The sequence below is a fragment of the Marmota flaviventris genome, chromosome 5 (genome assembly GCF_047511675.1).
Source record: "Marmota flaviventris isolate mMarFla1 chromosome 5, mMarFla1.hap1, whole genome shotgun sequence".
NCBI lineage: Eukaryota > Metazoa > Chordata > Mammalia > Rodentia > Sciuridae > Marmota > Marmota flaviventris.
Window position 1 is genome coordinate 102,642,807 of NC_092502.1, and position 272,785 is coordinate 102,915,591.

General features: G+C 36.0%; 2 protein-coding genes and 2 pseudogenes across 3 annotated transcripts; 2 read left to right on the plus strand and 2 right to left on the minus strand.

The window, feature by feature from the left end:
• Positions 1-3,718: 3,718 nt before the first annotated feature.
• Positions 3,719-134,200, plus strand: Homer1 (homer scaffold protein 1). Of its 2 annotated transcripts, none has more exons than XM_027927710.3 (9): positions 3,719-4,484; positions 55,037-55,193; positions 59,967-60,098; positions 64,562-64,654; positions 71,055-71,194; positions 110,522-110,678; positions 115,200-115,310; positions 115,967-116,047; positions 130,791-134,200. In XM_027927710.3, the coding sequence occupies exons 1-9, from the start codon at positions 4,480-4,482 to the stop codon at positions 130,977-130,979; spliced, it is 1,065 nt and encodes a 354-aa protein (XP_027783511.1). In that variant the 5' UTR covers positions 3,719-4,479; the 3' UTR covers positions 130,980-134,200. The 2 variants fall into 2 exon arrangements, with proteins under 2 accessions (XP_027783511.1, XP_071468567.1); XM_071612466.1 differs by lacking the exon at positions 130,791-134,200 and adding an exon at positions 123,857-123,923.
• Positions 45,727-46,308, minus strand: LOC114086456 (large ribosomal subunit protein mL42-like; annotated as a pseudogene).
• A 19,484-nt stretch (positions 134,201-153,684) lies between the features above and the next one.
• On the minus strand, positions 153,685-238,239 carry Jmy (junction mediating and regulatory protein, p53 cofactor). The gene is made up of 11 exons (XM_027927984.2): positions 236,683-238,239; positions 207,900-208,073; positions 192,676-192,826; positions 189,815-189,984; positions 177,326-177,491; positions 176,637-176,824; positions 171,988-172,074; positions 163,418-163,513; positions 161,693-162,299; positions 160,534-160,844; positions 153,685-159,063 (listed from the first exon to the last, which is right to left on the minus strand). Exons 1-10 carry the CDS (start codon positions 237,709-237,711, stop codon positions 160,537-160,539), a joined length of 2,976 nt encoding a protein of 991 aa, XP_027783785.1. The 5' UTR covers positions 237,712-238,239; the 3' UTR covers positions 153,685-159,063; positions 160,534-160,536.
• On the plus strand, positions 208,795-209,283 carry LOC114086635 (large ribosomal subunit protein uL23 pseudogene; annotated as a pseudogene).
• Positions 238,240-272,785: the final 34,546 nt, after the last annotated feature.

The window sequence follows — 272,785 nt, forward strand, 5'->3', positions numbered from 1 at the left end:
CTGTTAAAAATCTGAAATGCTACCAAAGTATTTTCTTCCTCTTCCGGTAAAAGAAAATACATTACTTTCTAGGAAGCTATTTAAAAAACAAAACAAAACAAACAACTAAAAGAAATCAGCGTTGGAAATTCACGACTAGAATTTGGGTTACATTAGCTGATTCTGGAAGAAAAGGTACTTAGTTATAGATAGAAAACCATAGAAAGTTTCTCTGAATCCCCTCAAAACTGTATCAGAATTGTTTCAAGGAGGAATAAAAGGTATATTTATATTCTGAGAAGATATCCTTATATTATATAAAATGTTTCTATGTTAGGGTATACGGACATCTATGTACTTCCTGACATAATATTCCCACACAAACTAATAACAAAAATTGACCAATTACAGGTAGAATTTTCTAGATTAAGAGGCTGAAGTAATCACACAAATTTTGGGTAATATTTTAGTATACCTTAAGATTTATGTAGGAAAAGGTTGCTCTCAACTTTGTTGACAAAAGACAGCTGAGAAGTATTAACATAGCTGTGAAAGGTAGAAACTAATGAAGGGTCAGTATTCTAAAGGCTTGAAGGCAGCTGACAAACTGTTTTGACAGTTGGGTAAAAATCAGGGAAAAAATTGTGAGAGGTAGTTGTGATGAAAGGGTATAATGAAGTGTTTGAAAATTGTAAAGTGAGAGCTTTAATTAATATGGAGGGAAGGAGCTGGAAAGAAAATTATTCAGTTCAGATAAGAAATAGTTCATAATTTTTTTTTTTTTTTTGGTACCAGTAATTGAACGCAGAGGCACTCCACCACTGAGCCATATCCCCAGCCCTATTTTGTATTTTATTTAGAGACAGGGTCTCACTGAATTGCTTAGTGGCTCATTTTTTGCTAAGGCTGGCTTTGAACTTGCGATCCTCCTGTCCCAGCCTCCCAAACTGCTGGGATTACAGTAGTTTATAATTTTTGTAAAGTAATAACACAATTTGCATTTTAATTTGCAGTGGTTCAGGAATGACACTATTTGAAGAATGGCAGTTTTGTTATCTTATACATAAGAAACTCCATTTGTCTGAAATATACTAGTATAAGTTTCCATTAGTATGATAACAACATATATTAGACAAACTGACAAGCAGGGATTGCTTTTCATTAACCTTTCATTATAACCCTTAAAAAAAAAAAAACTCACTACCTTTACTATTTTAAACTTTAAGGAAGATCATGATTTTATGTAAAGATAACCAGGAAGTTTGAATCAGTAGCAGATTGGCCCTAACTTTTTGTTGGTGTCTTTTAATCTTGGGCTTCTAACTTGAGCAAGAAAATGTAAATGCAGAAAGCTGAAAACCAAGGTTCCTTAATTAGGAATCATGTGAGTTACTTAACATTAAAAAAACACATTTTTAAAGAAATCACACAGTATATATATTCTATTGTTTTGGCTTTTGTATTGCATTGATATTAATTTTTAACTCTCCTAACTATCATAGTTTGGTAATCTTACGTCCTGAATATTCCAGGTCACTTCAGATTTTGAATATTTTATTTAATGTCAAATGGTGTGTCCAGATTTGGGTTTACAAAACATGGCCAATGAATTTACAGACTAACCCTGAAACAGTAATGGAATTTGGTAGTATGTAGTAATTCTATTTCTGAGTCATGATTATCAAGTTTAATCAAATAAAATCAGTGGTCATTATTTGAATCTAACAATAAGCTGCCTTAAAACAATGAAGCTGTTTAAAAATTTACGGCAATTTACAATGTAAAAGGCACTCATAATGTGATTTTTATACACACACCTGTAGCCGTAAATCTAAATGGCTATTCATTCTTACCATATAGGAAATGAAAAACAACATACTTGAGATATTATATTAATGTATTTTACTAAGAAACTAAGAAAGACAAAAACAATGTAAGTGTGTGTGTTAATAAAAAGGATTTGGTATTGAATGCTTATTCTTAATAAAGAGCAACTAAGAGGGTTCACTGGCATTTGCAGTGAATATGAGGGTAATTATCTGAGTGAACTAAGTTTTATTTGAATAAATTTGATTAATTATTCCATGCCAAACCACTGCTTTCTGCAAATGAAAATATTTAAATAACGTGATGTCCTTCCTCTCCTCTAATTATTATCCTTTATAACATTATAATGTTTGTTCATGGTTCCACTCTGTCCATAATTTAGGTAACCACTAAGGGGAGGGGGTGCGATTAAAAGTTGACTATGTCCAGAATGATACTCAAAACCTCTGGAAAATTTAGGTGATTTTTCCCCAACACTCGTTGGCAGAGTATCAATTACTAGCGATCAGGCTCTTCCTCCCACATTCCCCTGCTGGTTGGGACAAGAGAAGCCCGGGAATGCTGCAGCAACAGAGGTGGGAGTGGGAGATAGCATATTACCCGCTTGACACTTCTGCACTGTTGTTATGAATGATTCACTCGCGTTTGGCACATTTACTGCAAGGAAATCTCCTCCCGCCGCTTCCTTCTTCGAGCTCTTCTTGGGCTGTCTCCTGTGCTTTGGCCTTTAAGGAGAAGCGAGAGCAGGTGGGCACAGAGGAGCTCGCCGAATCCTCCTCCTCCTGCTCCTTCCCTAATTTAGCAGTACTTCCGGCCGCGTGACATCATCCCCCGCACCCCGGTGACGTGAGCGGCGGGTGACGTGTGTGCGGAGAAGAGCGCGCTGACGTTGCTATTTAAAGGTCCTCCTGCAGGGAGGATGGAGACACAGCGCGAGCACCTGGTGTGGGGTGCGGAGGAGGCTGTGGCGGCAGGGAGCCGGGCCAGGAAACAGCGGAGGAGCAGAGCCCAAGGCCCGCCCGCCGCGGGCCACTAGGGGAGGGGGGAAGGAAGGAAGGACGAACTGACGGACCTGACAGCTGGCCAAGCTCCCCACGAGGGCCAGCTCGGTCCCTGACCACCAGCCTTCCCCGCCGCCTCGTGATTCTGCTGTCTCCCGCTTCCCTGAGGGCCCGGCGGCCCTCGGGACTGGTCCGCGCTCACCCCTCCGCCGCGGCGGCCTCTCCCGCCCCTCCCGCGAGCTGGAGGAGGGACCGAGCTCGCCCCTCGTTCTCCCCGCCCCCTCTCCGTCCTCCGCCCCCCGCAGCCCGCTGTGCTGCCGCGCTCGCCTCACGCCGGCGGCGCTGATCGGGGAAGCGGCACCCTCCGTTCTGCACGCGGGCCGGTGGAGGCGGAGGCAGCGGTGGCTTCAGGCCGCCGAGGCTGCCACCGCTCTGCCCAGCGGGAGCCGGAGCCCGGTGGAGGCGGGCGGTGATGGAAGTGTGAAGAGGCAGCGGCGGGGCCCGGGGAATGTGAGGCGGCGCGTGGCGGCGGCGCGGAGCGTGAGAGACGAGCAGAGGTGGGGGCGCTGGAGTGGCGGCTCTCCCACAGCTTCGAGCCCCGTTCCTCAGCCCTCAACGCGGCGTTAGCTTCCCGCCTCAGGTGGGGCGGGTGCCCGTCGACTCTTCAGCCCCTCCACCGCCGCCTCTCGGCCGCCCCGGAGCTGGGTGCCGGGGGAAGGCGTGGAGCTTGGCTCTCTGATTCATTCATTCCCCACCGACGAGAGCTCCAGACCCGCTGTGCCCAGAAGAAAAGAGCGAAGAGGGGGCAGCCTCGAATGAAGAGCTGGGCGCGAGCCGGGCTCCATTGTGCTCGGCGGCGGGGGGCGGGAAGGGGCTGAGGGAGGTGGGATCGGGCCCCCTCCCCCTGCTCCCCGGCGTGCGCTGCGCCCCCAGCCTGCTGCCTGCCTGGAAATGGCTCCGTTTATTCTCCTCGGGAGAATGAATCGATCCTGCCCAGCCTTTTCTTCCTCCTCACCACCTTCTTTCTGCTCCGAATCTTAGGAGGGGAAAATTTAAAAGACAGATTCCGATGTGGAGTGCCGTGCACGTCGCGAGCTGCTGGGTTTGCACTTCCAGGAGATTTTTCTATATAGTTTTTTCTAATGTGAGCGCAGGGAAGCAGTGGCATTACTGCTTTTAGGATTTTTTATTAAAGTGCACGTCGCGTTGGGTTGCACAGTACACCCCCAGGGACCTGGTGTGGTGGAGAAATTTGAACCCACAGCCTTAGCACCGAAAAGGCCGAGTTACCAGGCTCTCCCTGAGTGTCGTGGAGGACATGAGCGAAATGACCAGCGAACTCATTTTTTATAGGACTCGGTGAAGCTGGTTTCTGCGTTTTCCTACATGTACACTCATTTTTGTGGAATAGAGTTGACCGCGATCTCCTCCACGCAGCATTTTAACTCTTAATAAGCAAATGCCACCTCTGTTTGAACGTTTTGGTATTGACGAGAGAAATCATTTTACCTAAGAGAACTAATTGAATTATCGACATCATTGAAATACCTCCGGAAAAGAATCTCGGGGGGGAGGTGGAAAGCAACTGCGAAATAGCAGACGGAGAAATTCCTTTGGAAGTTATTCCGTAGCATAAGAGCAGAAACTTCAGAACAAGTTTTCATTGGGCAAAATGGGGTAAGGATTTTTGTGCTTATCACAGTTTGGAATCTATTTATGTATGTGTGTTATTGAGTGGTGGTGGTGACTGTTTTGTTTGTTGTTTTCAAGCAAATCTGCTCTTTTGCTAAGCTGGTCCTACTTTAAAATAGAGGTGTGGTAACCTTTTAATAAGTTATTTTTGTATTTTTATAGTGTGGCACCAGAGGTCAGAATTAAGGAACATGCACATTTGTAACTTAAATATTCCTAATAAGATTATAATTACAAACAATATATTCTGTCAAATAACCGCTTCATTGATCAAACTGCTGCATCAGTTCCTTACCAAAATCATGTCATCTTAGGTTTTGTTGACGAGTATCTTTCAAGGAGATGTACTGCCATTCTTTTCAGTACTTTGGCAATAATCGGTTACACAAAGGAATGATTGTAACGAGTGGTTGGACTACAGTCCTTGAAAGTGATCCAGTGTAAATTGTTGCCCTCACAGTGCCCTCTGTTTTGTCCTTGAATCTCCAAAGCTAAAATGTATAGTTGATTTATTGGGCATTGAAACGAAAATCTGAAAGTCTCATTGATGCGGTCTCCACAGTGGGAGTCCACTGGGTAGATCTGAGCTGGAACAGGAAAAGCTTTTAATGAAAGGCACTTTTTCACTTTTAAGTTGAGACCTTCAGCTGCACTGTCTTTCGTACCTAAAGCCAGAGAAGAGTACACTTCTCAAACTTTTAGCTCCTCACACTGTAGCTTGATAAAATGCTAGTGACTACCCAATTTAGGCTGGAGCCCATAGTATATTATTGCAGTAATGACCCACTCATGTCTTTGAGATTGTCAGTGCTTTCTGTTAAAGAAGAAGTTCCAGAATTTTCATTTTCGTGGTTGAACAAACATATCTAAAGTGTAGCTGAGAGACAAGGTTTGAAATGGACTCAGATTCGTTTTGATGATGTAGAGGTGTGCACACACACTAATTTGGAGTAATTCAGTAGTACCTTTTTATGGGAGTTAGAATCTGAAGTTTATTAAACCCAAACAACTTTAAAAAATTTAGAACATATTGTAAGAGTTCTTCCTCAGGAATTAATGAGAAGGTGATAATTATTTTTAAGACTTAAATTATAAATTATGAGAATATATCTTGCATAACTTAGGGGTACTACTAAGAGTAATTTAAATACCTTATTCTATTTTTAGTGCTGCTCTTAGTCCTTTATTGACCTAAGGCGAATTACCTCACCAGTATGGACTGTTCTCTTATCTGTAAAGCGAAGGAGATAGGTGACTTTTAAAGATTTTTCCACCCTGTAAAAATGAATTATTTTATTCCTCCTCCCATTTTAATGATCACTAGTGGTTTCTTGAAGTGTACCACTGAGATGGAGAAATTTTCTCCCCTCTAATCTGCCTAAGCACTTAAATTGGGAAATAATGGCATTTGAAAAGTGTTTGGCTGAATTGCACCCATTTTAAATGAGAGAAAATACTGAAAAATGCTAATATTCAAAGCCTTTGAAATATGGCTTCCCTTGAGCTTCTGCAGATCCTCTGTTTAAAACGTGGTGGAGTGTGAGCATGCTTGTGCACACACACATAAAATCAAGCAGCAGTTTTTCATGTGGAAGGCTGCACTCTCCAGACTGTAGAGTGGTCGTATCATGGAAGAAAAGCAGTTTTCCACAACCTTTAAAGGACAAGACTGCCCATTGTTTTACTAAAGAAAGCAAGGAATGAACTATACTAAGGGGACTAGGTTTTAAAATATGACAGTAAACCTGTATTCGACACTAGCATAATTAAATTTGTTTATAAACAAGCTTGCCCTGTTTAAAGTAAAATTTTAAAGGTGCTGTTAAAAAGGAGTGGGCATTTGTGGCATTATTTTTCCAAACTATATTTGGAAATATGACCCTTTCTCATTTAAGAGTGACTTGTTTTATTTGAGTTGTTGAAAGAGGTGGAAATAGAAGAGGACAGCATACAGCAAAGGCATTTGCAGAAGTTTCTACACTTTTTAGGTTCATATACCTAACAAATGTTTGTGGAATAAAAAAGACACCTGGACCTACTTAAAGGCCATTTAAACCTGTTTCCTTTTAAGTTTTACCTGGGCAATCTAAATTACCATACTCAGACAGTTTAATATTGTGAATGAAGAATTTGACATATTACAAATATATTTGTGATTAATGTTAGGTTAAAATATGATTTCTTTGCCTATACAGTTACAAGTAGGAGCAAAATCTAAGCAAAGGAATTATTTTTAATGAGTGATTAATTTAGGCAGAAAAACATTAAGACTCCTGTAATCGTTTGTGAACTAAGTGGAAAAGGCAAAGAACAGCTGAAACGGACAGTTGGCAGAGTCTGTCAAAGTATCTTGGATGTTAGTAAACTTTTTAATTGCAGTGAAGACAGTTGAAGTAAAATATGTGCATCAGACTTTCCCCAATAAAGATGTTTATGTATGAAAGATAAGGTCCATGAAAAGCTTAAAAGTCTCTGAGAGAGAGCCCTTATTAGGTTTGACACCCCCTCTCCACCGCCCCAAGTCATATCTCATAGTGAGAGTGGTGAGTCAGTAGCTATTTCAGAACTATTAGAGTAGACAATAGAAATCAAATAACTTCAACCAGTTATTTCATGCTACCTTTTGTTTTTTACTTAGCTCATATTGGCAACCTAGTATTATTCCCCCTGTTAGCCTTGTTAGTCCCCCACCATAAGAGCTAGTTGTATTAAATAGGGTTCTCCCTTACTAATGGAGTTTAATTTTTTTTTTTAAAAGTTTCACCTGCCTATCCCAACCTTGAGTCTCTCCTTTCCCCCATCTCCACATAACTTTCTGCAGTATGGAAGTGGTGCTGCTACTTTGCGACATGAACTGAGTCTTGTCTTTGTAAAAAGACAGGAAACTGACACCATTTGCATAACTTGCCTGCCTGATCAGAGGTTCTGATCTTGGGGGTTGTAGCAAAAATGCCGAAATCTTGATCCACCTTTGCAGGATGAGTAAGCTTTGTTGCAAAGGCAACCATCCTGTCAATCTTAAAAACAAAACAGTTTAAATACCAGTCCTTAATTCTTTATTTGTTCATTTTACCATCTTTCAGCAAGTATTATATGAGGCAAGTGCTGAGCTCAGTCGCTCAACTGAGACTAGTAAAATGTGCTCCTTCCCTCAAGGAGTTTATACTTTCAAAACTGGGAAGAAAGCAAGTTTAAAATAAAGTACAGTGGAATGTTGAGGAAGCTATAATCTTAGGCATTATAGAGGCACAAAATGTGTATGAGGGTTATTAAACGCTGCAGAAGGATAAAAGGTTTTGTGGAATAGGTGATATTACATAATGAAAGGTGAATAACAGGTGGGCCGTGTAGACAAATGAAAGGGCATTCAAGGCAGAACAGTGAAGTCACCAAGAAGAGCAATTGCAAAAAACTTGGCATGGGCCTTCCTTCATTTGCTTGGCTTACCTTGGTAAGAGAGATTTAGAGCCTTATTCAGGGACCAAGTTAGCCTTGTAGACTGAATGAAAGACTGGGTTGTGCTGGCTGGTATATTTCAAGCTTCCTTAAGGAATAAACCATTGGTAACATGCATTTTTTTTTTTAAACATTGTGACCTAGTATGTTCACACATAATTAATAAAGTGGCAGAAAATAATACCCCTACTTTGTGTGATTGGCTCTGGTAGTTTCTATTCTATTCCATTCAATTTCATTTTTAAGAAGAAATGGCAGGATCCATGAAATTGATTTAACAACTGGCAGATTGAAAAACATTGCTCTTAGTGGTGGAACCAATATCGGGTTTTAAGCAAAGTGGTATAAGTAAGGGAAAGTAGTATAAGTAAAGTTTTAAAAATCATTTAAAATTTGATATTGTATGTTGTCCTGTAAAACACCAAGCTAGAACAATGAACTCTGACTAGGTAGAGAAAATGATTGGAAAGCTCTGGAAAGTTCCAAAGTGGAGAGGAAAGAAATGGTGATTAAGAGATGTGTACCTGGCTGAGTGGGTCTACTTTAGAATTAGGGCTTTTCAGCTACAATGGTAAAAATGTTGGAAACAGCATGGTATCTTCCTTTCAGAGGTACTTTCAGGTGGTCATGAAATAGTGAATTTGAGAATTAAGGGGTTGATGAAAGAAATTGTCTTTATACATAGTTTATGGTTTGAAGTGATTGAATGGCTCAAATAAAAAAGATGGTAACATCTCAAAATGTTCATTCTCCCTACAGGCCCGTGATTTTTTTTTTCCTCCCCCAGTTCATTGGTATTTAGTCGAAGGGCTTAAAAGTATTTACTTTTAGTTACTAAATTGATTTGTTATTTAAGATTAATCTAACTAACAGGTCAGAAGAGTAGGGAAATGAGTCCAAATATTTAATATTTTCTGATACAATTTTTTACAATATAAATTTTATTCAAATGTAATTTTTAAATGACCATTTTAAATAGCTTTAGTATATCTTTACTAGTTAGGAACTGTCTAGTTGAATGAAATATGCAATATTTTGTTTCTGTTGCTTTTTTGTAATACTTGTGAGACCTGTGGCTAATACAGTAGAAATTCTTGCAGTTTCTGAGATTCTTTGTGAAATGAGCAAGGTTTTCCTAGAGATCACAAAGACTTATAATTTTGAGGCATTATAAGTTTTAAAGTTCATTAAATATCTTCATCAAAAGAATGAATGTACAATAAAGAATATTTAAATAGATTTTTTTTTTCATATTCAGAGTTGAACTTGGGAGTTTTTATCACTGAGCTGCATCCTCAGCCCTTTTTATTTATTTATTTTTTTAATTTTGAGAGAGGGTCTCATTAAGTTGCTGAGGCTGGCTTGAGATTGCAACCCTCCTGCCTCAGCCTCCTGAGTCTCTGGGATTAATGGTGTTCACCATCACACCTGGCCATTTATATAGATATCTCACCACGAATTGAGCTACAATTTTCACATCTTACTGAATGGTATTGCAGGAGTAGGTAAAACTTCAAAAGCTTTTCAAAAATGATTGTTCAGTGGTCTTCAATGTGTGAATTAAATCAAATGTTTAGAATCTTAATTTTAGGCAAAAAAAAATCTGAAATTTTATAGCATACCTTTCTAGATAGTATAAAATTAGGCACTCTATGATCACTCTTTTTTTTTTTTAAGAGAGAGTGAGAGAAAGAATTTTAATATTTATTTTTTAGTTATTGGCGGATACAACATCTTTGTTTGTATGTGGTGCTGAGGATCGAACCCGGGCCGCACTCATGCCAGGCGAGCGCGCTACCACTTGAGCCACATCCCCAGCCTCCCTATGATCACTCTTGTTAAAAGACAGATTTATCCATGAACTTGTTCTTTATTTTATTTTATTATTTTTTTTTACCAGAGATTGAATGCAGGGGTGCTTAACCAGTGAGCCACATCCCCAGCCCCCCCCCTTTTTTTTTTTGAGACAGGGTCTTACAAAATTGCTGAGGCTGGCCTTGAGTTTTCCATCCTCCTGCCTCAGCCTCCCAAGCAACTGAGATTTACACCATGTACCACGGTTCCCAGCTGTGTTTTTAATTTTAGTATTTAATACTTCCTTAATATTCCCTTTCCTGTCTGATGTAAGTCTGACACATTTGTCATTGCTTTGTTCCTTAATAAAACGTATGAGAAAGAAAAAAAGTTGAAACTGCTAAGAATCAAAGCTGCTTGGTTTTAAAGCAATTTTTTTTTTTTTTTTTTTTGGTCGGGGGGAGGATAAAGTAAATGACATATCTTTTTTATGACTTGCCTTTTCCTCTACTTGGATTTTACTTTCCATTTTGTTTTTTAAAGTTTCCAAAAATCTCTTCACTTTTTTGGTAAGTTTAATTTAGAATTAATTTTATAGGGAATCTTTTTAGTGACTCTTTAGTTTCCTTGTAATGGAAAAATAAAAGTAATTCCTTATGGGTTTTTTCCCTCAATAATGGATGGTGAAGCTAATATGACTTTTAGTTAAAATAATTTAAAACATGTAGAACTAAATTTTTTTAAATATTTATTTTTCTGTTGTATTATTATTTCCTAACAGACTAGTACATAATACATAATGTATTAGTCTATTAGGAACACAATACCTTTATTTTATTTATTTATTTTTATGTGGTACTGAGGATCGAACCCAGAGCCTCGAAAGTGCTAGGTGAGTGATCTACCGCTGAGCCACAAACCCAGCCCAAATTTTATTTACACTTACCTGCCTTTTAAGGTAGACTACTAAAGGAAGGCAAAACGTCATTGTTTCTTTGTATCAAAAAATTTAAAAGTTGTTAGTAAAATCCAGAAAATTAGTAATCAATATTTTATCTTTATAGTACATTTTACCTTTGCAGTTTCTCCAGCTTTTGAAAAGTCACCTTAATCCCTTAATACCTAATATTAGCTTAAAAAATCTGTTTTATAAATATTTTAATATTCTGTAAAACATGAAGAGCTTCCACATTATTTTTGAAAAGAGTTGGCACCAAGTCCTGAAGGAAGAACAGTTAAGGACTGAGAGCTCTTTGTGATATTACCTAACAAGGGCTAGAAGGAAATTAAACACAAAAAACTGCCGAAGACCACAGATAACAAGTTTTAGTTCGTAAGGTCATTTAAAGTCATGTTTATCACGTCATGTCTATTGGAATATTCGGATCCACGTGTTCACATGCCTTATAGGCCAGAGGGCTGTAGAAGAGTGTCTTTCATGTTCCCTGTCCCCAGTAGAAGGGGTTTTCCAGAATCATTTGTCTTTACTTGTAGAGTCTTAATGGAAGGGTGCTGGGAGGTTCTGAGTTCCAGCCCCAGGAGTGGGGGGTTAGGAGCCACAGCTCTGATAAGCATTTTTATGGGCATTAGACGTTGTTTCCTAACAGACTAGTACACAGTACTTAATGTATTAGTCTGTTAGGAAATAACAATTAACTGAAAAAATTTAGGGCCCAATTTTAGTATATAGAAAATCCTGATTTCTAGTAATTAGTCATAAAATTGAATGTACCTGTTATTTTTCTAGGTAAATTGTTGAATCATTTCACCTTTACCTTTCAGTGTACCTCAGCCTTACTTAAGTAGGTATTACCATCCTTTTGTTTCATTTAACTATCTTCAAGAAGTCAGGTTATTCTCTAAGGAACTTTTGTGATTCAGAATTTTCTGCCCTAGTTACTTTCAGTTTCTCCCATTCAGCTCTTAATAAGGATCTCTAAGATATTATCTTAATTATCTTAAATGGAATTGATTGTCAAAGATCTCAGAATACTCAGAAATTTCTATCAGTGTTCCTTCATGGAAGATAGATCTATATATTCTCAAACTTACATGGGATAGTTATTTTAAAACTTTTTATATTATTTAAATATGCTTAGCCTATCTCTTTACCTTTTCCTTGCTTCCTTTTTGTGTTGTTTTCTATCATACTCTGTTGTTAATGAATATGTCTCTTAGCTTTTAGCATTAAAATTCATATGCTTCACCTAATGACTGCCATTTCTTAGGATATTTACAGAAGGAGGATTCTACCTACTCTTGTTTACTCTGTGTGGCCAGGGATCTGTATAACTTAAGCTGAATGGAAGAGCCTCAAGTCACCCTTAAATTCATCTTTCTTGAGATTCTGCTCATTTAAAAAAAAGAAAAAAAAATTCTATGTCTTGTTGGCTGCTCTTTTCCCTACTCAACTGATAATCTTCAAAATTTTAGTTCTCTATTTTCATTGCTGCTTTCTCTTAGTATTTTATTAGTGATATATATGCTATTTTGATATCAGTGGGGGGGATATAGTAAGACTTTAATGATAATATTGCTGTTTAATTTTATTTTGCAATATATCAGTGTATTCTAAGATCATTATTATCTACAGGTATATTATAGCTATTCATATGGTAGGAAGCTAGTCTAAAGAATGTTTTTAAAGATGGTACAATGGTCATTTAGAAACTAGGAGATAAAATATTTATGAATTTTTTTTTTTTAGTTGTACATTGACACATTACCTTTATTTTCATTCATTTTTATGTGGTGCTGAGAATCGAACCCAGTGCCTCACACATGGTAGGCAAGCGCTGTACCACTGAGCTACAACTCCAGCCCAAATTATATATTCTTTATGACCTCAGCTAGATAAAATATGCCTGTATATGTATAAAAAGATTCAAATGAGATTCATTTAAGTGCTTCCATGTTTATTCCTGGGAGGAAAGATTGAAACTGTATTGAGTGAGTCCTTCTGCTTTAGATTCTCTAAAATGAGTACATTTAAGTTTTGGAGCTTATCTTGAGATTTAAGATTAAAGTATTTTAAAAATTTTGATATTTACAGTAAAAATTTATCAGGATCAGTCACTGTTCCTACATATGGATACATAGGTATTTGTATCAGCTTTAGCTTCTTCATCTCAAATTTTATTTCATTGTTTCATTCAGGATTGGCTAAACAGTTCCTACACAGCAAAAATTGTTTCTTATTTTAAATATGAGGAGTTTTCACTTATCAGAATATTAATGATAATCTGCACATTTTAATGGAGAAAGAGACCTACCTCGAAGGGAGAATGTGTCTTATGGGAGATTATGTAGTTGTGAAATGGCAGAGCATATACTAAAATCTTATAGCTCCTCAGGGCTTTTAGTTCAGGGGATCTTAATGGATACTCGCACAGAGAGACATTCATTTGGAGAGGGGTTTCTAATTCTTCACAGTTCTTTAAAGAAACATTCACATTTAATATAAGTTTGCATCTTGATGAGTTCTTTAAATGTATGTCTATTGTTTTTATTATAGATAGTGAAAAAAACCTCCATTTTAATTTTAGTGAAGTTAAATCTCTGCTCAGTGTATTTGGAGTACATTGAAATACTTAAAAATGATTTTACATTATTGTGTTACAAAGTTTCCAGATTTGATCTGAAATTGTAAATTTTATCAAACTCTTATTATCTGCCCTAGTAGTTACTGGGCACATGAATCTTTGTAATATTTGAGTAGTTAGGATTTAGTTCTCTGAAAGTCTCAAATCAGAAAAAGAAAGCTTGATGTTATCTTGAAACATTTTTCTTAAGGCATTGAAAGTAGAGACCCATAAGTGGAAGGGACAGATGTAGTATATTGTACAATTTCTGAATCATAATGAGGTCACTAGAAGTTAACTTGATTTTCTCATTTGTAAGAGAAGATTGGATCATATTGTTCCCTGATTTAAAATTATTGTTAGTTTGAAATTATTTTCCCCTGAGGTCCCAAACTCTAATGTTGTCATTGGCTGGGGGAGAAAAGAATGTGTGATATTGTAAGGCAGAAGATGGTAGGGGTTAGTAGGGACTGTAGCAAAGTGAGGAGAACACGTGTGGCCTGAAGTCATTGTTTTTAAAAACCCTCTGGTCAAAGAAACACATCTAAACCTTATCCTTATTCCAGAAAACATTTTTTAAGCTACTATGAACTAACAGTTGATCAGGTCAGATACAATAAGTTTGGAAATATTTTAACTTTGTGGAAATGGGAAGACCAGAGCATAGTATGATGGTGGCAGAAATTAACAGTATATCAATAGTTCTCAGTTTTGGACCCCCATTAGAATCACCTAGAGGGATTGTTAAAAATAAAACAGATTGCTGGACTTCCTTACCCCTAGAGTTTTTGATTCTATGGTGGTTCTAGGATTGGGGCCCAAATATTTGCTGATCTGACAAATCCCAAGTGATGCTGATACTGCTGGTCTAGAGACCCTATGTTGAAGAGAGATGGCATTTGATAAATACAGCTTACAAATGTGAGAAACTTATCCTTTCAAAAGCTCTATTGATTCCTAAAGGTTCTATGTCTGTCTCCTTTCAAGTTACACAAAGGTGTAATTTTGAAACTAGGAAGCAAACCACCTGATTTAGCTGCTGCATATCTGTTTTTATAAGCTAAAAGATCCGGGATAACTTGAAATTGATCTCTCTCCTTAGACCTGATTGTATGTAGCAGCAATTACCAGTTATGCTCATATCTTTTCTTAACTTTTTTTTTTCTTAAAGTACTGGGAATTGAATCAGGGCTTGGCGCATGTAGATAAGCTCTACACCACTGAACTGTATTTCCAGCCCCTTTCCTCATCTCCCTATTTTTGAGACAGAGTCTTGCCAAGTTGCTCAGGCTGGCCTTAAACTTGTGATCCTCCTGCCTCAGCCTCCTGAGTAGCTTGGATTGCAGGCCTGCACCACTGTGCTCTATGTACATTTCTAATTCAGAGTTTCTTTTACTTTATGGTATTTCTAAATGTATCTTTATTATTATTCAACTATCTGGCACTGCATTGACTCTGAAATTTTTTGCTTTGAAAGAAAATATGATTTCCTTCTAAGTTGTTTTACTTTGATTTTCTTATTTGTCCACATGCCATAAATATTCGCTTTTGTTGTGTGGCAAATTGCCAACACTTTGGCTTAAAACAACACCCATTTACTTTCTCATAGTTTCTGTGGGTCAGGAGTTCTGGCACTGGTTAGCTGGATCTTCCTCTTGGAGTCTCATAAAGCAACAATCAAGGTGTCAGCTGGGAATAAAGTCTTTTTTATCCATGGATGGGCATACGCTTTCACTCTGCATTGGTTGTCAGTAGAATTCATTTTTTTTTTTTTTTTAATTGCAGCTTTCAGAGACCATGTCTTCAAGGCCAGCAATAGAAGCCTCTGATTCATCATCTTTTCACCTGAATAGATCCAGGCTACTTAGAATAAGCTTTCTTTTGGCTAACTCAAAATCGGCTGATTCATGATCTAAACATTTGTGTATCATTCCATTGTGGATACCCTCCTCCTTTCCAGTTTCAAAAAATATAACTTTGAACTAAGGGGAAGAAAAACCTGATTTTACCCACACTCAAGAGGAAAGGATTATACAGAAAATGCCTACTAGGTGATAGTAATCTTGGAGCTCATTTTAGAATTCTCCCTGGCATACCACATCATGTACTTGTAGATGTTTTCCAAATACTCAAATATCAATATATCCACTCTTTTTGATATTGTTTTTTGCAGTACAGGAGATTGAATCCAGGCCTCACACATGCTGGGCAAGTACTCTACCACTGAGCCACAACCCCAGCCCTTTTTATTTTATTTTGAGACAGGGTCTCCCCAAGTTGCTTAGGTCCTCACTAAATTACTGAGGTTGGCTTTGAATTTGTAATCCTTCTGCCTTACCTCCTGAGTCACTAGGATTACAGGTATGTGTCACCATGCCTGGCAAGACATATTTTCTTACCCAATTTCCCTCTGTCCTTTTTGAACTGCATATTGGTTGGATGCTAGACCTCTGTTATGTCTTGTCTGCCTTTTTGCTTTCTTTTTATTTTGCTTTCTTAAAGAATTTCCCTGACTAATATTGGATTTTTAATTTCTACATAATGTTTAATTTCTAAGTCTTCTTTTTCAATCTTATTTGAGGACATAGAAAACAAATCTTCAAAAACACTCTATTTCTTAAATTCTTTCATGTTCTTTTTTGTTGATTTAGTTTCTTATTTCATTTAGAAACTTGCCTGGTCTATCTGGTGATCCTCAGCTGTATATAAGAATGAGATACTAAAAAGCTGATTAAATGTTCTTTGTGAATTAGTGGGGTCTGCCACTGGTAGCCTTCATATTAGGGATTTAGGCAGTGAACTGGGCTTTTCATGGATGGTCTCCAAGTGTATGGTGAGGCCTATTCTCTGAGATTGTAGGTTTTCTCCCTGAGACTGTTCAGTTTCTTTAGAAAAGAATCTTTATCTTCACAGGTAGACACCTGTTCGCATTCTAAGAGAAAAGTAAGTATATTTTTCCGTGTATATATGTGTATATATAGGAGGCTTATCTGCTTCTGAAATTGGGGAGTAAATTCAAAATGAATTTTGAAGTGGGGAGTTTAGAACATGGTTCTGTTTACAACCTCTTTCTCTTTTTTAATGCTAGAATCAGAAAAGTTCTGAAGGTATGTAGTTTTTTATTTGTTCTTTTTAGTTATACATGACAGAATCTATTTTTAAATGTTTATACAAGCATGGACTATATCTTTTTCTAATTAGGATCCCAGTCTTGTGGATGGTGAGTGAGATTCACTGTGGTATATTCATATATGTAAATAGAAAAGTTACATCAGATTCATTCCACTGTCTTTCTCTTAATGCTTTTATTTTGGACCTCATTCCTGTTTTGTTTTGTTTTTTTTGTTTGTTTGTTTGTTTTTGCTATTGAGAAAGGTAGTTGAATGACTATTGGAGCTGCTGTGGGTTCTCATTTCTGTGTTATTTTAAATTTTGAATTTACTCCCCAATTTCAGAAGCATACCTCACATCTCCTCTGTAGTTTCTTTGCCTCTAAATTCCAGCCAGCAAGTTCTTGTTCACTTAGTTCTCCTTTGTACACACTTTGTGGTTTTCTTGGTTTTGCCCAGTCAGATACTATTCCTCCTATTTTCCATCTTTGAAAACTTCTGTTAAAATTGCTTATACAATGGTGCCAATTTTTCTGTTCTTTAGTGTCATGGGTTTATACCTTCTTTTTCCCTTTACTTTCATTTTAATGGAATTTTAGAAAAGGAAGATAAATGTGTGCAATTAATTTGCCATGTTTGACCAGAATCACTGAGCCCTTAGCTCTTGAATTTATATAAGACATCTTTCAGAATGTTTTGACAATGTTGACGGTTAATTGATTGGAATTTGGTAGATGATAAAGTGTCTGCTTTCTAAAAATCTTTCCCTTGTAACAACCTGAAAACTCAATGCATAATGTAAGCACATTTTAAGTTAAAAACTTAAAATTGACCATCAACCCAAACCTCAGCAAAATAAAGCATATACTTCTTTCAGTGGTGTTAGGTAACTAAGGTGTTGCTACAGTTTGTCCTCTAACATCAAGCCTTTTGAGTATTTAAAACAAAAAAATTAGGCCAGGCATGATGATGCATGCCTGTAATCCCAGAGGCTTGGGAGGCTGAGGCAAGAGGATTGTGAGTTCAGAGCCAGCCTCAGCAATGGAGAGGTGCTAAGCAACTCAGTAAGATCCTGTCTCTAAATCAAATACAAAACAAGGCTGGGGTTGTGGCTCAGTGCTTAAGTGCCTCTAAGTTCAATCCCTGGTACCAAAAAAAAAAAAAAAATTAAGTACTTAATTTGTGTCGTGAGTCATGCTAGATACTGGCAATACAAAGATGAGTAGTTAGACGTGTAAACAAGAAATTAACTGATTTAAATGCTATAATAAGATAAGTACATTGGGAGCACAGAGAAGGCAGAGCCCACCACTATTTTAGAAGGTCAGGGGCATTTCATATAACCATTGTGCTTGTTTTGGGCCTTAAAGAGCAAACAAAAAGTTGGGCTGGGGTTGTGGCTCAGTGGTAGGACACTTGCCTAGCATATGTGAGGCACTGGGTTCGATCCTCGGCACCACATAAAAATGAATAAATAGAATAATGTCCATATACAACTAAAAAAAAATTAAAAAGAAAGAACAAAAGTTGGGGAAGAGGGAGATGTGTGGGGAAAGTTGTTGGAGCATTTCAGAGGGGTGGCATAGGTAATACTGCAAAGAGAAAATATATACTAATTGGAAAGTTAAGGTAGTTAAGGAAGACGTGACTAAGAAAGTAGTTAAGGGCCAGATCATGACTGTGTCATGTTAAGAGGATTGTACTTTCCTCTGGATTAGTTGTGTTCGTGTGGTCTTGATATGGTACTCATATTCATAAAAGATTTTGAACATCTTTCTTCATGTGTATATTATAAATTACATAATCTATGTGTATGCATATAATTTGTGTATATTTTTATAAATAATAGGTATAGTTGTATTTATATATGATAAAACATAAAAATAGAAATGAAAGAAGAGAACTAACTACTTCTTGTACCCCTCTTTAGAAGCTGTTGCTTCAATGTTGAACAATAGAACAGTTTTAGGCTGGTAGTTATTATCATCCTTGTGTTGTAGATTAGCTGCACAGACTGCAAAATGGAGAAAGTGTTGGACTTGAGGGAGGGGTAGGTGTATATGTGCAAAATATCTTAGGCTCTTAGAGACACTCAAAATTTAATTGCAGGGCTGGGGTTGTGGCTCAGTGGCAGAGTGTTTATCTAGCATGCATGAGGCACTGGGTTCCATCCTCAACACCACATAAAAAATAAAATAAAGATATTGTGTCCACCTAAAACTAAAAAGTAAATATTTAAAAAGAATTAATTGCAAAATAGGTTAATTGTAGCAATTTAGTCAAGAATAATGGCTTGAGTTAAAATAGATTAGGGTCTGGGTGCAACAGATTTAAATAGTAATGTTTATAGGGTCGACAGTGAACTATTTAGATGGGGGAGAGCTGGGGTAGGAAATAAGGAGATTGTCTTGTTAGCCATTAGCTGAGATAGGGAATCAGGAACAGAGAAGCAAGTTTAAAGCAGGATGAGACACAGATTGAAAGTTGATAATGTTTATGGTCACATGGGAATATCCTGTAGTTAGATACCCAGGTCTGATATTCAGGAAGTAAGTACTTGACTGGGGATAGCATTTTGGGGTTCATTAGAATGTGTGTTGGTTGACATTATGAATGTGGATGAGCTCATTTAGGGTATTTATGGAAAAGAACAGATCAGGTTATTTCTGGGGAATAGTCATTTAGGACCCAGGCAAAGTAGCTGAGAGAATATTGTTTCAAAAATCAAGAAAGAGAGTGAGTTTCAAGAAATGAGTATTCAGGATCAAATGTAACAGAATCATCAAATGAGGCAATTAGTAGCAATGAAATTGGGTTGTGATGGAAACCAAATTGCTACAGAGGGTGATGAATGTTGAGGAAGTAGATTAGAGATATAGACTTCCTTAAGACCAAGTAACTTTGAAATATAGTGTAGCTTCAGCAAACTCTAGGATTCAGAAAACTTTTTCTTTTTTAACACAAAATGGGGTTAAACATTCTTTGGGGACTGGGAAAGGAGTTCATAGCTAGTATATTTTAAAGTTACAGCAGAGAGGGATGATTATTGAGGAAACAGATGGGAGAGAATGGGATCTGGAGCACAGGTGGAGTAGTTAAAATTAAGTAGGAGGTAATATCTTATTGTAAGGAAGGATATGACTAGATGGAGTTTGGAGGTTAAGGGCAGGAGACAGGGAGTTCCTTAGCTGGATGGAGTCCATTTCCTCAGTTCATTCATCGTTTCCTGTAACAAGTATTTATTAATATGTTAGGCACTAAGTGTATCACAAACTTCTGTGAACAAGGAGTCCTGCCTTTGTGAAGCTTGTATTCTAGTAAATGTAAAAGATAAAGCCATCTGCTTAATGTTGAGACTATAAGACTGGTCAGATCCTTGTGAAGAATGGAGAGATCAACCCTGTACACTGAGTAGCATAGATGGCCATATAGAAGAGGAGCCCAAGTCTGTACTCTTGAAAGCAGTTTGAATCTTAAATTACTGCTGTACTTGAGTAGGTAGAAGGACTTTCATTGTCTCCATTCTTCTGAAAATGAAGCATGAAAGAGGAATGTCTAAATTTTTTATGTTCTATTCAGATTATTTGAACATACTTCCCCTCCCCCCCTTTTAGTTGCCCTTTACTTCTATAGAGAACATTCTGTTATCTTAGAAGACCAATCTAGTAAGTCTGCCAGAATACCACCAATTTTTTAACATTTGATGTTTTTTTCTGAGGAAAACATCCTAAAACCTGTGAAAAGTCTTGGAGCTTTTTGGAGGGCTGGGACTACATTTAGTATTCATCTTCTCATCTCCCACTTACGCCCAATACATACATCATGCACAGAACACCTTCACTTGCAGTGAGCCAAAGGTGTAAGTTTTCTTTAATACGCTTTTTTCTTTCATGCATAGAGAGTCAGAGAAGTTGGTTGGTATAAGAACTTAAACATTTCTCTGATTCCTACTGAGAACTCTGTTTATTATTATTTTGGAAACAGTTTTGCAACTTATCCTGTCATATATTTAGATATTGATGGACATTTATTTTATTCATTTATTTATATGTGGTGCTGAGAATTAAACCTGGTCCCTCACACATACTGGGCAAGTGGTCTTCCACTGAGCCACAACCCTAGCCCCTCTTGTCTTATTCTTGATAAACATTTTCAAACTTTCTGGATAAGGTAAGCATTTGTTTTCTTTCTAGTCACTCTAGCATCTCTACCCTTGTTTTAATTCTGATCTTATGATAGCTTAGATAGTATTTTTTTTTTTAAATAGGAACTTTCATACTGAAGGGAATCCATTTTAACTAGTCCATTGAGCAGTGTTTTTAAATAGAAGAATCATTGAAGAGACAGAGGTTTCAAAATGACATATCCTTTGTTCTATAAAATGAAATTTCATTTTCAGGCTCTAAATTGATCATATATGTTTCTTTTCAAAAAGTTATTTTTACTTTTTTTTTTTTTAACCTTGGGATAGAGATTTAGGCCTCAGAAGCTATAACCATGGTATAGCTATCTGGTGAGATTTCTAGAGCCAGACAGTGGCTACTTTTAAATTAGTGAGTCTCTTATTAGCTCTGTGATCTTGGGCAAGTTATTTGAGTTTCTCAGTTTCCTCATCTATAAAATGGCAATAGAATTGTGAAAATAAAGGAATAAAATATGTTAAAGGTTGTTAAAAGAATGTGGCACATTGTCAGCACTTAATAAACCTAGCTGTTATTACTGTGGGTTTTTTTTTTCTATCTTTTCCTTTATTTTGCACACAAGGAAGAACAGCCAGCTAAGTAGTTCCAGAAATGATAGGGTTCATTAATTAAGCAAGAAATGAGGAAAGAAGGCAAACTTCATTTTTTCACAGATGTATGCTGCAAGCATCACAGAACTCATAACTCCATATATAGCATAGACTGGTTTTCAGCATACAGAGAGCCCAAGCAAGAAGGGTGAGTATTCAGTTGCATTTCTAGGACTCAGTTGAATTATTATATATCTTAAGCTTTTAAATAAAGAACATGAAAAACTCTTCCCTCCTGGGAGTGGGGACTGAATCCCAGGGACTCATGCACCATAAGCTTGCATTCTACCACTATCTCGAGGAAAACATTTTTTAAAGCTGTGAACTACTGAAAATAAGTTTGTGGAGTTCATCTGTCCTTTCTAATGAAATATGCATGTAAAGGGCTGGGGATATAGCTTAGTTGGTAGAGTGGTTGTCTTGCGTGGGTTTAGTCCTCAGCACCACAAAAAACAATAACAACAAAAAATAAAACCATACATGTAAAAGTGTGTTTTCCTTTTCTTGCTATTCTCTAAGAACTCATTTCTTTAATGTTCTGATTTCACTGATTCTCATTCTGATTTGGGAGCCATGAGAGTATTACTTTCCAGTAAGGAAGTTTAGGTTGAAATATTATATATGGTATGGATAATCACTAATACTATTTTAATAAATCTTATAAGATACACAATACTGTTTTTATGAAAATTTTTCTGTATAGTTAAGCCATCCTATTAATCCATTTACAGAAATATATTTAAATACTTAAATTTGGTCTAATTTATTAGACCTGCCATTCAGTTATGGGAAACTTTAAGATCAAGTATTGTTAAATTACTGAGACTGGAGTTTCATATATAAGAAAATTTTAAAAACCAACAAAAAATAAAACATGTTCATATTTATCATCCAGAAATTTTCTAAATTCTTTTTTAAAAAATATTTATTTATTGTAGTTGGACACATACCTTTATTATTTTTTTAATATTTATTTTTTAGTTATAGTTGCACACATATCTTTATTTTATTTTTATGTGGTACTGAGGATTGAACCCGGTGCCTCATGCATGGTAGGCGAGTACTCTACCACTGGCCACAACCCCAGCTCCATACCTTTAATTTTATCAGTTTATTTTTATATGGTGCTGAGGATCGAACCCAGGGCCTTTCATGTGTGAGGCGAGTGCATTACCACTGAGCCACAACCCCAGCCCGTTTCTGAATTCTTATGGTAGCATTACTTTAGACTCCCAAGTGTCATGAGGGCAGGGATTTCCTTATCTATAAATTCATTCAACAAGTGTTTATTGGGTACTTGTTATATACTTGGCACTATATAAATGTTGGGAATATGGCAGTAGTAAACATATACCAAAAAAAGAAAAAAGCTACCTTTATGGGATTGTGCTTTTTTTGGGGGGGTGGTATTGAATCCAGGGGCACTTAACCACCGAGTCACATCCCCAGCCATTTTTTGTTATTTTGAGACTGGGTTGCTGAGGCTGGCTTTGAATTTGCGATTCCCTTGCCTCATCCTCCCGAGCCTCTAGGATTAGGTGCCACTGCACCTGGCAAGGGATTGTGTTTTAATATAAGTTGTGTCTTCCATGGCACATGACACATTTTAAAAAATATTTTTCTCTATAATCTTCAGTTGCATCAGAGACTTGTATAGGAATGTAACCTAGTCCTCTTGCCTGGCCAGGTACTTCTAGGGCCTATAAGTCAAATTATGCTAGTAGCCTTCTTAGGTTCCCTTTGGGTCAGTTGATTGGGGTCTTAGGCATCTCTGGAGGATTTTAAGCATTAGAATGAAATTTTAATTCACTTAAAAACATATCATCTATTAATAGATGTAATACACTGGCTTGGCATTAAAGGGACTGTTTTTCTTTTAGTAGTTTAAATATTGTAGTCAACTTGAGCAGAAGGATAAAGTTATAGTAATAAGTAATAATAAAAGTAGATGTTTCATGTTTGCCTTTTTAAAAATATTTTTTAGTTGTAGTTGGACACAATATCTTTATTTTATTTACTTATTTTTATGTAGTGCTAAGGATCCAACCCAGGGCCTCACACCTGCGAGGTGAGTGCTGTACTGCTGAGCCACAAGCCCAACCCTATTTTGCCTTTTTAAAAAGTTTTATTTTCCTTTGTTTTCAGGTATAGAATTGTCCTTTGTAAAGTGGTACCTGTGTGACATTTTTTTTAAGTAAAGGAGTTGAGGACTTTGCCTAAAGTCCCATTGTTAGTTGGTGGTAGGGCCTATCCTTCTATTGATGGTTTTTTGTTCTTTCCTCTACAAAGAGAAATGTCCAATATTTAATATAGTAATCCATTAGTATAGTGCCTAAAAAAGAGGGTTGCTTCATTAGCTTTTGTTTTTCAAATGCATTTTGAATTCTCTTTTCTGAATCCTTACAGCATTTTATATTACCTTGCCTATGTTATTTATCACTTTTTAATAATGTTATTGTATTTTGATATATTTATTTATTTTTATTGGTGCTGAGGATTGAACCCAGTGCCTCTCACATGTTAGGCAAGCTGCCACTGAGCTACAACCGCAGTCCGATATTTATCACTTTTTAAAAAATATTTTTTCTTAGTTGTAGATGGGCACAGTATCTTTCTTTCTTTCTTTCTTTCTTTTAATTAGTTATACATGACAGTAGAAAGCTCTTCAATTCATTGTACACAATGGAGCAGAATTTTTTGCTTCATACGTGAGGTAGAGTCATACCATTCATGCAGTCATACATGTACCTAGGGTGATGATGTCTGTCTCATTCCACCATCTTTCCTACCCCATTTATTTATTTATTTTTATGCAGTGCTGAGGATTGAACCCAGTGCCTCACGCGTGCTAGACAAGCACTATACCACTGAGCTACAACCCCAGCCTATCACTTTTTATTTGTATTGTAATTATCTTCTATTAAAAAAAAATTTTTTTCAAGATGGAACCCCTTTGAGAATAGGGTCTGATTTGTTTCCTGTTTGTATTTTCCCCTCAAATCCTAACAGAATGTCTGGCGCATGCTAAGTATTCAAGTTATTACACATATACTCAATAGAGATTGTATTTTGGTTTTGGTAACTGCAAACTCATATTTAGTTTACAACATTTTAAGGGGTTGTTTGTTTGGCTTAGCATAAAGTGTAGGTTTGAATACTGGCTCAGTTCTCAACATGGGTATGAGATCTTGATCATTTTCCTCTCTATAAAATGAGAGCATGTGCTCCTTCCAGCTTGAAGATTTAGGTGAAATGTATTCAGAGGGTCTAGTGCTTGATATATTAATAACCACTTGGTGAATGGTTACTATTCCTAAGGCATTTAACATTTATTTTCTACTTATTATCAATGTGTATATTTTAGTAATACCAGATAGCCCTACTACTATGTGAAGAATTTACAATTAAAGATCCATAGTGAAAAGTTGACAGCATTATGGTATGGTCATCACATTGCACAGTGTGGGCTTTTTAGCTTACCAATTGTTTATTTAAGGTATTTGATTTGGAGCTTTATGGACTGATTTACCGTGTGAAATCTTAGAGACTGATGTATAAATTGGAATGGTAATTTATTAGTAAGTCATTCTTTCCCATGGGGAAAAATGCTACTGTGGAAGCCAAATGAGGAATTTGCCTGATGAATAAGGATAGTTGATTGGATATCTTGTGTTATATTAATTTTATGCATTTATCTTTACCTGACACTTGGATATGTCAGGACCCCATTGCCCACTGAGAGTGCTAGAGGTACTGTCTAAACACCTCTCATAACTCTCCTGTTCTAATTTGCATAGTTATCTGCTTTCGGGTTACCTGAAGGAAAACGCAAAATACTGGAGGAGGCTTTACACTTAGTCATTATCCTGTCATTTCTACCTGAGTTTACAGCCTCACTTTAGTTGAATTTTGGAAGCTTCTACAGACTTCTAATTTTTTTTAAATTTAAGTTTTGTATTATGACACATTTAAGCATACAAAAACCTAAAGCAGATCATATGATTAACACCTATGCATCCATCATCTAGCTTCAACAGTTATTAACTCACATTGTTTGACTCACATTGTTTCATCTGTATTACTGCTTATCCCTCTACATATTTTATTAAAACAACTTCTAGGTATCATAAATTTTACTTGTAAATACTTGAATATGTATCATTAAGATATAAAGGCTCTTTAAAAAAAATTCACAACACCATTATGCCAAAAAAAGAAGCCCTAAGAATTCCTTAATATCTAATCATGATTGGAAGTTCTTAATTGCCTCATCAATATGTTTTTACCATTAGATTGTTCAAATTAATTTACAGATATGGACCATATACTGTATTGGTGGGTATGTTTCTGAGACTTTTTAAAACTGTAACAGCCTCCTCCTTTCCCCCGACTTTTTCTTCTTATCAAATTTGTCCTGTACAATTTTGAACATTCTGGATTTGGCAGGTGTAACCTCATGGTGTCATTTAACATGATCCTCTACTCTGTTACAAGTAAACCTGTAGCTAGATTAGGCTTGATCAAATTCAAGTTTGATTTTTTTTTTCATCCAAGAATACATCATAAGCTGTGTGGTCTGTTTCTTGCCTGTTGCATTGCACAAGGGGACGTATATGTCTTGGTGTGCGTGTGTGTGTGTGTGTGTGTGTGTGTGTGTGTGTCTGTTTCTCTCTTTCTCTTTTTTTTAAGTTGATCTAATCTGTTTTCCCCATGTACCCAGATTTTTATTTATATACACACATATATACATATATGTACACATACACTTATATATGCACACATACATATGTATATGTATATATATATATATATATATATATATATATATATAATTTTAAAATGAATCGAATTAAAAACTACCCTGCTTAAAACTCTGCAATAGTGCCCTGTTGCTCATAACACCTAAACTTCCTGCCATAGTCTGTAAGGATCTGGGCTTGATTTACCTTTCTAAGTCTCATTTTGTCATTCTGTTCTTTGATAGGCAATGTGGCATTCTTAATAGCATGGGCTTTTGAACTAGACTGAGTTTGTGATCTTGGGCAGGTCACTTAACTGCTCCATGCCTCATTCTTCCCATGTATAAAACAGTGTTCTAGTAGTATGTACCATTAGGCTTATAATTTTGAATAACTTATAAATTATTTACAACAATGCCTATGTAACAGTAAATACTAAATATTAGCTATTGTGATTGTTGCTGATATTATGTTGATGTGTTGTTTTTGATCTCTGTCTTCCAAGCACACTGTAGTTTTCAATTTCTAGAACCTACCAAGCTCTTGCCAGCCTCAAGATCTTGGCATATTGTTTTCATTATCTCTTGCTATATTCACACTTTACAAAAATTTAGATCTTAAAACAATAGCAGTCCATTTATCTAGCTTCCAAAATTGCAGTTTGGGCATGGCTTGTGAAAGAATGGTTCATCTCTGCTCTACATGTCATAGAGCAGAGATGTAGTTGTTGGGCTGTGAGTTCTTTTTAATTGGGTCACTCATGTTGTTGGCAAGCTAGTATTGACTTTTGTCTGGGCATTCAGCTGGTATTGGGGGTTTTGATTACTCTCCATAGACTCGTTGGCTTTCTTTACTGCATGGTGGCTGGGTCCTAAGAGTGAGTATCCTAAGAGAACCAGACTGAAGCTGATAGGCCTATTACAGCCTAGATTCAAATATATAGTCACTTTTACCTCCTTATTTTGGTCCATGCATTTACTAAAAGCCCATCCAGGTTTAAAGGGAAAGCGTATAGACTCTACCTCTTGATAGGGAGATGGCAAGGTTCTAGAAGAGGGACTAGAGATCTTGTTGCAGCCATCTTTGGAGAAAGTGCTTTGCCACATGTATGCTGTTGCTTGAACCAGAAACATTCTTTCAGATTCTAGTTCTTTGGCTAACTCGTCAACCTAAATTAATTATCCCTTCCATTCTAATTCTGTGCTTTCTCACAGCTCTTTATTTTCCTTGGCAACACTCACATAGTTTGTAATTATCTCTTTAAGTCTGAGGGTTAGGACCTGGTACCTAGCATTGTATCTGTTAAATATTAAAGTGCATGATGATGATGATGATGATGTACTAGGGATTGAACCCAGGGACACTTAACCACTGAGCCACATCCCCATCCCATTTTTGAATTTTGTTTGCAGATAGAGTGTCACTGAGTTGCTTAGGGCCTCACTTAGTTGCTGAGACTGGTTTTGAACTCATGATCCTCCTGCCAGCCTCTCAAGCTGCTGGGATTACAGGTGTGTGCCACTGCACCCAGAAAAATATATTATTTGTGACTTATAAACACTTTATACCACATTTGCACTAATAAAAGCATGTTCCAGACTTTGTGAGAAAAAGGGAACAGACTCAAAATACCAGGAGTCAGTCCTTCAATTCCTCATATTCCATGTCCTACTGCTCAGTTTAGGGTGAGGAAAGAGTGGACAGGAGAAACGTGTATGTATAAATTTTGTTGGAGATGAGGTAGAAAAAGACAGTTTATATAGCTGAATTCCTGCTTACTTTTCCCATACTTTAAAACCTCAAAACCAGAAATCCATTTTCTATTCCTCTAGTATCCCGTTCAAGAGTGGCAAGAGAATTCCAACTGGTCCTTAAAATATTTATGTGGAGAAGAAGGCCTGATGGCTAAGAATTACTCAGTACTCTCATGTAATAGCCCAATAGATATAGCTTTGCTCAAGGAAAGTTAACTAGATCTTCACTTAGAACCATTATTTTACTTTTGGCACAATCCTAAAATGATAGGTTATCAGGTTTCTTAAGAGGCCAGGCAGCAGGAAATAGCAAGAAGAACGGCTGTTGATAGTGTCAGATGAAAACAGTTTTTTAAAACTTTGAGCAATGATGACATTATAACCTGGGAACCATAATAATTTGCAGAAGTTCTCATAATTTTTAATGGATTCTGTTCACTTAATGAATACTGTGTGCATCCTTGCAGGTTATTGGAGATATAAAGATGAACAAAATGTGCATGACCTCTGCCCTCACAGAGCTTACAATTTGGGGATGGGCAGATCTTATGATAAATGTTTGCAAGATATCTTTTTGCATCCTCTTTCTTTTGACATACATGTGTCTATATATTTAAAATGATTTTCTTATAGTATGATATAATTGGTTATTGCTTCTTATCCAACCTGACCATCTCTGCCTTTTAATTGGGAATGTTTAAATTATATACATTTAATATGATGGTTGGTACGTTGGTGTTTAAATCTACTATCTTAGGCTTTCTCTTTGTCCCATCTGTTCTTCGTTCACCTCCCTCCTCTTATGTGTAAGTTGTGCTAAGTTGTCCAGGCTGGGCATGAACTTAGACTCTTCTTTCCTGAGTCTCCCAAGTCACTGAAATTATAGGCATGCACCATTGTGACAGGCTCTTTCGCCTTATTTTAGATTATATTGTTATGATTGCTTTTATCTCCTTTTTTTCTCTCTCTCTCAATGGTTTTTTAGGGTTTGTAATAAACATCTTCAACTCATTTCAGTCACGCAAGTGATAATAACCACTTTAAATACAATAAGAATCTTAGCATAGTACATTTGTCCTTCATCCATGGATGGTGCAGGGGGGAGAGGGCGTGACGGGGTCTTAGATTTAGGATCACCCATGGATACCAAAATCTATGGGTGCTCAAGTCTCTTATACAGAATAGCACAGTATTTGCAAATAACCCACATCCATCTTCCCACATACTTTATTTTGTGGTGTTGATGATTTAACCTAGAGCCTTGTACATGCCAGGTAAGCTCTGTACCACTGAGCTACATCCCTACCCCCACCCCCTTTAAATATCTCTAGATTACTTATAATACTACAGTGTACACGCTGTGCAGATAGTTCTTGTACTGTGTTGTTGAGGGAATAAGAACAGAAAAAATAATGGGTACAGATGCATTTTTTCCCCAAGTATTTTCAATCTGCAGTTGGTTAAGTCCATGAATATGCAAATTATGTATATGGAAAGTTAACTGTAGAGTGTCATTCCTCTACCTTTGCTATTGTTATGTTTTTTATTTTTACTTCTAGCATTATAAATCTCATACATTATTCATTTTTAATAAAGATATTTTAAAAATAAAAAATACATTTATTCACATTTACCATTTTTTGTTGCTGTTCATATCTTTGAATAGATCCTGATAGCAACCTAAAATTTATGCAACATAAAATTAACCATTAACCATTTAAAAAGTGTCTAATTCAATGGTAGTTAGTACAGTCACAATGTTATATAACCATTACCACTTGTTTAGTTTCAAGATATTATCATAACCCTAATTTTAATCTTCATTTCTGAAAGATATTTTGCTAAATAGAGAATACTAGGTTGGTGGGGTTTTGTTCCTTCTGTACGTTGGAGATTTTGTTCTGCTGTCTTCTGGCTTGCATTGTTTCCAGTGAGACATCTGTTATCATTCATATTTTTCTATATGTAATGAATGTGCTCTATCAACCCAAGGCTGTGTTTAAAACTTATCATTGATTTTAAACAATTTGATTATGATGTCCTTGGTATAATTTTCTTCATGTTTTTTTTGTGCTTAAGGTTTGTTGATCCTTATATATATATTTCTTTTTCTTTTTGACACTGGGGATTGAACCTAGGGGTGCTTTACAACATCCCCATCCCTTTTTATTTATTTTTTTGAGACAGGGTCTCACTTAATTGCTGAGACTGGCCTTGAACTTGCAGTCCTCTTGCCTCAGCCCCCCAGGTTGTTGGAATATAGGCATGTGCCACCATGTCCAGCTGTTTTTTGAGCTTTTGAGTCTGTGGCTTTTCAGTATTATCAAATTATCAGTATTACCAATTTTTTTCATTTGTTTTCTTGTATTCTCTTACCTTTAGAGATTAAGCTGCTTATTATTATTCCATAGTGATCACATTGATACTCTATTTTTTTCAGTTTTTAAATGCTTTATTTCTATATCTTTAAAATTTTAATTTACTTTCATTTCTTTCTGCAGTGTCTAATCTGCTGTTTAATAATTTTTCCATTGTATTTTTCAGTTTTAGATCTCTAAGAAATTGATCTGGGGCTGTTTTATAGGTTCAGGTCTTTTAACTGCTTATAATTTCTTTGATCTTCTTAAATAGTGGACTATAGTTATAGCTAACTAATGGCTAATGGTCTGTCTCATTTATCATACATCATTTCTGAGTATATTTCTATTGATTCTTTTTTTTGTTTTGCTTATTATGGATTGTATTTTAATTATCTATTAAATGTTAGATTATTTAGAATTATCCTTTATTCAGTGCTGTTTTTGCATGCTTTCAAATATTCTTGTACTTTGTTCTGGGACTTAAGTTACTTGGAAACTATATCATCTTTTCAAGGATTGCTCCTAAGCAGTGTTGTGCAGGACCAGAGCAGCCTTCACTCTATGGCTAATTTTAGCTTACTATAGAGGAAATACTTTTGTGAATACCTTATCTAGTGTGCCATTATCTCTTTTCTCTGGATGAGTAGAACATGAACCATTCTTTACTTTTTGTAAGGCTTGAGTTTTTTTTTTCTGTCTGCTGTTTCTTTTGGGTCTTCTTTGGCCTCAGATTGTTTTCTCATTGAATGTACTACTCAGCTGAGGACATGAGAAGGACCTTCTATAGATTTCTAGAATGCTCTTTCTATGTAGCTTTTCAGCTCCCTCCTCTCTAATACTCTAGTCCTGGGATTTCTAGCTGCTATGCCTCTCCCATTTCAAGCCTGTCATAAACTCAGGGCTCTGTTAGGGTTCCCTTCCCTGTGCTGTGGACATGGAAAGAAATCCTCTCTGGTAAGTGGGAAGGAATATTTATAAAGCAAAGTTGCTTCCCTTCTCTCAGGGATTGCTATGCTATGCTGCCTATTGTCCATTGTCTGAAAACTTATTTTGTGTATTTGGTTCATATTTTATTTAAGGTAGAAGGATAGATCTAGTCCCTGCCACTTCATCAAAGTCTGGGAATAGACCTTAAGTAATTGCACAGAAAGTTGTATTGTGACAATTGCCATAAAAGAGACAACTGGTGCTATGAGTGTTTACTTAGAAAGTCTAAAAGTGCTGTCCAATAATCATTCCATACCTAAGTGATGATAGTAAAAGCCATTAAAAAGATGGAGAATGTGAAGCTTATTTAAGATAGATATCCACCATAAATGATTAGTAATCATTTATATAGACTACCTTATTCTTTATGTGGTGCAAGTAGAACATGGTGTGATGATTAAGTATCTTTTTGTATTCCTGTTTCTTTGCATTGTTCTTTCATGACACCATAAATTAGAACTTTTGATTATTTAGTTGTGTATCCACATCCCCACTAGACTGTTAATTTGACAAGGTTATTTTACTTGCCATTTTGCCTAATGGTACCTGGCAAAGAGTGGATAGTCAAGAAATGTATGTTGAAGGAATGAATGAGATAATGATACTGTGTTTCATATTGGAGGGTTATGACTTACAAAAAGTCCATTTACATTATAAAAGTTAAACTTCTCAGTTTGTATAAAAGTCTAATGAAATAAGTATATTTTCTAGTAGTTATATGGAATTATAAAAATGCCTGTTGCAGAGAGAAAGAGAAAATAGAATATCTTTTGCTAGCATGGCAGAAGCAAAGATTTTATACTATGATATTTTTGAGTTAGTCACTGAGTTACTCAGAAGTAAAGAAAAAAAGTAAACCACGTTTAGATTTTTAATGACTAGATGTCATTCTTTTCTTTGGGAATAGTGAAACAATCCTGTTTTTGGATTTGAATCTCAGAAATACCACTACTACCTGTGAACTTCAGCCATTATTTAAATTCTCCCCATCTTCTAACAAATCTTTTGTTTTGTTTTTTGTTTTAAACCCAACTTCTTTTATATCGAGTTGTTTTAAGGACACACATACACACACATGTTTACATGTAATAGGAATTTTTAAAAAATGTTTCTTCCATTTTTTCCTTAAAACCTGTTTCATTTTTGTAATAATACTACTTGTGGATAACATGTTGGTTTGATATTCAGTGGAATGGGAAGAAAATGGACCCTTTCAACTACTCTTGTTACTATTGTAACTTGTTCCATGATAATAATTTGTTATTCTTGAGCTTTAATTTTCATCAAATTACACTTCAGTTTAAAATGCTTGGTTGGCATGGTGCCTAAAATTGCTTTAATAAATATAAAGTTGCTTTTATTAAAATTTTATACTGCTTCCAGTAATTCTGTCACTACTAAAGAAATATACTATTTGAGATTTGATTAGAAACATATTTTTAGTAGAATTTGGAATAAATTCATTTTCTAAATGTTAATGAGTTAATAGAAGGTTAACTGGGTGAAGGTTTGCCTCTACTATATTAATTTCTTATGTCTTCTGTAACAAATACCTTTTCTTACAGTTCTCAAGGTCAGAAGCTTAAAACAGTCTTTCAGTGCACTAAAGTCAAGGAGATTCAGCAGAACTGTACTTCCTCAGGAGGCTCTAGGGGAGAATGGTTTCCTTGCCTTTCCACTTTTAGAGTTGCATTCTGGCTCATGTGGTCTCTTCTTCCATCTTCAAAGCCAGCAGCATAGCATCTTCAAAATTCTGCCCCTCTGCTTCATCATATCACCTTCCTGATGTAGTTGTCTTCATCTGTCTCCCTTTTGTAAGGACAGTTATGATTTACATTTAGGGCCCAACTAGATGGTCCAGGATACTCTATTCATCTCAGAATTTCAAATCACATCTGTGAAATGCCTTTTGCCAAATAAAACAGCATTCATAGGTTCTCGATATTTAAGACCTTGATGTTTTGGGGGACCATTATTCAGCTTTCCATAAGTATTTAAAGGGAACATGAACACATCCTGTTTTTCAACTGTTTTTTTTTTTAAATGCAGTTCTATCTTAAAAAGTTGTCAGTTTACCCATTTCTTAAAGAAGCTGTATGCACCTGCTTCTGTTGATCATCCATTTTCTACCTGTTTACAATTTTATCCAGTGACGTATGTTTTTCTTCCTGTGTCCGTGTCACAAATACTTGGTTGTGATGATTCGCATAAAAAAGGTTATCTAAAAGTCACATCATTTTCAAAAACTAATGAGTATTTTTAAAATTAAACTGTACAACCCATTTTATAAATACAGCTTCTTTTTATGTAATACGGCCTTTCTGACTATGTATGATAGAACCTGTAATGGTTTCGAAAGTTTTTTTTTTTTTTAAACTGAAAATGCATATAGCTTCTTCTTCAAGTGTAAACTAGTAGAGAATTATATTTTAAAAACTGAAGCAAGATGTTTTCTAGGAAAACTTTCTTTCAGAGACCAGAGATTCTGGACTAGCTATGCCATTTTATCCTGACAATACACTTTGAGATGTTGAAATAGTGATGTTATAGTTGATTTTTGACAGATTGGAATTATTATTTTGAGTTACATTCAGAGGTCATCGTACAGAGCATAGTTTAAAATGATTGAGGTTCCTTGATAAATACTGTTTAAAGTGAAGCTATTGTGGATGTCAGTAACTGGTTTTGTCGTCAGGCACAACTTGGTGATAATTTCTTTTTCCATTATGAGAATTGTAGTCTAAAGTTCCTTTTAATATTGGACTCTACTCGATTGTAAAGATTTTTTTTTGAACATCCAGTGAAAATTTCACTGGCCCACTATGTTTTAAATTTTAACATATAAAGGCACCTTTATTCATTTATAATCTGAACATCAAACATAAAGTTAGAGTTATTAGTTGTGAAAATTTCCTGAAATGATAGTACAGTGAGTGTTTCAATGTGTGTGAGATTTGTTGGAGTTCAGTGGCAAAAGCATATTAAACTCAATGCATCACAGTAGGATTAAGAGCCAGAAGATGTGATTAAATGTAAAAATGGTATTGTTAAAATTGCCATATCTATTCTACAAGATTAATTATGAATATCAATCAAGATAGGCCATGCTAAAAACAAACAAACGAAAAGCATATCAATGCAATCATTCTTAGCATTTTGTTATCCAGTCTATGGTATACCTAAAGAGGTGTGCCTTCATTACTTTGCTACTTACTGTCTCAATGTCTCATCAAGGACAGAAAAAAACATGATAAAGGCAGAGATTGAGGAAGCAATCTTGTGAAGCATACTTAAAACTCCTGGTTAAAGTTGGATTTAGGATTTACTGTGGGCTTGTTTTCTGTCTCTTCTTTCATTATGATTAAAAGGTGGCCATTTATCTATATCATTCTCCTCCACCAAATTATATTACCTGTCAAAGAAAACATTTCAGAAATTTCCCCAAAATCTTATCCAAATACCTGAAAATTTTAAATGACAATTGATTAGCTATATTGATTACTCTTTAAACGCTGGATAGTCTGAGAACCTCCCTATTCAGTTTGAGTTGAACAGATTGCTTTATAGCAGAATGTTGTCGCCCTTGAAGTCCAAGATCTAAAAAAAAAAAAAAAAAAATCCATATCCAGTGGCCTGATATCCAGCTAATAGAAGTAGTAATAGAGGAAAATAGACCCTAAGAGATAGGAAAACTCAGGCCATATGGATCAGATTACCATGAAAAGAGAAAACTCTTTTGTCTGCTGGCAAGTAAATGGTAACTTAGAAAAATAAGTTTAAAGATACTTGACGTTTTGTATATGTCCTGCCAAAGCAAGCACAAAGATACTTAAAAGGCATAATATTAGATGTTTTACCCGGTAAAAGTAACTTGCTTAATAAATAGTCTATGGACTGTACCTGATTACTAAAGCCAGCTTGGAATGATTCTTGGAAATAGAATATGTTATAGCGGCGCTGGAATGCTTTCTTAGAATCTTTTCATTTTCATTTATTTCATTTGAAGAAGATGTAGAAATAAGTCAGTGCCATCAATATGAGGGGGTAGATTCCTCAGAATTGTTGATGATTGAACTCTTATTCATGTAATATTTGAGAACTTGATATTTGGAAGCTTTGGCTATTACCGTTGTCAGGCATAGTATTTCAGTAACAATGCCGAGAGGACTGTGAAGAGCATGATATTCGCATCCAAAGTAATGATATGCTATTGATTTATCTCCATAATTGCCTCTCTGCTGGAATTTTATTGACAGAAGTAGGATAGCACAGCAGCACAACTTCAGTGACTGTGAATGTTAAGGATTTTTAAGGGTTCTTACGTGTTTTCATGAGAGAAGGATATATGCTCTAGTACCACTTATCTTTTATCTGTATTTTAAAGACACTTTGTACTAGAATGCTTAGTTAAATTGATTGTATGGTTTGGAAGAATCCAGAAGCTTACTTTTGGTCATGTCTCTGACTTGTATTTTAACAGAATGATTCCATTTATTTAACAGAATAAAAATAAATAATTAAAAATAATACTAGTACTAGTAAAACCAATGAATACATTGGTTCTTGAGACTAGAAATTGGTTATTAATTCCAAAGTATATCATATCTGCATCAGACATCTGCTAAATTTCATCACATAGTATTTCGAAATGGAAGGACATGATAGGAAGAAGATGCATACTTTGATAATATATGAACTTTACATATGTGAAAATACTTTCTGGGCTGGGGCTGTAACTCAGTGGCAGAGCACTTGCCTAGCATGTGTGAGACACTGGGTTTGATCCTTATCACTGCATTGAAAAAAAAAAAAAGCATGCTGTCCATCTACAACTATAAAAAATTTTTTAAAAATACTTTCTGCTTTTTTCTCCACTATTTTTCTTACCTTGGTTTGGTTTTTTTCTGGCAAAAATATCTAAGAATTTAATTCTGCCAGCATTTATTAAATATCTTTCATGGAGCAGGTATAGGTTTGGTGACAGCAGTGAACTTCAGGTTTATATAATGAAAGAATTCTTTCATTCAGTGAAGTCAGTGAAAGATGAAGATATGGGCTCCAGAGCTAGACTGTGTGTATATTCTGACAGTATATTGTGTTGAGCTAATTATATGCCCTCTTTATGCCTTAGATTCCTCATCTTCAAAAGGAGTATAATAACAACTACCTCACAAAGGTTGAAAAGATTAAATAACAGATATAATGCTTTGAAATATGTCTCACCATGTAGGAAGCTCTCATAGATGTTAATTATAAGCAAAGGATTTTTGCCACATATCCATTTGATAAATTTAGGCTTTGTCTTCAGGTTTAAGAGCAACATATTTAATTTTTTTAGTTTAGATTATCTAATCTATGGCTTACTTGCTTTGGCACAAATGAATATAGTTGTTGTTTAACAATTTATTGTATTGTGTGTTAATTTATAAAAAGGATACTTTTGAGATATCACATAATTCCAACTGCAAAAGGTTAAATGCTATCAACTTTTTCAGTCATTTACTGAATTGAATATCTGATATTTTCTATTTTTTAAATATTAAGAGTGTAACCTTTTCTACACAGAATTAGTTTCTGCAGAGAATTTTCATTATTTTGTAAAATCAAGAACAAGGTAAAACAGGGTAATTAAAAATACAGTTTTTAAAAAAAACTTAGTGTTGAAAAAAGAGGATTATGAATAGATGCAGTAGACACTAGATATGAGATCATTTAGTAGAGTAGAAAACTAAACATGGTTGAGTTTCTTGGCAAATGAACGAAAAGCATATTAAGCATATTGAGTTGTAATCTTGTTTGTGTATAACAACAGACAAGTTTTCTCCCCTAGAACTGTCATGTAAGATACTCAGTAAGATAGTGATCCCATGGGAATTTCTCTTACCTGTTAAAAGATCAAGGGAAAATTACATCTTAATTTAGTGAAGGCATTTTTCTAGGAATTGAGATAATCTGATATTTATCTTCTGAACATATATTACTATTATTGGGAAAGAATTTAGTCTTAAAAAATTTAGAACAGATTACAGGCCCTTAACAAAATATTTTTCATAAATCTACCAAAATACAGTTGGCCTTCTGTATCCACAGCTTATGTACCTAAGGATTCAATCAACTGTAGATTGAAAACTTTTAGAAAAATAATGTGTACTGAACATATACAGACTTTTTTTGTCATTATTCTCTAAACAATCCAATATAACAACTACTTGTGTAGCAAGATATATAATAATCCAGAGATGATTTAAAGTATTTGGGAGGCTGTGTGTAGGTTATATGCAAATACTGTGTCATTTTAAGTAGGGGACTTGATCATTCTTGGATTTTGGTATCCATAATCATCCTGGAACCAATCACCTGAGAATACGGAGAGATGACTTTACTGAAGTAGTAGTGAGTAAGAGTGCATTCTTTTAAAGTGTTTTGGTTTAGTTTATAAATGTATATAAACTTTGCATTCTTCATACTATCTACACTTATTTGTGGTATAAAATATTGTTTTATTACCATGATGTAAAATTGTAGCATGACATGTCCTGCTCATGCTGCTGTTTTGGTACCCTTGTTATTGAATCACTTCTCTCTTTTCTTAAGAAATAGGGTTAATTTGTTTTTCTCAAGTGTCTCAAAAGAGCATTTGATTAAGATTCTAGAGCTCTTTTTTTATGTTTTTGACTAGGAAATATAGTATTACCACTTTTCCTAAGGCTCCAGAGTATGGCTCTTATAGAACTGAAGAGAACTGGTTCTTCCAGAATATGGCTTTTATAGAACTGAAGAGTACTGGTTCTTAAATTGTTGGATGAGGCAACTTTAATTGGAGTTAATAATAGTTAGTAGTGGAGATAATAGCCCCTTAAATATTATGGAATGTCTGTCCAACACAAAGGCTTTAGTACCATAGATATTTTTTCTGTTTATAAGTTGGTTAAATTAATGTGTGTCTGTACTTAAATTATCTTCTCTTCTGTGTTGTGTTAGCTGGAGAATCTCCAGCTTTAGATGATTGTTTCTGTCCTCTCCTCCCAGTACTGCAGATAGAATATAGGAACTTTTGCATTCTAGGTATGTGCTCTACCATCAAGCTATATCCTCAGCCTTTTTATTCATTTGGTGTATGGGTTTTTTTGTGATTAATACTTCACATTTTCCCTCACATTTTTTAATTGGTACATTATAGTGGTACATACTGGTGGGTTTTGTTGCTACATGTTCATATACACACACAATGTAACAGTTTGACTAATATTCTCTGGTATTTACTCTTCCGCTCAGCTCTTTCCTTCCCCTGGTCCCTTTCTTCTATTCTACTAATCTCCCTTCAATTTTCATGAGACATCCCCTCCCCCGCCTTGTATACACCCATATTTTTTTTTCCCTTTTTTTTTTCTCTAGCTTCCACATATGAGAGAAAACACAGGACCCTTGATCTTCAAAGTTACTTTGCTTAACATTATGTTGTCAAGCTCCGTCCATTTTCTTTCAAATAACATAATTTCATTTTTCTTTATGTCTAAATAAATAAAACTCAATTGTATATATATGCCACATTTTCTTTATCCATTCATCTGTGGATAGACATTTAAGCTGGTTTCATAATTTGGCTGTTGTGAATTGTACTGCTGTAAATATGGATATGCATGTATCGCTTTAGGATGACTTTAATTCTTTAGGATAAATATGGCTGGGTCATATGGTGAGTCCCTGCCTAGTGTTTTGGGGAACTTCCATACTGATTTGATAGTGATTGCTCTGCCACTGAGCTACAACCCCAGCCCCCAGCTCAGTCTATGTCTTTTGATTGATGAATTTAGGACATTAACATTCAAGATTATTATTGTGATGTGATTTGTATTCCCAGTCATTTTGGTTTATTTCTGTTTATTAATTTGAATTAGTTTCTCCTTTGATTGACTATTCCTATCGTGTATTTCCTCCCTTTGCTGATTTTCATTTTTTTTTCCATTTCATGTTCATGGAATATTTTTTTTTTAAAAGTGTTCGTTAGTGCAGAGTTTCTAGTTGTGAATTCTTTTAACTTTTGTTTATTGTGGAAGGTTTTATTTCATTCTTTCCTTGATGTATCTTTGTTTGGTTTTAATGTCAGAGGGATACCGACTTCATAGAATGAGTTTGGAAGGGTTCTTTTCTCTCCTTCTCTCTTTCATGGAATAATTTGAGAAGTATTGGTGTTAGTTCTTTGAAGGTCTTGTAGATCTCAGCTGAGAATCCATCTGGTTCTGTGCTTTTCTTAATTGGTAGGCTTTTGATAGCGTCTTCTATTTCATTGTTTGAAATTGATCTGTTTAAATTGTGTATGTCCTCCTGATTCAGTTTGGGTAGATCTTATGTTTCTAGAAACTGGTCAGTGTCTTTTGAGACTTTCAGTTTTATTGGAGTATAAATTTTCAAAATAGTTTGATTATCTTCTATATTTTAGTAGTGTCCATCATGATATTTCCTTTTTCATCATGAATTTTAGTAATTTGAGTTTTCTCTCTCATTCTCTTCATTAGTATGGTAAAGGTTTACCAGTTTTATTTAGTTTGTCAAAGAACCAACTTTTTGTTTTGTCAATTTTTTGAATTGTTTCTTTTGTTTCAGTTTCACTGATTTCAGCTCTGATTTTAATTAGTTCCTGTTGTCTACTACTTTTGGTGTTGATTTGTTCTTTTTCTAGGGCTTTGAGATGTAATGTTTGGTTATTTATTTGTGGACTTTTTATTCTTTTAATGAGTAAGCTCAATGTAATGAACTTTCCTCTTACCTCTGCCTTCACAGTGTAACAGAGATTTTGATGTGTTGTATTGGTGCTCTCATTTACTTCTAAGTATTTTCTTATTTTATCCTTGATTTCTTCTGCTATCCATTTGTCATTCAGTAACATATTAATTAGTCTCCAGGTGTTGGAATAGCTTCTGTTTTTTTTTTTTAAATCGTTGATTTCTATTTTCGTTCCATTATGATCTGATAGAATGCAGGGTATTATCTCTATTTTTTTGTATTTGCTAGGAGTTGCTTTATGGCGTAAGATATGGTCTGTTTTAGAGAAGGATCTGTCCATGTTCTACAGAGAAAAAAGTGTATTTGCTCATTGATGGATGAAATATTCTGTATATGTCTGTTAAGTCTAAACTATTAATTGTATTTTTAGTTCCATGTTTTCTTTGTTTAATTTTTGTTTGGAGGATCTATACAGTGGTGAGAGAGGTGTGTTAAAGTCACCCAGTATTATTGTGTTGTGGTCTATTTGATTCTTAAAATTGAGAAGGGTTTGTTTGATGCTCCATTTTGGGGGGCATAAATATTATGATTGTTATGTCTTGTTGATATATAGTTCCTTTAAGCAGAATGAAATGTCCTTCTTTTCCTTCTGATTAACTTTGGCTTGAAGTCCACTCTGTCTGATATGAGGATTAAAATTCCTGCTTGTTTCTGCAATCCATGTGAATGTTTTTTCCCCATCTTTTCACCTTTAGTCTGTGGATGTCTTTGCCCATGAGGTGAGTCTCTTGGACTCAAAAAACAAGTTGGGTCTTGTTCTTAAAACCCAGTCTGCCAGTCTATGCTTTTTTTTTTTTTTTTAAAGTTGGCAATGAACCTTTTGTTTTAGTTTTTTATATGCGGTGTGGAGACTTGAACCCTGAGCTTAATACCCCTCTATTCCTCCATCTTGAAGCCTCCTCTTTTGTTTTTTAAAATGTTTTTGTTGACCATTAAATGATCATAATATCTGGGTTGGGGGGACCATCTGTGCCAAACCTAGGTTATTGTATTTCTGAATAAGTGTTGAATACTTTCACAGTCCGAAAATGTATTTGTTTGAGATTTATGATGCCATGATGACTGCCTTTTTAATCCCACTGTTGTGAAATAATTCTAATGCATTTGAGTGCAAAAAACACATATTACACAGACTATATTTGCAAACCTCCAAATTGGGACATATCATCTGGCAAGAGTTTTGTCTATAATTTTTGTTACCTAAAAATCTGACAAAAATGGGAAATTTAAATCACAGTTAGTTATTTAATACAGCCCCTCAAAAATAAAATAGTATGAGAGCTGGATAGTCATGGAAAATTGAGGATGTGTGTCTCATACATAAAATACCAGATACTGTTCATTGGTAGACTTATAGCTAGACGACATAAGATCCATACAGAAAAGAGTGGCTAGCTGTAATTTTTAACTTTTGACTACAGAAAACTTGATCATATGGAAGTGAGAGTCATTTTAAAGTCTGAGGGTTATGTTGGAATGAAAATGCATAGAGAAATTAGAAATGGAATGGTGGTGTTTACCACTTGAGAAAACCTGGGTTTGGGGCTGGGGATGTGGCTCAAGCGGTAGCGGGCTCGCCTGGCATGCATACGGCCCGGGTTCGATCCTCAGCACCACATACAAAGATGTTGTGTCCGCCAAAAACTAAAAAATAAATATTAAAAAATTCTCTCTCTCTCTCAAAAAAAAAAAAGAAAAGAAAAGAAAAGAAAAAACCTGGGTTTAACCTAATTGGCAGTAGAACTGTATTTAAATCGGATTTTGAAATTAAGCAAGGAGAACATTTTAAATGAAATGATGCGAAGATAAAAATTTGAGGTATTTACCACTCCTTCACTCCCTCTACCCACTCACCCCTCCACCTGGAAAAATTTACAGGAATGTCAGATACACTTTGATATATAAAAATAAAAACTAAATTTTATACCAAAGAATCATAGTTTGCCTTTGAAAAAAGAGCAATTTACATATGCTGTATCTCTCATATATTGATTTTAAATATCATCAAATTTATAAAAATAAACAACTTCACTCTAATGAGTGTTCACCTTAATTATGTTTATACATGTGGGTTAGAATTAGATATATGAGATGTTCCTATGTATGTGGTTTGAGTGCTAAATTATAGATTCTAGATTTTCCACTATCTGGGGTTAAAATTTAAGGTTTTAAACAAGCTCAGGTATGAATGTAGAAATCCACTGGGCTCAAATGGCCCCAAAATACATTAGCCTTGCTAATAATCAGGGATATGCAAATTAAAACAACAATAGAATACCTTTTCATGCCCATCAAGTTGGCACAAATTAAAGATGTTAATTGGACATTACCAAGTGTTGGTAGAATGTAATATAGGAACTAATAAGAGTGCAAATTGGTAAAAACAACAAAAGACAAAGTGCAAATTGGCACAAGTGCCATGAATAGGAATTTGGATATATGCTATGGTGAGTACCCTATGAAAAGGAATTCTGCTTCTAGTGTATCTATTAAATATGTGCACAGGAAGACATACAGGAGCATCATTGTAAGAATGCAAAAATGGGAACAACTTATCTATCAGGAAATAGCTACATTAAATATTGCCCAACATTCTCCATTAGAAATATTATGTGAACAACATATAAAATTTTAATTTACTTTTTAAAATTTTTTTTGTAATTGTAGATGGATAGCATACCTTTATTTTGTTTATTTTTATGCAGTGCTAAGGATAGAACCCATTGCCTCACACATGCCAGGCAAGTGCTCTGCCACTGAACTATAACTCCAGCCCTTAATTTACTTTTAAACTCAAAAAGATGAAATAAATTTTAATATATTTGACATATTATCTTTTAAAGATTAATGTAAAGATCAGTGAGATATTTTTACATTATTTTTTCATATTAAGTCTTTGAAATCCATTTTTTACTTTTGCATTTAGAGCACATCTCTGTAGGGATGTTAAATTTTCATTGGAACTACTTGATCTGAATTTAAATTTCATGAAGTTTACTGACAGAAAAAGAAAATTCATAAAACCAAGTTGTTCTATACTTAGAAATTCTTCATTAATTGAGTTAAATATCAGATAAAGTTAATTTACTTTCTTAATTTCATAAGCCATATTTCAGTTGTTCAGTACTATGGTGTCTAGTGGCTATCATAGCACAGTTTTTTGTTTTGTTTTTTTCTTTTTTTGGTACCAGGGATTGAGCCCAGAGGCATTTAACCACTGAGCCACATCCCATCCCTTATTTTTTGAGACAGGTTCTCACTAAGATGCTTAGGCCTCGATAAATTGCTGAGGCTGACTTTGAATTTATAATCCTCCTGCCTCAGTCTCCCGAACCTGGGATTACAGGGTGTTTGCCACTGAGTGTGACTATAGTACATTTCTACTATCACATATACTAGCATCCTCTACTAGATGTACTGCTATGTGGCAACTAAATTACCTGAATATGTATAAAATAAAATGTGCTTTTTAAATTCAGAATTGCAGTGTCAATAATAACTGGAGAAATGTTATAAAGTTTATGTTTGTTTTGAGCAATTTTAAGTAATAAGAATGATATAGGGAATAATATGACACCCATGTACCACTGATCAAAATTTGCAAATGGTACCTTTATATCTTCCTCCTTGATCTTGGGTTTGTTTTAGATTATTTTGTTCAGATATTATATAGATTCAGTATCCACTTATTTAGCCTGTAGAATATATAAAAGTGTACCCAAGGATGATACTTATTCTTTGAAGGTGATATTAGAACTTAAATGAACTTTTAATGTTTAATTCATTTTTCGAGTCTATTGGTATGTTTATTGAGAAATCACTTATTTTAGATTTTTACTCATGTGCCACCTATATTAACAAGAATTAAAAGTCCAGTTATCAGGATGCTACTTCCTTAGATTTCCCTAGTACATACTGTCAATTATCCAGGTTCAGCTTTATTTAATAGAGGAAATCACCTGGGAAAAGAAGACTATTTAAAGTCTAATAAAATTGAAAATACAGAGAATCACAGCCTCTGGAATGGGAGGCTCCTGTGTTTCTCCTTTGCTAGCAAAGCAGTAAACCTTCTTTATCCTTTTTCTCAAAAAAAAAAAAAAAACCTAAAAATACAATACTAGTTTTAAATGTAATTATAAGAATGTAACTATATATATATATATATATATATATATATACTATATATCAGGTATACTTCCTGTTACATTTTAAAACACTCAGCATTTTAAATAGGTGAAAAGGATAGGTGAGACAGACAATGTCATTTGGCAGTTATTTATAATAGATAGCAAGCCAGGTTCTTTGAACATTGAATATGTTGCTTAAATATATACAATTAAGTCACTTACTTGATGTTTACCCTGATTTTGACCATATCCCTTATCTTTTAAATGCAGCTACTAAAGAAAGTATCCAAGAGTACATCCATACTAAACTCTGATATCAAAGGTTGTACTGTGACCTACTGAAAAGACTGAGATTAATTAAAATTACTCTTAAAGAGAGATGGTATGTGAGGGATATGAACAGTGTTGTTACTATTTAAGTATTTTTTATAATTTTAATTTCCAAAGGGATATTTTAAATTTCTTGATGTCTACTTCAAATATGCGAATTAAAAGAAATAGTTTGAGCTGGGGTTGTAGTTCAGTGGCAGAATGCTTGCCCAGTATATGTGAGGCACTGGGTTCAATCCTCAGCATCACATATAAATGAAAATTTGTAAAATATTATTTACAAATAATATTTAAAGAAAAAAAATAGTTGATATCATGAAAGTATTTCTGATACTCAGTTATTGTAATGCAAACAATGATTTAAACAAGAATTTTTCATTTGAATGTGCAATTAACCAGTTTAAAAAAAAACCAAAGAATTTAGATCATATAAATTTTGAAAATCCTTCCAGAAAACATTTTGTAGTTGTTGGTGTTCCATTTTAGGTCTGTACCTCTGTACTTTTACTTTTAGAATGCTACTTTACTGTTTTGATTTGCCATATATAGTAATTTGTAAGTTTTTAAAAGTATGTACCTGCTATGTTTTTGGTTCATCACTAGATGGAGTTCTTGCAGTATAACTATGTGTTGGGTAGGCATTAATAGAATAATCTTTATTTTCCTTAAAATATGCATGTGTGTGTTTTAAAAAGAGTATTTTTATATGGGCTGGGGCTGGGGCTTGGGCTTGATGGTAGAGCATTGGCCTAGCACATGGGAAGCGCTGGGTTCTATCTTAGCACCATATAAAAATAAATAAAATAAAGGTATTTTGTCCATCTACAACTAAATATATTGAAAAGTATTTTATTTATAAACAATCAACTATTAAATATAACATGGCAATAAGACTGCACAGTTGGTAGAATGCTATTGGATTATATAGTCAGTCTTTTGTAGCATCAAAACAGCTATTTTAGTCAATAAGATTTTTCCTAAGGGGTGTGTGTATATGAGAGAAATGAGGGGGATATGACTAGTTCGTTGGTAATGCTATAGGATTACAATGTATATTATTAATTTGCACAAGATAGTTCTTTCTAGAAAATTCTAATACTTAAGTTCCTGCTTGTCTGAAGCCATGCTGTGCCACCTTACAATGGCACTGAAACTGAATTCTTCAGTACTACCAGTGAAGTTAAATGGACATTAGGTAAATGGTTTGTCCATTCCTTGAGTTATCCTTGTTGTTGTCCTTTTAGCCTTACCAAATGTCAAACCCCAATCCAGCCACAAATAAAAGGGTTCTTTTTAACATATGAAAAAATTATTTTATTATTATTTTACTCTATAACATTAGTGAATACACCAGATTCAATGCAATGAGACACCAGATAACATTTTTCTTTGATTCTCCCAGGAATCTCAATATCATCTGTCTTTTGGCAGATTCAGATTCTTACAATATCTGTGATACTGTCCATGAGGATACCAACGATGTGTAGTAGTAAAGAACATTTTGCGAAGTTTTTCTATTATGGGTCCTTGCTCAAAGTGTTCATATTTTTCTCTTATCTGGTTTTTAGCACTTGATCATTACTGTTATTGTGCACAGGATCTGGTTGAGGGATAGGTTGTGTGTGTGTTCATATGGGGGATATCCACAGAAGGGTGATAGCATACTGTTGTCCTGCCTTCAGATGTCAAAGTGAGCTCTACTTGCAATTATAGTCATCTGGAAGAGAAGAAAATATATTTATTGCAAACACCAGATAAAGCTCTGTTTTGAACTGGAGATACATACTTCAAGAAAGTTCTCTTTGATATCCATTTTTTTTAACTTTTAAAATTTTGAATTAGTTGTAGATGGACTTAATACCTTGATTTTATTTATTTAGTTTTATGTGGTGCTGAGGATCGAACCCAGTGCCTCACACTTGCTAGGCAAGTGCACTACCCTTGAGCCTCAACCCCAGCCCCTGATATCACCCATTTTAATGCTGTTGATGCCATGGTGTTTAAGATGATCAGATGATATGATGAAAGGTGTAGTGAAGAGCAACCACCTTTAAAATCTGCTTCTAGGCATACCAAATTTTTATTCCTGGAGGAGTCCCCAGAGCCTCAAGGTCAATCAACTCCAGCTGGAGGATGTTGGTCAGCACTAGAGGGGCGCTACAGGAAGCAAGAGATCACCTGCAGGCCCTTGTATAGGACTGCTGCAGTCTGGAGATGCTGGCAGCTTTGTCCTGCAGGCAGGACAACGCCATGTTGCCTCAATCTTTTTTCTGTCTTACATCCTTTTTATTTACTCTAATCAAGAAGGATATTTTCATGGAAAATGATGTACCTTTAGCCCTTTAATCCTGTAGATGGGCATGTTTGTGTATCTGCTCGTTTTCTACTTTTCCATTTTTTTCCCTTTTTTAGTATTGGGTTTGAACCCAAGTGTGCTTTACACTGAAATATATCAGCAGTCTTTTTTAAATTTTAATTTTGAGATGGGATCTCACTAAATTGCTTAGGGCCTCCCTAAGTTGCTGGGGCTGGCCTTGAACTTGAGAACCTCCTGTGTCAGCCTTTAAAAATGGCCCCTGAAACATTTTTTTTCCTCACTGGTAATTGTAATGTAAATGTAACTTTTAAAAATATCTTTTAGTTGTCAATGGACTTTTATTTTATTTATTTATTTATATGCGGTGGTGAGAATTGAACCCAGTGTTTCACACATGCTTGGTAAGCATTCTACTGAGCCACAACCACTGAGCCACAACCCCAGCCCCACATAAATGTAATTTTTACACAGTATTTTAAATGATGTTTTAGTATCTGTGCAAGGTTTTCAAAAAGTGGTTATAGGATTATAAAGAGAAGTAGAAGTCCCCTATCCCATATTATCCATATCTAGCCTAACCCCTAGATGCAACTACTTAAAAAAAAATTCTAATCTTATTTCTCTTGGTGGTTTCCTCCATAACATTAATAAGTTCTTATACTACTGTGTTAAAACTTTGGAGATTAAATCCATGTTGCAGAAAGTCAATGGATAGTCAACTTTTACCATTTCCATATTTTTCTTTCCACTGCTTCCTGCCACTCAATGCAATTATTTTGTATAAGTTTCTCCATTGATTAGCTCTACAATTTTTTAAAATTACAGTTTGTATTTATTTATTTTTTATTGGTTGTTCAAAACATTACAAAGCTCTTGACATATCATATTTCATACATTAGATTCAAGTGGGTTATGAACTCTCATTTTTACCCCAAATACAGATTGCAAAATCACATTGGTTACACATCCACTTTTTTACATGATGCCATATTAGTGACTGTTGTATTCTGCTACTTTTCCTATCCTCTATTATCCCCCCTCCCCTCCCCTCCCCTCCCATCTTCTCTCTCTACCCCATCTACTGTAATTCATTTTTCTCCTTGTTTTTTTCCCCATTCCCCTCACAACCTCTTATATGTAATTTTGTATAACAATGAGGGTCTCCTTCCATTTCCATGCAATTTCCCTTTTCTCTCCCTTTCCCTCCCACCTCATGTCTCTGTTTAATGTTATTCTTTTCCTCCTGATCTTCCTCCCTGCTCTTCCTCCCTGCTCTTCCTCCCTGCTCTGTTCTTAGTTGCTCTCCTTATATCAAAGAAGACATTTGACATTTGTTTTTTAGGGATTAGCTAGCTTCACTTAGCATAATCTGCTCTAATGCCATCCATTTCCCTGCAAATTCCATGATTTTGTCATTTTTCAGTGCTGCGTAATACTCCATTGTGTATAAATGCCACATTTTTTTTATCCATTCATCTATTGAAGGGCATCTGGGTTGGTTCCACAGTCTAGATATTGTGAATTGTGCTGCTATGAACATCAATGTGGCAGTATCCCTGTAGTACGCTCTTTTAAGGTCTTCAGGGAATAGTCCAAGAAGGGAAATAGCTGGGTCAAATGGTGGTTCCATTCCCAGCTTTCCCAGGAATATCCATACTGCTTTCCAAATTGGCTGCACCAATTTGCAGTCCCACCAGCAATGTACAAGTACATTTTCCCCACATCCTCGCCAGAACTTGTTGTTGTTTGACTTCATAATGGCTGCCAGTCTTACTGGAGTGTAGCTCTACAATTTTAAATGAGTGCCAAAAATTCTAGTGTGTACTGTGGAAATGTGTTATGAAGTTAAGGAAAAACCAGTCTATAGCTAGCCAGGTAGGAGTTGTCACAGACCACTAATCATTTTATTTTGGGGAGCATGCTATAAAGTTTATTATATATAAACTTCTTCCTTCGATTATAATTTGTGTAATTTTTTTTTTTTAAATGACAACTGTTTCAATTAGGAAACATCATAATTCTGAAGGTAGTCTTGATTCATTAGATCAGTGTTATAGTCAAGAAACCCGGAGTCTTCGTTTTTTTCCTGTCTGCTATTATTAACTAAGAATGTTGGCCTTATTCTCTGGTATGCTTTGCTTACAGTGCTAGGATTGCTTCTTCAGGTCCAGGTGTCACATGCAAATATTATTTAGAATATTCTTTCTTAAATGTAAAATTATCTCTATGTGAATGTTTCTAGAAACTTCAGCAAACTTTTCCTAGTTATTTTATTGACCATAATTGATTCAGAGATCCATTCCTGAACCAGCTTCTGGCAAGAGTGGAATTGTCACAATTATTCCATGGTGAAGAAGAAGGTGGTGTATTTGAGATTTCTTAGGGAAGTGCAAAGAAGAATAAATAGTGGATAGTCAGCTAAGAATGTCTGCAACAGCATCAAAATCTTCGGTAGAAATATTACTAACTTTGTTTGTAATACTTCTGTCAATCTAATTTCTTTTGAAAAATTAAGTGGAAAGTCTGGAAATTATTTGAAACCATACCTTCTCTTTATCTCTTTTGCTACATTATCTATTTGTACTTATATATTTGAAAAAGGACATTTGTAAGCTAGGCATTAAAGGTACTAGGAAATGTATCATTTCTCTTCCTTCCCTTTAGTTTCATTGTTATTTATTGGACCCATATCTTTGTACTTCCTTGGAACAAGTATTTATTGAGTAATCACACAATATTTGCAAATATAGACTTCAGTAGTAATTTTAAACAGCATTATCATTGATTTTAATCAAAGCTATCCAAATGACAAATGTTAACTTTTTGCATTTTTTTTCTATATTAGAACTTTTATATCTTCTGGAAAATAATCTTTTTGTTTTGCTTCAGTTTTTCTTATTGCACAGATGCCTGACGGCTAAATGTAGTAATTCTCTGTCAATTCTAATGAGTTTTATAAGCCTTATTTTAAATTTTTTTGTACTGGGGATTGAATCCAAAGCTGTTTAACCACTGAACCCCATTCCAAGCTCTTGATATATTTTATTTAGAGACAAGGTTTTACTAAGTTGCTTAGGGCCTCGCTAAGTTGCTGATGCTGGCTTTAAACTTGCGATCTTCCTGCTTCAGCCTTCTGAGCCACTGGGAATACAGGCGTGGGCCTCCACACCTGGCTGTATTAGCCTTATTTTTAAAACAATATTCTGATTTTTCTACTTTTTTTCCTCAGAGTTACCTTATACTTAACATTCTTACAATTTTCAACATCCATATTAAGTTTTAGACCCATCGCTATATATACTACTTTCATAAAATTTCAACCCAACATGAAGAATTTCAAAATTATTCTTATACTACTAGTATTCTGGAATTATTTAATGAACCAATAACGAACAACAAAAACTACTCCGGCAAGCTTTTCTTATATCATGTAGTAGTTAGAGCTACTTATTGTCCTGGTTGTAGATGTGTAAGAAATTACCAAGTAAAAGATTCTATGGATAAATACGTATGTGTGTGTATAGTTTTCCTTTTTTAAGCTGGTTTAAAGCATTTCATGCAAAATTCATTCTTTTAAATTTTAGTTTTAGATTCTTTAGTTTCTTACCAGAGTTACTTTGAGTGTTCTTAACAAATATCTAAGAAGTTGTGGCTCAGTGGTAGAATGCTCGCCTAGCACACAGACACTGGGTTCAGTCCTCAGCACCACAAAAAATAAAGGTATTGTGTCCACCTACAACTAAAAAATATATATTAAAAAAATACTGTAGTCACTATTAAATAAGACCTCAATTTTGTATTGTCTTATATGTATTTTCTAGTAAACATTACTACATAAAGACCAACTTTCATTGAAATAATATTTACCTCAAAATTTGTCTTTAAAAAAATTATTATATTGTGGTTATAAATATAAGACCTAGGAGTGTTTATGTGTTACAGGAAAAAGAATTTTGAAGTCAAATAATTTTTCATGTGCTGGATTATTTGGGGTTACATGGGTTTCTTTACTAGAAAACTTTTTAGAATATTAATATAAGTGGGCATTTTAACTATTTTACAATAAGATGTAACAGTGTTTGCAAAACTAATTTAAATATGAAATACTTATTTCTCAAATTGTTCTATAGAACACAATGTGAGAAACACTGGTATTTGATCCAATTAGTAGTTGTGCTAATTATTATTTTAAAAAGTAGAGTGTTTCACCTTGACTTATGAGTGCCATCCAGTTTATTCGTAAAGGGGTTAACCTTAACACTTGGATACTAGAGACAATCAGCTTCAAATGCGTTTGAGATCTTTTTAATTTGGGTATACTTTCTCTACTACTTCTACAGCTTTCTCTAAATGAAATGTATTGATGTGTACTATTGAAATATATTTTTAAAAGACTGATCATAAGACCTCCTGAGTCCCCTGGTTTTTTCACTACAAGTTTGAGCTCTAAATGAGTGTTTAAATTCCTGACTCAGCACTCTACATGAAAGCTCTGTAGGCATCTAAATTCTGTCAGACCTGTGCTTTGCTCTTCCTTTCCCTTCCCCCATCTCACACTTTAATTTCTGTTTCCTATCTTGTCTTTTAGCACTGTTGTCATTCTTTTTAGTCACCCCACACCCCAGAGAATCAAATTCCTCTTGCATCTCATACATCAGGACTTCCTAGCCTTGGCATTATTTACATTTTATGCTGGATAATTCTTTTTTGTGGAGAATTGTCCTGCGCTTTGTAGATATTTAGCAACATCCTCAGCTGCTACCCACTAGATGCCAGCAGTATCTCCCTCAGTTGTGACAATTGCAGTGTCTCTATAGACACTGTGAAATGTCTCCTGAGGTTCAAATCACTTCAGTTTAAGAAGTTCTGTTCTATATCCAATCTGTCAATTTATTGTTATTGCTTCCTAAATCTACCTTTAATCCTTTCTCATGTCTTCACCCTACTCTCTAACCTCCTATCCTCTCTTTAATACTTGAGATGGTTTAGTAAGGTTCTTACTGTGACCAGTGCTGTTTTTCTCCAAACCACCTCCTTCATTCAATTTATCTTTACAAAATGTAAAACTGTCCTGTTTTTAATTTCCATTGCTTCCAGTGGAAATCCTTAGAAACTTTCTAGCCTCATTTTTCAAAGGCATTGATTGTTCTTGCTACAGGTATTGGTGTGCTATGCCCTCTTGCCACGGTTTGTCTCCTTATGTATCAGTTTATTCATCATAGCCCTTAGTCACTTATTTTCAGAGAATCTATTATAGTGAAGAACATTTTACTTTTATTTTTAATTAGCATTTTACTTTTACTTTTACCTGTTTTCCCTCACCAAATTTTAACTTTTTGAGGATAGAGACCATCTCCATCCCAGTTTTGTTTGTTTGTTTGTTTATTTATTTGGTAATACTGGGGATCAAACCTAGGTGCTGACAAGGTAAATGCCCTACCACTAAACTACATCCCCAGCCGCCATCCCAGTTCTTGGCACAGTAGATATTCAATAAGTGTGGATCATTTACTAGTTAGTATGCCCTGTCAGATGCAATATATTCTCATTACTTCTAGGAATTATATTCTCTATATTAGTAGTGATAATTATTCCTCAAGTCTTTATCTTTCAGACTTCAGTAGGTCAGCTTTTGATCACAGAAATCTTTTTTTTTTATTGGTTCAAAACATTACAAAGCTCATGACATATCATCTTCCATACATTTGATTCAAGTGGGTTATGAACTCCCATTTTTTACCCCAAATACAAGTTGCAGAATCACATCGGTTACACATCCACATTTTTACATAATACCATATTAATGACTGTTGTATTCTGCTACCTTTCCTATCCCCTACTATCCCCCCTCCCCTTCCCTCTCATCTTCCCTCTCTACCCCATCTGCTGTTGTTTAATTCTCTCCCTTGTTTTTTTTTTTCTCCTTTCCCCTCACAAACTCTTATATGTAATTTTGTATAACAATGAGGGTCTCCTTCCATTTCCATAGTTTCCCTTCTCTCTCACTTTCTCTCCCCCCACTCGTCTCTGTTTAATGTTAATCTTTTCCTCATGCTCTTCTTCCCTGTTCTGATCTTAGTTGCTCTCTTTATATCAAAGAAGATGATCACAGAAATCTTGAACTATAATTTTCTTTAAGAAACCATCTATTCATAAGATAATTGAAGAAAGTCATGTACTTAATTTTCAAATGTCATGCTTATAACTAGTTAAAAAAATTTATTCTGAAAGGAATTCTGTGGATTAACTAAATTGGGTGAATTAATGATGTGTGAAGAGTTTTTACCAGATGCAAAACATTGCATTTCCATTGGATTTGTTGATTGTTCATAGAAAGCTTGCAAAAGCAATTATTTTAACAGCTAATTTAGTTTTTTAGAAAATGTCAATCAGAACACATTTGTGTAATTACCATTCTGAACTACTTAGAAATCTAACTCCCCCATCAAATGAAAACAACAAAAAATTATCAAGTTAATAAAGAAATTGTCTGTCACCCCTGCCCCTTCCTTAAATGCTTTCATAGAGTTGTGTATGATTATATTTCCCTGAGTTGGAACTAGCAACAATCAGTCTGATCAACTACAATTTTACCTGGAACTGTGAAAAGTGAAAAAAAGAAAAATAGGGATTCTGAGGCTTTTGGAAGATAACCCAAGTTTTAGCATCAGCCTTACTGCAAGTCAGGGATTGATGGGGAAAAGGGAATGAATCTGCCTGGCTAGATAGTTAATAATTACTTATTAAATGAATCCATATATAATAGGATATAAACAAGAAGGGATGACTCTCTGCTTTTTTTTAGGGAGTGGCACAAAAATTGCTTTCAAAAGAAATTCTTTAATAGGAAGGTTTTCAGAAACAAAACTGGGAAAAAGCTAGGTTACCTATGGGAAAAATACCTCCCTTATTTAAAAATACACTGCCTTCTCAGGGCCACCGTAGAGAATGGGAGTCATATGATGCTAGCCCATCATTATTAACCTGAGGAGTTGCCAAGGACCCAGATTTGCTTTGACTATTTTTCTGATTCTCTCCTTTTTTTTTACATTAATATTTTTAATATTTTAAAGTAAAATTCATGAATTAGCTTAATATTAAACATTACTAGTTAAAATTCTCTTTAGGATTTTGAACTGCTTCAGAAAAGAAAGGTGTGTAGTAAAATGAAAGACATGTAAATCATTCAAACTGGGGAAAAAAGACAACAATAACAACCTGAAAAATGTTGTTTCCAAATAAGTTTTTACTCAGAATTTGAAAATTTTTGTATTGTAATGGCTCTGTTACATATGAACCATTTTATGTTTTCCATAATGTAACAAATTTTTTTTTAATATTCTGAATTTGTATTTTTATTAGTTTTGGTTTTTAAATTGGAATTTTTGAAATCTCTTACATATTCTTAAGGCTCTACTTGATTTAAGAAAATGATATTTGTGGTTTTGAGCAATCCCCCCGCCACATTCTTCAATAAAGTATGTAAATGTATAGCGCATAAACTATGTAAACTTTCTCAGTAATTTAATTACCTGTTGTAAGTATTAATAATGTAGTTTTAAGTGAGTAAAAACTGGTAATCTCATAAGTGTCAAATATAAGGTACTTTATTTTAACAGCGTACAGTCCATTCTTATTATTCATAGTAGTTATGATCTATAAAGGTGTCAGGAACACTGAAGGGTCCAGCCAATACTGGACTATTACTTCTGTAGAAAATACAGTGTCATGTTCCTGCAAGCCTCGTGTCATAGCATTTTTGTTAATCAGCACAGAACTTTTCATTTTGTGTATTTCTTATAAGACACCTCATTTAATGTGTATTGTTGCTGCATTAACACTGAACTAATGGCCAACAGCACTATTAATCCTTGCCTGAATCAAGTTTATCTAACACATATTTTTCTCCATAAGGTACATTGTAGCCTTCTTGCACCCAGGAACAGAAAGCATTTAGCAACTCTTCAGCAGTATGCTGAGGGGCCATTTTAAACTGAAAGCACCAACAATGAGCATAAAAATTCCAAAAAATGTGCTAAATAGATTGCAAAAGGGACACTTGTTATGTAGTATGAGTGCCGAAACAAGAAAGTAGAAATATCGTCTTGTTCCACTTTAGAGGAAACATGCATATCAGGACACTCAGGTTTTTCCACTGTTTTGGGGTCTCAGTGAAAGACTGAAAGAATGCCACAAGTCTTAATTTTGGAGTTACAAGTAGTAGAGTTTAGTGTGTAGGTGAATTCATGTATATACAATCTCTGAATAAGATGGACTATAATGAGGGGGCGCGGTATGTGGGTGTTGTGTTGACTAAACAAAGTCACCTTACAGTTTTCATGTTTTCTCATCCTGTGGAGTAAAACTGGCTGCTTTCAGTTTGTCGTTTTCTTTTCTGCTATGCAGGGAACAACCTATCTTCAGCACTCGAGCTCATGTCTTCCAGATTGACCCAAACACAAAGAAGAACTGGGTACCCACCAGCAAGCACGCAGTTACTGTGTCTTATTTTTATGACAGCACAAGAAATGTGTATAGGATAATCAGTTTAGATGGCTCAAAGGTAAGTTACTCTAAATAATCTTGCTGTTTTGCTTTATATAGCATAGCATTTCAGTTTTATTCAGATTTTATCTTCATTAAAATATTTCTTTTTGAATTTTCAGAACTTTAAAGAAACAAAACTGATCATTCTTAGAGTAGCTACTTTTTGTTGTTGTTGTTCACTGCATTGCTTGAATTAACCATCTGATGTTGAATTATATGCCACAAATATTCTACAAATTTAAGATCATTCATTTTATTTAATATTCATTGCATATCTCTTTTATGTCGGGCACTATGCCAGGCAGTGTGAGTAGAATGAACATGATTGAGAATTCTAGGATCTAGAATTTTTTTCTTATGTACTTTCATATTAGTTTTTTTTTTAATTACTACAACAAAATACCTGACACATGCTTCTTATGAAGAAAGAGGCTTATTTAGCTCATAGTTTTGAAGGCTGAAAGTCCAAATAGCATAGTTCAGGCTTGATAAGTGCTACCCCTTATTTGCAGTGCTGCTTGGCGATAGCTATGATGGGAATGCACTGGAGAGCAAGTGATTACATCTTGAACCAGGAGCAGAGAGAGATGAGTGGGGCCACACTAGCATAAGAGCACAACCCCAGTGACCTGAGGACCTTCCACTAGGCCCCATCCTTGAAGGTTGATTAGAACCTCCCTCTAGTCTATGAACTTTTGGAAGAACACAAACCATAACCCATGGTAACTTCTTTAGACTAGTAGGCAGTTAAAAAAAATCCCTGAACCATATGAAGTCTGTCAATAACAATACTAAAACGGACAGTCCTTATCTAAAGACAAATATATGAACAGAACTTTAAGGTTTTATATTTAGGAGAGGCCAACAGTAACATATAAGAACAAGGACAGCTTGGGTTCAACTTTCACTTCCACCAATTATCGAATATTTTGACTTTGAATATGCCTGGTAGATAGTGTACCCTTCAAAGGGAGGAAAATCTATTTTATCATCAGTGAATTTTATCTAACTGACTTAGATAAAGAAAATCCAATCATCAAATTGTGGATGTAAAGTGTGTGGAAAGATGAAATTCATTCTCTCCTTCAAGCTTCCTTGAAACCATGAGTTTTTGTGAGTCCCCAGAATTTTTAGCAAATCACTATAGGAGTTAAGAGCACAGACTCTAGAGCCATACTGTTTTTGCTAGTCATGTGACCTTTCACAAGGTGTTTAACTTCTGTGTGCCTCAGTTTTCTCATCAGTGATAAGGAACTAATAAAAACACCTAGATTAGCATTGTTGTGAGGAGGAAATAAATTTAAACCAAATCACAAAGTGTGTTTAGTAATCACTCTAAATACTTTTAAACTAGATTATAGGACCTCAGGGGCTATTTGCAATTTGTGTCTTGTACATAAGTAACATATTTACTTGAATAATTGGTCCTCTTTTCATTTTTACTTGGAAGATTGAAAGGACTTGAGGAAATAGTAATAGTTAATTTCTGTGAGGTGTTATTTAACGAAGAGTTATTTTGCATACTTTGTAACTGGTTTAATGAAATGCAAGAGGTAATGAATGTTATTGTCTCAGGGTTTAGAGTGTTTATTTCTTTTTTAAAAAATATTTTTAGCTGTAGATGAACATAATACCTTTATTTTATTTACTTTTTTTTTTTATGTTGTACTGAGGTTCGAAATCAGTGCCTCACATGTGCTTGGCAAGCACTCTACCACTGAGCTATAATCCCAGCCTGGAGTGTTTCTTTTATCTGACTTGTACCTTCAATTTCTGTAATATCTTGTCTCTTGACCCAAACCACAGAAATTTTATTAGATTAGGAGGGTTAAATGGTATGCAAAAATGAAGGTCAACTGATGTAGTTCATGTCCAAGAAAAGAAATTATATGGAAGTGATTAAATAGATTTCAGTTGCTCACCTTATCCAAGTTAAAATGCTTTGAGTTATTCTCAAGGAAGAAAATTGGTGATTAAAAAAATCCTCATGTGTTCTTCCCTCTGAAGCAATGTGAATTATCCTTTTTGTGTTTCCATTTCTGAATATGCTTTGCTGCTTATAATTATTAGACTCAACTTTTTGAAAGAGTTTTTGTATTCAACAAAACTAATCGTCTGTAGCAGTTATATTTTCTATTACATTTTCCATTCTCTAGCTACTTTTCTAAACTGATGCTGTTAATTACAGCCGTTCTTACAGGAGGAGTTGTTTCTTGATGAGCACTAGTAGTTTACTTGACTAATGAGTGTTTTTCCCCTTCTCTCTCTCACCTCCTTTTCTGTTCTTCCTGATTAAGGTAAAAAGCCTGTAGGTGTCCCTGAGTAGAAAATGTCATTTATTCTTGTTCCTGTACTGTGCATAAAAAGTTTGCTTTAAGGTTTTCTGATCATGCTGCAGAGACATTGCATGGCTGAGAGCCAAGATTGGGGCACTACATGATCTGTAATGACACAGCATTTCTACCTCCTTCCCTTAAAAGGACAAGAACTCCAGGGTTGAGAGACATATTTATTTTAAAGCACTAAATTTTTTTCTTTTAAAAGATTAATAGTAGCATTCTAATTAAAGAATCTAAGAATTAAGTTTTTTAATTATGGAATTATCTGTTGTTTTAAAGTTTCTCTTCAGCGATTAAAGAACATGTAGTACAGAGGCAGGGAAAGATTCAGTGGAGATTAAAGTGAAACTTTAACAAAGCAGAAAGAAATTAATATGAAATAGTTAAAATGGGATTCAGTGACCAACAGCATATTGGTCAGTTTTCTTAGATACCTGTAAAGCCTTTTGCTACTCCCACTTTTTGAGTGTTGTTAAGGTCACATGTAAAATGTAAAAATGTCCTTATTTCCTTGAAAATACTCCCAGTTCAAATGTTCTCCAGAGAACACTGAAGGCCCACCAAATACAAATCAATGCCTGCTGTCTGTGTCTGCTTGCCCGCACTCTCCATTACATCTGGTTTCACAGCACTAAGCACTCTCTGAAATTATATTATCAGCTATTTATTTACTTGTGCATTGACTGACTCCTCTTATTATAGAATGACATTCATAATTGCCTTTCATATTATTGTTTCTCAGATTTCTAGATAAATCTATCTAGAGTGTAACTCAAGAAAAAATGTTGACTAAATGATCCCTTACCGATTGTTTATAAATTTTTTCCCTTTAATTTTTCATTTTATGACAGCTCCACAAGTTAGAATAGTTGTTTGCCACATTTTTACAGTTCTAAAATATGCTGACAGAAGCCATTTTGAACTGAAAAGTAAGGTAGCTTATATTAGTGTGAATATATAAATTTTGTCTGGGGACAAGTGCTCTCATATAATAACAATAAAACATCTACTGACTGAGAAAAAGGGGCAAATTTCTGTTTTATCATGTTTAATAAGGCAGTTATCCATGTATTATACATTGTTATAATGACATGGATGCCTACATGGCATAACTCATAAATATTTTAGGTTATGCCGTTGTTCACATGTTAAACAAATTTAGCTTTGTCTGAAAATGTTTGATTTTCTTCCTACTTTTTAATGGTTAATCAGATGGTTGCTTATGAATTTGATAATGTTTTTTTTTGGGGGGGGGGTACCAGGGATTAAACTCTGGGGCACTCGACCACTGAGCCACATCTTTTATTTTTGTATTTTATTTAGAGACAGGGTCTCACTGAATTGCTTAGTGCCTCACCATTGCTGAGGCTGGCTTTGAACTTGGGATCCTCCTGTCTCAGCCTCCCGAGCTGTTGGGATAACAAGCATGCACCATCACGCCTGGCTTTGATAATTTATCTTTTTATTATTATTGGAGTCATATTTTAATCTTAATTTTGGAGGTCAGTAGACTATCCAACTAAAAATAATTGTCTTTCTGATACTGACCAAAAGCATGAATTAATATAATTGTTAAATTATGATCACCAAAATTAGTTTTAATAACATGATAAAATGTTAGTTTTTTAAGAAACAGTTAAAAGAGAATGATATTGTCATGACTCTATACTCTTCTATGAGAAAAGAAGTAAAGTTTATTTATTTGTTTATTGCCTTGAGTAAAGGAAAAACTACTCAATAATTGAAAGTTTCAGGTAAATCAGCTTTGAGAAACCCTTGATTATGGGTTTTAGAAAAATAAACATTTTTTTCTTCTGTATTTTCTTTTCCTTTTTTGGTATGTGTGTTTGAATCCAAGGGTACTTAATCATTGAGCCACATTCTCAGTCCTTTTTATTTTTTTATTTGGAAACAGTGTCTTACTAAATTGCTTAGGGCCTTGATAAGTTGCTGAAGATCATCTTGAACTTGTAATCTTTCTGCTGCAGTCTCCTGAAGTGCTGGGATTTTAAGCATGCATCACTGCCTGGGCTATTTTTTTATCGGTATATTCATTTTTGAAAGATTTTTTTAGAGAGTGGGACCTTCCTTTTAAATATTTAACTACTATTATGTCTAAAGGCCTATTTCCAATGAATATCATCCAAAATTAATAAATATTGATCCTAACTATTTAAAGGGAAGAAACTCTTTGATATTTTTTAGATTACAGGAAAATTTATTTTGAATATAAGATGTTAAAATTTTTGATCGACAGATGCCATTATATTTATATTATATTAGGTACCATGTTTCCACATTGTCATTTACAATGCTGGAAACTAGTTCTACAACTGTCTTTATATATTTAACATTGAGACTTACAAGTAATTCTAAATTTTTATGTAACTAAATGTTCCTGTGTTTAAATGCCTGTTTGCCAATTTTTGGCTGCTTGTTTTATTTTTCAGGCAATAATAAATAGCACCATCACTCCAAACATGACATTTACTAAAACATCTCAGAAGTTTGGCCAGTGGGCCGATAGCCGGGCAAACACTGTTTATGGATTGGGATTCTCTTCTGAGCATCATCTTTCAAAAGTAAGTTAAAGTATAAGATCTGAGTGAAAATCATCTTCAGTTCACATCTTCAGTGTATATTAGCAAATGGAGAGTATAAAATATAGGAGAAATTTGTTTAATAGTCTTGGAACAACTGTAGTGACTTTACAGCAAGAATAGATCATTGACCACAAGAATGGGATCTTAAGTATAATAAGTTATACTCCATGTATGTATAAAATATCAAAATACACTCTACTGTCATGTATATCTAAAAAGAACTAATTAAAAAAATCACTGGATTCTTCTTTCTTTTTTAAAAATATTTATTTAGTTATACATGGACATAATATCTTTATTTTGTTTGTTTATTTTTATGTGGTGCTGAGGATCGCACCCAGGGTCTCACACGTGCAAAGCGAGCACTCTACCGCTGAGCCACAACCCTAGCCCCTGGATTCTTCTTCCACTCGGAAACTTTATTGTATACATTAAAAATAGCTATCATTTGTTAAGAGAATTTGTGTGGTTAATTATTTGTATAATAGGAAATAAAAGATGGGGATTAATATTTCAGAGGCATTTTGCTCAAAGATTTGCATTCTCAGATGGAGATAAGGTAGGGTAGACACCAGCCTCTTCTGAATGGTGAAAACTGAAGCTGATAGTGATATAGATTTCAGCTTTTATATGACAACAGGCACATATAAATTTTTGAGTTCAGGAAAAATTGTGCTTTATCTGAGTGTAGAGTACTCTGAACTCTCTGATGCAATACAGAGTGGGATCCAGTGGTCACATGAGGACTTGGGTAATACTAACCAAATAAATTACTTTGGCCAGAACAGCCAATAAAACATGAAACATCACCAGACTAACTACTGGAAATAAAGCAGTTGGCCTTGCTATAAGCAGAAGCCATGCCGTGTTCATACCAGTAGCACCTAGAGTTCTTATGGATGTTATACAGAAAGAATATATAAGGAAAAGGAAACAATCTCAGGATATTAAGATGATCAAGAAGATGAATTTTACTCTGCTTTCCATATTTTGCACCCACCAGACCTAAAGATTTATGATAAAACTGCTGTGTTTGAAGTATTCTGTTAAAAAGATAACACCATGTTTGAAACATTTTGTGTATGATTTGGTGTACACAGATTCTGATGACTTGAGAATTAAAATTGTGCAAGTGCAGAGTGACCAGGCTCTTGTAGATGGACACTGTTAATATTTACCTTAAGGGGCTGGGGTTGTGGCTCAGTGGTAGAGCACTTGCGTAGCATGTGTGAGGCACTGGGTTCCATTCTTAGCACCGCATATAAATAAATGAATAAAATAAAGGTCCCATCAACATTTTTAAAAATTACCTTAGCAATTTATTGCAGATATCATTCATATTTTTTAAAATGAGCTTTTAGAAAAGCTTATACTTTAGTGAATATTATACATAGTTCAATAGTTGAAATAATCTACTATGTTCTCCTTTAGTTATAGACATTTCTTACTTAACACTAATGTTTTCAGGTGTATTAATTATAGTTTGAAGCTCAATTTTAAGACTATTTTAACTTTTGCCTTTGTGATTATTAGTCATTCTCTTTACAATGATTAAAACAAATAGGGGTTATGTGATTTTGTTTCTCTTACACATGCCTTATTCCAGAAATATATTTCTGGAAGTGTAGTATAGTTATGAGTTTTAGATTCAAAGTATCTCAACATAACATGGAGCATTGCCCTTCCATCAACAATTCCCTTGGAAAATTATGTTTATTCTAACACATTTGTTGTTACTCAGAACCTTTTTAGAACTTTTCTTTTGGAACTGTCTATTAAAACTGGAGCTGAAAATAACACACATACTTCACTCCCCTTCCCGCCAAAAAGAACATTCCACTTGTTGAATTTCTTGATTTTATAGTACAAGAACTAAATTGTGGATTGATTTCTCAAGTAAACTTGCACAAGATGATTTTTAGGCCTAAGTAATTTTTTTTAAATATTAATTTTTTAGTTGTATTTGGACACAGTAACTTTACTTATTTATTTAATTTTATGTGGTGCTGAAGATCCAACCGGGCCTCACATATGCTAGGCAAGCGCTCTACTGCTGAGCCACAACCCCCGCCCCAGGCCTAAGTAATTTTGATGATAAATTCTTTGTTACATCTTTCGAATTACTGAGCAGCTAGCTAATATAGTAAAGGAATAGTTTATTAAATTCTGTCCATCACTGTCTCTTATTTGGTATTTTTGTCTGAGAATGGCTTTTATTTTTCAAGATTTTTTTTCTCATTAAAGTTAGCTAATACTGGGCTGGGGACTCAAGCGGTAACGAGCTTGCCTGGTACGCGCCAGGTGCTGGGTTCGATCCTCAGCACCACATAAAAATTTAAAAAAATAAAGATGTGTCCACCGAAAATTGAAAAATAAATATTAAAAATTTCTCTTCTCTCTCTCTCTCTCTCAAAAAAAAAAAAAAGTTAGCTAATACTTTTAACCAATTATTACTAGTGTGAACCCTGTTATTTTAAGGTAGATTGAATATTGAGAAACATCCCTTAAGTTCCTGGAGGCAAGTCTGATTCATTTATGTATTGGATTTGTAGCTCAAAGAGTGTTAAGATCAGCATCTTGTGAATGTGTTGATCCACAGATCCAGACAAAAATTATGATTTATTTTCCAAGCTACCTTGAGGATTAATTTCGGTGCTTTTCAAATTGTAGGGAACTCAAAGGAATTTATAATCACTTACATAAATGAAGCAAGCGTATAAATATTCTGGTTTGTTTTATTAAAAAACCATGAGTGAGTCAAAGCATTACAAGGGTTTGGAGAATGCTCTGAAGACAATTGTAGATAACGCCTCTCAAAACAAAGGGAAGCTTCATGATTGGAAGAAATGTATGGTCGCCTAAGGTTGATAGATGTGAGCAGAATTCCAGCTATACTTGGATCATTAGCCGGCTTACTTAAGTTGTATTTGTTGTTATGGCAACTAAAGCCATCATGTTTTTCTTTTGCTGAAAACTAAAGATATAAAAATAAGCCATAGTATTTATGAAGTTGAAAGGATTTTAAACATAAAATGTTTTGCAATGTTAAATTAGCAGAAGAGAAACCATGATTATATAAAGAGAATTTAATTTAAATTGTTTTTCTTTCATTTCCACCAATGTTTAGACTTTAGCTTTGTATTAATTTTTTTTTTTTTTTTTTCATGTAAGAGGATATTCTGTTTCACTAGAGAAGTATAGTAGCACAGATTCAGTTCCTTGGTCTATCTCCCTGGATGTGGAGGTGACAAGGTTAAAATAAGAAGGGAAAGTTGTGATGATGACATATCATAAAATACAGAGATTTTTTAAAATATAGCTAATAGAACTTAGTCTGCCTCATTTTAAAGCCTATTTAAGTCCAACAGTTGGAACATCTTGTTTATGTTTAGCACTGAGTCACAAAGATTATAGATTTTACAAAAGAATCACTTTTTCCTTTAATGAATTAAATTTTGACTCTCCTCAATCTCTCAGGGCAAATCAGTCCTTTCCTCCCAAAACTTTCCTTCCCAAAACTGAAATCAGTGCTTAATTGTGTGAGCTTGTAAAGGAAGCTATAATTTCATATTTTTATTACCAACTCTAACAGGTATTTAAAGTTACACAGACAATTTAGGTTTTTAAATTTAGTTGTTTTGTTACTCTCTGCTAATAGTCATATATTAGCCTCACTTCACAAACATTTAAAATGGGTAATATTTGTAGGCATGATGTTTTATGGTTTTCTGTAGGTTTCTAAGAATTAGTATTTTATGAGCAGAAATTTTTGTTTTGAAATTACCAATCTTAAAAGACCTATGTAGAGTGTATTATCTTTTTCTGGTGGTGTACCTCAGTTGCTTAGAAATATTTGGAAATGAATTTTTATTTGTCAGTTAGTGATAATAGTAAATGTTACTATTTATAACATTGAAAATAAAATGACTTAATTAAAAGCATTTTTTAGTACTGTGATTTTTATAAGTACTTAAGAAATTCAATTTTCTCAGTGATAAACAATATAGTATGCTATTTTTTTTAGTTGTAGATGGATGCAACACTCCTATTTTATTCATTAATTTCCATGTGGTATTGAGGATCAAACCCAGTACCCCACACATGTGAGGCAGTTGCTCTACCACTGAGCCACAAACCCATCCCCTAGTATGCTATTTTTACTAGTTTTAGTACATTATTTTTGAGCAACCAAGGAGGTATATAGATAAGCTAGCTGACACCACATTCTAACTTCATTATATAGTGATGCTTTTGAATGAAAATTTGTCTAAGTATGTTATACCCAATGAATGTTTGTTGTAGGGCTTCTTTTTCATATTATAAGCTATAATTGCTTTGAAGGCTACAGTGTTTGTATGTTAATTATTCAGAAAATGAAAGACAAATACAGTAAAATTGGGCACTGTGAGTTTGGCTAATGTATACAGTCTTTATACATTCAGTTTGCAGAAAAGTTTCAGGAATTTAAAGAAGCTGCTCGCCTGGCAAAGGAGAAATCACAAGAGAAGATGGAACTTACCAGTACACCTTCACAGGTAGTATTTCATTTCTATTTTTGTTTATGAGCCTTGTTCATTTCAGATGGTGCCCTTTATGCCAGATCAAAATTTGTGGAAATAGCAAAATTAATTTCCAAAGTGGATATAGAAATGTACTTTTTTAGTTAATATCTAATGGTAGACAGATTTTTTAAATCAAAGGGAGTATCGAAGATGCTTATATTTGGGAAATTCTGTGAAATATAAAAGAATAAAGAAATATGTTAAGTTCATCAACATTTGAGAGCCAAAATATACAGACCTTAATTTATCTTTACAAAACATTGAAATTTTATCATTGATTTAATGTATTCCTAGCCAGAGGAATACTAAGAACAAAAAATTTAATTTCTCTTTTCTCCCTGTGTTCGTCAGTTTTCCTTCACCGTGGCAAAATATCTGACTTAAACAACTTAAAAGAGGATAAATTTATTTTGGTTCCAGTTTTCAGAGGTGTTAGTAGTGTATGATCATTTGACCCTGTTGCTTTGGCCCTGTGTCAACACAGTGCGTCATTGTGGAGCAAACTGTTCCCCTCGTGGCAGGCAGAAAGCAAAGACAGAGAAGTAGTAATCGGAGTCCCAGTATCCCTTGCAAGGCATGCCTCCAATGACCTAACTTCTTTCTACTCTGCCTCAACTGCTAAAGGTTCTACCACCCTTCAACGTGCTGTTAACCAAGCATTTAGCCTATGGGCCTATAAAATCCAAACCACAATGCTACCTTTACTCCTTTTGTGACAATTTGTAATATTTGTCTTGTGTGAATCTTATGGCCCCCAGCAATTCTTGCCCTACCTGATTTACTGTTTTACCCAGTCTTTTTCATTAATGTTTTGCCTGAAAAATAGACTTAGGGATTCAGCAAAAAGGAAGTTAAATAGGATAATCAATAAGTGATTAAGTGGAATAATAGATGATAATAAACAGTTGGTCATAGCTTTTGTTTGGTTTGAAGGTAACACACTGCTTAAGAGTATACATTTTTTTTTTTTGGTAGTGGGGATTGAACTCAGGGGCATACAACCATCGAGCTACATCCCTAGCCCTATTTTATATTTTATTTAGAGACAGGGTCTCACTGAGTTGCTTAGTGCCTTGCTTTTGCTGAGGCTGGCTTTAAACTTGTGATCCTCCTGTGACAGCTTCCCAAGACAACGGGATTACAGGAGTGTGCCACTTCGCCTGCTAAGAGTATGAATATTTGAGTCAGAAGAAGACATGTGTCCTTTTTCTGTCACTTTATGATCTTGGGAAAGTTGTTTAACCTAGTGTGTTTGCACATCTGTAAAATGAGTGTTACATTACTTATTTTACAGAATTGATGTGAAGAAAAATATGATAACGACAGTGTCAGGTCATAATTAATAATGTGGGCTGTAGGCCATTCATTCTGAGTATGAATCTTGGCTCCAATCTTTACTACTTTTATGAACTTAAGACAAGTTGCTGTTTTTAGGGGGCGTTTTTTGGTCTATAAAATGTAAATATGAATGACATATCCTTCTTAGAGTTATTGTGAAAATTAAATGGGGATCAGAAAATGCTTAGTATATATTAAATGAATGCTCAAGAAATATGGACAACTGTTCTTGATGATGTGGTTGTAAAGGTGAGGATAATGATATAAAGGAATAAAATAATATCTGGCACATAACAGTTATCTAGAAAAGACATTTACCTTAATCGTATAAATCCTGAATCAAAATTTCCTGGAAGACTTGTTAAAATACAAATTGCTGAGTCCCACTCACAGTGTTGTTTATTTAGTAGGTCTGATATGGGGCCCAAGTATTTGCCTTTTTGTTACCTTTTCTCAGAGGATGCATATGCTTTTGGTCTGGGGACCATCTTTGAGAAAAATAGTGCTGTGGGTAACCATTCCACCTCCCTAAAGCCTTGAGATGAAAGGAGTCTGGCATTTAGAGCAGTTAGCCAATTCCCCATTCTTAGACTCTTGAGCTAGGATTATACACTTGACTTAGTACATAGAGAGTTAAAGCTGAGATGAGCCTGGAAAGGGACCATTATAGCAGAGGTTAAAGAGACTGTAAGAAGTCTTGATGAGTTTGAAGAGCAGGTAGAAAGAGAATGGGATAGGAGGACAGAAGCATAAGCTCTCTCACCAGTTGGAACCAAAACCAGTTAATAATCTGTTAATTTAAAAAGTCAGTTAATGTGAGAAAGTTAAAAAAAATTACTTTAAAATTTGTAAGTTTAAATCTAATAATATAATTTTTATTCAGTATCTTGATGTAAATACATATGAATGTCAGTTTTTGTCATTTTTCTGCCAGTTGTTTATTATAATATATAACACATGCTATTCAGTTGCCATAAATTGGTTTGGAACAAATGAAGTTTGCTCTTTGTCAAGCATTTAGTGCAACAGGTGGGTACAAAATTCATAAACAGAGTGGAGATTAACCCTATAGCTCTGACCATCATCGTTCAGTTGGTATGCTGTACAATAGGAAAGGAAGAGCATGGGTTAATCTAGAGAGTCAGATTGATTGATTGTTTGATTTTCACAGTGATGGGAATTGAACACAGGTCTTTATGCATACTAGCCAGTGCACAACCACTGAGATACACCCCCAGCTCTGCAGTACCTCTGTGGATATTAAAATGGGATTTTAAAAAATCGTGACTCTAGATGGTGACTAAGTATAGGGAATAATTTACAACAGAAGGTTAGGAAATACGTCTTGAGGTCTTGGCCCCATCTTCCTTTATGTGTCTGTTTGCTCTTCTGGTCTCTTGCCTCTATCTCTACTGACTGGAATCTCAAAAATTGTTAGCTCCTCTTCCAGTTTTTCCTGTCAGAGCCTCTGATTAGGAAAGACTGGGGTTCTCATCTTCATTCAAGTATGAAAAACTGGAGTGGAATGGGTCTCCCATGAATGTTAAATGATAAAGGATCCTGTTTACTGTTTTTGTTTTTGTTTTAAGTGATACTGGGGATTGAGTCCCAAGTCCTCATAAATGCCAGGCAAGTGCTCTACCACTGAGCTACATCTATAGCCCTCTTTTTTGTTTCTTGAGACAAGGTCTTACCCAAAGTATGTGCCTTCATGCCCAGCCAATCCTGTCTTACTTAAGTCAAAAAGGAGAAAACTTGAACAGGAATTTTAATTTCAGGCTTTGTTTGGATTAAAGGGAAGGTGATAGTGGTACTGGGTCTGTCTAGGGCGGAAGGACAATGATGCTCCAGGTCCCCACTACTCCGTCTCCCAGAGTTGGTCGTCATAACACCCTAAAGGCTGGTCCCAGAGTGCTGGACACATTAGTTTCTTTTTCATATGATTTAGAATATTCTTAGTTTTTTATTTTTTTCTTTCTTGCCATTTCATAAATTGATAATGAAAAAGAATTCTTACCAAGCATTTCTTGACTTTTATATCTACACTTTTTAATTTTTTTTTTAATGATCTGGACATGTCAGTCAGCCTTCTTAATATTCACTCAGATTTTAATTTTCAAAAATACATTTGTATTTATTTTGACTATCATTTTTCTTTTTCTGATTGTAGATTATTTGTTTTGGTGGGAAGCATGGGGAGAGTTTCCCAGAAACTGTGAGAAGCAAAGTGAGACATGAGTGGTTTTATTTTCTCAAAATAAGACATAAAGATAATAGAGGCCTCATTAGATCTCTTTTTGTTTACATTTACTTTTTTTGCATTTTTCAATTATCAGTGTTGGTTTATATATACATATAGATATGAATACAGACACATGTGTGTGTGTGTGTATATATATATATCTCAAACATTTTAATTGATATCATGTAAATATCAGCCGTATTAGCTTAAGAATTTCTTCCTAAAGAGCAGTTATCCTTTTTTTCCACAAATTTTGTACTCTAATAATTATAAACCTCAAGTTTTTTATTTTAACTTTTGACTCAAAGATATAAAATGTTGGTTTGTGGACAGAGAAGAGTATTTTTTAAAAGAATAACGAAAGTTGATTATTCACAAAATTAACACAAACTTTAGATAGAAAAAGAAATAGATATTTAGAATATGTTAAATTAAAAAACAAATTTCACAGGGCTATTTTCAGCATATACACAATGTCTAGAAGTTTTCACAAAACACTTGGCTATTCATAGACTACTTTTGTATAGTTGGAAAGAAAGGGATTTTTATTTTCCTGTTATGCTTTTATGGAGCCTTTTCTTGTTCCCATGGGCACATATTAACTATTTTTTTAACTATACTTTGAGTAGATTTTTTGTTTTTCATTTTAGGTATAATTATCTAGGATAACTAAATATCTCTTTAGTTAACAATAGTTAATATTCTAGTTCTCTGAAGAAAAGTCTGCTGCATTGACATGTTGAAATTATTGTAATCTCTATCCCTTTCATCTTCCCCTTCCTTCTCACTTTAATTTGCCTCTGACAGTGGTCTTCCTACTTCTGCAGCATCAATATTCATAGCCTTCCTAGTTCCCCTGCTTCAATTCCATTATGTTTATTTTATCCTGTAGAAACAGGAGTATTTACCCCAGAAGGAGGTAAAAATGTTGCTCCTGTTCCTCTCTCTCAATCCTAATCTCCTTTCGTCCTCCTTGTTCTTCTCCATTGCTTCTGGAAAATTCTTAAATCCCTTAATTGCTAATCCTAGGGATGCCCTTTTAGTTTAACAAGGTAATTTGTTTGTATTATCATTTCTATTAAATAAAATCATGGCCAACTTAACTGTTTAGTAAGTTAGACAGCCAACCTTGATTGACTTAGTTTGCTTTGACCTGTCTGGCAGGGGGAGGGGGGATTGGGGGGCAGACCTGACTTATTAATACCAAAGATGATAATCTCATGTTTTTTTACTGGCTGCTTAAGCTTTCTCTGACTAATTAATATGGCCCATGACTGACCAAGAAGTGTAGTCACTTTGTGGATATTGTTCCTATTATTCACCTAAAATGATTTGACTTTGTTGTAAAGCAATTTAATGTTGTCATACTATACTGTAGACTTTATTCTCTCATGATCTGTTAGTTAATGGAAACAAAAAGAATTTAGGAGAAAGATTTAATAAAGAATAACATTGAAGGTTAAATAGATATTCCATTAATAATTGATAAATGATAATGCGAAATTAAGAAACTGTTCTTTTGCTTTGCCTGGTTGTGCTCACCTGAAGTCGAGCACTTGGGAGGCTCAGGACAGGGAGCATCACCCTAGCCACATAGTGAGACCCTGTCTCAAAAAAAGAAAAACTTCTTTTTCATCGTTGATAGCTTGTCTAATTTATAGTTTATTTAAATATGAAACAAAAAGCACATAGTAATAGTAAGCCAGAAGTCCCATAAAAGAAAAATTTATCACAATTAATATTTTTGCATGTTTTTAGCTGTTCATGTACATTTTTAAAGTATATGGGTTATCATAACCTAGATACTGCTTTATATTCTCATTTTTCCGATTATTAGCATTTTCCTATATTGATAATATCTAACTTTTTTTATTTCTTTCAAATTGGCAGATTATGATCATACCTAACCACTCTGTTAGACACTTAAGTTTTCATTTTCTACCTCACTATAGATGAGTATTTCAGTACAGCCCAGGTATCATAAGAGGTTCCCCAAGCTGCTCTTTAACAGTCTGGTGCTAGGGCCTACTCCTGGTTAACAGGTTTATCAAATTATCCTTCATTCTGGTTTCTAATAACAACTTTGAGTAATTGGATGATAGCAGACATAAGAGTGTCAAATTGAGCTTTATAATTTATTTTCCAAAGTGATAAATTTACTTTGACAGACAAATCTTGATTAAAAGTAAAAAAAAAAAAAAAAAAAAAAAGACATGACAAAAAATAATTCTGTTATGAATACCAATTTAAAAAGCTGAAATGTATTAATATCTTGCATGATTCATTATAGAGGTATTTCTGGTTGCTTTTCTAAATAGCTTTGTAGGATTTGAAAAACAGGGAAGATAAGAAAAATTTAAATTTATTGCAAATTTCATTCTCCGCTTTGCCTTCCTCCACTTCTATTCTCTTCTTTTCCTCAACCCCTCCTATTGTCTGCTTCTTCCTCCAAAATAAAATCATATCTCCTTGCATTTTTGTGCCATTTTTTTCTGAAGTAATTTTTTGCATCTTTTTTTTTTTACTTACAATAAACCAAAAGTTTTTCATTTCTTTGAAACTACATTTCTAATTGTTTACATTTCTAAATTGTATTGTGTTTCAGTGAGTTTTCTTATGAGTTGTTTTGCTTCAAAAATTCACTTTCAACTTTAAGACTTGAAATTTCAGTGGAAATTTGGTTTATAAAAAGGCTACATCACAGTCAGTTTTAACTTTAATATGATATGTGTACTTGAACAAAAGTATAACTCCTTTTTTTTCCCCCCTCCTTCCTCCATCCCTTTCCTTAAGGAATCAGCAGGCGGGGATCTTCAGTCTCCTTTAACACCCGAAAGTATCAATGGGACAGATGATGAAAGAACACCTGATGTGACACAGAACTCAGAGCCAAGGGCTGAACCAACTCAGAATGCATTGCCATTTTCACATAGGTACAGATTCAATTCACCAATCATGATTAAGTAAAATGTGTAAATATGGAAGTTTGTTTGGTTTCAGAAACTCTGAAGTTACTTCAGAACTCATATCCTCTGAGTGAAAAATTCCAGGTCAGACTTCTTTTAATGTATTGTTTATAGTTGCCTGGATGGGTCAGAGTAAACATTTCCTTTACCTATGTAGAAAAAGGAGTATTGGGCTGGGGTTGTAGCTCAGTGGAGGTGCGCTTGCCTAGCATGTGTGAGGCACTAGGTTCGATTCTTAGCACCACATACAAATAAATAAAATAAAGGTCCATCGACAACTAAAAAATATTTTTAAAAAAGAAAAAGGAGTATTAAGCTAGTTACAGAGAAAATGTTTTTCAGTGAAACAAAATACTGTTAATCCCTTCTATTTTTAAAACATAGCCCCTTAAAGGCCTCTTTTGTTAGCCTGGTTTCTTTTAAATTGTATTTTTTTTAAATAGATTTTCCATTCTGAAATTAGGCTTTACCTTAGTCTTAGAGGTAATATCATCACATGATTTCAAAGGAAGAAAGAGGAGAAACTTCTAGCATAGTAGATTTATGTTTGGACACCAATAGGAGATAATACTTCATTTGCTTTTCTGAATTTTAAAACAATTTGATACTCTAAAAAGACAGTTTGTCCTAAATGTGTTCCAAACTAGTTACATTGATTATTGGTCATACTGTGGTATTTTTAGAATATAAGGAAATCTATGACATTGTAGCATTGCAGATATAAAACAAATATCTATCAGTAATCTGTCTTAAAGTTAATTTATATCTTTCCTTGAATGCTTTTCACTCAGTTTTGGTTAAAATTAAGGAAACAGTCTTCTTTTATTGCATATGTTTTTTGGGGTTCCATTATTTAAAAAATCTCATTCTTTGGCATATAAAGAATTGTGAAGTGAGGTATTTCAAACTCATTTATAAGAATCTTAATTTTGATTGAAATTTGTTAAATATTAGGGACATAGGATTGAGTATAATAGAGTATAACATTAAGAGACCTCATGATCAGAGTGAAAAAGAAGAAAAATGAGAGAGTTTTTTTAGGAATGAGTAGAGAGGAGAACTATTTGTGAAGCTGTTCCCATTTGTTGCTCAAAATGCTAATAATTTTATATTAAACATGTATTCTGGAGTTAATGGATTTTATGCTTTATCTGCTATAGTATAAACATTTTTATAGCTATAAAGATGATTACACATGGGAAAATTTTTAGTTCCTCTAATCTGAAGACTTTATGATTTGTTAAATATATAGTCTTTTAACAAAACTAAAATGTTTTACATTTCCTTCTTTTAATAAAAATATATTTAACATATCCATATAATAGACTTAACTGCACTAAAATAATTGTACTTGATTTCTTTAAATTTAATTTCTTTAAATTTAAATTGAGATATCTGCATTGAATACTGTGACAATTAGAAATAAAAACTTTAAACATTTGTAAAAGTTATTTCTAACTTATATACCTAAAATTTTCTAAATTTTTACTTTGTTAGTTCTTGTACTTGGCATTACTTATGAGGAATTAGACTTTATCTAACTGACTGTGTTCTTGGGAGTCACTTTGATTTGAAGATACAGCTTCTTTAGTTAGGGAATTTATAGATTAGCCAGGGAGATACTTGACAGACCTCTGATTGTGTTAAAGGCATTATAATCTTAAAAGTTTTTCTTATTAAGAGTACTTGACTATAGGATTTTTAGAAGATTGATTCTCTGAACTTGTTTTAATTTTATATTAATAAATTTTCAGCCAGTTACTTGACTGAAAACAGATTGCCACCTGAGGTAGATCATATTACAGCTAACGTTAGAATCCTAGCCTGTCAGAGATAGAAGGAAGAGACCTCGAAGATGATGTAATTCAGAATTTTCCAAACTGTGGTAGTTTGAAATCAGTTTAATGCATTATTTATGGGGTCCTGAAAATGAAATCAAGTAGAAAATAGGAGAGTAATAGTAACATTAAGAGTGAAAATTAGGGGACTGGGGTTGTGGCTCAGTGGTAGAGCGCTTGCCTAGCATGTGCGAGGCTCTGGGTTCAATCCTCAGCACCACATAAATATAAATAAAATAAAGGTATTGTGTCCAAGTACAACTAAAAAATAATTTAAAAAGGTAAAAATTGGGTCAGTGGTCCATGACTCATGGCTGCAATCCTATCTACTGGGGAGACTGAGACAGTAGGATAGCAAATTTGAGACCAAGCTCTAACTTAGTGAGACCCTATTTCAAAATTTGGGGAAAAAATAAAAGTGGCCTGGGAATATAGCGCAGTAGTAGAGCACTTGCCTATCATGCATAAGGCCCTGGGTTCAATCCCCACCACAAGAAAAAGAAAAAAATAATAGAAACTATTTTACTAATCTGCATATCTACATATATACATGTGTGTGTGTGATTACAGTGTAAAATGTTCCAAGTTCAAAAGTATGTGACTTTGGCTTGTGAGAAGATTAAATCCCAGCATTTAGGAGAGTGTCCTAGATAATATAGTTCATTAGTAAAACCTGAGAGTTGACAGCTCAGCTCTTTTGACCCTAATATGTGCTGTCAGTCAGTGAATAGTATATTTAAGTCAAATACCCAGCAAAGAAATAAGTGTTTCATGAATTAGAGACAAAGAATATTAGAAAAAAATTTTATTCAAATCCGAAACTCCCAAGTATTTAAATTGGATATTCTTTTTTTATCTCCCCATGGCAAAAGAAGACAATTAAAATCTTATGTTTTTAAGGCTTACATTATTTTTCATTCCTTCCTCAGTACTTGTTTGAAAAAATAATATCAAAAACAGTTTTGCCAATATTTTTCTCCTGGTTGATATTATTTTGCTGCAGTATAAAGAGCAAAGTAACTAGGATAGCTATATATTTTTAAAAAAACCAAAACATGGAAACAGTGATGTAGCCTGTCAATTTGACTGATGACTGCAATAGTAGGTACTTGTGCTCTTCTTAAAATTCAAATTTTATTCCTAAATCTCATTAATTCATTAATTAATATACTAAAAGAAGACCTTGATTTTCATTTAGCCCTGAAATTTTGGGTGATGTGATTAATGTGGTTATTTTTGTTCTTTACTTTTTGTAGGCTTTATTTATTTTAAAAATGTTATTGCATAGCTGCAGAGAGATAAGCAGGATTTTTTACTTTTAATTTTAATTATAACCTTTTATTACAAAAAATTTAACCATATGAGACAGAATAGTGAACTCCTGTGAACATATCACCCAACTTTAATTGGCATGAAAATACGACCAGTCTCATTTCATCTCATCCACCATCTATTCATCTACCACTGTATCATTCTTAAAGTAATTTCCAGACATTTAATTTCATCCACATAGTTCTTAAAATTAGTTTTTAACTTTTAAACATTTATGTACTAAGCTATTACAACTTTTTGTGTTTATTTCATTCAGTGGCATTATAGGTCACCTCGAATCATGTATTACTTTCTGTGTGTGTGTGTGTGTGTGTGTGTGTGTGTGTTTGTGTGTGTGTTCTGGGGATTGAACCCAGGGCCTCATGCATGCTAGGCAGGCACTCTACCATTGAGATATATTTCCAGCCCCACTTTCTTTGATTTTTAATTATACTGCTGCTTAACTAAATTTTATATGTTATGAGCTGCTCAATACTTCTTAGTCAAGTGCTATTGTATTGTTTTATGTTAGTGTCATAACTATGCAAAAATACCTTCATCAAATAAGATTCAGTGAATTCTTTCTTTTTTTTTTTTGAATTATTTCTTTTTGAGTGTACGTCTATAAATGTTTTTAAAAGTTTAAAAATATGTAAAATAGATGAATCACAAGGTCAAAACATTTACTAATTTCTTTAGGGAAATGATATTTTCATCTAAATTGTTTCTTTCTTTAAAAATTACTTTTAACCTAAATGATAAAGTCCTTTTGAGATTGATAAATATATATTGACCCACTGAAGTCTTCAGACCATCCTTTGAAATAATAGTCTTAGATTAGCTATAAAGTAGGTATATCCTGATAGATAGCATATGTGTATGCAGGAAATCTTTGCTCTCTTGCCAGGGATTTTTTGGTTGCTTCATAGTGTCCACTGAGTGGAACTCTAGAATATACTTGTGTTTTTCTTACAAATAATAAATAATAGATATTTTTAAAAGATTTAAAGCTACCTAAAATTCTCTTTGATATAGTTAATTTTATAGTATTCCAGTGCTGTTGAAATCTAACACTGAAATGTAATACTGAAAACTTATTTTGCTCATTACAGTTTTATGATCCTTAGATATTCAGTACTATACTGATAAATAACTGCTATCATATTTTTGAGAGTTCACAACAGACATATAAATTGGTGAAGTTATTTTCATACTGGTAAATTTTGATAACAGTTTGATAATTGTAATGAAAAATAGGCTCTTTTATGCACTAATTATATTTAGATTCTTCTAATGTTTAGATGATGTGTTCTCATGGTGCTGTTAGACTTTATGCATTTTGGAGGTACTGCATGTGTCTTCTATTCTGTTAGAGATTTTTCTACCACTCAATGTAGTTGTGTTTCCAGCAGATACTCATTAAAGGATGTATGCAGAAATATTACTTTCTAGTATATTGACTTTAAATCAGTGTAACTATAATTTTACATAAGGTTATGACATCTGGGTGGGTTTGCTCTATTTGTGTTTATTTTTAAAGTTTCAGATAGTCACTACTTTAAAACTGATTTAGGCATGTTTCTGTCATTTCAAAAACTAAACTTCACTGGGAATTTTACATACCAGTTTAAGTAAGACATAAAACAAACTTACCAAAATAAATATAAAATATTTGTGCTTAACAAAATAAAGCCAGGTGTGGTAGCTCACGCCTGTAATCCCAGCAGCTTTGGAGACTATCAGGAGGATCACAAGTTCAAAGTCAGTTTCACCCAAAGCAAGGTGTTAGGCAACTCAGTGAGACCCTGTCTCAAAATAAAATAAAAAATGGGCTGGGGATGTGGCTTAGTGATTGAGCGCTCCTGGGTTCAATCCCTGGTACCAAAACCAAACAAAAATAAAAAACAAAATAAGATCAAATGTACAATAGTGTACATTGTCTTAATTTAAATACAGTTTGTACTTATCTGAAGATGATACAAATAAGAAAAGTAAATGACTGTGAAGAGTTCTTAGGTACTATTCTCTCCACACTATGGTATCTGTCTCCCTCTTTTATGGATAGAAAGCAAAACTTAGATTATAGTTGTAAACAAAGTAAAAAATATTTACCAATATTTTACTAAAATATTGGTAAAACTTTGTATATAATAAAGCTGGGACATGACTTCACAAGAAGTGACTTTATCATTGATATAGTTACAGGCGAAAAACTAAAGTTGTAGGATTCTCCTTAGTCTTAATGGACTTAAATATCATTATTGTTCCACCATTAAACCTAAAAAATTATATTAGGTTTTTCAAAATAAAATTAATATGAAGGCAGAGATAATTTGTGAGTGATCATAACTTAACAATATAGAGTTGTCAGTGAACGGGATGGAATTTTGTGTGACGTGCTATAGTAATTTGGTAATACATATACTGTTTTACATTCCCTTGAAATTTAGAAGCAATTTATGTATTTTAAAATAAGATGCAATAAAAATACTTTAGCAGCAAGTTTGTTAGTTTTCTGAACATATATCTATTTTAATTTCCTGTTTTGAAAGTTTTAAAAACTAACCTTTGTTTTCTTCTAAAGTCTTTTAAAAGATTTTAAGTAAAACTTTAAAATTTGCTAAAACATTTTGTCAGGCATTATCACTTGATATAAATTATTATTCATGTACAATAAAGATGTTTCTGGGCTGGGGATATAGCTCAGTTGTTAGAGTGCTTGCCTTGCATGCACAAGGGCCCTGGGTTCAATCCCCAGCAACACACACACACACACACACACACACACACACACACACACGACATTGTTAAGCTACCTCCAATGGGAATTAGTCCCTTCCCCTTCTCTATCTCTGATTTACAATTATTACTAATGGAAAACAATGTTTCATCAATCCATCCCTAGCAATTGCCAGCTTCTCATTTTAAAACAACTACCTGGAGTTAGGAGGTGCGGTCATTTGCCTTGGATCAGATTGATTCTAGGTTGGTTATGATCTGTCCCGTGAAGGGTTTTTAGGAATTCCTTCTTAGTAGACCACAGTGCCGGATTCCATTGGAAGGGAGATGTGATAAGGATAGTTCTGATCTAGGACATAAGGGAAAATGCTTTTCCTTTGGATTTAGTTTTCCATCTTTCCTCTTAGCAGAGTAGTAAGGGCCAATATAAAGATGTGAACCTAGACAGAGGCCACGCATGCCACAAATATGTGAAATTTTTGGTATACATTGCAGTAAGGAATGGTGAGTTCTGTGTCAGAGTGGGGTAGGCTTCATCTAAATAATGAACCCAGAGAAATGGAGACTAGATGACACTTCTGGCTTCTAGTTTAGATCTTCAAAGGAAAGCTTTGTAAAGATTGGGGCCAGCTTTTGCCTCATAAGGATAATACATTCAACTCACATTTCATCCGGGACACTTAAGTATATCGAAGTAGTCATGCTGCAGTGACTACTTTACTTATAGAATGTGTAAAATGCAGATATGGCTAAACAATTGAAATTGTTGTGTGTTATGCTTTTTATTTGTATCAGTTTGCCATTCTGTTTACAGTTTAGCTTGACCAAATTGTTAATTTTTACAACTGTTCTACATTGACATCTGAAAGTTGATATTAAAACTTTGGAGATAGAAGAAACTTGAGCTATTACGTATTTCAGCCACTTCATTTTACAGAAGCAGAAGTAAATTCAGAGAAGAGAGTTTCAGATTATTTGCTAATGGTTAAGTTACACCAAAGATACCTCCAGAGGCATTGATCATTAGAATCTATCCTGGTTAAGGCAGTTTTCCCTCTACTTAACTCTTAAGAAAGTTTGTTTTCTGTATCATTTTTCAGATACTTAGCATGCTGATTTTTATCATCATTCAAAGTGTTTACCATTACTTGTTAAACTCCCCTACTAGCTTCTCAGTTAAGCCTCATTGGCTTGCATTTCTTATAGTCTCTAATCATTTCAGATATATTACAGATCATAAATAATTTATTGTGTAAATAAATGCATATGCTTTTTTCAGCTAACTGAAATAACGAAATGGCAAATAAGTTGGTCCAACTTATAGCATCAAAAATAAATATTGAACAGAGCTAACAAATATCAATTTGAAGAATAATTAGCTGAATATTCAAATTCTAGCAGGATTCGTTTAGCTATTAATATTCCCTTTACTATTTTCAGTAGCAGCTTTATGGAGATATAATTTATGTACTAAATAGTTCACATATTTAAAATGTACAATTCAGCAGTTGTAATATATTCACAGAGTTGTGCAATCTTTACCACATTTTAGAGCATTTTTATTACCTTCCCCCAAATCCTGTATCCATTAGCATTTACTCCCTTTTCCCTACAAACTCTCCTCTCCTCCAGCCATAAACAACCACCAATAACTTTTTATTTCTATAATAGATTTGTCTGTTCTGAACTATTCATATAATTGGAATCATAGCTGGGCTGAGGATATAGCTCAGTGGTAGAGTGCTTACCTATCACACATGACATTCTGGGTTTGATCCCTAGCACACACACCCCCAAATTGTATTTAAAAAATTCATTCATAGGGCTGGAGTTATGGCTCAGTGGTAGCGCATTTGCCTGGCATGCGTGAGGCACTGGGTTTGAGTCTCAGCACCACATATAAATAAATAAATAAAGGTCAATCAACAAATATTTTTTTAAAAATTCATTTATAATGTAGAATATTACCAATACTTCATGTCCTTTTTTATTGATGAATAATATTTTATGATTATACCATGGTTTTTAAAATCCATTTATCAGGTGATAGACATTTTGATTGTTTCTGCTTTTTGAAAGTTACATTATTATGAATAATATTGGGTCATAGAGTAATTCTATCTTTATCCTTTGGAGGAACTACCAGAGTGTTTTTCAAAGCAGCTGTACCATTTTACATTTCTGCCAGCAGTGTATAGGATTCTAGTTTCTCCACACAACACCAACACTTCTTTTTTTTTTTTTTTTTACCAACACTTCTTACAGTCTTTTATTTTTTGTGTTGCTAGGAGTTCAATCCTGAGAGCCTTGCACAAGCACTCTACAACTGAGCTATAACTCCAGCCTTGTATGTCTTATTATCCTAGTGAGTGAAGTGGTAGCTTACTATGGTTTTGTTTTTCATTTTCCTGATAGCTAATTGATGTTAAGCATCTTTTCATGTGCTTATTGGCCACTTGTATATCTTTGGAGAAATGGTTATTCAGATCCTTTGCCCATTTATAATTGGGTTGATTTTTTTTTCTCTGTTGCTGAGTTGTGCTCCTTTATATTTTCTAGATATTAACCCCTTACCAGGTAAATGATTTGTAAATATCTCTCTAATTATTTTTACTAGATGACTCTTCACTTTTCTGATGGTATGCTTTCTTTTGGTATGCTTTGCAAGACCAAAATTATCTATTTTTTTCTTTTGTTGCTTTTGCTTTCTGTGTCATATCTAAGAAATCCTTGCCTAATTCAAAGTCACAAGATTTTCCCACTTTTTTTTTTTTTTTTTAATTTTTAGCTCTTATACTTAGGTCTTTGATCTATTATGGTACATTTTTGTATGTCATGTGAGATAGAAGCTCAACTTCATTCTTTTGCATGTGATTATCTGTTTTCCCAGCAATATTTGCTGGTAAAAAAAAAAAAATGTTCTTTATCCATTGAATTGTCTTGGTACTCTTACAAAAATCAGTGACTCACACCTGGGCTCTGTGACTCACACCTGTAATCTAGCTACTCTGAAGGATAATAAAGGAGGATCCCAAGTTCAAGGGAAGCCTTGGTTGGACCCTTGCTCAAAAATAAAAGGGACTTGGGATATAGGTCAGTGGTAAAGTGCTTGCTTAGCATGCATGAGAAAACAAAATAAAGTCAGTTGACTATAAATGTGGGTTTGTTTCTGGACTCTCAGTTCTATCCATTGATTTGATCTATGTTTATGCCAGTATTATACTGTTTTAATTATAGCTTTGACTAAGTTTTGAAATTGGGAAGTGTGATTCATCCAACTTTGTTCTTCCTTTTCAAGATAATTTTGACCCTCCAACTTCTTAAAATATCCATGCAAATTTTAGTCTGTAGAAATTCCATATGAGGGGCTGGGATTGTGGCTCAGCTATAGCATGCTCGTCTAGCACGTGCAAGGCCGTGGGTTTGGATCCTCAGCACCACATAAAAATAAATAAACAAAATAAAGGTATTGTGTCCAACTACTTCTAAAAAATAAATATTTAAAAAAAAAGAAAAAGGGGCTGGGGATGTGGCTCAAGCGGTAGCACGCTCGCCTCGCATGCGTGCGGCCCGGGTTTGATCCTCAGCACCACATACCAACAAAGATGTTGTGTCCGCCAATAACTAAAAAATAAATACTAAAAAATTCTCTCTCTCTCCTCTCTCTCTCTTAAATAAAAAAAAAGGAATACCATATGAATTTCCACAAAGAAACCATTTGAGATTCTGATAAGGATAATTTATTAAAACTTTTAGGTTTGCTGAACTTGTTTATTAGTTTTAATAGTTCTTAAGTTGGATTTCTTAGGATTTTCTATATACAAAATTAGGTCTTTCACATATGACTTTCACGTATGAAAATGAGTATGTTTTACTTCTTTTCATGTCCAATCTGGAAGCCTTTTACTTCATTTTCTTGACCAGTTGCCCTGACTGGAACCTCCAGTATAATGATGAATACTGGTCACAAGAGTGCAGATTAGTTAGGAACATATGGCTATCATAATAGAGACTCTTAAAATTCATGAACATGGGATTTATTTAGAACTTCTTATATTACTTACAACCATGTTATTTAGTTTTCAGAGTACACATTTACACTTTTTTTTGTTAAATGTATTTGCATTTTTTGATGGTATTACAAATGATCTAATAACACATGTTTAGTATTTAGAAGTACAGTTGATTTTTGTGTAGCAATTTTGCATTCTGCAAACTTGCTGAACTTTTTACTAGTTTTCATAGTTTTGAAATTGGTTTATTAGGATATTCTATATACAAAATTAAGGCATTTATAAATAGATATATTTTTACTTTTTTTCATTTCCAATATGGGCTTTATCACATTTTCTTGATTAGAAACCTGGTTAGAACCTCCAGTACAATGTTGAATAGAAGTGACATCTTATGGGAAAAACAGACTTTCACAGTTAAGTGTGATGTTAGCTGTGTGTTTTTCATAGATAATTTATATCCAGAAATTTAAGTTTCTTATTTGAGATTTCGTTTCCTGGAGTTACGAGAATGGATTTGTTTTTGTTTTTGTTTTGTCTGTTTTAATTTTCCAACAGTAAACGTTCTTCATAACTCTTAAAATGAAATCTTTGACATAGTTTTGAAGGTTTCTCTGTTTTTAGTTGTGACCCTGGGAATTAAACCCAGGGCGTCACGAATGTTAGCCATGTTCTTTGCCACTGCGCTATACCCTCACTTGTGTTTTCTCTTTCTTTGAGAGAGGATCTCATTATGTTGCCTAGGTTTCTCTTGAACTCATGGGCTTAAGCGATCCTTCTGTCTTAACCTCCGATCATCATGCCCAACTTCTTTAGACATAGTTTGGGAGAATAATTTCTTTTATAGTTCCATTGGTGTGTATAACATGAGGTTAATGGAACTGCTGGTTAGCAAATATGTCTTTAGAAAATATATTTGGTCCTGTGACTTAATGGTTTTATTGTAATTGGATCATCTTAGGATGCACTTTACTTACAAAGTTACTATTAAAGGGGATACCTAAGTCCTCTTGGGCTCTACAAAATATATAGAGAGAAAGTGGATATTAACAAATTATTGATTATGTGAAGAACCGTATCATGTAGTATTACCTGATTCTAAAAACACGGCTACTGCGTGGTAGTCTTACCTTTTCAGATTCTTTTAAAAGGTGTAGATAAACTGTTCTGTCATTATCACATATGGTCAGAAAGTTCCTGGTCCCTGGCAAGGAAAGGAGATGATCTTTAATGGTACTTTATCTTAGAAGTCTCACAACCTATTAGGACCTATTAGATATCATGCCTTAAATTAATACTGGACATATCACAATTGGGTTTCATTGTTTTGTCTTTTTGGAGAGAGACTGAGTTATTTGGGACTAAGAAAACATATTATATGCCTAAATAGATTCCTTTTCCTTTCCCCCATTACCACTTATTATAAAATTTCTGCTTGAACATTTTTTTTCTATTTTTGGAAAACTGGATTTTTTACTCTCTTATATCCTGATACTGACTGAATAGTTTTTTTAATCGAAAGTCAGAAAAAAAAAATCAGTTCTTCAGGTTGGATTTTTTTTCCCCACTGTGGAGACATCCAATTTCCTTGGGGGACGCCTTCTGTGACCACTTTTAGTTTTGAGACTGAGCGGAGTCACCATTTTCCTTGGAAGAAGAGGATCTGAAGTTTATTCTAAATGAAAAGACGAAAATAGCCCCTGACTGAGAGAAACTAAAATGGAAGAAACATGACAGTTAAATAAGACCCAGGCATCACAGTTTTAACTTTGAAGAGTCAAAAGAAGTAGCACTTTTAAAGAAGATGCTTAGCTGCTTGAATTCCTCGGATTGTCTAGATAATATTTAAGCCACCTCCATGTAGAAGAAGAAAAAAAATAGACTAGGCATGGCATCTTATGTTTCATCCCTTTGGCAAAATGCTATAATACTTGTTCCACTAATTATCAGAAGTCTTAAAAGCCCTTGATGGAGAAAAATCAAAATAACTGTAACTCCTGATGAAGATAGTGAAAAAATAAGCAACCTAATTCTCCTGGACTTCTAATTAGAACTGTTTCATAGATGCCATTTCTCTTAAAACATAAATATAGCCACTTTTCATACCTTGATCAGTTTGATCTGTTTTCATATACAAATAGTTAACTCCCTACCTCACAGGGATGTTGTGAGGCAAAATTTAAATGTTCCTTTAAAAAGTTTGGAAGTAATAACTCTGGACTGTCTCTTTGTTGATAGTTTCTATAATCATACAGTTTTGTTTATTTTAAAATTTGCAAGTGCTGTCCTGTAGTTATGAATGGATATTAGGATAACACTTTTAAATGAAGATAATGAAGTTGTATTTGAATTATCAATGAGCATCCTTGTATGAAGAATAATTTGACTGCATGATATGTTCAATTGGTTCTTTTCAAATAAGAGCTTTTAAACAATTATAATTAAAGAAAAACTAAACTAAAATTGTCTGGTTTTCCCTTTTATTTAGTTGGGATTTAATTATACAAACTTCTTAGATAAAAGGTAACCCAACTCATCAAATTCTAATGATAGAAAATGAAAAACACAAGATAATTTATGTTTTAGGAAAATGAAAATCTTGTAGCAAGGTTCAAGCAATATAGAGATGTCCAGAATTTAGACTTTGAGGCCTGGGATGTGGCTCAGTGGTAGAATGCTCGCTTGGCATACATGAGGCCCTGGGTTCCATCTCTAGCACTACAAAAAAAAAAAAAAAAAAGTTTGAAAAAACTAAATAAAGGTGTGTCTTATTAAATAGAGATGAAATCTCAGTAATATTTTTATTAAAAATAGAAGTACTGTAAGAATAGAAATTTGATAAACATCACAATAGAAATATTTAATATGAATTAAAATTCATGCATAGAAAATTCTTAAGTCACTACCTGCACGCCTATAATCCCAGCAGCCGCGGTGACTGAGATGGAGGATCATGAGTTCAAAGCCAGTCTCAGCAACTTAGAGAGGCACTAAGCAACTCAATGAGACCCTGTCTCTAATTAAAATACAAAATAGGGCTGGGGATGTGGTTCAGTAGTCAAGTGCCCCTGAGTTCATTCCCTATACTTCCTGCTCCCCCCAAAAAAATCTTCAACTTTTTTTGGGGGGTGCGGGTAGGGCTAGGATTGAACCCAGGTCCTTGCATATGCTAGGGAATCACTCTACTACTGAGCTACATCCTCAGCCTGTAATATCTTTAAATGAACCTTATACATTTCCCCAGAGACCCCACTACTCCTATTGTCTTATGTACTTACAAATCACTTCTACTGTTTAGCTTATTAACTTATTGAAGTTGTGTAGGAATGGAAACATAGAAGATACCTTTCTTTCACTAATTCTGCTTAGCAAAAGAAATTGCTGTAATTGCTGTAATTGTTTTTTATAGTTTCATGCTTTGCCCTCATATATATACACATATACTATATCATATATAATATACATGTGTGTCATTATGTATTATATATATTATTTGTATGAATAATATAAATTGGTCATGTATTATTTATCTGTTTTAATGTACTTATGTTTGAATACAAAAATATTGTTAAAATCCTAATGTTCTAATGATAAAAAAATCAGTGAGTTTAAAGATAATCATAAATTATTGATAAAATTTTATTATATAAGGAGTAATTGAGCAGGGGTTGTGGCTCAGCAGTAGAGCGCTCGCCTCGCACATGTGAGACCCTGAGTTCGATCCTCAGCACCACATAAAAATAAATAAGTGAAATAAAGATATTGTGTTTGACTACAACTAAAAAATAAATATTGGAAAAATGCAAAAACTTTAAAAAAAAAAAAAAAGAAGAAGAAGAAGAAGTAATAAAGCCAGGCACAGTGGCACACACCTGTAATCCCAGCAGCTTGGGATGCTGAGACAAGAGGATTGAGAGTTCAAAGCCAGCCTCAGAAAAAGTGAGGTGCTAATCACCTTATTTAGAGACAACCCTGTCTCTAAATAAAATACAAAATAGGGCTGGGGATGTGGTTCAGTGCCCCTGAGTTCAATCCCCAGCACCTCCCCCAAATGAATAAATAAATAAACAAACAAATACTTCTTAGAAGCAATTCTGAGCCTTGTTTTTAAACACCAAAAACGGAATGTAACATATTTGGTGAAAATATGTAAAGGATCCTTAGCCCCCATAATACAGTAGCATCTAATACAAAGTGTGCTTTTCTAGTCAATCTATTATAGAAAGCAAATATTAAAGTTAGTGAACATGTTCTTCAGCAATAATAAAGAAATATGACAGTAATAGTCATGAATTTAACAGTATCACTTTCCCTGTATTTAAAAATTAGACTTTCTTGTATCAGTTCCTATTTGATTAGGGGAACAATTTATGGACTTTATCTTGATTTAGTTCAAGAGGGAATAATGTCCTAGGAAGAATGTGAATTCAGGTTCAGCATCCTTGATCCAAGTATTTGAAATCTATGCAAAACTTGTTGAGTTCCAACAAGTTACTGCTCATGAAAAATTCCATATTCGATTTCAGTAAGAACACAAACCAAGTAAAAATGCTGTTTAAAATTACCTTCAGATTGGCTGGGCACAGTGGCACACGCCTATAATCCCAATGGCTCAGCAGCCTGAGGAAGGAGGATTATGAATTCAAAGCCAGCCTCAGCAAAAGCGAGATATTAGTCAACTCAGTAAGACCCTGTCTTTAAATAAAATATAAATAGGGCTGGGGATGTGGTATAGTGGTCGAGTGCCCCTGAACTCAATCCCCTATATCTCCCCTCTCCCCCCCCCAAAATTACCTAAGACTTTATATAAAACATGTATATGAAACTTAAATGAATTTCATTTTTAGATTTAAATCACATTCATAAGATATCTAATATATATGCAAATATTGCAAAATCTGAAATATTTCTGGTACTAGGCATTTCAGATAAGGAATACTTAACCTATAATGTGTTTTTAGTCTCTAAAATGCAAAACATTCTTATCGTGTCTCCATCTCAAAAGTGAAAAAAATTGTACTTGGTTTCTTCTGTTTATGCCAGCAGTAGTAGTTACTTGGCAAATGGCTTCATGTTTCTGAGCAACAGTTTTTCATCTGTTAAGTGAAAAAGGAAGGTTGGAATGTGATTTTACGCACCTTTGTCTTGATTACCTTAATGTGATCCTGTCTTTAGTTTGGGAAATAAATAAGATATCCTTCTATTCTTCTGTGGATGGCCATGAGATTTAGTACTGACTTTATAATCATTTAAACACTGACAACATTACTGTGCTACATAAAAGAACCCATTACATAAGGCAAATTAGCCATCTCTGACTTTAAATAGAACATTAGGAAAAAGTAGTATCCTGTGCTTTTGCATTATATGCACACAAATTAAAATTATTTAAATTCTTTCCAGATGACATTATGAATTCAAAATATGTGATCCATCAGTTATTACTTTTTAACAGATTCATTTAAAATTAGATCACTAGCACAAGAGATAGTAGAACCTCATAATATCTTGGAATGAATTATAATGAGATAAGTTTTAAAACTATAGTTATCTGATAACTAGACTTAACGGATTCAAACAGGCTAGCTTAATAACTGAACTTACAGATAGAATTGAATGTTCTACAGTTGAGAATTAATTTGAGCAGTATTAAATCATAACCAACAAAGCTAGGGTGGTAGTTCTGTTGGAGTACATGTGCATGAGGCCCTAGGTGGTTTCAGTCCCCAGCACAAAAAAGTAAAATCTTAACCAGCAAATTGAAAAACAATGGCTCTTATGTACTACTCCCTTTGAAAACATGATAGCAACTAGTGGAAAATGAAATCAGATTTGCTGTTCTTGGGGAGGATGTAAGCATTTAATAAATGATATACTGCTGTATCTGGAAAAATAGTATAGGCATTTAACACTTCAACTAATTTCGTTTGATGTCTTACTTGTAGTCATACCTTACAGTTTAGTACAATTTCTAGACTAATTTATAGAAAGGAAGCAATAGACTAAGGAAAATAATTCCCTTCCAATTCACTAAGGTTCAGTATACCAAAGGAAAGACCATCTTTGATGTTCTTTGTTTATTTTTCTTCCCGAACAGGTGCTGTACTAGTCATTTTATATGCTAATATCAGTTTAAAATTCTGATTGTTAGGCCATGTGCAATTGTCCTTAGTACTTCCAAAGATTAGGTGATATAGTTTACATGGAAGCCTATTCGTTTAATAAGGACCTAGTCAGGTTTATATATATCTTGTTTGTATATGTATATATCTTGTGTTTTTATAAATTTTAGCTTTGAATAGTCTTATCTCTACTCATTGTGTTTTACAATTATCTCATGAGAAGTAAAACAGATATGGTTTCCTATTTTTCAGGGGGAAAAACGTCTGAAGCATAAAGAGATTATGGAGTTTTTCTGTCATCTCTAGGTACCAGAATTAGGATTGAACTGTAATCCTTTGCTTTTCTGCTTCAGTCTTTCCCTAATCTATCTTGAAGAAATTTTAAATATCCAAATGGAAACCAAACATCAAAAAGATAACAGGATTCTTTTTTTTATTTAGCACAAAAATAGGTTATGAATACTTACAATATGTAGTTGAAATTCACTGATAAGAATTATTCATTTGAGAACATACATGCATTTAGGTTAAATCAGTATGGTCATATCGATTTTATAATTACAGTACTTATACTGACAAATACCCTAATAAGAGTTTCTTATGTATGCTTCTGTATGTGAATATGTGTGTGCATATGTAGTCATAGTAGTCTTGATTATGTAACTAGTAGTTTATATTTGCAAGCAAAATTATTAGGGAATTTTAGATATAATAATTTATGTGAATATAGGTCATAGTAAAATTTCCTTATACATTATATGCTTACTTTTCTCTTTAGTCTATGGATTAGGTAATATTGTTAAGAATGCAGTAGTTCTTAACAGTTCTCATAGTTCTTAGAGCTAAGATGTGTGTTTTCTGAAACCATTATAGCAAAGATTTGGAACATTTGTCCCAAGACTTTTCAGGTTGGAATGTAAGGGTTCAGCAACCCTACAGCATCTATGTAGGTGGGCCCTTGTTTCCAAGAAACAAGTCATCGCTTGGAATCACCAAGTTGAATCTTCCAGTATAGTTTCAAAGGTATTCTGCATAATATGGTTATAGGTCTGGGATGGTTCAAAAGTAGTTCTCCTGTAAACCAGTGATTCTGAAACATATTCAGAGGCTGAGACCACCTGAAAGGCACAGTTATCTTTGTGGGGGAGGTGTGTGTGTATGTGTGTATATATATCTATAATAACATGAAATTGATTTCATTTAACAAGTTATCAGTGTAAAAATCACCATGATCCCACACATATAAGGTATCAGTGGTCAAACTAAGCCTGGCAAGCTCTTTTTAAAGTTATCCGTGCATAGGTCACTTTTAATACTCATTCATTCAAAATCATTTATTGAGCATGTTGTTATGCCAACACAAAGATGAATAAGATTCATGAAGCAGTAGAATACATAAATAGTATGGATGATGCAAAGATGCATTGGGTGCTTTGGCAGTTCCAAAGAGCCTGTCAGCTCTCCATGGCTACTTCAGCACTCATACTGCCCTTTACACTCTTGACAAGTATTTGCTAGGCATTGTGTTCTTCAATGAATAAGAAAAAGTATATTATTATAGTTTTTAAACTTAAATAGAAGAGTAAGAAAAAATAATTTATAAATAACTATAATTATGATTATAAAATTATTAAAAAATGCCATGAAAGAAAGGGTGACCATGAGGGGAAAGAGAAGAGGTGGTGGAGGGTATAAGAATAGGTCTCTTTCTGGAGTCTTGTATCACTCGTCCTTCCAGTGAATAGAAGCTGACCTAATAAAATGAGAGTATAGCACTCCAGGCAGAGGGAGGGGCTTCTGCTTTGCTCTTGAAGCATTTAGGTGTCCAGTATTCTTATTTTGAGTTCATAGTATTAACCTCAACTGACTTAGAGGATTCTGAAAACTGATTAGAGAAACATTGATATAAGAGAAATAAGAAAATTATTCAGTGTTTAGCTTTGAGACTAAGGGAACAGGAAGAAAAAGATATTTCTAGTTCACTAGTCTATTAGCTTTTTAAGAATAGCTATGCTTTTTCATCCTTGAATCATGTTTTCCAGTAGAATGCCTGACACATATTAGGTGTGCAGTAAATATTTGCTGAATCAGGTAACTGGATAATTGTTTCTTTTCCATTAGATTTTTTTTTTTCCAGCAGTTAGGACAGAAAGTCCTTAAATGTGAGAGAAATGCCTTATATACATCCATTTTCTGCAAAATATTAAGCACACAGAAAATAAATGCTATTGATTTATTATATTGAATGCATTGATTGCTTGAATTAAATTCAGAAATTACACAAACTAATAGCCTATTTGATGACCATCAAAATACTACAATTACATTACATGACATACTACATTACATTTCATACTACATTACATTACATTAGCATTATATACTAAAAATGCCATCTTAAGGCAGATAGAAAATGAATTAGGCTTCTTTATTTCTTTCTTTTCCATATAAACCCAAGAGTCAAAACATAAATGCCAAATTTTATGGAATTTGTCATATTATTCTCAGTTGCTAAAAATTTTTTGAGTAAGAGGCACTTCTGACTTTGTTATAAATATGAATAACATTTAACATTGTTAAATGTTGCATCAAAGAGCTTTTATCATCTACACTTTATATTCACTGTAAATATAGTGTTCAGTAGTATCAGCAAATACAATCTAAAATAAGTTTTTCTTCTTGAATGTCTTTATTCACTTTTACAAAAATGTATCTGAAAAAGAAATCTAACTCTCAAAAGATTGACATTTTGGGTGGAGCACATGCCTGTAATCCCACCAGCTCAGGAGCTGAGGCAGGAAGATCACAAGTTCACAGCCAGCCTTAGAAAAGTAGCAAGGCCCTAAGCAAGTTAGCAAGACATCCCCTGGGTTCAACCCCTGGTCCCCCCACCACCACCAAAATTTACTTTTGGGGGGAACTAGGAGTGTAGTTCAGAGCTTTTGCCTAGCATGTGTTAGGCTCTAGGTTCAGTCCCCAGGAAAAAATATTACATTTTTTTAGGTTGTATATAAAGTTTGTTGCCACAGATCATGCTATTTTAATATAATTCTCGATGAAACTCAGGATGGCTACTTGACTTCTTCTAGATCTCTGTTTACACAGAATTTCTTTATGGTTTTAGTTTGTTTTCTATTAAATCAGAAGTAATAAGGGATATAATTTAACTGGTTTAAATATGAGAAAAAAAGTTGTCAACTGTCATAAGCACATATAATAAGGCATTTATATGAACAATTCACTAACCTGGGTGAACACAATATTAGTGTAGATGATAAAAACTGTTTGCAAGCTCAGAATATGTGGTAATTTTTGGATGGTTTTCAGAAAGTTACTTATAAACCAAGTAAAACTCTATAAGCACATTTTAGTAGTAAAAGCCTACTTATGGTGAAATCTGTATTCATCTGTAGAAAGCAGCCTACCTAGCAAATATTAATAGAAGGACCTGAAGTAGTTAGTTCCATTTATTTAAATATGTTATCAAATTATTTGCTTTTCATGTAAATTTAAGGGAAGCATGTAGTCTTCCATCTCCATATAAAAAGTCTTCAAACTATTCAGAAATTTGATCCCAACTTCATTTTCATTTCTGAGTAATATAATGTGATGTACTAATTTTTATTAATCCATATTCCAAATAAGTTGAAAAGTATTCATCTACTTTTCAGTGATCTTTGCATGGCATTCTTAGCATTATCTGTCTGACTGCATATATTGCAATTGTAGAATACCCATAATACAGGAGAGCAGATATTTCCCCAAACCATTGGCAGGAAGATTACTAGTTCAAGTCCTAACTGTTATGTGGATAACAGTTCCCATCCTTTATAGCATTTGAGTTTAATAGTCTGTGTTAGTTAATTACTATTAATGAAACAGTATAATTGCAGCATAAGTCACTGGTCTTCCTATCATATGTGACATTCTCACATAAAGAAAGTCACAGGTTTTCTTCAAGGGAAACTGAGTTTTGCTGATGAATATGCTCAAGTCTGTCATTGGACAAACAACAAAACAGATTTTCTAATGACAGATTTCAGTTTGTCATCTTCTTAGAGCTAAAGTGGTGACTCTTGCTGAACTAACCTGGAGTTGGAGTTCAGTCAGACCTCATCACTTCAGCCAGTAAAGTTGATTCTCAGGGATGTTAGAGATTTTGGCTTCCATGCAAGTAGATCAGGAAAGGCTTTATGGAAAAGAAAAAAAAAAGAACCCTCTCTCGATAATAGCCAAGCCATCATTAGTGGACTATGCTATTATTTGTTCTGGGCTCCATTAGAGTCATTCTGCCCTTCCTTAGAGTCATTCACATATTCTTTTGATCAGGACCTTTACCTGTACATATTATTTATATAACTTATGTGCATTAACAAATGAAGTTGGTGATGATGATTATGCTTGAAGTAAATGACAACAGCAGAGGGGCTGAGATTGTGGCTCAGTGGCAGAGCCCTTGCCTAGCATGATGTGTAAGGCACCGGGTTGGATCCTTAGCACAGCATATAAAAATAGGCACATAAAATACAGGCAAGCTGACCATCTACAACCACACACACACACACACACACACACACACCCAAAAATACATTAAAAACAAAAGACAAGGGGCTGGGGTTGTGGCTCAGTGGTAGAGTACTCGTCTAGTATGTGTGAGGCCCTGGATCCAATCCTCAGCACCACATATAAATAAATAAAATAAAGGCATTGTGTCCAACTACAACCAAAAAAAATTTTTTTAAAGATAATAGCAGAAATAAGTAAAATTTTATTCATGCCATCACTCATTTAAGTAATGTAAAATTATATCCTTTGAGGGCTGGGATTGTGGCTCAGTGGTAGAGTATTTGCCTCACAAATATGAGGTACTGGGTTTGACCCTCAGCACCACATAAAATTAAGTAAATAAAATAAAGGTATTGTGTCCATCTACAAGTAAACAATAAATAAAATAATAAAATTATATTCTTTGATTCTGGCCTCTTCAAATTTAAACTAAAATGCAAATTTCTCTGATTCTGAATACTAAATAGTGGTCAAACTATTACTACTTTTAGTTAACTATTACTGCTAGTTTCTAAAATGTGAAAAGTTTCTATGGCAAGATATTGGGAAGCATATTTTACTATAAAATATCCATATGTGTCTACTCAATTATAGCTTTGGCAAAAATCTCTGTTAGTATTATATTTTCAATTCTGCTTGTACGCAGAGTGACTTCTATTATTTATATTTTTCTCCAAGTATACTAAATGTTGTGCCAAACAACTTTTAGGGGGAATTTTCTTTATGTGACCTACTTTGCAAGGAAACAGAAATAGTTTAGCCTCTTTTTAAAACTAAGCCAGATTATAGTTAAATGAAAATATTTATTTCTGTCTTGAACAGATTATAATGATTATAATGCTGTTGCCTTATAAATAAGAGGACAGGCTTGAAAGTAATTGATCTCTTTGCAAAACAGATATATATTCTCAAGAGTTGAAAGAATGGGGACGTGGATGGGGAGAGTTGAAAGTAATATAATTTTTTACTTAGTATGTAAGACTTGTTTCTGAAGACATCTCCCTAGTAGGATAATCCAACATCATGCTGAGAATAAATTTCCAAAGAAAGCATTTAGTTAGTTTTTAAATTTTTAAAAAGGGAAATTAATACAAATATTGGATTTATATGAATATAGTTGGTGCATAATTCATAGTATTACCTTGGGTCAATTCTTTTTTCTTTTCACAAACTAAACAGTAGGTCCACTGAACTACTTTTTATTGCCTTTTGTTAGATCTGGCTTCAGCCCTCCACATTCATTGATATAGATTATCTATGATTTGTGTTTCAATATTTGAAATACCTATGAAGGTCATTTGAGCTGTTCACAAATTTTTTGAGCAAGAAGTTAGTATCTACACCTCCAACCTTACAGAGAATAGGCTGTTGTAAATTTCAAGGAGAATCTCTCTCTAGAAGTTTTAGAGCTTGCTGGTAAGTGCCAGCAGTGAGAATATAAAGTGTAATTGAAATTGGGACCACCAGTGACTCTTCACCCTTGTTTTCCCATTCCTTGGCCATAACTACAGTAGGGCACATGGCAAGGCCACAGGAGTCACTGTGTCAAGCAAGCATTGTGCAGATATGAGCAGCACATCTGCAGCATAGAGCCACCTCCAGTGAGAACTACTCATCAGCAAGGAGACAGGATATTTCTGAGGGCTACTTATGGATCTTTCCCCTAGTAAAACTGAATAGAGTTAGACATTTTTGTGTCCTCTAAAATCAAATGGGCAGTTACACTGAAGTGTAGAACGTTTTATGAGTACACATAATTAGTTCAGATTCAGGCTTCATAACTTCTCCCCTCTCATAATCAGAAAGAAGCACACGTCTTTTGAGAATCATTTGTTTACTTTTTTTTTTCTTACTCTTTCATTAACTTGCTAAACTTACTGAGGTCTACAGCAAAGATTTAGACTTTTTTTTTTTTTTTTTTTTTGCCCTTCACAGCTGTACTATATAACTTTATTTAACAATTCAGTAAAAGCCAAAGTTGATGGATTTTAATATGGTATGTGGAGAACAAAGTCAAAGAATACAAAGTGCCCCAAAAATCATTCTGTTCGATACCGGTGCCCTCAATATTACCAAACTTCTGTGAAAGAAGCCTTATAATAAAGAAAGACTAAAATCAACATGGAAACTGATTTAAAAAAAAAAGAAAGAAAAGTTCATTTAGCAATTCTGACAATCTAGAAAAGAAGGTCTGACTCTAATACTGGATAAATAGACATCATGTTTTAAGTAGAAAACACAAGAACAAAAAGTAATTATCACTGAAAATATTGCACAACTTCAGCTGTTTCCTCCAAATTTGCTTTATATAATTGGATGGATATAAATTAATGAACAAAAATTTAAGCAAGATACATTAACAATTTAATAGAACCCGATAATCTAATTTCTTCCAATTTTTCTCAAATTCATTTGAGTGTTTCCATCAGATTTAGACTTATTGTAAGTAATATAACTATAGTACCCAAGGAAAACGGCTTAAATCACCTAGTGTGTACCTGATGTGGGTTCAGTTTAAATCACATCTAGTTCAGTTATTTTTACCCCTAATCAAAAAGAACTCCTTTAAAATATTAAATCTTTTTAGCTTTTTCTTAGTTCGCTGAAAATTCTTTATTTTTTTTTAAATCTAATGTTTCTGCATTTAGGAAAGATAGTAATAGTTGAGCATCTAATATGTTTTGTGTTTATTTCTTAAAATCATCCTATGAAGATAGTAGTTCCTAATCCTGATTTTACAGATGAGGAAACTGAGACCTAGTAAGGTTAAATAACTTGCCCAAGGCCCTAAAACTAGCAAATAACTGGAGCTATAATTTGAACCAAGTTGTCAAACTCCTAAGCCTCAACTTTTGACCACTGTTTGAACAGCTGTTTCTTGTTTAATGTATATATTTATCAAAATTCTTCACAAACTCAGAAATATTTATAGGCTGACAAAAGCATACATTATGCATTTTGAATTTGTTTTGAAGTAATTTGATTTTATAACTTCCTTTATTTCACTTTCTTTATAATAGCTAAGCAAATTGTCGTCTAATCTAAGATAAAAACATGTTATTTTGCATCCCACTAAGAAAAAAATATTGTCAAACTGTGACTGTGGCTGGGGATGTGGCTCAAGCGGTAGCGCACTCACCTGGCATGTGTGCGGCCCGGATTCGATCCTCAGCACCACATACAAACAAAGATGTTGTGTCCGCTGAAAACTAAAAAAAAATAAAAAGATTAAAAAATTTAAAAAAAAACCTGTGACTGTGCTAACTCTAAAACAACTTACTAGCATATTACTTTTGGACACAGGTAAGATAAATGTTTTAAGAAGTTCCTGTAATTTTATCATATTCAGAGTCCCACTCTTCTGATTCATTTTTTACTATACTGTATGTCCACATTTTTTAACCCCTATCATCTTTTTATGCCATTGATAACATTGCTGATAGTGTTACTTTAAAGACTAATTCTTTCTTTATCTCTGTGATTTTCTTCTAAACTAGTATTCATTAAAAGCTTTACTACTTAAGTTCCATTTCAGTTCTAAAAAGCATGCATCCCTGAATAGAACTAAGTGATTCCCAGTTCACTACAGGAACTGCCTTTAAAGCTTTGTCAGCAAACATATATCTTAATCTTTAACCATGACCGTCAGCTTTTGTATTGTATATTAATCTAAACATGCCGGTCTGTATGCAAAGATGATGGATTGTCAGGCAGGAAAGGAATCTGAGATGCAAAGAAAGACCTGGAGAATCATCAAGGCTTTCATTAAAAGAGCAAGAGTCAGAGGAGGCCGCATTTAGAAGCAGGTGCCAACAGGAGTATAGAGAACAGAACAATATGAACATTTTATTAGTGGATTGAAAGGAGTGCCTTGATGAGTAAATTAATAAGATGCTAAAATCGTACTAAGTGAGATAGCTTATTAAGAATTTGGGCAAGTCAGGACTTGGTTACATCTAGTAGAAAATGCCCTTAGACTGCTACACTATTTTCCTGGCAGGACCTGAAATCCTTACTCATTCAAATCCTTTTAACAACATGTATTATTTATAAACAAGGTTATTGTTTCATTTAAGAAGGATTTCTTTCCTTTAAAAAGATAACTTCAATTTTATTAAGAAACTAAAATCCAGACCCTAAATTGTTGAAGATATCAATAATGTTTTAGTGGAATTAGCCCGGAGCCAGCATTCTAATGTGGAAACACTTCCTAAAGTTGTACACAAGTAGGTTTAAGTCTGTTGCTTCAATGTTCACAGTTAGGGATGGGAAGTGAAAGGACAACCAACAGGCAGATCCTGAAATAAGGCAGTTTTTTGCAGCACATTCACAGTTAAGGCTTAATCTCACTACTGAAACAATCATAATGAGTAAAAAGCCTACTTCAAACCATTTTTAAAACCCTTTTTTAAAGTGTCTGAATATTTTTCTCAGTTCTTCATAGTTAGCATTCTCATACATGCAAGGGGTTACCATTCTGGAGATTCCTGATGAGTCCTGGGCCCTGGAGGCAGGGGACAGAGGCAGCTTTCAAGATTCTGTGACCATTCACATATAGGATTCACTGCAGAGGGTAAATAAGTACATTACTGATGTATTAGACTCATCACTCTGTTTATACATAGTTTATTGAGGTAATTTTTCTTCTTGGTTTCATATAATTAATGAAAGTTCAATATTTTCTCATAGAGTATTTGACTTTAGATGAAGGAAAATTGTAAAAGTCCAGTTTAAGGAAACTTTCCAGTGATGTTTTTGGAGTTTTTTGAACTTGTAGATTTGAAACCAAAAGAAACCAGCTGGTCTTTTTTGAAGGGAAGCTGTATTGAACAATCACAAGAACAAAGAATTATTTTCTCTTATTCCAGCACTCAGACATGAGATCATAATGGTGTTTTAGTATCTCTCTGAATCACTGGTATCTCCAACTAGACAATTTATCTTTCTTTGGAAATAGTTTACGTAAGGTGAAACTATCAAAACTGTATTTAAACTGGGTGTGGTGGCACAAGCCTGTAATCCCAGTGGCTCTAGAGGCTGACGCAGGAGGATCATGAGTTCAAAGGCAGCCTCTGCAAAAGTGAGGCACTAAGCAACTCGTGAGACCCTGTCTCTAAATAAAAATACAAAATAGGGCTGGTGATGCGGCTCAGTGATCAAGTGCCCCTGAGTTCAAGCTCTGGTACAAAAAAAAAACAAAAACAAAAACACTGTATTTACAAGCCAGATGTGGTGGTACATGCCTGTAGTTCCACCTTCTTGGGAGGCTGAGTCTAGAGGATCACTTGAGTTCAACAGTTTGAGACCAACCTGGGCAATATAGCAAGACCCATCTCAAAACATATAAACTATACCTCTACAGAAGGAACTAAATTATTCCCTAGAGAATCAACTTTTTTAATACCAGTATTCCTAATGTAAGATGCCATCTTAAATTTTTGGTACAGAATTAATCCTTACAAATTAATTATTGTTAAATCTCAATCTAATGGGGAACATTATAATATCTTGAAGTTAAAGATTAAAGAAAGGAACTTAATTTTTCCAAAATTATTGTGCAAAATATTAACACATGTGTGTGTATATGTGTTTCTAAGAATGAAACACATATCTAAGGGCCTAGGTGTAGGATAGTGGTAGAGTAATTGCATCGCGTGCACAAAGTCCTGGGTTTGAACCCCAGCACCAGAAGAGGAAAATAATCCACACATTTGAGATAGCTCATATGTAGAACTTCTTTCAGAATAACCTTTGGAATTTATTTTAGGTTACTATTGTGTAAGGTTTCTTATAGGAGCATTTGTATACTTGATAGCAAAAGGAAATAGAAAAGGCTACAAAGAAAAACTGCAAATGCCAGGCCCAGTGGTGTATGCCTGTAATCCCAGCGTCTTGGGAGGCTGAGGCAAGAGGATCATAAGTTCAAAGCCAGCAATTTAGCAAGGCTCTAAGCAACTTGGTGAGAAGCTGTCTCTAAATAAAATACAAAAAAGGGTTGGAGATGTAGCTCAGTAGTTAGGCGTCCCTGGGTTCAATCCACAGCACCAAAATAAAAAGAAAAGAAAAATGGAGATTGACAAAAATATTGTATTTCACCCTGTGCTTTAAAATGATGTATTATTCAAGGAGCAATAAATATACTCTGTAAGATTTGAATTTACCAAGTGGTAAAGTTTGATTAATATTGCAAAATAGCTTTAAGAGCATGATTTGTTTACCTTGGAATCAAGTAAAAGGAAATGTAGGAACATAAAAACAGCATTGAACTACACTCCTGTAGTACTTGATTTCAAGATTATTAAGTCTTGGATTGTTATGGTTTATTGTTGTCTTGTGCAATATGCATAAAAGTATTTGACACGAAAGTTTTCTTCAACATTTATTTTCTCATTTAAGTGCAGCCAGCCAGGCTTTTGGACTCTTTAAAGAAGTAAAAGTCCATTAGATAGCTTATCTGTGGTCAGATCTTATTGCTTAATGGATTGTGGACTCCAGGCATGTTCATGGAAATGAAGTAAATAAGTTTTGGTATATCAAGACTGGATGCCCTCATGTTTTTCTATTCTGTTCCTATGGCTTTACTTCAAACTCTTACTGACCCAAACCACTTTTTCATTATGCCTTGTCTGTGTCCTCTTCCTTTATGCATATCTCTGCCTCTTTAATCCTGCTTCCTCCATCTATTTCTTATCACATCTCTAATTGCCTGCAGCTCACCTCCTTCCTTTTAATTTTTGACTCTTATCATGTAGTACAGCCATTCTATTTCCTGTCCACCCAGTCTCTTCCCATGCCAAAAAATACAAACATGAATGGAGAGCTTAGAGGCCATTTTACCCAGCCTAGCTTACAAAGAATTGTCTTTCCAGTTTTGATTATTTGTAATCCTATAGCCACAGAAAGAGCATTTAAGAGTGCTGAGAAAGCTTTTTAGTTCTTTTGGTAGTATGGTAACTTGTAAAATTTAAGTATAATTTATATACAGTAACATTTACCCTTTCTGGTGTATAATTTTGTGAGTTTTGACAAATTTTTACAGTGGTATAGACACCAAAAAAGCAAGGTAAAGAAGAGTTTTCTCATCCTAAAAATTCACTTGTGCTCTTTTGTAGTCACCTCCTCTCCCTACTCCCAGCTTATTAGAATCACTGATCTATTTTCTGTCCCTGTGGTTTTTACTTTCTATCTATCTATGGTACTGAGCATTGAACCTAGGGGAACTTTATCACTGAGTTACATCCCTCCCCCATTTTTTTAAATTGTGAAATAAAGTCTCACTAAGTTACTAAGGGTCTCTTTCTTTTAGATTTAATTATTATTTTTCTTGGAGTTGTGCTTTTTTATTGATTCTTTTTAGTTACACATGACAGTAGAATTCATTTTGGTATAATTGTACAAGCATGGAATATATCTTATTCTAGTTAGGACTCCATTCTTATGGACGTATATACTGGTGGGATTTACTATGGTGTATTCATCTAAGTTTAACAGGAAAATTATTTCAGATTCATTCCACTGTCTTTACTTTTCCAATCTCTCTTCCCTTCCCTTCATTCCCCTTTGTCTAATCTACTGAATATCTATTCTTTGCCTCTCCCTTCCTATTGAGGTTAGCTTCTACATATCAGTGAAAACATTTGACTTTGGTTTTGGGGGACTGGCTTATTTCACTTAGCATGTTAGTCTCCAGGTTCAGTATTTACTTGCAAATGTTATGAAGTCATTATTTTTTATGACTGAATAATACTCCATTGCATGTATATGTGTGTGTGTGTGTGTGTGTGTGTGTGTGTGTATACACCATAATTTCTCTATCCATTCATTTGTTGAAGGATACCTGGGTTGGTTCCATAGCTTAACTATTGTGAATTGAGCTGCTATAAACATTAATTTGGCTGTGTCAGTATAGTATGCTGATTTAAAATCCTTGGATATAAACCAAGGAGTGGGTCAAATGGTGGTTCCATTCCTAATTTTTTGAGGGATCTCCATACTGCTTTCCAGAGTGGTTTGCAGTCCCACCAGCAACATATGCTTGGACCTTTTTTCCAACATCCTCACCAGCATTTATTGTTACTTGTATTCTTGATAATTGCCATTCTGCCTGGAGTAAGATGAATCTCAGTGTAGTTTTAGTTTGCATTTGTCTAATTGCTATGAATGTTGAACATCTCTTTCATATATTTGTTGACCATTTATATGGTTTTTTTCTGAGAAATATCTGTTTAATTCCTTTGCCCATTTATTGATTGAGTTATTAATTTTTTTGGTGTTAAGTTTTCTGAGTTCCTTATATATCCTGGAAATTAATGCTCTGAGGTACAGGTGGCAAAGATTGTCTCTGATTGTGTAAGCTCTCTCTTTGACTTTCTTATTATTTCCTTTGCTATGAAGAAGCTTTTTAGTTTGATGCCATCCCATTTATTGATTATTGATTTTTACTTAATTACACTTTAGGAGTCTTGTGAAGGAAGTCAGTTCCTTAGTTGATACATTGGAGTGTTGGGCCTACATTTTATTCTAGTATGTGCAGCATTTGTAGTCTAATTTTTAGGTCTTTGATGCACTTTGAGTTTTGTGCAGGATGAGAGATAGGCGTTAAATTTCATTCTACTACATACAGATTTCCAGTTTTCCCAGTGCCATTTGTTGAAGAGGCTATCTTTTCTCCAGTGTATTTTTTTGGTCCCTTATCTAGAATGAGGTAACTGGATTTGTGAGGGTTGTTCTCTGTGTTCTATTCTGTACCATTGGTCTTCTTGCCTATTTTGGTGCCAATACCATGTTGTTTTTGTTACTATACCTCTGTAATATAATTTAAGGTCTGGAATTGTGATTTCTCCTGCTTTGCTTTTTTCACTGAGAATTGCGTTGGCTATTTTGGATCTTTTATTTTTCCAGATGAATTTTATGACTGCTTTTTCTATTTATATGAAGACTGTCATTGGAATTTTAAAAAAAATATTTATTTTTTAGTTGTAGTATTTTTAGTTTAGTTGTATTGTGTAGACACAATACCTTTATTTTATTTATTTATTTTTATGTAGTGCTGAGGATTGAACCCAGGGCCTCGCACATGCTAGGCAAGCACTCTACCTCTGAGTCACAACCCCAGCCCCTGTCATTGGAATTTTGATGGGAATAGCATTGCACCTGTATAGTGCTTTTGGTGACTTGGCCATTTTGATAATATTAATTCTGCCTATCCAAGTACACAAAAGGTCTTTCCATCTTCTAAGATCGTCCTCTATTTCTTTTTTTTTTTTTTTTAGCGTTCTGTAATTTTCATTGTAGAGGTCTTTTACCTCTTTTGTTAGATTGATTCCTAATAAGTTTTTTTTTTTTTTTTTTTTTTTGAGGCTATTATGAATGCAGTGGTTTTCCTAATTTCTTTTTCTTGCTGGGTGTCTTGCTAAGTTGCTGAGACTGGCCTCATACTTGTGATCCTCCTGCCTCAGCTTCCCGAGTCACTATGTGTGCCACCATATCTGGCAGTTTTACCTTTTACATAATCTCAATAAATGAAATCATACAGTGTGTAGCCCTGTTTTATTTATTTTATTTTTTACTTGTGGCAAAATATACATAGAATTTTCCACCTAACTATTTTTAAGTATATAGTTCAGTAGTATGCAGTACATATTGTCAGGGGACAAATCTCTAGAACTTTTTTCATTTTGCAAAACCAAAATAGAATACCCATTAAAAAGAACTCCCCAGGCTGGGGTTGTGGTTCAGCAGTAGAATGCTTGCCTAGCATGGGCGAGGCCCTAGGTTCGATCCTCAGTACCACACACAAAAATAAATAAGTTAATTTAAAGATATTGTATCTAACTACAACTAAAAGATAAATATTAAAAATAAAGAACTCCCCATCCTCCCCTTCCCCACCATGGTAACCACCCTTCCCAATATTAGAAGAAAAGCTTTTGTTACTGAATCTGATGTCAGCTGTGGGATTTTCATATTTGTTTTTTTTTTTTTTAATTTCTTAGTTGTTGTTGGACCTTTGTTTCGTTCATATTTATATGTGGTGCTGAGAATTGAACCCAATGCCTCACATATGTGAGGCAAGTGTTCTACCACTGAGCCACAACTCCAACCCTCATATATGGTTTTTATTATGTTTCAATAGTTTCCTTCTATACCTAATTTATTGAGTATTTTTACCGTGGGAGTATGTGGATTTTTGTCAAATACTTTTTCAATGATAATGTGTTTTTTTCCCTCCTTTTATTCTCTTAATGTGATATATTGTATTGATTTTTGTGTTGAACTATCTTTACATTCCAGGATATCTACTCCCTATTCGGCCTTTAGTGGGGTCTTCACCCAGAGGTGCTTTACCACTGATCTACATTCCCAACCCTTTATGTATGTATGTATGTATGTATGTTTTACTTTGAGACAGGGTCTTACTCTATTGCTAAGGCTGGCCTCAAACTTGGAATCCTCCTGCCTCAGCCTTCCACGATGCTGGGATTTATTATGTGCTACCATGCCCATCTTCACTTCATTTTTAGTAATGTCTTTCAAAGACAAGTTTTTAATTTATGAAGTCCCTTTTGTTAAAAGTTTTAATTGGCCATGCTTTTGTTGTTGTACCTGAAAAATCTTTGCTTAACTCAAATTCACAAACATTTTCTACTGGAAATTTTATAGAAGTTTTATAGTTTTATTTAATTTTGTATAGGATATGATATGGATTGAGATTTGATTTTCAGATATTTTAATTTCTGTGTGTAGATCCATGTTTCTGTCTGGTATCATATTCTTTCATCTGAAGAACTTTCTCTATTATATATTGTGTTTATGCTGGTAATGAATTCTCTAACCTCTAGTTTGTCTCAAAAACTGTATTTTGCCTTCATTTTGAACAATATTTTCCCTGTGTGTAGACTTCTGGTTTGAGAAGTGTTTTCTTTCAGCACTGTCACGACCTGGATTGCCTAATTTGTGATGAGAAGCCTACAATAATTTTTATTTTTGTTCATCTGTTCGTATGTTTCTGTGTGTGTGTGTGTGTGAGTGTGTGTGTTTGAATCTATATTTTGATGTCTTTTATTATTTTCTGCCTTTATATCTTAAAATATTTTTTCTGCTCTTTTATTCTCCTTCTAGTATTGCAATTACACATTTGTTAGGTAGTTTGGTACTGGCCCCCAAGTTTTGGATTCTTTTTTATCCCTTTGCTGTTTGGTCCTCTTATTATGCCTTTGTTTCAGTTTGATTAATTTTTGTTGATATTTTTTCAAGTTCATTGACTTTTTGTGCAGCTATAACAAATTCACTGAAACTGTCAAAGGATTCTTCATCTCTGTTACCATATTCTTTATTTCTAACATTTGACTCTTTGTTATAGTTTCCATTGCTTTGTTGAAATTCAAAATGTGATCAAGTATGGTTACTATGGCTGTTTTGCTTCCTTGTTTAATCTGTCCAACATTTCTGAGTATGATTCTGTTGATTCCTGGCTCTCTTGGTAGTGAAAGTTTGTTTTTCTTGCTTTTTGGTATATGTTGTAGTGTTTTTATTGAATGCCAAATATTGTATGTAGGATAGTAATGGTATATAGTACAGTAGGCCTCAGTATCCACAGGGGATTGGTTCCAGGCCCCCCTGTGGATACAAGAATCTGTGGATGCTCAAGTCCCTTATATAAAATGACATAGTATTTGCATATATTCTATATACATCCTCCTGTATACTTTAAATCATTTCTAGATGACTTTGTAACACCTAAATTAATGTGTGTGATATGTAAGTAGTTCCTATTCTGTATTGTTTAGGAAATAATAACAAAAAGCCTGTTCAGTATATATACATTTTCACCCCAAATATATTCATTCAATCTGTGGTTGGTTGAGTGGGACCTGTGAATATAGAAGGGCAACTGTATTTCCTCCTACAAAGGCGTTATGACTTTTCATCTGCTTGGGTGTTAGTATGGGGGTTAAGTCATTCTACTCAGGGTAGAACTTGTTTTGGATTTTGGTTTTGCTGTGGTTATGAGTATCTATAGCACTTAAACACTTTTAGCATTACTTTTTGCCTGTGGTTAGAACAGAACTGATGGAAGGGGTTTTTTTCCTCATTGTTTTCATATATGCTCATACATCAAAGGAGGTCTGTGTTTACACTCTCTCTTAACCTTCCCACAAAGGAAAGCTGTTGCAGAGCCAGGCATAGTGACACACACCTATCCCAGCAACTCTGGAGGCTGAGGTGGGAGGATTGCAAGTTTCAAGACCAGCCTCAGCAGTTTTAACAAGACCTTCAGCAACTAATCAAGAAATCTATCTCAAAGTAAAAAGGGTTGGGGATATACTGTAGTAGTAAAGCATCCCTGGGTTCAATTCTCAGTATGAGAGAGGGGGTGGAGGAGAGGGAGAGATGGGGGGCCTGCTATCATCTTGAGGTAGAGGACAAGGTGAAGTTCTCAATATCTTTATCCACCATTCAACTTGAGGAGGCCCTGTCTGTGCCCAAGAGGAGCTCAGTGATCCTCCCAGAAGCAGGTAAATTCAGCCTTATATATTTGAGGGACTTGATAGGAATTTCCTGCCCCTTTCCCAAAGGTTGGATACCTCCGAATCCAGGGCCATTATGAGTTTCTTACAGAGTTATAGAGTTTTATTTTCTTTGCTCTTAGTTATATTATCTGTGCCCAGAGAAGTGGGAGTGACAGGGATTTGGGAGTACCTTCTCCCAGTGGTTTAAGGACAAGTGTTCCGTGGAAAAGAGTCCCTGCCAGGCTTTGTTGCTTTTCTACAGTGATGGCCTCTCCCTTCATCCAGGATCCTCTCTCTCATCTCCTTCCCTCCATTCTTTCTCTGGAGCTCCCAGTAGAAGTCTGTGGTAAAGAGTCTTCAGGAGGATGTGAACTCCCATTGTGTGTGTAGCTTCCAGGAGTCCTGGAAATGTTTTTGATAGCTATCTTACTCACAAGAAACATTCCAAGCATGAAATTGTAAAATTACTTTCTTCACATAAGTAGAGAATAAATGATCATTACACTTACCTAGATTTTACCATTAGTGTATAGTATATTTTACTTTACATTTTCACATACCTTAAACTTGAGCTTCTTTCTTCTTTCCAGTATTTTCAAGAATGAATTTGAAGAATGTGCTAACCTACTTTGAATGTGTTTTTTGATTGTCGGGTCTTTTAAAATAATGAACTTTGTATTATAGTTACCTAGATTTCTCATATTGACTGCTTTTTATTGTCTATATAAAAAATATTCCTGGGGCTGAGGTTTGGCTCAGTGGTAGAGCGCTCACCTACTACACACGAGACCATGGATTCGATCTTCAGCACTACATAAAAATAAATAAATTAAATAAAGGTATTGTGTCAAACTACAACTAAAAATATAAATATTTCTTAAAAATTCTTGAACTGGAAGGTATAGCTCATTGGTAAAATGCATGTCTTCACATGTACAAGGCCCTGGGCTTCATCCTCAGGATTGTGCAAAAACAGTGTTCTTGCCAATCAGTTATTATTAATTTTTAAGTGACCACAAAAAAGGAAATATTGATCAGAATACTAACCTTTTCTTGAACAGGTTCATTGTAATCTATTCCCAGAGATAGTGTGTTTTATACATGAAATCCATGTTACCTTACAAACATGCAGGATTGATTTAGAATGGAAATTTTAAAATTGCCTATGGATTGTACTACTCAAGACTAGTGTGAAATCCATCCCTAATGTGAGATCTAACATATTTAAGATTTGTGTTACAGAAATGTTACAAAATGTACTATTCCTCATTATTAATTGATTTAATCTTAGTTTGGTTTTGTACTCATTATATACATACTTTCTTTCTTTCTTTTTTTTTTTTGGTACCAGGGATTGAACCCAGGGGTGTGTAATCCCTTAACCACATCCCCAGCCCTTTTTTATATTGTTATTTAGAGACAGGGTCTTGTTAAGTTTCTTAGGCCTCACCAAGTTGCTGAAGCTGGCTTTAAACTCACAATCTTCCTGCCTCAGCCTTCCAAGCCACTGGGATTACAGGCGTGCCCCTTTTACTTTTTCATTTAGTTAGTGTATCAGCTAATTCTGCACACATTGGCAAGCCCTAGACTGCTGGAAAGTAGAAGGATAGTTAGTAGAACTGGAAAATTTTTGTTGAAGAACTGAATTGACTAAAAAGAAAAATGCAGTCTTATAGACATTCTGGATATAGAAAATTCTAGACAAAAAGTCATAGTAAGTAAAAGGAGAATCTAGGAAGAAGAGACTGTGACAGAAGAGCCAGCTTGACTAGAACAGGACATGTAATCCATATGCTTTGGTCCAAGAAGATGGAGCAAATTAATGGGCTATACAGTATGGAGTTTAAAAATATTATTATATGTATTAGTTTGCTTAGGTCGTCCTAACAGATACCACAGATTGAGGGTTTAAACAACAGGAATTTATTTTCTCACAGTTCTGAAGGCTAGAAGTTCAGAGATCAAGAGGTTAGTGAGATTATTTCTTCTGCAGCCTCTTTTCTTGATTTGCAAAAGGCTAATCTTCCATTATATGTATCTATGTCCTAATCTCTTCTCTCTTTTTGGGGGTGGGGGATTTACCAGCGATTGAATCCAGGGGCACTTAACCACTGATCCACATTCCCACCCTTTCTTGTATATTATTTAGAGACAGGGTCTCAGTGAGTTGCTTGGAGCCTTGCTAAATTGCTGAGGCTGTCTTTGAACTTGCAATGCTCCTGCCTCAGCCTCCTGGGCCACTGGGATTACAGGCATGTGTCTCTGCTCCTGGCTAATCTTCTAGGGACAACAGTTTTACTGGATTAAGCCTACCCTAATGATCGCATTTAACCATGATTAATCATTTTAAAGACCCTATTTCCCCAACAGTCATATGGAGAGGTTCTGGAGCTTAGGACGTATAAATCTGGGAGAAGATACAGTTCAATCCATAACATAGAAAATTGAAAAATTAGGCAAAGATGTAAAGATATTTTTGATAATACTGACCAGTAGAATTTTCTGTCATGATCACATGTTCTGTATCTTTGCTGTCTATTATCTATCCACTAATCATGTATGGCTACTGTGCCAAGGGAAACTGAGAAGCCACATTTTAACTTCATTTAATTTTGAGTAATTTAAATTTAAATGGCCATATGTAGCTAGTAGCTAAAATTGAGGAAAATGCCGATTTTGACTAATTTATTTGACATGAATAATTGAGAATCAAAGTGATTGAGAGATGAGTCTAAGGTCACAGAGACAATTATTGGAATATTTTTTTACAAGACTTTCATAAATACTTAATGGATTTTACTACTATAAACCATAAAATAAAATCTAGAGAATAAAATATTAAAACACCCTCATTTTTGTTCTTTCTCCTGCTATAGACATGTGGTGATCTATCTTACTTCATGTAATTATGTAATTTTGTCATGGATTTTAGAAATAAGTCATGTAATTTTTTCTTTTTAATTTTTAAAGAAGTTTGATATTTGCATGTAGCAAGTGTTTAAATTAGTTCAATAAGATTTCAACTGTCAGATTGAAGAGTCCATTTAAATAACACATAAATAAGGGAAAAACTGGCAGGTGGTTTTTTAGGGGAAAAAATCTGTAATTCATATAGAGCAAATAAATAGATACATGCTAAATCATTCCACAGAGGAATAATGGGAAGTGTTTTCTTTTTGAAGACAGAAATGGGTTTTTATTTTAGCAGCTAAGTTTATTGTTTTATTCTGTTCATGTTTTGAGGAGATTGTCTCACATTGTAAACTTTAAGAACATTTTTAACTTTATTTTGAACTAACTTTAGACAAAAACTCTGCAGAGTCCTCATATACCCTTCATCTAGCTTTCCTTAATGCTAACATTTTACATGACCATAATGTAATTGTCAAACTCAGGAAATTAGCATTGATGCAATACTACTAACTAAACCTCAGTCTTCACCAGTGTTCTTTCTCTGGTCTAGGAACCTATCCAGGATCCCACATTAAATTTGTTATTTATTCTCAATTTCCTCCTTTCTGTTCTTCAATCTTACTTTTCTTTTATTTGCATTACAGTTTTTGAATTTTTTTTTGTAGATGGACATAATACCGTTATTTTATTTATTTTTTTTTAATGTGGTGCTGAGAAGCAAACCCAGTGCCTCACACGTGAAAGGCAAGTGCTCTGCCACTGAGCCACAATCCCAGCCCCAGTTTTTGAAGAGTTTTGATGAGTGATTGCATCACTATAGTATGCTGATTTTTTAAAATTTGTTTTAATTAGTTATACATGACAGTAGAATGCACTTATATACTTTGATACATAGATGGGATATAATTTCTCATTTTTCTGAGTATACATATTATAGAATCACATTGGTCATACAGTCACATACATACATACAGTGATAATGTCTGTTTCATTTTGCTATTTTTCTTATCCCCACATCCCCTGCCTTCCCCTCCTTTCACTTCCTTCTACCTAATCTAAGGTAACGTATTTTTTTTCTTTGCATTACAATTCTTAATACAAGTAAATACCTCACTTTTTGTATTTCTGTTTGTATATATAAAGTATGTTGACACCCAATTCAAGTTTTCATATATGTACTTTATATAATGATGTCCATCACATTCCACCATCCTTGTTACTAGTATGCTGATTTTAAATCCTTTCTTTATATACTAGGAGTATCATAACTGGGTCATGTGGTGGTTCCATTCCTAGATTTTTGAGGAATCTTCATACCACTTTTCAGGGTAGTTGTACTAATTTGTAGTCCCACCAGCAACTTATGAGTGTACCCTTTCCCCACATCCTCACCAACCCTCTTTGTTACTTCAATGAATAACAAGAATATTATCAGTTGTATTCTTGATAATTGCCATTCTGCCTGGAGTGAGATGAAATATCAGTGTAGTTTTAATTTGCATTTCTCTAATTGCTAGAGATGTTGAACATTTTTTTCATATATTTGTTGACCATTTGTTTTTGTTTTTGTTTTGTTTGAGAAGTGTCTGTTAAGTTCCTTTGCCCATTTATTGATTGGGTTATTAGTTTTTTTGATGTTAAGTTTTTAAACTCTTTATATGTCCTGGATATTAGTGCCCTATCTGAGAAGCTAGTGGCAAAGATTTTTTTCCCATTGTGTAGGTTCTCCATTTACACTCTTGATTATTTCCTTTACTGTGAGGAAGATTTTTAATTTGATGTGATTCCACTTATTGATTTTTAATTTTACTTCTTGTGCTTAGAAGTCTTGTTAAGGAAGTCAGTTCCTGAGCCAATATGTTAGAATGTTGGGCCTACATTTTCTTCTCATATATGCAGGGTTTCTGGTCTAGTTTCTAGGTCTTTGATCCACTTTGAGTCGAGTTTTCTGCAGGGTGAAAGATAGGGTGATGCTGATATTTCTTAAAACTGGTGATAAGCTTTAGAAATCTTGATGATGGAAGCTGCTTTATTTTTTGTTGTTGTTGTTGTATAATACATATTAAAGTTCCTATATTAGTCCATCAAAATATACCCATGATGAAAATGACTTCTCAAACACAAAAATAGTGATTAAAGAAAGCTGTGTCAACAATTATTTAATGGGATGAGGTTAATCGAATTTTACAACAGAAATAAACTCTTCAATAATGAGAAAAGGAAGCAAACTTCTATCAAATGAGGCAGTTCTTTCATCATTGGAAAGTTAAGAAAGGAATTATCAAGAGAGGAGTCTTCCCAACTAATAGGATTTTCTTTGTAATAGGAAATGGTCTTGGTTGAGATATTTAACTCTAGGTAACTTATCAAGTAGACTATTAAATAAAGAAAAGGAATTGTTTAGGTTCCCCCACACACACCTTGGTGATACTGGGGCTTGAACCCAGAGTACTCCACCGCTGAGTCACATCCCCAATCCTTTTTTATTTTTCAAAATTGATTGGGTTATTAGTTTGTTTGTTTTGGTGTTAAGCTTTTTAAGCTCTTTGTATATCCTGGATATTAAAATTGATTGGGTTTTAACAACAGGGTCTTGCTAAGTTGCTGAGTCTGGCCTTGAATTTGTGATTCTCCTGCCTTAGCCTGCTGAGTTATTGGAATTACAGACATATACCTCTGCATACAGCTGGGAATTGCTTTTGTGTTCTATATGTAACTGTGGAATTATATCAGAAATCTAGTCATTAGAATCAATACTAGGTCTAGTTTATCATATGAAATCATTTTATTGCAATACATTTTTATTTTGATATTTTAAAATTCCAAAAGGATATCAATCAAATCTTTAACAATTTCATAAGAAATAGTACGTTGCATACCCTAAACTTTATTGGCATTTAAGCATCCTCATATGTTTAATTAACAAATGAAATTATACTTCAGGCTTTGAGGCTCTTTAAAAACATAGAACATCATTAGATTTTGTTTTTAAGTTTGTTTATTTATTTTTGGAAATAAGTATTTGGATATTCCTCATAGATGAATGGGGTAGATACTGCATCTGTTATAATGAAGGGAATGTAGTCCATGTTATGCCCAGTGCATTGGTATGTTTTATATTTCTTCATTTGTAAAGTTTTCTTCATTAGAAATGTGTCAGTGAAGTACTTGTGTTTTTATTGTTTTAGGATTGTCTTTGCAAACATTATTTAAACTCTAAGCCAAATGCTGTCCCTTCAGAAACAATATGAAGTGTAACAGAATTTTGCTTTTATTTTAGTTCAGCAATCAGCAAACACTGGGAGGCTGAACTGGCTACACTCAAAGGAAATAATGCCAAACTCACTGCAGCCCTGTTGGAGTCCACTGCCAATGTGAAACAATGGAAACAGCAACTTGCTGCATATCAAGAGGAAGCAGAACGTCTGCACAAGCGAGTAAGTTCAGGGCTGCTGTCCATAGGGATTTAGAAATAACAGGTGTCCTTGATCAGAGGAAATGTGCGTGTAGATTCAGCATAGGGACATCTTCTGTGGATATTCATTCATTGTCAGAACATACATGGGTTGTATTTTGTAGGTTTGTTTGGTTTAAAAAATACTTTCCATAGTTTAATGAGAATGAAGATTATCCAAGTTTGGAAGTCATATGAACTGATTGCAAATTGCAGTTTTGCTATGTGACTTTTGGTAAGTGATTTTTTTCTATTAGCTCAGTATTTTTATTAGTAAAATAGGAATGATACTCCATAATTCATGTGAAGGTTAATTAAGATATCTAATTGGCATGTAGTTGCACCAAGTCAAATATATATTTTAGTTGGGCATAGTGGTATATAACTATAGTCTAAGGAGGAGGCTCACCCAGGACTTTAAAGCCAGCCTGGATAACATAAAAAGACCTATCCCCAAACAATAGTAAAAAACATATCTATTACAATTCCTATGAAAATTAATTGAGATACTTAAGTGACATGCAGTTTCACTCAGTGAGTCGCAATGGATCAATGAACTACTTTTGTTGTTTTCTTTTTATTGTTGTTTTTCAAGAAAGAACAATTTGAAAAATATAGGTAGATAATTCTTCATAAAAACTGGTCATGTTAGAGACTTGAGGCAGAAAAAGAAAATCAGAAATCTCAATATCATTAATATTTGAAATCCAAACAATTACTCATAAAGAATTTTTGTATTCAAGGCATAGAAATGCATATATTCTCAACAAGAAACAAATGGCACTATTTTCTGTTTTTTAAAAGGGTGCCATATATGCAAACTCCATTAGACAATATGGAATGAGCTTAGTAGTAGTACAATGTAAGGAGTCTACAGGACTAAAATAACAAGGAAATAAGAAGAAATGGAATAGAGACAAGGAGAGAGAATTAGAAACCTGAGTAGATGTCGTCCTCTCCTATGTATAAACATAAACTTATGAGCAAGGATGTAGAAAGGGAAGATATTTAATGGGTATATACTTTAGATTTACAAGATGTAAAAGTTCTAGAGATCTGTTTTATAGCAATGTGAATATTCTTAAAACACTACTGAACTATACACTTTAAAATTATTAAGATGATAAATTTTGGTATGCATAAATATATATATTTAGTTGTAGTTGGACACAATACCTTTATTTTATTTATTTATTTTTATGTGGTGCTGAGGATTGAACCCAGAGCCTCACACATGCTAGGCAAGTACTCTACCGCTAAGCCACAACCCAGCCCTAGTATGCTTTTTGACACAATAAAAAACTAACTTATAACAATTAGGTTATAGGCAATAAATATTTATTGTCTCCTTATTGTGTAGTCCCTGCCCTTAAAGTTTTTTCGCTTTTGTCAATTGAATATTAAAGAATTTAAGAAAAGAAATAATCTTTTTATTTACCCATGTATTTATAATTTCCAATGATGTTCTTTCCTTTCTTTAGATATGAATTTCCATCAAGTATAGTATCCTAGCAGCCTAAGTACCTTTTTTTAGTGATTTTTTTTTTTTTGTAACTGCAGGTATACTGGCAACAAATGATATCAGGTTTTATCCAGTCAGATTTTTGTCTTTGACTATAGGTTGCATCTCCCTATTTTTTAACATACATAGTCATTTTTAGTTATATTGGACAGTATACATGAAGTATTGCAGAGATAATAGATTCTGTTATTTTCCTTTGAAGAGCATTGATATTTTTATATCACCAGGCAGTTAAATTACCTGTGGGTTAACTTGAAGTTATAGAATAGTGGACTTACCCAATGTTGGTTTACGTCACTTCCTCCCTAATCCAAAGGTAAATGAATTAGTCCTAAGGATTTTTTTTTTTTCTCTACCACATAATCCTTCTAAGGTTTCACTGGAAAAGCTTAAAGTATTTATAGGGCCCTTTAATTTAACAGGGCTAGAATTTCAGGCTATCTTTACTGTGGCAAATACCACCACAGTATATTTCTTTTAGCCTCCCAGCTATTTTCTCACTGTCCTGACCTCCTTGGATTCTCACCTGTGCATGTTCAATTGTGGGGTCAGCTAAAGACTTGTTGAAAGGCTTTTTGTTTATTTGGGGTTTTCTATCATTAAATTCCCTCAATTTCTAGCTGTTTCCACTATTCTAAGGAATCTCCAAATGTTTATTCTTCCCAAGGAAATCGGGGTACAGTTTTCTGCTTGAGTTCATCCAAGGAACACAGCCAGATGGGCAAGTATCTTCAAGCAAAAAGATAGATGTGTAAATGTGTAATTTACCCAAAATTACTGGTTTCTTTCAGTCATTTGCCCAATTTGGCTACTCACTGGGGCCCTCAAAACAGTTGATTTTTACATTTTGCCTATAGTTTATCATTGTTATCTATGGGAAAGTTATTCCAATAAAACCTATTCTGTGATCAGTACTGGAATTCCACTTAAGGAATTTATTATCTAATCAGAGAGAAACTAATATATATTAAACAGTAAGGAAATAATTTTTATGGTTTGTGAACAGATGCTCTATTTTGTGAACCAGAGGACAGGAGAGCTTTGAAGGATTGGGCAGGTAGAATTGGCTTTCTGGAGAATATGTGTTGAGTTGAAAATTGACTGGTGAAGTCAGAATGTGGCCAGATGCTGTGGTGCATACCTGTAATCCCAATGGTTTGGGATGCTGAGGCAAGAAGATCAAGTTAGAATGTTTTTCACAAGTAAGAGGACATTCTAGTTAAGTCATCAAGATGGGTGTGAACATGGTTTGTTGTCAGGACAAGCTGACTTGTGTGCTTTTAGTTGGGAGTATGCACTTTGGCCAAAGTAGATGGTTAGATAGGTTGGGACCAGTTTATAGAGTACATGAGAATTTAGATTTGATTTTATAAAAAAGAGACGAAACCCTTTGAATGAGGGAGTCACACAATGAAAGATGAATCTGTTAACAGTTACAGAATAGGTAAAAATAGGCAAAGGTTATAATTCAATCCATTGGGCCAGTGCTTTGGTTCAGGCCTTAAGTGAAAAGGGTCTCTGTAAGGATGTCCATACATGAATAGAAAGGAAGAAAGTGATCTGAGAAGTAGAATAACAAAATGTAAAGAGTAATTAGCTATTTGGAAATTCAAGGGAGAGAGATATTTACTGTTTCCTTAATAATATACAATTTATTGTATTACAGTTAACAAAGATATTTGAGAACCTGATGTGTATAAAGAGCTGTAATAGGAAATGTGTGCATGCATGCCTGTGTTTGTGTATAGTTACATTTCCATTGATTTCTGTTTATATTGACCATTTTAGATGGTGTGACTGTTAAGAACATTGCCCTTTTCTGTTCTCTTAAAAAATATCAATGCTCATTAAAAATTATATTGCTCTTTAGGCTTTCAGTAAATTCTGATTGACTAAAGAACTGTTCTTTCCCATAATAGACACTATTGACGTGAAGTCATTCCTGCATTGCTTGATTTAAGTTGTAACTTAACCATATCTTTTCTTTTAGATTCTCTGACATTTTAGAAATGTATTTGAAAAAAATTCTCACTTCTGTAAGGGCAGTTTTCAGAACCCATATTTAATTTGAAGGCTACAGATGTAGGGCATATGGCCATAATTGATCTTGAATATGTTTTCATAAGAATTTTTTTAAATTTTATTTGTTCTTTTGAGTTATACATGACAGTAGAATGTATTTTGACATATCACACACACACATATAGAGAGAGTATGAATTCCCATTTTTGTGGTTGTACATGATGTGGAGTTACACTGGTCATGTATTCATATATGAACATAGGAAAGTTATGTCCAATTCTTTCTACTGTCTTTCCCATTTCCATCTCTTTCCCCTACTTTGCCCTATCCAATCCAGTGAACCCCTCCCCTCCCCTCCCCTCCCATTGTGAGTCAGCATCCACATACTAGAGAGAACACTGGGCCTTTGGTTTTTGGGGACTGGCTTATTTCACTTAGCATGTTAGTCTCCAATTTTATCGATTTACTGGCAAATGCCATGATTTCATTTTTTTCAGAAGAAATTTTTAAAGAAGACTTTGATTATGAGGATTGTCTATTGTCAGAAATCACCTAAGTTTTTCTAACCTGTATATAGCCAAGCACATAAATAATTGTTTTCTTTATTCTTTTTTTTTCTTATCCTAAACTTATCTTTATAAAGAATCTATTCATTGGGGGCTGGGGTTGTGACTCAGCGGTAGAGCATTCGCCTAGTACATGGGAGGCCCTGGATTTGATCCTCAGCACCACATAAAAATAAATAAATAAAATAAAGGTATTATGTCCAAATACAACTAAAAAATAAATATTTTTTAAAAAGAATCTATTTATTGTATGCTAAGTATCTTAATAGTTCTCAAAATTAGTTTTCATATATTGTTCCAAAATTCATTATGTTCACTTTTCACAGATTTACTGTGTTTTAGCAAGAAATCATTTGAAATTGTCAATTTAACCTGTGTTCTCATTTAATTTTAGGTGACTGAGCTTGAATGTGTTAGTAGCCAAGCAAATGCAGTGCATACCCATAAGACAGAATTAAACCAGACAATACAAGAACTCGAAGAGACATTGAAAGTAAAGGAAGAGGTATTTGCCACCTTTCACTCAACTGTAACCCAGCTAACATGTGTGTTCTAAATATTAGAGTCTGTATCACATTTAAAGACGTTTTATGGACTAAAGTAAGGTTGTGGACGTTTTTTCCTCAGGATGAAATTTTTCTTGAGCATTATGAATGAATCTTGATCATTTTCTCCCATTCTTCTTTATGTTGTTATTATTTTTTTTATGTTGTTATTATAAAGTGTATTGAACTATGATGAGACACCCTGAGGGCCTATTGGCCCTCTGTATGAGCATTATATTCATACAATCAACTGAAACCTATTAGAGATTAAATAAATTTTTAAAAGCTATTGCTTTCTCTGGGTTTTTATCAAAAGCTTTAATTTTCTAGGAAAGAATTAAAACTCAAAGCTAAAAACAACTTTACAATGGGCAGATTGTTATTTCTAAGCGTTACTGTACCAAAGCTATCAAATCAGACTTGTTGCTTAAGATCATATTGTTCTAGACAACATAAATATAAAGATTAATTCTCCCTCTAAAGAAAGTCAGTAAAAAGGAATGCTTTTTAAATTATTGTTTTCTAAGAACTGAGATGATAATTTTGGGGAAAAATAAGGATCTTCCTTTCCTTGATAGTTTAAATGTTGTTGAAGACATTATTCTGCCTTTTCTAGGAAATAGAAAGATTAAAACAAGAAATTGATAATGCCAGAGAACTACAAGAACAGAGGGACTCTCTGACTCAGAAACTACAGGTGAGCTACAATAAAAATTTTAATTTTTTTCCACATAGAGGGCACCAGCCATTCTTTCACATAGTAATGACTTTTTCCCCAAGACTTCAGTTTGTAGATTTCAATCATTTTTCTTTTCCAGGACTTCTGATTCATACCAATTTTTGATTTTTCAAAAATTACTTGATAACATTATCAAGTGACCATTTATATGTTCATAGTAAGTTGTTTGAAATTTTTACTTTTAATATTGAAGATTACTGTGATTTTTTTTTAAAAGATTGTTGAATGGATTTTATTCATTTTGGGAACTCCGCCTATTCTGTTTACACTGAATTAATGATTTGTGGATAACAACAATAATTGTGCCCTAAAGGAACACAAGTTGGGTTCTTTTTTCTCTTTTAATTAATTTTATTTCAATTTTCCTGCATAAATAATATGCTTCCTGATTCAGATTTACATACATATATATAAAGTATATCTGTGGTAGTCAGACACAGTAAGGAAAAATTTTGTAGTCTCCTAAATTTTAAAGTCTTCTCTTGCCAGCTGAAGTACTTTTCTTATACCTGTTTGGTTACCTGCCTCAGAGAAGGTTGGGGCCACGTTGGAGTGGAAGTAAATATATTTATAGTGAGGAATTTACATAAGGTGTCATAAGTGGGACTTGAAAGCCCAGGGTTGGAAGGAGACCTCATTATAATAAGAATGGACAACACTTATTGAGTCTTCCTAGGTACCAACACTGTGCCAAGCACTGAAGTTTTGCATTTAATCCATGTAACAATCAAAATCAGATAAAGAACCTGGGGCTTGGAAAAGTTAATTCATCCTACATATATACAAATGGTGGTAGTTAAATTCTAATGCCTGTGTCCTTGACCACCAAACTCACCAAATAGATTTGTTATATGAAATGAAATATTTTCCTCTGCCCTCCTCACACTGGTTTTCAGCAATATGAGAATATGAGATTACTTGTTTTGGCTCATCCCTTTAAATCTTATTTCTATATTTTATTTGTCTATATAGAATAATGGTTCCCAATTGAGGCAGTTTTGCATCCCAGGGGATATTTAGCTATGGGTAGAGGTAATTTTTATTTTCTCAACTAAGGGACTGGTACTGACATCTAGTAAGCAAAGCCAGGGATGCTGCTAAACATAAGATTATATATATGGTTCAGAACATCAGTAGTGCTAAGGTTGAGGAACCCTGATGGAGAATTCCAATATAAAGCATGTAATCAGGGCTGGAAGAAAGAGTTTTGGAATTAAGTCTGCTTTTTTCTTTTGGTTATTTTGGGATTTTAGGACTTGTTATGACTGAGTTGTATACTAAGCAGTTACACACATTCCCTTTAATTCTCACATTAGCATGTGAGGTAACCCCATTTCCAAAGAGAAGACAGCAGTTCAGAGGTGTCAACAAGTTGCATCAAAGCACTCTTACTACACTTGTTACTACAGAGTAACAAAGCATAGATTTTTTTCCCCAAAAAATCTCTGTTCTTTATGTACTTAACCACACTTCTTCAAGCAACAAGTACCCAAGCCATCTCTAATGATTCTTTTTAACATTTTGTCAATGTTAATTTTTGTCACACTTATATTGTTCCACTTATGAAAAAAACCCAAGGGATGATTTGTTCATTATCAGCCTTGTATGTTGATCGTTCTAAATGTGTTTCATCGTTTATTGAGCAGTAATTGAATTGTATAGCTGGCACCTGAAATAGTGAATCAGTTCTTAGCTATTCTTACACTGAATATCAAAAATTATTATCAAAACACAAACTACCTGGAATAGGACAGGGAAATTTTCAGAAAACTTGAAGATAAAAATCTGAAACACCAAGCCATAAGAATAACCTGTATTTTTTTCAAGTTAGAAGAAAATGCTTCCTTTGTAGCCTGGTCGTGTCCCACCTAAACATCTCCTGTGTATCCAGAGTTCTAGTCTGTTCGTAAGTTCAGTCTAGAAAATTGGGACCATTAAATTCCTTAGATGGTAGAGGAACTCCTGAAATTGCAGTATGTGGAATTTGATTTGGCAGTATGAATATGAATAGTAAGTTCATAGTTAAGGCTAAATTAAGAATATTATGGACGGGGGTTGAGGCTCAGTGGCAGAGCGCTTGTCTGACACATGTGAGGTACTGGGTTCTATCCTCAGCACCACATAAAAATAAATAAATAAAATTAAAATATTTTTTTTAAAAATGTTATAATAGTTTTCAAATTTTTAAGCATTTGATATTGGGATATTTCTAAATATCAGTGTAATATGTACTCATTGTAAAAAATTTAGAATAATATACTTAGCAGGGAAAAAAAATCAATCATAATCTCTTCACCCTAAAGCAAAGTACCTGGCATTTCCTTTCCCCATACTTGTTTATAAAATTGTTACTTATTTACATAGCTTTCTTCCAACATTCCTACAGGATGGCAGCTTATGCTATTTCCAATGTTATGCTATAATAAATGATGTCATAATGAATCTTTTACATAAAGATTTGCCTTTTCTTTCTGATGATTTCTCTAAGATGAACTTTTAAAAGAGACTTTCTTGGTGTCGTGTTTTAAGATGTCTTTTGTTGAGAAATGTATATCTGGAAAGGCAGGGCACCTAGTGGTTATCAGTCTCTCCTCATCTTTACTATCTCATAGGAAAGGACTACCTTTGTGGGGAGCGGGGTGGTTTTGGTGCTAGGAACTGAACCTACAGTCTTGTGCATGGTGCATGCTAGGTAAGTACTCTACCATTGAGCTATTATGCCTCCAGCCATAGCTAACTTTTTTATTATTATTAATTTTTAATTATGAGTAAGAGTAAACAATTTTCCATATGCTCATGGTCATTTATCATCTTTCTGTACCTTGTGGACATCTGAGTACATTTTCACCTTAGAGAATTTGTAGTATTCTTGCCTAGAATTCTAAGTTCCAGATCTTCAAATAGATGACTTTTACTTGTAATTTAGATCTTGGTTCAGATTATTATTTCTCTGATTTGCCAATTTAAGCACTATCTTGCAGATCCTATCCCTTCAGTTTCAGTTTCTTGATAATATCACCATGTTTTATACTTGGTATACCAGTACTTATCACTATCTGAAATGACTTTGTTTACTTCTACTTTATTTCAAAACTTTTTATTTTGAAATAATTTCAGACTTATGGAAAAATTGCAAGAATAATGCAAAGTTTACTCATAGACCTTTGCTTATAATTCCCCAAATGTTAATTATTTTTGTCATACATGTTTTATCATTCTGGATCTCTCTTCCTCTCCTTACCTTGTTCTCCATCATATATGTATGTATGATTTCTTTTGAACCATTTTGATTATAAGTTGAACACTTTTTGGAGGGTGGGAGAGGTATACTGGAGATTTAACCCAGGTGTACTTTACCATTGAGCGACATCTCTAGCTCTTTTTATTTTTTATTTTGAGACAGGATCTCACTAAGTTGCTTAGAGCCTTGCAGAGTTGCTAGGCTGGCCTTGAACTTGGAGTCCTCCTGCCTCAACCTTTTGAGTTACTGGGATTACAGTCATGTGCCACTGTTCCTGGCCTGTGCACACTCTTACCTCTAAATACTTCAGTATTTTCTAAGAATAAAGATATTCTCATAGATAATCATCAAAAGTAAGAAATTATTTATCTATAAACTTTAGTCAAATTCCCATAATTATCCTAATAATCTCTATAACAAATTTTTAAAATTTTAAAAATTGTTTAAATTTTCTGGTTCTGAATTCATTCTAGGATCACATGTTATATTTGGTTGTCATGTTCATTATCTTTGGGTTCAAATGATCCCAGATTTGGCCAGTGAGACACTCTGCAATCTATCATCTGTGTCCTTTCGATATGGCAGTATCATTCTTTGAAGAACTTCATGTTGCAGCACAAGTAGATACTCCCAGCTCTGGAATCCATTTCTCCAAGGAGCCCTCCAAATTCCTTTAGCAAAGATTAGTATTTAGAAGCCAAGATCTGGGCACTAAATGTGCTTACTTTTTAGGTATCATTATTCTAGGCCCTCTTAGTAAACAACTGGAATTACATACATACTACATATCCATTCAGTAGCTATGTATATGCTTTTTTTAAAAAAAAAGAAAAAACTGAAATTGTCTTTATAACCTCCCATTGTAATTCAATACTATGCAGTTCATTTTAGATTTGACCATTTCCATATTTTTAACTCCATTCTCCAATACAAGAAACCCGATTCCCACTATCTACAATATTATCTATAAAACTTGTTCAACCCTAGAAACCACAGAAGATAGTTTCTGAATTGCTATTTAAAACCAATGTAAAAACAAAACAAAATCTACTAACTAAAAATCAGTGTAATTGTCTTTAGCCTGCATGAAAAGTTAGTTGAGTTAGTTTTTCCATTCCCTCTCTTCAGTTAGTTGAGTTATTCATTTGTAATAGCTACATTAGTTTGTATTATTATATTCTACCTTTCTTGAATTATATTTGTATTAACTGAATATATAAAACATTCTATGACTCTAAAGTTAGAAGCATTCAAAATGATGTCTTCAGGTATCTTCATCCCCTCCAATCCTGTACACTGGTTTCACTCCTATCCTTCTCTCCCCATTCCCATCTACCCACTGTAGGTAACCAATCTCCTTAGTTCCTAGTTTGTCTTTTCTCTGTTTTTTCTTACACAAGCAAACAGATATATGTGCAAGGTTTTTATTTCCCTCTTTGGAGTTACACAAATAGTAATATACTCTATATTACTCTTCTATACTTCACCCTCCTTTTTTTTTTTTGCCAAAAATATATCCTGGAAAATACTTACAAATTTATAGGGATCTTGTTTATTCTCTTTTATACCTGAATTGTACTTTATTTGTATATGTATGACAGTTTATTGAATCACAATTATGTGAAAACTTACTGGATATTCAGCATTCTGCAAAAATATTAAAATGAATAACATTGTGCATAGATACTTTGTTTTTGTTGGATGTGTATCTTCTGGGTAAATCCTTAGAAGCAAGATTTCTTAAGTGAGAATGTAAACACATATGCAGTTTTGTTAAATAAACCAGATTCCCCACCAGAATGGTTTCTACCAATTCCTACTCCTGTACAGCATGTGAGTGCCTGTGTTTCCACAACCTCACCAGCAAAATGTATTCTCGTGCTTTTAATTTTGGGCAGTGTGTGATAGGTGAGAAATGATAGCTTTAATTTGTTCCCCTGATTGAATGAGATTGAACATCTTTCATAAGCTTAAATAAAATTTCTGGATCTGTTTGTATGTGTATAAGTTGTCTAGTCATGTCTTTTGTCCTTCTCTCTATAGGGTTATTAGTCATTTTCTCCAAAAATTTCAAGTGTGTGTGTGTGTGTGTGTATACACACATGTATGATATTAAACTAGATATTTTTTTCTCTCAGTGTGCCATTATCTTTTGACTTTGCATAAGATGTTGTTTTATGTGAATTTTCATTCTTTTCTTGTATTGCTTTTGGCTTATGAAACAGTTAAAAAGCTCTTTTTACAACATGTATTTAGGAGCCTATCCATTATTCCCCTGTAGTACTTGTATGATTTCATTTTTTATATTTAAGTCTCTGAATATTCTCTTTGGTATAAGATATGAATCTAATTTTTTTCCAAATGTCTGTGCAGTATCTCATTTCTATTTGTTTAAATTTTCATGTTTTCTTCCCAGTGATTTGAAATATTCAGCTTCCTATATATTTTACTCTATTTCTGGACTTTCTGATCAATTCTCTTGGTCACTTTATCTGTTCAGGCACCAATACCACAGTGCTTTAGCTATAGAGATTTCCTGGTCTGATCTAATATCTAATCAGACTTGTCATTTCTCAGAGCTTTTCTTTTTTATTGTTTTTTAAAGTAATTTTGCATATCTTCCCATGTGAACACTAATATTTTTGGTAGTACCTACTAATTTTAGTGTAAATTGAAAAGAATATAACTTTAAGAGAATTGATACCTTCATAAGGTTTTCATCCTATCCAAGAACAAAGGGTATCATCTTTCCATTTGTTCATATCTACTTTTATGTTTTACAGGTGTATTTTCGGGTTTTCCACATATAGGTTTTGAGTATTTCTAGGTGTTTGTGAGTGTTGTATCATTTTTTGCTTTTGCAGATGGGATTTTCTCTACCATTTTAATCAGATATTATTTATATATATTAAAGCCGTTGCATTCTTCACGCTAATTTTATATCTTGCTACCTTACTAAATTGTTTTATTGTTAGAGCTTAGTTTTGTCGTTTATTCCAGTATTTATGTAAGATTTTCTAAGTATACTAACATATTATCTGAAAATAGACATAATTTTACTTCCTATTTTTCCTCTAATTCTTATATGCCTATTTTGATATTTTCTTGTCAAGTTGCATCACTTAAAAATACCAGTGCAATGTTAAACAGTAATGGGTTAATTACTGATCTTAGTGGAAACACCTCTAGTATTTTTCCACTAAATGAAATGCTAGTTTTAACACTAAAGTATATGTATTTTATCATGTTATGAGAATGTCCATCATTCTTATTTTCTTGAGTGTTTTTACCAAGAATGAGTCTTGAATATTGCTGATATCTCTTTGTATCTATGAAGGTAATCATAATCTTCCAAGATTCTTTTTGTCTTCTTAGAAGAACTATGAATATGGTTTATTGTATTATTGGATTTTCTAATATTTAATTATTTTTGCATTCTGGAATAAATCTCATTTAACTATGGTATATTATTTTTCTTATTGTGAATTAAATTTCATTCATTATCGCTTATGATTTTGCATGACATTCATGTGATATTGGCCTGCAAATTATACACAGTTATGTGTATAATTAGGTAATATGTTCATAATATGACTTGGAGGATTTTCATTGTATACTCTGGAAGAATTTTTGTTTGGTTTTTGAAGGTTTAGTAGCACTCTACCTTGAAAACATGAGTTTTTGTGAGGTAATTCCTTAATTATTCTATTTCTTCCCAGATACTGGTCTGTTTAAGCCATTAAACTAGGTTTTCAGACATTCAATAGGCACTCTTATATATGCTTCCTCTTTCTTGAGTAACTAAAGTTAGAACTATAGTGTTGTGTCTTTTCTTTCTATAAAACTGATTTTTTAATGAGTGTCACTCCTCTTCTATTCTCTCCCTTGTAAATTTCTATTTTTACCTATAAAGGTAAAAATTATGCCTTGTGCTTTGTTTCGTTGCTCCCCAGCATTTTGAGAGGGGAATGTAATTTCTTTATTTTCATTCTTTCACTTTTATTTATATACATATTTAAGGTCATAGTTTTTTTTCTCTTATAATTGCTTTAAGTGTCCCATAAATTTTGATCATTATTTTTTTTTCATTCATTATTTATTGAAATTCTGTAATTTTGGTCTTATTTCCTTTTCATACAAGAGATGATTAAAAGAAGATTTCTAAATTTCTTGATGGAAGTGATTTTTTTCTTTTTGGTTATTAATTTCTAGTTTTATAGTATTATGATCACAGGTTTTATTTGTAGAATTTATATTTTCTACTATGTTTTTTTGGGCGGGGTTGTGACCTAATTTTTAATTAATTTTTGTGAATGCTCCTTATGTATCTTATGTATGTATAGTTGGTAGTGCTTTTTGAACCAATTAAAAGTATTTTAATAGGTAATACATTCATGTCTATTGATATGATTGTTATGTTTAGTCCCAACTCACCTTTATTTATAATTTCTATATGTATTTTGTATAATTTCTTTTTTTGAAAGAGAGAGAGAAATTTAATATTTATTTTTTTTAATTTTCGGCAGATGCAACATCTTTGTTTGTATGTGGTGTTGAGGATCGAGCGCGCTACCACTTGAGCCACATCCCGAGCCTGTATTATGTATAATTTCTATATGTATTACTTTTCTTTCTCTATGTGATGGATATTCTTTTCTCTCTTATATATTTTGATATTTAAGATGGTCTTTGTTGTACCTGTTACATTTGAACTTATACATTTTATTTATTTTTTTTTAATTTTTACTTTTTACTTTTTATTTTATTTTTTAAATTTTTGTAGTTGTAAATGGACAGCATGCTTTTATTTTATTTGTTTATTTTTATGTGGTGCTAAGAAATGAACCCAGTGCCTGACATGTGCAAGGCAAGCACTCTTCTACTGAGCCATAGCCCCATCCCTTAATTTTTATTTTTTTTTTGATGCCACGAATTGAAACAGGGGCACTCAACCACTGAGCTACATCCCCAGCCCTTTTTTATTTTTTATTTTGAGACAAGGTCTCACTGAGTTGCTTAGGTCCTAACTAAGTTGCCAAGACTGCTTTGAACTTGGGATCCTTCTATCTCGCTTGGCCTTCCCAGCCTCTGGGAGTACAGGGGTGCACCATGCACCTGGCGAATTTACACCTTTTAAAAGTGCTCCTAGGATTGGGGGCATAGCTTAATGGAGCACTTGCCTAGAATGTACAAAGCCCTGGGTTTTGTCCCTATCTCTACCCCACCCCCCAAAAAAACCCTCCTGGTTACCTATGTTCATAATTTAAACTTTCAGTATCTGCTTTGTTTTTAATCCTTTTCACAATACTACAGTACTAACTTTAGTTACTCAAGAAAGAAAAGTATTTGTGAAGTATGACATATTAAATAATAATGAACTTATCCTATCCCTCCTTTCTTTTCCTCTCCTATATTTTAGTTGCATTATTTCTACTTTGTATAAGTTTATATCATATACCTTTGTTTTTAGTCTTTGATATACATTAAATGAATTAAAAGTTCACTGTCTTAGTTCATTAGTGCTGCTATAAACTGGGTGATTTATAAAGAATAGAAATTTATTTCTCACAGTTCTTGAGGCTACAAAGTCTAAGAAAGATCAAGACACCAAATGGAGGTGAGCATGGTGGTGCACACCTTAATCTCAGTAAATTGAGAGTCTGAGGCAGAAGAATCACAAGTTCAAGTTCAAGGCTTGCCTTAAAATAAAAAATAGAAAAGAACTGGGGATGTAGATCAGAGGCAAAGCGTCCCTGGGTTCAATCCCAGTACCAAAAAAAAAAAAAGGAGGGAGACACCAGCTGGTTCCATTGTCTGATAAAAGGCTACTCTGCTTCCAGGACTCTACCTTGTCACTGCATCCTCTGAAAGGGAGAAATGCTGTATTCTCACATTGTGGGAAAGCAGTGGAGCCAAATGTAGCATGAAGTCTCTTATAAGAATCTTTATCCCATTCTTGTGAAGGAAGGACCTAATTATCTCTTAAAGGCCCACATCTTAATATCATCACATTGATCCTTAAATTGCAACATCTGAATTGGGGGGGGGGGGGCACATTCAATCAGAGCACTTAGCATTAGTTCTTTTTCTGAAGTTTCCACAGTAATCTTGGTTGGAGGAAGTTTATCCTTCTGTGGATAGTTCCAAAAGAATTTGGGAATTATTATTGCCTGAGTTCTTATATGTTTACAAGACACAGAGTTAGTACATGGGTGACACCTTGGGGAGATACAAAGTCCTTGGTTTGTAATTTTATTTTGGAGTTACTTTTTTTTTTTTTTTTTGGTACCAGAGATTGAAACCAGGAGGTGCTCAACCTCTGAGGCACATTCCCCAAACCTTTTTATTTTTTATTTTTAGACTGGGTCTCACTAAGTTTCTAAGGAAGACTTTGAATTTAAAAATCTTCCTGCCTTAGCCTCCTGAGCTGCTGGGATTACATGTGTGCACTGCTCCCAGGTCTTTGAGTTACTTGGAAATGACAAGTATTGCCTTGTTTTATATATTATTTTTGAGAAGTCTGATTCCAGTATAATTCTGTTGACTTTTAAATTTGGAGCTATTTTGCTTGAATGCTCCAAGGATTTTTCCCCTCTATTTTTAAGTAAAGTTAGAGTGACTAAGATGTTTCTCGGAATTGATTGTTGGGGGTCAGTTTTCTTAGGTATAAAATAGGCCCTTTTAATCTTTACATCCAGTTCTTATTTCCAAGAAGTTTTCTTGTATAAAGGTGTTAAGTATTCTATTCTGTTGTTTTTCTTCTTTATGAGCTCCAGTTTTATGTAGCTGGATTATTTAGTTCAACCTCTTTTCCCCTCTTTATCTCACTTTTATTCCTTTAAATTTTGAAAAATAACAAATAAGTAATAATAACTGAATTTAAAAGTTTTTATTAAGAACTATTTTTTTCTTTGGGTACATTAAGTCAGTCCTTATTTCTGTTAGCTGCAGGACAGGCTGAATAAATGTTAGCTGCAGGGTAAAACTGAGTATCCAACCCTCATTCTTCGTTAGTCCTTTCTTCTTTGGTTGGTTATTTGGCGCCTTTTTCCTTTACTTCCTCTTGTTTTTGGATTTGAAACCTGTGCTTAGCCCATGCCCAATCTGCTTGAAAGCAGAAGATGACACTTAGTATCACACCCCACCCCCACCAGTAGATCAGACACCACCACAATAAACATCTCTTGGTTGTTCTGAGTGTCGTGGTCACTTTCCTTTCAATTTCTGATATGATTTTGCTTTTTTCTTCTGTTTCTTTCTTGGGCTAAATCAACTCTCCTATTTCTCGGAGCTTTTTTTCCTCTATTGTTATTTTTGTTTTTGTTTTGTTGCATTATTGAGGATTGAACCAGGGAATTGAACCCAAAGCCTCACACTTACTAGGCAAGCACTAAGCTATATCTCCAGCCCTTTTTTTAAATTTTATTTTGAGACACGGTCTTGCTGAGTTGCAGAGGTTGACCTAGAACTTGCAATCTTCCTGCCTCAGCCCTCCAGGCATTAAAATTACAGGTGTACGCCCACACTGTGCCCATCTTATTCTTAATTTTTGAGTATTTAATCAAGCCTGTTTTTTAATGTTTGTTTCAGAATTTTAATTCAGGTTGGAGTGTCTGCTTTTTTTCTGTTTCAAGTTGATTTCCATTTACTGAAGTGTTTTGAGTATTTTCTTTTTGTAACAGTTTTTTAAAAATGTTTATTTTTTAGTTATAGTTGGACACAATACCTTTATTTTATTTATTTTTATGTGGTGCTGAGGATCGAACCCAGGGCCTCGCATATGCTAATTGAGCACTCTACCACTAGGCCACAACCCTAGCCCCTTTATAATAGTTTTTGTAGATGAAGTTTGCTTAAGTCTTTGCATTTTATGTATAGAATGGTGGTTTTGGGTAGTTTATAAATTTGTAGTTCAGACCACCCTCTTTTGGGAACACAGTAGAGGGAGAAGTTGTGTGTCTTTATTCTAATTTTCTTTATCTTTTAATATTTTAATTTTATAACTTGCTTCTTTGTTCCTTTACCATCCTTTTCCAGAAAGTTTTTTCTCTTCTTTTATCCTCTTCTCTTCACAAGTGTCTATTGCCTTTCCAAGGCTGCCTTTTCAAGTTTCATGTGCACTGTTCAAGTCCCTTTCTTATAACCTGCTCTCTTCTAGATCCTTTTTTTCCTATTCTTTCAGTATTTTGATACTCACAGTGGTCTTAGGGTTATCATAGTCCCATAGGCCTTTCTCTTCACTCTTTCCTGCATTGCCCCCAAAGCCCTGCTTTCCCTCTGCAGAGGGTTAGAATGAGAATTTGAGAAGCAGCTCTGTGGAAACTGGTGCCTATACTTTCTAATTACAGGTAATTTGACACATTTTATTTTCTTCTAGTTACATTGAAGTCATGGAATCTGTGCAGTTTTATTTCCATTATTTTTGACATTTTGAGATGATGATAGATTTCACATTACCTTGGCTAACCAGAAATCTTTTGTTTGCTTTCTTTATTGTCCTTGTCTTCCTTCTAGAATGCATGCTCCATTAAAATAGGAACCATCTTTATTTACTACTTTATTCCCACTGCCTAGTAATAAATGTTCACTAATTAATAGTTGAGTAACTCTTTTTCACAATGTGTATGTGTGGTTTTTATCCATTTTTCTGGGTAAAAATGAGTTATTAATACTTGTCTTGATGATTTATATGTCCTGTTATATATGAAGGTTAACTATCTAATAAGACAATAATATCTCTTACTTATAAAAGCTTAAGGTATGTGTCAGATACCAATAATGATAATTTTCTGTTGCTTTTATTTGGATTAAATGATGTAGGATTTAAATTTTTAAATGGTCTGATCCCATTTGTGGTGGTTATTGTTGTGTGATTTTCTTTTAAACAGTCTTGCATTTTAGCTTCCGTGTCTAACAAGTAAGCAGCATGACTTTCTGCCCAGTAGAAGCTTATATTTTTAATTGTGACCTTTTTTTTTAAAGCACTCAAAAGGGAGTTATCGATTCTGGCCTGTAGGGCTCTTTCAAATCTGAGCTAGGCCTCTGGGTACCCCTAGCATGAGCCTTTACTCTTTCATCAGTAAAGGAAAAGAAGAATGTAGTAGGCAAGAAATGATAGTGAGTAGAATTATGAGTTTGGAGAGAGAATGAGGCAAGAAGGAAAGGATTGGAAAACATGGACAAAGGGTAGATAATTAAGAAGTGCTATTGACCATGGCTTTAGAACCATCTGATTGGCCCCTCTTCACTAAGTTGTCTGTTCTTGCTCTAGGAACATATTCTCTGAGCCTAAAAATAGACTAGCTTCATCAGCATTGTATTAGATCTCTTTTATTATTTAGATAGTAAAATTCCTGCAAACAGAGAGATGGCTTAGAGTAGCAGACTCACTTTGGAGAGAACAAAGCAATTTTAATAGCTGAGAGAATTGTGTGTTTTGCTTTCTTCCATTGAAAATGTTTGGACATCCCATTGATGGCCAGGGAGAACAAGGGAGCTTTTCATTTCTAAGGAAGGCTTTAGAGGGCAAAGTGGGTGGTGGCTGGTAAAGTGGGTATTTGCTAGTGAATGACATTTGGTCTATTTTTATAGCTGGAAACATTCTGTCCTTAAGCTTATTGTTTAAGCCAGCAAGAGAGCATGCTGTGCAATCATGAGTGGAATTTTTACATTTGATCACAGGATCTGTTTCCTCCTTGATAGTTTATAGCCTCCACAGATTTGGCTTCTGAATTTATAAATATTTTTTTAATTTCAGATTCTATTCTCAGTTTACTTATCTTTACCTTGCAGATTATTCAGAGAAAGGAGATTAGAAACATACATGGTTAACATCTGACAGTAAATACTTTGAGATTAGATTGGATCCTTAAACCCTTCATTTATAAATCATCACAGCTGTTTTATTAACCTTAAATTTTCTTGCAGTTCATCTGTGGCATCCTTGCTTGATCCTTGCTCATAATTATCTTGTCAAAGCATGTGATTATGTTCGGAATTCTAAATAAACTGTTACTTTCTTAAATATATTCAATTTCCCAATTAGTTTTTAAAACTTTGATTTTGAAGAAATTGTAAGAAAAATAATTCTTAGGAAAAAAATACCTGTAATTCCAGCACCAGAATTCTGTCCTCTTTCTACATAAATTCCCAGTGTGTGTCCTCAGCCTAGTGGCAGTATGCTGCTTCACATTCTGTTCCTTTCACTTAACATTTACCAGATTGTGTTAATTTAAAATTTTTACCAGTTTATATTAATTTAAAATTTTTCTACTATCCTTTAGATTGATAGAATTTCTTTAGAGATTTACATTGAACTGATGTATTAACACTTGAAACATCTTATTTTCTGTGTCTGATTCATGTTGTGTAACTAACACCAAAATGTTTTCACTGTTCCATATAATGTACATATTCCATTATAATTCATGTCAGTCACTTAATTCCTCTTAGATATTAAAGTGGGTTTTCCAGAAAGGATATATAACTTTCAATTCATTGTTTATTTGAATAGTTTATTTAAAAAGTGATAGTTGGAGGGCTAAGGATATTGCTCAGTTGATAGAATGCTTGCTTAGCTTGCACAGGCCCTGGGTGCAATCCTCAGCACCACCAAAAGAAAAGTTATAGTTGGTTTTCTATCATTTTGAATTTTTTTAACTAAAATTAAAATCACTACCTCACATTATGTCATTTTATTTTTAGGTTCACTTTGTTATATTTGTGGTATTTAGAAACATTTTTAAAAGCAGTAGTAATTACTAAATAAGTTTTAGGTAAACTTTTTAAAATATTATTTTGTTGTCAAAAATTTTTGCTTCCCTTTTGTAGTTTTTTCCTTTCCCTTGCAGCATAGTGGAATTGTTAGCTTTATATTTCTGTAATGCAGTTACTGTTTATCTTTACTGGATTTTTTAGCAGTTGAACTATATTCTTACATGTGCATTCATTCAATAATGAGGCAAAACATAATAATTAACATATAGCCTGAAGTTTCATTTTAGATTGTTGTTTTCTTCACTAAATCTTTTTCTAGAGTTGCCAAAGGAGAAAAACTCAATTTCTCTTTTTCTCTGCTTATTTTTACCTGAGATTGCTAACAGTTTTGTATTAGGAAAAAGTAGGTAGGCAGCAGTAAAAATAAAAGGTAAATAATCCATGAAATGTGTCTTTAATCCTGTCTAGATGTAAAGTACCTAGAGTGTTGCCTGGCCCAAAATCAAGTCAGTAACTTTTTGTTGGGTAGTTAGAGGGATTCATAAATCAGCAGGTCAGTAAAACTACATGGCTCTCTTGAGGTGGCCTCCTAGTCTTGAAATTCCCTTAAATTGTGTTAAATTGAGCTTCACTAGTTCATCCTCAGTGTCATAATTATTACACAATGTTAGAAATAACAAAGCTGTATTGTTTTATAAGAGATGAATTGACATATATATGTGTATTATAATTTTGTTTCTGAAGGAAGTAGAAATTCGGAACAAAGATCTGGAGGGACAGCTGTCTGACTTAGAGCAACGTCTGGAGAAGAGTCAGAACGAACAAGAAGCTTTTCGCAATAACCTGAAGACACTGTTAGAAATTCTGGATGGAAAAATATTTGAACTAACAGAATTACGAGATAACTTGGCCAAGCTACTAGAATGCAGCTAAGGAAAGTGAAATTTCAGTGCCATTGATTAAAAGATACACTGTCTCTCTTCATAGAACTGTTTGGGCTCTGCATCAAGATTGCACAAAAAAAAAAAAAAAAAAATTTTGAATATAACTCCAGGATGAGGATCTTTTGAAAATTGGAATTGTATATTTCAGTGTAAATTTTAGAATTCAGCTTGTAGCTAGTTGGGAAAAAAAAAAAGAGATGAAAAACTTGAACTACAAATTACCTCCATGTATATTATTGGCCATAGTTAACTAGAAAGTTATAAATAGACACTTAATGCAATTTTTTTTTCTTTCCAATATTAGCCAATGGGAGAATTAACAATGTCTGGGTCACATCCCCTTTTTGTGTTCAACACAGTGAAGGTTATCTGCTTTTTAAATTAATTTATTTATGATATCTAGAGCTGTGTTTTGTGCAAAAACTTAGTGATGAAAGCCCTGTCTTTTGTTGTAATCTGAATAATTTCTCAGGATATTTTTGCACTGCTGAAAAGCAGTGCCATTACCAATTAATTCTTGCCAGGAGTGAGAGAGAGCTGCATCTTTAATTGAAAGACACTATAACTGGGTGTATAGAGTTCTTCCCTTTTTTGTACTGGAAGATTTTTCACTCTGGTGACTACTCTGGTACACTCTGGTGTTCTCTAATCTTGTCCGTTGTATAGTTTACTTTTCCATATTGACTCCATGTATTTATGAGAAGATATTGTCTCCCATTTTATTATACATTTTAAAGCCAACTAACAAAGGCAGCTGAGTCCCTCAGAAATTTTTGTTTTTAAATTTCTAATAAATTTGACACACAGAACTGAAATACAGCAGTCCGTCATTGACGGTCTGGTCTAGCAATGTTAAGTATATTTACAGAAAATATGCAGTTACATTTATTTATATATTTTGCAAGAAATCTTTTCTGAAAGATCAACGCATTTCAATTTATGAGTAATGGTTATTGGGAAACTGTTTATTATAGATAATTTTAAGGTGTATAGCTATTTTCAAGGGGATCCATTTACATCAAACAGCCAATCAGAGGACTGTATCTAAATTGTGATCATGGCAGATGGAGATGGAGTCATGTATCCTGGCTGGGTCTTCACATCAACCACATCTTTATTCAAACCTCACAAGGCAATATTCTGAACTGTTAACTAGGCATTTCAAAACAGGAATTACATCCAACAGGCTCTTTTCAGTGAGCAGGTTTTAATGTTGTTTTGATGTAATTTTAAAAGACTTTTAGCAAACATGCATTTCTTTATATATTTCTTTTATGAGGATATTTTAAAAGTAAGCCAAGTTCTGTCTGGTCTGCTTATGGAGTAGGAATTGCATCAGAGTACATATATTCTTGCTGTACAATGCCTGTCATGTTGAGGAGGGTTCTTTTTTAAAGTGTATGCTTGAGTATTTGACTCTAAAGAGTCAATAAATGCACTGACTTTTTGTTTGTACCCCAAATGATTGAATTGTCAAGTACAAAATTAAGCTAATTAATCAATTTGTAACCATTTTTTCACTCATGAATAGCTACTCAACACTAGATAATTTTGTTTTATATCTATGTGTATGTATATAAATACATACATATTAATTTATATTAGAGTGAAAAATAAATGATTTGTTTCTAAAGTTAGTTTCTAAAGTGAGTTTTCAGGTGTTTCTGAAAAGTTTATATCAGACACTTAATCATCATGTATTATATGTGCTATTATATCATGTAAGTTACCTCCAGCTATTTTAGGGTATTTTCCTCACCTATTTATTATAGGGAGAATAATTTAGGTACATATGCTCAGAGCTAAGATATTTCTCTGATAAATCAGGTAATAAAATTTATTTGATGGATAGAATTTTGAAGTCAATGTGATTTTATCCATGAGTTTCAAGTACAAAGAGCACCAGGTTTTAACTTAAATAAGGGACTAATACTAGGGATCAGGGAATTTAGTTATGAAGAGTTAAAAAAAAAAACTTAAAAAAAAAAAAAAAAAAAAACAGTGTAAGCTGTTGAAATGGTAAGTGAATTATTTTAATGATGTAATAAAATATTTTTAAATTTTGACATAGTGGTCATTTAATGGGAAAATAACTCACCAAAATGTCTCCACTTGAATTGTATTGATAATGTGAGGCATATGTGTAATTCAACATATACATATACCCATATGTATATACAGAAAATTATTTTTAATATTTTCCTACTGATATGAAATTTAAAATTGGAAATTTTGTGAGTGTTTTCTTTGTCCAATAGAACCTAGTTGTTTCTTTCTTTCTTTTTTTTTTTAACTGACTTAACAATTTTTTGAGGGCTGCACCTTTAAATTCCCAGATTGTCAGTAAACGTACAAAATATGGGATAAGGTGGACACAAGTGCACATATAAATAAAACCTTCTTACTAAGACTATTTAAAGCATTCATTTACAGTAGGAGAGTATCTAGAAATCATCCTCTACAACTCATAATTAGGTTGTGTGCCTACTGTAGTTTTTTTTTCCATTTCTGTATTATATAAATATTTGCATATTAAAATTTGATTTTTTCCCAGAGACAAGTATTATATAATGTATCTATATTTAGATTAAATTGTGGTGATATATTTATCAGAACATGATGTTGGGGACTATAGCCTGAACATGTGGACTTGAAATGACAGAGGAAGAGAGCAGAGATTGATTCCATTGTGTGTAAGTTATTATAACTATGAATTCTTGTACAAAAACAAAAAAAAATGGAAAAAAAGAAAAACAAAATACAGTTTTTATTTTTAAATACATTTGTTCTCTGGAGAATGTACTTCATCTTTTATTTCCTTCAGACTTTTACAGAAATTTAAAAGCATTTAAGTGATGACAGCATTTACTTAAATCTTACAGGTGCTACTGGATTTTGCATTAGTGTGTTCTGTTGTGAAATCCTAACTTTGACATAAAAGGTTTTATAAGTATTTCCCCGACTGGAAAATTAGTTTTTATTCTTCTCTCCTCTCTTTCTCTTTCCCTCTTTTTCTCTCTCTCCTTCTCTCTTCAGACTAAAAAAACATTCATCAAGTTGCATCTTCCCTGTCCCTGTAGAAGATCTCTAGCACCATCATAGATTTGATGTTTTGCTGTCATTGAAACTGCTGGGAAGCAGTTAGAGGAAAAACTTGTATTTTTTTTCTTACAGGTGGAACTAAAAGGAACACTTAGGCTTAAGCCACCACAACCACCTTTAAGAACGTATTCCTTTCCCCTGTTAAAATTAAATTTATTCTCCACCATGTGTGTCTCTGTCTACCATGTTTTTATTTATCTCTGGCATAAGCACTTCAACTGCCCTCTTTGTGGTCCTATTTTCTGTCAGTACTAGAATGGGAGGCAGGCCAGGGAGGTTTGTGGGTTTGTTATTGTGATTTTAATCCTTTTGTTTCTTTGATATCAAATGATTTTAACATCCTAAAATTCTGTACTTAAAGACATGAAATAGTCTTCGTTGAATTTTTTTATCTGCTGAATGTCTATCACAATCTTGAGGTAATTAATTTATATAAAACCTTAAGAAAACTTTCAGGTAAGAAGTAGTTGAGATTGACATATTTTTATATTCTCAAGTAGGACACTGGGCTGAAAGTACAAGTATTTGTTAAGAAAATTATTTTAGAAGTTTTTAGAAAGAATCGTTTTGAAGTAGAAGCAGATGCTTTTGTTCATGATACTCTAAACTGTGAAAGTATTGTTTCCTAATATTCTTGTTAAGTTGTACCTTAATTTTTTAAAAACACATTTATTCCACTGTCCTAAAAAACAAAATTTAAAAACCTGATAGATAGAGGCAGTCTAGGCTACTTAGAATTGTGACAGCTCTATACAAAAGTGGAAGCAATAAAATACAATCATTTTGACCCAGTAAGGGAAATGAGTAAAATTTCATAGACCTTAAATTTTTTATGACAGTTTTTCTTTATGGGAAACTGATATATAGATGTCACACAAGAATAAAAATAGTTAACTGAATTATATGTGTTAAATATTAATAGTATTTGATATTAAAATTAATATTTTGCATCTTTATTACCTAGTAAAATAGCTAATAATTTTATCTAAGGAAATTCTAGTCAGAACTACACTGCTCTATGATTTCTGCTTAGGGCACTAGATTTTTTAAAAAGCCACATTTAAGCAGGCTGGAAGCATATGTAGTTCAGTGGTAGAGCATGTGCCTACCATGTACAATGTCCTGGGTTAAATCCCCAGCACCAAAAGGAGAAGTAAAAAAAAAAAAAAATTCAAGTCATTTTTACTAAAAACGTGTGTACCAGGAAGAAAAGTTGCACTAGAATAGATGGCCACAAACACCCAACTGACTTTTGGTCAATTTCTTGATCTCTGTGGTGTCTTTTCTGCCTGTTAGATTTGAGAAAGTGTTTCAGATGAGCATGGCTGAGGCTGCCTGTAGTCTAGCTGTTCAGAAAGCGAAGGCAAGAGTATCACTTGAGCCCAGGATTTGGGGGCCACCCTAGGCAACAGAGTGAGACCTTGCCTCTTGGTGGGGGAAAAAAAAGATGGAGAGTGAATATTTTATGTGAAAGCAGATCCAGCCAAAAGGATAGGGGTACAATAACTTCAGTTTTTATCTAAGGTATATCAGGATAGCCAGAGACACAAAGTACCCCCCTGATACTGCATGGATTGGAATTGCCCTAACGAATTTTTAAGACTTACAGAAGACCCTTTCACTTATCAGGATTTATGACCTAATCTAAGACACCCAACGTTGAGAAATCACCATTTTATGGAACTCTGACCTACTTTTGTCAGATGTATTTACATCATATATACTGAGAAATGGAAATATTACTCTACTCTGCCCTAATAATGCCAAATGAAAGTAATAAGTGCCTGATAAATGCAAAATTAAGACCATTTCTATAGCACAAAAAATGAAAAAATATATGTTTGGCAGGGGTACTGTGGATTGAAACCAGGGGCACTTAACCACTAAGCCACATCGCCAGCCCTTTTTTATATTTCATTTAGAGACAGGGTCTCACTGAGTTGCTTGGTGCCTCACTTTTGCTGAGGCTGGTTTTGAACTTGTGATCCTCCTGCCTGAGCCTCCCGAGCCACTGGGATTACAGGTATGTACCACCTCGCCCAGCCTTATGTACTTTCCCTATAACTTCAGTATGAAATAGAGCTGCAGGGAGTATCTTTTGAACATCTGCTGTGTGGCAGGTCCTCTACTAATTGCTTGACCTTTTTTTAGGGGTGTGTGTGTGTGTGTGTGTGTGTGTGTATGTGTATGTGTGTGGTGCTGAGGATTGATCCCAGGGCCTTGTGCATGCAAGGCAAGCACCCTACCACCTGAGGTATATCCCCAGCCCCTGCTTGACATCTTATTTCTACATGTGGTGGCCCTTCCAGAGGTCTTCCTTTGGAAGGGGAAGGGGACAGAAACGGGAAGGGCTGTAATGACTGTACCTGCTGTGTTCCCACAGTTGTTGATCTGGTCATTTAGTAGCCAGTCAAGAGGTGAAGGTCTTGCTCATATTTCTGGTACATTCTTTTCCTCTAGCTTGTCTGCCTTCCTCTTTTAGAATATCTTTTAGGGCACTGCTTGACTATTTCATGTTCACTGGTTTTGAACTTTCCACTTTCTTTGATGTTTCCAATGCTTGTTGTTATAAATCGCACCTTTTTAAAAAAGAAAAAAGCTTCCAGACTTCTGATAATCTAACAAATGTAAGTAATTTTTCATATGTTGAAATCCAGTCTATAAAATTTAAGTAGCAAACTATTTATAAAGGCCTTAAGAAGGCAATTCATCACTTAAATTCCCCAACAATACTGTTGTAAATCTGGAAAACTTATCCCCCAGTGCCAAATGATAGTTTGAAATGGGCTTTTTAGTCAGTTCTAGGTGACCTTGTGGTCAGTGCTGTTCTATAGAAGTTAAGGTTTCTCCAGCTTGATTAAATAATTAGACGAGTCACAGAAGTCTATGGAGCTGGGTGAAACATTTGGTACAGTTTCCAGTCAGAGCAGATACTCAGTGAACGATTATCAAAGCAACTACATCATGCTAAGCACAGGAAAAGAAGAACTCTCAAGAATTCTTTTTTTCTTTTTTCATGTGTCAAATTGTCCACCTTTTTTACTGTGATAAATATATATATAACAAAATTACCATTTTAACCCTTTTTAGGTGTGCAGTTCAGTGACACTGAGTACACACACAGTGTCATGTTACCACTACTGATTTCTACAAATTTTTATCATCCCTGATGAACTCCTTTCTATACGCCTCTAAATTTACCTGTTCTACGTACCTGACATAAACGGGATGGTACAGTATTTGTCTTTTTTGTGTCTAGCTTTTTATTGGTAGATTATAATTATACGTAATAGTGGGCTTTGTTGTAACATTCATACAGTCACATGATGTCATTAGCTTGTTTCATTTAGCTTAATGTTTTCAAAATTCGTCCATGTTGTGGCATTTTACAGAATTTTAATCCTTTTGAGACTAAAATTCCATTGTGTGCATATAAACCATATTTTGTTTATCCATTCATCTGATAGATACCTGGGTTATTTCCATTATTTGGCTATTCTGAACAATGCAGCTATGAATACTCATGTACAAGTATCTGAGTGCCTGCTTTATATTTGGATTTTATACTTAGGAGTGGAATGGCTGTTTCATATGGTAATGCTATTTTTTAACTTTATGAGAAACCACCAAAAGTTTGAATTGGATAAATTTAAAAAGTTCGTAGAACAAGGTGCCAGCTCCCTGGGAAATCACAGTCTCAGGGATAGTGTTTTCCTAACAGACCTATATGTGATTCATTGGCCTCTGATTCATGCCTTTTATTCATTCTTTCCTAAAACATTTATTGAGCACCTGCTATGGCCCAGACCTGATTTTGAAATAGACTAGAGAGAGAGAAGTTCAGTTGAGTGCAGGACACAGCTGCTTTCCAGTGCTTAAGTGCTGTGATAAAAGAGATGCTAACATGAGAAAGAGGGGTCTTTCCCAGAGAGGATCCCTGCCTTAGTCTTGCTGGAGGAGCATGAGATAGCAAATTGAAGAGGAAGTGAAAGAATTGCAGAGTATGTCATGTGCAGAGGGTCAGAAGAGGAACACTGGGACATTTAGAAGATCAGAATAGGCCAGCACGGCTGAAGCATAGGCTATTGGGAAGGGTATGGAGAAAGAGGCAAAGGGCAAATCAGGAAGGACATCATAAGCTATAGAAAAGATTTGGGTTTCTTTCTGAAGATAATGAAGAGATAGAGGTTTTTGTTGTGACAAAGAAGTGACATAATTTTTTTAAATGCTTTATAAGACCTGACAGTTTGCAAACCACAACAATCTCTCTTGAGAGTGTTAAGGCGATGGTAATGGGGACCGAAAAGGTGCAGTGTTGGGGTGTTTCGGAGGTAGAGTGAATAGGACTTCTGACTAACTTAGATGGCAAGGAGAAGAGGAATGCAGGATGACTCCTGCTCCAGAATTGGCCAACCTGGATAATACTGAGTTCAAGAGCAGGGAGATGCCTGGTTTTGGTGGTGATAAGGAGGCAGAGAGAAAAGATGAGAAGGGCTGGGGCTCCATGGGAAAGCGCTCGCCTAGCACGCGTGAGGCACTGGGCTCAATCCTCAGCACCACATAAAAAAAAAGAAGAAGGTGAGTAGGAAATTAGCTTCATTTTGAGTTTAGAATGCATGTTGAATATCCAAGTGCAGCTGTGGGTTTAGATGGCACTTAGGAGAGAAATAGGAACTGAAGATAGAGGTGTGGGAACTGTCACTATACATAATGGTAATTGAGGGTGTGAAAAATGGAGCGAATACAGGCTGGAAATTTGAATTTTACCCAGGTATGGGGCAAGAGCTTTGCAAGAGGAATGGCCATGGGGGCGAGTAGACAACCAGAAGAGTGGGGACTCATGGAAGCCTAGAATATGCCAGGTTTCACACAGAAATAAATCACATAAACTCATGTCTCAGGCTAATAGTATTCCAACTATATTGTTTTGAGATACTTCATTAATACTTGATTTTTAAAATATATTTTACTTTAAAGGAGTTAAAGGCCAACAAACAAATATATGTTTTATAGCAGTTTAAAACACTGAAATCCAGCAAAGATCAGAGCCAGGTTAACTGCTTTTGTGCAGATGCCAGAATAAGCCATCCTTGGTGAACTGAAGAGCTTCCCTGGTATTTCAAGGTGAGCTGGTAAAGAATTGCTGCTGTTTCTCAATGTGAATCAGGCCCTTCCCAATGCATGCAAACTGGATAAGAATGTAGAAATGGCGTCCACAGAAGATTAACTCTGTCTTCTGTAGACCCAGTCTTAAATGTTTATGGAAATAGCTTTATTTTTCTTACTGACTTACTGATTGGACTAAATGTTGTACCAATATTTCTGTTAACATGGTGGACTTAATGTGGTTATTTTCAAAAGGGATGTGAAGACTACAGCCAAAAAGAAGTTAACTAGAACCACTTTCTATGGCTCATCTGCCTCTCTAGAGTCAACTTCTAGAGGCTTAAGTGTATTATGTATATCTTTAAATATGTTATTTTGGAACCGAATTCATCATAGGACCAGGTGATTTTTGCATTTGCATTGCTATAGAAAGTTTAGACCGTCTGCATTTCTGTTATCTTGAATGATCTTTACTCTTTTTTCTTACTGATACATAAATAAATAACTGCATACATATTATCTTGGATAGAAATTATCTCAAATTGATGGCAAAAAGTGCTCTTTGTATTTGGTTTTAGACTGCTGCATGGTATTTGTTTTTGTTTTTTTTTTTTCTTTTTTTATTTCTGGTTTAAGTTACATTTAAACTTAGTCTGAATTCCTTGAGTAGATATGATCTGTGCTACTTCAGCAACAAATTGAGCATGTTTGACAGTCCAGGAAGAAAAAAGGAGCTACCAATATTCATGATTGGCTCCAAATAACACATAAAATTTGGAAATTTCTTGTGAATTGTTAAATAAATGATAACTTTTAAACCTCTGTTGTTCATATTTTTCTATTTAGTGATTAATCTTGTTCTCTTTAGCAGAGTCTTTATTTTGCAGTATGTTCTGTGCATTGAGATCCCAGCATCGTATATAATATAAAACAGAACTAAAGGGTCTGTGGTGCATGGCCAAGTACACCATCTCACAACAGTTTGCACAATTTTGTGACCTAAGTATTATTGTTATCCCCATTTTATAGATGGGGAGTCTGAGGTTCAGCAAGATTAAGTGATTGGCCAAGTGAGAAGCAGACCAAGAATCACACACAGGCCCTCAGCCGCCTCTGTGCCTTTCCCGCGCCAACGTGCCTGAACTGTGTCCTGCAGATATTTTTTAAGAAGGCAGGTATCAAAGTTTACTGATTTCCAATATTTAACAACCTGTCACTTAATGAAAAGAATCAAATTGTTTGCTTCCCATCTCATAATGGTATTATATCTTTGAATTTCTCTTCCCCTTTCTCCTTTTTAAGAAAAAAAAAAAACTTTAAATATGCAAGGGGTTTTCTTTCTTTTTGTAAATGTTTTTAATAATATAGATGAAGCAAAAGTCACCCTTGACCTCTCAGTTCCATCTCTTGAAATAATCTGCTCAGTGTCATCTTTAAGCATTTTATATGCACTTATACAATATGTGTGTATTTAAGTAGTTTTGAGGGGAGGGAGTACATAAATTATATCATATGGTATGTTTTATTACACAATTTGCTTTTTTCTTCATCTCTTGGAAAAATCTAGCCAAGTTGGTACATACAGACGTACCTTATTCCTTGTAACTCTAAAATGTTCCATTTTGTGGATATATTACAGTTTAAACATTTCCATATTTTTGTCTTTTCTGTCCTATGTTCTTCTTCCCACCTTGAGATTACTTGTTAAATGATATTCAGGATTATTTGGTACCCAATAAATAATAGTACCTATTGTCCTACATCACGCATCATTAGGGAACATGAACTCTGGATGAACAAATGCTTCTAAAAACTCAAATTGAGAAGTTTTAGCTAGGCTTGATGAAACTATTTCTGAATTACTATAAACCTCTAGCAACATGCTTTAAACATAACTGCTCAATAAATGTACTGAATGATTGGATGTGCTTCCTGCCTTAGAAAAAATGAGGACAGCATGATGTGTCTTTGCTTAATGACTTTGTCCATCAACTATTGTACAGTGAGTGCCACCCTCTGACCATCTGAGGATGCCTGGGGAACCACTAAGGGAATGTAGAAAAGTTTAAAACCAAACTGCTGCACTTCATAGATGTCCAGGGGGGAGGAAGAGGGCAGGACAAAATGGAAAGAAGAACTAGGGAATTGTTTGACTCTCAAGATCTTGTCTCCTTAGATCAGGAGCCTCTGTCACCTGGCCGTTGACTCTGCTTCTCCTAGCATCTCCTGCCAGTTGGCTGTTCGTTCATTCAGTTAAATGTTTTGTGAGCACCTACAGTGGCTCAAGGTGGTGTGCTAGACCCTGGGGTGCAAGATGAGGAGACACAGTCTATGCAAGGCACAGTGGTGCACACCTGTAATCCCAGCTACTCAGGAGGCCGAGGCAGAAGGATCACAAGTTCAAGGCCAGCCTGGGCAACTTAGGGAGATCCTGTCTTAAAATATTTAAAAAGGGCTGGGGTGATACCTCAGTGATAGAGTTCTGTTCGGTTCAACCCCCAGTGATATAAAACAAAACAACAACAAACCAAAACTATAGTGAAGGAAGTGTGCCCATTAACCAGACATCAGCTCTGTTAATGAAAGGAATCTAAACAGGAAGGAATTAATTAGCATCATGGAGGAGGTGGTATTGGAGCTGAGATGTAAGTTGAACAGATTTACTTTGAGACTTCAAGTGGTGGGACAGCAAGCTACACATTCAAATTCCCAGTCACAAAACCCTGTCTGGGCTCATCAGTGGCTTAGCTTCATTCTGTGGACTCCGTCTCAGGTCTTCAGCGGTCCGGGCTCCCTGCACCAGTAGAAAGCTGCTGGCACCCATGAGACATAACTCCACCCCAAACGACCAGGTTTCACTTCAGAGAAAGCAAATCACTAACTACAGAATCAAGGATGACTTAGATCCCAGCAGCTTGGGAGACAGAGGCAGGAAGATTGTGAGCTTAAAGGCAGCCTCAATAACTTAGGCACTTAGCAACTGAGACCCTGTCTCTAATAAAGTATCAAAAAAGAGCTGGGGATGTGGCTCAGTGGTTAAGCACCCCAGGGTTCAACCCCCACGTACCCCAAAACAAAAACAAAACAATGACTTAAGATATGCAGGACCAGAGTCAGGTAGACCTTTGTAGCAGCCAGGTAAAGAAAGAAAACCAGAAATGATGAAAAACAGCTGAACTAAATATGAAAGATGCTCAAGAGACTGTGATAGGAGGATATTTTTGAATTTCCAGTTTCTATTTCTTTCCTGGCATTTGTTGTTCCTTCCTCCACCTCACCACCCCCCCAATCCGGGCACCCACAGAAGTGTCCAAGAGCCTTGGCCTCGGGATGGGGCTCTTGCTGCAGCAACGCTGGGGCCTCCTCTCTACTTTTGAATTTCCTACTGAGAATTCCTCAACTGAGATTTTTTTTTAAATGATGCTCCCAGGTGATGAGGAAGAGTTTAAGGGAAACCGCCTGAGAGGATGGTGAGGATCACTGCCTCCTGCCTCCTGCCTCCCACGCCAGGTTGGAGCATGGGGAAGACTAAGGAGAGAGACCTTAGGAAGCACAGAGGCCACGCTTGCTTCAGAGCCCAGGGTTGACCTATAGAAGTATTCCCCTGGGTCTGGGTGACGCTGCTGCCACTGCATAGAAATGGCCATGTGCTCTTTAGGCTGAGCCAACGTGTTCCTCTGAACTCCAGAGCAACATGGAAAGCATCTGAAAAGTCCTGTCTGACCCCTCTCCACTCGAGTTAGAAATAGTCAACAAAAAAGCTGCTGTGTCTAGGGGAGGACCTGGGTGGGTCTGGGACCAGACCTGATGGATATGTCAGTGGGTGCCAGGGTAGAAAGGCCCAGGGATCAGGTCCAAGCAAACACTTGAGTGGATGGGGGGCAGCACTGGCCACTTCCCCAGCCTCCCAAGAACTTTGACTTGGAGCTTGGATGTAACCCCTGGGAGGTGGTAGAAGGGAAACCCTAAATTGGCTGAGTTTATCTTGAGTTTAAAAAGCTGCTTTTCTTCTGCCTGACAGGAAAAAAAAAAGTTTTTGTTTTGGCTTTAAAAGCAGACATTGAACCCAGCATCCCTTAACCACTGAGCTACATCCCCAGTCCTTTTTGTTTTGAGGTAGGATCTCACTGAGATCCTGAAAGCTTTGCTAAGATGCTGCAGCTGGCTTTGAACTTGAGATCCTCCTGCTTCAGCCTCCCCAGTCACCAGGTTAACAGGTATGCCCCACCATGCCTGGCAAGAAAATGTATTTTTGAACAAAATTATGTTCTTCACATACTCTATGGTCTGAGAAAATGTACCCATTGCTTCTAGACTTTTCAAGACATGATAACTCTGTGGAGGAGAAGATTCTAGGTTCCTGGATTTGGTTGGAAAGAAATTCTCTTTGACTACTTGGAGGCTGAGATGCCTCTCCAGAGATCTTCCAGATTTGAAGCCTGGGAAAGAGGATAAACTGGGAGTTACTGGAAATGGTGGTGGATGAAGCTATGAGCAACATGTTATCAAATAGAAGGTGAGGAGAACAGAGAAGGAGCCATAGCAACCCCTAATATTCAAAGATTGTGCACAGAAAAGAGTTAGAAAGGAACTTGTAAAGTTCCAAAATGACCTCAAAAAGAACTGACAGGTGATACCAGATAATCAACTTTTAACTATCATTTTATTTTTATTTATTTTGGGGAGTACCAGGGATTGAACTCAGGGGCACTTGGCCACTGAGCCACATCCCCTTTTGTAATTTTAGAGACAGGTTCTCACTGAGTTGCTTACCACTCACCTGTGATCCTCCTGCTGGGATTACAGGCATGCGCCACCACACCCAGATCATTTGATTTTATATTAACCCAACAGCATCCAGTCCAAGAGGAGTTCAAAGTTATAAACTAAAAGTCTTTGTGACATCTCTTCTTAATATTGTTGAAGAAATTATTGGCTTTACACCCAAACTTGAGGCCACGTTCTGGTTGCAATGGGGATGCCGGGATTCTGACAACCAGGGACTGATTGGAGGGAACGTAGCAGATCATAGTTCACGTATGCAGGGAATACTTCCTCATATTTTGTTATTGCTTTTTTCCCCATACATTACTCAATTTCCCTTTTGAGAAAAGATCTCTATTTCAAATTTGTTTCTGAGAGTAGGACTAGATAAATTTGTTCTTTTTGCCCTGTTCCTTACTTCTAGGCAATGAGAACTACGTAAACCCATCATTCCCTTATCACCCTGGCTTCTAGGAAACTCAAGACTTAGGCTTCATTGCTACAGTATTCCTCAATTCTTATAGTTCTAGGTTTTTTTTTTCTTTCTTTTGGCCCTCATTTATTTTTTTCTTGCTCCTATTTTTTTTTTTAACCATACGATTTATTTTTTTTTTTAGTCATACATGACAGCAGAATGTATTTTGACATATAATACATACATGGAATGTACATACATCAATCATAATGTCTATTCTATTCTGCTGCCCTATTCTATTCTGCTGCCCTTCCTATTTTTTATCAGTTTGTTCTTGTTCTACTATCTGATGGGAGATTATATATATATTTATATTTTAACCATAGGTACTTCAAATCTTTTATGAATTTGGCAAGATACAGAATAGTTAAATAAGAAATAAAAATAGATCACTATAGTTTTACATGTTTTAAAAACTGTATCTCTAAGGCTGACCACTGGCTTATAACTGCTATTCTCTTATTAATTACAAAACTTATTCTGATCAATAATTCAGAGATTTTTTTCCCAATAGTCTACCTATATATTAATAGCAATAGCAAAAATTAAACATTTGGTTGCATAATGGTAGGGGGCATTTAAAGAAACAAGGTAACCCCGAGCCCAGTGATAGAAGAAACTTTCCTCCTTAATAGACTTAATAGGCTGCTTTGCTTCTTCATCACAACCATTTTGAAGTGTAGCCACTAATCTCATAAGTCGTCAGTATAAAATTTTCCTTTTCCAAATCCAGTGTCAAAGCTGATCATAAGCTCCTTGCTGTGACTAATGAACTATCATAAACAAGAATTGAGCAAAAATAAGTAATAAAACACATTTTAGGAGCCAGCCAGGATCTATTTTCTACTTTTACTTTTACTTTTTGTTTGTTTGTTTGTTTTGGCTCCTGGGATAGAACCCAGTGGCACTTAATGACTGAGTTACATTCCCAGCCCTTTTTATTTTTTATTTTGAGACAGGGTCTCATTAAGTTGCCCAGGCTGGCTTTGAACTCGTGATCCTCCCGCCTCAGCCTCCCAAGTCGCTAGATTACAGGCATGTGACACTGTACCCAGCTCTGCTTTTACTTTCACCAGCCAAGAAGATACAAGGCTTCCCTCCAAGGTAAAGAGTGAACAATTGAAAGGCATTTTGTCAAAATTTTTCCCAAGATCCCCGCCTAAGACTGTCCCCTGGGTGGAATGCTGTCCCCTTCTGCTTGAAGAACATACCAACATGATCCTCCTTCACATCCATTGGCTGTTAATCTGTAGCCAAGTAAGCTGGGTAGAATGCAGTTGCCAACCCACCATTGCTTTAATTCTCCCATTTGATATGGCTCTGAGCCAGTGCCTGCTAAATATCAGCTTGGGTCTCAACAAAAAAGAAGAGTCTGACCTCTCCCCTTGGCTAACAATGTGTTCATGAAAACAGGATATCTCAAACCTGTAATTCTAGTTCTAATTGTTTTTTCAACAGGGTCCTTTCCATTTGAAAGGGAGTAGCTATAGGGAAGGAGAGTAAGAACCAGAGTTGAGCATGCAGCATGTGCTGGGCACACCCTGTTCACCTTTGTCCATCCTGAAGCTCTGAGAATGTTGAGTAGAGGGTCCACTCCACAGAGTAGCTGCCGGAGACTCCAGGGAGCAGTCACCAAACACCAGAGGAGCAAGAAAGGATGGGATCCGATTTGAACTCAGGTGGGCTTCACTCCTCTCTTTCTCTAAGAGGCATATCTTCTTTTACCAACCTCAACAATAAGAAAAAAGAAAGATACTGAGAGAAATGGAGCTGACTGTTCACTTAAAAGGTTGTGGCTGGAGTCCCCAGGGCAGAGTTATGGGGAAGATTCTAATCTGTCGCCTGAACTTCTGACCATGAGTCAATCTCTTCTTGGTGTCACCTGGCTTGTTATTTGATCCAAAGACTATAATGTAAGTTTTACAATGAGTAAACAAAGTTAAGAGTCCATGAAGTGCTCACACCGCCAGTCCAATACCTGCTTCTCATGACACTGGCTTAGTACATAGTGGGGAATACATGCAGGAGAGTTGCCTGTAAGGATTCATTTACACTCTAAATACAGTTTTCCACTTGTGCCAGAGTACACTAATGCACCTAGCCTCAACAGAGCCTTGGGGACAGGTTTTCGGAAAACCAGGCCCTGGGATTCTGGATGCTAAAATTCTGGCAGCAATACTGACAGTATTGGTGCCCAGGCTTCTATTTCCCCATCCTCTAGAAAAGAGACCCACTCAGGGTCGTTGGTGTGGAGAGCGAATACAGAGAGGGAAGTCAGTGTGACAAAAGGGGAGTAACACCACATTGTTCCATTTAGAGAAACTTCTTAGCCTTTCTTCATACGCTGTCTCCAACAAAGAACCCCCTTCAACTTAGATTTCAACATGAATATTCTGGTGCACCTTGCCTGAGCATGGAGAGTTCTTGTTGCACACTGGGAGCTGACCATGTTTGGGGGGCCAGAATATGTATAGGTTCCTCAAAACTATGCCATGTAGAGCAGCATAGAAACCACAAAAGTGCCTTTGAAATTCAGCCTGATGTTGAGGTGCAGGTGCGAGGACCGTGGGGCTTCTGGTTTCTCAGTAAGTTGTTATTTTTTTCTCCTTCATTTTTTGGTTCAAAGAATTTTTGCATTCTATTCCAGTTGTTCTCACTTTGTTAAAATAAAGTGTTCTATCAGGAAAAAAACTCAATCAATATATTCTTTTCATATCATAAATTTTCTTCTCGATTTTTTTTCTTAGATGTATACATGTCATTTTATTTATTGTTGAGGTTACGTTCAAGTTCTTTCAGTTGACATTTTTTTCCTCAAAATGTTTATTTTCTGATATACCTGATTGCAGTGCTTAAAATGTCATGCATCAAGTGGTATCTCATCTAAAAAAAGATTTGCTGCTGAGCATGGTGGCGCACACCTGTAATCCCAGCTACTCAGGCTGAGGCAGGAGGATCCAAGTTCGAGGTCAGCCTCAGCAACTTAGCAAGACCCTGTCTCAAGTAAAAATTAAAAAGGGGTGGGGATGTGGCTAAGTGGTGAAGTGCCCCTGGGTTCAATCCCCAGTACAAATTAGTAAAATAAGATTTGCTGTTATTGCTAAGAATGCTCTTACAAATATCACTTCAAGAATCATGTTGGTATCCACATGGAGAGAAAATATTAGCTGTTTTAATTAGAATTTCTATCCTAATTAAATGTGATTTTTAATTAGAGGTTTTAGGGTTTGGATTTTGAATTTTTGTTTTGAATTTTTTTAAAAAATGTGATCAGTGATTTTATTCCATTTTTATTGCGAATGAGAATGAAGAGGGAACAAATATTTCCACTGGATTCCATTTAAATGAACTCAAGCCAAGTCCATTACTAGCAGTTTTGCATTCCATAAAGTGTTAAGTGTCCCCATAAAGCTCAGGGCTGCTCCAATTCTTAAGGGCCAAGCCCTTTGAGTGACAGTCCTCGCCCTAGGAAGAAGTGAGGTCTCTTTACGTCTATTAAATCTCAGGGGCTCCAGAGCTTTTGTCAGAAGCTTATGCTCAAAACTGCTTTTTCCTACTAGATTGTAGGTAGAGAAGATGTGTCACCCTATTTAAGTGACGACTAAGGGTATTTCCAATGTTGACAGCCCATGACTAGTGCAATGAACATTTCTTGGCATCTGCTTCCATAAAGAACTCCACATGCTTGTTTTTGCTGGTATTCTTCTCACACGTGACCTATTTAGCACACCATGTAACCCGATGGCAGGTGTCTTCATCTCCTGTATTCTCAGTTTCTTCAAGATCTTTAGCTAAAGCTATATTAAAAAAAAAAAAAAAAAAAAAAGACTGGGTTCTAGATGAGAGGCAGGAAATCCCCAGTTCTGAACTACTTTGAGAAGCCTAAGGGTCAAACCTTGGCAGGCAAGTGAATGAATGAGAGGCATTTATGATCATAGAACTTGGCAGCAATTATAAAAGCCTGTTGCATGGTGGAAATGACCATGTTAAATTTCCATTCTCATTTGCATTTGTAAAAATAGATTACTTCTTGTTAGGAACATTCTCTGTGACTGTGAAATGCTTCTTGGTCATTACTGTTCCTTTTATTCTTTGCATATAATTTTTTTCTTGATGGCTATTGAAAGAGCAGACATTTTACCCAGGGAGAACATTCATCAGAGCACTTTCTTGATTGAAGTTGAATCACATTCTTGCAGTGAATCAACCACTGCCAGGGAGTAAATTAGGCCTTTCTGAAAACTGAACTAACATTCAGTCCAACGTGGCTCTGATTTTTAAGCCACAGCCTGGCAAGCCCAGATTTTGGCAGCACCCTAACCTCCCCGGCTTGAACCTGGTATTGTAGAGCCTGGCAGGACGTTCCCCATACAGGTCACTGTGATCTGCCCCAGTGACATCTGGGCAGTGAGCAAGCATAGTGCCAGTGCTGGGACTGGTTTGGAAGACAGAATGATAGTCGTGTGAGAGCAGTGTCCGCGGCCCTTTCCACCCACTGTGCTCTTGTGACTCTTCTTCTCGCAGGTTTCCTAGGAAATCAGTTGCCACAGTAGCAGAATGACCAGGACAGGACCTTCAGGAGGAAGATTCCAGGTTGCTAGAATAAGCCACTCAGGATAAGCAGCACTAGTGTTTCCTGAGTTCCCTGAGTGGACTCCTAGGTTCTCCAGGGAGCGAGGGACAGCTCTTCTGGGAGGTGACTGCAGGGGTGAGGCTGCACACCCTTCCAGCAGTTCCTCTTGTAGGCTGTGTGCCTCCTTTTTTGTGTTCTCCTGAGGCTCCTTTTGTTTCAGATGTGAGATGTGGTGGGACTGTGCGTGAGTCTGATGTAGACATCCAGCGCATCCCACTTTACGGAGTACCATTAAGACAGAGACCTGGCCTTCTTAGTTGCAACCCAGCCATCTCTGTCACCCCTTACTGTGGATACATACGTGTCCACCATGGTGTACTGTAGGTGTGTAGTGAATCCTGTTGAATCACTACATCACTTGTCAAGCAAGTGGATAATAAAATGCCTGACCTTAAATGAGAACTAACCTTTTCTAGAAAATCTTTTAATGACCACAATAGATCTATGGCTATTTCATGTTCATTATATAACTATGGGAGCCTTATTTTTGCACCTCCTCTAATTCCTTCAATCATTGAAGTCTAAGGCATTTTGGCATCTGAATTAGGTAGTGTTCTTTTCCATTCTTCAAAAATTATGAATGTAGTTGTTTATTTTTTGATTGCTATTTCAAGTTACTTTTACTTTTTATTTGCCCACCCCACCATCATGCTGGGGATGGACTCCAGGTCCCACATGTGCCAGGCAAGTGCTCTACCACCGAGCCTCATCCCAACCGTTTTCTTAATCACACAAGTATGCCCTGTGCCTCTTGCCTTAAAACGCATTCTTCCTAATCCCTATAGCTAATGTTTTTTTTTTTTCCCTTGACTGTAAGATTCTGAAAGACCATTGTTCACATTATTTCAACTTCCTGACTTTCCATTCATTCCCCAGACCTTCCTCTGGATTCTGCCCCACGACAAAATCACTTGTGTCTATATGACCAGTGACGTTTGGTTCCAGGCAGTGAGGGACAGCTCTTCTGGGAGGTGTCTGGGAGTTTGAGTCCTCATCTTGCTGGAATGTCCTCAGATGACAATGTAGGACACATAAAACAAGCCCAACTACAACAGTTGCCTACAGAACTGTGAGCTTCTTAAGCAATTTCCTCTCCTCCATTTCTTTCGGGCATTAATGTGAATCAGTTAAATTAATCATCTAATCATCCCTTTTATTATTGCTTTGTAGCTGTTTATTTAGCTGTAATTAAAAAAAAAAAAAGATGCCTCATCATCTTTTAAACTGTGTTGATTTTGTAACTTCAGCTATCCCAGTTTTAGTTGGTGTCATTCCTTGTCCTCAGAATATTCCTTTTTATTGTAACATTCTTGTTTCAAAGATGCAGTATTTTCTGATAAAAGGTAGTTTAATTTTTCTCCCAGTCCCTGAGTTGTATGTTTCCTACGAGTTGCTTTCTTCGGGGTGCTTGTTTTGGTCTCTGTCCATTGTGCAGAGACTTTCTGACGGTGACTCCAAGTAGCCTGTTCAGGTTCTACAGTAACATTCTGGAGCTGACTGGTACTGTGCCTGTCAATCACTTTCCACCTCCCCCAAGATGTCAACACATCAGGTCTTTTTTCAGGGGGCATCTACTTTCTCCATGGAGAGATATTCAGACCCCTCTGGAATTTACGTACACCTGGCAGAGGACCCTCCCAGAACCGGGGAGAAGGTAACCAAGGGTCTTGTGGCTCTGAAGGTAGATGTTAATTTAATCCGCCAGCATTACCTTTACTTTCTTTTTGCCCCTAGCATTCGAGTCCAGATCTTCTCTGGCTTGTTTTATCCAGAGAATGAGCCTCTAATGTCTGGCAGAGGGAAAGGAGGGTGTGGGGGTGGGGTATAATCCAACTGCTCCAGTTTCAAATTTTCCACCTCCCTCCCTCCGCTCAGCCTTGCTCCTCACCCCCACCTTTAAATAGCAATGGCGCCTCCAAGCTCCAGGCCCTCAGGTTGCATTGCTGCTCAGTCCACTGCACTCTCAGGTCGGCTGCCTCCAAGAAGCCGTTGTCTTTTCTCCTTGTGCATCTTTCACACAACTGCTAGGGATTTAGGAAGAAGTACCAAATGAAGCATTTCCAGTCCACCATACTTGATGTTCATTGATGTTCATATTTTGGGAATTTTCTTTTTCCAGTACTGGGCACTGAACCCAGGACTACACACACGTCCTCCCACTGAACCACAGCCACAGTGTGACTCTCCAGAAGAGTTTGATTCTCAGAATTGCATTTCAGTCAAGTTATAAAGTAGAAATTCTGCATTTTTTTGGTTACATCCAACCCTCTGAGAGTGAATATGAAGGTAAGGGGTTTTGTTATTAATGTAGAGTCTCCTACTGAATAGCATTTATTCTGTGAAACATGAATGACTCGTATGAATTCTCATATTAGATGAAATATATACTAAAACATTATATATATACTTTTTCAGACTTGTCCAGGAGCATTATTTCTGGTCTCAGATGTTTTTGCCTCTAAATTGCTCTAACCTTTGTAGTGTCTTTGTGGATAATCTTGGCATTGTATCTTCAGGAGGATAATGATGCTAACACTCATGTACTAGGAACTCTTAACAGGGCTTGTAGAGAGCCTTCTCTTTATATCTCTCATGTTGTCTACCCTCTACATGTCTGTGTCTAAACTTCATTTTTTTAACAAAGACACTAGTCATATTGGATTAGTGAACTCCCTAATGAAATCAATTTAACTTGCTCATCTTTATCAAGACTCCAAATAAGGACACATTCTCAGGTACTAGAGGTTACTACTTGAACTCATGAATTTTGGGGAGACCCTAAGCTGGTCATACTAAAAAACAAAGCCAGGAAGAAGGCAGAGTTTGTGCATAGGTCCCGAGATTACACATGCTCAGAGCTAAGGAAGTTAACAGCAAGGGGCTGACAGCAAGGGTCAAGTCACATCCAGCCTTCTCTTCTAGTCCATAAAAGGAGACTGGAGGTTTTATTCAGGGCAAAGACACCATCTCACTATTTTGTGGGTGGAGATGTACAGAGAAAAGTGATAGTGGAAAGATCTGGTGGAGGCTACGCAGAAGGACAACTGAGAGATAAAAGGTAGGGTTGTTTGAACCAGAGTTTTAGGGGAGAGAGAAGTTGATGGGTGGCATATGTAAATCAGCAGGTCTGATGGGCCTTGGAGGACTGGAGGTAGTTAGGTTGGGAAAGGGGTGAAGGATAGCTTCTAGGTCCTGAATAGTGAAACTAGATAAACTGTTACTGGTAAAAGGGAAGCTCTGGGTTTAGACTTTGACAACAGTGTGGTCAAGGGAACCATTTCTGACCATGTTCTGAGACATGTTAAGGCATCCAAATGAAGTCATTAGCTGAATGCAGAGACCTGAAGTGCCGAGAAGAGGTACAGGCCAGAAGAAAGTTAAATTGGGAGCAGTTATGACACAAATGTTAGTAAGAGCCAAGGGAAAGAGTGAGAGGAAGAATATGGCAACAGAGGAAAAAGCCCGGAAATATTTAGGAAGGTGCTCTTCTGTCCCAACCCATCCATGAGTGCCACAGCTAACTGCATGCTGCCAACTTGGTGGAAGCATGATTGAGGTGGGAGAGGCTGCGTCCAGGCGACACTGTACGGTAATGAGTGTGATGCTGAGGCTTAGGAATGAGTCATCACTGGCCTCGGAAACCCTCCCAGCAAGGGACGCGGCAGTCAATTCATTGTTGCATTTTATGACAGATGTCAGAAGTTCCAGGGATAACATCCTCTTTCAAACACATGGATCTGACCTATATACTGCAGGCCAGCCTGTTCCTGAAAACGGTGAGTGACAACATGGCCTGTAAGGAAAACCAAGTGATTTCTCATAAGAATATTTGAACCACTGGAACGTGATCACTCGGTGAAATTAGGTCCCAGAGGTTTGGGTCTTTCTTTAAGCATGAAAAATCATTTTGGCCTATAAAACTCAGGGAGGGTTGTTGGCAACTTATCTGCTCTAACCATAGGATGGCTTCTGCACGCTGTGACTTCAAGTAAAATTACAACAGCACATGCCCACATGGCTCACTCTTGCTCCTGCTGGAAGAGGGGATCTCCTGTACAGGTGATACACTTGATGGTGTTGATTTTTTTTTTCTAGTTTATATATGCATCTACGTACTGCAGGGCATCTGCAAATTTGAAAACTTAAGATTTAAAATATCTTGAAATAACATAAGGCTGATAGCATCCCAGTCTCTCATCAGTCTGACAACACAAAACATCTGATGACACACCACATCCTTTGTTTTGGGGGATAACAAACCTTTTAATTGTTCTTGGAATTAAACTGTCCTGAGAGAAACTGGACAGGTTAATTAGCTAATAATCAACCCCAATTTAGATGATCATTTAAAGACACTTTGATGTTGGAAATCAGCATTTCCAAACTTTGTGGATATTTACACAAACAGCATGAATGTAATTAAAACAAAGCTGCCACTGTTATACTTCATAAACAGCACCTAGGAAGAGGCAGAAGTCCAGGGGAGGAGAGTCCCTGGATCTTGTTCTATACGTCATAGCATGGTATGAAAGCTATGCAAAAGCTGCTGTGCTCCTCCTATATTTGAAATGAAAATACCTACCATCAACACTACTTTAAACAAACAAAATCAGGTTAATTCAAATAAATATCCTTTATTAAAGAAAAAAAGGAATATTGTTAAGCACCAAAACTGTATGTTGTTACACTGCATGTACAATAAGAGAAAGGTGATTGCAATACCTGGTGTACAAGTACTTAACTCTGAAGTCATGAGTGTAAAAAACATGAAATATAAAGCAATACAATAATTAACAATGCAGAAAAGTTGCACTAAAGAGGAAAAGGCAATGTTCAAAACAATTATTGGAGATTTCATAGTATTGCTATAAATGCTTGCTTAGTATTTTCTTTGTACTTTTAATACTTCAGAATGTTAACTGAGCATATTTAAGTATTGTAAATTTGCAAGAGATGGCATTTACAATACACTGTGCACACTGTCCATATAATGTAATGATAAAGCCATCCTTAAAAGCCAAGCACAATGTGCTAGTGTTTTGCTTCTACCTTTATAATATTGCACAAAGCTAGTAAATGGTGAACCAATTTGCCATTATAATTTTCATTTACCAAGAATGGTTAAAAAAAAAAAAAAGGAATGTCAGTTTCATTCATCCTAATGGACTTATTCATGCAAAATGATCTGTGGCCTTCCATTTATCATAAACTACATATTATGGTTTCACACTTGGCAAGATATACAGTACAAGGAGAGATTCAGTGCGCCAGTGGGGATTCTGTAAAAGCTAAATAAGTTAGAAGTCACTATATGGATTGCACTGTCTACCCTTCTTTGTACACAAATGAAGGGGAAATGCCTTGTGATTATGAAGACTTCTTAAAACCAACGTACTTAATATGGGGAAAGCTGGAATAACTTCTTATACCCTTGATAGTTAACCATAGAACATGCAAATTAAAAGAAAATTCCTGTGTTAAAACTCAACTCTATGACCAATACCCACCCATATCTTTTGCTTTCATCTAACCAAGTCTTTCCTACCTGCTGTCAACTTCCGATACTGATCTTATTTGTACCTGAATTAAAAACAAAAACAAAAAACCTTCCTCTAACCCTCAAAACAAATGACCGCAACTCTCTAACATGCCAACCTCAGAGGTATCCTCTGTACGTGCACATTACAATAGCAGAATAAGTGTACTTGTAGCAGGGGCAAAACATCTGAAATTTGGAATTTAAGCAATTAAATTGTACAAATGCCAAGTTGTACATTTACTGTAGGCAAAATGAATTTTTAGAATAAACACCCTTGAAATAAGTCAATGGGCAAACAGCATACATGTGCATGCGCACACGCGTGCACACACAATCCAGACTCCCTCCCACCTTTAAAAACCTCTGTTTACATACATGATAGTTTAGGCAACAATATAAACTCATTTTGTAGGAAAAACCTTTAAATTACAATATAGGATAAAAAATAACATTGCTTCATTTTACAAAGCAATTAGGCAGAGACTCTTCTTAATGTGCTTTAACTAAAGAGGACTTGACTTTTCAGCAAGATCAGAAATTACTACTGACTTATTCAGTAGCACTAAATAAATGCAATACACCCAGCAGTAAGGTACTTCTACTTTCTTACCCCTCTTCAATTTAAAATGAATCTTGCTGGTCAATTCTCTTAACATTAGCATAGTTCTTTTTCTATCGTAAGCAATAAATGGGAAATAAATATGTTTAAAATGCACATTTAACTTTATATCACCATTTATATTCAGTGCAAGAATTAGGTAAAACTAAATGTTTCAGTTTTCATTATCCAATAGTTGTATTTTTAACAAAGTGTCTGCAACAGCTTTAAAATGCTTACATGGTATTTTGTTTTGTTTATAAATAACCTGGCAAAGTATAAGAAATTTCAACTCCCTGATAAGGCCTGCAAGGACCCAATAGTATTTACAGGTTGGTATCTGGTGTTAAGTGCATAATAGTTAAATAATAAAGCTGAAAAAAAAAATCCTTGTGTTTGTAAAAGGAGAAAAAAAAAGCTTTCTTTATGCTAAAAAGCATTGAATTAAATAAATATACTCAGTGAATGTAATTTAAAAATGGAGTCAACTGGGTGTGGTGGTGCATGTCTATAATCCCAGTGACTCAGGAGGCTGAGGCAGGAGGATCAAAAGTTCAAAGCCAGCCTCAGCAACTTAGTGAGGTCTTAGGTAACTTAGCAAGACCCTGTCTCAAAATAAAAAATAAAAGGGGCTGGGAATGTGGTTCAGTGGTTGAGTGCCTCTGGGGTTCAATCCCCGGTACCACGGGAAAAAAAAGTCATCTTAGGAAATGTATAAAATTAAGTTGTATTGTTTACTGAACTCATTCCATATAGCAAGGCTAGTGCCCATTCCTTTTGTGTTCCACTCAAATAAGAGTATGATTCTTAGTGTCCACAATGGCTATTTATGCTTTATAGTTTGACATGGTATGACACAAAAAGTGACCCCCCCCACCCCTCCCAATAAAATGCTCAGCAAAGTTCCATATTCTTTCTGTGGAAATACCACACCTTATTGACTTATGACCGTCTACCATTATCCTTAAAGATGCATTTTACAGAAATGTATCGGCTCCACAATGAAGAACTAAGGAATGATGGTTTTTTATCCTGCTCACAAACTCAAAGAGCCTATAAAATATACTTCAAATAAACAGAAAAAGTGTTCACCCTTTAAAAATTCCCACTCGTCAGGCATTACCTCATACTGCTAAACCACCAACTAGGATTTCAAAGCATTCAGAATACCTTTCCTCTACATCTACATTGGTCCTATATGTATAATTTTGGTTGCATTATTAGGGGAAATATCTGAAATTGACATTCAAGTGAGCGGTTAACATGAACCTCAAAACATCTCCAAGTCATCATCTACTTGTTTCCCCCATTTTAAATATACTGCAATTGAGACTAAATTGGTAAATTAACTTCTAAATTGACTCAGCATAAGCAAGCAGCTGTTTGTGAATTCAGAAATACAACTGTCAAATATTCTGAGCAACACAAAAAAATACAGGCAAGTTTGGAACTGGAAATGTGATCATTTGTAAGTACCATAACAAATATATGCTAGTTTAATATTAAAGCAAATATCTGCATTTTATTAGAGGCAAGGAAAAAAGAACATTTGATCACGCTTTTGTAGGGTTCTGATACTGCTTTAAAATGGGGGTTCAATTGATACTCATTTTAGACAAGTGGACCCTCGTTCTTTTAACTCCGATGGTATGTGACCTACAGTAATTTGTAATTTTGTGGAAGTAGCCATGTGAATCTCTCCCTGACGATGGGACGCAGGGCCTCCTCATACATGTAGGTAAGCACTCTACACTGAGCCACATCACCAGCTGATTACAAGGTGGCTAAAGACAGATCACAGGAGCCTTTTTAAAGTAAGATTGCTTTATAATAGAATCCCAGCGATAGTACTAATGGGTAGCAATTCTCTCAACATGAAGGGTCCAGTGTTTGTTGTTGTTAATTTAACATTACATCCTTCTGTATTTTTCCGAAATTGAAAAAAATGAATAAAAGTTAGGTTATGAACAAGCATCCAAAACACTTGACACATGAAATACTGATACATGGATACACACACACACACACACACACACACAAAATGGATGGATTAGATGGATCCATGGTTTTTTAAAAAGTTTTCTAAATTTAAAAATTTGCAAATATATTAATCTAACGAATGGCTCTTTGGGTTAAAAGCATACTTTAATGCTTTACTGAAGTTATAAAGGATATGCACCCACCCCCACTAAAGTTTATATATATTAGATGTGTGCTACTAATCATCCCAGACAAGACACGGGACTTATGCTGGGACTAGAACCAATGTATCATGAAACTCATATGTTGTGCAGAAATTCCTAGTCTCATCAATAAATATATTACTAATGTTTGAACAAAAAGATTTTGTTTTATATAACCTCCTGCTGCTGGGAATTTTTGTTAATGAAAATAATATTCAATAATGACAAAAGAGTTGTGAGCTTTTTTCCTTCCAGGAAAACTAATTCACATACACTGAGTAACTTTTACTCCAATACTACTTTCTGGGAGTAAGTCGGAGAACTGCCTTATGTGATACTTCTATCCTGGACTCCCTCCAAATAAAGGCCGAGATCTGTCTTATGCAGAATTATACTCTATGGAGTACTATTAAACAGGGTCCAGCATATCTGCTCCCTTCATGTAAGCCCACAACAATCCTCCTGACAATCCATGACAGCTTCATTCATATAGAGTTCCTTACAGCAAATCAGAACCTAGCCCTATATATTGTAAGATAAAAATTTAATAACAAAGGCTCTCTCCCAATGTTCCATTCAAAGCATTTCAAGATAGTGAAATGCCAGCCAAAGAGGCTTTCCTGCCTGTCTACTTTCTGCATCTTTGTGGAGCACATGCTTTACACTGTGGAGCATAACAAAAACTTAATGGTGCATGATAAAGAGTTATGATCTGCATCCCTATTATTGAATCCTCCTTTTTTGATTCTCAATAGGAAAGTCATGAGTTATGGTGATCAAGCAACAGTTCAAACAAAAAGACTAAAAATAATTTGAAACATTATCAAATTACAAAGTATTGCTTCTCATAAACAAGGATGCACATAAAATTCAAACCACTATAAATTCAGAATTATGAAAAGCTATTTAAAGGCATGGAAATTTTAACTTCAAACCCTTACAAAGTGTAGACTGTGTAGCCTTCTAAAAATATGCCTTGTTAAATGTTATCATGTTTGGTACACACATTAATAGGTGTATCTCCATTGATCTTTCAGATGTTGAACATCATTTATGAAAATTCCTTTGGAGATGAGAACTGTTAAAATTTTTAAGTATATTTCCATCTGATTATAATTCCTGACCTATTGCTACCATGATAAACTTCTTTTTCAGAATATAGTACTATTTCTGTAAGCTGATACGGAAGAAACTCTGTTTTTTAGCAGATGTCCTTCCTTTCAGTACACTGAAAGATGGATCTCAAAGCAGTCCCAAAACAGCTCACAGTAGATCTGTCAGCCCAGTGTTCTTCCAACTCATAGCAACTCCCAGTTTAACTGGCCACTACAAGTATATATATATATATATATATATATATATATATATATATATATATATATGGATGGGGGAAGGGAAGGTGCATAAAAAAAAACAGCCATCTCCAGGAGGCCTTTCTTCATCACAGATAGGAACATTGCACATTTAAAAATCATCTTAACCATTATCTATTGGAATGACTGTAAAAGTAATAATTTGCCAATTGTGCTTCCTTTTTTTTTTCCCCCATACAACTGAGTCAATATACTTTGGGTCTAATGGAATCCAACTGTGGAACCAAGAGCTTCAACTTTTGTTTTCCAAAAGAATCAGAACCAATCTTCATCTGTATGTATTTTTCTTCTTTAAGTTACCTGTTGGCAAACAAAATACAGTGAATTAAAAAAAAAAAGATATTCTCTCCTCCCTCTCAATAAACATATATACACGCATACACACAAACCTTTTAAAAGCATATAATAAAGCAAGGCTCAGTGCTGCACACCATTTACACTTACACTATCTGGGATGAAGAGACAGGTAAAAGATGGTGAATTCAAAAAAAGAAGCATATAACAAAAGAAAAGGATTGGGGATGTAGCTCAATGTAGAATGCCTCTGGGTTCAATCCCTAATACTGACGCATAGACACACACACCTAAAAGTGACTTCACATGTATCTGAGCTCATACGTTATCTGAGAGTGTTTCTTTTAACATTGTACAACATACAGAAATCTCCACCTCCCAAAAAAGACAATGAAAAACCCAGCCTCCAACCACTCCAGTGAAGTTTTAAGCAGGATTTTTTGTTTGTTTGTTTTGTTTTCTTTGAAGTGGCACATGTTCTTCAGCCTAAATGAATAGCCAGAAACTATAAATAACACCTCAGCCAGTTGCTATACATAATGCTCTTACAATGTCTATATATCAGAGAGGATTCTGGTGGGGTGGGAGAAGACAAATGAGTATGCCAGCCTGAGCCACTGTACCAGCTCTGCCTACTGTAGTCAGTTGTAAGAAATAAAAACCAAAATATACACATCTGTGAAAGCCATGTTGTGGCATTAACCAATAATGCATCCAGGTGGTAGTTTTAGTGCAGGTTTAAGCAGCAAACTGAGAAGCTACAAGCAGGAGACAATTTAATAAAGTAGCAAGAACTGTGAAGTGGGGGATAATCTGCAAATAACTAAAAAAGATTCCAGATGCACCTGAGTTGCTGGACATTAACATAATGAGCAAGATGTCTAGATTTCTAGATATCTGCATTCATATACAAGACATAATGTACACATGCACAAGCAAAAATGGTTTCAAATTATCTTGGAATCCAAAAGTGATATGTAATACAGTTCTACAAAGTGATCATAATTAGGGTTTCTATACACACACACACACACACACACACAACCTGCAAATTAGTCTAGACAATCCAGTAAATGCGATAAGCCTGAGTAGTTTTAAAGGTTTAGAAATCTAATCAGACAATGCAATGATTTTTTTTTTCTAGATTGATACTAGAAAACTTTACAGGCCGCAAGAAGACATCAAAACTCAGAATACATAATGGAAGTACTTCAGTTGAAAAAGTCCTCCTTTTTTTAAGGCAGAAGTAATACTGTCCCTTTACTTGGGATATAGCTGTTCTACAGAAAATTTTAGTGAGCAAGATATAAAAAACATAGCATATACATAGCAATAATCCTTAAAAAGTGCTTTTTGTTACTTTGGTTTCTAGAAATTTACAAACTTATGATCCATACTATAAGCTTAAGACTCAATAAGGAATACCAGACCCCATTCTGTAATACTGAATGCTATTAAAGACAACAGGCCATTTACTTGTCAGTTCTCCCAGTCTGTGCAAGGCAAAACCTCCTCTTCATCCTCTGACTCAGGGGATGCCTCTTTAATTCTTCGTAGAGCTTCATGGATGCTCCGTGTTAGAGGGTCTGTATCAGGCAGAAGTGTGAAGGATTCTCTCAAAACTTCCTTCTGTACCTTCTTCAATTTTACCCCTTTCCTTATTTGTGCCAAGATATTATTACTATCATCTTCATCAGGAAAAGGAGGCAGAGTTCGCTGTTCAACCTTTTTCAGATGAAAACTACCACGCTTCAAGGATGCTAGCACTTCATCCATAGGTGAGCTCACTTCGGAAAATGAAACAGAACAATTACATTAATAAATATTTCACAGAAAGGCTCCAGAGTAAAATGTAATATGCAAATGGCTTTACATAATGTTTAAAGGAAAGTTCCTTGTTATTTTTTAGAAGTAATTTTATTAAGACATATTGGACATGCAATAAATTGTACATACCTTTCTCTACTTCTTAGCTTTCTTAAACAAAGAATATACCTCAATACCAAAATGTGAGAAAATGTTACAAGATTTTGCCAATGTCTCCCAGCCCTTTCTTATGTGAGTACTGTTTTGTACTGTTTGTTTTTGTGGTGCTGGGGACCGAACACAGGGCCTTGTACATGCTAGGTAAATGCTCTATCACTGAGCTATATATCCCTAGACCATGAGTACTTTATCTCATCTCCCAGGTTTAAAATCAGATTTTTCTCTAGCATAGAAAGAGCCACCAACCAAACAGGTCAAGTCACTTCAGAAGGCATACTTTTAAAACATACCCAATAAATAGCCTAAGAAGGTACACGTTTATGTGTATCAGTACATATCTGTTGCTGTGGGTGAGAATTCTCCTCTACTGTGACCTTGAAGACCTGTTTACTATGAAATAATGTTGTTCAAAGATAAATATTTTAAGGCTGGGGCTGTAGTTCAGTGGCAGAGCACTTGCCTAGCATGTGTGAGGCACTAGGTTGGATCCTCAGCACCGCATACAAATAAAATAAAACCATACACAACTACAAAAAAAAATTTTTTTAAAGAAATGTTTTAAATTGTTTAAAGTAGAATAAAATATAAAGTTCTGTCATTATTCCTCACTTTATGCAACAGTTGATCATGAAAATGTCTTTCAAGTTACCTCTCCTCCTCTGCAAACCTTCAGCAGTCTTCCTGAGCTTCTTTCGGGCACTAACCAGCTGGCTGCTATCGAAAAGGTGTGCTGAGGGGGCGCTGGCAGACTTCGGGATCCTCTTCTCATTCCCCTCCTTTCTAGGCAGATCTTTCTCCAGTGTCTCTGGGTTGGCAGTGTTGTCCTTTGCAACAGGCAGAGGGGGAGGAGGGGGAGGGGGTGGTGGGGGTGGTGGGGGCGGAGGGGGTGTAGGAGGGAGAGGTGGTGGGAGTGGATCTGTGCTAACAGAACATGGTTCGAGGTCACTGCTATTCAAAAGTGGAAGAGATGCAGTGGGAGGCAGTTCGGAGGTAACACCACTGAGAGGTAATGAAGTGGCTTCAAGTTGTGCTAATGAATTATCTTCAAGTTGTGCAAGGCGCTGGGATTCTGTTGTCTGTGATGACCCAAGCTGGCCTCTTCCTTCTCCCACCTCTTCAGTTTTTCCCTCTACCTGCAACACCCCTGGTAGAGAGTCACATGGATCCTCATGGGGCACAGGACTTGCTGCACTTTTTCTTCTCGCATGAGCCAGTCGTAATCTGGTTGATTTAAGTATGACTTGCCCGGGGTACCTCTAAAATAACAAAATTATTATAACTGGTTGTATTACATTAAAACAATTTATGTATGTCCTTATACTGAAGATATTTTTGGCTCTTTTGTGACTTTTCAGGAAAAAAAAAAATCCAGAATACTAGAATGACAATGCCTAATACCTCCTCAAACTATTATCATCAGCTTGTCTTACCTATTTAAGAAGCCAACTGTTCAAAATTATTGCATTTTAAAAAAATATTTAATGAATTATTTAATGGATAAGCTGAATATTTAAAACACAAAACATAAATAATGTCAAACATATGCTACTGTTATGCAGAAAGCTAAAAAACTATTAGTTTCCTGTATGTTTTTCAATGCTTGTGGATTAGAAAATTTGAAACTTCTTTTACTGATTGTTTATGTAACGTAATAAAACCTCTGAGAATAATATATTCATTTTGACCTGTGAAGGAGAGGAATAAAATCTTTTGCATTATTGATTAATACAGAGAAGTCTCATTATAAATCATTTATTGCATGAAAACCTAGTATTAATAACACTTGTTAAGAAAATATTTACTTAATGTAAGTTTTATCCTCTTATAAAGGATGCCCTCACAGCACCCCATTTTTTTCACTGTACAACTAAGAGTTCACTTCACCTATAAGGTAGTTCCTTCAGTAGAGAGGAATTGAAGTAAGGCTTCAGAGCACTTCAAGGTTTAGACACTCTTTATATCTGTTCAGAGTCATGGCTTAGCCTGGCAAGGAACCTGCTCAAGAAATTCTCCTATATATAGGTCCACTCTTCCATTCTCCAATGGTCATCGCCATACATTACTTCATAGGTTGATATATGTGGAATTAGTAACAAGTTGATATTTGAACTGGTTAGTCAGTTGTAAATTGGCTATTTTTATAAAATGCAAAGGGAATCCAGGTTTCCCAGACACCCCGATCTTATACCACTCTTTGTGTACCAAAGATCACAAGAATATTTACTTTGGAAACAACCAGAAGAAAGGGGGCCACGATATCAAAAAAGTTGGTGGGAAGGGGTGGGGGAAGAAAACTGCCATAGTTATATTTTAAAGAGATATGCTCTGTTTGAAAAACAATGAAAAACAATAAATGGGCTATACTTTCCATTACCTGTTTAAATGTTCGAAGTCTATCCAGCGTTCTCTGTCTCTCCTGACTAACCCAGGCACTTTTTCTTTCCTCTTCATCATGTACTTTTTCTCTCTTCTGGTAAAAAAATAATTCCATAAGTCCATTATGTTGTGTCCCATTCATTTTTGCCATTAATAGAGAAAACACACATGCACACAATGTTCTCCCAATATGTAAAATACATGACTTAAGAGAACCAAATGTTCTATGATGTGCAGCCCTGTTTTTAAATAAAAGTCACTGTTTCAAAATTCATACTGATGATAAAGTAAAATTAAATCCCTATTTTTATCTTGTGAGTTTTGGACTTAAATAATTATTTCCACTATATTCTGTTAATTCAAATATAACTGACTTATTTTTAGAGACAAAGATTTACTTAGGAAAGCAGATATGTATATATTCAAGGGAGAATGCAGGCTATCTCCAGAGTGGACACCTCTGGGGCATTACAGCAATGGATACAAATTCAAGGGAAGCAACAGCCTATTACAGCCTATTTTTACCTCCTGCATTCTCAGATAGGCAGTTAATACTGTCAAATGGTTATCCTACCAAAAGCACTATACAGATGGAATGCAATTCCCACAAAATTCCAATGTAGTTCTTTATAGAAATAGAAAAAGCAGTCATGAAATTTATCTGGAAAAATAAGAGGCCCAGAATAGCCAAAGAGCAATCCTCACAGCGAGAAAAACTAAGCAAAAGGCATCACAATCCCAGATCTTAAATTATTAAAGAGCTATATGAACAAAAATATCTTTGTTGTGGTGCATGGTATTAGGACCATAACAGACAAGAAGACCGATGGAACAAAATAGAAGACACAGAGAAAAACCGACAAAAATAGTTACTTCATACTAGACAAAGGTACCAAAGCCTATCACTTTAGAGATAAACCCAGCAACAAGTTAGTTGGCCATTTAGATATTATATGGTATTTTGATGAATATAACCAGCAGTTATAAAAAAATGCTTCCTGTTATGCAATTACTTGCCTTAATATCATACCTTATAGATGGCACTTACCTACATAGAAATTTTAAATTTTTCTCATATTGTTCAATCATATAAAACCTGTACAATAAAATCTCATTTGCTAGAATATATTTTAGTCAAGCAAATGATAGGTTATGACTTTGTTTTCCTGTTCAGATAATCAATTTCACATAGAAAAATCAACTTTTCATTCTTCTAAAAATGTTCTTTTCGAATACAAACCTTCACTATGCTTTTTATTTTGTCACCTCACTCCTTTATTCCCACCAGTTAATAATATTTTATTATCTTCCCCCAAACAGAGTTGGGGATGTAGGTCAGTGGCACAGCACCCAGGAATTCAATCACCAGTACCGGGGGTGGGGGTGGGGGTGGAGGTGACACCAAGAATAAAATAAAGACATCTCCTACTTCCTTTTAATTCCTTAAATGTGAGAGGGAAGAATAAATGTAACTCTGAAAGAAGGAAACTAAAAGAGATGTGATAGGCTAATTATTTTGAATAAAATGTTATAAAAACATGATTCTTACATAACTAAATAAAATTTGATATTATTTAAATATAAGAATACAATAAAACCTAAAATAAAATCTGAAATAAATTAGCATGTACCCAAATTAAGAGGTGTAAGACAAACAAACAACAAAAAAATCAAAACACAACAAAAACCCACATCAATAAAAATGGAAAATGTTTTCAGGGCAATGACTATTATTCTTGAGGCCATTTCGGTGACTACTATTAGTATAATTATAAATTGAATGCCCATAAAGTATGGGCCGAGAACCTTCTAGTTAAGGGATAGTAAAGGCAGTCTCAGGGATCTTTCTTACTTCCTTGAAACCTAAGGGTGGGGGGTAATTTCAGACGAAAATGCTAGCTAGCTTCAAATAAAAAAGGTGATATTTTATTAACCACAAGCTACATATTATGATATATACCTGCTACATAAAAAAATTATAACAATAAGGATCAATATTTTTTAAATTGTATTACTTTTCTTTTAGTTGTTAATGAGTTTTTATTTATTTATTCATTTATATGTGGTTCTCAAACATGCTAGGCAAGCAAGCACTCTAACACTGAGCTACAACCCCAGCTCAAATATCAATATTGACAGTCATCTTCAGACCTCTGATTTAAGACAGAATTCTCTAAAAAATAAATCAGTACAGAAAAGCCATCAACTTTCATCAATGATAAAACTGGGAGGAATATAGACGAGTCATAAGATGAAGATGTTCCTCCGAATATCTGAATCCTTATCACAGAATAAATACAATCATCGATGTAACTGGAGGATAAAAAAAAAAGATAGAATATTATCTTCATGTTCAATAAGCCCTCTCTGCTGAAGGGAAACAGCAGGTTATGAGATAGGGCAAAGGAAGAAACAATTCCAAATATCAACTGAGATACCCTGTGATGTAAGGGCTTTCCATAAGTCCCACAGGAGAACCTCAAGGGCCTCACAGAAAACCTGATGCACAATCATCATCTAGTAAAGTACTAGACTTCAGAATAAAGAAAAATTCCTATGGGTATCAGAAAAATCACATTCCTATGAGGTGGAGAGGGCCTCAGACCTCTTCATTACAACATTCAATGCTACAATATAGTGTGGCAGTATTTCCAAAATTTGTTGGAGGAGGAAATGCCCACATGATCCACCAAGAGTGTCCTTTATATATAAAGGATATAAACAGGCATTCCCAATACATGCAAGAACTCAGAAGGTAAAACTTTCCCAAAATAGCACCTTAAATGGAATCTAACCAACTCCAAGGTGAACAAAAATAAACTCAGAAACAAAAAGCTGATAAGAACCCAATAAGCACTAAACTTAGACATAAAATTGAATTTAAAACAACTGAGAATCATGAGTAAATAACAAAGAATTTAAAAGTTATCTAATATTTTTACATTGAGAAGGGCATATTGGATGGTGGAAGAAAGGAGTTGGGAGAAAGTATGAGTCAAATGATTTCTTTATCTTTCACAGCATGAGTCTGATGCTGAAAAAACAATTTTTAAAACTTTTAAGTTTTTTTAGCATCAGGCTCATGCTGTGAAAGATAAAGAATATCCTAACAATCTTTCTCTGAATGTTTTCAAGAAATCTGTGTAAATCCTAATAATTTGTTCAAAAGTTCTCTTGTTAAAAGAAGTATCAATTCTGAACTTGATTTTTTTCTTTATAATTGAAAACTTATAATGATCGTAGTATCTCTTCTATATACAATGAGAGTTTTTAAAGTACAGGAATGATTGAGAAACTGCTTTGCAAGCTACTAATTATAACTGCTTATAATTAAAGGATTTCATATCAATGTATTGTTTTTAGGAAACTGAGAACAATGATTGGTCATGGCACCTATTGGAGCAGAGAAAGCTGACAAAGGCGACACAAAAAGAAGCCACATGAGCAAAAATCAAGCTATCAGTTTCCATGACCTACAGCTTAAAAGTATTTCATTTGTGCTTTCAATAAGTAGCCACAAGTTATGTAAAACAAGAACGTAATTTTTTTAAAAGGAGAAAATTGACTGTTTCTTGACCACAATTTTTTTCTTGCACCTAATTTGAGTTAACAGTAACGGCAACAACAACAGAATGTAGGTCAGTGGTAGAGTACTTGTCTAGCAAGTGTGAGCCCTCTCTCTTTTTTAGAGAGTTCGCATCGAATTCATTCTCATTCTCACTCTCCTCTCTCTCCCTCTCTCATCTTGAAGCCCAAGAATGGTGGCATACACCTGTAGTCCTAGAATTTGAGAGGCTGAGACAGCGGGATCTTCAGTTTGAGGCAACCTGGGAAACTTAGTGAGACCCTGTCTCACAATAAAAAGCTTTGTAAAATGATCAGCTTCAGAACTATAGTACTTGAGACTTATAAAGAGCCCTGCCTTACTTGAGATAAGGCTCTGTCCCATCTCACTACATGTGAAAGTGGCTATGAAAGAAGTAAGCCAGATTTCAGTACAGTTAAAGTTGTGTCCAAAAGTAGGTTTTTGCCAAGATTACTAGGATCTCAAATAGGGAATTATGATGTATAACCCTGCCAGAATTCAAGGTAGCTATTATATAAGCTAAATATGTTTTTACCCTAGTTAGTTTTGTTTTGTAGTTTGCTTATAGATGGTTTAAGGATTGGCTGTTAATGTTTTAAAGAGGTATTGCTTTAAGAACACAACCTGGGTCAACATAAGATAAGGAGTTATCACCTACAGGATAGACAGATAGACATTAAAGCCCAGTGCTCTTAATATAAGGCTGTTAACTTATTTGCTGGATGTTTAAGATCAAGTTTTTAAAATTAGTTAAATTAAAAGGGCCAAGAAAACCAATATTCGGCTCTTGCCCTCTAAGTCAGTCTGAATCAGGGAATAGGGGACTTCTCCAAAGGGCTCTGCAACTCTAGGCCACATAACCTCCTGAGCAGGGAGATTAATGAGACCAGTGGAGGACAGAAAGCCAATTGGTGCATTTGTTGTAAAGAAGAGGGTCATTAGAAAGGGGAGACATCCCTGACGCTTCTGAGGGAAGCCACATGGTCAAGCAAGGCCTGGACCCATCCTAAGGTAAATGGCACTAGCAGAACTGAGAAGCTGCTATGAAGTTCCCCGAGGACTCCCAGGGAAACTCAGCTGACTGTTGACAATAGATAAGAACAAAAGTCAGTTTGACTTGCTTCATCTTAAATACTTAGCAAAGACAGTTAAAGCCAAAGCACAGTTGTTCCTGGACATTTTAAATGATAATAATAATTAAATGTAACTTCCAAAAATAAGTAAACTGGAGGCTACAAAAGAGATTCTCAGACAGGAATGTCTGATAACTATTAAAAGGAACTGCCAGAGTAGTTTTTAGTTTAAGGCCCACAGATATTCCTAACCTACACAAGTAGGCTTGGTGCTTGCTAGTATGGTTATCCAGCCCTAAGTAGCAAAACTAAAGGTTTCCCTATTAGACATAGGTCATACTAGTAAAAAGGACATCTGTAAACCTAAACGTTAGTTTTTGTGTTTACATCCCTGACATTTCTGGCAAGGTGACAAATATCCTTAAAGATTTACATGCTTAGATAGAACCCATGTCCTCAGCAACTTTGTCATGGAAACAATATCTTAGCTCCTAGTTCTTGGTACTTCCTGATGGAAAACATTGTTAGTCTTTGTCTTTGCCATCATACTCATTGGCATATTCCTGTGCTATGGCATTTATTGCTGCATCAATATGGTTCCAGTACTAATGAATTCTTTTTTCTCTTATAGACCATCCATCACTCAAATGGCCCTCCAGACTATTACTTCTCAATCAGACTTCTATCATGGACCACTCGATAGACCCAATTTTTAAAGGGGGACTCCAAACTGCTTGCCCCACATCGTCCCTTTTCAGCCTGAAGAAGCCAGAAAGATCTTCTTCGCCCCCTTTCCTTACAGCAGTAAGAAGTTCCCAAATTAGAGGGGGGAATAAAGCCAGATTTTAAGTTAGGTAGTCAGTGTAGTTAGATAAATCGGGGTCTAATACCGAGTGGAATCTAAAATGGAGGCCATGCTGAAAATGATTCCAGGGAACGCAAAACAACTCATGAAATGTAAAACCCTTCAATAATCATGATGCATTACTTTTAAGATTAAAAGTAGTCAGAAAAAGAAGTGGGGAATGTAAGGGTAAAAGAAATGGAAGTTAAAGCGTAAAAGTTAAAGGGTAAAAGACCGGGTGTTGTAAAAGTTTCTAAGCTGCAAGGTCTGAGTTAGCTGTTAAGACAATGCTTAGAACCGCCCAGTAAACATTTCCCCTGATTGTCTGGTTGTTTAATTAACTGAAGGGGTCTGTGTGGTTGCACGCAGGCACTGCAGGGCCTGGACCAATCAGTTTAAATGTAACCCCCTCCTTAGGAATGACCTATCACTCCAGCCTGACCTGTTCCCGCCAATGAATGAACTAATCAGGTTTAGGAGTTGTTGTTCAATTTTCCCGCGCCTAATGATGATTTGTTCTGATGTATACTAAGCCCTCCGCCCTCCCCAAAAAGTGTACTTAAGCAGTGCTCAGCCCCTGCTCGGGGCTCTGGGCTGCTTTCCCTTCTTGAGTGGGCACGGAGCCCCAGCATGCTGGTTCAATAAACCCCCCCTTCTGCCAATTGCATGAGTGGTCACTTGGTGGTCTCTTTCTCCGACGTTTCGCGGGACCCTTACAGTTATTTTGTATCTGTCAAAAAGCTGATTCTGAACATTAAATGGAAAGACAAAAGACAGAACAGTACAGAGGGCCTAAAATAGAATTACACAGAATCATCTGATCTTTGACTAAGGGGTAAAGGCAATTCAATGAAACAAAGAAAATAATTTATTTTTTTGTGGGGCTGTAGATTGAACCCAGGGCCTTATTCAAATTAGGCAAGTGCTCTACCATTTTTTATCTCCAGTCCAAAGATAATCATTTAGTTGGGGATATAGCTCAGTTGGTAGAGTGCTTGCTTTGCATGCACAAGGCCCTGGGTTCAATCCCCAGTGCCCAGGAAAAGAAGGGGGAGAAGCCAATGAAAATCATTTAAATAAATGGTACTTGAGTAACTGGACATACACATGCAAAATAATGAATCCAGACACAACCTTATGTTGTTCACAAAAATTAACTCAAAGTGAATCACAGACCTCGAACTACAATGCAAAACCAAAAAAATGAGATTACATAAGAGAAAATGACCTCAAGTTTGGTGAAGACTTTTTAGATGACTTACCTGATACGAAAGACATTACTAGTAAACTGGACTCTGCTAAATTTTTGAAAAGTTTTTAATCCCTGCTCTGGGTAGGATACTGTCTAAAGAATGAGAATTCAAGCCACAAATTGGGAGAAATTATTTGTAGAAGACACATGGGATAAAGGACTGTTATCCAAACATACAAAGAACTCTTAAAACTCAACAATAAAGAAGCACAAAGCCAATTAAAAACTGAGCAAAACATTCTGATGCTAAAGAAGATATCCAGTTTGGAAAAAAAGAAAAGGGAAGATCTGCAGATGACAAATGTGCATATGAAAAGATGCTTGATATCATGTCATTAGAGAACTGTAAACTAAAACAATGATACACCAATACACACCTATTAGAATTCAAAACCCTGACAACAGAAGAAGCTTGAAAAGGAATGAAACCACCTGAGCTCTCATTTATTGACCAGGGGAATGCAAACTGCTACAATCACTTTAGAGGATGGTTTGGTAGTTTCTTACATGACTATATATACTCTTACCATACTATCCAGAAATCAAACTCCTTGTTATTTACTCAAAGAAGCTGAATCTATGTGCACCAAAAGCCCTATATGGCCAGGTATAGTAGTCCCTGCTTGTAATCCCAGTGATTTATTTGGGAGGCTAAGGCAGGAGGATTGAAAGTTGAAGCCAGCCTTAGGAATTTACCAAGAGCCTCAGCAACTCAGTGAGACTGTATTTCTCAAAATACCACGCAGCCTCTGGGTTCAATCCCCAGTACTCCCTGTCCAACAAACAAATAATAAAATCAAATTAAAACCCCTGCATGGACTTTTAAATAGCTTTATTCATAACTTCCAATGCTTGGAAACAACCAAGATAGGTCTCAGTAAATGAATGGATGAATACACTACAGTATATATTCATAAAATGGAGTAGTATCCAACACTAAAAATAAATGAGCCGTCAAGCCACAAAGACACAGAAAAACCTAAAATCCATATTACTAAGAAGTCAATCTGAATAGGCTCCATGTATGATTCTAACTGTATACACAAGATGTGTAAAGAAAAAAAACTATGGCAGCAGTAAAATATCAGTGATTATAAGGGTCTGGGGGCAGAGAGGGAAAGAACAGGTAGAACAAAGGGATTTTCAGGATAGTGAAGAATCAACAATAAAAAAGCAGAAACCAAATTAAAAACTATTCTGTATGATACTATAAGAACAGATTCATGTCGATAGCAATTTATAGTACGTAAACCACACAACACCAGGAAAAAACCATAAGGTAAACAATGGTCTGGGCAATAATGATGTGTCAATGTTGATGTTGTTTTTGAGAATTTTTGACAAATGTACCACTGTGGTAGCAACAGAAGTTATGTGTTAGAGGTGTGGGGAGAAGGCACAGGTGGGAAGTGGAGCAGAGAGCAACCCCACACACACCATACACAACTGCTAATTTAGCAAAGCATGTTTATTAACCCAGCTACTCTGGAGGCTTGAGGACCACAAGTTCCAGGCCAACCAAGGCAACTTATCAAGACCCTGTCTCCAAATAAATTAGAAAGGGTTATCTATGTAACTCAGTGGCCGAAAGCTTACCCAGACATGTGTGAAGGCCTAGGTTCAATGCCCAGTATAGCAAAAACAGAAAAAAAAAAAAAAAAAAAAAAACCCACTCTCAATTTGCATGCATATTTATATTCATAAATATATGAACTAATGCTAATGTCTAGTTATGAGATTATCTATAGCCTTTATCCACCTTGAGACACATAAAAATAAACCTTTGTTCCAAGTCTCCAAGATCCAAACTTACTAGTTGTACCATGTGATGGGTTCTATATTCCTCTTCACTTTGAATGCGCTGTTGGAATTTTTCATTGTGTTTTGCAATACAAATTTCCTATAAATACATAAAATGTCTTTTAATAATTTAGAAAAGCCACACCAAGGTTTATTTGATAAATTTTAATTTCAATACATACCTACATAGCAAAGTACCAACTAAACCACCCATTATTTCTCACCTGAACCGTTGAAATATGAGCCAAATAATAAGGATCTTACAAAAGACTCTTCTATTAAACTGTACAAAAGACTCTTCTATTAAACTGTTAACTTTTCTAGATACTGTGTTGTCATTTTAAGAGAAGGGATGGGGCAAGGTGGAAGAGGATGTCCTTAGATCTCAAAGGTTTCTTTCAGTTATGAAGTCTATACAGCCAGAAAATTCCTTCCAAGTCTCACTTTAAACAGGTATGGACAAAAAAGAATATACAACTGTTGGCATAAGTCTGTATTCTTGAGCTTTCTCTGATGAATTAAAGACCATGATTTTGTCCAGACTAGTTTAAACAATATCACGAGATCTGAATCTTCTAGTCATACTTGTCAAGAGTTGAAAAAGACCTTAAAAACTAGAAATGCCCTATAATCCAAATGACAACTTTTTGGCAGCATCAAGTCTAATCTTCATTAACTGTATGTCCTTAATGTAACTATCCTTAAAAGAAGTTTTCTAGGTAAAAAGGCTAACTATTGATATTAGTTTCCAGTATTCTCAAAGCTATACCAAAATGATCACTCTTTCATTTTAAAACAGTCATGAGGCACTGGGTTTGATCCTCAGCACCACATAAAAATAAATAAAATAAAGATATTCTGTCCATGTATAATTATTTTTAAAAAAGAATTTTAAAGTATTTTGCCCATCTACAACTAAAAAAGAAAGTCATAATGACTTTGAAAGTCATTAATATTTTAAAGCACATGTTTACAACACTGTAATCTTAGCCTGCTCTGGTTCACTCTACTAACAAAAATCTGTTCAGTGCAGTTGAGAAAATAAAGGTAGCATTATATAATCTCATTACAGAATGATATAGTGACTCAGACTTTGAAGTTACACAAACATAGGACAAAATCGTACACCTCTGCCCCATTCTAGCTGCTTATCCTTCTGTGATTTATTTAATAATTACTAGAACTTTCACACCCTTGATTATTATACAAGGATATAAGTTTACAATCCCTTATTCAGAACTGAAGTCAGATGTGTTCTGAGATTCACATTTCTTTTTCATATTTTAGAAGGTTGTTACTTCACACATCATCCAATAACTTGGGCAAGATCTGAGGGAATATCCTGTAATAAGTTATATTAATATTTTTGCAGTGACATATATGAATAGTCAAAGTGGTAAAATTACGACAATAAAATAACTTCATGTCAGTTCAGGAGTGGTTCTGCCACCAAATGAAGTATTAAAATACGCCCGATTTTCTAGGCTTTCTAGAATTCAGACAAGGGATTACCTCATCTGGCTCGTTTGGGTGAATTAAAGACGAAATACACAGAGAATAGTATTACTTCTATTACCTGAAATATTTAAACATAAAACATCTTGAAGACTTCAGGGAACAGGACAGGATTTGCTTAGAAGCACAACTACCGTCAGTATGTAATCCTATTATGAGTGTCAGGTACACTAAGTAGCGTAGCCAGGAGCCAATGCTTCTCACCACATGATATTGTTAAGAGAATAATGGATGGTGTTCCACAGGGAGACATCTATTTTTAAAATCTTTTTTTTTTTTTTTGTCATATATTTGATACAATGGTTTTCTTCTTAGGATTTAATATTTCCAGTTTCCTTTCTTTTTAGCATTCTTGTCACTCCTCCCTCCCGCTGCAGACCTGGCAACCGCAGTTGGTGGAATTGGGGGGCAGGGTGCAAATGTAAAAGGAAAGTTTCTCCAATAGTGGATTCCCCTATCTTAAATTTAGATTAACATAAGAACAGAGTGAAGAATATTGATTGACATGAATTAATAGGCTTCAATAAGGAAATAGCTGAAGGGAAAGTTCAGTCTGATTCAGATTCTGATTTACTTTTCGCATGTGATGCAACTCTCCCCCAAAACACTAAACATAGGACCCCAACAGCCTCAAATACTAAATATCACAGAGCTCCCCCAATTCTTATTCCCTTTGGCCTTTGTAGGGCACCTGATACTGCTGACCACCCTGCTTTGAGGAATCGTTTTCTCTTTTGCAGCCTCACCATCTCCTGCTTCTTCTCCCTCAGACTTCTCTTTCTCTTTGACCCTTTCTTGTGTACAAAGTCTCAAACTTTCTGCAGGACTCTTTCCAAAGAGCCTCTCTTCTCACAATACACCGGGCCTTCTTTGTTCAATTTTCATAACCTATGCCCTTTACAATGTCTTCTCACCCCTAGGCAAAAATGTTTTGCTGACTTTTGCTTTTGGAATTATAAAAATACTAAGTACATGCAAGATTTTTTTTTTAACTACCAATCTGTTCTATCACCTTCCCTTTGCACCTCCCCAACAGCTCTCCATCTCAATCACTGATAAAATCACCTACTCAATACATCCTTATGGAACCCAGAGGCCCAATAGTTTCATGGCCATCTCCACCTGAAACTTGGGTCATGACCTGTAAGGCATTTGTGTTTTTCCCTTGGCAGTCCATTGTGATAGATGGAACCTCTATCCACCCAAATGCCCAATTTAGAAGCCTGAGAGATAATAGAAAATAGCTCCTCTATTCTTCATTATAAACCATTAAATCTTATTGACTTTCTACTTCTGGAAAGGGTCAGAATTGGACACTTCTCAGATTTTCTATTCCTTACTATCTGTACTACCACAACTACCTCAGCTCATACTCTTAACATTCCAACCCCACAAAGTTGAGGATAATGATAATCTCCAACCAGAACCTTTTAGTGCTCACTGTAACTTATTTTAATTTTGCCTTATCTTTATGAAACATAAATCTGTATATATTATCCTTTACTTAAAACTTTGCAATCATTTGCATTACCTTCAGAATCTGCTCAGGCCTATTAATGTGGTTCAGAAAACTTCCCATAATCTGGTCTCTGTAGCACACTTACCACATATAGTCCCCTGACTAGCCATGCTCTTATGCTTCAGTGTCATTTTGTTGGGCTTGGAATTATACCCCCACACCAACCATTTGGCAAATTTCTATTCAGATGTTAAAACCTAATGCAAAGGGCTGGGGATATAGCTCAGCTGGTAGAGTGCTTGCCTCGCACACACAACCCTGGGTTCAATCCCCAACACCACAAAACAAAAACCTAATGCAAGTACCACTTCTTACAAGAAGCCTTTCTTTGCTGCCTTTATTTGCTCTCTTGTTATCTGGCATGTTTATCTGGTCATCTGGTTGGCCTTCTCTATAAGACTAGGAAGAGCAGAGACTATGCCTTGCTCATCATTGTGCATAGCACAATGCTGAATTAAAATGAACCAGACTATTAACTAAGTCTGAATTGTACAACATTTAAAAAAATGCTTTCAAAAAATGTTCAAGTTCATAAAATTCCACCAAGTCTTTAAATTACTTTACCAGACAGCTGAAACTAATATTATAAAACAGTGTTTGTGATATTCATAAAAAGGTTTTCTTCTACATCCTATTTACATTTCATTCTCCAAAGACATTGATAGAATGTGCTAGTATCACTGCAATGTTGACCTAACTGGCATGGAATAGAACTTAAAGCCTATAACCATCAGGCTCCCGGCTGAGACAATAAGTGGGTTTCAATGACCACTATTGTCATGGAAAAAGAAAAATGCACAGATTTCTGTCAGTTAGGAGAAAACCGTAGCCCTGAGTGTTGAGGTAACTGTTCTGAGAGTAGACAAAATGATAGAAGGTTGCTGACATACTGTGGAAAGATGTATGCCTGGGTTTCTTTAATGTATACAAGCCATCTGTTACAAAAAGCAGAAGTCTTTGCATATCTGTGAAATGAGGAAGTGGAAGCTCTGAAATCTGGTTAAGAGCAGAAGGTAGACTCTCAAAGAACATGCCATTCTTTTGCCTGTGTATCTGAGCTCAAAGCAGTCAGTACCACAGGGTTATCACACTGGTCCAGGCCTTAAAACTTGTTCCAGATTCAAAACCCACATTCAGTGCCTAGAAACCACCCTATGATAGTAACCTCTGGACTAGAAAGCAAAACATTTTCGAAGTCATAAAAAGAAAATACATTTTCACAAATGGAATTACTTCAAATATCAAGAATGATCAAAGATTTTGAAATGTAATTCAAGTTAAAAATAATAACAATCTAAAAATTTCTTTAAACTGAAGTCAGAATCAGGACTTGTAGTCCATTACCAGCCACCTTAAATAAGAGGAGCTAGGAACTACACTACATAGGACCCTGGAGCACACCACTTAGCATAGTTACCTCCAGCAGGTGAAGAGTCATCATCATTGGCTGTTTGGACATATTTTAAGAGGGTAATTTTCAGAGAAATGTGCCTAAAATAATGAACTGAGTTATGAGAAGAGATAATGCTTAGCTTTTAAATACAAAAAAAAATAGTGGTAAATCATGTTAGAATTACGAGATATGAATCAAGGACTAAGTAATGAATAAAAAAGCAAGATTTCAATACCTTTTTATTTCTGAGGTAGGCTTTCTTGGCTGAGACACGTCCCCGTCTTGCTTCCAGCTGGCGTGCTTTCTGCTGTAGTTTCTGCAGCTCTTCCCTCTGTGCGTGCACAGAGGCTGCCATTTCTTCTTTCTCTAGCATGGCCTCCATGCTTTCATAAGTGTCATAGTAAACTACTTCATCTCTCTTTTCTGTGACAGAACAACAACAAGGGGTCACAGTAAAGCACATGGGTCATGAGGCCTGACAGAACAGAATTTGGTGCCACCTACTAGCTCTGTGACTTCAAAGCTAATACTTCTTGTGTTTCTCTGTAAAACGGTGATTAAATGGAAATGCACCTCATAGAATGAATGTATGCAAAATGTGCAGTGTCTGGCACACAATGAGTGCTCCATAAATCTACACTTCCCTCCCAGCTCAACTCCTGCAAAACTGTGAATTTTTGAAAATACAGGTTTTGACTGAAGTATCCCTTACAAAAATCAGTATTTCACAAAGATAACCAAAGCCAACATAGAGTTGCACTGTTCAGTCTACCAAACAACTTGTTTGACTTCAGAGACTCCTTTAAAACATTTCTTTTATACCTGGATGTTTTAAAAAGTCTTAGCAAAGAAACATAGCTGGCATCCACACACATTTTCTTCACATATTGAGTCTTCTGTGGACTTACTGTGTGTGCATCATACCTGATATAAGTCTTTTGATACTTTCCAGTTGTGCTGTCAACAATAACTCTTCACACTTTAAGATTTCAAACTGTACTTCATACAACTGAAGCTGAAGATCATAATAATCAGCTTCTAACTGATCCAATCGAGCTATGGCTTCTGTACCACCCTGCAAACTTTGCATCTGTAATGAAAACACTTTAGTTAGAGGAAACAATAAAACAAATAAAGGCATAACTAGAAATCAGTACTAATAGGATAAATTCACAACACATTCACTCTAAGAAAGAAACTTATATGTAAGAAATTCAGAGTTTTGTGAGAGGTGTGGTGTGATGTAAGCCTTTAGTCCCAGCTCCTTGGGAAGCTGAGGCAGGGGGATAGCTTGAACCAGGAGTTCTATACCAGCGTGGGCAACATAGGGAGACTCCCACCTCAAAGAGGGTAGGGGCTGTGGTGTAACTCAATGGTAGAATGTATGCCTAGCATATGTGAGGCCCTATATTTATAGCCAGTGCTATAAATGAAGGAGGGGTCCCCCTGACTGATCAATCCAGAGTTTAAAAAAATATGAATATATGAAACTACTGATAATCAAGTTACAGCATATGGTTTTAGAAGAAGGCAAACATGGTAAAAATAAGTTTTAAAGTTTCTATCACAGCTCATTACCTTATTTAGGGTGATATACTGTTTTGAAATAAATGTTAATAGTATCCCTTCTTAATCTTGAAAGTAGATGCTAATTTACGCAGTTAGCCTTTTCATATAAAATATATGAAAAAGGCTAGACCATGCGTAGATATTTACAACAGAGTGGTAAAAGTTGACTGATCCACGTATCTGGGACTTTGCTTTGTCCCATGGTCACAGCCTGGCTTCTGAGACCTATAGGCTGGAGAGTAAAGTGAGAGCACATGAGTGGAACAACATCAAATAACTGCTTTAGATACTTTAGATTAAAAAATTGTTATGTATGGATAATGATTGGTATTGTTTTTAAGTAAATGCAGTCAGGGTCATAGATTCAACCTAAAATGGGATTCAGAAATTTCTGAGCATGGCTCATGGTGGATATTCTTACATGAGGTTTGTTTGTTTGGCTGGTTTTTTGGCCCAAGAGAGGGGAATTTTTTATGTATTTATTTATTTTTTTAAAATCAGGCACCGGAAGGAAACCACTAAGGGGAACACATTCTTCAGATACTGGTTCCTGACCCTATTAGCTCCACAAATTCCTATTTGGCTATATGAAGAAGGCAGTTACAAGACAAAGCTGAAAAGGATGGCTTTTTAGGAGTCTGTGAGATATAAAATATACCACATTTCTGATTGTCAGACAGTAAGCATTTTTTCAAGAACATTTCTTTTAGAACCAGAGCAACAAGCTTTGGCAGCTTAAGGTTCATTCTTAGAAGTCCCAAGAGGCCTCTGGTATAGGCATCAATATGCCCTGGAGGTTTTGGCAGCATTGGTAAAGAGGCCCTGGTTTCAAATGACAGGGAATAACTACCAAAAGCAGAGTGAGAAGAATAGAAAGCAATATTAGAGAAATGTCTACAAATTTGCGTGAGGTATCACCTGGAGCCCCAGAATACCAGGGAAATACCTCTATCACAGCATAAGCTAGCAAGGACAGTGAAGTTTGTTGCTGATAAATGATCTCTTCTGTCTGGAAAAGTTGTTACAAACATGTTAGCACATAATGAGAGTATGTTGAAGATTCCAGCTTTTGTTTTACATTGTAGATATCCACACAGACACACCCAATGACTAGACTTTTTTTTGGAGGGGGTGGGTATTAAGTATTAAACTCAGTGTTGCTCTACCAATGAGCTTCAGCATCCCAACCTTAAAAAAAATTTTTTTTTAATTTTTTTTTTTTCCGGAGGACAGGGTCTCGCTAAGTTGCCCAGGCTGACCACAAACTTGTAATCCTCCTGCCTCAGCCTCCAAAGTCACTAGGACGATAGACATGCTCTACTATGCCTAGTTTCACAAGAATTTTTAAGTGAAAAGCAATAGTTAAGTTATGGCCTAAATGTACAGTAGTTTATATTTAAAATAATCAGTTAATTTAAATCTATTACTTAATAAATTTTATAAATACTTTAGATAACATTATCTAAACTATTAAGACAGTGAATGATCCTACTTGAATAGGAAATATTTTATAAGTGACAAAAATAAATAACAAACCCAAAGTGGTTTTAATTATAGTGGCTAGGTAAGGAATGTTGACAATATGAAACCCTGTCGTTTTTCTTCTAAATTATAAAATAGGAACCTAGGCTCAGTTTATGCCTTAAGACTCGTAGACTCACTTTAAATAACACATCCTTTCATACTATTTTGGGGCGCCTATCAGGACGTAGATTCCTCTATTACTTCACCCCACACTCCATTAACACAGCATGCAAACAGGTAAACTACCTATGTTTTAAAATGAATTTTAGTAGATGGACCCAATACCTTTATTTTACTTGTTTTTACGTGGTGCTGAGAATTGAACGCAATGCCTCTGCGTGGTAGGCAAGTGCTCTACCACTGAGCCACAGCCCCAGCACCAAAGCTATATAAACTTAAATATACAACAGCTTCTACCAATAATAGCTGCACAAATAGGAATGATACAAATTGACAGAATTATCTCAAATTCCATATATGAGAAATCTTGGGAAAATGAAAGTGTCTGTAATTGCATTGATGTCAAACCTAATGTTACAAACTATTTTTAGGAAAACATGATCAGAATTGGTATAAAGCTAGTTAAAGTCTTTATGTATTGTATTTGATATAACTGTATACTTCATTACTGGAATAACTGTCTTAAAGTTATTTGTTCTAATATTACCTTTCCAAAAATTCTATAACATATATGGCCTCTGGAATTTCAGATAATGGTTTATGTTCCTAGAACATACAAGGTTATGTTTTGAGAACAAAGACAAAACACTGAGGACAGGGCCTAAGACATTAAAAATTTTCTACTTACATTCTTTTTGTACTTAATGCCAAAATACAATTTAGGTGGAAGAAATGTTATTTAAGTAATAAAAATTAAAATATTTAGAGTGGAACCTAAATTTGTGTGCTTCAAGTCTAAAATTTCTAGTGTGTAGATATGGAATAAATTACTGATAAATAAGAATAAACAAGTCTCCTGCCTGGGTAAGGACCTCAGTTTCCTCACCTCTGCTCAGGCTGCATCCGCCTTATCAGAACTTAATAAGGCTCATATGAAAACGCCACACCATTTTTCAATGGAATCCTTTGCCATTGAACCCTGAAGTATCTGTTATAGCAAATAACAGATACTTTTGAAGCAGGGGAATTACATCTTTCTCTTCTTTATATTTTCCTTCACAAAATATTTAGTACTATTCCAAAATTAAAGTAATATTAGCTTGTATTTATTGAGTTCTTATTCCGCGTCAGGCACTATGCTAAAGGCTTTATATACATTAACCCATGTAATCATAACAGAGAAGTATATATTTATGTACATTTAATAGAGAGGTTAAGGAATTCACTCAAAAGTTACATAAAGAGTAAGCTTGCAGAATTAGGACCTACAGAGTTGTTTTGCTCAATATGGTAGCCACTGGCCTCATGTGAGTTTGTTTAAAATTCTCCTCCTCTGTTCATAAACCTCATATCAAGAGTTCATTTTGCCATATGTGACTGAAAACTGCCCTACTGGAAGTGTAGTATAGAATATTTCCTTCATTGCAGGGCATTCTGTAGCACTGCCTAAATCTAAGCTCATGCCTATAATAAGCATTTAACATTTCACAAAATAAAATTGAAATGGGGACTATAAATTGAATTAATCATAATTTAGCTATATGCTTTTAAGAAGAAAGAGAAGATTATGAAATACAGGAGTTCGCTTCAGGATTGGTATACTATAATCCACTCCATGTGTTAATTGTTCACAGAAATGATCTCAAGGACTTGCAAAAGGAGAAGCAGTGGTTAAAAATCATCTGCCAATGAAACAAAGTACAGTGGAACATTTTTAAAGCTTTTTAACTGGAACAGTGGAATCCCTTTTCTGTTTTTCTTTATTAATCTTTTTTGTTAACCGAAATTGAGAAATCTACCAGCTAAGTGAGATAAACTGCTTTCTATGATTGTTTCCTGATAGCATCTTACTTTTAGCACCTTCTATTCCAAATTAATGAGAAATGAATACCTAATTTCAACATTAATATTCATCTTAACACCTCTAATGTATATGTTACTCCAACCATGCAATTTTATGTATTTTAATTTGGTCTGCTAGTTTAAATTAAAAAAGCATACTATATGTGATGTAACCTGGATTAATAATACAAATCTGAAAGTAAAAATGTTACACAGTTAAATTATACTATTATTTTTGAATATGAATGGAGAGGGATTATATACAGCTCAAAGACTAGAATAAAGTAGCTACAGCTAATTAAACTCAACCTACATTCTTTCAAAAGTTTGCACTCAAAAGGCACTAATATTTTCAGTATATTTGATAGGGCAAATCTGAACATCAAGATCAGTCAGGGGCTGGGATGTGGGTCAGTGGTAGATGCTTTACCAGCACACATGAGGCCTCAGATCCAGTGCCTTATGTTACGCAAATGCTCTACCACTGAGCCACAACCCCAGCCCCAACATTCAAATTATTAAAGGGACAGGAGTCTATGAACTTTAAAAAAAAAAAAAAAAAAGTAAGACTGTTTTAAGATTCTGAAACAAAGGGAGACACAATTGAAAGGAAGTACTTACTTTGTTTTTCAGTTCTGGGTATTGAACCCAGGGATCTGAGCATGCCAGGCAAGTGTTCTACCACTGAGATACATCCCTAACCTTTTCTAATTTGAGAAAGCCCTTATTAAATTGTCAAGACTGACCCTGAACTTGTGATTCTCTTACTTCAGCCTCTGGAGTACCTGAGGTTACAGCACTGTGCCATTGGGCCAGGATGTACTTACTCTTAACTCTATTAAAATAATTTAAAGCCAAATTGATTGTTGTTTGTCTATGCTATTTTTAATATTTCAGTATTTAGAAAATTTATGTCAGGTTCAGCATTAGACTCATAGTAAATATTCTTAAATGTAATTTATAATTTTATAGTTTCCATTTTGTCACATCAGGAAGGGTTTTTTTTGTTGTGGTTTTTAAAACAACCTAATGGAACAAAACATTGACTCTTTTTTTTTTTTTTGGTGCGGGAGTGTGTGGGGGGTGTGAGGGGGATGTGGGTGTTGATTGAACCCAAGGCCCTGCACATAATAGGCAAGGCTTTACCACTGAGTGAAATCCCCAACCCTCATGTTGACATTTTTAAAGAACAAAAGTCTCCCCATAATTTAAATCATAGGGTGATACTGTATTATAAAAAAAGCCTTTACTGACAAAAGCATTTGTTTGAGTTGGGCTTAATAATTCACATTTGCACTGTTTCTCATAAGTAATGTGAGCACCTTAAATTAATGCTAATAAAACCAGCACAGTACATCATCACAAATAGATGTATATATAAAGCATAATATGTATATTACATATATATCATGTATAAACCTGGCATGAATGACTTACTGGCAGTTTTCAACAATTCCTTTGAAGAATTCGAATACAATCCAGAACTCAAAAAAAAAAGAAACAATTATAATAATTGGATGGAACCCAGAGAAAATGACCTCACAGATAATCATCTCAAACTCTCAGGGCCAATTGCAATATCTTCCTTCCTCTACCACCCTGGGCCAATTGACACTGCAAACAATATTCTGGCATTTGCAAGAAGCCAGAAATCTTACTCTGAGCAGCTCTTAATTTAGGCACTGTATATTACCAGAACAACTAATGTCAGCCTACTCACAATAAAGCTAGTCAATGTGATGAAGACAAAGGCAGTACTCTATTTCATAAGCAATTCAAAAATGGAATTTAGTTTAAAAGTTTCAGAATTTAAAAAAATTCCATATAAGCCAGTAACATGAAGGAACAAGCTCATTAGGAAAGGAAACTGCAACAAAAATGCTCAGGGGAACAGAGAGATGGGGCTAAAATCCTTCAAAGAGGTTCTCAGTACAAAGTGCACACAAAAAAATTAGGACAAGTTCCAATTTTATAGAAGTAAAATAAGAAAATGCATGGAAATGGAAGGAGACCCTCAGAGTTATACAAAAGTACATACAAGAGGAAGTGAGGGGAAGGGGAAAAATAATACAAGGGGGACAAACGAATGTCAGTAGAGGGGGCAGAGAGAGAAGAGGGGAGGGGAGGGGAGGGGGGATAGTAGAGGATAGGAAAGGCAGCAGAATACAACAGACACTAGTATGGCAATATGTAAATCAATGAATGTGTAACTGATGTGATTCTGCAATCTGTATATGGGGTAAAAATGGGAGCTCATAACCCACTTGAATCAAATTGTGAAATATGATATATCAAGTACTATGTAATGTTTTGAACAGCCAACAATAAAAAATTAAAAAAAAAAAAAAGAAAATGTAAAGGGAATAATAAAATCATGATTTAAATCTATTAAAAAAATAAAATCTATTAACAAAAAATATTTCTTTTTAGATTAACAGGCATGAGACCTCATAGGTTACCTCATATACTATTTTTCAAATAAGAGCAAATAATCATAAGTCTTTAAAATGTCAATACAGACCATCTTGATATAACTCCTAAACTAAAAAACTTTCAAAGAATAATATAATTTGCATAAAGCTGTATTAATAAAAGTAGACATAATAATTTGCTCTTCTCTAGGAACATCCTTAAAATGTACAACTCCCATGAATACCTATTAAAGGTTTTAAAACTAATATGAAGAATCCATACAATGGGAGCAAATATTTGCATATCATATACTGGATAACTGGCTTATAGCTAGAATACATAAAGAATCCTCCCAAATCAATAATAAAAAGATCAACAGACCAGTTTAAAAAAAATTGGCTAAGAGAAATTTCTCCAAAGAAGGTATACAAATGGCCAATAAACAATAAAAAAGCCTCAGGGAAATGTGAATCAAAACCAGAATTTTATAGGGCTCGGGATGTGGCTCAAGTGGTAGCGCACTCGCCTGACATGCGTGAGGCACTGGGTTTGATCCTCAGCACCACATAAAAATAAAATAAAGATATTGTGTTCATCTAAAACTAAAACATAAATATTTAAAAAAACCCAGAATTTTATAATATTTCACATCTAACAGTGAGGAGCTACCATAAAAAAAGACAATAAAAGGTTGGGGTTGTGGCTCATTGGTAGAGCGCTCGCCTAGCACAGGCCCTGGGTTCGATCCTCAGCACCACATAAAAATAAATAAGTGAAGGTATTATGTCCAACTACAACTAAAAAATAAATATTCAAAATAATGGACAGTAAAATGTTGGTGAAGATGTACACATACATGCAGCAAAAAGTCTAAACCTTGTACATTGCAAATGGGAGTGTAAAATGTGATAGCCATTTTGGAAAACAGTCTGGCAATTCCTCAGAGGTTAAACAGCAATTCTATTCCATACCATGAGAAATGAAAACACATTCCATGTAAAACTAATACATGAATATTTATAGTATTATTCTTAACTGCTTGGAAAGTAGAAACAATCTAAATTTTCTCATCTGATAAACTGATAAAATGTAGTATAACCATACAATGAAATATCTTCGCAATAAAACAAAAGTAGGTAGAAATGCATGTTGTTTTAACGGATGAAACATGAAAACATTATACTCAGTGGTGAGAGGAAAAACTATATCCACCTAGGGAGCACATTCAATGGTTTTTTAGCATATCAACAGAATCCATTCACCACAAAGTTTACAAAAACAAACATGCATTTCACTATTGTGCTATACACCCAGCCCTAGTGAAGTTGTTATAAAAACCATTTTGGTTACAAAGTACAATAAATGTAATGATACATCAAATATTTCTATACCTTGAGGTATAATTGCTCTTTTAAAATAACATAATTCCAAACTGTCACCCATCCTAGCTCATTCCTCTTCAACCAATAAAAATATACATTTCTTGCCATATTTACTAGCCTACAAGATGACTACAGTGCAATCTGTATCTGACCTTCATCAACCTGCTTAACTATATGTCCCCCATCAATAGCTCCAAATGCACTGCAGCCCTAAGTTGTTTTAAAAGCAACAATTTCAAATTACCAAACACTAAGTGTAATTTAACTCTTCCCAATTCCACGTTGCCTTCAACTCTATCCTCTTCATTACTGCATAAAGAGCCCAAATTCCTAGTATTTGTGCTCATTCCTGAGATATGGGTTTCTCTTTCCCTTCATTATCGTACTGGGGACAGAACCCAAGCACCTGTATATGCTAGATAAGACTCTGCCACTGAGCAACATCCCTAACCCCCACCTTTTTTTAATTTATATTTTTATTGTAGTTGGATGCATTACCTTTATTTTATTTATTTATTTTAATGTGGTACTGAGGATGGAACCCAGGGACCTGCACATGCTAGGCGAGCACTCTACTGCTGAGTCACAACCCCAGCCCCAGATCCCCAACCCTTTCTTAATACTTAATTTTGAGATAGAGTCTAAGTTGCTGAGACTGGCTTTGAACTTGTTCCTGCCTTAGCCTCTGCTGTAGCTGGATATACCACACCTGGCAAATACTTGGGTATCTACTATCAACAATAAAACAATCTGAAGAACAGTTTCCCATGAGGATATGGTGTAAGAACTACCCCAAAATGTACTTCCTACAAATAAGCCAGAGTAATAGTTCATTTAAAAAAACAAAAACAAAAAAACTAATCTGATCATGTTATTACTTGATTAATAATACCTTACAATGATTCCAATTTGTTTTGAGGGTAAACTGTGAAGTCCTTGACAGGACCTAGATGGTCAGCCCCAAAGTTGGCTTACTTTTCCAACCTCATCTCTTCCCTCTTCCCTCTATACATCACCAGCCTGCCTCTTCTAACCTTCCTAGGTACACTTAGAATAGGTAGTTGTCCCCACCTATGACTATCTGGTCAAAGCCAGGCAATGATCTACCTCATATCTAGTGAATCTCATAGCTCATATTCATATTATAATTATCTTGTTTCATCATACTCTAAGACTCCAACCACGGTGACTGCATCTTATTCATGCTTTTAAAGAAAATTAATAGCTTTTTTTTTTGAAAGAGAGAGAGAGAAAGTTTTCAATATTTATTTTTCAGTTTTCAGTGTACACAACATCTTTATTTTATTTTATGTAGTGCTGAGGATCGAACCCAGGGCCCCGCGCATGCCAGGCAAGCACGTTACCACTTGAGCCACATCCCCAGCCAAGAAAATAAATAGCTTTTAAAAAAAAGTGTATGTGTAAGACTCCTTTGGCGCAAGAATTAAAATCAAGAATCAATAAATGGAATGGACTAAAACTAAAAAGTTTCTTCTCAGCAAAAGAAACAATCTGTGAGGTGAATAGAGAGCCTACATATTGGGAGCAAATTTTTACCCTTCACACAGAGCAGTAATCTCTAGGGTATATAAAAGACTCAAAAAGTTACACAACACTTACACACACACAAAAGTCACACAACAACAACAACAAATAACCCAATCAATAAATGGTCCAAGGACTTGAACAGACACTTCTCAGATGATAATATACAATCAATCAAATTGATAAAAAAAAATATTCATCGCTAGCAATTAGAGAAATGCAAATCAAACCCCTCTAAGATTTCATTTCACCCCAGTCAGAATGACAGTTATTATGAAGACAAATAACAATAAGTGTTGGTGAGGATGTGGGGAAAAGGTACACTCATACACTGCTGGTGGGACTGCAAAATGGTGCAGCCAATATAAAAAGCAGTATGGAGATTTCTTGGAAAATTGGGAATGGAACCACCACTTGACCCAGCTATCTCTCTCCTCGGTCTATACCCAAAGGACTTAAAAATAGCATACTACAGAGATACAGCCACATCAATGTTTATAGCAGCACAATTCACAACAGCTAAACTGTGGAACCAACACGAATGCCCTTCAGTGGATGAATGGATTTTTTTTTAATGTGGCATATATACACAATAGAATATTACTCAGCAATAAAAGAGAATAAAATCATGGCATCTGCAGGTAAATGGAGTTAGAGAATATAATGCTAAGTGAAGTAAGCCAATCCCAAATAAACAAATGCCGAATGTTTTCTTTGATATAAGGAGGCTGATTCATAGTAGGATAGGGAAAGGGAGCATGGGAGGAGAAATAGACTTTCTCTAGATAGGGCAGAGGGTTGGAGATGAAGGGAGAGGGCATGGAATTAGAAATGATGGTGGAACATGATATTCATTATTATCCAAAGTACACGTATGAAGACACGAATTGATGTGAATATACTTTGTATACAACCAGAGATATGAAAAAATGTGCTCTTTATGTGTAATAAAAATTGTAATGCAGTCTGCTGTCATATTAAAAAAAAATGGAAACACTTTCAGCCCATAGAGCCCACACAGTTAATTATAAAGTCAAATACCAGAAGCTGGAAATCTTCTCACTTTCTACTAAAACAGATCATTGGTCATTTAAAAATATAATATTAAAATCTCTGAAAATCTTTCCAAAGTATGTGCACAAAGCTGATAAATCTAGAGTGCACATTGAGGACACTTGTTCTCCATAAAGAAATAAGGACCGAGGGGCTGGGGTTGCAATTCAGTGGAAGAGCGCTTGCCTAGTATGTGTGAGGCACTGGGTTCGATTCCCATCACCACATATAAGTAAACTGATTAAATAAAGTTCCATTAAACAACATGTGTATGGGTGTATTCATTTCTTTACCCCCATCACCTACTGAAACTCCTGGGCAAAACACTTCATAAATATTTATTCAATGAAGTGAGCAGGGCATTGAGTTTGGTAGAATTCCAAAAGGCAGAAAAAAAGTGGCAAAGGAAAGAGGAGAACTAAAGAAATCCTGAAGTTTAGGCCCCTAGGTACCTTGAAGAACTATGGGTCCTTTACAGAAAGGACAGATCTGAGGAAAACCCGCTATGGGGAAATGAAGTATTTAGGTTTTAGAAATAGTCTGTGTTTACTATGTTGGAAAAGAAATGTGATTGGGCTGGGGCTGTAGCTCAGTCGTAGAGCGCCCTCCTCACACGTGTGAGGCACTTGGTTCGATCCTCAGCACCACGTAAAAATAAATAAAGATATTGTGTCCAACTACAACTTAAAAAAAGAAAGAAAGAAAGAAATGTGATTATCAAGATATGACTTAAAGATTAATGTATGTTACAACAAACTACCTCAAGGCAGAAAATGGATAAAGAGAAGCAAAGGGGGAAAACCCAAAATTTAATAATTCAAACACTTGTTGTCTTTGAAATATTGAGTTTATCTCTGGGTACAAAAGGTACATACTGAACAGCTGTAGCTAAACAATCAAGTCTTACTATATTCCATCTAGATTCAAAAGGTGATCTAGTCTTCAGTCACTACTAATACCCACACACTTTCACTTTTCCTTATGTCCAAAAATATTGCCCCAACATTTGCTTCTTCTAATACTTACAAAACTACACACACACACACACGCAAATATGTGTGTGTGTATTTTTTTTAAAGTGCCCTTTCAGTAAAAGCAATATTTTCTGGGCCAGTTTAATCATAATAAAACGCAGTATTTTGAAAGAATGGCATAAAAGGTAAATTGAAATAGCGAACATCTAACTTTCAATACTTCAAAGAATTACTTGGCACTATATTGGGCACCATGAGGAATACAAAAAGAAAGACCAAGAAAACAATGAAAAAAATGATTAATAATTTTTAAAATACCATCTTAGATATGTTTTGAGAACAAAAGGATCACTCAGTCACTCTTTTCTAGGGTTTTAATACTATAACTAAGCTTAAATAATCTTTCATAGGAACAAAATATCTCTATCATCTTTTTAAAGTACTATCTACCTCCTTCCATGAAAAGGTCTTTTAATGAAGTACAGTAAGGAAAACTGAACCTCTATTAACCCTGTTTGTTCCATCTGAAATAAAACTGGAAGTTCCAAAAGGTGATGACATGAAAATGATATGGTTAATTCTTATACAATGCTACTACCTTTGGATTTTTACTAATGTTCACTAGGCAGTGAATTATCCTTAAATTCTAGGAAGCTTTAAACTTACATAGTGCAAAAAAAAAAAAAAAAAAATCTTTAAAAAGAAAGTTTTGGTGTCCCTCTTGTGTTTCGAGGTATAACGCTATCTACCATCACACAGATGCTGTGAAATATCATTATGTGCCTAACTCTTCTATTAGTAGCAAGTCAAGCATTGGCCCAATCATGAGTGTTTCTCAAGAAAAAATGTGAAATTAACAAGTGGCTATGTAGTCAATAAAAACATCAGTCTTGTACAAAGACAAAAATACCAAATCTTAACTATTTTTTAATTAATTAATAGTTAAAAATAGTTAACTTTTTTTTTAGTTAATTTCTGATGGGTTTTGTTACCTCTTCTTTTAGTGCATGTTTCCTCTGTTCCAAACAGATCTCTTTAGCTCTCATCATCTGCAAAGTCTCTTTAGAAACTGCATACTGAAGTTTTTCCATACGTTCAGCAGCTGCTGCCCATGATGCTTTACCAAATTTCTTCTGATCTGCTCGCATTCGATCGTACACAGCTATTAAAATACAATCATTTTTTTAAATGACACTAAGAAATAGAACTTGACATTACAGAATTAGAAAATGTTTGGTTTCACTGACCACATAAATCTTATCTCCATAAGTTACCTACCAACATCTCTAAAATATAATGACAATATTGTACAGTCTCTCTAATGTCTTCAGTTTCAAAAATAATGTTCTGCAGATGAAACTTAGTGTCCAAGTAGTTTAAATTTTTTTTTTCAAATACTTTCATGTCTAGTGTTAGTAACTTTCAAAACTTTATCAGAACTTTATTCTGTTAAGGTTTTGACAATCTGTCCTAACTATGCTAGATGAAGGAAAAACCATGACTATTTAAGATTATAAACATTCAAATCGACATTCCTAGTTCTATCATTCTTTTCCCTCCAAAAATATCATAACACCCTGAGGTGGGAGAGAAATAAGTTCTAGATAACATGGTGCTCGTGCAGGAGATAAAAACAATACAATTGATTTTCAGAGAAGACACAGCCCTGACCCATCCATCAAAAAGGAAGAACTTTTTAGTTTATCACTGCAGATCTAGTTCAAAATATAAATCTGGTGGCTAGGTGAAGCTGCACATGCCTATATTCCCAACAACTTAGGAGGCTAAGAGGGAGAATCCAAATTTCAGGCCAGCATCAGCAACTCAGAATGTGGGGACAAAGCTCAACGGTAAAATTCCCCTGGTTTTAATCTCCAGTACCAAAAAAGGACAGACAGACAGACACACACACACACACACACACACAATCTTAGTAGTCAAAAGGCTAACATCTTCCAGTTAAAAAGTAGCACTGATAAGTAGCACTGTAGTAGCTCATTCTGGTCTTACGTGATTGATCCAAACACACTTTTATTAGCATAAAACAAACTAAATTATCTTTTCTTGTTCAAGCTCAAAGGCTTTTGGGCATGATAAAGTGCTTAGAATTTAGATAATAAGAAATCTGAAATGATTCTATTGAAGCATGTGGAATCCTAGGATAATGCCCATAGGAAAAAACATCTGAAACTGGAGATGAAGTTACAAATAAGAGCAGTAATCTATAAATTGTTTACACAGGTCCTGGGGTTGTGGCTCAATGGTAGAGTGCTTGTCTAGCACATGTAAGCACTGGGTTCGATCCTCAGCAACACATTAAAACAAATTAAAAATTTGCAGGGTGCAGTGGCACACGCCTGTAATCCCAGCAGCTTGGGAGGCTGAGACAGGAGGATTGGGAGTTTACAGCCAACCTCAGCAAAAAGCAAGGCACTAAGCAACTCAGTGAGACCCTGTCTCTAAATACAATACAAAAAAATAGGGCTGGGGATGTGATTAAGTGCCCCTGAGGAAGGAAGAGAGAAAGAAAGGAAATAAAGGTGTTGTATTCATCTACAACTGAAAATATTTATAAAATAAATTGTCTATATAGAATCAAAACTAACAAACTATGAATTACATGAGGATTTAATGACAGAATCACTGCACTTATAAGCTGTATACAGAACTGATGGACACAAAAAGTCACACAGAACTGAAGAGGATCACAAAAGTGAGGGTTTTTTGTTGTTGTTTTGTTTTGTTGTGTTTTTAATTTTTCTGTAATGGGTAGAGATTTTTTTTCTCAACTAGAAGTGTGTTGTGTATCTAGACACTATCCTTAATATCGTATTTTCCTTTTTAAAAAACTTTTTCATTAAAAAATTATAATACAGCTTCATGGTCATGGAACTTTAACTTTGTTAAGAAACCATAAAATTATTTTCTAAAGTGACTATAGAATTTTGCATTCCTAACAGAAATGAAGAGTTCCAATTACTCTATATCCTCATCATTACTTAGTATGTTAGTATTTTTAATTTTAGTCACTGTAATACACATTAGTGGTATCTCTCACTGTGGTTTTAATATGTATTTTGTGGTGACTAATGACATTGCACTCCCCCCCACCCCCCGTGCTTGTTTGCTACCCTTATCCTCTGATGAAGTGTCTGTTCAAGTTCTCTTCCCAACTTTTCACTGGATTATTTTCTCATTTTTGAGAGTTCTTTATGTAGCCTAAATACAAGTTATTTTATCAGACGTATGCAAATATTTACTCCCAATTACACTCTTAATTGTCTCATTCTATTTAAAGTGTCTGGCAATATAAACATTTTAAACTTTTGATGAGATACATTTTACCAAGTTGCTCATTTACAGTCTGTGCTCTTTTTGCTTTTAGCTTTTTACAGTTCATATCTGTGGTATTACTAAGAACTCTTTGCCTAATCCCAAGTTATAGATTTAGGTAATTCAAGGAAATAGATTTTTCTTTTGGAATTACATTCTACATTTGAATCTATGATCCATTTGAATTTAAAGAAGGTTTATATCAAAGTTCAGTTTTCTGTATGTAGATGGTCAACTGTTGCAATATCAAGTGTTGTCTCACTATTGATTTGCTTTATCAAAGATTAAATGGCCATATTAGTATGTCTATTTCTTTACTACTATTCTCGATCACTGATTTTAAAGGAAAGGTAAGTGTACCCACATATGCCTGCCTACAAAGTAAACACCTTAATTTGCTATGGTCTTTAACTGCTAGGATAAATGATCCTATGTTTTTCTGTATAATTATTCCCAATGTAAAATACTTAATCACTCATCTTCAAAAATGCCTAAAAAGAATAATTTTACTGGGACTTACCTTTTTGAGCTTTTGCTGTTATTTCAAAATATTTGACTGTAAGATCTTGAATAGATAGTACAGCCATATGAGCTTTCCGCTGCCAGTCGGCATCTTCTTTTTGTAGACTCTCAATTCTTCGGGGTCCCAGATAATCATTTTCCATAGAAATCTTTAGAAAGAAAGAGAAAAAAATTTAAAAAAAAGGAAAGAAGCCTTTTAACTCACTCTTCTTCAAACATTTACTAAATGCTTATGTGTCAGCCATTAAGCTAGGTGCTAATAATCCAATACTTCTTTCACACTGCTCTAGAAGAGATGCTATTAATTTAAAAAAGAAGTGATTAATGATGAAACAGACTATTTGACATAGAAATCTATTTTCCATGCCTCTCCGCTACACTCTTCCATCTCTTCCCCTCAATATATAAATAAAGGATATAAACCAAAATGTTAAAAATCTGATTATTTTGGGGTGTTGCAATAATGAACAATTTATTCTGTCCTTTACAATAACTACAAATTCAGGTTAAAAATTATCTATGTGGAGCTGGGGATGTGGCTCAAATGGTAACGTGCTCACCTGGCATATGCGAGGCACTAGGTTCAATCCTCAGCACCACAAAAAAAAATAAATAAATAGATATTGTGTCCACCTAAAACTAAAAATAAATAAATATTTTTGAACAATCATCTGTGCACCGCTTCTGTAACTTAGCAATATCCTCTCTCAAAACAAAAAAGGTAGTTTAGTGGTAGAGAAGGAAGGAAGGAAGGGAGGGAGGGAGGGAGGGAGGGAGGGAGGGGAAAAAATAGAACAGAAGGAAAGAAAGAAAATGGAAGGAAGGAAAGAAAAAGAAAGGCAAGATAAAAGAGGAATAGAAAGGGAAACAATTATTTGTGCAATAAAATATTAGTTTAATTTACTGCCATTAAATAAATAAAATACAGAAAATGCAAATTTTAAGACTGATAATACATAAAAATTAGCCCATGTGCATACTGATAAGGCCCATGACTGAGGCTTAAGGAATTCTTACATTCTGATGTTGGGTAAAGAAGGACCTACAGACACCAAGTCAGACATAAGGAAATTCCAGAAGCAGTAAGATTCAGAGGAGGAAAGACTCTCATTGTCACACTCCACTTAGTAGAAGAAAAGGATGAGGACTAGTATCTATGGACATAATAAGATCACTGTACTTAGCAACATGGTTCTGACCTAAAAGGTAAACTCCCTTTGCTTTTTAACTTCCATCACATCTTTAGAACTCAGTTCATTTATTGGTTTGTGAAAATACCCTGACTTTCCATAATAAGCTAGTTGGTGCAATACCTATACCTTTCCTTCACAACAATTACTACTATACTCATACTTTACCATTATTTTGTGAACTTGCAAATACTAATACAATGTATTGTATTTCCTAAATGACAGAAAATAGAAAAAAATTCCCTTCCATGCAGTTTTGTATCAAGAGAAATGCAGACACACATATATAAATAATATTCCGAGAAATCTTATTATGTGAAGGAATAGAGAAAAAGAGAGACCTGGGGAAAGCAATGGGCTTGTCTATGGGACTTTTGCTTTCTATTTTGAGTAGCCACATCTTTTTTTCTTTCTTTCTTTTGGTACCGGGGATTGAACTCAGGGGCACTCAACCACTGAGCCACATCCCCAGACCTATTTTATATTTTATTTAGAAATAGGATCTCACTGAGTTGCTTAGCGCCTCGCCATTGCTGACGCTGGCTTTGAACTTGCGATCCTCCTGCCTCAGCCTCCCCAGTCACTGGGATTATAGGTGGGCACCACCAAGCACAGCTTGAATAGTCACATCTTAATGGGAGATCATGGGCAAGGTGAGGTAATATAAGAAACAAGTATCCAGTGGAGGGCAAATCTAAAGCTGAAAGAGATGGGGCTAATTAGTATAGGGAAATTCCTTAAAAAAAAAAAATAGGGAAATTCTTAAGCAGAAATAACCAGAGATGTTTGCACTGAAAAGTTGTTTGAAATAAAGGCCAGATTTGGATCGTACACATCTAATATGAAAGTTATGCTTAATATGGTTATAAAACACAATTTTATGCAATAGTGTTTATGAAAGTTTTTTTTGGTATTTTTTCCTGGCAGCACTAAAGATAGAACTCAGAATCTTACACATGATAGGCAAGTACTCTACCATTGAGATACATTCTCAGCTCCTGTAAAGGCTTTTTAAAAAAAGTTTTTAATAACAGGAAATGATGCTTATAATAGTAGGTGAGGACAGATCAAAATCATAGACATAAATCCTATTATCTAAAAGAGTTGCAGAAAAAAAAGACAAAATAAAAATAATGTATTATTACTGTTATCTTGTTGTGGTAAATTTTTTTTCCTCCTGCTAAAAACTGCAAACTCACTTTCCCAAATTTTTTTCTTCACTGAATATATACATCTTTCATAGTCATAAGGAAAAAAAAATGACTTGATCTCTTCTTGGGTTCACAAACCATACCAAGTACACAAGGTGAAATCACATTATCCCAGAAGTTTCCCGTTTCTGTTCAAGCAAACAGCTAGTCCATGTTTTCAGATATGGGGCCCACCAAGAAGCAAGACTATGAGTTACCTCCTTTTTTCCAATCTACAGGGAGGGAGGAGAAGTGGAGATATTATCAGAATCTAAATGTCTCCACTAATAGCTAGAAAAGAGAAATATGAATCTATGTGAGTTCCATATCTGGGACTATAAAAAAAATGCCAAACAAAGAAATTTAGGCCAGGAACAGCACCTTTAGTTTCTTGATAGTCAATTCCCTACTGGATCTCCTCCCCCACTTTTGAAATTCTCATTGAAGGTTACTATACCTCCAACTTCAGGAGCCTAACATAATATGCACTGCATATCGTTGGACTTTTCTTCTCCTTTTTAGACTTTCTAATGGCTCTTTCTGGAAATTATTTCAACTGTAGAATTTGAATAGAGAGACTAGTGTACTAGGTGCTTCAAGGAGCACAAGTATATGATTGAGATGCACATTCTCCTCCTAGTAAACACACAATATCTCATTGGTGAGGTGCTACAAAGATATCTGTGATGTAGAAGTCAGTTTTGAAATTAGGAGACACAGCTGTTACTTATTAACTGAGAGCTTTGAAAAATTACTTATCAAGTCAATTGTCCACTCAAAATGATGGCATATTACACATCTGCTCAGTGCCAATATTGCACTGTAGACAGCAAGACATTTGACTTAATGAAAGACATGGGCAATTTAAAGAATTACAACAGAATATGAAAAAAACATCATGACAAAAATTGCCTAAGATACCAAGAGAACACCAAGGGTAGAGGTTCAGGTGCAAAGTCTGGTCAGAACTAAAGTAACAGAGTAGTGGATTCACAGAGAATAAGCAGAAAAAATTGGGGGAGGAGTAAATATTACAAATAGTGAGCCTCTGGGTAAAAAGAATAAAAGTACTTTAAGACCATGGAGATTTGAGAGTCTGTTGAGAGCAAAAGTAAATAAAGTTAAGTAAGACAATCAGGGGATACAAAGACCACTGAGAAGAATCAGAAGGGGAAAATACATTTAGTTATTTAGATCAGGACATATTTCACTGAGTTTCATAACTGCAGATGGCTTTAAAGGAGGACATGACAGGTCTATATGGAGTACAAGGGGAGAGAGAACCCCTGAAAAGGACAAGCTAGAGGCAACTACCAACCTGAACAAAAGTGTAGAGGCAGGCATGTGGAGGGCATGCTAAGGGAGAGAGAGTAGTCTAGCCTTGTAGGAGCTTAGATGAAGCAGATAAAAGCAATGGGAGTGGAGACTAGAAAAGTAGGTTGTGGACACTATGAGGAGGTTTTTAAATGTCAGGCTGAGCAGTGTATTCTTAATTTGACAAGGAAAAAAAAAGCACTGTGGGATTTTAAGCAATAAATAGTATATTTGAACTTTATTTTAGATTCAAGTATTCTAGTGGACCTGGCTGCTCATAATAAAATCATTGAGGTGTATTTATCCCTGATTTTAAAATCTCTGTTTAAAAAGTGAGCATTATTTACAAGGGTGGGATAGAACTTCAATAATGCTGCAAGTCGAAATTTTCATCTCATAGTTAGGATTTATGAACTTTTATTCACAGTATAAACACCAGAGAAATGGAAATAACATGCATTACAGCTTTTAGACATGATAGTCTTTGACATCTACCTGAAGTTAACTGTGCTTTGTTACCTTCACAGAATAAAAAAATGCTCAGTATGCTCTTCTTCTAAGCTGCTTCTTAATTTCACTTCCCAAACTCAGTAGTCACAACATCTATCAAGCCTGAAGCTTGTCTATCAAGCCTAAATTCTTGTCTATCATTTCGAAGTCCATCCTTCTGCTTTATAATGCTTAGATTTGGGATCAGCAGATCTCCTTTAGGCTTTTCCAACAAAAGAGTTTGGAAAAGTTTGCTTAATTTTTAATAATTCCAACTCGTTCTTTGTTTGCCCAGTCCTAGGAGGGGTAGCTCCTTTTATAATTGCTTCCTCTGAGGTGCCTTAGAGTAAATTTCTTGATTTCCTAATTATTCAAAATTTTAAGATAGAAATCATTTATTTGCATGTTAAATACTGTATCCTTAATCCACAGGACTTGGGGGGAAGTGTATAATTTACATTAAGGCTTTTTGGGGAGAAAAAAATTTTTCCTTTAAAAAAAATTCTGATAATTATTCGACGATAAGTTGTACATTGCAGTTGAATTAATATCTTCATCTTCTCTACACACACACATTCACGGATATTTAAGATAGACATGCTTTCTATGCTTTTTTCCCTATGCTTTTTAACAGACTTTTTGAACTTAGCTGTAATGTTGTCACTAATAGTTAAGATCCTTAACAGTTTAATGTACCTAAAGCATTAAGCAAGAATATTCTTGAGTTCTTTTCCTAACTTGGTTAACTTGAAGATGTACAGCGTTGGTCTGCTAGATCATGTGCTAAAAACAATGACAACTCTGTTTTGAATTTCATGGCTAGAAAGAAAACAGTCCCTGTTTTAATATGGAAAAAAAAAAATGTGTGTCCCTTTAGGTAGCTAGGAGAGTGAAACTAGTTTATAAATACAAATTTTCTGGCATGAAGTTCCTCATCATAAAGCACATCACTTGCTGAGATACTGGGTTTTATATGAAAACTTAAAATTACTTCTGTCTATTGCTGGGATACTGGGGTGGAAGAAACCTAACTAAGATTCTTTGGTGAAGCAAATGTCAGGATTCACTTATGAATATACTGATATAGTAATACTTAAGATGCAAATTTCCCAGGCCCTAGAGTTGCCTGAAGATGATTCTTCAATAATAAGCAAATACTAAGAGCTTCTTCATACCCCAGGCAAGAAAGTGAAATGATGCATATTTTTCTTTTAAAGTGAGGCAGACTCAGTAGCATATGCCTGTAATCTCAGCTATTTTAGAGGCTGAAGCAGCACTTTAAGTTTGAAGCTAGCCTGAGCAACAGAGCAAGACTTTGTCTCATATTGAAAAAAACAGAGAGAGAAGAGAGGAGAGAAAAACCAGAGAAGGCTGGTGGTAGAACACTTGGCTACAAAGGCACTTATATAATCTTGCTTTGTAGGTAGGGAGAGTAGAGGATCAGCACATTCAAAATTTACAAAATGTGGGAGACAACTGGCAAAATGAGGTAACTTGCTCCAAGAGAATTTCCTCTTTTCCTGTATATTCTTAGATCCAAAGCATAACAACAATTCTCATACTGTGTTAAAACAGCAGGCTCTGCAAACATTCAATCCCAACCATGCCACTTACTAGCAACCATCAACGGTGCTAGGTTGGTATGATGATTGAGAGTATTAGTTACTAAATTCTTTTTTTTTTTAAGAGAGAGAGAGAGAGAGCTAGAGAAGAGATAGAGAATTTTTTTTTTAATATTTATTTTTAGTTTTCGGTGGACACGACATCTTTATTTTATTTGTATGTGGTGCTGAGGATCAAACCCAGCGCAACGCGCATGCCAGGCAAGCACACTACCCCTTGAGCCACATCCTCAGCCCCTAGTTTACTAAATTCTGACAAACAATGTCAATACCATCTTGTCTGAATAAAAGAACAAGCTTTTTATTCAGTTCACCATTCCTGTTTCTATATATGTCTACCTGGAATACTTACTAGTCCAATCCAAAGTTTATACTGACACATATACCCATTTCCTACTGGGTTCTTATTCATTGTACAGTAGTGAAGCCCCAGATAATCTCTCTCTTGCATTTATAATCAACTTGAGATATAACTTATATACAACAAAAGGCATCCTTTTAAGTATAGTTTTGATTTGACAAATTTATGGGTCCATTTAACAACAAGAATAATTAAGATTTAGAACACACCAATCATCCCAAAGGATTCTCTTATGCCTACCCATCCTCCTTCAGCAATTTCCTCAGCATCATCCCAGGCAACAACCGTTTAGCTCTCTGTCAGCACATATCAGATGATCATTTCTAGAATTTCATATAAACAGAATCATACAGTTTGTGCTTTTTATGTTTGTCCTTTTACTCAGCATAATGTTGTAAGCAATATTATTTTAGCTTAAATTGTATACAATTAAGCTAATCTGCAGAGCAGTCAATCTGTCCAAGTTTTAGCAGCAGAATTCAACCATGGAACATAACCACAATCAAAATACTAGACATTTTCATCACCTCCAAAGGATTCCTTGTGATGCTTTGCAGTTCATTACTTCTTGCATTATATACTCTTCACTCTTTAATCTGGATTCAATTACTTAGGGTGCTTTTTCATTCCTTTGCATTGCTGAGACGTACTCTACTATATGAAAATGACACACTCTGTTTACCTATTCACCTGTTGATGGTATTTGGGTTATTTCCAGTTTTGGGCTATTACACATGAAACTAGCATAGACATTATGCACAAGACACTTTTGTGAACAAATATTTTCATTTCTTTGGTTTAAATAGCCAGGAGTCTAAATAGATGGTTTTAGGTAACATATGTTTTAACTTTTGAAGAAAGACCCAAGATGTTTCCAAAAGTGATTATACCACATTAAACTCTGGCTGGCAATGTATGGAGATTCCAGTCATTCCACATCCCTACCAGCCTGTAGAACTAACAAAATTCATTTTTAGCCACTCTAATGGGTATAATAGTATCTCGTTATAGTTTTAATTTTCATTTCTCTGATGAATACTGGTACTATGAACATCTTTACATTAATTATTAGCCATATTTTAAGTGTCTTTTTAAAAATTTAGCCAGGTTTTAAAATGTTATTTTTCTAACTAAGCTGTAAAATTCTTTTTTCAGATGTTTCACAGGTACAAGTATTTTCTTTTCTTTTTTTGAGAATTTTAATATTTATTTTTTAGTTCTCGGCGGACACAACATCTTTGTTTGTATGTGGTGCTGAGGATTGAACCCGGGCCGCACGCATGCCAGGCGTGCGCGCTACCGCTTGAGCCACATCCCCAGCCCTACAAGTATTTTCTGTCTATGGCATGCCTTCTCATGTCCTTAACAGTCCAAACAGCAAAAGTATCCAATTAATCAAATTTTAGTTTATGGTTCAATTTTTCTTTCCTATCTTTAAAAAATATTAAAAAACAAAACAACAACAACAAAAATTTCCCTTTCCTTCCCAAAGATTATGAAAACTTTCTTCTAAGTCAAATCAATTGACAAGGGTACCAAGAATACACAATGGGCAAATGACCATCTCCTTTAATAAACTGCATTAGCAAAACTTGGTATCCACATGCAGTTATTAAAATTAGGCTCTTCTCACCTTATATAAAAATCAACTCAAAATGGATTAAAAACTTAAATGAAAAACTTCAAACTTAAATGAAAAACTGCATAAGAAAACACACAGGAAAAGCTCTATGACAATAATCTAGGAAGTCACTTTTTGGATATGACAACAAGAGCAAAAACAGACTAAAAGAATTACCTCACACAAAAACACTTCTGCACAACAAAGGGTACTACTAAAAGTCTATGGAAATGTTTTATCAAGCCATACATCTGATAAGGGGTTCATATCCAAGATATACAAAGAACTCAATCGCAAGACCCAATTTAAAAATGGGCAAAGGACAAAAGCAGACAAAACATATAAATGGCCTACAGGTATTTGGAAAATGTTCACTCTCACAAATCATGAAGGAAATCAAGTTAAAAACCACAATGAAATATTACCTCACACCTGTTAGAATGGCTATAATTAAAGAGAAACGCTGGAGAGGAGGTAAAGAAAAGGCAACCTTACGCAACCTTTGCACTGTGTTGGTGGGTATGTAAATTAGTAGATCCATTATGGAAAACAGTAGGCAAGTTCCTCAGAAAATAAAAATAGATACACGATTTTTGTATGTACCAAATGGATATGAAATCATTATGTTGAGACATCTTCACTCCCAAATTTACTGCAGCATTATCCATAACTGAAGAGATTAAATCAATCTAAGTGGCCATCAACAGATGAATAGATAAAATGTATATACACAGAATGCTATTTCCTTCTGCAAAAAGAAGGAAATCCTGTCTCTTGTGACACAACACGGATAATCCTGGAGAACATTACATTAAGGGAAACAAGTCAGACACAAAAAAGATAAATACAGCAAAATCCCACTATATGTAAATTCTACAAAGTTGAACTCATAAAAGCAGTGAACAGGATGGTGGTTATCAGGATTGGTGGGGAAAGGGTAGTGAGTATGGGGTCTTGGGAAGATATTGGTTAAAAGATATACATTTGCAGTTGGGAGTAGTAAATTGAAAAGATCTGTACAACATGGTAACTATAACAGTATATTGTATTCTTGAAAACCACTAACAGATTTTAAGTGTTCTTACCACACACACAAAAAAAATAATAAGTATGTGAGATAATGAATATGTTAAGTGGCTCAATTCAGTCATCCCACAATGCACAAAAATATTATGTTGGTTGGGAGTAGTGGTACAAGCCTGTAATGCCAGGGGGCTTGGGAGGCTGAGACAGAAGAATCAGGAGTTTAAAGCCAGATTCGGCAATGGCTAGGTAATAAGAAACTCAGTGAGACCCTGTCTCTAAATAAAAATATAAAACACGGATGGGATGTGGCTCAGCAGTTGAGTGCCACTGAGTTCAACTCCCAGTACAGCCCCCCAGAAAAAAAATCAGGTTGTACATAACAAATAAAAATGATATGTATTGGGGCTGGGGTTGTGGCCTAGTGTTAGAGTGCTCACCTAGCATGTTCAAGACCCAGGGTTTGATCCTGGGTAGTTTGTGTCCAACTACAACTAAAAAATAAATAGTTTTTAAAAAATGGTATGTATTAATTAAACATTTTTTAAATAAAAATAAATTTTAAAAACCCTGCTGGAATTTTAATCTATGGAGCTGAGTATAAATATAAATGACATCTACCTTGATTTGGATATGATTTCCATGTGACCTCCAAAGGCTTATATGTTAGGCTTGCTTCCTAGGGGGGTAGTATTGGAGGCAGTGGATCTTCAAGAAGCGAGGCCTAGTGTAGTTCTTTAGAACAGTCTGGGTTGGATACTTGGAAGGAATTGTGGAAGTCTTGTCTTTCTGGCTTCCTGATCTCTTCCTTACACAGACTTACACTACATCCACCATGACGTAAACAACCTAAAGAAGGCCTTCTCCAGAAACTGAACCATGCTATTTGGACACTGAACCTTAAAAATGTGAGCTAAGTAAACCTCTTTTCTTTATATTTATTTAATCAGTCTGCTTCAAGAATTTCATTATAGTAACAAAAACATACTAATACACTGAAATATAAACATTATTTTTTCCAATTTATTAATGTCCCATACCTCCTTTTATTTAGGCATCCTAATTTTTCTCTGCAAAGTTTTGCAATATTCAATATTTGGGCTTTAATACATTGCTTAAACTTATCCCTAAACAATTTATGCACAGGAATGCTAATATAAGTGGTACTTTAAAAAATTTGATTTTAAGTTGCTGATATCTAGATGACAGGAAATGCAACTGAATTTTTAATAATGATTTTATATCCCTAAACTTATTTCTAGGATTTCTAGTTTTTTAAGTTCCTTAGGATTTTTGACATGTGACTTTTTCAAATAAAAAGCTTTATTTCCTCCTTTCCAATTTATGTTTTTAAAAAATGCCTTATTGAACTGGCTAGGACCTCCAGGATAATACAGAATAAAAGTGAAGAAAAGTTGGAGATGGAGTGTGGATCAGTGATAGAGTGCTTGGCTAGCATGTGCAAGGCGCTATGTTTGATTACTAGTACTACTACCATCCAAAAATGGATAAACTAATCAATCTCACCTTGTTTTCAATATTAAGGCAAAGAATTCAGTCATTCACTATTAGGTATAACTATAGATGTTTTATATATGCCCTCTATCAGGGTGAGAAAGTTCGCTCTTCTTCGTTTGTTGAGTTTTATCATAAATGAGTACTGAACTTTGCCAAACACTTGTCTGCATCTGTAGAAAGGATATATAGTGTTTTCCCCCTTCATTTGGATAATTATGATAATATGGTAATTTACATTGGCTTATTTTTTAATATTAAACCATTCTTGCATTTCTGAGAAAAATCCCTCTTGATCACAGCATATCATCATTTTTATAGATTAATGGACCCTATTTCCTTGTTTTATGTTCAGGATTAAAAACAATATATTCTGGGCTGGGGCTGGCAGGTGCGAGGCACTGACTTGGATTCTCAAAACTGCATATAAATAAATAAAGGTCTACCAACAACTAAAAAAGAATGTTAAAAAAAATAGTGTATTCATGGAGAGATTTATCTGTAGTTTTCTTTTCTGTCTTCATTTGAATTTAGCATGAGGCTAAATGCTGGCCAGATAAAATGAGATGGGGAATATTCTCTCAGCTTTTATTTTCTAAAAGAATTAGTAAACACAATTCACAATAGCTAAATTATGGAATCAATCCAGGTGCCCATCAATAAATGAATGCATTAAGAAATTGTGATACACACACACACACACACAGGAATTCTACTCATCCAGTAGAAAGAATGAAATTATGGCATTTGCCAGGAAATAGAAGGAAATGAGGAATATCTTGGTAAGTGAAACTAGCCAAACTCAGAAACTCAAAGGTCAAATGTTTTCTCATATGTGGAGGCTAGGGTAAAATAAAGGAAGAGGGGCAAGGAGGATAAGATAATATAAGGAACCAAATATAAATTAATAGACAGTGAAAGGAGTCCAGTAGACTAGGGGAAGGAGCAGTAGGGGAAGGACGGGAGGGAAAAGGAAGAGAATGGGGAAGAACATGAAAAGAGATCCATTTTCATGCTTGTATGAATTTATTGGGATAAACCTAACTACTAGTTATAACAATAAAGCTCTAATAAAAAATTTAATTAATTAATTAAAAGTTTGTGTAGAATTGGTATTATTTCTTCTTCCACTGTTTGACAGAATCCTCTAATGATGTCATCTGAACCTGGAGTTTTCTTTGTGTAAAGGTGTTAAATTATGAACTCAATTTTACTAACAAATACAGGACTACCAAAATTTCTGTCTTCTTGAAATCCGTTTTGATAATTCATATTTTTCTATGAAGTGTGTCCATTTCATCTAAACTGTAGAATTTGTTGGCACAAGTTTTTTTATATTCTGTTTATCTGTAGAAATATACTGATTTTTGTTTAATCAATTCAATTAGGTTTCTAAAATATATTGAAATACGTATTTTTTACATAACCAGGTTTTGGTTTCACTGATTTTTATTTACTAATTGCTCCTTTTGCATTGATTTCAACTTATTTTTTTCACTTTTATTTAACCTTTTTTTTTTTTTTGCAGTGCTGGGGATTGGATCCAAGGGTGCGCTACCACTTCACTACCTAACTCTATTTTTAAAATTTTAAGAACAGCATCAAAATTGCCATCCTCCTTTCTCAGCCTCATGTGTCACCATGCTCAGCTGATTTTCCAGTTTCATAAGGTAGAAGTTTCAGTCATTGATTTTAGATCCTTCTTCATCTAATGTTAAGTACTTAAAGCCATAAATTTCTCTACAAATACAGATTTACCTTCACTCTTTGATATCTTGTCAATGATTCAGATTAAGATTTCATAGGTCTAAGATTGTTCCCTTTCCCAAAAGATGGAGATAGGAAATGAACAGTCAAAAAAAAAGTGAAAAAAAGAAAAAGAAAAAGGTGCTAGGCATGTGGTTCCCTGTTAAAGCACTTGCCTAGCATATGTAAGACTGAGTTCAATTCCTCGCACCACACAACAACAACAACAAAACACAAAGCATCCTCCCAGAAATCAGTCTTCACTAGACTATTAGGCTCCACATAAGGCAATCATTTATGGGACATGGGTAGAACAGCAATCTAATCAAAATCACTGCAGACTAATGATTAGGGAAAAAAGCTTTTATAATGCCATCAATTCCACACAAATCTTAAGAAACATAAGAAAATAATATACCACTAGAATTATTTCAACATTAATGATACCACAAATGATATACATTCAAATACTTTTCCTACTTCAAGGTTTGTGTGTGCGCATTGTGTGTGTGCGCGCACATGCACATGGGCACGCGCACGTGCACATGGGCACACACACATGTGTGCATTTCTGTGAACTGAACCCAGAAGTGCTTTATACTACTGACCTAACCCCCAGCCCCTTTTATCTCATTTTGAGACAGTCTCACTAAGTTGCTGAGGCAGGCCTCAAACTTGCGTTCCTCCTGTCTTATTCTGAAGCTGCTGGATTACAACTGCAAGCCACTGCACCGTTACTTCAAGGCTTTTCAACTAACAATTATCTCAGTGCACCCAACACATATCCTACCAATAGATCAGGGTGAAACATGCTTCTTACTCAATTTTAGGCAGTGATTTTCATACTTTCATACACAAAATTTACTGAACATATCTTATTTCATTAAGATTTACTTAACCTAGAAGACTGTGCCAGCAAGATCCTTTTATTGATATAGCTAGCCTGGCTTAGTAACACAAATACATTTAAAAACACAGAAATCATGACTTCAATTAGCTGCAAATAACCTTCAGAAGCACCAAAATATTTCTATGACACTACATATTTTCTGTGTAACTATGTAAACACAAATACCTTGCCAAATCAATTATAATTGCTTCTCTAGTGAGTATGGATTTTCTAACGTAAAAGTAATGAGTAATCAGTAATGTAATTAGAAAAATAAATTATTTGGAATTACAGACACCTGATTTTGAGTACTGAATCAACTCTTCTACTCACTAACTAGATACAAACAAAACCAAATCATCCCAATGTTAGTTTTCTTATCTACAAAGCAGAAAAATCATCTAATTTATAGGGTTATTGTGAAAATTAACTAGTTAACAGCACCACTTAACATGCTAAAAAAAATAGAGTAGTCATAGTTGATGGGACATCTGAGGGTCAAATCTCAGAAAAAGAAATGCAGGAAAATATCATTTTTATCTTTAAAAATGTCACAAATTTTAAAAGTATGTTGTCTGTTTTTCCTTACCTACACTCTGCTTCCCAGGAAAAAGGGAGCAATAAGTGATGATATTGGCAGATACAGCCTCACAAGTCCATGCTGTCAAATTTTCTAAAGTATGAAATAATATAAAACTAAGAATGCATATAGATTCTGGGTACTCAATACTGAATGGGAGTATGATACTGGCTGAACAACTGCAGTAGTCTCTTAACAGCAGGTGGGATATCCAAGTCATCCAGTTCATTCCTGGCCTTCCAATCGGATTTTCAACAGACAAATATCTATAGTTCATTTTGTAAAGCTGAGGATATTCCAACTTCCAAAAATTCTTAGTTTCTTTTTACCATTTTAATCCAAGAGCCAAGTTTAGGATAAAATTGACTGACAACTCAATATTTTTCAGAATGTTAAAATAAAGGGTTGTGTCAAATGTATTTGTATTAATTTCTATCCTGATTTATTAGTAAAGGGGGAGAAAGACATGCTTTACCTTCTCAAACTTTTTTAACCATCCTACTAAGAATCCCTGCCACAAAGCATGAAGTTCTCGGAGTTACTGATAATTTTCTCGTACACACATTCTTATGTAATGTTCTTACTTAACCCATTATATAAAACACAATTTTAATGTCCCAGTTCAGCAACACTTCCATGTGGATTAAACACAGTAACACTAACATGTGGTCAGCTATAAAACCAAACCCTTAATACTTGCTCAGAAAATGTAATACATATTTCTTCATGAATGAAAACTTAATGTAATGAATTTTAACACTACCATTAAACCACTATTCCCTAAAGAAATGTTACCCAGACTTCTAGTAAAGAAATTCAGAACTATACAGGACACAAAACATTAAAGGGCGACAGAGGTAGAGGAGGGAGATGGGAAACTTCCAATGTATTTACAACTTTGTACTTTAACAAGAATGTATTTCTGGGCTAGGGCTATAGCTCAGTGGTCAAGTGCCTGCCTCGAATGTGTGAGGCACTGGGTTTGATCCTCAGCACCATATAAAAATAATTAAAGATACTGTGTTTATCTACAACTAAATATATATATATATTTTTTTAAAAAAGAACATATTTCTTTTTAGGCTGTTCTAAATGTTAGCTACTCATTAGAATTACCTTTTGAGACACTTTAAAATGAAATGCTAAGGCTAGACCAAAACCAAGAGAAAGAAGAAGTATTTGTCTATATTATTATTATTATTATTATTATTATTTTGGTACCGTATTATTTTGAACTCAGGGGCACTCAACCACTAAAACCAGCTACTTGGGGGTTCTGAGGCAGGAGGATCACAAGTTTGTGACCAATCTAGAAAACTTAGTGAGACCCTGTTTCAAAAAAAAAATATTTTCTAATAAGGGGCTGGGAATGTAACTGAGTAATAGAGTACTTGCCTAGCATGGAGAAGCTCTGGGTTCAATTCCCAGTATCAAAAGGAGAAAAAAGGAGGGGAGGAGAAGAGAGGGGGGGAGGAGGAGGAGGAGAGAGGGGGGGGAGGAGGAAGAGGAGAGGGGGGGAGGAGGAGGAGGAGAGGGGGGAGGAGGAGGAGGAGAGGGGGGAGGAGGAGGAGGAGGAGGAGGAGGAGAAGAAGGAGAAGAAGAAGAAGAAGAAGAAAGGCATAGCTAGCCAGGCTGAGAACAATGAAAGTAAGTAAACTACTATTTAGTGTTTAAAAGACTACCTTGATCTGCTGTCTTCGTAGCATGGCAAGTTCTCTCATGTCTCGGAATGGCTGCAGTAAATACTGATAGAGTTCAGTTGTTGCTTCTGCAAGGCTGCTATAGGCTTCATCCTCCATCTGATATAAGTCCAGAAGCTCCACCATGCTCTCTGTGTTCTTATGCTTATCCAAGAGCTGTCAAGACAAGCAAGTTTCAACACTAAGAAAACTGAGTATAATAACCTATAAATAATTGTTCTTGCTTTTAACATGCTTCCTATCATGTGCTAGGAATGCTAAAACCCAGTAGCAAAAAGGAACTATAAGTACTTGATTGCTAAAACCTGGAATGCTAAAACCCAGTAGCAAAAAGGAACTAAAAGTACTTGATTGCTTTTCACCACTCATTTCCATGTTTCAAGTGTCTCACTACTCAAGACCACATCCTAATTCATTTGGGAGGAGGGGAGCCCCATAATTCTGCCTAGCATAAAACCAATATCTTATAGTATTCCATAATAAAGAAGAAATAAAGAAGAAAAAGAATGGGTGGGGACATAGCTAAATGGTAGAGCATTTGCCTACCATATTCAAGATTCTGGGTTTGATCCCAGCACTGCAAGAAATAAAAAAACAAAAATCCTAGTTAGGGGATTGGGGTTGCAGCTCAGTGACAGAGTGTTTGGCCTGCAAGTATGAGGCACTGGGTTTGATCCTCAGCATAACATAAGAATAAATTTAAAATAAACATATTGTGTCCATCTACAACTAAAAAAAAATTTAAAAACAAAAAACCCTATTTAATTACTAATCTACAAAGTAATTCATTGACTCTTGCCTTTGTTATTTTACTGATTTTCCCAAATCTCTTGTAAATTTTTTCCTCACCCCGATTTAAAACTTTCCCTCCTTTTTTTTTCACCAAGATGGCGCCGAAAGCTAAGAAGGAAGCTCCTGCTCCTCCCAAAGCTGAAGCCAAAGCAAAAGCTTTGAAAGCCAAGAAAGCAGTGTTGAAGGGTGTCCACAGTCATAAAAAGAAGAAGATCCGCATGTCACCTATCTTCCGGCGACCCAAGACATTGCGGCTCCGGAGGCAGCCCAAATATCATTGGAAGAGCGCCCCCAGGAGAAACAAGCTTGACCATTATGCCATCATCAAATTCCCTCTGACCACTGAGTCAGCCATGAAGAAGATTGAAGACAACAACACACTTGTGTTTATTGTGGATGTCAAGGCAAACAAACACCAGATCAAACAAGCTGTAAAGCTCTATGACATTGATGAGGCCAAGGTTAACACCCTGATCAGGCCTGATGGAGAGAAAAAGGCATATGTTCGACTGGCTCCTGATTATGATGCTTTGGACGTTGACAACAAAATTGGGATCATCTAAACAAAGTCCAGCTGTCTAATTCTAAATATACTTTCTTTTTTCCAACAACAACAAAAAAAACAAAACATTCCCTTAATGACTTTCTTAAATTCATACCCATCACCTCCTTCCAGATTAAGGTGACAAAAAAAAAAAAAAACTAAAACAAAAAGCAAATGAACAAACAATATATGTTTGTATCTCTCTGCATTCCTTGGTACTCATGTGTGTACATGTTTCTCTAGATTTCATTCATTCATTCATTTCATTTTCAAATACTCTTAAGAGCTAGGCATACAAAAATATGGTTCTGATCCCTATGGACCTTACTGTGTAGTGAACAAAGAGAAACCAAATTTATTTTCAAAATGTCAAATTATAAGTATTTTATTGATTATGAAATAAGAGTTTTTAGAATAAAAGCAATAATAAAAACAAGGGTCCTATATGAAAGAATGAGAGTTGGGGAAAGGTGGTAAACTATAATACTAGTTTAAAATGGACAGAGAAAAATGGTCATACAAAGAAGCTTAAGTTGAAATTTAAAGAACCAAAAGAATCATATAGCAAAAAAATAGTACTTTATACTTATTCTTCATCTCTTGTCTACCTGGTAACAGTATCATTTCTCCCCCAAAGACACAAAATTCTTCTATTCCTAACCATATCTTTAAGTTTCAACTATCTTCCTCCTCATTTCTTGCTTTTAGCAATCATATAATTTTTTCATATAATTATGCTTAATTTAGGCTTCAAGGGCTGGGGTTGTGGCTCAGAGGTAGAACGCTCGCCTACCATGCGTGAGGCCCTGGGTTCAATCCTTAGCACCACATGAAAATAAAATAAAAGACATTGTGCCCACCTATAAGTAAAAAAATAAATATTTAAAAATTAGGCTTCAAATTTCCTGCCCAGGTTTTTGGGCCAAAAGTACAACACTTTCATTAATAATCATTATAAATCAGATAATCTATATTAAATTTCTTTTATAATTAAAAAAATGCCATACAAATAGTAACTATCATTCTGTTGTTTTGAAGCAACTACATGTAATCCTTTCCACTTGTTTTAATATTTATTTTTTAGTTATAGGTGGACACAATATCTTTATTTTTAAGTGTTGCTGAGGATCGAACCCAGTGCCTCTCACAGGCTAGGCAAGCACACTACCTCTGAGCCACAAACCCAGCCCAATTTCCACTTCTTATATTGACTAAGTTGTCCCATCAAATCTCCTCTCCCAGGGCAACATACTATAAAACAATTACCTGGAGGTACTATGGAATGACCAAAGTAAAAATTAAGGAGGAACTGACACTTTGAAGGAGGAAAGGTCCTAGTGATTTTTTTTATTCATAGATTGTGGCCTGAGATTATGCCTCACTGAGCGGGTACCACAATAGGAGAAAGGCGCAACTGAAACTCACATAGAAGCCCAAAGTTTTGCTGGCTTGAAAAATCAAAGGTAAGAGAAGTTTGAGACAACCACAGCAGCTACAAGGCAAGAGGTTAATTCTAAAAAGGAGAAGGCCTAAGAGGAAGCAATCCCAAATATGCATATAAACTCTAATCAAATCTCTGGTGAATCACTGAAACTATACGTTCACATAGGCTCTAAGCAATACTGTATTTATGCATAAGAAATTAATAAATATTTTAATTGCTGTCTTCTGCAAGGGAGACAGAGTTTAGGGTTTGAATTCAGTCAGATTAACCATCTGTCAAAACAAAACTGTAAAAATCAACACTCTCAGGAGGAGCATAACAGAATCCATACACTACAAGTATCATTTACAATGTCTGGGATATAATCCAAAATTAGCAGATCTAAATAGATAAAACAAATTTCAGTACTCAAAAGACAACTAATGGAGAGCCACCACAAGATGAAACAGATTTGGGTTTAGCAGATTGATTTCAATGCAATTATTCAATGATGCTAATGGATATAAAGGAATTATGTTCATAAAGAACAAATGACTGAGGGTTGGGGCTGTAGTTCAGTGGTAGATTGCTTGTAGCACATTGTGAGGCACTGGGTTTGATCCTCAGCACCATGTAAAAATTTTAGATATTGTATCCATCTACAGCTGAAAAATATTTAAAAAACAAACAAACAACTAGACAATCTCAAGAAACAGAAACTAATTAAAAAATAAAGAAACATCCTGGAATTGAAAAATACAAAAACTTACAAAATACAAAAACAAAAAATTCAAGGATGGGTATAGAGTATGTTAATGACAGTATGAGAACCTGAAGAAAGATTAAGATAAATTTACCTAATCTGAAGGAGATGGGAAAAATGAACAAGAACTCAGAGAACTGTCATAAAAACAATACATTTGAGTTCCAGCAGAAGAGGAGCAAATGGAACAGAAAACATTACAAAAAATACTCCAAATTTGGTTAAAGGCATCAATTTACATATTCAAGAGCCGTTGAGAATCCAAATGCAAAGTAACCCACAACCAGGCTATTACAGTCAAACTACTAAAAATCAAAGATGAGAATGATAAATTTTTAAAAGAACCAAAGAGAAATAACATTTAAGATAAACAAGTGAATCGGAACAATGGGGCATGCCTGTAATCCCAGTGATTTGGGATTAGAGGAAGGCTGAGGCAGGAGGAGCACAAATTTGACGCCACCCTAGGCAATTTAGCAAGACCCTATCTCAAAATAAAAAGAGAGGTAATCCAGTGGTAGATCCTGCATACTGCAAAAAAAAAAAAAAAAAAAAAGAAGAAGAAGAAAAAATGAAGATACAAGGGTACAAACAAATGCTGACTTTCAAATCAGAAACAGTAGAAAACAGAAGACAGAGGGAGATATCTTTAAAATGCTGAAATTAAAGGGAAAGAACAAACAACAACCCACACCTGTCAACCCAGAATTACATCCAAGGAAATAATTTTCAAGAACAGATAACAGGCCTTGGGAGGCTGAGGCAGGGGACCACAAATTCAAATCCAACCTCAGCAAAAGCGAGGTGCTAAGCAACTCAGTAAGACTCTGTGTCTAAATAAAATACGAAAAAGGGCTGGAGATGTGGCTCAGGGGTTGAGTGCCACTGAATTCAATCACCCCACACCCCACCCCGCAAAACAAACAAACCAACCAAACCAGATAGCAGTGGTATATGTCTGCAGTCCCGATTTATTTGGAAGGCTGAGACAGGAGGATCATCTGAATCCAAGAGTTTGAAACTAGGTATGTAGTTAGTGATAGAGTATAGCATGTTTGAGGCTCTGACTGGGTTCAATCCAAGCATTACAACCAAAAAAAAGGAAAAGAAAAAAAAAATGGGAGCATAACTCAATGGTAGAATTTATGCTTAGTGTGCACAAGACCTGGTTTAATCCCCAGCAACAACATAAAAGAACAAAATGAACATTTTTCCAAAACAGTGAAAACTGAGAGAATTCACTAACAGCAGAAGGACACTACAATTTTTTTTTTTTCATTTTTTAAATTTCCGGCTAAAGGGAAATAGTACAGATGAAAACTTGGATGTTTGGGAAATAAACAAACAAACAATAAATAAATATATAAAATGGAGGTACTGTGGCCAACTACAACTAAAAAAATTAAAATAAAGTTTTAAAAGAATGGAATGTCCCTATAAACAGCAAATAAAGTGAACTTCAAGATACACAGTATTAATGGAGATAATGTTGAGCGTTTCTAGACCAAAGATTTAATTCATCAAGAAGATATACAGTCATAAAAAAGTGTGAATTAGCTATGCTTATTGTGTATTCACCTGTAATCCCAGCCATTCAGGAGGCTGAGACAAGAGGATTTTCAATTTCTAGGTCAATCTCAGCAATTTAGCAAGGCCCTAGGCAATTTAGTGAGACCCTGTCAAAAAAAAGGCTGGGGATGTGGCTCAGTGAAAGCACCCTTGGGGCTCAATTCCCAGTACCTTAAAAAATTTTTTACTAACTTAATAGACAGAATTGAAGCAAATTCAGAGTTGGAGGTGTCTAACACTCTCAGCAATTGATAGATTAGAAAATTTCAGTAAAAATAAAGATCTGAAAATACTATCAACCACCTTATTTGTCAATGACTGAAAGATATCAAGGCAGTTCTAGGGGCTGGGGAGGTGACTTGTGATAGATTGCTTGCCTAACATACATGAGGCCCTGGATTCAAACCCCAGCAAAACACACACACACACACACACACACACACGAAGGCAGACCCATGCTAGGCTATAAAACAAGTCTCAAAAACTGAACAAAATTGAAATATTGAGTATATCTGCTGACCACAATGGAATGAAATAAAGGGAATGCCCTGAACTATCTGGAAATTAATATACTTAAAGATATAAAAAAAAGAAGCATAAGAGACATAAAAACATTTTGAAATGAATAATGAATGAAAGTACAACCTATTAAAATTTTGAATTCTGGCATGTAAGAAGATTGGAAGTCACTGTCATCCACACAATAAGAAAATAAGCTAAACAACTGAAAATCAACAATTCTTCTTGGAATCCATCAGGGAACTGAGGTCACAGGGCACTCTGTCCCTAAAATTGGCAAGGCAAATGGTCAAAGAGAATCACAACTTACTGGAGGAGAACCCCAAGAACAGAAATCTTTGAGGGAACCATGGAGGTGTGTGTCTGTAATTCTGGAGACTGAGGCAAAAAAAAAAAAAAAAAATTGCTTGAACAAGGATTTCAGCACCAGCTTGGACAACATATTAAGACTTTGCTTCTTAAAAGAAAAGAAACATCAGTGGGACCCAAGACTAAGGTAGGAAAACTTGAACTACAACTTGCGAATTAACACAGTTACAGTATGGAAAGTATGAGAGTTAAGGACAACTGGCCTTGCCCTCACAGTTTTGAATTTTATCTTCTAGATCAGGCTCTTCATATGAAAATTACAGAAAAGCCCCCTCATACTTTGGACAAGGAAAGCAATCAATTATTTTGAAATAAGTACAGAGAGCATTCTGTTCTTAATGAGGTCTGCCATTAAGAGAAAACTATTTTATAGAAACTTGCTGACTAAAAGAAGGGACATACCCAACACATGACTTTTCTTTCCTTCTTGTCTTGTCATAGAATGCCTGGATAGTGGTAAACACCGAGAAATACTTGTGAAGGTGACAACCCAAGGGCACAGGCTCACTAAAAGTCAAACCTAATAGGACTATAGAACACTTCCTCTTCACCCAATATGGTATAACCACTCACAGGGCTCTGGTATTTTAACAGGGATTACAATGGAAAAAAGAGCATGACTCAAATTCTATATATGGAGTCTCTAGGGAAATCAAAAGACAAGAGGGGACAAAAAGACCACCACCAGATGAAATTTTAGCTCAACACATAGAATAATCCGGAGGGAAATGCTAGAAATCAAGGCATTAAGAAAAATGAAAGAATGTCTTAGATTGTACAAAGGAAGAAAATCAGTGAGCAATTACAAAAGTTACTGTATTTTTACGGCATAATCATCATCACCACCTAAAGGCACACCATTTCTCAGTCCAAAAATTGGTTTATAACTTCTCATCACATAATTATCACATGGTATAATTCTCTTCATCATGCAACTTAAAAGGTAAACACAGCAGCAATGTATTCACCAGTGGCATATGGATCTTCTCTTGTACTGATAACCATGAGTCCAGAATTCCTGGTGCATGTGTACTGTCAGTACATTTCTGAAAGCCTGCTTATGTACTAATTGTGTAAACTCATTTTACATGAGTGAACTGAGGAATGAAGGTCAGATAACAAAACCAATGATAGCAGCACATAATCTTCAAATTGGAGATTAAATACTTATTAAATACTTTGCTAACACTGTAGTAACTTTTCTCAAGTGTGATATTTCCACTAACACAACTAATGTGTTAACTTTTTTTTTATATTAGACTGGAAAAAATGTCAATTAAACTGTCATGAAGAATTGATGTGTCAATTTGAACTATTCAAATTTAATGTACATTCCTGAGTATTCCATGCTCCTAATCTTACAAACACATTTAGTAATAAATGATTTAAGTAATCAGCATAATTTTTTTAAAAAAGCTTAACATATGGGCTGGGGCTATAGCTCAGTGGCAGAGTGCTTAACTAGCATGCGTGAGGCACTGGGTTCAATGCTCAGCACCACATAAAAATAAATAAAATAAAGGCATTCTGTCCATCTACAACTACAAAAAAAAAAAAAAAAGCTTAACATAATGTTTCACCCCGCCTTTTTCCCAAAAAATATTTAGCATAAAATCTACAATGATTATGCAGTGAGTATACATATAAGGTGATGGGAACACCAGAAGATAAAGAAAAAGAGATATGAACAGAAGAAACATTCGAATAACTCAATGTGCCAAAATTAAAGACAGATACCAAAACACAAATCAAATAAACAAACAGGATAAGTAAAAAAAAGTACCAAACAGGATAAGTAAAAAAAAAAAAAAAAAAAACTACAACTGAGCATATCAGAATCAAGTTGCAAAAATCAGACAAAATCTTGAAAGAATGTCAGGCGCTGTGGTGCACGTCTGTAATCCCAGAAGCTTGGGAGGCGGACTCAGGAGGATCACAAATTCAAAGCCAACCTCAGCAAAAGTGAGGCACTAAGCAACTCAGTGAGACCCTGTCTCTAAAGAAAATACAAAATAGGGCTGGTGATGTGGCTCAGTGGTTGAGAGCCCCTGAGTTCAATCCCCAATATCCCCCCAAAAAATCTTGAAAAAAGCCAGAGGAAGGGAAAAAAAAGCACTACCAATAGAAGAGAAATACACTGGGCCTCAGAAATAATGCAAGAAGACTGGAATGAAATATTTAGAGTGTTCAAAGGAAAACTATTCCCCAATCTAGAATTCTATATCCAATGAAATTATCTTCAAAGAGGGAAAATTATCTGAGAAGGGATTTGCTGCCAGCAGATTACCTTGGAAGACATGTTAAAGCTAGGCGTGGAGGTATGTACACATCTGTAATCCCAACTATGTGGGAGCCTGAGGCAAGAAGATTGCAAGTTTAAGGCCAGCCTGGGTAACTTGGGGAGACCCTGTCTCAAAAATAAAGATGAGTCAGCATGGTGACGCATGCCTGTAACCCCAGCGGCTAGGAGGGCTGAGACAGGAGGATCACGAGTTCAAAGTAGGCTTTAGCAATGTTGAGGTGCTTAGCAACTCAGTGAGATCCTGTTTCCAAATAAAATACAGAAATAGGGCTGGGGATGTGGCTCAGTGGTTGAGTGCCCCTGAGTTCAATTCTGGCACCACAATAAATAAATAAATAGGGCTAGTGATATAGCTCAGTGGTAGAATGCCCATGGGTTCAATTACCAGTACCAAAAAAAAAAAAAAAAAGGAGGAGGAGGAGGAGGAAACCACAACAGATCCTCAGTAAGGGTCCACTTCACATCCACAGAATCAATTTGAAACTCAATAAGATCGTCAAGTGATGAGTATTCATTAATGTTTCAGAAGCACTGCTTCAGTGAATAATATTCCCATACTAACCCCCACAGAAGTGTCAATTTTCATATTTACACTATTGTGACATATAACTTATTTTTTTTCCTAAACCTTAATTCCTCCTCCTCTTTCTCTAATTACATTTACTATTATTCTGTTTTAGATTTTAGATCATGAGCCATGATCTAAATGAACTAAAGCATTTTTGCTATTCTAAAAAAAAAAAAAAATTTGTCAAAAAAATGAAAAACACTTTTCCTACCTAAAACAATCACAGAATCATCTTCAGCTTTAGAAGACACATATAGAGTGATAAAATTACCTTAGTCTTATCTCCAGCACTAGTCTTCTTTATCTTCAGGGTTAGGGCCATTCATTACAGTTGGATGGTTTAACAATGGCCTTTAAACTAATTCTTTACATTACGGTGACTTGCTTGGTTTTTTAAAAAAAAATCATAATTTAGCTCTTTATTCATAACAAGAAATACTGAACCAATCATGAAGATATTCTGATTCTTCTAATAGAATAGTGCCACTAACTTTAAAAACAGTCACTTTAGAATACAAGGGAATAAACTGAAAAACTGCAACAAAAAAATATTCAACAAGCTGTTTTAATGTATAAAGACCAATATTAAAGTTCAAATGGAAAAACAAGAGGAAGAGACAATGGCCTTACCAGCTACCACAGCTCATGTAAGCATCAAGAATAATAAGTAATAAAAAGAGTTCAGACAGTCAGGCATGTTAGTATACCTAAAATCTAAGACTATGGGGAGGATGAGCCAGGGGGATTCCAAATTTTAGGAAAGCCTGGGCAACTAATGAAATTCTGCCACAAAGTAGAATTTTTAAAAAGGAATAGGGATGTAGCTTAGAGAAAGAGCACTTGTGTAGCATTTGCTAATAAACCCTGGGTTTGATTCCCAGCACACACACACACACACACACACACACACACACACAAAATCAAATTGTTGTCTTTACAACAATATGAATTCTAGAAATTTGGGGTGAACTAGAACACTTGCAAGCACGCTTGAGGCCTGGGGTTTGATCCCCAGTAAAAAAAAATAAAAATAAAACAAAAACAAAATTTAAAAAACCTAGATCAATAATTTAAATGTAAGTAGAATCATAAAAGGGGAAAAATCAGGTTGTTTGTTTTAAATAATCTTGCCATGGGGGACTTTAAGTGTGGCTCAATATCCAGAACCTATTAAATTAAAGACTAATTTTACTGCAATATTAAAACTGGCTACAGAGCCATACAAAATAAATTCAGGGTCTAGAGGTAGCTCAGTGACAGAGCACTTGCCTTGCCTAGCCTGGGTTCAATCCCCTGCACACAACACAACACAAAACAAGAAATAAATGACACATACACAAAAAAATTTTAACACACATTACCATTTCCTGAGGCAAGCAACACAATTAAAAACAGGTAAAGAATGAAATGGGTTCACAGAAATGGCTTCTGAACAAATGAAGACTCAATCATAAGGGAAATGCAAAATAAATTACAAACAAAAATATTTCACTGATAAGATCAGAAGTTTTGAAAATGTTTTCAAGAGCATACAGAAACAAAAAGCAGCCTGAGGCAGTGAAAACTGGCATATCCTTTACAGAAAACAATTGAAATAAAACCCATATTCCCTGTACATCTGAAACTCCTCACAGAAAATTATCCCTCATATAATTGCACATGTAAGAAATGATATACAATCTTAACAGAAACAGCAAAAGACCAGCAAGAACTATAAGTCAAAACAAATCTATAGCTGGGTGTGGTGGTACATGCCTATAATCCCAGCAGCTCAGGAGGCTAAAGCAGGAGGATTGCAAGTTCAAAGGCAGCCTCAGCAACTTAGGGAGGCCTTGCCTGTAAATGAAATACCAAAAAAAAAAAAAAAAAAAAAAAAGACTGGGGATTGTGGCTCAGTGGTTGGTTAAGCACCTGGGGTTCAATCCCCAGTACCAAAAAACCAAACCAAACCAAACAAACAAACAAAAAAACCCAAATCTATACAATAGAGTATTATGTAGCCATTAAGAAACAGCCTATTGAAAGGGAAAAAAATCCAACAAACAAGATATATATAGGGTAGATAGTATGCTATCATTTGAACTATTAAAAGGTTGTATCTGTGGATATTTGTATTGGGATGCTATCTGAAAGATACACAAGAAACTCATGAACAGCTATCTCAAAGAAAGGGAAACAACACACAAAGACATGGGAGAAAAGGTTAAGATTTTTGGTTTGTTTTCTGGTACTAGAGATGGATCCCTGGGGAAAGTGCATATGCCAGGCAAAGTCCTTTACTACTGAGCTAGATCCCCAGTTGTCATTCATATTCCTTCTAATAATCACCCATGAAGCAAATGTGTAGATTTTTTTAAAGTTCATACTTTATTCCTTCTTCACTTCCAACTCAAAGGTATTCTGGCTCACACATCCAAAGTGGGGCATTAAATTATCCCCTTCACCGTAATATCCAAAACCACACACAAAACTTTTCTAAAAGATCAGGTATGAAAAGTCTGAAAATGCCACATCCTTCTCTTCCTGTGTCCCCATTTCTCCACCACAATTCTAAAAGCTAATTTAGATATGGAATCATCTACTTTAAGTTACATGTGAAAAGCAAGATTAGGGACTATTGGCAGGTGCTAAGGAATGATCAATTTCTAATCATAGAGTCCTTCTCAGGTTCCAAAAATCAGCTCAACTAAAGGCAAGGGTGCATGTAGCAAGCACATTAGAAATAGAATGATATTCAGGAAGGCTAGGACAAGAAAACCGGGGTGGGAGGCGATCAACACTAATGTAATATGAGACTAAAGACATGAATCACACATGGAATACTAGGACTGAGTTTCAGAGTAAACAAAACTGTTAAAAGAATGACAAAAACCCAGCGGCAGCAGCATCTATCAATAATAAATTTCCTCTCACCCCAACTTCCATTTCTTTGAGTTCCACTTTAAGGAACACTAAAGCAAATTCAACACAAACAATATAGACTATTTTCTGCCAAAATAAGAACATCAGGTCACTATATACTCATTAATTAATTTATAATAAGCTCTATAAAATTGTATTACAACTAAGAATATCAGGGGTTTTCAAATATTAACATATTTATATATTATTTCCCACATGCCTTTTACTTCAAACAAAATAGGACTTTACAAAGCTATTATGCAGCAACTAATCTTAATACTCTTCTGGTGCCCAGGGCATCTCATCTAATACTGCTAATTTATTAACCTGTCTTGCTATAAAGTTTTGTGTTTTTCCATCATGAGATTACCTTATAAACAATTATAATTTCAATCAGTCAGGTCAATCTACTTTAAGTATCTGAAAATAATCTTAAAATAAATAATTGGAATACACTTTAACGGGGCACAATGGTACAGGCCTGTAATCCCAGCAACTTGGGAAGCTGAGACAGAAGCATTGCAAATTCAAAGCCAGCCTCAGCAACTTAGTGAGACCCTTTTTCAAAATTAAAAATATAAAGTGGGAGGCTGGGGATATAGCTCAGTTGGTACAGCACCTGCCTAGGTGTGAGGTATTATGTTCGAATCTCAGCACCACCTAAAAAATAGTGGTAGGATGTGGCTCAGTGGTTCAACACCCCTGGGTTCAATTCCTGGTACCAAAATTTACTAGACAGACATCCATCTAAATCATTTCCTATAATTCATAATAAAAAAAAGTCCCATAATTCATGATAAAAGCATTCAACAGGGGGCTAGGAGTATGGCTCAGAGGTGGAGCACTTGACTAGCATGCAGGAGGCCCTGGGTTTGACCCCAAGCACCTTAGAAAAAGAACTTAACAGAAGGAAGAATAAACACTATCTTCCTAAGCAAAAACCGACAAAGTCCAGGGAATAAAAACTAAACTTTAGACATTTGTACATTATAAACTGTGAAATGCACAAGATGCTTTAAATAATGCATACACATAAAAAGAGTAAAAATAAATTATAACGAAAACTGGACTATTTAGGATAAAGATTATTTGGGATAAAGAATGACCTATATTTAAAATGTGGAAAATACATCTAAAATAAGGATGAGCCAGGGTGGAGCAGGTCTATAATCTCAGTTACTAGGTAGGCTGAGGCAGGAGGATCCTAAGTTCGAGAAGACTGACAATTTAGTGAGACCCTGTCTTAAAAATTTTTTAAAGGGTTGGGGATATAGCACAGTAGTAGAGCACTTGCCTAGCACACTTCCCGGGGTTTGCTCATCAGTACCACAAAAAAATAAATAATATAAATTAAAAAATGGGGAAGACAGAAGTTTTTCAAATTTGAGAGCACTCAACTGAGACTGAATAAGAATGCAGATGGAAATGAATGTGAATACAATAAGACTTCTAAGGATTTCTGAATAAGGGCTCAAGAGCAACCAACACAACCATAAAGACATAGTAGGACTCAGGATAAGATAAATGTAGAGCAAGGACCTGGAAAGTAAAGTTTTGGATTATTCTTTTTTATTTTATTTTATTTTTTCAGTAATAGGGATGGAACCCAGAACCTCTCATGTGTTAGTGAAGAACTCTACCCAGAGCTACAGCCTCAGCTCTTTATATTTTTTATTGAGACAAGATCTCCCCTAAGTTGCCCAGACTAGCCTTGAACTTGTGATTCTCCTGTCACAGCCTCTGGAGAAACTAGGATTGTAGACATGCATAAATTTTGGATTGTTTGTGAACTTTTTCCAAAGTTATTTTCCTCTATTGAATCACATTACAGACATAATGTAGAATTTCATAAAGCATTAATTGAATGTAAATAAATACATCTTCCTTTCACTTCTTTTTAGCTTCCAGATACCTTTTTTATTTGCTCATGTCTCAACTATCTGATACCTAAAAACTCTGCTTCATGCAAAAATTTCTCTAGCAAAAGGGCTCACAACTTTTATCAGGTACTTAAAGGAGTCAATGACAACAACTTAAAAATTAAAAAAAAAAATAAAATTTTAACCTGAGCTGATGGAACTGAGTAGAATAGTAGATGGTTATTAGATTCTGGAAAGTGGGGGAGACAGAGGGGAGAAGATACTGCTTAATGGGTACAAAGTCATAATAGGAAGGGAAGAATACATGCTGATATTCTATTATAGAGGGTGGTTATAGACAATATTATATCATATAATCCAAAACAGGAGAAAATTCTGAATGTTCTTATCACAAAGAAATGATAAATATTCAAATGACAGATAACCTAAGTATCCTGAGTAGATCAACATTTAAATGCACCAAAAAACCACATTATACTCCAAAACATCTATAATTATTATGTCAATTTAAAAAACTGGGCTGGGGATGTGGCTCAAGCGGTAGCGCGCTCACCTGGCATGCGTGTGGCCTGGGTTCGATCCTCAGCACCACATACAAACAAAGATGTTGCGTCTGCCGAAAACTGAAAAATAAATACTAAAAAAAATTAAAAAAAAAAAACTTTCCTATATTCCCAATAAATCATGGCAAAAGATAAAACTGCCAAGTGACTCTATGCCACTTATTCCTTTCATTGGTGGCAGGATCATCTCTTCAACTTTGGAATTATAGTTGGATACAGATATAGTCCCATCTACCCAGGAGGCTATAGTCCCATCTACCCAGGAGGCTAAGACAGGAGAAATGCAAATTCCAGGTTAGCTTTGACAATTTAGTAAGACCACATTTCCAAATAAAGAAAAAAATAACTTGGGATTATAAAACTGTTAATATCTTTAGCTTTTCATCACTGTGAAAAAATACCTGAACAAATCAACTTAAAATGAAGATTTATTCTGGCTCATGGTTTCAGTTCAGGACTGCTTGAACCCATATCACCTTAGGCCTATGGTGAGGGAGAACATCATGCTTGGGAGGACATGGTGGGAGCAAAGCTGGTCACCTAATAGCAGCCAGAAAATGAAGAGCAAGAGGAAGGAGCTGGAGACCCCAATATCCCCTTTAAGGGAATACCTCCAAAAACCTACCTTACTTCCACTATGCCCCACCTCCGAAAGGGTCTACCACCTTCCAAAAGTGGATAGATGTATTTACCATACACCCGTAGGGGGCAACTTAAGATCCAAACTATAACACTATTCTTACAGATTTTTGAGTAATTTTGAAGTCCCCAATATAAAATTTAAACTACAATCTCCTATAAAGAGTTTCATAACTTTTTTCTCTAATGTGATATCAAACCTAGACTGCCTGCCTCCTTTTGTGGGGGGAGGGTGGTGGTACTAGGGATTGAACTGAGCCTATAACACATGCTAGGTAAGCATTTAATCACTGAGCTACATTTCCCATCCCTTTTTAGTTTTATATTGAAACAGGTCTTGGTAAATTGCCCAGGCTGGCCTCAAACTTAAACCCTCCTGCCTCAGCCACCCAAGTAGCTGAGATTACAGGCTGTGCTACTACCCAGTTCCATTTTCTCTTAACTAAGGAGTTATATAAGAAGCAACATGCTACCAGGCATGGTGACCCATTCCTATAATCTCAATGACTCAGGAGACTGAGGCAGAATAGGAAATTCAAGGCAAGCATGGGCAATTTAGTGAGACTTGCCTCAAAATATAAAATAAAAAGGACTGGAGATAGTTCATTGATAAAGTGCCCTTGTAGTTAAATTCCCAGTACTGCCCCTCTCCCAAAAAAACAACATGTAATCTATAAATTAAGTCTTCCTAATTAAATTGCTGTTAAACATGAAAATAATTATCTGCTTGTGAAAAGGAGTGACTCAGAATATTCAACAGGAGGGGCCTATCCCAAGCAATGAAATTGGATCTGTGGCTCTGGGACTCCTGATTTTTTTTTTTTTTTTTTTTTTTTTTGGTACCAGGGATTGAACCCAGGGGTACTTAACCATTGAACAACATCCCCAGCCTGTTTTTAATATTTTATATAGAGACAGGGTCTCAACTGGGTTGCTAAGTGCCTCACTAATCTGCTGAAGTTGGCTTTGAACTCTTGATCCTCCTGCCTTAGCTTCCTGAGTTGCTAGGATTACAGGCATGGGCACCAAGCTGGGCTGATGAATCATTTTTATGTTACCTTTGTATTAATTATTATTAATACTGTTAATAATTAAATAACATTTAGAAAATATAAAGTAATGAGCCAAACTGATACTTAAAAGTGATTTTCAGAGTCTTCATTTTATAGATAAATGGGAATTCTGGCTACATTTTATTCCTGGGGAAATATGTACCTTTCATTAAAAGGCAAATACATGTCATGTGCAGAAACCAACTTTAAAATGGATCAAAGAACATTTAAGAATCTCGTAGTGCATACACTGGGACAGATGAGGCATTTGAAAACACTAAGGAGAATGAAATTTCACTTAATATCTTAAGACTCTAGGAGCACATACATACAGATACCAAATACTAGTTTGTAAAACAACCCATTTTATACTGCGTAGGAAAATTATAAGAATCAACAACTAATGAAAAGTAAAATTATATATATATGTATTTTTTTTCCTTCCAAGATGGAAAATAAATAGGTGCTACAAATACTGCAGTACATCTAGCCTTGCTGTACCTTCCAAGTCGTTAAGTCAGAAAGTAATTTAGAATTATCACCAAGGAAACACACAAACCAACCTGGATAACCATGATGTTCTGTGGTAAATTCTGGGGTAATGAGATTCTTAAAAGCTTGGCACATATCTTTTTTTTTTAATACTTATTTTTTAGTTTTCGGTGGATACAACATCTTTATTTCATTTTTATGTTGTGCTCAGGATCGAACCCAGTGCCTCACGTGTGCTAGGCAAGCACTCTACCACAGAGCCACAACCCCAGCCCTTGGCACATATCTTCTATAATGGATTCACATTTCAAAAAGTGAACATTAGGAAATGGTTCAGGTAGCAATTCAAGGATGAGATGAAGCAAAATTTACATTAACCATCTGGTAACATTATTATCTAAAGTGCTTGGCCTTCCCTACAATAAAAACACAAATTCCAGTATTATACCTATATAATACAAAAACATAATGAATTACATTAATATGCCAGATAGTGGCATTTCAGTCAACTATAGACCACACACAAAGGATCCCATAGGATTATGTTGGTGAAAAAACTCCAATTGCCCCATGACATCACAGCCATGGTAAAGTCATAAGTGCAATGCATAACCCACTTGTTTATGACACTAATATTAAAAAACCCATTGTGCTCCCAGTTGTATAAAGCAGAACACAGGCAAGTATATATAACACATGATAATGGTAATAAACAACTATGTTACTGGTTTATGTATTTGCTATACTAGACTTTTTATCTGCTTATTTAAAAAAATAATAAAACAAAAAGTTAGCCAGGTATAGTGGTAATCTCAGCAACCTGGGAGGCTGAAGCAGGAGGACCACAGTTTAAGGGCAGCTTTGACAAGTTAATGAGACCCTGTCTCAAAAGAAGATTTTAAAAAGGGCTGGGGATGTAGGTCAGTGGTAAAGTACCTCTGCGTTCAATCCCCAGTACTGCCTAACCCCACCCCATAAAAAAAAAAAGAAGAAAGAAATTAAACAGTGAGATGGCCTCAGACAGATCTTGAGGTATTCTAGAAATCACTGCTATCATAAGACAGACAGCTTTATGTATGTTATTGCCTCTGAATACCGTCTAGTGGGATAAGATATAGAGGTAGAACAGAATTGTACTGATAATACTGGTCCCTGTACAAGCCTTGACTAATGTGTGACCTTGTGTCTTAAATTTTTTCTTTTTGGTACCGGGGATTGAACTCTTGAACTCAGGATGCTTAACGACTGAGCCACACCTCCAGCCCTTTGTTTTTTTTTTTTTTTAAGAGATGGGGTCTCACTGAGTTGCTTAGTGCCTTGCTAAGTTGCTGAGGCTGGCTTTGAATTCATGATCCTCCTACCTCAGTCTCCCAAACCCCTGTGATTACAAGGGTGTGCCACTGTACCTGGCTTAATTTTTAACCACAATAATCATCTTGTTTAAAAGAAATTTAACTGAAGCTCAGTGGTAGAGAATTTACCTAGAATGGGTAAGACCCTGTATGTGATCCCCAGCACTGAGGGAAAAAATCTTAAAATTAAAAAAAAAAAAAAGAGCTTATATACAAATTTTGTATATCTGTTAAAATATTTAAAAAAAAAATTAAAGGTGGGCTAGGGATGTAGCTCAATGGCAAAGTGTCTGCCTATCACGTGTAAGACACTGGGCTTGATCCTTAGGACTGCATAAAAATAAATAAGCTGGGTGTGGTGGTACACACCTGGCTCAGGAGGCTGATGCAGGAAGATCACAAGTTCAAAGCCAGCCTCAACAAAAATGACACACTAATCAACTCAGTGAGATCATGTCTCCAAATAAAGTATAAAATAGGGCTGGGGATATGGCTCAGTAGTCAAGTGCCCCTGAATTCAATCCCCAGTACCATAAGTAAAAATAACAAAAATTAAAGGGCCTGAGCATGGCAGCATTCACCTGTAATCCCAGCAATTCAGGAGGCTAATGCAGAAGGATTGCATGTTTGAAGACTCAGCAATTTAGCAAGACACTGTCTTAAAATAAAGTGGATTGGAGATGTAACTCAGTGAGAAAGTGAGGTTCAATCCACAGTACAAAAAAAAATAAGGTGGGCTGGGAATCTAGCTCAGTTGGTAGCATGCTTGCCTAGCATTCACAAATACATAAGGCCCTGAGTTCAATCCTCAGAGGCACCAAAAAAGGAGTTGTCTAACATAAAAAATATATATATAAAATAAGGATTATAAGGAAAGAGTATTTTTTATATACAATGTGCTTGTGTTTTAAGCTAAATGTTATTACAACTGGGCCCAAAATTGTATAAAGTAAAAAAAGTTATAGGAAGCTAAGATTATCTGAAAAAAATTTCTAAATAAATTTAGTGTAGTTTAAGTGTAGTGTTTATAAAGTCTACAATAATGTATAATGGCCTAGGCCTTCACATTCAACCATCATTCATTCACTGACTCACCCAGAACCACTTCCAGTCCTATAAGCTCTATTCACAATTATATGGTGTTTTTCAGTATCTTTTTTAATGTTTATGTATGCTTAGATACACAAATACCACTGTGTTACAACTACCCAGTCAGTACAGTAACGTGCTGTATAGGCCTGTAGCCTAGGTGTTCAACAGCTTATAAAGTCTAGGTTTGATTTAAGTACATTCTGATATCTGAGCAATAATGAAATTGTCTCATGATATGCTTAAATAAGGAAATAACTGAATTCTCAAACCACATTAATTTTCTATCTTTTCCCAAACAGGAATGGACACTTTAAAATAAATTGACTTGGGGGTGGGGATGTGGCTCAAGGGGCGCGCTTGCCTGGCATGCGTGCGGCCCGGGTTCGATCCTCAGACCACATACAAACAAAGATGTTGTGTCTGCCGAAAACTAAAAAAAAATTCTCTCTCTCTCTCTTTAAAAAAAATTAAAAAAAAAAAATAAATTGACTTGTTAAAAAAATGGTATTCTCTCCTCTGGATGGCCCACATTCTCCCTTAATTTATCCCCATTATCCCCAAAGACATCTCTCCCTTGAACGCATGTATCTGTTTTCCTAAATAAATCCATGTCTATGAAAACAAAACAAACAAAAAACTCATTAGAAAATCAAATTCTGGTTGGGTACAGTTTCACACAACTGTAATCTCAGCTACTGAAAAAGCTAAGGCAGGAGGATCACAAGTTTAAGGCCAGCCTGGTCAACTTAGCAAGACACTATCTTAAAAAACAAAACAAACAAACAAAAAAAAACGAAGTTTCTAAAAAAACAAAAATAAAGAATAAAAGAAACTCTAGATCCTTTGAAAAACATACTAATAAAATAAAGGTAAAAAGGAAAGCCAAATACAAGCAGTTCTCAACTAGCAAACTTTGTGCCCTAGAGACACTAGATTTTTTTCTCCTATAAAGATAATATTTTAAGTAGTAGCTGATTTCCAACTATACTACCCAGAATAGTGGTAAACATACAAATGCAATGAAAAATATTAAAACCCAACACTGTACAAGTCATTAAAATCTTGGTTAGAGGCTGTGCAGGTACACACCTGTAATCCTAGCAGCTCAGGAGGCTGAGGTAGGAGGACTGTGAATTCAAAGCCAACCTCAGCAACTTCAAGAGGCTAAGCAACTCAGTGAGACCCTGTCTCTAAATAAAATACAAAACAAGGCTGAGGATGTTGCTCACTGGTGAAGTGTTCCTGAGTTCAATCTCTAGTATCCAGGGGGCAAAAAAAGAGAGAGAGTGAGAGAGAAGTTATTAAGAAATTTGATTTTAAAAAAAATATCAGAAGCAAGTTGGACTCAGGGACACAAATACTCAAGAGGCTGAGGCAAGAGAATCAAGTTTCAGGTCAACCTGAGAAATTTTGAGATCTTGGCTCAGAATTTTAATAAATGGGTATTGGGATAGGGATGTAATTCAGTGGTACAACAGCCCTGGGATCAATCCCCAATGCCACAAAAATAAACTAAAAAAATATAGTGATGTGACTCTGTGACAAAATGTCCCTGGGTTCAATCCCCAACACCAAAAAACTTATTTGAGAGTTATTTGGGAGCCTGATACAGGAGGATTACGCAAGCCCAAGAGTTGAAGGCCAGCCTGAGCAACTTAGTGAGACCATACCTCAAAAAAAAAAAAAAAAAGACCACTGAGGATGTAGGTCAGAGGAGAACACTTCCCTAACATGTGTAAGACCCTTGGGTTTGATTTCTGGCACTAAAAGAAAAAAAATACAAGAATCACAATTATAACCAAATGTACCAAAAGGATTACCATATGTCCTATAAAGAAAACCAAAATAATAATATGCACATAAAATCATAACAAGGAACCTGGAAACCACAGAGTAAGTATTTATACTGAGGAAACACAAGTTCAAGGCCAACTTAGGCAATTCAGCAAGTCCCTCTCAAAAATTTTTTAAAAAGGGATAAGATGTAGCTCAGGGGCAAAGTACCCCTAGTGTTCAATACCTAGGACTACAAAATAAGAAAGTAAATAAATAAATAAATAAAACAACTTCAAGATAAATTTTTAGAAATTACCTTATATTTCAAGCTTTTTAGGTCTCATAAAGCTCATTAAAGAGTTTAAGACCTGCTCAAGAGTCAACTCTAAGCCCAGCATGGTAGCACAGGCCTATCATCCCAGGTGAGGCAAAAAGATTCCAAGTTCCACGTGAATCTAGGCAAATTAGTGAGACCCTGTTTCAAAATAAAAAAGGGCTGGGGGGGCTGGGTTTTGTGGCTTAGTGGTAGAGTGCTCGCCTAGCACATGCAAGGCCCTGGGTTCAATCCTCAGCATCACATATAAAATAAAGATATTATGTCCAACTACAACTAAAATATTAAAAGGGGAGGGGGAATGCTGGGGATGGAGCTCGGTTGCAGAAGGCTTTCCTAACATACAGGATGCCCTGATTTTGATCCCCAGCACACACACACACACACACACACACAAAAGGGGGTGGGGGTGGGGGGCGGGGGAGTTGAGAGGGGAGACTGGAGTTGTAGCGCAGTGGTAGAGGGCCCCTGGCTTCAATCCCAAAGGCTCCTTCCCAGTGAACTTTACCATCTGTATCAAAAAACAAAAAGTACCAAGAACCACTATTTACCTTTCAATGTCTGTCCCTTTACCTAAGCAAATTCATGCTTCTCCTATCAACAAACTTAGAGAACTAGGCAGATTTAGAGGGAGCAGAGCCTGACCTATCAGAAAGTGAAGACACACAGGAAAAGTTCCCATTACAAAAGAGGAAAAAAAAAAAAAAGCACACACATATTAAATCACCAATTGCTCATCCTGCAATTTTGAAGCACCACTAGCAATAAAATTTTATAGTCAACAAAAGGACAAATAAAGCAGTACTGGAGAATAGTAATGAACTGATCAATTAAAGTTACTTGTGAAAATCTGGGAAGTGAAGCAACTAACTTCAAATAAACAGCTGCTATATTTGACACATCAATCCTCACAACTACCTTCTTCCTTCCAATACACAAAAACAGAACACACATGTGCCCTTGTAATCATATTACTAAAGAATTAGTCCAAGTTGGCCTTGTTTTAGCCAGAAAGAAACAAGCCTGATTTTAAGCCTGAAATATCTGGTGGACTAGGCATTATGTGATGTTAAATGGCAAGCAGAGAAACCATCACATTAATTATGAGGAAAACTGTCATCCTGCCACTAGCCTCCATATTTTCATTCTACATGAAGTGCTAACCTAGAAGAATATATACTCGTTTCCCTGTACTTACAGCTTTTCTCAGAAATATGGAACATGGCCAAAAGTTAAGCACAGGATTGAAGAAAACCAAATCATTATTTTAACAGCTTCTCTCTTTCAAGTCTTTTGTCATAACCCTAAGAATCTCATTATTTTTTTGTTTTACAGTAACAGTAGTCTGCAGTATTTTCATGGGAGTATATATATGATCAGCCAAGGCTTCAACTACTGTGTTGATATATTGCCTAGCTCCTAAAATTTTAGGCTCCCTATATCCTCAATGTGTAACATGCCATCTTTTAAATACCTCCAGTCAAAACTTGCCAGACAGCTCTTTCTATTGCAACCACATTATTTCCCTCCCTGGGCCTGCTTCTACCTAATTTATCCCTAATCAGGGGTCATGGTTTCTGGCCAAGATGGCATCCTAGAGTTTCTAAAATACTGTCAATTTTCTAATGTATATAGTTGGATTTCAGAAGGACTTCAGAGTTATAAAACTAGTCTTAGTTTTCCAGAATAATTAGGAAAGTCATAAATGGGAAAGGGATGTAAATAAACAGTCCTTTCACAGCTCCTTGTCTTGTTCTGTTAAATAAGCTCTGGAGTCAGGAGCTGTTTCTTGCTGAGCCATTTTAAGATATCAAAAAAGTGTAAAACTGCAATAGTTTAACATGTGCTAAAACTCAAGTGAATCCCAGTCCCACTGGGGGGAAAAAAAAAGAAAGAAAAGGAAAAGGAAAACTATGTTGGACACCCTTTTCTTAAAATATAAACCTATTTGTAGGGCTGGCAGTATAGCGCAGTGGTATAGAACTTGCCTTGCAAGTTTTTGTTTGTTTGGTTGGTTTTGTTTTTGCAGTGCTGGGGATTGAACCCAATGCCTTATGCATGAGGCAAGCTATAACCCCAGCCCCTGCCTAGCAAGTTTTGAGGCCACTGGTTCTATCAGAGCAGTAAATAAAACCCCAAAAGTAACATGAATCTATTCTTTCATCTCCAGGCAATCTCTTTCCTCTAAAATACAATATGAAGATGTCTCCCTATTAATTAGTTTGAAATAAATTATTACCAAACTGACCAGACTTGGGAGGGAAAAAGGGTAGTGTTGGGGATAGAGCATGGGGCCTCACACATGCTGGGTGTACATTCTACTACTGAGCTCAACCCCTGCACTGGCTAGAATTATAAAATAACATACTTTCCCACCTCAAGAGTAGAGATTGACATCCTTTTCAATATCATCAAGGGGAAAGAACATTGGTGTTTAGGATTTAAAACCCAACCTGTGGCAAGGCATGGCAGGAAAGATGTAAGCATAGGTTAAGATAAATCTAGGTTTGAATCTGAGTTTGGTTACTCCTTACCTGTTTAACCCTCACCAACCCCACATAACCCCTTTTAAGTCTCAGCTTCTGTTTCAATAAAATAGGTATAACACCCACTTGGATTGGGGATATAACTCAGTGCTGGAGCATTTGCCGAGCATGAGGCCCTGGGTTCCAGCTAAGCATGGCAAAAAAACAAAAACAAAAACCAGAAACATCCACTTTTCTCAAAATACAGTGTAGATGATGAAAAGAATTGGTAATGTGAAGAACCCAAAACCTAACCTAAGTTTTCTCAATAAAATAAAAAAAATAATAGCTGGGGATGTACCTCAGTTGGTAGAATGCTTGCCCCACATGCACAAAGCCCTGGATTCAATCCCCAGCACTACACAAAAATAAATAAATAAATACATAAATATTCTTTAAAAAAAAAACCTATAATCTCTAAAAGAATGATTCGGTAAAAAACTAGAGAATCTTTACTAATGAAACAGAAAAACTACTTCAATAGAAGCTCTTCTGTAAATGCTAGGGACTTTATTGGGCACTTACTTACATAAGAAAACATTCTTTAGGTATTTTTTTCAATTCCCTCTTCCTGTTATTATTTGTTTATATTGCATACTAGGGGTTGAACCCAGTCTGTACCACTAAGATACATCCCTAGTCTTTTTTCAAATATATTTTTTTTAAACGTCATTTTGAGACTGGGTCTCACTAAACTGCTGAGATTGGCCCTGAATTTGTAATCTTCCTGTCTCAGCCTCCCAAGTAGCTGGCATTACAGGCACACACCACTGCGCCCGGCTCACTTCCCTATTCAAATAACTAAACCTGAAGGGGTGAGTCTTAATTCAAACCTAGGTCTTTCCGACTCTAAACAGTTAAATAAGCTGTCTGTGTGGGTTTTTTGTTTTGATTTTTTTAGCACATACTGCTCTCAAACAGTGGTTTCAACTGGAAAGAAGTTAGAAAACATTTTTGTAAACATCATAAATTCCCAAGTAAATACTGATTTTTAGATCATAATTAAGGTTTACCAACTACAGCACCATAATTAATCATTTCAAGAAAGCTGTCCTTACACAGAAACTGTTATTTACAAAATCCAGGTCAAAGATAAGCCTCAGTATTGGCCACCTATGCACACAACACTGTAATACACACCTCAGCTCTGACCAACAACCAAGGCCTACGGGTGAAACTAAGCAAAGAGGCCTTGGTGGTACCTGCAATCACATAGGGATTAAGTGCCTGCTGTATAAATAGCAATAAACCCCTGTAAACCAAATTTCACGTTTAGTTAGAATTGAGGCTTGAAGTAGTACACAATCTTCCAACTCTTCTGTCATCTAAAAATAATTTATTAGCTCTATAATAGTTATAAGTCCTTACAAACTATAATTTTCAGTCAACTGACCAAAGTAATGAATCATTTACAAAGACTTTAAACAGAAAACAAAGATATGGGAGTACTTCTTAAGATCCCTTATGAAATCTCAAAGAATATTCCAAAAATTGAACTCCCATAGAGGTGCCATAAATTCAAAAATAATTTACAACAGGGTTTTTAAAACTATTTGAGGAACACCTTTTAAAAGTTTGATGAAAGGGAATGAGGTTGTAGCTCAGTGGTACAGCACTTGCCTGGCCCATGTGAGGTCCTGGGTTCCATCCTCAGCACCACATAAAATAAATAAAAATAAGACATTGTGGGGCTGGGGTTGTGGCTCAGTGAAACAGAGCTCGCCTAGCACATAGGAGGCGCTGGGTTTGATCCTCAGCACCACATAACAATAAATAAATAAAATTATGTCCAACTACAGTTGTGTCCAACTACAACTAAAAATAAAAAATAAAAAAATAAAGGTATCATGCCTGGCGCAGTGGTGCACACCTGTAATCCCAGTGGCTCAGGAGGCTGAGACAGGAGGATCAAGAGTTCAAAGCCAGTATCAACAAAATCAGGTGCTAAGCAACTCGGTGGGACTTTGTCTCTAAATAAAATACAAAATAGGGCTGGGGATATGGCTCAGTGGTTGAGTGCCCTGGTAACAAACAAACAAAAAAAAAGGTACTGTGTTCATCTATGACAAAAAAATTTTTTTTAAGTTGGTAAAAGCCCTTATCTCCAATAATGCTCACAGCTGACATATGTAATACTTTGCAGGCTACTTAAGAGTGCCTCATTTCATTATCCCACCCATTGCCCTTTTATGGGGAATTCACCAACCCCAAATAAAGACCTCTTATTTAAAAAGTTATTAGTAATTTCCAGAGCTTTTTCTCCTATCTTTTAAATCATAGCCCCTCAAAAATTATGTTTATCATTTTACAGAAATTGTATTTACACACTTTGCCTTAGAAATATACATCTTCCACATCCTATAAACTCTTGTAATCGTAAAAGAAAACCCTGGTGTCCTTTTATCTACTAACATTAACAGTGCTCACATTTTATGAAGAAGGGGCAGTAAAGAAGAGAACACCAAGATACTGTCAAGGCCGCCAGTGGCCTTGCAAAGTTTTCAATCTACTTGTATCTTACAAAATTTACAATCTAGTTGAACAGTCTGTTTTATTTTAAAAGGTGTGGGGGACAGGAAGGGGATTAAGGTGTGAGAAGCTGGGGACATAGCCCAGTGGGAGAGTGCCTGCCTAGCATGCCTGAGACCCTGTGTTCTATTCCCAGCACAGCAAAAAACCACCACCACCAAATTTCCTTTCAACAATTTAGTGGTCATTTTAAACAAAAACAGGTGTAGAGTTGGCAAGGTGGCACAAGCCTGCCCAGTTACTCAGGAGGATCACAAGTTTGAGTACAGCCTCAGCAACTGAAGGAGACAAGGGCTGAGGATATCCTGTAGTTCTGTGGTACCACAAAAAAAGACAGAAATTAAAGAAGGAAAAACATGATCAAAGGACTAAATTTTCTAAGTAATATATCTGCTAAAAGTTATCCCTAATTCCACAAGCTGAATAAACTTGAGAACTGGGAATAAACAACACTGAATTAGGTGGAATTACTAAACGCTGGCCGCAGAATTAATACAAACAAGACATAACTTCCATACAGATTTTATCTTAAGAAATGTTAACTACTGAGGCTGGAGGCATAGTTCAGTACTAGATCACTTGCCTAGCATGTGCAGGGTCCTGGGTTCTTTCCCCAGCACCATAAACAAATCAAAAACAAAACAAACAACTAAAAAACTACTGCAAACTATTAAGATAGTAAAAATTTTAAGCAGCCAGAACACAAATACATGGCAGTGTCCCATATACACTTTCAATACCATGCTCATGGCAGACATCATTAATCAACCACATAATGCTTTCCCCAAAACAGGTCTAAATTTCAATATAATCTTCCAGTACAAATGAAGGTAGGCATTATAAACAAATTTGTTGTCTTTGATATTTTTAAAATACTGTTCAAGCAAACTGTGTGAAGGACCAAAAGTTATGTATTTATGGTTTGAGTTTACAATATTTGAGTTGGTTCCCAAAACACAAAATAATCCTAAAATTTTAATCTTTTTTAGCTGGGCATGGAGGCACAAACCCATAATCCCAGAGACTCTGGAGGAGGAGGCAGGAGGATCACAAGTTTGAGGCCAGCTGAGGCAATTTAGCAGTACCCTATCTAAATATAAAAATGAAAAGAGTTGGAGATGGAGTATCCCTGGGTTCAATTCCTAGTCTACAAAAAAAAAGTTTAACTTTTTGCTATCAAAGAAAATAAAACACAAAGTCAATATTTTAAATAGGAAAATACATTAATTAGGAAAATATATTATAATAAAATATATTATTTTTGAAAAATGTAACCCTATTAATGAGTTTGAGAAAACTATATTTTTGGCAGCTCATTTTTGACCCATTTGAATCCAGAAAGAGTTCCTTTTTTCTGAATACCCTGAAAGTTAAAATCAGAAAGGTCTATTCAATAAGGGATGAAAAATTACTAGTTTGAAAAAAAACTACTATAATATTACTCTGTAACTGAGCAAAAGAAAGAAATACTAACTTTGGTCTTACAGTTTAAAAGATCTACAGATTAAAACACTAGAAAGAATGTGATTTCCATCCCTTCTTTCCAAGAATAATTTAAGGTAGAAAAGACATCAGAAGATACAAAAAGGAGGAAAAAAAAAAAAAAGATTTCTGGAATCTAGAGTCAAGTTATGAGTGAGTGACATTTAGCATAAACCAAACCAACAGAAAGGAGTGAATTCTGTATATAGGACATTGTAAAAAGTCCTGTGGTAGAAGAAGAAAGAACTGTTTACTAAATAAATATTCAAGTCCGACAATAAAATACACCTCTTGTTGAACAGAGAAACCAGGAGGCTTCAGTACCATGGCCTAATAGCAAGATTCAAATATTAGACATACATAGACAAATGATATCACAATCTAAAGAATAAAAACACCATAAAAGAGGGCATTTCCCCATCTCAAATCTAACCTTAATTTTTACCAATACTTTTTAAGAAGCTACCTGTACTGTCCATTAGAGGAAACTTTTAAAATCCTTTTTTAGTAAAAAGGCCATATTGGCATTTTCCCCCTTTATTTCCTGTTATCTTAAGGACTGAAAACTTTTGTACTTCATTTACTTATTTTAAATACGAAAGTATAATAAGCATTACTTTCTAGGACCTTTTTTTCCTCCCTAAAACATGACTGAAACCTGAATCATCTGTAAAGACTTGAGACATCCTAAAAATAAATTTGCATCCAATTGTCAGTTCTTTTTAAATTTGGACAGATCACTCATTAAAAAATCAAATTTAGGGCTGGGGGTATAACTCAGTGTTTGAACATCCAAAAAACAAAATGAATTTAAAATTTGCCTGCATCAACAGACTGCATAAAAAGAAAACATAAGATCAATTTTGCTTCTTGAGACAAACTATCTCAAGTAAAGAAATGACACCAGGAAAGAGTTGACATCTGGGCAGTTATTGGAAAAAGTTTTGGGGACATAAGTAATGCTCATTTAATCTATGATTACAGAATACCTTTTTTCTCAGTGGCTTTAATCTCATTACCAACGCTGAGTTGTAAACAGAGTGCACTTATTACATAGCATGTATTTAGTAAATGGGGAAGCAAATCTAATTCTTATCAAAAAAAGGCCTTCACAGAAACAAAGAACTTTAAAATAAGCCACTAAAAGAAACGAATGGGAAGAGCGATCAGGAACACCTCTTTTCCTTTTCCCGTTTGAAGAAAACCAACCATCCCAAAGGCGCACATCCCAGACCCTGGCTCCAGCCTTTAGTAGTGAGGAACCAAACGCGTTAACAACAACACAAACTAGGTTCTCACCTCCTGGATACGCTTCCTGGCCCGCTGAAGCACTTCTTCGTAGCCCTTCTGTCGAAGCTCGCTGAGGCTTTCGTAATACTCCTCAGGATCGTCGGTCTCGGTGAAGAGCACCTGAGAGAGGATCTTCCAGCCACAGGTGTCCAGGCCGTGGCCCAGGTAGACCTGGAGCTGGTAACACAGAGTATCGATCTCCTGCTCTGTCATCTCAGGCGCGCCCCCGAACAGCACGGTCCACATGCCGGAGGGTTCCTCGGGGAACACTGGCAGGCATGGCTCCAGCTGCGAGTTCACAGAACACAGCTGCTGGTGCACGGCGCGCAGATCCTGAAAGGAAAAGAGCCCGGCCCAGCTGCACTCTTCAGCCGGAGACTCCGGCTCGGCCGCGGGAGGCGGCTGCTCCGCGTCGGAGAGCGCCAAGGGCGTCTCGTCTTCCCTAACCATTTCCAGGACTTCGATCTCCTCGGAGACCGCCCCGGAGGCGCTCACAACTCGCACAGAGGACACCGGGGCCTCCTTGGGCGCCGGTTGGGTAGCAGTGGCTGACCCTGCCGCATCTCTGGCTTGCACTCCTTTTCGGACCGGGCTGGGCTTGGCCCGCGCAGGGCTCCTGAGAAGACTCTCCGCTCCTCTGCCGGCCGGGCTCCGCTGCGGCGGGTCCCCCCGAAGGCAGCGCGCGCTCCGCGGAGATCCTCCCTCCGCCCAGGTCGGACTCCTCCGGGACCCAGGGCTCCGGACCGGAGTCGCAGAGCCGGTGGCCTCAGGCCGTCCCTTGCCCACCGGGCTGCCTGGCCCGCGGGTCCCGTCGGACACGGGTACGCCAGCCTCGGCACCCCCTCGAGTCCCCGCCTGTTCCCGGGAGCCGCTCCTCTGCCTCTGGGCTGTCCGGTTGTGGCAGGTTATAGCAAACTTGCCTTCTATCTCGTTCCAGGCCACAATGAAGACGAACTTGTGCTTCTCGCGCTCATCAAACACATGGGGCCGCACAGCCACCCAGTCCGACTCGAGCGTCTCCTCCAGAGCGAAAGACATGGTGGCTGCGGCGCCCGGCCGCGGGGGAGGGCCGAAGCCCTACCCGCCTGAAGTCTCGGCGGCTGGCTGCACCGCGCCCCCCGCTCACCCTCTCCGGGCGCCTTCAGCCATCTTAGCGCGCCGGCCGGCTCTCTGCGCTCGCTCGCCCGCCCCTCCGCACTCGAACCGCCGAGCTCCTTTGTGGTGCGGCTCGCAGGAGAGACAATACGCGTCCCCGGAGCAGGTAGTTCACATGGTCACGTGCGGCCGGATCTGTTTACAAGTCCGGCGCTGCGGCAGCGCCTCGCGGCTGCCCGGCCGCCCCCCGCGCGAGGCCGCGGAGCTGCGCCTGCAGCACTCCGGAGACGAAAAGCCGGCGCTGCAGGGCCGGGCCGGGCCGGCGGGCTGTGTATCACCGCCGCTCGCCGGGGCCGACCTCCCCGCCCCTGCTCTTCTTCCTGCCCACCGAGCGGAGCCGGCCTCACGGTAGACGCGTCTCCTAAACTCTGCGCCTTAGCATCGCCACAATGTTGCCATTAAGCTGCTGACGTCGGCGGCTCCACGAGGGACGTAAACATGGGCACGTGCCGCACGCTGGTGACGCGGCGGCGGCGGCGGCGGCGGAGCGCGCGCGCCGCCCCGCCCCTCCGCGTCCCCTAGCGCTGCCTGTGAGCCGCCGCGCTCCCTACTCTTAGTTTCTTTCCGCTTAGCCCCTCCTTCCCGGGGTCGGAGCCTGCAGCCTGCAAGCTTCAGGCACCGTGAGAATCGAAGGTGTGCCCAGTGGCACAGGTGGCCTCCAAACCCAGGGAAAGGCGAAAAGGTGGAGGAACTGAGATATTTAGAACTCCCAGGCAAAGGGACCCTCACGTGTAAATTTGACTTCATGCGCTCTGTGGGAATCAAATAGACAACTATGTTCAGAAAGAAACACCCTGTTACAGTATAGGAACTATGTGCTAACTTTATGGGGTTCCTCCAAACTGGGATTCTCCCCTAAGATCCCTCAGACAAGACTTAAGATATGAAAGAAGATGTCTGAAGACAGCCTAGTAGAATTCTAAAACAAAATGAAATGAAAATTCAGCCATGTCCTGGGAGCACGAAATGTTTATATTTCAGTTCATCGGTGTTTTATTGCTTCAGGTTTCATCATTGTGTACTGTTCTATGAACCCCATTTGGAGGTCACTGGGTGTTAGCCTTTTTGAAGTTGTATTCAATTATCAGAGTTCCCAGAATGCACATACAAAATGTCATATCAATCTGAAGAATTCTGCTATTCACATGAAACCATGATGAAAACATTAAATTTGCCTAGTAGATTTTATAATCGTTTCTATTATTGACATTCTCTTTCCTATTAGTGTGTAAGTCACAGTGCAGGTATTCTGTACCATGGTAGAGTATTAGGGAATTATTCTTTTATCCATATTTCTAAAATATGTGTAAGAACATTTCTTTTTAAATTTTTAAAAATTCTTTTTAGTTATATATGACTGTAGATGTCTTTTGGCATATCGTGCATACATGGAGTATAACTTCCCACTTTTGTGGTTGTGGTTATTAATTCTTCATATTAAACCACAAGTTTTCAAAGTTTGTAACAACTTGTGTTAACCCTTAAATGCAAATCAAAGAAATGCCTTTTAAAAGACTGGAAGAGAGAAAACCCACTGCAAATCAGAGTTGCCAGCTAAGCAAACAATAGCACTTTATAGAAAATTTTCCCTTCTTTTTTATGAAAAAGTAACTGCTAAAAATGTTTCTGATAAAGTAACTGGCCTGATCACTAGGTCTTTTTGTTCAATGAACAAGAATACAGAGAATAAGTGCAAAACTATAGGAAATATGTTGTTTACATGCATGTTAAGATTGTAACATTATAAAACTTACCCCCAAATATAAAATTGCATCATATTACAAGAAAGTCAGAAAAAAAATTGGTTCATGATCACATGGATATTAAGTGTTTTTTTTAAAAAAACCCTCTAGCCTCTGTGTTTGTCAAAAGAGATATTTCAACGTTTCTTGTTTCCTCTTAGTAAAAATTGTTATCCTAGAAATGAAAAGAAACAAACCAAAACACAACAGCTTACTGCAGTACTCTACGATTCTTTGTTTAGGTCTGTATCTGATTGTCAAACAGGATATCTAGGTGTATAAATTACTCCCTGAGAATAAATAGAGCTACAGAAAACCTGCATGCATCATACCAGCTTTCAAAGGACTTGAAAACTATTATCTGAGTTTTTTTAAACTGTCGAGCATTGTTTGGTAACCTGGGAAATGCTTTAACTCTTTAAACCTTTTTTTTTTTTTTTTTTTTTTTTTTTGCAGTACTGGAAACTGAACTGATATGTACAAGACAATCATTCTGCCACTGAGCTACATTCACAGCCCTTTTTGTTTATTTTGTTATCTTGAGACAGGGTCTCATTAAGTTGTCCAGGCCTGCATCTAACTTGTGATCTTCCTACCTCAGCCTTTTTAGTAGGTGGGATTACAGGCATGTGCCATCATGCTTTGCACTTTAATTCTTTTAATAAAAACTATGACAGTTTACATAGTGACTTTCAAATTGCATGGCATTTCCCTGCATGTGTTCATTTTATCCTCATAATAACTGTGGTAATGTGGATATGAAAGAAATAAGTATCTTTAATTGTACATATGAGAAAACAGCAGTTCTGATGAGTCTGGTCACCCATCCCAAGTTTGGGAGCAGAGAATGTGGAGTTCAGGGGCCTAATTCCAATCCACCACTATTCCAGTTAGATTGCCCCAGAAGTAGATACTGAAGAGAAGTTAGAAACACACAAGCTTATTGGAGGTGAAGGGAACATGTGTGAAAAAAAAAAAAAAAGGAGCAGAAGTCAGATTGAGTAGGCTGATCACATAGATTGTCCACATAAAAGATTTTCTTTCACAGAATTTCCCCATTGAGTGGCAAAAGGCCTTGCTCAGTCATTGGCTGGGAACCACCCTGAGAAAAGCACAGGATGAAAACCTGAAGCTAACTCAGAAGGCATCAACAGCTGGGGATTGTCAATTTATCACACCTCTTACAGCTGAGGAGTGAGCCCTTTACTTGAAGGAAAACTTGATTAACACATCTTCACATCCATCACAGTTTACCATATAGACCAGTTGGATCCACTTCATAAAAATATTTGGGGAGTGGCTCCTCCAGGGTTGTGGTAGGCCTCTCCTCCTAAGGGGTAACTTAAAAGAGGAAGGTTAGCAGGATGAAGTACAGCCTCCATGCCTACATAGTTGATTTTATGAGTACATAGTTGGTACTCATTACCTCCCTCCTTCACTCTGTATTTCAAAGTCCTGTGGCCCTCTGTTAGCATTAATAGCTCACCTGCTGCTGTATCCCAAATCCTCATTCCTGTGAGGTCTGAACTCTGGTTATTTTACTAATGTTTAGCCTCTACCACGATATCACCATTATTTGTTACAGTTAGTTAAGAATGTGCCTCTTCTGTTCCATACACATTCCTCTCTGCTCCCATCACATAATAGCCATCCTATCTTTTACTACTGATTAGGGTCCTTGACCCTGACAAAATAGTGTCTCTTCCTCTTGCCCTGACTAGAGAGCCCAAAGTGTGCAAGTGGAAGTGGTAACCTATAGCTCAATGGGAGCTTTGCTATGTCTCCAGGCAAAAATTCACCCATGATGGGGATTAGGATCTCTAATCCTATAGAATCCAAAACTGTGGGAATCCCTTGGAAGGTGGGTATCTCTAAAAGTGTGGCAAATAAAGTGACTCCTGGTTCTTCCTCTTAGTTCCCAGACTTAGGAATGTATTCTTCCTACTGGGGATATGGTGCCTTATAAAGATCAGTTATTTACTATCTATACCATGTCATGTTACCCTGACCTTGCAGTGTACTGCTTTCTCAGTGTTTCAGCTGCACTTCCAGCAAACATGCCAACACTCTAGGCAGTAGCCTCTAGTGGCTAAATTATATAGCACTATATGGCATAACCAGTGGGTCTGTAAAAAAAATATAGTTGGATACTATATTTTTTCAAGTCCATAGATCAAGCTTTCTGTAAATGGCTTGATAATGGTGCTAAGACCTGTGGGCAGGAAAGGCAAAGACAGACCCAAATGAAATAACTATTTCTCTGGGGAGGGGGGAACCCTTTCCCAGGAGAAAAGGGTCCCATGTAGTAGTCTCTTTGATACCAAATGACTGGTTGGTCTTCTCAAGGAACAATGCCAAATTAGAGGTTCTGCATTATTGTCTGATGCTGGTAGGTTAAACTTTCAAAAAAAGTGATCACTAGATCAGCCTTGGTAAGTGGGAATCCGTGTTTTTCAACCCATGCACAGCTTCCATCTCTGCCATTGTGGCCATGACATCCATTTGCCTCTCGTGCCAGTGAATTAGTCCAATTATTTTGTCTATGTGGCTGTTTGGTGTCCATGCTGTTCAGGTACTTTCTGGTTGGCATTAATAGGTGATTTAAAAAAAAAATCTTCACACATTCTGCCCACTCTTATATGTCCAGGTACATACTTCTTCCCTAGACCTTCTTGTCTCAATATCTAGTTTTCTTCTTACAGGCTCCTGATCATTTACCATTGTCCATGAGTCCATATGCAATCTCCCTCTAGGACACTTCTCCTATCACACAAAGTATGACCACCTACTGAAGCTCTGCCCATTGAGAGGACTTCTTTCAAACAATGTATTATCACTGTCTTTCACAGTCACCCCTGAATAAGACTATTTTGCAGACATCTTTTTTTTTTTTTTTGCCTACGTAAAGAACCAATCTATCTATTAAACAAGTTAGGGGTTTAGGGGTTTTCCTCTTTTATTTTTTAACTGATTGAATGAGAGTCCCATATGGCCATGGATTTGATCTGAAGAGGGATGCTGCTACATAGTGAATGCTATGATGGCGCTTAGTAGATGTCATGGGGTTCTAGATTCATTGCTCACATCACTTGTTTGTGTCATCTCTTCCCATTCATGTTCAGTCCCAGATATATAATTTCCATTTTGTAGCTGGGCTCAGTAACACACACCTATAATCCCGGAAACTCCAGAGGCTGAGGCAGAAGAATTTTAAGTTCAAGGTCAGCTAGCAAGGCCCTAAGCAATTTAGCGAGATCCTGTCACAAAATTTAAAAGAGCATTTTCCATTTTGTGATGGATGGATTGCTACTGAGCCTACCTGACTTTGTGACTTTTCCCCAATACATGTAGGCAATTCCAGATTCATTGTCACCTTGCATCCTAAGGTCAAGTGTTCCAATTCTATCAGGGCCATTAACATACTGTTTTATCAAAGAGTTATAACTCAGGGTCTGGGGTATAGTGCAATGGTCAAGCTCTTGCCTAGCATGTGCAGGGTTCTGAATTTAATTATTGTTATTGCCAAAAAAGGAGGTTTAATCCTCTCCTGCAGATGGTGTGACCAAGCTCCAAAACACAGCAGCCGTTGATGATTTTTCTACTGGGGCTTTCCTTAAACTTTACAGCATAGCTTTTTCTACTATTGACATCTTGAATAATAAAGAGTGAACTGGAATCATTTGTCCCAAGCTGCAGGGCTGCATGCCCTGTAGCCAGGACCTGCCGCAGAGCCATTCTATTCTGAGCTTCATTTAAACCAGGCAGCTTTCCATATCATCTGAGATATAGGCTGAAGCAGTTTTCCTAGGTATGTAATGTGTTGCCTTCAAAGCCTGAAGAGGCCTTAATAGGCCTTGTGCTTCCTTCATTATAGCAGTTCATATATAATAGAGTGATGTCTGACTTTTAAGAGAATGTCCTGGAGTGCACCTGATCACAGAATGTGGAGAAATTTTACTGCATTGGCAAGTATCTGACTTTTTTAGGGTTTATTTCCCTGTCTCTAGTACACATGTGACTTACAGTCAAGGGACTCCAGCATCTTAGCACCCTTTACTTATCCTGTCAGATCAGCATGATGTCATCAATGTAATGAATCAATGTGAAGTTCTGCGATATGTCCAGATGGTCCAGATGTCTTCAGGCTCTATTATGACAGATGGTTGGAAAAGTTAACATGGCCCTGGAGCAAACTGTTTCTGATCTTCTTTCCTGGCTGAGATAGAAAAGAACACATTTGTCAAATCAATAGCTTCATCCTACATACCAGAGATTTTATTATATGTTCTAGCAACATCTGGCTTAGCAGCTGTGATCAGAGCTATTTTGTGGTTGAGCTAGCAATAGTCTCTTGGATCCATCTGGCTTCTGCAAAGGACCAGACCAGCAAATCAAACAGGGGTATGATAAGGACCACCATGCCTGAATCTTTAAGAGTGGCACAAATTTCTACCATCTCTGGAAGTGTTATACTGCTTTTGATATGTTCTTTTCGTGGGTGGAAAAGAAGCAGTTTTGGAGGCTTCTTCTTGGCCCTCCCCACTAAGATAGCTCTCACCATAGGTCTAGTGTGGGCTACTCAAACTGCCAAACATATCTATCCTAGTCACATCTGTGGACCAGGGAAATGACCATCAGGTGTTTCACAGAACCCTGGGACTCATCTTTTGGTCAAGAGTCCTGGGCCTTACCTGTATGCCTCTACTCTAGCACAGAGTCTATGATGAAGTTTCAGGTCATCAGGTATCAGTGTCACTTTGCACCCTGTCTCTAATAGTCCTTGAAATTTCTGAGTATTCTCATTACCCCAGTAAATAGTCATTCAAGTACACATTGATTCATCACATCGATAACATTGTGCCTATATGACGGGATAAGTAGAAGGTTCGAACATGCTGGAGTCCTTGATAAGGCACATGTGCACTAGAGAGTGGGAGATAAACCCTGTGAAAGTCAGAGAACCTCCTGGGGCAGCACTGAGGTTCTGCTGGATTCTTCCCTCTGGGATTCAACCAGCTCTTTTGAAAATGGTCACCAGGTTCAAAAACTGAAAACTAGTTTATGTCCAGAATCTGGGCAAGAGACATTTTCTGGGGGTAACTGCTTTCAACCTCCTGTTCATCACTCTTACTCTAGTTTGATTTTATATATTGATCTGTGACTATTGGCTGCCTAGCTATTTTGTCCATAGGGATTAGGGGTAGTTCTATTAAGTATATTATAACTGTGGACACTGGGACCCTCTGGTTTCTGATGTTTATGGTCTCTGTTGCTTTGGCCTTTTCATCCTGCTTGATATCTGTAAGCCAGAATTCTATGACCACTTCTGTTGCCCTTAACCCTGTCCTGCAGAGAGCCAAACTGAACTTCATGATGCTGGGGTCCCCCCACCAGCACATTTGCCTTGGTGAATGATGTGTCCTTTGAACTTTCCTGAGGAACACATTCTTTATTTTGGCTTCACCTAATATATCCATTCTAGCATTCTTATTTCCTGAGTCTTTTTCTCCCTTTTTTTCCTCTTCACATACCATGTCAAGTTAAGCATTTCAATTCAGTATCTGTGAAGGCCATTGCTTTTTCCAGGCTTCTAGGAGTAGCCCTGGTAGTAAGTTCTCATCATTTTCTGGGGTGCTATCTTGGACATTACATTTTTCTTATCCCTAGAGAGCGATCCCAAGGCAATAAGCAATGTCAATTACCGAGAGTTTTTCATTTTCAGTCAACAGGGTGACTATATAAGTTCATAACAACCCTCTGATTCTATTACTCGTATTTCCCTTATGTTTAAGAAAATATTCATGTAAGGAATTTTATCTATTGTGCAAAGAGAGGGCTATCTGGCTCTCTAAAATTTTCTAGGGCCCCATTAAGATTGTCCATTTTACGATTCTAAGTCTATTTCTTTTCAGACATTAAAAGAGCAATAAAGGCCTGTGATCATGAGCACTGAAGAGAGCCATAGATCCTTCAGCAACTGGTAAATCCTTGGCATTTTAACTGTGTGGGAGCTGTGGACGCTTGCTTCCTGGTTCTGATGGAGGTCCTGCTATAGGCCCAGCCCTACCTGGTTTAGGAGTGTAAGGTTGCTGTCTCTGAGAAGCAGAGTCAGGGATGGGAGGCAATGCCAATTATATTCTATCACTGCTCACTCTAATACTGCTATTTTAGCCCAGTACTGCTCACTCCAGTTTGGGGTCTGCAACATTCTTGTGTAGCCCCCATTTTGACCTTGGTGCTGATTGGCCAGTACTTGAAATAACTTTGGGATCAATTTCTCTGTGAGTCAGAAGTCAATCAGGTGCATGGCTCATTCCTTGGTGTCTCTCAACTTCCCATTGTCAGTGATCTTCTAGGCATTTCCCTCTCATTTCATCCAGATGTGCCATGATGCCTCTGTGCATTCGTGTGATCTCCGTCTGATTAGCAAGTTCTGCAACAGGTGGATGTAGAATTTGGAACCAAGGTCCTGACAGCAGAATAAGCTCCCTTGTGAAAGACAACTGTGACAGTCGGCCACATATTTCTAGCTTCTCTCACTAACCTTGCATTTTAAATGCTTAAATTGATGCACAGTCAATATATCCCGCTGGTACATTTGTCTCAACTCACCTCATTGAGAATTTTAGAAATGGGACTATCACCTTTTGCCTGGGCTCTTGATACTCAACCCATTACTTAGAATGTAACAAAGGTTTATTTGATGCTTTGACTCTACCCCTTGTGTCTTTGAAACTTACATGTTTTTTTTTTTCTTTTTCCCAACATTCTTCTCCTTGACCTTCTTTTCCCTAACCTTATCCTTCCTGATGGTCTGCTCCTTGATCTTCTTTCCCCTAACCTTTCCTCAGTTCTTCCCCTCCCCAATCTTCTTTTTCCTAATCTTCTCCTTCCTGATTTCTCCTCCCTAATCTGTTTTCTCTGAATCACCTCTTAAACCCATCCCCCACCCCACCCCTGCTTCCTGCAGATGGGCAGAATCACAGCCTCTAGGACAGGAGTCCCCTGTGCTTCTCCTTTGCTAGCAAAGCAATAAACCTTTTCCCTTTTTCTCAAAACTGTGTCCTTGTTATTGGATTGGCATAGGGACAAGGACTGAGCTTTCCACAACAAGAACAGTGTGCTTATTGCTAGCCAGGTGGTGGGTGATCCAGTCACCAAACTGCATCTTCTACCTGGTTTCTGATACTAAGTCAATCAGCTGGGTTCTCTGGGAAGCAGGTACCGAGAGAGAATGGGGACTACGTGGATTCATGGGGAGGAATACCTATACGTGAAAGAAGGAGGAGGCAGAGATGGACAAGGGAATCATCATCCTGTGGTGCATATTTCATGAGTCTCTGCCAGCTCATTGTGGAAGGCCTGAAGTCATGATTGTTAAGAAGAGTGGTAAGCAAGGTGGAAATGGCTAGGCCCTGGTATCTTGGCCATGCTCAGTCATTGCATGGAGTCACCCCCAAAAGAATGTGACCTCAACTACCATTGCCACAATTGATCATGGGTAGGAGGCCACCTCAAGAAGAGGGTGACCTCAACTCAACAGCTGAAGCAAATCTGGCAGTTGTTATTAACCAGGGGCTGACAGCTCACCACACTCTGTGCAACAAGATTTTTACTTCTTTCCCCCCAAATACTGGGGATTGAGCCCAGGGACAACCTACCACTGAGGCACAACCTGCATGCCCACCTGCAAGTCTCTATCACTGAGGTCTGAGTGGTGTTTGTCCGTGTCTGCCATCACTATCCCTTTTAGTGCTTTACATGATACCAATCAGCCAATTTTTCTGATTTTACAACAACTCCCCAATACACCAAGGAACAAAAGACAAAATGAGAAGAAGAAGCAGAGAAGCTCGGCAATGGCAATGCAGCCTGAGGGTACTGGCACCCATGTGAAACTCGGTCACTCAGCACACATTCTCCCTCAGCAAGAGAGGCTGCTCCAGAAGGAATGCAAGGAAAAAAAAAATCATGCTCAGTGAAGTGAAAGGAATGGAGAAATAGGGACAATGTGTCTGGGTCCTTCCCAACTCTCATTTTCCCAAAAGTCAAGTTTCACTCCATGGGGAGCTCACACATCCAAGTTGTAACATGCAGCCAGAGTTTGTGCTCTGCGGTGCAGAGTCTCAATGAAACCTAGAAATGGAGAGCCACTCAGCACAGAGGCTGACTAAGAGGGCCATGGGGCCACCAGGCTCTGCAGGGCAATAGCAATGGGGCAATCTGGGATATAGCTGGTGCCTTCAGAAAGAAAGGCATTCAGGGAGAGCTAGAAGGTGGACAAGATTTACATCTAATAAAAACCTTATTTTAGCTAGGCACAGTGGGCCAAGCCTGTAATTTCAATGACTCGAGAGGCTGAGGTAAGAGAATTGTATGTTCGAGGCCAACTTCTGCTATTTAGGGAGACTCTGCCTCAATATAAAACAGAAAAATGGCTGAAGTGTAGCTCAGTGGTAAAGCACCCCTAGGTTCAATCCCCAGTATCAACAACAACAAATGAAACAACAACAACCCCTAATTCTGAAGCACACTTCATAAAGGGCTTTAGTCTCTATAAAGCTTAAAAAAAAACAAAAAGAAAAAACTTCGTGTTATTACAAGAACAATGAATGCTCAGTGTGATGCTGGACACTGGGATCTTTTGACCTGATGATGATGGAAATGAAATCAAAATCAGGTGAGTGAAAACACAGACAGTATTTTTAGGAAGGAAGACACATTATGTTGGCTCTCTGAATGAAAAAAAGAAACACATTTTATTGGTTATTTACAGGGGTGAGAATCCTAATGGGCACGACTGAAGCGTTTTACCCTGTGCTAAAGATATGTTACCACAGCTGTTTCAGTGAACACATATGGAGTACGCTGACCTCAGTGATGCAAAACTGACCCTGGTGGAGGGTACCAAGCCTCCTGAGGTCTGCTGTCAGGCCATGAGCCAAGGTTCAGAAGTGCATTTGTCTTTCATCCCTACAGTGTTCCTTGTCTCAAATAAAGGCATATTTTTTTTCTTTGTTTTTAGGGGAGTACCGGGGATTGAACTCAGAGGCACTCAACCACTGAGCCACATCCCAAGCCCAATTTTGTATTTTATTTAGCGGCAGGGTCTCACTGAGTGGCTTAGCACCTCGCTTTTGCTGAGGCTGGCTTTGAACAAAGATCCTCCTGTCTCAGCCTCTGGAGCTGCTGGAATGACAGGCGTGCGCCACTGCACCTGGCCTGGAATGCAGGCATATTTATAACTTTAGATAAACCAAAATAAGACATTTTAAATGTTACCAAGACATAACTATTTTTAAAACATTAGTGCAGCCAGGTGCAGTGATGCATACCTGTAATCCCAGCAACCCAGGAGGATAAAGCAGGAAGATCCTGTTTGAGGCCAGTTTAAGCAATTTAAGGAGACTGCCTCACAATTTGAAAATAGCTGGGTGCGGTGGCACACACCTATAATCCTAATGGCTCAGGAGGATGAGGCAGGAGGATCGTGAGTTCAAGGCCAGCCTCAGCAACATAGTGAGGCCCTCAGCAACTCAGTGAGACCAGGTCTCAAAATAAAAAGGGCTGGGGAGGTGGCTCGGTGGTGAAGTGTCCCTGGGTTCAAACCCTGGTACCAAAACCAAACAAAAAGAAAGCAAATTAAAAAAATAATAAGGGCTGGGGGTGTGGGACATTAGTAGAGTAACCCAGCCCCACAAAACAACAACAACTTTGGTGTATAGCTTTCTAAAGCTTTTACTGTGCTTATTTATAAAAGTGAGATCCCACTGTAAATATCACTGGGATCTTTTGACCTGTAAGTTATCTTCTTCACTTAATACTTATCTTTAATATCATTTTTTAAAAGAATTCCAGTGTGCATTTACACAATAATTTATCTCATCCCCTTCAGGATACCATTTAATTTTTTTTTTTTTTTCAGTGCTAGGGCTCTAACCCAGGGCAGGATAACATAAATTGCCACTATACATCCTTATAGCTAAGTCTTTAAGCAAATCCTTAATTATCTCTTTCCCTTTTCAGTGTCCTATGTGGGGAATCCTTTGAAACACTGGGTTAGTTAAGGTTCCCCCAAGAAGCAGATATTAAGTGGAATTACATGTGCAAGAGATCTGGGCGGGGGGAACAGCTCTGAGGGAAAAGGAACAGGAAGCCAATCCAGAGGGAGAGCTGGCAGATTGTGATGCAGGTCTGACCCAAGTGGAGGAGGGAGGGAAGAAAGGAAGCTGCAGTAGAAGCATCTCAGAGTGCAATGCATTCTAAGGACATATTCACAAGACCAGTGGGAAGTCCTCAGGCCAGAGCTGCCTATTTGAAGAGCTGTGTCTTGCCTGATTGTCTCAAAGCTACACTCAGTCATTGATTGGAAACAGCCTGTAGGAAGGGTAGTGGATTCTGAATGCAGCCTAGGCTGTCTGTAGATTATGGTCAAAGATCTGGAAAACATATTCTCAGGGTTGCCACAAACCTCATCTATAATATCAAAATTTTTTCATTGATTCATGATACAGTGAGGACACAAATATGATTATGAATGTGATGCTCATGTCCTAGTTTTTGATTTTGGTTGGAGTGTGTTGTCATGATTTGTTTTTCAGAAACTAGAAATAGATTTTCAGATTCTCTTAGACCAATTTTCAGGATATATCTTCATTATTTTGTTTGAAATTATTATTATTATTATTATTATTATCATTATTATTATTATTATTTTGTCTCTGAGCTAAATTCTACATGGAGATTATGTTCTTTCTCACTGCCTAGTACCCACTTGGTACTCATTTCACCTGATATAAAAAATCTGGATATGAGTTTAACTTAATGAAGTCTAGAATCTGAAATGATAACCACATTTCTAAAAAATGTTTTGAGAAAGAGAATAATATACACATTTCCAAGCACACATTTATTCTTACTTTCCTATCATTATACTTGTTATTTTATAAATATGTTTTGAATTCATTTTCTATGGATACTGTAACAAATTACCACAAACTTATTAAATGACTAAAAAACAAATATTCCTGGTCTTAAAGAACATCATTAAAGTGCCACATAATTAATAAATTATTAACTCTTAGAGTTCTAGAATTCAGAATTCTGAAATAGAGCTCACTGGGCTAAGATCAGGGTATCTGCATTCCCCCTGGAGGTCCTATAGTTGAATCCATTTATTTCCTTTCTCTTTCTAGATTCCAGGTGCTGACCCCATTCCTGGACTTGTGGCCTTCTTCCTACAACTTCTAAGCGAGGTACAGTGGGTCAGATTCTTTTCTCAGCACATCACAGTTTTCCTAATGGAGAGATCCTACTTCTGTTGCCATATCTCTTACTCTGACTTTGACTTCTGCCTCTGTCTCCCCCCACCTTTATTTATTTATTTACTTATTTTTGGTACTGGGGATTGAACCCATGGGTATTAAACCACTGAGCCACATCCCCACCCCCCACCCACTCCCCGCCCCCCTTTTTTTGAGATAGGGCCTCACCTAGTTGCTGAGGAGGACTCAAACTTGCCATCCTCCTGTCTTGTCCTTCCAAGTTCCTGAAATTAAAGAGATATGCTCACCATCCTAAAACTTGATGTAAAACAGTAATTTTTTTTATTATTACCTTGTTACTGAAAGCTCAGTCCTTTTCCCTAATGTCAAGCCAATAATGAGGACTATAAGGTCCTTGTTTAGCATCTGGACAGCCATCTTAAGTGACAGCCGCCATTTTAAGAAAAAAACTGTGCTTTCCTGCCTAAGGGCCTTTCTGAGAAAGGCTCACCACTCCTTCATACCAACCCAACCAACCACCTGCATTAGGACCTGCTCAGCTCTGATTCCTGAGCCTGCCCTATAAAAATCCCAGAACCAAAGCCTGTTTCTATAGGAGGGAGATGGCCTTTATTTGTCAGCCCTGACTGCTGGTCTCTGTCTTTCATTTATTGCTTACCCGTCTCTCTTTTCTCTCGTTTTCCCTTCAAGGACAATTTTGAGAAAAAAGAAGTGATCCTAGTGGGTTTGGGAGGCTGAGGCAGGAGGATAGTGAATTCAAAGCCAGCCTCAGCAATAGCCAGGTGCTAAGCAAGTCAGTGAGACCCTGTCTCTAAATAAAATACAAAATAGGGCTGGGGATGTGGCTCAGTGGTCAAGTGCCCCTGAGTTCAATCCCTGGTACCCACTGTCCGCACCCCCCCCCCCAGTAAAATAAAATAAAGAAAATGAAGTTTTGTTGCTTTACTAGCAAAGGAGAAACAGGGGCTGTCCCTGAAAGGACTGTGAGGAACTGGGAGAGGGTGAGCAAGAAATGAAGGACAGAGAGACCAGGCAGAGATACACACAAGAGTTTATTTGTCGGATGTGACAAATAAAGGCCATCTTTTCATAGGTGGAGAGAGGCAATATAGGTTTGAGTTTCCGTGACTTTTTTGGGGCAGGCTCAGGGATTAGAGCTTGGGGAGGTCCTAATGCGGGTGGTTAAGGGTGGGGTTGGTTTGAGGAAGTGGTGAGCCTTTCTCAGACAGGCCTTTGGGTAGGAAAGTGAAAATTTTCTTAAAATGAAGGCTGTCACTTAAGCCCTGTCCAGATGCTAAGCAAGGACCTTACAAGTAGTACAGGAGAAACACAGGGGACCCCTGTCCCAGAGGTTATGATTTTGCCCTTCAGCAGTAACACTTTTAAAAAGGTGATTCAAAGTCTACATTTCAAATGTTCTCTGTTGGAGTTGTAATTCACTTGTTAATATGGGAGACAGTAATTTCAGAGATCTTCTGGTGCCAATCCTGAAGTCTGGATTACTTTGTTCCTACGGTTGGTGTGTACTTGAGGACAGATAAACCTGTCTAAAATGGAGAAGAAAGGGAATGCTGTTTCCCCTGAGATTAGGGAGGCATAGAGATTAGGGAGGAGCACAGAGAGGAGGAGAAAGAAACATGTCCATTTTAAAAATAAATTGCAGTGGCAGAACAGCAAGGGTTATATTCAAAGCATAAAGACGACACTGTTACAGAGGTACACTCATACTTGGTGGGACTGCAAATCCGTGCAGCCACTCTGGAAAGCAGTATGGAGATTCCTCAGAAAATGGAACCATCATTTGGCCCAGTTATTCCACTCCTCAGCAAGTACCCAAAGGACTTGAAATCAGCATGCTATTGTAACAAGGCCACATCAATGTTGGTAACAGTTTAATCCACAATAGCTAATCTATGGAACCAAACATCAACAAATGAATGGATGGATAAGGACTGGTGACTATCATTCTAGGCGAGATAAGCCAATCCCTGAAAACCAAGGGAGGAATGTTCTCTCTAATATAGGCATGTTAACACACAATAATGGAGGGGGATGGAAGAATAGAAGTTCTTTGGATTAGACAAAGGGGAATGAAGGGAAGGAGGGGGGGTTAGGAAAAACAGTAGAATGAACTGGACATAATTTTCCTATGTTCATGTATGAATACACAACCTGTGTAATGCCACATAATGTACAACAACAAAAATGGGAAGTTATACTCCATGTACATATAATGTCAAATTACATCTACTGTCATGTATAACTAAAAAGAACAACAACAACAGCAACAAAGATGGGTGGGAAAGAACAGGAGGACTTGGGGGAGGGAGGCATCCAGTAGTGGTGGAGCCCAACAGCCCTGACTCCCTGGAGCCAGATGTTCCTACAATGAGCAAGGAGTTTATGCATGTACATGGTCATTGAAAGTGGGGAGTCCTGCCAGCCATGACCTTAAGTGAAACTAAAGCAATTCTCTAAAGGGAACGAAGGTATATACTGTCAGCAGCTAAAGCAACAAGTCTTTCCTTGAGGAGAATCTGGGCCTTACTCCTCTATGTCTACCACAAGGTTCATAGTAATGTTATTTATCATAGGAAAAATCTGGAAACAACCAAAATCTCCATCGTACAGCAATCAATAAATATAAGCAATATACCACAAACACATGTTCAGAAAAAAAATGAACAAACTTGTATGACATCTATCAAGAACTAGATCTTCTTCTATCATCATGACTACGTGTCAGAAACAGAGGGGAAAAAATCAGCACTAGGGATTGAACTCAGGGGATTGAGCTATATCTTTTCTATTTTTAAATTTTGAGACAGGGTCTTACTAAATTACAGGCTGGCTTTCAAGCTTGCTGTCCTCCAGCCTCGGCTTCCTGAGTTGCTGGGATTACAGGTGTGTGCCCCTCTAAGACCAACTGTGTATATCATTTCTCTGAAATTTAAAAACATTCACAACACTCTAACATTGTCCACTTCATGCTTTGAATATAGCCCTTGATGCTCTGCCACTACAACTTATTTTTTAAATGGACATGTTTCTTTCTCTTCCTCTCTCCCTACACCTTCCTATTTCTCCCTCTCCCTAATCTCAGGGGAAACAGCATTCCCTTTCTTCCCCATTTTAGGCAGATTTATCTGTCCTCAAGTACACACCAACCATAGGAACAAAGTAATCCAGACTTTGCATTGGCACCAGAAGATCTAGAAATGAGTGTCTCCCATTGTAACAGGTTCACCAGATTCTTTGAGTATATCCCTTGTGGCTTTGAAACTTATATATATATTTTTCTTTTTCCCAAACTTCTCCTTGCCCGTTTTTCTGATCTTCTCCTTCCTGATCTCTCCTCTCTAATCTCATTTTCTCTAAATCACCTCTATAAAAGCCCTCTATTCTTGCTGATGGGCTGTTGGGACAGGAGTTCCCTGTTCTTTGCTAGCAAAGGAATAAACCATCTTTTTCCTTTTTCTTAACTGTCCTCATTATTGGATTGGCATGAGGACAAGGACTGAGCTTTTGGCAACACCATATTAACAAGGGAATTTCAACTTCAACAGAGAACACATGGAATGTAGCGGTTGAATCACCTCTTTAAAAGTGTTCCTATTGATGGGCAGAATCACAGCCTCTGGGACAGGAGTGCCCTATGTTTCTCCTGTGCTAGCAAAGCAATAAACCTTACTTTTCCTTTTTCTCAAAACCGTGTCCTCGTTATTGGATTGGCATGGGGACAAGGACCGAGCTTTCAGTAACAACACAACTATATATTGTTGTGTGTCGTATCTAGGAAAAGTAAAATAATATACATAAGAATTATAAACAAATTTATTGTACTGTGTAAGAACAGGGAAGGGGACTTAGGGGACCGCAAATGTATCTGTAAATTCTGTTTCTTAAGGAAAAAAAAGTCTGAGATGGGCACGGTGGTGCACGCCTGTAAACCCCATTATCTGGAGGCTGAGGCAGGAGGATGGCAAATTCTAGACCAGGCTGGTCAACTTAGTGAGATCCTGTTTCAAAAATAAAAATAAAAGGATTGAGGATGGAGCTAGGTGATGGAGTGCTGGCCTATCAGGAGCAATGTCCTAGGTTCAATCCCTAATACTGCCCCCATCCCCCACAAAAGTCTGAATTATGTGCCATGATATCACAATGCTAATGTAGGATGAAGTTGGGTGTTGAGTACTGAAGTGTTCATTGCAATATTTTTTTCTCCATATTTTAAAAATATTTCATGTTAAATTCATAATTCTTAAAAATGCCATGCAGTAGTAAAAACAATGAATTATACCTACATGTATAAACATAGCTATATTAAGTGAGAAAAAATATTGTGGGTAAGGTATGTACAATATGATGCCATTTTTTTAATGATTATTTTTTAGTTGTAGGTGGACACAATACCTTTATTTTATTTTTATGTGGTGCTGAGGTTCAAACCCAGTGTCTCACACATGCTAAGCTAGTGCTCTACCTCTGAGCCACAATCCCAGCCCAGTATGATGCCATTTCAATTTTTTTTTTTTTCCATAATGCTGGGGATGGAACCCAGGGCTTCACTCAGGTTAGGCAATTCATATACCACTGAACTACATATCCAAACCTTAATTTTTAAATAAACAAAATATATTTTGTTTGTTCATTTGCTTGCTTTTGAGGTGCTGGGGATTGAACCTAGGGCCTTTTACAAGTCAGGCAAGCACTGTACCACTGAGTCTCTCTCTCTCTCTCTCTCTCTCTCTCTCTCTCTCTCTCTCTCTCACACACACACACACACACACACACACACACACACATCCAAGATCCAAATAGTTTTCCTTTGAGGAGAGAAGCAAATAAGTAGGATTGGAGAGTGATGTGAAAGGGATTCCCAGTTATTCACATTGGGTAAGTTGGGCATTTGAGTACGTGAGTATTTATTATATTAATTATTTGTGTTTCCTGGTATGTTGGAGATAGTTCACTTTTTAAATAAATTAAGCCTTCTATTCTGATTGATCGTTCCCTTTGGTCATAATGCAAGTGATCCCCTAAGTATATCCATCATTTGGCTGGCATGGGAAGGAAAGGAAAAGATTGTCTGTCCTCTATGAAATCTGCCAGAGGTATTTTTTTCTGTTATATATCCTTTAAGATACTGGTTTTGTTTTGTTGTTTGTTTTCAAAACACTAACTTAGTATCACTGATGAATAAAAAATGACTCCCTCATTACTTATGCTCCCAGGTAAGCTGGTGAATGTTAAATTGCATTATTGCTGTGAGAGAAGCACACAGCACACTCAGGTACAGGAATTTCAAAGATTCAGTACAATAGTTAATTCTTCTACAGCCACAACTTGATTTGAAAACCAAACAAAGCCCAAAACAAAACAAAACAAAAACCCAAGATTTTGAACAACTTTATGGAGATAGTTTATTAGGCTTGTAACTATTTATATCCCTCCACATTATTCTCTGATCATTATTAATTCACATGTATGTATTATATTTACTGCCAATCCAACACACCAGATTTTATTGTTTTTTAATTTAACCTAAGTTACCATTTCCACGTATCCACTTAGTTCATGCATTAGGTAGTGTTCCATAGTTTTATTTCTTTTCTTTTTTTTTTTTCTCAGTGCTGAGAATTGAACCCAGAACTTCGTGCATACTAGGCAAGCACTCTACCTCTGAGCCACATCCCCAGCCTAATCGTTTTCTATTTTAATAATGCACCATTTTACTTAACCTTACCTCTATTGAACTTTTGAAACTTTTCCAATTTTTCAGTATTATAAATAGCATTTCTATGAGCATCTTTATACAAACTACTTATTTTTTCTTTCTGATCGTTTCCTTAAGGTAGAGTCCTAAAGTGGAATTAGTAGGCCAAAGCGTATGAATGCTTTATGAATCCAAGTCCATATGCCAATATAGAGGTTGACCTTAGATTCAACAATATTGGATTTGCTCATTTTAATTTATTTTTTAAAATTTAATTAGATATATAATGAGTATTATTAAAAGTTATTGAAATTCTCCCAGATGATATTTTGTATTTTTGTATAACTATTGAAAGTAATTCTCTTTGTGAAAAAGGAGAAAAAATCAAGTGAAAGTGGCCTCTACTCCCAAAAGATAACATGTTCTCATTTGGTTTATGTTCATTCACATTATTTTATATGCATGCAATAGTTTCATTCCTGAAACAATAGGCCACATTTGGAAGTCTGGTTTTTGGCGGGTAGGGGATGGAGGGGATATATTGGAGATTGAACTCAGGGACTAGCAAATGCTACTCAAGTGATCTATCGCTGAGTTACATCCCCAACACCTCTTTTATTTTACTTTGAGACAGGGTCTCACTAAATTGACCAGGCTCAGCCTCCCTAGTAGCTAGGATTATAGGAGTGCACCACCATAGCTGGCTCAGATGCTAATTTTTTCTTTCAACAAGAGAGACTATTTTCCACAGTGGCTTAGGGGCCTTAAGCCAAAGTAGAAGCAGTTGGGTTTCTAAGGGCTCAGGTCTGTGATTGGCACGATGCCAGTTTTGCCACCTTCTACTAGTCAGAGCAAGTCATAAGCCAGCCCAGATTTAAAAAGACAGTAAATAAATGCCACTTTTGATGGAGAAGAGTGGCATGTGTAAACAGGGACAGAGAAATACACTGGGCATGTGGAAGATAATATCAGTTTGAATTCTTGACTGATGGATGAGTGGGTAGGTGACTGAAATAATAGGGGGGAAAAAGGGCGGTGAGTATAGTTCTGTTGTAGAGTGAGATTGGCCTGTGGAGCTTAAGTGACCATGGTGGGGGGGGGGTGTCTGTGGCCACTGATTCAAGAATTCTTGCCTGAAGAATTTCAAGCAAGTCACCCACAGTAGCAGGCAGGAATTTATTAGAAGAGATAGGAGAAGCGAAAAAAGAACATTCTCAAAGGGTATAAGGGGACAGTGGGTCCCCTCAGAGAAGGGAGGAACAGAATGCCCCTCCTCCCCTTCAGGGAGTCCCAGGAAAATTTCAAGAGTCATGCCCAGTTCCACCTTTCGACTTTTGACTGACAGTAGACTTGCCTCAGACTTTCAAGCCCTCCCTGTGTATAGTCTTACCCAAAGAGGGAAGATTTTACTGTTGTAATGACATGCTAAAATCCAAGGCAACTCTGGGTCACCTTGGCCCAAGCTGAATATTTCTAAAGAAACTTGTTCTTAAAGATTTTGTGGTTGGTGCGGGGCAAGTCTTTGCTTCTAATTATCCTATCTCCCTGAGTCCTGGAATCTGGTCTCTGTAAAGGTCACAAGGTCCTCCTTTTAGAGCAACTTTGTTCTTATCAGGAGGGAGCAGTCTTTGGGAATGAATTTCTCCTGCAGATGGATTGTTTGTTGAGGAATTTATATTATTGTTTTTGGGGGTTGGAGGTACCAGAGATTGAGCTCAGGGGCACTCAACCACTGAGCCTCATCCCCAGCCCTATTTTGTATTTTATTTAGAGATAAGATCTCACCGAGTTGCTTAGCATTTTACCATTGCTGAGATTGGCTTTGAACTTGCAATCCTCCTACTTCTGCCTCCCGAGCTGCTGGGATTACAGGTATGTGCCACCTTGCCTGGTGCATTTATCTATAACATAAAAAGAGCTGGTCTTTTCTCTAAACTTCTCTCCCCAATCTTCTTTTCCCTTAATGTCTCCTTCCTGATCACCTCCCTGATCTTCTCTGATATTCTTTTCCCTAAACTTCTCCCTGACCTTCTTTTCCCTGATCTTCTCCTTTCTGATCTCTCCCTAATTTCATTTTCTCTGAATCACCTCTATAAAAGTGGATGGGCAGAATCACAGCCTTTGGGACAGGAGTTTCCTGTGTTTTCCCTTTGCTAGCAAAGCAATAAACCCTTTTTCCCCCTTTTCTCAAGACCTTGTGAGGACCAACTTTCCATTATAAGATCTTCTGGTGCCATTCTCGGATTCCTGTAGTCAGTGTGAGCTCAAGAATAAATAATTTTGCCTAGAATAGGGAAAATTTTGCCTATTCTCTCCTGCCACTTCCCAAATTAGGGAAAGGGAGAGATTGAGGAGAGGGAGAGATTAGGGAGGAGGGGGAAGAAAGGAAGACAAAGAAGCATGTTCTTTTAAAAAAGTCTCTTTGACACAGCAGCAAGGACTATATTCAAAGCATAAAGTAGATCACTGTTGCATGGGTATTTCTTCTTTTTTTCAGAATACATCTGGAAATTTTTTTTTTTTTTTTTTAACTTGAGATTAGTGAAATTTGAGATTTCTTAGCTTCAACTCCCCTCCCCCCACCAGGATCAGGTAAGATTCAACATTGTCAGTCTCCCCTTTTGTTCCAGATGTATGATATCATTTGTGACCAACAACTCAGGGTCATAAATCTCCTGAGTTGATGATGTTGCTGAAAGCTCAGTCCCTGTCCCCCATGCCAATCATGTAAAAAGGACACTTTTTTTTTTTTTGGTATTGTAACAGGGGTTCACTTGATGCTTTGACTCTGTCTCTCTCTGTCTCTCTCTGTCTCTCTCTCTCTCTCTCAGCTTTGAAATTTACATGTTTTTTTTCTTTTTCCCAACCTTCTTTTCCCTAAAGTTCTCCTTTCTGATCACCTCCCTGATCTTCTCTGATATTCTTTTTCCCCCATCATCTCCTCCCTATTCTTCTTTTCCCTAAACTTCTCCTCCCTGATCTCGCCTCTCTAATCTCATTTTCTCTGAATCACCTCTTTAAAAAAAAAAAAAAAAAAAAAAAAAAAAAGCCCTGTTCCTGCTGATGGGCAGAATCACAACATTTGGGACAGGAATCCCTGTGTTTCTTCTGTTGTAACTAAGCAATAAACCATCTTTTTTCTTTGTTTCAAAACCATGTCCTTGTAATTGGATTGGCATCAGGGAAAAGGACAGAAATTTTGGCAACAGTACCGGGTTTTTAACTCAGGGGCACTCAACCACTGAGTCACATGTTGTATTTCATTTAGAGACAGGGTCTCACCAAGTTGCTTAGTGGCTTGCTTTTGCTGAGGCTGGCTTTGAACTTGCGATCTTCCTTTCTCAGACTTCTGGGATTACAGGCATGTGCCCAAGGTGCCCAGAGAGGACACAGTTTTGACAAAAAGGAAAAAGATTTATTGCTTAGCTAGGAAAGGAGAAATAGGGGATTCGAACCGGGTGGGGTGGGGATGGGGGAGACTCAAGGGCTACATTCCATGTGTTCTCTGTCTGGAGTTGTAATTCACTTGTTAACTTGGGAGATAATCATTTCTGAGATCTTCTGGTAGCATCCCCAAAGTCTGGATTACTTTGTTCCTATGGTGGGTGTGAATCAGGGACAGATAACTGTGCCTAGGATGGGGAAGAAAAGTAACTCTGTTTCCCCTGAGATTAGGGAAATAGGAAGAGAAAGAAACATGTCCATTTTAAAAATAAATTGCAGTGGCAGAGCAGCAAGGGCTACAATCAAAGCATAAAGTGGACCACTGTTACAATGACACAGGATCTAAGAAATAATTTCCTGATGATCTGGTTGGTGTTGTTCCTGCAAAATCAGTGGAACTATCTATGAAAAGGTGGTAGTAAAGATCAATTGTTATAGGGTCAAGCATCTTTTTTTTTTTTTTTTTTTTTTTGTAGATGGACACAATATCTTTTCCTTATTTGTTTTTATGTGGTGCTGAGGATCAAACCCAGTGTCTCACATATGCTAGGCAAGTACTCTACCACTGAGCCAATCCCATGGATCAAGCATCTTAAAGATGATATGGGAAATAAAAAAGACCTGGGGGAGCCATAATTCCAGCTACTTGAGAGAAGTTGGGGTAAGAGCAAAACAAGTTTGAGGGCAGCCTGGGCAACTTAGTGAGACCCTGTCTCAAAATAAATTTAAAAAGGGACTGGGATAGCTGGTGTGGTGATACTCACATGTAATACACAGTTACTGAGGAGGCTGAGGAAGGAGGATTACAAGGTCAAGGCCAACATCAGCAACTTACTGAGACCCTGTCTAAAAATAAAATTTAAAAATGGTTGGTGTTGGATATGCAAAATGGAACCCACCCCCCACCCCCCCCCACCCCCGACAAATAGTGTGGCCTGGGAAAAGGGAGTAAAAAAGAAAGCCAAATATTGATTGCATTGATCCTTTCCCAATACATTCTTTCCCAGTGACAAGACAAGCCCTGGGGAGGAAATATCCATTCAAAAAGCCTAGATTGGCAGTCTCTGGGAAGAAGCCAAAGTATTGACCCTTCCCAAAATAAGTCCTTTCTCAGTGACAGTACAATGAGATCCAGGAGGGAAAGAGATAAATACTGACCACTGAAACCAGACATGCTCTGGCAATAATTAGTTTACCTCTCAGTATAATCTACATAGGCACAAACTTCTCCTTGGGCCAGTGGCTCTTTTTCCATCAGGAAATTGGGTCCATCAGAAATGTCATCCCCCGGGCTGGGGATGTGGCTCAAGCGGTAGCGTGCTCGCCTGGCATGCGTGCAGCCCAGGTTCGATCCTCAGCACCACATACAAAGATGTTATGTCCGCCAAAAAACTAAAAAAAATAAAGAAATATTAAAATTCCTTCTCTCTCTTTAAAAAAAAAAAAAGAAATTATTGTTAACATTAAAAAAAAAGAAAGAAAGAAATGTCATCCTGTTCCTTCATGAAACTCCGTTCCTAAGTAAAAAGTTGTGATGATCCATGAAGTCTGTCTCCGGTTCGATCTTTTTGTGCTATTAGTTGGTGAAATAGTTGAGTGGTAGAGCACCCCTGGGTTCAATCCACAATACCTCAAAAAATAAAAGTAAGTGAATAAATAAAAATTAAAAAGCAGCTGGTTTGTCAGCTTGGTGGTAGAGCACCTGCCTTCCTAGCTTGTATGACACGAACAAGGCTCTGGCATCAATCCCCAGCCCTGATATTAAAAAGAGAGAGAGAAATGAGGAAAAAAATTATAGCAGAACTCATTATCAAGAGAAAAGGGAGCCCGGTGAGGTGGCGCATGCCTGAATCCCAGCAGGTTGGGAGGCTGAGACAGGAGGATCTTGAGTTCAAAGCCAGCCTTAGCATAAGCGAGGTGCTAAGCAATTCAGTGAGACCCTGTCTCTGAATAAAATACAAAATTGGGCTGGGGATGTGGCTCAGTGGTCAAGTGCCCCTGAGTTCAATCCCTGGTACCCACCCTGCCATCCCCCCAAAAAAAAAGAGAGAGAAAGAAAATTCGATTCATACTCACTTATTTTAAAGAAAAATAGACTATCCTAAGATCCTTGAAAAGGACACTACAGTACTCTGGGTCACAGGGTTGTGGGGAACAGGTATCTTTGTGGCTTCTGATGGTGTTCCTCAGCACCAGAAATAAATTAAAATTTAAATTTAAAAAAGTAACTATTAATACAAATGGTGGCAGTAATATCTAAGATGTTAGTAGATGAAAAACTTTTCACGATACAATGTTGCCACTTGAATTCCATAAAGCAAAGATGTAGATATTCTTGGTGAAGCTGTCCACTGTTGTTATCTCTCAAATAAGGCCAGGCATAGTCTGAGCTCCCCCAGAACCAGGTACTGCTCTACCACAGAGTTAAACCCACAACCCTTTTCTTTCTTTCTTTCTTTCTTTCTTTCTTTCTTTCTTTCTTTCTTTCTTTCTTTCTTTCTTTCTTTCTTTCTTTCTTTCTTTCCTTCCTTCCTTCCTTCCTTCCTTCCTTCCTTCCTTCTTTCTCTCTCTTTCTTTCTTTTCTTAAATTTTAAGATAGGGTCTCATAAAGTTGCTGAGATGGGCCTCAAACTTGCAATCCTCCTGTCTAAGTCTTCCAAGTCACTGCACACCATCACGCCCAGACACATTTCTTTTTTCAAAACAGCATCTTCTAAATCACTATGAATACAGATAGCATAGAAGAAAAGAGAGAGGGGTTCCTTATATTCAAAAAAAGTAGAACAGTACCTACAATATTTCAAACAAAATCCACCATCATCCTTCGTAAGTGATATGTAATTCATTCACAGAACTGTCATTCATTCACTATGTAACTAATACTCATTATGCTCAGGCTTGGGTTAGCAGTCCCATGGACCTACCAGCTTTTCCACTAGAATTCTAGAACTCCCGATTTAGTGCAGTAGTAAGGTCTCAAAGTTAATTAAGGAATGTCATCAGAAGCCTGTGACATTAAGTATCTAAAGTATTCCTTTCTATAGGTCTCTGATCTTTCTTTTTCTTCTTTTTTTTAAAAAATAATTTTTGGTAGTTGTAGATAGACAGAATGCCTTTATTGTATTTGTTTATTTTTGTGTGGTGCTGAGGATCGAACCCAGTGCCTCATGCATGCTAAGCAAGTGCCCTTCCACTGAACTACAGCCCCAGCCCCAGTCTCTGATCTTTCTTTTTTTATTTTTTAAAATTCTGATTTGTTATATATGACAACGGAATGTATTACAATTCATATTACATATATTGAGTACATTTTTTCATATCTCTGGTTGTATACAAAGTACATTTACACCATTCGTGTCTTCATACATGTACTTTGGATAATGATGTCTATCACATTTCACCATCATTTCTAACCCCATGCCCCCTCCCTTTCCCTCCAAACCATTTGTCCTATCTAGACTTCTATCTAGACTTCGTCTATCCCTCCCGTACTCCCCCTCCCTGCCCCACTATGAAACAGCTTGATGCCGGTTGTTTTAATGAATCATAATAAGAGCCATTATTTATCAGGTGGTTAGTATGTGCCCAATACTGTTAAAAACTTCATGAACTAGATTTCTTTTTAAAGTCATGTTTGTTGAGATATCATGTACATATGGTACAATTTGCCCTATTTAGTTTTATAGTTATATGAATTTTGATAACACAAATATAAAAAATGACAACATATAAATATGGATATATAGTACTACAGTGAAGATACAGAATGTTACCTTGTTCTCCTTTACTTCTTTATTTTTTAAACAAATAGAGAAATTAATTTTAATATATTTTCATTTAACCCAATGGATTACCAACATAATTTGCAAAGAAAATAATTGTTAGTAAGATATTTTATGTTCATTTTCTTTGTCCTTAGTAATTCTTTGGAATCTAAGGTCGATTTAACACATAGCGCACCTCAATTCAGACTAGACTCATTTCAAATACTCAATAGGCTCATGGCTGCCATATTGACTCCTTTCTCCATCTTTTACCTTCTGGTGAGACATATGCTGTAGGTTACATGATAAGTTCCCTTGTTATGTGGTTTCTTGTTGAGTTCCATCAGAAAGGGACACCAAAGAGATGAAATTAGAATACATAAGAGCAGGACGAGGTGTTTTATTCCTCCCTATAAGACTCTATTAGGAGCTGGGGTTGTGGCTCAGCGGTATAGCGCTCGTCCAGCACATGTGGGGCGCTTGGTTTGATCCTCAGCATCACATAAAAATAAATAAAATAAAGGCATTATGTCTGATTACAACTAAAATTAATAATAATAATAATAATAATGATAATGATAATAATAAAAAAAACTCCGACTGTGAGTTGATTTCTACATGCCTTTGGTGGGAATAACTTCAGTTAGGTAGCCTTCTCCTACAAGTTTTTCATAATTGCTCTCTGTTCTTTCACCTCCTACGTCTCCAAGTTTATGGAAGGAAAGGTGCTTCACAAAATTTGTTAGTTTCCCTCAACCTTGCCCTTACCTTTATAAATACTTTATTAAAGAATTTTTACTCTGATTGATCTTTTTCATCCTTGAATGTTGAATATGGATTTTTAGTTATAAGAGAGTAAAATATATCTCATCTCATATCACAGGCAATGTATATACACATACCAGATTAATTATATATTAAAACATACCATATAAAATGCTAAAACTTTTAAAGAAAATATTTGTGTAACTTTGTGAGGAGAAATGGAAAGTAAAAAAATACAAAATAAACAAAAACCTGAAAAGTTAGATAATATTGTAGTTAAAATTTTTATGTGTAAAAATTTATCCAAAAGGGTCAAAAGAGACATGAATTGTATTACCAGTCATTTTTGTTTATTATTTTTGGTATTTAGCTTGACTTGGTTTCTCCTTTGGTTGGCTTTTCCTTTATTGTTGTTCTTCCCTTTGCAGATTTTCATTGTTGTTTTTCATTTCTTCCTTGTGGAATATTTTGCCAAGAATGTTCTGTAGTGCAGGCTTTCTCGATGTAAAGTCTTTTAGCTTTCATTTGTCATGGACAGTTTTTTATTTCATTGTCAAATTTGAAACTTAATTTTGCTGGATATAATAAGATTCTTGGTTGGCATCCATTATCTTTTGTGATCTTTCTTTCTTTAAAAATTTACTTATTTCTTGCTATTTCCCAGGCTGACACAAAACCTATGCTCAAGAAATCCTCCTACCTCAGCCTCTAGAATACCTGGGATTACAGTTGCATGCCACCACACCTGGCTAATTTGATACTTTCTATGCCTCAAGTAAATGTAAGATTGTTTCTCTCTCCCTCTCTCTTTCCTCCTTCCTGACCATTGAAGGTGAGCAGCTTTGCTCAGCTGGCGATGGCTGAAACCTCTAAAACTGTGACCAAATTAGATCTTTCCTCCTTAAAAATAAATAAATAAACAAAAATAAAAGTAAGATTGTTGTCAAGCAACATCCACATAGTTTCTTGATAAGAAAGGGGGAGCTAAGAAGATAAACATTTAAATTCTGAACATGGGCCAGCATTGTGGCTCAGTGGTAGAGCACTTGCCTAGCATGTGTGAGGCACTGGGTTCGATCCCCGACACCACATACAAATCAAAACAAATAAGATAAAGGTATTGTGTCCATCTACAACTAAAAATAAAAAAAAATAAAATACTGAACAATACCCATAAATGTTCCAGCAGGCTGCACAGGGAGCAAAGGCTGAGAGCAGATAAAAATGCACAAGAGGCCCTTCCCTTCTTTCTCTCTTTTTCTTTCTTCATTTCTTTATTTCTTTTAATAAAATGTTTTATAATGAGAAAAGATACTTAACATAAAACAGATCATCTTAACCAATTTTAAGTGCACAATTCAGTGGTATTGCTACCAGGAAGAGGTTCCTTGTTCCTTGTCTTCCTGAAAGAAAGATTTCAGTAGAGAGACACAGATAGAAAAAAGCATAAAAGGTTTATTTAGCTTAAATGAAAGTATGTTCCAGAGAACGTGGATTTTCCAACTGGTGGGTTTTTATATTTGGTCTGGAAACATCCCTTCCTCATATATTATGCATTCAGGGCAGTTACTACTGTTTCCTTTCATGGTATAGCGTACCTGTGCTGATTTTGCCATGTTGGAAAATTTCCCATCAGTATCTAAGCAAAACCCATGAGGTGAGGGTGGGATAGGTGCTTTATGAGTGGGGTTCTCAGTCACCCGAGGTGGAGTGGTCTTTTGTCACTCCAGATAGAGTGAGTCCTATTCTCTGTCCCTCTATCCCAGATACCACAAGAAAAAAAAAAGTGCAAAAGAATCACTGCAGGTTGTCAAATAAAATTATGAACCAAAACATGCCAAAGAAATCATTGGGGGTGCAGAGCTGTCAGAGCAGGGCACTTTTTCTAGTCCAGGATCCAGATGTAGGCAGTTTTGCAGTTGCCACATCAAACAGGGAGATGGAGCTGGGGACAGAGAGTTGCAGATTAGTCACTTTGTGCTACATGTTCACTGGATGATCTGTTGGTGGGTCTGTGTGTGCCACCACCAGGCTTGGTGCTCCTCCTTTTATGGGTCCCAGGGGAGGACATTGCTTTGTCTGGTGTGTTCAATAAGTTCATGGGCCTGGATTTTCTGATGTGAGTTCAATGAGCCCATGCATCCACATTTAATTTAATAAATTCTGTTTTAATTTGATAAGTTAATGGGTGGTCATTTTTATTAACACAGGTAATTTATTTATCAATTCATGACTCACAATTGTGCTGTACATATGGTGGCTACTTACATGTACAAACGAGATGTAGAGTCATTCTTCTTTGGCCTGTACTCAAAATATTATAACTCATGGTGAACCATTGCTTTTTATTATAAAACAGAGTAACTCAGGGTTAGGCACAGCCTGAAAACTACTATTCTACTCATGGAGTAACTTGGAGCAGGGCACAACTTGCTTTCCATAAGCGACAATAAATTTTTAGAAAAGTAACCATAGGAACAGCAAAACAATCAACTCCCATCCCCAGAAAAGGGGGAGAGAAGAAATAAGAAAAACTGTGAATTACTAATGTAAATAAGAAAATGTGTTAGAAATGCATCATGGAACTGGGCACAGTGACGCATACCTATAATTTCAGCTTCTTGGGAGGCTAGAGGCAGAAGGAATCCAAGTTCAAGGCCAGCCTTAATAATTTAGTGAGACCCTGCCTCAAAATAAAAAATAAAAAGGGCTGGGGATACAGCTCAGTGGTATCACCCCTAGATTCAATCCCCAATATACTGAAAAAAGAAAGAAACACGGAAAGGAATGAATGAATGAATCATGGTGATTTCTCCTTCTCCAGCCTATGTGTATATAGAGTAGTAGAAATCCTGTTTGTGTTTTGGGTTTAATAACCAGTTAATTGGGCAAGAAAAATGACTGTTAAAACATTCTCTGAGATCTAACCAATTTTTTTTTTATTGGTACTGCAAACTGAACCCAGGGGTACCACATACCCAGCCCTTTTTTTGTATTTTATTTAGAGACAGGGTCTCACTGAGTTGCTTAGTGCCTTGCTAACTTGCTGAGGCTGGCTTTGAACTTGCGATCTTTCTGCTTCAGCCTCCAGAGCCACTGGGATTGCAGGCATGCACCACCATGCCCAGCTTCTAACAAATTTTTGATCTTGTGAACAGAATCAAATAGGGGATAGGCTCGTCAGGCATTGTGCTAAAGTTTGGATCTTCAGTGTCCTCAAAGGCCCATGTGATAAATGCTAAGTCATCAGCTTTGTGATTTTGGGAGGTGGTAGAAACCCTTAAGACGGGGATCCTAGATATAACAAATTAGAATAAACAAATAATTTAATTTAAAAAAAGAGGGGGATCCTAGAAGGAAATTCTAGTTCACTGGGAAGCATGCCCTCAAAGGGAATTATAGGATATGTCTCTTCTTCTCTCTCATATCCGGCCATGAGGCAAACAAGCCTACCTTCCATGCCCTCCTGCCATGATGTACTGGCCCCTCCAGGCCCACAGCAACAGGGCTAATTCATCATAGACAGAAACCTCCCAAACTTGAAGCCAAAATAAACCTTTCCTCTTTTTCAAATTGATCTCTCTTTGGTATTTATTTCAAGATTGGAAAGCTAATGAACACACTTTGGCAATGCGCTTGGGGAAAACACAAGAATATACCACTGCTGAGCAGGTTAGCAGGTGTCTCTTAGTCCAGTCTCTCTGTCTCCCGCACTTGAGTCACACTTGAACTGGGATGTGGCTGGATGTACTATGTGTTGTACATTAGCAGGACAATGTCTTCTGTTACTCTCTTGTTCTATGAGGTGAGCGTAGGAATATCTGTATGGTTCAGAGACAGATGTACCCTGGCACAAAGCAGTCTGAGCACAGCTGACAGCTGCTCAGAACCTGGAGATGTTGGGGTCCACCAGTGTGAAATTGAGTTAGATGATAGTTCCTCCCATTGAAAAACAGGAGGAAATGCCATTGACCTGCAGTGGAGAAAAAAAAAAAAACCAAAAACAAATGCAGACTCAGTTTCTCCTGCTATACATTTGCAAAAAAAGGTCACTTCTTTGACTTCAAAAAGATTTTCCCCCACCAGCAAGCAAGCAATCCACCAGCTGTGTGGCCTCGGATTCAATTCCAGTACTACTTGGAGATAGTGTCAGATCTCACAGGTTAAGGGATCAGTCCCCAAGACTGCCCTCAACACAAGTCAGTTGCCAATTGCAAGACCCAGCTTGTATTACCTGGGCTTCTAATCAACTGGCTGTAAATCCTACAATTCCCTTCTCTGGTTCAATTAATATGCTAGAGGGGCTCAGTGAACTCAGGGAAACACTTAACATTTAATGGTTTATTATAAAGAATAACACAAACGATACAGATGAAGAGATGCATAGGGGTCAGGCATGGGGTAAGGGACACACCATTGCCAGGAACCTTCACTTGTCCTATCTGGAAGTTCTCTGAACCCTGTTCCTCTGGGTTTCTATGGAGTCTACCTCAAAAAGACACAATTAATTAAATCATCAGGGATTGGTGACCCATTTAATCTTCGGTCCCTCTTCCCTTCCCAGAGTTCAGGCTCAGGACTGAAGGTCTTAACTGTTTAACTCTGCCTTGGTCTTTGGGTCATTTGGGTGATAAAGCTACTTTTGTTGCCAGCCACCAAGTAATAAGCATAGTATAAGGGGGAAAAAAAAACCTATCTGATTCCGAGATCCCTAGGATTTTAGTAGTTATATGCCAGAAATCAGAGATCCAATATATATTTTACAATATCTCACCTGAAAACCAGATTGAACCTGCTCACACATCAGATACACCTTACTTTTGGTCTTCACAGGGCTTAATAGAGATCCCTAAATCTTTTTTTTTTTTTTTAAACTGGGAATTGAACCCAGGGTGCTATACCATTGAGCTACATCCCTAGCCTATTTTCATTTTTGATTCTGAGACTCCTTGTCTCAGAATCCAAAATATGCCAAGGCTGGCCTCCTTGCTACAATCCTCCTGCTTCAGCCTCCCATGTTGCTGGGATTATAGGTGTATGCCATGGTATCCAGTGAGATCCCTAAATCATGAAGCCTTTAAATACTTTTCTTTGGATGCCCATTTGATATTTAAGGGAGCCAAGGAAAAGGGTGAGATCCAATAACAACCTCAAGGATTATGAAACAAGACTGTTTTATGTGTTCCTTACCTTATGTTAACTTAGGTTTCTTTACAAGATGGAAAGATCTACCTTGGATAGGCAGAATTAATATCATCAAAATAACCATACTACCAAAAGCACTATACAGATTTAATGCAATTCCTATCAAAATCCCAATGGCATTCCTCATAGAAATAGAAAAAGCAATCATGAAATTCATGTGGAAAAATAAGAGACCCAGAATAGCTAAAGCAATCATTAGCAGGAAGAGTGAAGCAAGTGGCATCACTATACCAGACCTCTAACTATACTACAGAGCAATAGTAACAAAAAGCAGTATGGTATTGGCACCAAAACAGACTGGTAGACCAATAGTACAGAATAGAGGACACAGAGACTAACCCACAAAATTACCTTAATTAGACAAGGGTGCCAAGAACATGCACTGGAGAAAAGATAGCCTCTTCAACAAACGGTGCTTGGAAAACTGGAAATCCATATGCAACAACAATGAAATTAAACTCCTATCTCTCACCATGTACAAAACTCAACTCCAAATGGATCAAGGACTAGGAATACAACAAGAGACCCTGCGTCTAATAGAAGAAAAAATAGGCCCTAATCTCCATCATGGGAACCCTTTTTTGAACTCAGGGGCACTCAGCCACTGAGCCACATCCCCAACCCTATTTTGTATTTTATTTAGAGACAGGGTCTTACTGTTGCCAAGTGAGTTGCTTCACACCTCTCTTTTTGCTGAGGCCACCTTTGAACTCTTGATCTTCCTGCCTCAATCTCCCAAGCCACTGGGATTACAGGTATGCACCACCACGCCCACTTAATGGGAGGACATTTTTTGATGACTGGAATGCAAGCCCTTTTGCCAAAGAAAATCACACAGGTATGCCTCATATGCTATGGGGTGGTTTTAATGGTATCTATTATAAGAGATCTCTATAAGCAATTGTTTCTACTATCTAATGTCTGTCAGAAAGAATGACTCAAGTGTCAATTATTGCTTTCCCTGGACATTGACCAGAATTAAAAACTCCATGCAGCAGGTCAAGTTATGCAGGTGGTTGGCTGTCCCTTCTGCAGCTAATTCCCTCTGGCAGGCACATCAGGAAATTGTGATGCTCAGAATGAAATGTTTCATAGCATTATGGGGCTTTCTGTGGCTGAGTGGCAAAATTGAAGATACCGGCTCTGAAAATATTTCAGGCTAAACTTATTTCTACCAGAATCTGCCTAAGCACAATTGCTAGGAGAATGAGTGCCACTCATTTCTGCAGATTTGTGTATTTCTTCAGGGATCTAAACCAGTTACTAGAGTGAAGGCAAAATATTTCTTGAAGGAAAATTCTAGCCCTTGTCCAGGTATTCTGTAGTTTACCTTTCTTCAGAGCAGAGGGTTTTGGGCAGTTTATAGTAGTAGACAGGTTTCTCAACTTGCCTATCAGAATGTCAGTCTTGCCACTTGCTTGCTTGTTATGCATACAACAAGATGTATGTATTTTCTCTCAGTCAGCAATATTAAATTCTATCATGTATGAACCCAGGGCCCTGCAAAGTGGGAGGCAAATGCTCTACCATTGAGCTACATCCCTAGGACTTTTTCTTTTCTTTTCTTTTTTTTTTTTTTCTTTCTGTTTTTTTTTTTTGTAGTTGTAGGTGGACAGAATGCCTTTATTTTATTTGTCTATTTTTATGTGGTGATGAAGATCAAACCTAGTGCCTCACGCATGCTAGACAAGTGCTCTGCCTCTAAGCTACAGCTAAAGCACACCCCCCCTTTTTTTTCTTCTAAGGCTTTGAAACATTTATTTAATATCCTAAATAACCAATCATGGCTTATGTCATAATTATAACTGGATAATCTTATACTTCCTCAGAAAAACACAGCACTATTCAGGGACTCTGGTGCCCTAGGGAGAAATTTAATCTTTGGTCATAATATTAGCTCCTGGTTTCATAGCCCCATAAACCTTTTTTTTAAAAAAAATATTTATTTCTTAGTTTTTTTGGCCGACACAACATCTTTGTTTGTATGTGGTGCTGTGGATTGAACCCGGCCACACGCATACCAGGCGAGCGCGTTACCGCTTGAGCCACATCCCCAGCCCCCCATAAACCTTCTTTGAAATGACCTACCATCTACTTTTTGTGAATTTTAAGATCTGTTCATTTATTGCATTCATCACCATAAATCTATATATTTATGTGACATTAGCTTAGCTCTCTTTCCAGAATCCCTATCACCTAGTTTATTATTTAGAAAGTATAAGGACTAGATTGCTATAAAACTATTGAAATTAGTAATTCAAATATTGCCTAATGTTTCCTATATAAGGCATCATATGAGAGGTTTATTTTATTTTATAATTTAGTATTAGGGGAAAAAGTTTCTTCTCAAAAATAGATCTCCTTATTTCCTATTCCACAAGTTATATAATATATTGTATTCTGGTCAGCAGGGATAGAATTGCTGATCACTCACAGTTACCATATATTTCTTTTATTTATTTATTTTTATGTGGTGCTAAGGACCCAGCGCCTCAAATGTGCTAGGCGAGCGCTCTACCGCTGAGCCCCAGCCCCAGCCCTCGCAGTTACCATATTAACCTTGGGGGACAGAGTATACATATATGTTTTCTTATTTCTTTTTTTTTCTTCTTTTAACTAATTAATTAGTTTTGTTTTGTTTTTGTACTAATGGAAACTATCACTGGGCTACCCACCCTGCCCTTTTTTGATATTTTATTTTGAGACAGGGTCTTATTAAATCTCCTAGGCCTATCTCAAATTTGTGATGCTCCTACTTCAGCCTCCCAACTTGCTGGGATTGTAGGCCTGAGCCACCACACCAAACTTTGGTATTATATTTAGCCTCAATAAATGTATTATATACAAGTCTTTTATTGATACAAATTATTTTATGGGAATAAGTATCTAAAAGCCAAATTACAGAGTTCAGAGGACACAAATATTTATAAGATTCTTTGAAATATGTGCCCTAATTTCTTTCCTGAAATACTGTACTGATTGGTAATTTTACCATCACTCTATGTGAATTCTTATTTCTTAGAATTTTGACAATAT

Bases quoted from the DNA above. Each gene is read 5' to 3' on its own strand.
- Jmy (XM_027927984.2), bottom strand. From the start codon at position 237,711: ATGTCTTTCGCTCTGGAGGAGACGCTCGAGTCGGACTGGGTGGCTGTG. The intron at 176,825-177,325 runs GTATGATGCACA...GTTCTGTCACAG, and splicing joins TATCAAAAGACTTATATCAG to AAAAGAGAGATGAAGTAGTT. The intron at 160,845-161,692 runs GTAACTTGAAAG...CATTTTCCGAAG, and splicing joins AGGTTTGCAGAGGAGGAGAG to TGAGCTCACCTATGGATGAA.
- Homer1 (XM_027927710.3), top strand. The intron at 55,194-59,966 runs GTAAGTTACTCT...TTTATTTTTCAG, and splicing joins TCAGTTTAGATGGCTCAAAG to GCAATAATAAATAGCACCAT. The intron at 64,655-71,054 runs GTAGTATTTCAT...CCTTTCCTTAAG, and splicing joins TTACCAGTACACCTTCACAG to GAATCAGCAGGCGGGGATCT.